Source organism: Rutilus rutilus (assembly GCF_951802725.1).
Source record: "Rutilus rutilus genome assembly, chromosome: 15".
Classification (NCBI taxonomy): Eukaryota; Metazoa; Chordata; class Actinopteri; order Cypriniformes; family Leuciscidae; genus Rutilus; species Rutilus rutilus.
The window spans coordinates 30503645-30792002 of record NC_140220.1 but is presented as its reverse complement, the minus strand read 5'-3'; the positions used below and the strand labels follow the sequence as shown (position 1 = coordinate 30792002).

The following is a 288358-nucleotide window of genomic DNA, read 5'->3' as shown; positions in this document are numbered from 1 at the left end:
TCGGCTTTGGCCGCGACTCTGGAGGACTTGGAGTTAAGTTTTTCTTTGAGAAAAAAGCAAAGAACGGCACTTAAGTCATTCTTAAAAAAAGGAAGATGTGTTCGTAGTTTTGCCGGCCAGATATGGCAAAAGTTGAATCTATCAACTAGCTCCGCTGGTGGGAAAACGCTCTGGTTGGTTGAAGCGCTGTCCTATTGCGTGCAGAGGGAATTTCAAAGACAGCCGTTTATCCCGCCCCTCGGATTGAGCGTGTCTATGGTGAGTTGCCAGACCAAACATCTTGATGTAGGTCTGGCTTGCCAGGCTACTACATTAGTGGACTAATGTAGGGAATAGGGAATGAGAGTATATGGGGCGATTTCAGACACAGCCCGTGAAGGCACGCATTTAATTTGTCAAACAAGGTAACACATTTTTTACTTTTAATGAGTGCTGGATTTGACTGTTATCGCTACTGAAGATGAACATGAAGACAAAGATAGTTGAATAAATTTGGGTCCATTTCTCACACAAAGCAATTGCATTGATTCCGAAGATTTGGATTACAGCACACAAATATAATTTTGCAGTGCATTTTATGGTCATTTTTGGGCCACAGCATATTCATAAAATTCCTTATATGTCCCACAAAATAAATATTGTATAACATTTAATGATTAAATGATTACATACATTTTATTAATTTTAAGAATTTAAAGTGTAGTCTGAGTTATTTGAATGAAATGATATAATTTCAAATTAAGTAAATCAGTCATCTGCCTTAAACTGCAATTATTCATTCTGTTTTTCAATTATGCATTTAATTATGAATTATTCTCAGTATGTTTTGCTAAAATATGTCTCTTTCTCATAAGAAATAATCTTGGAATCCTTTAAAAATAATAATTTAAAAAGTGGCCCTATGATCACTAGCCTGATTTGGGCCACATGATAACTTGACTGATCTGTGCCACACATCTTCAACCGGTGTTGCCAAGTCCACGTTTTTTTCCACGGTATCAGGCTACTTTTAAGTTGTTGCTGCGGGTAAAAAATAAAAATCTTAATTAAGAGTTAATTTCCACCTCCGTAGGTACTATTTCGCCAATCCAACACCCCCAAAACACCCCCCAGACTCACAAATTCAATGGAGAATTCGGGCACCCAATGGAGACAAAAATTATATTAGCATTGGGTTATTTTTGGGGTAGTCTCACGTAGCCAGAAGGTCAGAAGGTCTGGACTTTATCGCAGCTTTTCTTGGCCAAGGACCACCCAAGAGGACGTTTGACTGACATGCAACCAATCACAGTTCGTTTTGTTCCACGTCATGTTTAGGGGTGTGACAATATAATGTCGATGTCCCTACAATAACAGACCAGCGTGCATCTAATAAATTATTCATTCAAGAAGGTTGTGCAAGTTTACTGCTACAATGGAGCCGCAAACTTTACAAACTTTGAAAATTCAGCGTTTAGTTGAGCCTGGTAAGCGCTCATTGTCACAGTTGTAAACACAACGGCTTTCTTCTCCCACGAGGGGTTTTGGCATCACGGCATTTGTTTCCAGGCGGACCAATAAAGAACCCGACACACACGTCTCCCGGACATCCTGTAGAATTCAACCAATCAGATCGCGACTTCGAAACTCCTGAAGTGTTTCCAGAAAAGTGTGCCATATGCATCAGACATTCAGACAATGGTCCGTGGGCGTGACGTATGAGGCTGAGACTATTTTTGTGCTACTTTTGACTGGCCATTGGGCTACTTTGTTGCCTTCCACCAACAATCGGCCCTCATGTTGTTTGTTGTTATCCATGCTGTGCCGTCATTGCCATACTTGGACCAGCTTTGGCTGACAGGACACATCCCGCTGCCAACAGGAGCAGTGCCAGCATGAGGCCGCATTCAAGCCAAGACTGTTTGCTATGTGGGTGGATGATCTACTTACCTTTAGCCTACTAAAATGTTGATGATGGAAGTATCCAACAAGTTTGTCCTGTAGTTGTGAGATTGTATATATGGCCAAAATCTAATTCTGATGGAAATGCAGCTGATTGCATACTTCCGTATTGTAATTAAAGTGAATATTTGTTCACATATTGAAATGATAAATGTTCACATTGCATGATCAACTTGTTAGCCAACACATGACTCATCTCACTCAATTAAGCAAGACACAACAGTGTTTTTATACTTCACCACAACATCTGCTAGCGTGCTATTGCTGTTGATAATATTTGCTTGCAATCTGAATTTGCTAAAGGCTACATGCTGCTGCTGATCAAACGAAAAAAATATTCATAGCAATGATTTCCTTATAGCAAATACTAGCTGCTAATATGCTTAGTAATTCACTCGAAGCATTAAAACAGGACTGTTAACATGACACATGATTTTAAACCTTGTGTATGAACTTCATGAAGAATTAATAAGGCAGACCACGCAATATTGCATAGTGATATAGCACGAGAATGACCGTTCACTTATCTTAGATGTTGAATTTCAGAGGAATTTTGAAAGTGCGCTGCTATAGCAAATGCTAACCAAGTATTTGAAGGTTGAGTAGCGAGCTCATTGGCTACTGATACAGCATGAACCAATCAGCTGTGCCTGATCCAGCAAGAGCCAATCAGCTGTGCCCTAGAGAGAATGATGTGATTGCTAAAGGCCCTGATATACTCAAGGCAAAGTTATTTTTCGTTCTTCATTTAGGGATAAAACGAAGTTCGAAATACGTGAGCAGCAATATACTGTTATCGAACATTTGTCGCCGCCCACACTGCTGAGAGCGACGGTTAGATGAATATGTAAATATGTGCAGCACGCTTTCCTCACAATAACAAAATAAACACAATCTCAAACAAAATTGAGAAAACAGAAGTACAACTTAATTTTCTACTATAAAGCAGCTCTCCAGTGTGTTCATGTTTTCAATCATGGGTCACGTCTAATCTCAACTGACTCTTGAACTGGAAAAGACAGAAAAATATGGAAAAGACACGTGAAAGAAGGCGGAGCATCAGCGCACACGGCACGGACCAATGGTAGTACAAAGCGTACCAGCCGTAGCAAACTTTTCAAACTTTTTTTGGCAAGATGTTTTGAACTCCCAAAACGAACTCCACACAAAGTTCGTTTTGGCCTGATTTTGTTTGAAATTACTTCATAGCAGTTCGTTCTTCAATTTCGCTTGAAGTATATCGGGGCCTTTAGAACCTATCAGCCTGTGCCATCTACAGAACTGTGTATTTGTTTATTCTTTGTTCATTACTTCACAGTGCATTAACAAATGTTAACAAATAAAACTTTAGATTTTAAAAATGTGTTAATAAATGTTGAAATTACCATTGACTGAGATTAATAAATGCTGTAGAAGTATTGTTCAGTGTTAGGTAATGTTAACAAGTGAAACCTTATTGTAAAGTGTTACCTAAAAAAAAAAAAAAAAAAAAAAAAACTAAAATCTGACAGATTTAAAGCTACAATATGTCATTTTTCCACCGCTAGGGGTCGCTAACCTCTTACAATAACAAAGGCGTAGGTTGATGACGCAGTGATAAGCGGAATGATGGGACTTGCTATCATTCTGATGGATCTAATAATGTTTATGGATGAGTGAAAACATTCATGTTTTTTAATATGACTGTGGTATAAGCAGGTCGTGATTGCTAATAAGAGACAGATATCAGCGTCACACGCGAGTCCCACGGATATAAAGGAATAAGGGCATTTCATTCTACCGAACTACCCGCAAATTCTGAATTCCTACTCACACAGGTCAGTTTATTTGACAAATTAAACTTGTGAGGTAACGCAGCGCTGTTTCACTTTGTCTACACTATCACACTAAACTGCATTTGAGTGTGTTGAAAGTCATAATGTTATTCTATGAGTTAGTTTATCTGTATGAGCAGTAAGCTAGATCAACATTAGAATAATATACTGATCATATTCTAACATTTCATCATGTTGAGCTATATAACACTGATTAGTTTTATGTACATTTGCGCGTCTCTGTCAAGTCGAAGTTTGTCGCAGACGTGGAGCTCTCGACATCTCATAAACGCCACGCTGATATTGATCCTCGTTTTAGTTCTCCTTTTGTCCCAAAGTCTGCTTGCCATGGTCCATAATGTTTGAACGAAACAACAACAGCGTGAGCGTGCCGCTAGATGTAACGCAGTTGTCCACGTCTGTCGCCATGGTTACTGTGGCAGTACGAGCGGAAACCAGGGATAACGCGGATATTACGTCATTGACAGGCAACAAGTGGGACAGGGCGACAGGGACGAGCCATTATTTAAAATTGGAATTTCTCTGAAATTAAAAATATTTGGGAACTTTTGGGATATTGTAAGTACACAACTGCAGGAAATATATCACACTGTGCAAGTGATTTTTTGATAATTTATTACAAAAATCTTACATATTGTAGCTTTAAATCCTTTAGTTGTATCTCCTAATCAAGCAAATGAAATATGCAATAATACACGTTAGTCCAGTTTCATTACATAATGAATGTTTTGGTTGTCTTAGGGTCCATCATGGCAGTCGCCCATGTGTCTATGCCAAGTACCACAGGAACCAACCTGGAATTTGCTGACTACAGTCTCTATAGCAACCTGTCCGATAATGAGCTCATGCAGCTGGCAATCGAGCGGAGCCTTTCTGATGCCCAGAGCTCTGGGTCAGGGTCAGAAAACTATAATAACTCTGCTGCTCTGAACATGCCAGCATTACCATGCCAAGCTCCACCATCACATCGTCGTCCCCAGCAGCAACTAGAACCAACTGCGTGTCCTGCCAATCCACCCAGGTAAAGTGTGATGTGCTTCAAGTTGAAATGAGGTACCATCATAAATCAACTCTCACTGCCAGTATAAAAATAACCAGCGCTTAGAACATCTTACTCACACTGACCTTTAGTGTGTGGCCTATATTTTCAAATTGGCTTCAAGCTAAAATTCTTTAGATATTAGATTACACTATATTGCCAAATGTTTTAGGACTTTACATGCACATGAACTTTAGTGACATCCCATCCCTGATCCGTAGGGTTAAAAATGGTTGGCCCACCCTTTGCAGCAATAACAGCTTCAACTCTTCTGGGAAGGCTTTCCACAAGGTTTAGGAGTGTGTTTATGGGAATTTTTGACCATTCTTCTAGAAGTGCATTTGTGAGGTCAGGCACTGATGTTGGACGAGAAGGCCTGGCTCGCAGTCTCCGCTCTAATTCATCCCAAAGGTGTTCTATCGGGTTGAAGTCAGGACTCTGTGCAGGCCAGTCAAGTTCCTCCACACCAAACTTGCTCATCCATGTCTTTATGGACCTTGCTTTGTGCACTGATTCACAATCGCAGTCATGTTGGAACAGGAAGGGGCCATCCCCAAATTGTTCCCACAAAGTTGGGAGCATGAAATTGTCCAAAATGTCTTGGTATGCTGAAGCATTAAGATTTCCTTTCACTAGAACTAAGGGGCCAAGCCCAACCCCTTAAAAACAACCCCACACCATAATCACCCCTCCACCAAACTTTACACTTGTCACAATGCAGTCAGGTAAGTACCGTTCTCCTGGCAACCGCCTAACCCAGACTCATCCATCGGATTGCCAGACAGAAAAGCATGATTCATCAATCCAGAGAACACATCTCCACTGCTCTAGAGTCCAGTGGCGGCGCTGCATCCGATGCTTTGCACTGCACTTGATGTAAGGTTCTTGAGCTAATCTGAAGGCCACACGAAGTTTGGAGGTCTGTAGCAATTGACTCTGCAGAAAGTTGGCGACTTCTGCGCACTGTGTGCCTCAGCATGCGCTGAGACCGCTCTGTTATTTTACATGGCCTACCAGTTCGTGGCAGAGTTAATGTTGTTCCCAATTGCTTCCACTTTGTTATAATACCACTAACATTTGACTGTGGAATATTTAGTAGTGAAGAAATTTCACGAATGGACTTATTGCACAGGTGACAACCTATCACGGTACCACGCTTGAATTCACTGAGAGCGACCCATTCTTTCACAAATGTTTGTAGAAGTTTGTAGAAGATTTTATACAACTGTGGCCATCAAAGTGATTGGAACAACTGAATTCATTGATTTGGAGGAGTGTCCCAATTCTTTTGGCAATATAGTGTAGATTAGATATTTCAGTATGTGATTTATGCAGTACATGAACTTAACAACTAGACTACATTTAAATGTAAAAGAGAGAGACACATGTTGCTTCATGAAATGTCTAGTCATGTTTTGATGATGCAGCTCATGGGGAGAGTAACAAGATCACTTACAGATACCTACTGCATACAGCTTCTTCATTGGCTGACACAACTACTTCACACCTGTTCCTCTTCATTTAAAGGCAACATTTATAAAGTGCAATCATAGTTCAAGTTCACATGCCACCATGCATAAAAATAGACAATATCCTTTGCTGTGCCCCAATCTACTTTGGATCCACCTCTAGGCTTCCAGTTGTGGATTTTGATTTAATTTCAAAGATAACATGTAAAGGTAATTTAATTTGAAATTATGAAAATTATTATGAAAATGTGATTGTGAAATAGGTAGAGATTTAAGGAGATTTAATTAAATTAACCTTACCCATCTGAATGCAATTCTTTTTTCTCCAAAAGCGAAACAATAAAACCACAGGGTGTGTGTTCGGTGAGTCACTTTGTGACTGGTTCTGGCAAGCGAATGGTGGCGTATCGAAGATATGATGGAACTATGCAAATCGCACCTGAGCCTGAAGAGTGAGTGATAACCTAATTACCCACATAACAGTATGATCTCATTATAACATTTGTAAAGAAAAGTGTGATTATTTGTACGTTTTCATAGAAGCTGATCAATATAGCCTATATGGCCGCCTTATTAGGTACACCTGTTCAACTGCTCATTAACGCAACTATCTAATCAGCAAATCACATGACAGCAACTCAATGCATTTAGGCATGTAGACATGGTCAAGGCGATCTGCTGGAAAAGCAGTGATTAGAAAGAAAGGTATGAGAATAAGGCAGAAATGGTGTATGGAAGTAAAATAATGACAAATGTTTTTGAAACAAAACAACTTGTTGAATTGCATTAATTGAAAAAAAAAATAGGCATTGCATTAACGGTGCTTGCATTTTAATGCATTGTATTTTTAGGGCTTGCATTTTTATGGGCTGAAATTCAACATGGTTGAATATTTAAGCTGTGAATTTTTCAATTCAAAACATTTGACACACATTTTCATTTTTAAAAATTCAATAATCCATATTCACCTTCAGATTGTTCATTCTGTTTAAAATACAACTTATAATATTCAACAGGCAATTTTCAGTCCATTTTATTTAGCCTTAAAAATTCGCTTGCACAAATTCAGTGGTTCAAATTCGACAGAAAATTCGAAATTTGACATATGGGAACGTTACGTTCATATTCTGAGTCTGCTTGCCTGTAGATATCCCCAATAAGGTGCAAGTTTGGTCTTTTATATCACTGTGGAGATTATTAGTCGGTAATCTACTGCTATTCCTGCCATTCCCAGATTTGGAAGTGAAATTCCCAGATGTCAAATGTCGAATTTGAACCACTGAATTTGTGGAAGCGAATTTGTAAGGTGAAATAAAATGGACTGAAAATTGCCTGTCGAATATTATAGGTTGTATTTTAAACAGAATGAACATTTTGGAAGTGAAATATGAAAGGTGAATATGAATTATTGAATTTTTAATAATGAAAATATGTGTGAAATGTTTTGAATTTAAATATTCACAGCTTAAATATTCAACCATGTTGAATTTCAGCCCATAAAAATGCAAGCCCTAAAAATACAATGCATTAAAATGCAAGCACGGTTAATGCAATGCCTATTTTTTTCCAATTAGTGCAATTCAACAAGCTTTTTTGTTTCAAAAACATTTGTCATTATTTTTGTTCCATAATGGTGGGAAGAAGACACGAAAGGTCTTCAAAAATACAAAAATCTGTCAGTATTAAAATTTATAAGGAAAGGACTAGGCGGGAGGAGATTATAATAACAAGACTGAGAGTGGATCACACAGGATTGAATGACAACTTGTTTTTAATGGGGAAAATGAATAGTGAATACTGTGAAAACTGTGGGGTTAAAGAAAATAGTGAACATGTCAAATTGCACTGTATATTATATGAGATGGAAAGACAGGCGTTTCAAGATGGGGTTCAGGAAGCAGGGCGGGAGTGGAATCTGATGGGGATACTGGGAACAGAAGGATAGGGAGAAGGCATAAGAATCACCAGAATGGCACTTTTAAAATTTCTTAAAGACACAGGGTTGATGGGTAGAATATGAGAACACTTAAAATAGCATGATGTTACACACTCCTGTACAGTAGGTGGCGGTATGCACCTTAAAGTTTCCGCCATTAATCAAGAGAAGAAGAAGACGATCTGCTGAAGTTCAAACTGAGCATCAGAATGAGAAAGAAAGGTGATTTTGAACGAGGAATGGTTGTTGGTGCCAGATGGGCTGGTCTGAGTATTTCAGAAACTGCTGATCTACTGGGATTTTTACTCTAGGGTTTACAGAGAATGGTCCGAAAAAAAGAGAAAATATCCAGTGAGCGGCAGTTCTGTGGGCGAAAATGCCTTGTTGGTGCCAGAGGTCAGAGGAGAATGGCCAGACTGGTTCGACCTGATAGAAAGGCAACAGTACATTTTTTAAAACAATCATTCGATACAACTGAGGTATGCAGAATATGTTGTACCTTGAAGCAGATAGGCTACAACAGCAGAAGACATATTATATATAATCTTTATGATATTAAATATAAAGGATTCATGAAAGATTTTACGTTTCTAGAGCTAATAGTTTTACATTTTAGCTTTTGTGGTCAGAATGTCCTAATTGTATGTTTCAGTGTACGGTATATCCAAATGTACAAAAATGTACACTACCGTTAAAAAGTTTGGTCAGTATAATTTTCTCTTATGCTCACTGAGGCTGCATTTATTTGATCAAACGTACAGTAAAAACAGTAACGAATTCAGGGTGAGTGGGACACTTTTTGCTATTGAGATGACTTGGAAAAAAGTGTCCTAGAATTCACCCTAATATTGTGAAATATTATTACAATTTAAAATAACTGTTTTCTATTTTAATATATTTTAAAAGTGATTTATTCCTCTGATGGCATAGCTGAATTTTCAGCAGACTTCAGAGTCACATCCTTCAGAAATCATTCTAATATCATATAACATTTCTTATTATTATCAGAGTTGAAAACAGTTGTGCTTTGTGGAAACCTAAATTAATGAATTGAGAGTTCTATAGAACATCATTTATTTGAAATATAAATGATTCAAAAAACTTTTACTGTCATTTGTGATCATTTTAATACATCCTTGCTGAATAAAAATGTTTGTTTTTTTACTGACTCCAAACTTGTTAACGGTATAACTAATGACATCAGGCTGCACATGGAACAGTCGATATGTTATATACATTTTAATATTTACATATGCAAGAGCCACAATGTATATCATCTCACCTGCAGCACTTCATGCATCAAAATAAAAGCGGTGTCTTCTCTAGGGAGCTTGAGCCTATTGTTAAGGCCATTTTGGACGGTGATGTAGGAACAGTGAGGCTATTGGTTAAGCAACCTAGTTGCAACCTTCTTACAGCAAATAAAGATGGATGGATTCCTTTACACGAGGCGGCATATTGTGGACGAGATCAATGCATTAAAATTCTCCTGAGAGGTAGAGTGCGCTCATTTAAAAATGACTCAGTTTAACTTTTTTTAGTCATGCTCTAAATGATTGTTCTGGCTTTTATCATGAACACTATTCTCACAGCTCAACCTGGCATGGTTAACCTGCGCACTTTGAAATGGAAGACTGCTTTAATGTTAGCTGTGACCATGGACCACCTTGCATGTGTGGAGAGTCTTCTGGAGAATGGGGCTGATCCTGATGTTGCCAATGTGGAGAGGGAGACTCCCCTTTACAAAGGTATCCAATCCATCCATCCATCCATGGCCTTTGACCCTTCAAAGTTTAAGTTTTTTCCTCCCCAAAACATTTTGTTAAATCTTGATGTTGCTTTTTTGTTAAAAAATAGTTATTTGAATTCTTGTTAATTCTAGTTCCTTACATTGATTATTTTTTTTTAGGTTTAAAAGCCTGGCATATCAGCCCAGATCCACAAAAATATATTTTGTTTTACATTGAATAAGACCTTCAGTGGTGTGATGGAAATTGTATCGTTTCTATACATGTCTGTAGCTTGTGAGAAGGAGAACCCAGCAATGGTTGCCATGTTACTGAATTACGGCGCCTCTGTGAATAAGAACTGTATTCAAGGCTGGACCGCTCTCCATGAGAGTGTTTGCAGAAACAATGTGGAAATCTGTGAGATACTAGTGAAAGCTGGAGCCAAAGTCAACATGCCCAACATGTATGGAATTACTCCTATCTTTGTTGCTGCCCAAAGTGGAAAAGTGGATGCACTTCGCATGCTTTTAAAAAATGGTATAACATCTTTCACTTAACTGTCATTTTCCGTTCATTGTTGCTTTGTGATGTAATGCATCTCAAATGTAATGCATCTCAACTCAATCAGGTGCAGATCTCAACAGCCAGGCCACAGATGGAGCCACAGCGCTGTATGAGGCCTGTAAGAATGGTCATGAGGACGTTGTAGAGTTCCTTCTATCTCAAAATGCAGACGCCAACAAGCCGGGCAAAACAGGACTGATGCCAATCCATATTGCTGCCCAGCGTGGCAATGATGGGTATGAATTAAGAATTCACTTAATAAGGAATTTGTATGAATGAATGAATTTGCTTTGGGATAAATGTTCTCAGGTCACAGTTTATCTAAACAACTTATTTGTATGCGAAGGCCATTGGTTCTTAAGACTTTAGGTTTAGTATATCTCATGATCTTGCATTAATTTTCAGCAAAGTCCTCGGGTGTACCTACAAAAATGCCAGGGAAACTAAGTAAGTCTCAATGGGTTCTTTACAGCAATGCTGTGGCAAGAGGGTGCTAATCCCGTAACCCATCACCTGAAAACTCAAGCTAACTCAAGTAGTAAATGGTTTTATTTGCAAAATACCATTTAAAATAATTTATTCGTGTCTTGTTAACTAGTTTATTGTGTGTAGGGTCTTTTTCTCGCCTAACAGTTAAACTAATCATCCCATAGCATAATTCCTGATAGCATGAGATGTTTAGGGATGGGAATCGTAAAGAATTGAAAGATCCCGGGTTCTGGTTCCTCTTAACAATTTAAATTCCTTAACAACTCCTTAACAAATATTTTAGTATTTTTAAGGAATATATATTTGAAAAAAGAAATGCATTTTACTGTCAAATGATTATAAAATTGTCACAATAAATACATGTTAAACAATTCTTGCGAGTGAAAGTGACATCTGAAGGCCAAGTATGGTAACCCATACTTGGAATTTGTCCTCTACATTAAAGGGATACTCCACTTTTTTCGGAAATATGCTCATTTTACAACTCCCCCAGAGTTAAACAGATGAGTTTTACCGTTTTAGAATCCATTCAGCCGAACTCCGGGTCTGACGGTACCACTTTTAGCATAGCTTAGCATAGATCATTGATTCAGACGAGTCCAGTAGCATTTCTTTCAAAATGACCAAAGAGTTTCAATATTTTTCCTATTTAAAACTTGACTCTTCTGTAGTTAAACCGTGTACTAAGATCGACAGAAAATGAAAAGTTGCGATTTTCTAAGGCTATATGGCTAGGAACTACTCTCATTCCAGCGTAATAATCAAGGAACTGTGTGGCCGTAACATGGGTGCAGCAGGCGTAGTGATATGACGCAGCGCCTGAAAATAGGTCTAATAGGTTAGACAAACTTAGTCCCGGTCACGTTGGAAGAAGTTACCGAGCTGGGGACTATTTTCAGGCGCTGCGTCATATCATTACGCCTGCTGCACCCATGGTACGGCCGCACAGTTCCTTGATTATTACGCCGGAATGAGAGTAGTTCCTAGCCATATAGCCTTAGAAAATCGCAACTTTTCATTTTCCGTCGATCTTAGTACACGGTTTAACTACAGAAGAGTCAAGTTTTAAATAGGAAAAATATTGAAACTCTTTGGTCATTTTGAAAGAAATGCTACTGGACTCGTCTGAATCAATGATCTATGCTAAGCTATGCTAAAAGTGGTACCGTCAGACCCGGAGTTTGGCTGAATGGATTCTAAAACGGTAAAACTCATCTGTTTAACTCTGGGGGAGTTGTAAAATGAGCATATTTCCGAAAAAAGTGGAGTATCCCTTTAAACCCATCCAAGTAAGGGCACATAAATCAGGAGCAGTCAGAGAGTAGTGAACACACACACTGCAAACCAAGGACACACACCTGGAGCACCCAGGGAGTGATTGAGGGTCAGGTGTGTTGTTCAATGGCACCTCAGTCATTTCCTGCCACTATTCAGAATCGAACCCACAACCTTCGGGTTACCAGTCTGATTCTCTAACCATTAGGCCAAGACTGCCCAATAAGAGTCATTCGTTTAGGAATTGGACTACACTGAACTGTATGTTTTTAATTCTCTAGAATGAACCAACTCATAGGAATCAGACTACTCTATTCACTATTTGCCCTGTAGATTCAGTAGAGCTGTGCGGCGCCGTTGAATATGTAGTGAAGGAAACTAGTGAAGTAACCTATATTGGTATTTCAGTGAAAGAATGCATGTTTGTGAACGTCTAGCCATTCACACACAGAACGTGTTTTTGCATTTCCACTGCACTGCTTTTCTGGTTTTTTTTAAAATGTAAACATGCGCTAGACTGACATCTTTGACCGTCTTGTGTCTTTTGCAGAGTCTAGTGTGAGACATGCGTTTTTAAAGTCGCTATGAAACGGAAGTTGCGATAATCTATTCTTCCCTATTGTAATGTATATCCGAGTTAAACAGCTTCTCGAACTTGGTTTTGTCCATCAGGAATTGATTGAATTGTTGGATCGTTGTGGTTTGCTATTGCTGCGATCTCATTGTCACGGTTCATGTTTCTGTGTGTTCATTTTTGCCATGTTTTTTGTGTTTCTGTCTCTGGCCTGGTTGACTGTCAGCGTTGCCGGCAACTCATTGCTCTGACAGGCCAACCACACCTGGTACTCATTTCGTTCTCCCCTATACCTACCCTTGTGTTTGCAGTCATTCTTTGTCAGATCTTTGTTGCTCATGTCCTGCCGTTTCTTTTGCCGTCTAGTGTTCCCTGTTCTCGTGTTCTTGTGTTCTTGTGTTCTTGTTTCTTGTTTGGATTACCTGTGGTCATCACTGTTCCTGGATTTCTCTTTGGCTTTACTGGCCAGCAGTCTGCTTCCCCATCCCATTGCAGTTTGATCTGCGCTGCCAAAGCCTGTTACTTCATCATCGCGGCTCTACAACACCTGACCATCTACGTTCTGTTTTCTGTATTTATTTTATGTTTAATAAACACCCTATTTGACTGCATTTGCTACTGGATCCAGTTGTTATTTCCCTTGAAGTAACGATCTGACCAAGATGGATCCAGCGAGTGCTTTGAGCTGAGAGACATTTTGGACAGCAACAACGCTCGTATGGAACGCCAAGAGGATCAGATCATGGCGATGGGTTGAACGGTTCAGGCTTTGGTAGCACAGGTTGCAGAGTTGTCTGCCCAGTTCCAGCAACTGAAGACAGAGGCAGCTAACCCATTCACTGCGCCTAACCTAATGTCAGTTCCCCCCATCGGAGATCTTACTGCCCGTCACAGCGAACCTCGACTACCGCCATCATCTGCCTATTATGGTGATCCAAAATCGTGTCGTTCATTTCTGGCTAAGTGCTCTCTGTTTTTTGCTCTCCAGCCGTCTGCCTTCCTATCAGAGGGCTCTAGAGTGGCTTTGGTGAACACGCTGCTGACTGGCCGAGCAGCTCAATGGGGATGACCTGTTCCGCAATGAGCTGAAGAAGGTATTTGACCGTGCTGTCTCTGGAAGCGGTACGGGTGTTGGCAGAGCTGCAACAAGGTAATCAATCTGTGATCTGTGTTTCGCAAGCTGGCTGCTCAATGCAACTGGAACGAGGAGGCGCCGTGGGACGTTCCTGCATGGGTTGGCTGACCGTAAACAGAATAAAAGCTATGCTCTGGAAATAGCATCTGCCTTGGATGATCTGACTGAGTTGTCCCATCCTCGTGCCAGTTGACACGTCATCAGAAAGCACAAGAGACATCGTTGCAAGAGGGAGCAGAAGTTATTTTGATTAAAGATATGCACAAATAAATAATTTATAATAAATAGAAATTGTCCATTTTGATTTCATGGGGACTTTAAGTTGAATTTCTAAACTTGAACTCGAACACTGTTTTTAAAACGCACAAGACACTGCAAAAGATGCAAGATGGGAGCGCAACAGTAAGACACGTCCATCTTGTGCATGAATGTTTACATTAAAAAACAATGGAAATGCAGCGCAGTGGAATTAAAAACTGTGTAAACGGCCCCTAATAAGCCCTAATGTCGTCCATTTCTGCATTTTTTTTTTTTTTTTTTTTATTCTTGGTTCCCAACCCTAGAACTGGTTCTCTAAACTTTCATTATTGCTAATCACTATACATACAAGCTTTTTTAAAAGGTTTACATGTATTAATAGTCTTCTTCTGAAATATTTTCCCATTTTATAATGGTAATTTCACCCTAATGTTGTCAAATTGTAACATGACATTCAATTGTATTTTGGTGCACACCAGCAAGGCAACACTCAAGAACACAAAACGTCTCGTTTTTAGCATTGTAGCCATGCTGATCCCAGCCACAAGTAAGGCCAGAGTGAGACGTACAGGTATCAGCCCTCTCCATTTAGCAGCGGAGCGCAACAGGAATGATATTCTCGAGTTACTGATCGAGGCCGGCTTTGATGTCAATGCCACATTGTCTGAGGATCATTCTATGATGTATGAAGATCGACGCAGCTCAGCTCTCTACTTCGCCGTCATGAACAACAACATCGATGCTACCACCATGCTTCTGGAGGCTGGTGCTAACCCAAACCTGGACACGTTCAACCCGCTCCTGGTGGCCCTGAGGCAGGGTTGCATACAGACAGTGACTTTGCTGGTGCAACATGGTGCTAATGTCAATGCCTACATCCCAACTCACCCAACTACCTTTCCAGCTGCTGTTATGTTCTGTTTGAAGTATCTGACCTTACTGAAGTATCTGATGGATAATGGCTGTGATGCGTTGTCATGTTTCAATTGTGTTTATGGCAGCAATCCTCATCCTCCTATAAAGACTAGGCGTAACGTAAGATACGATGTAGATGAAACTACGGAAAATACCTGTGTACAGGTGAGTGGCCTGAAGCCAATACATACAGTATCATTTTTATTCAGAATTGTGTATAGTACCACATTTTATACACTTTTTACTAGTTCTGTGAGATGATCTCCACCGAAACCTACTCCCGCTGGGCAGGACCGATTATAGATGTGCTGCTTGACTATGTTGGGCATGTGAAACTCTGTGCACGACTCACTGAACATCTGGACAGTTATCACGAGTGGCAAGGCATCAAAGAGAAATCAAGTATGCGCACCCATATCTTTTGCTTAAATTATTCATATATGCAAATTATTTTAGTCACCTGTGTATTCATTTGCTGGTTCTGATTGCAGTGCCTCCACGCCCACTCATGCAGCTCTGCAGACTGAAAATCCGCAAACTGCTTGGTATCAATAGACTGAAGAAAATTTGCAAGCTTCCAGTTCCTCCAAGGTTGATCAAATTCATAAATCATCAAGAACGAGAGCGAGAATTTTAAGCCTGCTTTTGAGTGTTATCTCTTACACAGAGTACAGAGAGAACAATGACATTAGAAAATCATAAACTTCTGTTTACAGAACTTGCACTGAGCTAAATTTATAGAATAAATGGTATTTACATTCTGAGTACATTTTTGCACAAGTATAACAAACAAATGTGCTGCTTAATAGTGTAAAAAGGCCATAAATGTTTTTATCAGACATAAACAGAATTTTACGGAACATTTATTAAATAAATTTAGTGGTTACATAGTACTTTGTCTATATATGTATGCTAAGAAAAAACAATTATATGGGGTGTTATTGGTGCCAAAAATGACAGATTTGCAATGAAGTAGAAATGTATTGAACGTATTAAGAAAATTCAACAATGGTAGGTGGATCCTGTTGTAAAACAAGAAAATCCACGTCCAGGCACTAGATACACCTGTGACTATACAGTTCAAGACCTGACCACTAGATGTCTCTTTAGAGTAAAAACTGTCAGATCCTGAACATCTATAGTCACAGGCAGTGTTTCAGATTCACTTTTTCACTCACCGGCCAATTTGGCTACTAATTTTTTAGGTTACCGGCCATTGAGAACTTCTAGCCAAAAAAAAATATATATATATATACATATATATATAATTAGGGTTTCATACATTCATTTCTTATTCAAACAAAATCCTGTCATCCAGCAATCTCCTCCCTTCCTCTTTCATCCTCATCCTTTTCACCAAAAACGTGTTTTGAGAACATCCCAAAGAACATAAAAAAATGTAGGACTTTGGATAATAACAGTGTCTTTTCTGTTAACCAGATGCTTTTTAATCTTTGCTATTTCTTCAATGCAAATGAACAAGCGCGCCAGTATTTGTTGCGTAGTGACGTGCATGTTCAAGTAAGCCAGATACGCTGTATTTATCATGATGACTCACAAGATTGGTTTTTGTGCTGAATTGTGAACTGTGCAGATTTGGCTTACACAAACTTCCCCAGCAAAGTAAGTAAACATAATAAGGTAACACGCAAAATTGGCTAGTGATTTGACAGCATTACCCGCCACAGTTGATTTTTGGGCAACTCGTTTTGCCACGGGTGTTAATTTCAAACCCTGATCATAGGTGTATCTATTTAGCTTCTTACTCTCTAGTGTCTAGCACCCTAACGAAGGCCTGTTTGGGCTGATACGCGTTGGTGTTTTTTAAGATGTAGCCCTATCTTACAATAAAGGCCTTTCTAACTATGTGAGTGCCTGGACGTGGGTTTTCAGACGTGGAACAGGATCCATCTCCCATTTTTGATATTTTGTTCCCCCTCTGGAGCACCCACAGTTTTGTTAGTGTGTACCAGATGTGCCCCTGGTTGAGATATTTTCTTTGTATTAAGAAATATACTTGATGTTTGTGTATAGTTTTGTATTTTTACTTGTGACTAGTTTTATTAGTTGGGTGTAAAACATTTTCTAGTATATTAATGTTTTGTTTGCTTGCAAAATGAACCAATACTCAGTAATGCATCACACTCTTTAAACTTACAGTAGGCCTACATTTTAAATGGGATAAATTTCCCTGATTCAGTCAGTGCTTTATTAGTTGTGACAATGCATATGTTTGAACAACTTCCAACCATATGATTAATGATAGCATTAGAGTTTAATTTTTCTCTACCTTTTTGGGCAAAGTATAAAAATTACATATAGTATTTTTTGGTATTCACTAGCTGCTATTGTGTTCCGGCGAGAACGTACAAGAAGCTGAGCTCGTGAGGCGCTGTCAAAACAGCTCATTGCAGCCACTGATTATATTGTTCGTACAAAGCATCACTGCAGTATTTAAATGTTTTGTTTATTTAAATTAAAAGTTATGTTCCGATCTATTATTTTCACTTGCTGTTATATTGTTCAATGTTTCTGTTACGTGCAGGGACAAAGAGAGGTGAGAATACAGTTGTAGCAGTATTTACTGAAACCAAAAAAGGTCAAAACCAGGAGTCCACTCAACAGCTTCACACCACATGCAAAGACAACAACCGACAAACCAAGACTGAAACACTGGGGAATATATACACAGGATAACAACAGGTTAACAAGGTACACCTAAAACTGTGGAATTGAATCAATGGAATGAATCACTATGGTAACAAACAAGACAAAGGTAAACAGGAACTAAACAGGAAAGGGGAAGTAATGATATAAGTAGAACAGAAAATGCATTTCAAAATAAGAGTCCACAACAAGGAACCATGATACAGGGATCGTGACAGTTTAAATGGCATTGCAAAGTGAAATTGCATAGTCAGAGGTGGGGTGGGGAGCACCAGCGTGGCCAGAAAGTTTGAGATCCACTGAGCTACCCATTAATAGGCATAGTATACTTCCTTGACAATAAATTACAGTACAGCACTACTGGCACAACCCATAATGAAATAACCCTTCACAATAGAATATATAATACTTTACAGTGAACACTGTTTACAAAAAAAGATTACAGAAATTTGATATCTAGATTAACTATTCCTTTACCACTAAACGATCCAAAGAGAAAACAAGTTAGTTCTTCTAATCTCAAGCTGTGGGGCATGTGGAGCTTTATTAATAATCATAAAATTATCAAGGATAAACACTGGAGAGCTATATATGACAGTTTATCTGTTCAATGAACTTCCTTACTCACCCGTTGAGTAAAAAAACACCATCTCCATGACACTTTTCAAATCCCTCAGTTCTCGCTATCTCTGAAAAGCCAAGCCAAGCTCTTTATTACGAGCTCTGTGACTGTCACATTCTTTTTCTGCCAGTAGATTCTCCTCTATTAGGCGTTTAAAAAAACAAAAAACAACAACGTGTGATTCCCCGAAGGTTCGATATTTAGCGTGCTATTCTCTGTCATTGTGAATGTGACAAAGAAACGGTATTAACAAATAACAATGGCATGGCATCTTACACACAGAAACCACTGGCACATGCAGCTATGCTTAGTGACGCATTCAGTGGCTTATCCAGTGGATAAAACTTGTGACGTGCCGATGGATTGCGTAATGTGCCACTGACATTGTTACGGAGCATGTCGCCATATGTTATGGCACCTCCCAATAACCTAGTGACCCATGCTGCTGTTTGCCGGAGCATTATGTAGATTGTGTAACATACGCACTTAACGGCAGTATGACCGTGTATATATGTTGCTTGTTTATATATATTATATTTACATAGTACATTTATTTTATATTTATTTTTCAAAAACCACTAAATTGGGCTATTTATTTAGGATTTAGTAGGCTATCACAATTAAAACTGCTCAACTCTTCTGTCAGTCACTACTGGAGGAGGACACAATCCATCAGCACGTCACAAGTTTTAGTGGCACATGTACAAGTGGCACATGCCACAATCCACTGGCACATGTACAAGTGGCACATGCCACAATCCACTGGCACGTCACATGATTTAGTGGCACAAGCGCATCTTTTGACGTTCCACTGGCACAAGCCAATAAAATCCAGACGTGCCACAAAGCACAGCAGCATTTGCCAATGGCTTCTGTGCGTAACATGCTATGCCACTTAATGTTGCAACATATTTTCAATGCCACTCCTACACCATACACACATCCAAGTGGCCCGGAGCAACTTTTCTTTATTTACGGATCTGACGTTACACCATCCCACTAGGTCTGAATTATAAACACTTATAATAGGCTTACCACAGAGAATGAGGGTAAGAAAAAAAGTTAGCCTACATGGTGTACCTTTAAACTACAAGTTAAAGCATAGCTACTGTTTGCATAACTGCTTTCACATTATTGACACAAAATCACAGGTTCTCATGTAAAATAATGATAAAATATTAATTTTTGGGAGATATCACCTGAACAGAAATATTACCCTTTACTCAAGCTTGGCTACAGCTTTTTTTTTCCAGTTCTTTTACTCAAACTACTTAACCTAATTGAATACCCCTGCATTTTACATACCTTTTTCGAAAAACAATTAATAATAAATTAAATATAGAGTAACTTTTATAACTCATTTGTGTTAATTAATGTATGGCGACGAAAAGAAAACGTGTTATTAAAAACGTTAAAAAAACTTGTTCGTTAAAAACGTAAAAAACTCATTCAATTCATTCATTCATTCATTCATTTATTCATTCATTCATTCATTGCTTCATGTGACTTCAGAAATCCAGCATCCAAACTGCTATTCATTTATGTATTTACTGCCGGAACCTGATGTGAGATGATCCACCAATCAGAGCCTCCTTAATCTCAATCAATATTTTTGATTGGTTAAAATGATTGGAGACGTGTTTTTCCCATGGGTGCTATGATATGAAATAAATAGTAAATAGTACTAATATTTTTTTTTACTAGTTACTAATTTACATAATGTTGTCAGTAGTAACACCGAAGCTGTCCGTATGCCCTTGAAGGTGGGTGCTACCCCGACCTGACCTTTTTCAGGTCAGTTTTGATGTCAGCCAGAAAAGGCTCTTTCCAGATGGCCAGACTGCTTGTTGAGAGCAGAACTGATGGCATTGCCCAGATTCCCAGTATGTCTACTCCTTTTCCAGCCAATGCTATGCTCTGCTTGAAGTTCCTCCTGAAGTATCTCATGTACATCAACATTCTGTCCTGACTTTTCGTATTGTTTAAATGTATCATATTTATTTATTTATTTTATTATTTGTATTCATGTATTTATTTATTGTGTATATATATGAGGTTTTTAAACCATATACATCTAATTTTAAGTATTAAATTAAATATTACATAAAATTCAAATATATTATATAAAACAAAACATTTTTTTTTTTACTTGGCACATCTAACATTGTCTTTTACAAAAGGGCAGAGTGGAAAAACAAACTCTGTGGGACTTTTCCCTGTGTTTGTTGCTGTTTTCTTCCTCAGTCAAAGGCTAAAAAAGGCAGTTTTCGATGTATGATTTATTTTTATATGTTTGCCGCTTCCTTTGAATCTGATCTAGTACAATAATGTCACCACAATGAATGAATTGACATTGCAAGATAAAATTTTAAATATAGTTTTCAGCTGTTAACAAACTGGTTCTATTATATTTGATTGCAATTAAAAGATTTGTGTGACAGAAATTGTGCCTTAATAATTTAGTTTAAATCACATATGTTGGACCAGGCTCAATGACTATTAAAAAAAGAAATTCTATGTTAGAAATATATTCAAGCCAAAGTGAACACTATTCACAGGTTTTGTTTGGGTAATTATTTAATGCCTTTATAAAATAACCACAGGGTGGCAATGTAACTCCATAGCTAATAAATTGAAAAAACTAGAGGGTCCAGATAAGACAATTCTGATGCATGAGTAAAGACATTTGTTGTGTATTATATGCTTATAATTTAGTAGTAGTATTTGAATATATTGGACATTGAACATTGTATAGCCTATGGTGTAATATTTCTTTGTATATTAATAGAAATGCATATGTCAGTTTAACCTAGAAGAAATATGAAACTAACACAAAGAAAATCATCACTGATTTATAGGTATTTTCTCTCTTTTTCTCTCCCTTTCAGAGCCCAGGAACCTGTCATCACTCTATCCCACAACTGTCCACTATCATTAACATTTGTGAGATGGGCCAAACTACAACACTCGGTCTTGAGCTTTGTTTTTGTTCATCAGTTTTCCATTGCGGCATTTATGTGGATGAATGGCCTTAGAAAGGTCAACGCTGAACACTGAGTACACACCTCGCTGTCAGAGGGGCATGGGGGAGAGGGGTAAGTGGCCATTTGTTTTGTGCAAACTCTTTTAAATGGCCGGAAATCTTCAAAAAGTGCTGGCAGAAGAGGCATGAGCATTGTAGGGCTCTCCATCACACTCTGGCACCGGTTGACACTAGAGCTGTTTAAGGGCTGACTTTTCCCCAGGCATCCAAAACTGCAGAGTGTGACTGCGGTTTTATTTCATGCAGTCAAATGGTAATGAAATGAAGGCTAATCCTACCTCAAAACATACACTGATACACCCCCCTCCCTCCCCTAGTTACAGTAAAATGTAAACATTTACAGAACAACCTGTACATTTTACAATATAAAACTGTAATTTACAAAAAGAAATAGGCTACTTAATAATTATTAAAATTAAAAAGCATCAAATATGAGCTGTCTTACAGGGAATTCTGGGAATGACAGTTTATGGATTTTCACTGTAAATGATTTGATTGTGTTCTTTTTTATTTCCAAAAATGGCACATTTAACAGTGCTTTACTGTAAAATTACGTAAAGTTAGATCTTTAAGGGAACTTACTGTTAACCAATTAACGTTTTTACTGTAGCATTTTTACAATCTTTTAAAGTTAAAATTACAATTACATTTTTACATTTTTATTGTCTAATGGAACATTTTAACTGTCTATCCAGATTGAGACTGATAGGCTATTGCTTTTATTCAACAGTTCAATAAACAAGAAGATATATTTAGTATTTCACATTGTAGCAAATTTTGCCCACTATATTTTTGCTGCGCTAATGAAAATAGCTCCAAACTAAGCCAAAGCAAATATGTTCCTGAGCAACACACGAGGTGTTTTTCATTCCTGCATGAATCGTTTAAGTGCATGATTCAAAGACTTTCTTATAAAGACAGTCCAATTGTTTCATTCTTAAAGGAATCAGTGGTATTGAAAAGAATCAGTTAAGAGGACTCCTTGACTCACTCAGGTTGTTTCATTCCTCTGAATCAGTCATTTTGAACGAATAGTTTGAACGAATGATTAGCTCATAAACACACATCACTTGTTTCGTTCTTGAAGTCGAAATTTTATCCACTCATCTTTGATCACCAAAATGACACATTTAAATGTTTTTTCCCTGATTTTTTTAATGCCTTGAAATAGCTTGAATGTACTCTACACCCTTGCCTCATTTAGTATACGCGGTTCTATGAATATGCAAATTAGCCCCGGCTCCACTCACTCACGCTAGCTCAGAGATCCACTCGTTGATGATCACACGTTGTCTTGATTGGTTCCAAGGTAGTTTGTGACGTCAGAAACACCAGCGATTTCAAACCGTTTTTTTGAGACCGTCTCAGTCATACTCAGCAATGGTGTTGACTTATGAATTTGCACATGGTTTGTCTTAAAGCAGCACTCAGTAGCTTCGGGATTTCTTCGCTGTATTCTCGCTTTTTGCTCGCAGGTTTCTCTCTAGAGCTCCCCCCACAGCTTCGGAATAGATATTTGACAACACTGTTGTAAAAACTCGTTGGTGATTCTCAGACACCAGAGGCTATAGATCAACGACATCAAAGCAGATGGGACATTCTTTAAAACGTCTTCTTTATTCGGGTTCGGACAGCGTGAGGGAGCGCAATAATGACAGCATTTTAGCAGATTTCTTTTGGCCGTAAAGCAATTGTTTACATCGCGAGACCTGATATCACGCGAGACTTCCTGACCTCGCCGGCTCAAAGTTGCAAGTGCGTATTTTCCGCTCACGGGCACCAGGGGGGTGCGAAACGACCACCATTCAACCCGAAATAAGTAATATAACCATTCCAATGACTCCAAAGCTGTTCAGGTAAGGTAAAAAAAGTTACTTAGTTCACCTTTAAAGCATATTAAAAACACCACATAGACATATAAACAACATTAAAAGCTTGATTTTCACCACAGGGTGACTTCAAATGAATCGTTGTTATTGAACAAATCAGTCAAGTGGATGATTCCTTGACTTAACCACTTAACTGGTAGTGGAATAAAAATGTATTTTAATGTTGTGATTTTTGAAAGGCGTGTCACTCGCGACACTTAAAAAACGCAATGCGCAAGTGCAATGCTCAAACACGTCTGCCTAGTGCATGTTTACATGAGGTGCATCCCGATTTGCGTACTTGTGCACTATTCTATGTTGTTTTGTAGTATAAATAGTGCGAGTAATGTGTTCACACTAAAAATTCCCAAAAGAAATAGAGCACTTTAAATACGCAGATGATTAATTAACCAGGAAATGTTGGACACTTCATGCACTGTCGCAGCTTTAATTTATGTAGCGGAAAGGGAGGGGCTGTCAGACTCTGTTGAATGACAAAATAACAACCTTATAAAAGTCATACAATACATGGTTAAGTACTGCATATGAAGACCTCCAATGCAAAAGCCTCTAAAAGCCACCTCTGAGATAATAATATAGAGTATACGTTCATCAAATACTTTCACTACTAAATCCCAGCCTGAAATGCCTGTACTTGGGTAGAAACCTATACATAGGAGCCTGATAAAAATGTTAGTATAAAAGAACAATTTTAGACGGACTTAGAGGCTTTTGCTTCTGAAGTCTTCATATAGTGTATAAGTGCACAGTGTAGTGTGTCATTTGGGACACAACTAAAGAAAAACAATGGACAATGGCCCCTTGTTATATCAGCTTATACAATCAAATGTATGTAATAGAACTGTAATGTATGCTGTAATGCACAATATAGTTACACCCTGGATCTGGGTGGAAAAAGACTGAACTGAAACCAATAACTGATGGTAACCTTGTTGAGGTTTCTCACCATTGAATCTTCAAAGAACAGCCTGTACAACAGAGAGGTGCATTTTTCACAGATGTTGTTGTTGTTGATTCTGAGGCTTGGACCAATGAGATGCAAATGGGTGCAGCCACATTAGCAGTGGTGCATTGGTTTTGTTTATGGGGACAGCAGAAGGATTATCCCCTCCAGTCCATTTCATTTGATCCATATGGCCCAAAAGGCCTTAGCTTCAGCTGTGCCGCAGCTTTGGAGCTACGGTTGAGTTTGTTATTGTCCCAACTCAGGCTGAATGCAGTGCTACAAATCCTGACAATATAATATGCGCAGTCAGTGCTCTCTCTACAATGACACGGACAGAAAAGCAAAGCTTCTTTAGTGTTCTGTTTGCTTGTTACAAATGTTGTGCATGCACACTGAGCAAAGTTTAATTTAATCTATCATTTTCATATGATTTCTCGGTGGAATCATCGATTACAGGGCTGTCATGATGAAGTCATATATCTATAGATTTGTGTCATCGTCTAAAAGTGGACCCCTTTCTCTCTATCTCTCTCTCTTCCCATGAGCAGGAGCTGAGTAGAGCGATTTACAGGCTGTCGGGTTGGCTTTGTTCCCGTGTAAGTCAAGTCTCGGTGGAGAAGAGACGCATCAGTGCTCCAAATGGCCCCAGCCGTCTCATTGCATTATCTTCAAATGGCACGTCTGATGGAGAAGTTAGAGAACAGCTCTCCTAGCTTCTCTCATTTAGAGATGCCTCCCTTATTAACATGTACTGCACCTAGATAGTTATGTATACTGTACGTTCGTGTGACAAGATTTTGGTATTTGTGCTATGTTATATGTCCTCTCAATCTCAAGGAACGGCTTGAGAATGAGATCAGCACTGCATTAATACTGGGTCACCTATTATAAAGGGCGATTATAAGGAAGCTTTGAAAGGTGAGAGAATCAACTCCTCATTCTGCCAGCGGCAAATGCATGATTGCCTGGAGGAAAAGGAGCTATGCACATGAAAACTTGTTGATGAATTCATGAATGCCTGCACTGAAACACTTATTTATTTAATAAATAATTATTATAATATATGTATTATAATATAATAATATAAGGTATCGTTGTTAAAGGAGAACTCCGGTCAATTTTAACATTGAGCTCATTTTTTTGTACATTTGGAGTGCTGTCAGTACAGAGAACAACGACAAAAATCGGTGTTGCCTACACCGTGTTATCCTCTTTTTAAAATTTGCACCCTGTTGACTTCAATGGGGCAAGTTTTAAACCTGCTTTTAGCCTCTTAACATCCTTGATGTGTCATTACAAGTGCACAGGTCATGTGAGTGATTCCTTCAGAGTGAACGCGGGTGAATCTGACAGTAGATGTGAAAGATATTAATAAAAATGATGTTTATTCAGTCAGCGCACATACCTGTATTTACATCCTGTTTTCGGTCGAAGTCCACAGTAGTCGATTGTCGAGTTCACGCGCGTGATCATAGGTACTAAACCTATGCGCGTGAACTCGACAATCGATTACTGTGGACTTCGACCGAAAACAGGATGTAAATACAGGTATGTGCGCTGGCTGAAATAACATCATTTTTTATATATTTCTTTCACATCTACTGCAGTCAGATTCAGCCGCGTTCACTCCGAAAGAATCACTCACATGACCTGTGCACTTGTAATGACACATCAAGGATGTTAAGAGGCTAAAAGCAGGTTTAAAACTTGCCCCATTGAAGTCAACAGGGTGCAAATTTTAGGCAACACCGATTGTAGGCAACACCGATTTTTGTCGTTGTTCTCTGTACTGACAGCACTCCAAATGTACAAAAAAATGAGCTCAATGTTAAAATAGACCGGAGTTCTCCTTTAAGGCACTTTCATAAATATTTGTATTTATTTATGAGTTATTTAGGCTATTTATTGTTATTCATTTATATGTATACAGAATGTAAGATTTTTTTTTTAATGCAAGTCTTTTATGCTCACCAAGGCTGGATGTATTTGATCAAAAAAACGTAAATTATTATAGTAACATTGTGAAATATTATTAAAATTAAGATATTCTATTTTAATAAAAAATCATCCTTTTTTCAGGATTAATAGAAACTTAAAAAAAAACAGGATTTATTTGAAATAGAAATCTTCTCGAACATTGTAAATGTTTTCACTGTCACTTTTGATCAATTTAGTTACTCAACTTTTGAACAGTAGTGTATATATGAAAATGGCTTATAATTTTTTCAAAGAGTTTCAGTGTTTTACATACATTTCAGAGACCTGTGATGTCCAATGAGAGCATTGGGTCTGAATAATATGAAGCCGCACTGGTGCCTGACTAACTGACAGTGTAAACATCGTAAAGCATCAACTTTTTCACGTGAAACTGACTGACAGACGGCAGACTCGGCCTTCGGGTTCTCCAAGCAATTTATCATCCTTATCCACACTGGGGTAATTTATCTGGCAGCACAGAGAAAATATCTTTACACTGTGGTTCTTATTGGAAAGACATCTTGATATTCCACTTTTCTACCTGTCAGGCGAGGTGCGTCGGCAGACAGAGGTGAGCCGACGACATTTTCTCCCCACGGTTTCTCTCATTTAACTCCATCAACGGATTCACCCTTGCCTGACATGGAGGTTTTACTAACTGAACTTTAACTTGAATAAAATGAAAAACAACTATCACACACCCGAATAGTATATTAAAAGAACATTTTCGTAAAAGAACTAAAATAGAAAAAGAATAAACACGTTTTATATGCGCGTGAGAGAAATCTCTCTTTTATAAAGAGTCCAACGAGGCCTTGTTGTTGCTAGGTATAGGATATTTTTAGGACAATAATTATATAGAGATAATTATATCTCAGATAGCAATTAATGGAATATAATTATCCACTACATAAAACCACAAAGCGTTCCAAGGTTGACAGATATCAGGCATCAACAGTGTAATGAAATCAGATATTTATAAGCATACACTGTTTACATATTATAGCCTGTCTGCTATTTTCAGACTGGAAAGATGCACATGTACAGAATTATGGAATTATTCTTCCAGTTTAAATTATGATTTTTGCAGACAAATAAGCACAAGATACAATTCAGTAGTACAATTTTATTTAAAACTAAAAAAAGTCAGCAAGTTGCAATTAAATTAGTTCAATGCACAATATATAGTTGTTTTACATTTTGGTATGTGATGCATACATTGTGCAACAACCTCTGATTACTCAAATATACATTAATGGCTTGTTCCAGACAAACAATAACACTTATTCTGTTCTGACGACACATCGATTTATACTTATCCCTATAAACATTTTCTCTTACTCTGTACACACGATAGACTGTCAAGAAGGCAAATATTGATATGTACATTCATGCAATACAATTCTGAGTATCTTTGTACAGTATAATACACATATATCTTCAGCACGTATAGCTTGTTGAACGGGTGAACGACTGTACAGTAGAGTGTGAGAATGTTTTACAGGATATGAAGAGGGATGTTTGTTTACATAAGCTTGTATTTTATGTAAACATCATTGCTCAGTTGTATATGGTTTTCTATTATGATTCATAGGTCAGTGTTACTGTATGCATGAACATTGCATCACTGTTTTCTAAATACAACAAGCTCCTGTCTATAAAACAGATATTTAGATACACTGGATATACAGTTCTAATAAAAATGAACTAAACAATAGAGAGGGTCTGATTGAGAGTGACATTACAAGCTAAATTTAGGGTTAAGCTTGTTTGATGAATCACCTTGATACATCTTTGAAGCATCCACTAACCCACATGAAATCACAGTATTAACCACTTCAAAAATAGCTATAAACCATCTTAGTAAAAGTATGATAAGTACCATCCTAGATTTTAAGAGTTGCCAGAGGGGTCAAGAAGGGACTTGATGTGAATCTAGGATGATTTGCAAGCATTCCCAAGACTCGAGATGGACAACAGGCCACAAATGATGACATGATTATCAAATCCAGTTACACAAGAGCACTGTTTTCTGTTATATTAACCTCACTGATTTCTGTTAGAGGAAATGGCTAATGTAAAAATCTTTAAGTTCTAGAAAAAAACAAATAATTTAAAGTTGAAATTGAACATTTATTAAAAAGTGTTTAATTTCATTTTACCTTTTTATTTCTTGCTTCCCATTTGCAATATGTCTAATTGGTGCAAAATGATGGACCACTTTCATATACAAATGTTCAATATTTGAGAACGGCTACTGAAAGGTAAACTGATTCTGGACATCCATCATATTGTGTCCATTACATAAATATATTATAACACAGAAAGCCAAACTTCTATATTATTTAAAAAAAAGTTAGAGAGTGTGTCTATGTTATGACTTTTAAAATCTCAACTACTCAAACAATTATTCATCTCAAAATTAATAGTTAATCCGTATTTCATACTGTACATAATGTTGTCTAAGCAGCCAGACATTGCTTGGACATTCACAAAAACTATACATTTCAGTTTTTGGTGTCTTTTATCTTTATAATTTGACAAAAAAATGTAATATCAGCTATTTATCAGCCATAACATGAAACATGATTGATATTTTTCACATGTAGGCTACATCAGCCATATTTAGCTTGTTTAAAACGTATACATATCTATAGAATGATCAAACTTCAATCAGCTAACTAATAGCAATGCTAACGCTAGCATTGTGTTTTTGTATTATCAGCATGCACCTCAAAAACTCTATCCTTTCCCAATTGCATAGTAACACAAACCGCAACAAATTTCTGGATGTTTTCTTGTTCTCTATTGTATATTTGGTACACAAGTGCAGGACGAACCAATCCATTTGGACGCTCTAACGGACTCTATTAAAACAATGGGGCCAAATGCGTAATTTATCCATTCAACACGTTTACACGATCTACATGAGGTGAGAGAACCCTTAATGTTCAATGAGGGACACTGCAGAGAAAGAGTTAAAGACAAAAGAAGACAAGAATTTAAAAACATCATTGCATTCAACAGAAAGTGCATGCGTTTATTTTATTTGTTGGTGTTGTATATTGTCATCAGGTTGAGTCTCGTGATACTCGTGCAGCTGCCAACATTGCTAGGAGTTTCCAAGTCTCCTCAAAGCCTGCTTATACTTGCCTATACAGTCTTTTCTTTAAACATCGTTCTATGTCCCAAGAAGGGCAGCCATGCGGTTTACAGTTCTTAAATTCATAATATACCTTGCGTCCTTCTCATAAACCCAGAGAGACGGTGGTGCTGTAGCGAACAGAATGTTCAGCTGTACATGCCTTGCTGTAACATGGCCACTATACTCCAGTGTTATTGGTTTCCACTACCTGCTGTTTACAGCGTGAGCTCATGGCATACTCCCCTCGGCTTGTGCCATTCTCTTCTTTTCGGAGGGGTTTCCTGGAAAAGAGAACAAAAAGAGGACACTTCAAACAACTATTTTTGCTCAGAGTGAGGATGCTATTGATCGGTTGTAGAGGCCTGAGCTAAGTCAAATGACATACAATGTCTCAAAGGCAAACAGGCAAAACGGAAAACTAGGACATGCAGATAGTAGGGTTAAGATGGCCCCCTAAAGATCAGTGTGCATTTACTTTCCTATTTAGACGCAAGTTTAGCATGTGCAGGAGGTTGATGCATCAGCCAAGTGAGTTAAGGAAAATGAATGGAAGCATTTGCTAAGCAGTCACAGCACAAAATGTGAATTATATTAAGCATTTGTTTCTACTAACATGTTTTAAAGTGTCATTAATGTTATATACACTAAATCGACTACTCTATTTAAAATTGTTTTGACAATTTAGTTAAATAATTGAATAACCGATGTCAAACAAAACAAAATCCCAATAAAAAAGGTTCATCTGAAATGGAAATGTATTCTGACTTATACAGTATACAGGCATGCAGTGTTTCCCCAATCATTTTTTTCAGGGACCCCTGAAGACCCCCGAAACTACTCGTGTCGCGGAGCGGGCGTGTTACGGGTACGTGGTGTTGTCATAGCCTTCAGAAGCTGAGTAATAAAGCTCTCTGCCAGACCTGTTTTACACCATAAATATTTTAGTAATCAAAAAGCATGCCTAATTAATTGAAATCATGAAACTTTTACAATTATTTCATGTGAATATTTACATATTTAATTGCCAACTTTAAACAAAGATATGTCATGATAGCAACAATTCAAATTGAATAATTAGCCTATAGTTTTTAAAGCAAAGATGTCTGAAATATACACCATTACTGAATAATAACCCCATGAATTACATTAACTATTATATTTTAAAAGTGTTGAGATGAGATTTTGTGCCATCTATGATCAAGGGAATAAATTAAGGTTCATCATGCCCCATTTTTACCTGACCTAAAGCAGGTTCAATTTGAATCTCAATGTTTTCTGTGTACTATATTTGTTCTATTTTTCTGCAAGCCTAAGTGCATGTGGCACTTTTGGACCCTCCTTGAGACACTAACAAAGTCTGGGTTGATAAACAGCAGCACAGGTTATCAAAGTGAGTTATTCTGCAGTTTAAATGACTTCCCGCAAGCCGTAATGGCTGCTAGACTTAAAAAGATGTGGTATGCACCCGGCCTGTCCATTCTTTATTACAATTTGAAATATACAACCTGCCTGCAGCCAATTGCCTTCATAACTGCATTAAAAACCCAGAGCTGCCCAAACAGCAGAGCATGCAGATCCAATCTGTTGAGATTTTGTTAAATCATGTTACATATTGACTTATTGGTAGAGAGGGCCTGAGATAAAAGCTGGTTATGTCGAGAGATGGATGCTAGGGATACATATTTTGTAAAATACCAACATGAATATAAGTAAAGGTTTAGAATAGTTGGGGCATATGCTTCAGCATTCACAAAGTCAGGATGCATTGACGGAACAGATGTACGAAAAGCAGACATGAATGCAGCAATCAACAATGTTCAATAAGCTAATGGAGTACACTGATGCCAAGCAACCACGTCACCTCTAAGAAAGACACGTCCGTACAATAGGGCTCAACGGCTGGCTTCCAGAAGTGAAGATGCCAGTCAGAATCTCCATTGTGAAAATGATTTTCAACAATACCTAATAAATATTTCAAGACACCCCTAATATAACTCCGAAGTTAAGTGCTAGCGTGTGCCTATATAGAAGCCATTAGTCCGATGCCTTTTTTTTAGAAAATCCAAATTAGTTTAAGTGAAATCCACTTCAGCCTTTTACCATGGAAACGACACTTAAGTTGACAATGCAATCTCACTAAATTCACAAACTATTGAAATTTCTATCAAACTTCTAACTAGGAAATAACACACAGCACAACAATGCAATAAATACTACGATATACACTACTGTGTATTGCTTAATATGTGGAAACTGTATAATTAGCAAGTTCAAAAGAACAGCATTTATTTGAAACAGAAATCTTCTGTAATATGTAACCCTGGACCACAAAACCAGTCACAAGCAGCACGGGTATATTTGTGGCAATAGCCAACAATACATTGTATGGGTCAAAATGTTCGTAAATTCGTGAAGATCATGTTCCATGAAGATATTTTGTAAATTTCCTACCGTAAATATATAAAACATTTATTTTTGTGAGTGAATGCAGCACAGTCGCGAACATAAATGGACAACTTTAAAGGCGATTTTCTCAATGTTTAGATTTTTTGGCACCCTCAGATTCCCAGTTGTATCCCGGCCAAATATTGTCCTATCCTAACAAACCATACATCAATGGCTTATTTATTCAGCTTTCATATGATGCATAAATCTCAATTTCACAATTGTGACCCATGTGACTGGTTTTGTGGTTCATATTGTCTTTACTGTCACTTTTGATCAATTTAATTATCAAAATTTGATTAATTTCTTAAAAAAAAATAAAAAATGTTTTGAACAAAATGTAAATTACACAATACTAAGTATTTACATAAAACATTATTTTTTAATGTTCTATGGGAAGACATGCATGATTGCATCTGAAGTCACAATTATTAACATACGGTACATATGGTATTCAAAGATCCTCCCATTTATTAAAGTGTTGTTAAACAAATTTAATAAAAAAATTATTTTCCACCAGAGATGGCTGGGTTTCAAGGCTTAGACCTTTGTGGAGAAAATAAATGTGAATTAGATGGAAACGCTTCCGAAACCCAGTGTCGGCCAAGTTACTAAGTTACTAAAACTAATTAATTCCTAGCTACTAATTACATCTTCAACTGTGTAATTCGATTATTGTACTAATAAATCTCTCTAAAAAGTATTACATTACTTATTACTTTCTATATACTATCCCATATCAACCTCGACCAGTTTAACAATACAATGATAGACATGACACTGCTCTTTTAATTCTTTCAAATAAAAAATATAAAATGGCATAAATTATTCTTGAACTGACCAAAATATTTAAAGGTAGAAGGTTAAATTAAAAACATACAGTACATTTTAATGTTAGATGTTAAATATTGATGTTAAATTCACTATTGTTTTATATAGAATTGTTCTATAGAGTATAAAGTATTTAATGCAATTTCATCAGAAGTATACTGTAATTAAATTACAGTAAATTTAAGAGTATTCCTTTACTTTTTCAAAGGAAAAGTAATTAAATGACAGTAAATAATGACTTGGTAATGCATTACACCCAACAATAACAAAAAACCCATAAAAAGTGTGCGGCTAGTAAGATCAACAGTAAACTCGCCAAAAACTTGAACAATAATGAACAAAAATTCTAAATACCAATACGAGAGATTCCACATCACATCAACGATTAGGTCAGGAAAAAATATAAATGATCATGAGAAAGAAAACAACCTGACCTTTACAAAGCCCATCTCTACTGTCTGCAGATCTCTGGGGTCTGTCTAGAGGACAAGTCTAATTTCATAAACAGAGCTTGAGCTCATTAAAATTGACCTGTTTCTTCCAGAGAAATACACATATGAGATAGCAACTTGTTGAAGGCAGGCTGTTTTTGCCGACAGAATAAGATAAAGAGCTTTTTTTTTTCATCTGACTCATATTAAATGTCATTTGAGTGTGGAGCTGCGCTACGGCTTCAACATCCATCCCTTGAATGTGATAAATTGTGTGTTCTATCGGTATGACAAGGCCATGCCTGAGCTATATTGTACATACATAGTGAACTGTCTCTGTGAAATTTAAATCAAAGAGACAGAATGACTGTAAACCTATTAATTATGATCTATGGGGTGTTCATTTTCATCAGGAGTTGACAATTCTGTCAACTTGATTTATGCAAAAAAGCAATGATGCAACCACATCCACCGATGGACCCCTGGATGTGCACTACTGTTCAAAAGTTTGGGGTCAGAAATGAATTATTTTATTCAGCAAAGGGGGGCATTACATGGATCAAAAGTGACGGTAAAGACTTTTATAATTTCTGCTTCAAATAAATGCTGTTCTTTCAAACTTATCAACATGCATCAAATAACCCTGCAAAAAAAACTGAAGAGGCACAACTGGTTTCAACATTGATAAGGAATGTTTCTCGAGCACAGAATCAGCATATTAGAATGATTTGAGGGATCATGTGACATTGACAGTAAAGCTGAATTTTCAACATACTACAATATGGAAACAGATATTTTAAATTAACGATATTACTGTGTTTATGATTAAATAAATGTAGCCTTGGTGAGCAAAAGAGACTTTTCCAAAACATAAAAAAAAAAAAAAAACTTTTGAATGGCAATTTGAAAGGGATAGTTAAAAAAAGACAACATTTTAATTTCTGTCTAAAAGTTTTTTCTCCCTAGTCATGGCAAAAAGTTGAAACATTCTTTAAAATATCTTCTTTTATGTTCTGCAGAAGAAGAAAAAGCCATACACTCTGGAACAACAAAAGAGTGAGTAAATGACAGAATATACATTATTGTGAGAACAATCCCTTTAAATAATAATTAGGCTATTTGCTATGTTGATGGATTGAACATAGACCTAGTTTCATCCTCTTCAGCTTCTAGAAAAGATCTAGTAAAGGGCTCCAGACTGCAACCACCTTTTTTTCTTGCCGGTGCGACTGAATGTTTTTAAATGTCGCACTGTTGTGACCACCGCACTGTTGTGACCACCGCACTGTTGCGACCACCGCACTGCCCAGAGCTGCTATTTCTGTTGCATATGAAAAACATCAAACGCCAAACAAAATGAAAGCGGAATGAAACCACACTTCTCATTTGAGCTGCGCAGCATGGACAGTTTATCAGCTCGGACCAATATTAGACAGCGTAACGCGAGCTCAGAACAGGTTTACTCGCCAGTCGATCTCGATCACATGACAGTTACTACACAGCAGCGCTGGCTGGGAGATCCAGTGAAAAGTGTTTGAATTAGGCGCATTATTAATAACATTGCTGCAAGATCTAGTGAAAAGCATTCAAATTGCCAACATCTAAACATCTATAAACATCTCAACTCATGCTCAGTGCTTTACTGTCAAATGTGCATTTCCAAAAAATAAACATGTAATATTATTAGTTACTGCACTTATTAGTGCAAAATAATAGTCATTTTATGATTAAAAATCCCTTATCATTAAATTAGTCTGGAGCCCTGTAGTATTTCAAATACAGCTATACCTTCAAATGAATTCCACTAAGTCTTTTCAAGATTGATTAAATGTTTAGAGGTAGCTTGCGCTCATCTGTTGTGATAAACACAGTCTCTGTCTCTTGGGCAGGACTGATGAGACAATCCCGTAGCTCTGCAGGGGCCATCTGTCACAAGATGCCCCAGGCTGCAGGGCTTTCCTATAAAGACATCCTCTCGCTTTGCATGATTTACACATGGGAAAAACTCTGCCTCATCTGATTTTTGAGGGGTGGAGTGGGGAAGAGGGAGATGGGAAGAAAACAAGATCTTGCTTCCCTCTGTCTTTCAGAGATAAACACTCGGGGAGAAATAAAACAGTCACATAATCCTTGGGTGCATATCGAGGTCACTTAAGGACTGGTCTTCGTCTATTCTACGCTTGACCGCTAGACAACTGATGAACAATTCGATGGAAATGGAAAATGTAGATTTGATAATGAACAGTCAAGAATCTCCAGGCAAAAAGGCATATGACGGGTAAAAAAGACTCTTTGGATTGATCACATCATGCAAGTCTTCTTAATTCACATACACTCTGTCTGGAAGTCTACTGCATACAATTACTGTTGATGCCTTTTCAGCTCAACAGTAATTTTCCACTGAGAGCTTGTTTCTGTCCCCCCTCCAACCTGCTAAAGGCTCATGGCAACTCCAGCAGTCGTGTGGATGTCCCTCGAGTCGTGTTGCTCTACTGCACCATGTGCAGATGCCCTGACAGTCGCCCAGTTTCTCTGTGGACCACTTATGTAACGTGCCAGGACGGGAAGCTGAAACTCTTTTATCTTTCCCCTGAATCAGCACTGAGCGTACTCACTCGCACACCCTCTCTCGCTCTGTTTCTGCTCTCTTTACCACCTTTTCTCACTGATTAACAGCAGCACCTGAGAGGTCCTCGTGGCCATTCCCCAGACATTTCAGTACACTGTTCGGTTGCCTGGATCTTACGCGACCTCTCCTCTGAGGTCGACAAATAAATCCTGTGGGAAAACGTGGGCCGAAAATGTCTCTGGGACTGAAATAAATGCTGATCTGGATGGATACGTTCTGAAGCATAGCTGAAGTTAGAAAAACAAGTGATATCTTATAGAGCCATTCTCTTCCTGTGTACAGTAGATGCTGTAGATTATTTATACTGCAGTGACAGAGATTAAGCAATTACTGATTCAGCCTTTCCTATTTGATTTGGAAGAATTTAAAGTTTGGTTAGAGACATGCTGTGATGGGATGAAAATTAAATGCCAAATGTCAACAAATTATGTTGTATATATTTCTATAATGTGAAATAAAAATGAAAAGAAATCTGTGCAACTTCCTTTTTTTTAGGTTTGGATGCAAGGTAGGCAAAAAAAAAAAAAAAAATTCTTTAAATACAAAGACAAATTATTATACACTCAAAGGTTTCCTGTTTAGTGAACACATGGTTGGATGCTCAGTGGTGCAAATTTGTCCTTTCTTGTTGAAAATATGGCCAAAAATATCGCTGCAGTACCAAAAACAGCCACATCCTCACCTCCAAATGTGGAACTGGGCCCTCAATAATACATGACGTGTAGTACACACATGGCGAAGAGCTACACAAAACATTACAGGTAGAGGTAAATATTTTATAACCTTGCTCTTTGGAATATGCATCAGAATGTATTCATTCCCTCTGAAAATAAACAGAGCGGGCTGAGATTGTTGCCACATGACAGTAGGTTCAATGGATAATGTACTGTAAATGATCTGTTATGCAGTACATGGTAATGTCCTCATCATATCTTAATTAAGTGGACATAATATGTAACCATTTTTTTCAAGATGTCATTAATCATATTAATCAGTAATTTAAAACCCGACGTAATTTTCTTTACCTTTTGTTTACAATCACTATCTAGACAACTGTCCACAAATGCTACGAATGTTGACAAATTTGACATCTCTTGAAATGTCTAGGGGTTTAGCTTCAGTACACGGTCTCTGTTTTATGATAGACATGCTTACGCAACAGTAATATAGTAATTCCTTCAAAACATACAACAACTGTACACATACTCCAAAGAGAGCAGAGAAGATTTGAGTTTGAGTTCAGGTATGTCATGATTGTGGCTTAAAGGGGGGTGGTGGGTGGGTCTCACATGGTTTAAGCAAATGTAGAAGTTAATAATAAAAAACAAAACATTGGATTGAACTGATGTTTCCATTTTTCTCTTCTAACATGACAATCAGGCAAATGTATTTAAAAAATTTGAACCGTGGTAATATTTTGTTAATGTTTTAAACATTTAAGCATGTTTTCACCAGTATTGTTAATTGGTGATCATGATAATATCTGTAATGTTTTGTGGTATTAGTTGGAATGTCTATCTTTAAAAAGGTTCATAAAATTAACATATATCAAAATTAACATCAAGCTCATGTAAAATAACTGTCAATCCCTCACAGAGCGATTATTTTAGGTCTTTATATCCATCCTGTTAGGAATCGGGTTATGTTTCTTGTAATTTCTTGTAAAATGTAAGTGCCTGACCTTAACCAAAGCATTTTTATGAAAGTCTTATACACTCTTTTATAGAAATTACAACACAAGATTTTTCAAAAGTTGGAGAGTTCAAAAGGTACTGCATAACAGAAGTTGTCCAATAGTACAACATTTAGAAATGCCTAAAAACGTTTATCATTCTCAACTAATACACTCAAATATTAAATATTAATAAGAAAAGTCATCCATGGTGTCTGTGCACATTTTTACCCTGGGGATATGTCATGTAGAGTGTTGTCGAGAGGCTTGAGAAAAGCTTAGGAAAGGCTCAGTACAAAGGAGTGGTTTTCAAAATGCCAGTTGTGGTTTATTTTAGAAACAGCATTTCTTAATGTGCAGTCCACAAAGTAAAAAAAAAAAAAAAAAAAATCCTTAATGCAACAGATACTGGTGCTAAAAACAAAAGAAAAATGCTGTGAGCATCAAAACTGGCACTGAACAATGCCTAGTGGCACATCCACAAAATATCAATGTCTCACCTCAGACAGGTTCAAACGTTTGTACAGTATATACAAGAGGCAACCTCTCAAACATGCTCAGACAATGGTTTAAATATACAGGTTTCCCGCCAAACACTAGTGGGACGAACCATTGTCACGGGGTGGAAACTTTCCCCGTGACACTCAACACTCAATTACACAGCAAACCATTGGCACCTAAATAATCAAGAACTCATTTCTGACATGCAATAATCATAATACAAACATGCATAACATACAAACACACATTCACACATTTAAAGGGATACTTCACCTCTGGAAAGATGAATGTGTATTTAAAATGGGTCATTTATGTAGAAGAAATGTGAAATAATTTTTCTAGACTGAGAAAAGCCAGAAAATGTATTTTTGGCTTATGTGGATGAAAGACAACAACTCCCAGAATGCACTTGCTTCGCTGCCCTAGGAGGCCACTCCCAAGCCACGCCTACCGGTAAGAGAGCGCAGTTTGAAACAACAAGGCTAGGCTACTAGTGAGTCTCAGTGACGAGTCTGCCCAGGATTTCGAGATTGCCCAAAATATCTCTCACGGAGGAGCGGGAATTTTCTTAGCAATGTTAAAACGCACATCAACCGATCACTTGTTAAGCGTTTATGTAAACACTACATTCAGATTCACCAATCGGAATGAATTCAGTTAGATTGCAACAAAAGGTTTGCATGTAAACAATGAATGGCGACTGCAGAAAGCAAAAGCCGAATCCCGGACATTTTGGACGATCTCGACGGCCGGACATGTCCGGGAAAAAGCGGATGGTAACCCCTACTACTCAGCTTTCTCCTACTACTCAGCTTTCTCCTACTACTCAGCTTTCTCCACAGAATAAGAGCCTGCTAGCTTAGCTTCCAAAAAAAGATGGCTGACACCATGTGTACATTCTGTGAGTGAGATCCCACCCTTTATGGGCGGGTTGAACACATGCGGAACAGCTCCTACTACTGGCTGTAGTCTTTAGCCTCTGGCCAAAAAATCCTCCGATGACGCAAAATGACGATTTTTGCGTCATCGGAGGATTTTTTCCAGACAAAAAAATACAGAAATCTCTCGTCTCAGGGGGATATGAGGATGGAAAGCACGGTAATTCGAAAATACTACAGGTTTTCTACTAATACAAAGTTTAATGCTAAATCCTGAAGTATCCCTTCACCACCTCATTGCTCTTATGTCTCTTCCCTCTTAACAAAATGGTACTTTCTGGCTAGCACTAGGCTGGCACTCTAGTGATGATGTCATTAACCTAGTTCATCATCACAGGATAAAAAAAAACAAAGGTTGATAGTACATCATTTTGCAAATACATTTTACACATTATCACAGCACTATTGTTATGAACATTAATATTACAAAGGCAATTTTAGCCTTCTTAGCCCCAGTGTCTCTTAGAGCACTTTAAATCCAAGCCTGAGTCTAATTAGCATTTCAAATGTGACTTAAAGGTATAGCGGAGGATTTTCTTTTTCCGGGTGGGTAGTGTAAACTATTGGTCCACCTAAGTGTCAATCATTCTGGTGATATGTTTACGTAAGGCCGTCGTACGTGCTCATCCCTTAGTTTTCGCTTTCTGCGCATGCGCACTTTCAGGTGTTTATATGTGTGGTGAGCTAGAGCTAAGCCATTCATTGAAGCTCGCCGTTTCACCGGGTCGTTTGAAAATGTCTGAGGGTCGCAAGAGAAAAAGTTTGTACGAACTGTATGAGAAGAAGAGAAAGGCCTCAGAAGAGAGAAACAAGATCAGAGTGTTTTTGGGAGATTGTTTCACACGATGGCGTGCGCTGAAAACACAGGTTAGGCTTCCCACTGATGCCTCAGTCGCGAAGTTTCTACTCGACAGGTAAGTTTGGCATGCTATTTGGAGAAAAAGTGCAAATCTTCTTTTGGAAAGTAATCTTGTATGAGCGATGCCGACAGCAACTTGTAAACAGAGCGTGCACGAGGAGAACCTCGCACACGTTTAATAGGCGTTCCCTCTCGGGAGCAGGTAGAGTGTTGCGCATGTGCATTTTTTCAAAAAGTGGAGAGGGCGGTTCTTATCTAAAATTCGGAAAGATCCTCCGCTATACCTTTAAGTTCACCCAAAAAGTTATTTTAGGATGTATTGACACTATGCATGACAGCATTTAACAGTGCTGCATGTTCAGCAGAGCTAAGAGAAGAAAAAAGACAGCTTGAAGTTGTGTTTACACATCCTATCCAGACTGAGGCTTCTGAAAGTCCATTTGTTTAGAGTCTTCATTATCATAATTGCACTAACGTTCAATGACCGGGATGCTTTATCATTCGTTTACAGTGGTCAAAAATTCACGAAGCACCCCATTTCTCTCCTCTAAGATCTATTCTTCACTATATGCACTGAGCAACTGTTCAACAAAACTGCTTTAGCTTTCCCCTCCAGTGCCTCTAATTCCATTAAACTCATCACAATAAGTGAGCCGCACCGGTCTTCAGCATGCAGAAGCCATAAAGCAATGATTGGGGTAATAATCCGAGCCTTCACTGGGACATTTTACCGAGTGTTTGAAGAAGCACCATTCGCGGTGCATCGGTCATTGGGCATAGCTAAATGATGTGTTCGCATGCATATAAAGGAAGGCATTAAACATGTCTCTCTCTCTTCATTTTGGCAGACTGGGCAAGCTCATTAGCGGAGAAATAGCTGCCAGCTGGGTTTTCCTTTGGGAGTTGGCTTCCTTATACCAAGTTCTCAGGCAAAAAAAGAGGCAATGTGTAACAAACGAATTTACCAAGTGAAATGATTCCAAAACAGAGAGCTCATAACAAGTCCCCATTTAATAGCCAGGAGGGGATGTTCCACAGCTTTCATAAATAAAAGATTAATTTCCAGAAGACTGGAATGTTTTAACATTAACAGCTTGGATTCCACCTCCACTTAGTTTCACTTGAAAATCTGAATAGTATCAATTTAATGAGAGTAGCTTCAGGATGTCATGAACCAGGCCAAATATAGTCCAGCGATAGTTACCACATGGATTCTGGTTGTTGTTGTTTTTTTGGGGTGAAGCAATCAGTTCTGGCCCTGGATGCCAAATGGTCAATAATTAAAGCGGTAATTTCTCTCCCTTTTGGTCATGAGAATAACTAGGGATGTCCCGATCCGATCCATGTCATCGGTATTGTGCCGATACTGGCCCAGAACGCTAGATCGGAGATCGGAGGGGAGAAAAAAATATGATCCCATACCTATTAGGGGTGGAACGGTACATGTATTCGTATTGAACCGAAACGGTACGTGCGTCACGGTTCGGTGCATTGATTTACACGGAGAATACACGGTATAAAAATAAATCAAAACTCGCGTGCACATTAATTAATGTAATGCGGAACAACTGTTAGATGCGCGCACAGGTGCGGGTTCTTTAGGGACACCTAATCTGTAGCCCCGCCTTAGCTCTGAACGTGCGTCTATTTCGCTTCAAACGCTTGCTTTGGACGCGCGAATGGATTCAAAATGTTCAAGCGTCGAACTAGACGCGATAGACACAAATTTGACGCTCTATTCGCGTTTGGTGTGAACGCAGCATAATGAACAGGCTGCGATGTCAAGATTGCAATGCTGGAATGTGAGTGTGTGTCAGAGAGAGAGAGAGAGGCACTGGCGCGATCGAACAGTGGAAACATAAAAACATACTCCGTCATTTTGTTCATACAGGACATCATTAAAACTGCAAAGTGTTTAGCCTACTTATATTTGTGTAAAACACAACATTGTGCTTTTGTCAAACTAAACTCGTCACACTGTAACCTACAACTGTCACCCAACCAAAATCACACACACACACACACACACACACACACACACGCTGTTTAAAAGCAAAAATTATCTCATCTTTTGGACATTCATCATATTGCATTGGTTTTCATTTCTTGTCCTAAAACAGAGCACTAATCTATTTTTAAGTTACACATTCTACATTGATTAAAAAAGAAAATCAAATGCGTTTTTAATGGTAGTATTATTTTATACAGAAATAAATTATTTATAATTCAGATGAGAATAAAGTTAAAGTTAATAAAAATTTTAAGGAAACAAATATATTGATCTGAAATATAGCAAATTAATTTTAAATTCATTCAGGTACAATTACCAAACATATCTCAAGGTCTTTTGAATAAAGGGTGGTAGTCTAGTCTTTTTATGTGGCTAATTGAGCAAAGTGCTTCCATATATTTTATTATTATTAGTTCAAGAATAAAATAAAAATATCGGATTGATATCGGTATCGGCAAATACCCAAATCTGCGGCATCGGTATCGGTATCGGAAGTGAAAAAGTGGTATCGGGACATCCCTAAGAATAACCTGTTTATCATGTGCATGAGACTCACATGAGTTGCGATGTTTTATATATGATATCTGTTGGTTGCCTCCTGTGTTGACCCACCAAATAAAGAGTGTTGTGGTTAAGGGTCAAAACCTCTAAACTTATAAATGGCTGGATTGCTCATGACATCATAAAAAGTGAAGCCACTGCACCATATTGGTATTCCAGAGTATTTCCTCACATTCTATCCTATTAATTAATAGGAAACCATCTGAATTGAATGAAAACATTACCTAGCAAGTCAGCGTTTTTATATCTGAAGTCTCCCTGTACATTCTTACAAATCAGGAATTTCCCCTACTAATTAAAAGTTGAGTCTTCATTATAGCAGCGGATATCAGATCAGCTGACGGATGAGATACCTCATTTGTTAAGAAATTTAAAAATGATTCTTCTGAAATCTGCAGCTTTATGCTTTGTAAGGCAATGCACATACTTAATTCGCCATGTACATTTATTTATTGTTGTTATGTAATTGTGTTCTACAATATTGATTTTATTCATACAGCAACTGTAAATTATTCAACAGTGTTTTCATTAACAGCATGTATTTCAAAGCAGTAAAGATAACAACTTAAACATTAGTTAAATTATAAAAAGATCATCAATATATGTGACCCTGGACCACAAAACCAGTAACATGGGTCAATTTTTTGACATTGAGATTTATATATCACCTGAGAGTTGAATAAATAAGCTTTCAATTGATGTATGATTTGGTAGGATAGGACAATATTTGGCCAAGATACAACTATTTATCTAAAAAATCGAGACATTGAGAAAATCGCCTTTAAAGTTGTCCATTTATGTTTGCGATTGTGCTGCATTCACTCACAAAAATAAATGTTTTATACACTCTAAAAAGTTTTACAATGATTTACTTTTTAAAATGAAACATTTTTACACGTAAAAATATTGATTAAATTTTAAAGCAGTGAAATCAATTACAATACACTGTATGAACTGAGTAAATGTAAGTAAAAAAATTAAGTAGATCTGAGTAACAGCATCTGGTACATTAACAAATAAAACTGAGAAGAAATAATTGGGGGAAAAAAATATATATATTTATGAGTAACATTAACTGTTTTTATTTATGAGTAATATTAACTTTTTTCTCTAAACCTTTGTAAAATACTATCCATACAACCACCGGTATACATGACACTGGCCTTTATTGCCGATGAGTAACGTTACATCAATACAGCATGTTTTACACTGTTTTAACATATAATATTGCCTACATTTAAACTCATGTAACAAACATTTTAGAAGTAAAAATTAAGCATTTAAACATTCAGGTAGCCTAATTCATGTGTAATCAACCGGTCTGTTATCCAATTTCCACCGGATCAGCGCTGGTTCTCGTGCCGGAGATGGACTTGCGCTCTACAGGTGAACTTCGAACTTCAGACCGCTGTCCTGTGTTTCACTCATAGCCGAAAGATGCTGCGACTCCATAACCTGCCAATAAACAAACAGTGCACAGTTCTGAGAACATTTTATCATTCAAATTAGTTATATTCATTATCTTCAGGAATAAAGTCGTGTGTTTTATGCAAGCCATCAGGCATTTCAATCAGCCAAAAGACAGACACTCGTTTAGGTGACTCACATTGCATCCCAGTATGTTGTTTTACATTAAATAAAATTATTTAAAGCACAGTAATGATTTTATAAAATAAAACAAAATAAAACATACACACACCTGAATTTCACAGAGGAAATGCATCAGTTCTGCGACGCTGAGAAGAGAAGAGAGAACTGTTCTGGAGACTGGAGAGAGTTCAAACAGCCCGCGGCCCCGCGCTCACTCAACCCATGAGTTGTCGTCACGTCAGAGGGTGGGGGAGGGGTGCATCGTTTTAATTGAGTAAACTTACTCAATTTCTTAAGAGTGTGCTAAATATATTAATAATATTGATTTGAATTACATAATATTTGTGGTTCTTGAAACAGATCAGTTTAATTTTCCATTCTCAAATATTTTTATAGAAATTTCACAAATATATTAAGTGTATTATAAATAAATAATTGGTTAGTCAAATACTAAATTCTTTTAGTGAAAAAAACTTTAATGGTAAATTTTAGATGAAATTAATTTTTTGTCAATTATTTTGGTATGTTTAACTCAAACAATCAAGTAAATGATATTCAGAGATTTTATTAAGTTAATAAAGTTAAATATTACTGTGATATTTACTAAGCCACAGAATAATTTTTTAGAGTGTATATTCACCGTTGGAAATGTACAAAATATCTTCATGGAACATGATCTTAATATCCTAATGATTTTTGGCATAAAAGAAAAAACGATAATTTTGACCCATATAATGTATTGTTGGCTATTGCCACAAATATACCCGTGCTACTTGTGACTGGTTTTGTGGTCCAGGGTCACATATACACTTAATTCAAACTGTCATGCTAATAAAAAGCCATAGAATTTGAGCTGACCTGTGGCTCTTTAACAGATTCCAAAATTGGATGTTGGCCAACAACAAAATAGGAAATAATATACACACTTCACAACTTATTCAGAGAAATAAAGAACTGAATATGGATTTAAAGAAATGAAGCTTTATTTCCAAGCATTTACACTGTCACTCCGAGCAAGACGATGCATGGTAAACCTTGGATTTGAATGCAATTTAGTGAAATATAACAATCAGCCTTTTATGTATTGTAATATTTATTGTATATTCAAATCAATGTATGCTAATAATCCCAGATATACATTCATGCTTAATATTTCCTGCATACAGTAATTATGTACATAAAGAAATCTATTTTGTGTTAGGTCAGTTACCTGTGTCAGCAGTGTGCCCATAGGTGGAGCGTGCGTAAGGCTGGGCAAGGTTTTATCCTTCCCCTGGCCACGGACTTGAGACTAGCATGGAATTTTCTCACTCAGACCGCTGACTGCTGCTGCTTCTGATTGTATTTAGAGGCAAAATCTGTCCCTAACTACTGGTCTAAGATCAGTTTTCTCCATAATAATATCATATTGGCAAAAGAGATTTGGGGTTTGTGCTCTTGAGAACGTCAAAGGTTTCTATTTACAGCGTGTTTTTGCAGCATTGAGCAATGCTGATGACACAAACTAGAACGGTTAAAACAAATAAGGAGGTGGAATGTTTGGTTGCTGTTAGAGCTGCACGATTAATCGTTAAAAGATCGCTATCTCGATTCAACCCCCCCACGCGATCTTAATCCTGCATTTCTACGATTCTGCCAATGATATTCAACGAGATAACGCGCTAGGGGTGGAACGGATCGCACTAGATTCGGTTCGGCACGCATGTGATTCGCGGATTAACTGCTAAATTTAACCATCATTACACGAGGCGCGTGTCAGAAAGCGCTCGAATGCAGAATTGATTCTTCTTTGGCGTTTCCTTGCCCTTGAACACAAACACAAAATTGTCAAAACACAGGTCTAAATAACCGCCTCGACAAGTATTCTCTCGTTTATGTCATATGTGAACAGCTGAGAAAGAAACGGATATTTGTCAGATTTTTTTCGGTCCGTGCAGTCGGTCTTAAAGTGACACACTTAATATTACATATATATATATATATATATATATATATATATATATATATATATACACACTGTTTTCTGTCATTGATATAAATAAAACAATAAAATACAGCTTTAACAAAGATTAAACTATATTTAATTTATACAGTGACAAATAGTGTTATTTTACATTTAGTCTTAATTATTAATTTCTGTACCTGAATATACTGTTAGACTTTGTAAACTTTGTAATTTGTGTATTTGTTCTTATTTTATTACTGACTGTTCACTTGTTTTAAATAATGTGTGAACTTTATCAGTGATAAATGTTTTATGTTTTTTTAATGAAAGAACTGAGAAATAAAGGCTCTAAACTTTTTTCTAGTTTAGAGCCTAATAACATCCGGCAAAGGGACTACCAATGAAAACTAGCCTTCGGGCTAATTTGGGTACATTTACATTTATGAATGTTAATTAATGTACATTGTCCCTTTTCTAAATAAATAAATAAATAAATAAATAATGTAGTACATGTAGCTATCGAAAAACTTCAAGTGAGCTTTAAGTAATAAATGAAAAGCAAAGTTATTATAAACTTCTCAATTAAAAACTTATCTTAAACTACAATATGAGATGGTTAAAAACAAAACTGCTCAATCACAAAGCACCAGCGGCCAGACGAAACAAACGTCTATAAAAGCAACGCTATTCAACGCAACACCATACCCAAAAATGTTGATAGTGTTTCTTGCTAAGAATCTTTAATAGGTCTAGCCTGGCATAATACCTTTGAATGTTGTCAATGTTTAATTTTTATTTTTATTTTAAATTTAAATATTACATTCTTTTTGTTTACTGCATTTATTTAAATTTGACTGATGCAAGAGTATTATGTCTTATTTTGTTTCTATCTTGTTTGGTTATGTTCAAGATTTGTAGATCTTTAAAATAATAAAGCTTTTCAGAATCGTGAGAGAATCGTGATCTTTATTCCAAGCAAAAAAACTGTGATTCTAGCCAGATTTAGCCAGAATCGTGCAGCTCTAGTTGCTGTAACACCTGTAGCGATAAATCCTAATAATAAATGGTCAAAAGTTCCAATGACATGCTGTACTACTGCAAATAAAACTCCATGGTATAGCTCAGTGGCTCTCTTGTGTCTAACTTCTCATTATGGCCAGGCTTGACATCTTATGAGATTTTATTACATTGACAGGTTTTCACAATTTGATGTAGCCAAAATTGTTTTGAGTTAACACTACAGCTCATAAAAAAAATAGACAAAAAAGTGTTGAAGCTACTGCAGAAAGTGATATAGTGGTATATATTAAAAGTCCATTTTTTTCCCATAAAAAAATGCTGTGACACCAACCTGACAGCTTTTATGATTACCTAAAAGAAAAAGAGATATGATACATCACAATGCAAAATAACAATAAATCTGTGAAATCTATGTGTTATTGTAGTATTGCCCTGGGTGTTTCAAAGAGAGTCTGGGAGCCTCTTTCCTTTTTTGCTGTGTGAGTGATTTGGGCTGTCTGAGGCCATTTCCCTGTCTGCAGCTGATTTGACAGGCCTCTCAGGTTTCCCTTGACAGCATGTCACTGGTACCAGACCAAAAGAGCAGCTTAAGTCTGACACACCACGCAATGCTTTCTACTGCGCCATCAGTGCAAAACACATTAGGGTTGTTGCGATAACCGCAATATCGTAATACCGCCATACTGAGAAACCAACCACAGAGGAGTGCAAGCAACCGCAGCAACTGCGATGTTCATGTGTTTTCTTTTTTCATAAGGCTATGCCCTTCTTGATTTACCCTTCATGCATGTGTATTTAATGTTAAATAAGCAAATAAGGATAACAATAGTGAAGAATATATTTTTTCTGCCGACTGGCTCGTTTTTACTTAACACTCCGTGTATAATTTTGATTTGTACAGAGGCTCTGTAGATTTGCATTAAACAAGCCTAAACGGACAGCGAATGAGAGAGAAAGCTCAACTGAGCAAGTGCGATTACCTGCGTCTGTCCTTCTTCAGGTCAAGTCATATATTTGTGAAAAAAAGTTTGCCATTTCCGAAGAGGAAAGCTAAATCTTTGTCTTAGCATCATGTCAACGTTTTGGGCATTTCCCATGAATTGCATCAGTGCTGGTCAATAATTGAAGCATCAGCTTCAGCATTAATCTGGTGACGTATTGCTGGTCGGTTGAGCCTTACAATAATTTCAACACATAGTTTGATAAGACTTTTTTTTTACCAGTCAGAGTCGATGAATGGAACTGTTATACATATAGCCCAACAAGCTTATTGTCAGGTTTATGTTCTGTTATGTGGACCCTTATTTAGACATTCTGTTCGGTTTCCATTAGTTCCTGTTTCGCCGATCTGTTTAGTTTCAGTGTCATTGGTTATTGATTACATCCTCGTTTGTTTCTGTAGTTATAGATCTAGTTTACTTTCTTTTGTACAACCCCTGTTTACATAGTCCTGTGTTTCAGATGTTCTTGGTCAGTTCTCGTTTAATGCATTGTGTGGTTTGCGTTATTCTCCTGCGGGTTCATTCAGAGTGTTTGGATTATTAATAAAGCCTGTTTTTTTTTTTGTGTATCTCATTCGTCCTCCTGCATGCTGATCACAATGTAACACTTATTGATATAGTAAAAAAATGAATATATTTTTAAATGTTGATAATATCGCATATTGCAATATTGAGCAACTCAAAATCACAGCAAGGGAAATTCCTTCACCATGACATAAATCATTGTCATTGTTTTTCCTAATGTAGGAAGACAACAGCTTCATGTCAGTTCAACTAAAACAACATTCACAATTCATGTTTCAGGTAAGAAGATATCATCTTCTCAGCCTTCTTATTTTGTCACATTAAGGAAACATGAAGCTGACACAGATAAAACGTTAATGGAATCTTCTTTGTTTACCTGTAGGCTTGTTTGGTGCTTTAAAAACGTAATTGTCCATACTATGAAAGTCAATGTTTTATATTAACCCAATTATCACATTTGACTAATTTAGTTTTTTTTTTTTACAAGTAAAATCAACTAAATGAACAAATTTGTCATAAAATATCTAAAACTTACCTCTTGATGGCCTTGTAGCAAATGATGACAGTCAGGAGGAGAAAGACCACAGATGCACAGCTTACTGTCCCCAGTACTAAGATCTCCATCTCTCTCCTCCAGGGTATTATGGGGGATACAGTGGAGGGAGCCACTAGAAGAGAGAAAAAGTGTTAAAAAATAGGGCTGGGTTAAAAAAAAATATGTCTCGATTATAATCAATTCTCATTTTGAAGAACCGATATTGATTCTTAAATCCCAAGAATATTTCAGTCTCCGCTGTTTTCAGCTGATGAATTAAAGATTTGTATCGTACCTCCCCTCCAATCCAATAAATCGCAATAAGCTTTGTGCTTTGTCAATTCTGATATGAAACAAAGGATCAGATTTTAAATTCATGGCATGACAGATCACGCCTCAGTTCAAGCAAAGTATAAAATAAATAAACATGAAAGAAAATCAGAAGGTATGTTGAAAGACGTCAATAAAACAGAATGAAAACAATGTCATGTAAGCCATTCAAAACTCATTAGCCAGCTGGTAAAATGATCTAGAGCATTTTGCTAAATATATGCACTACATTGCATATTAATTGTATTTTTACTTAACCTGTTCTTCAATATTTATTTCTGAATAAATTCGTCATGATTTTATGACAGCACCATTTAAATATAAAAAAAAATTATTTAAAAAAACAGAAACTAAGAACATGTATTTTATAATGTTATTATAAAAACTCCCGTATGTGCAATTTAAATACAAGTAGCCAACAAATCAGTTAATTTTAACCTTTAATATTTTTTTCCTTGAGAAAATTTGCCATCTACTGAACCTGATCCACACCAATTAATCGATATTAGGGATGTAAAGGTATGAAAATTTCATATCACGATTATAGTGACCAAAATTATCACGATTATCACAGTTTTGTTCAAATTAGATGAAAATGTTCACAAAGAACTGATACGCACACTGAAAACGTTTTATATTTGGAAATAAATAAAAAAACAATTAGCATCTCTATGCATCTCTTTTTTTTTAAACATACACATTAAATTATATGGCCATCGTCAATAGCAACGCATTATAACACAGTGATCACATCTCTTCTATCACCGCAGACGCGCTCTCTCGTTTCATTAAAATGGCATTATAAATGAGGTTAGTGGATAATTCAGCAGCAAATGTTATTATAGTGAAAAAAAAAGAAAAAAAATTAGTTTGGAACAAATAAAATGTAAAATGTTCCACATTGCTCTTTGTATTGTTATAAAATACATTGATGAAAAACAAATGTATTTACATATAAATGAAAAGAAATGTATTTTAAATGTATAGCGCAGCTTTTTCATGAAGCAACAACATTTGATAGATAGTACAGAACAAGAAAGACCATTAATAATATTAATATTTTATTGGGCAAAAGTATTATAGGCCTAATATGAAAGGCTTCAATAGAGTGCCAGAGCGCATCCCGTGCGCAGAATGATGCGCTTGAAGCAACATTGAGTCAGTTCGCATTGAAAAGTTCAGAAAACAAGGGGAAGAGAATAGATGTTGATGCTTAGTGTATCATATCTAGTCAACAGTTTATCGAGTCTTTTCTTTTAACAGTTGTAAATTTCAGTTACTGTGTGCGTGAAGAACAATTCATAGTGCTCTCTCTACTCAAGTGTGATCTGACACCCAGGAGAAAGACTCATGATTTAGAAACAAACTCCAGCGAGATAAAGTAACGTTACTTCTGTACTGTCGTAAAGTACTGTCGCGACCGAAGGCAACGCACTGTTTGAATGCTGAATGGAGAATGAGGACTGAGGAGAGATGAGTTTCCATTAACTTTAGCAACTTAAATATCTGTACCTATTATAGGTATTTGTACCTCACAAATATTACAAATATTTGTACCTCACATTAAGCTATCGAACGGCTTCAGAAGTCTTGGAATATAGTGCACTTTACGGTGCTTTACAATATTTTTTATATCTTTAGTGGGGCTTAACAATAATAGCGAATAGTATGTACTATTCGCTGTTATTGTTAGACGTCATGGAGAAGCTGCAGTCGCAGTGGGGAGGATTTTTGGGTGATAAATCTCCCGAGCGCTGTCACTGCTTTCAGCCATGTCTTCTCGTACAAAAAAACAACAATGTTCATCAGACTGATGCTGCCTGGACAGGATTTAGGCCTACCTGATAACTTACCTTGTTTTCAAAATCGCGATAACCGAACATGGTTTTCGTGATAATTACATTTTGAACGATAATACTAATCGTCAGGACATTTTATCGTGGTTTATCGTGAAACCGGTAATCGTTCCATCCCTAATCGATATGGAATTAAATTGAATCTTATCGAATTGCAAGCTTGTGAATTAAAATTAAATTGAATTATTAATTAATAGAAAATTTGTGTCAAAGCCAAGCCCCATTTAAAATTTGCATTGGAAAGCTGTTGCTGTGAACCTACATCATGCTGTCAAGAGCTCTCCATGCAAGTCAAGCAAGCCATCATTAAGCTTAAAAAAAAAAACTAAATCAATCAGAGATATAGCAGGAACATTAGGAGTGGCCAAACCAACAGTTTGTGAGGTAGATGATTGCAGGATCCTTTCCATGGTTAAAAAAAACTCAAACAAAACGAAAAAAAAGAAAAAAAAAACACCTTCACAACATCCAGACAAGTGAAAAACACTCTCCAGGAGGTCGGTGTGTTATTGTAAAAGTCTACAATCAAGAAAAGACTTCACAAGAGCAAATACAGAGGGTTCACCACAAGGTGCAAACCATTAATAAGCCTCAAGAATAGAAGAAAAAAAAAACATCTAAAAAAGCAAGACCAGTTCTGGAAAATAATTATTTGGACTATGAAACTAAAATCAACCTGTGCCAGAATGACAGGTATGGAGTATGGAGAAGGAAAAAAGTATGGAGAAGGCTTGGAACAGCTCATGATCCAAAGCATACAACATCATCCGTAAATACAGTGGAGGCAGTGTGACACCATGGGCATGCATGGCAATTCCAATGGCACTGGGCCACTGGTGTTTTTTATGTTGTGACAGAAGAAAGCAGCAGCCGGATGAATCCTAAGTGCATAGGGATATACTTTCTGCCCAGATTCAGCCAAATGCAGCAAAGTTGATTCAAGAACGGTGCTTCACAGTACAGATGGACAATGACCCAAAACACACTGCAAATGCAAAGGAGGAAACCAAGTCTTTGGTGATGTCCATGGGTTCCAGACTTCAGGCTTTGGATTAGGGATGTGCACGTTTATTCGACTAGTCAACTAAACGGTACACAGCTGCTATTAGTCGACACTGAAAACAATAGGTGATTACACAGAAAAAAAGACACAATATTTTAGCGTTCAAATTACTGCCGGGCGCGTACCGTAGAAAAGGATTGAGGCCGGTGGCACAAGTGTTAATGAACGTCACTGCGCACTGCACCAGTCTGGAGTCCCAGGAGCTCCGAAGGATAAGAGGAGGAGTAACGACAGTGGAAGACGAGAGAAGACCAGGCCTGGGACATTTACTGTAAACTGAGTTTGGTCTATGTATGGGCGGCAGTCGGCTATGAAGCACACGCCGTTTACCTTTGTTTTATTTATTTTAAAACTTCCGTTTACAGTTCACCGGTTCCCCATTCTCCCCTGCACCTTGAACTGTGTTACATTTATATTTAAAAGCATTTTAAATAGCACATTAAAGGGATAGTTCGCCCAAAAATGATATTTAACCCATGATTTACTCACCCTCAAGCCGTTTGAGATGCTATTGCTAAATAGCAATTGACGATGGTCATATAATCTAATGTGTATGCTTTAAAAAAAGAGGTGCATAGAGATTTTTTTTTATTTCCAAATATAAAACGTTTTCAGTGTGCGTATCAGTTCTTTTTGAACATTTTCATCTCATTTTAACAAAACCGTTCGTTCTACGTCACGACGCTTCCTACGCTACGTCCTACGTCATACGCCAGCATCCATCTCCGTGAACGCGCGTCGACCGCTACCGGAAGCCAGTTATTTTCGTTTATAAAGTTTTAAATATGTATATTTTTACGACAAAACCGCACGGATTACCCTCAGAAGGCCTTCGTTTATCCCCCTGGAGCCGGATGGATTACTTTTGTGAAGGATGCATGCACATTTTGGGACTTGAACGATGTGGACCCCATAGCTTCACATTATAACCACTGAAAGATCTAAGACATTTTCTAAAATAACTGAAAATGTGTTCGTCTGAAAAAAGATTGACATATGCATCTCGAACGGCTTGAGGGTGAGTAAATCATGGGTTAAATATCATTTTTGGGCGAACTATCCCTTTAAAATATAACACTTGGAAAAATAATACCTTAAGAGGTAGGGCCTAATCATTTTACCTCAGATCCCATGCGTTTTTTGGGTTTTTTTGGTGTGTCAGTCACAGAGAGCACAGAAGTGACCGCTCAAAAGACAAACAAGGTGCGGGAGTATTTTGAATTAGAAATAAAACAGAAAAGTTTTATGTAAGCTGTGCCATTTCAAACTGGCATAATTCAACTAGAGTCTTGCATAACCATATTCAGCACATGCACACGTAGATGTGATAGCCGAAGCAAGCAAATGCCCATCGCGTATTCACTTCAACTCAGAAAAAATAACTGAGCTTCAGAATCTCAATCAGAATGAGCTTTATTCGTCAAGTGTGCTGCGCTTGGCGCCATTTATTATATTGATTCATAGATTAAGTGTTTCAAATGGATCATATATACACAAGTCTTTAGAGGGTAGGGCTGGGCGATATGGCCAAAAAAATCATATCTCCGTATTTTTTGGTTAAATGGCGATATACAATATATATCTCGGTACTTTCTACGTTTTTCTATTTGGATAAAGAAAATCTTTTTTTTTTACTTATTTCACATCCTGCCCAACAACAAATATTTTAGCAATATGTATATTTTAGTCAGAATTATTGCGCTACTATTCAATTGTGCTCCGTCATGCGCCAAACAGACCTTCTTCACTTGCAGAAGGTTCATCCTCTCCTGACAGTGAAATGGACATATTTGTTTGACTCTCTAACATTTACAGATGGAGAATATACCTGTGAAATGTAAGTAAAGCACTGAGGAAAGCACCACATCTCAAACGCATTAAACAGTGCAAGTATTTATCTGTCAGTCAGCAACAGTATCTGTCAGAGCATCTGATAGGGCAAGCTACTTTAAACTTGTTAACTATATCTTACCAGTTATTTTGAAGCCCTTAATATAAGCTTGTCTCATGTTTAGGACAAATTGTAAAATGTACTTTCACTGCAGCAGCTCACACTGCGTCCTCCGCTATTTTTCAGATGTGCTTGTATCAAAACTACTGTATCGATATAAACAGTATTGCCTCATTCCATATCGTAATTTTTTTTTATAATAATCGATATATCGTACAAACTCGATATACCGCCCAGCCCTATTAGAGGGGTTCTTACTTATAGACTTATCGGGTTACAAAACTTTCGTTTAAACAACTGTCAAATAAGTCGATGCGCACAGCCCTACTTTGGATCAGCAGTGTATCTTAGCTATTTTCGATCATCCCACCCATCCCTAATGTAGAGAACAGTACTTTTACTATTATCGCTCTCAAACTGGTCTCTCACACCAATACAGCTTGATGGCCCAATCACAAGGCTGCAGCATTCTGCTCTACTCCATTTATCATTCCATATCCGAGAGGCGCTTTATTTGGACCATTACGCAGCCGTTTCATCCAGAAACATATTAGTGCTTCAGGCTGCTCTACCTTCCCCTCCACTTTAAAGTTCAGATGAGTTTTCTCTGGTTGAGAACTGATAGTGGCACCCTGCTTTACTGAGCAGTTTAAATGGTACTTATAAAAATCCACAGGAGAATGCTAATTAACAAGTTCATTGCCCTCATGAGCACACAGGGCTTCTGCCTCTTCTCTCACACTCGTCCTTCCTCTACCTCTTCGTCTTTCACTTTCCACCACTGTATACCTCCCTCTCTGCCTCTTTTTGCCTTTCTGTATAAATACTTTTGAGAATTAAGCCTCAGATTCAGATGTATTTGTTCTTAAACCAAGGTTTTTGAAAGTGTTTGGGATTGACAACCAAATTTACTAGTAAGTTCATACAATAGCTTTCAGTAGCTCAAATACTGCCTGTATGATAGCGACTGGAATGAAAACACCAGTCTTTTTATCCCTTTTGCATTGGCATTATTACATTATGCTTACCAAGGCTCCATTTATTTGATCAAAAATACAGTAAAAACAATAATATAGTGAAATATTGTTAAAATTTTAAATATCTGTTTTACATCTCAACAGTGGCGGACTGGCACCAAAAAGAGGCCCTGGCAATTTTAGCAGAGAGGCCACATTTGTCTCACCCTTTTCTACTCGCCGTTTTCTCATTCCTCGATCCATTTTCTTTCACTCCGTGTTGTTGATATGCTCTCATTACCCATCATTCACTTGTCATTATCTATCATCTCATCAGGTCAATGATCGCGAGAAATTCCAGCCTGTGCGCTCTTGACATTTCGACTACATCAAACGCACATGGCACCCTTTAGCGTCAATATGAGACGCAGATAGAAATGGGCCAGAAGGCGCCTCCTAGCGGTCTAACCCTAACCCTACACTACACCTAAACCTACCCATAACCGAACAAAGCTATGTGCGTCTCATATTGACGCTAAAGGGTGCCATGTGCGTTCGATGTAGACGAAATGTCAAAAGCATCAGTATTATGACGCCAAAGGATGAGAATGCGTTGGAAATTCCACTGACTAAAAACATTCAAAATACCTTATAAATAGAGAGATTACATACATTTAGGCTATTTGTCCATTATTTAGTTCATAGGGCTATTATTTTTCAGAGATAGGCCGTGGTGTTTGTTTGTTTGCTTTTTTCCTTGTTTTTTTGTGGCCGCCTGCAGCTCCGCTTAATTTATTATTATTTTATTCATATTTACATTTACATTTACATTTATGCATGCAGACGCTTTTATCCAAAGCGACTTACATTGCATTGATTCAAGGTACACATTTTTACATTTTGTCAGTTCATATACTTAGTCTGTTGATTTGCGACGGCCTATTGTTGCAGACACTCCGCTTTATTTATTTATTTAGCCTTTTTATATGGTTGTGCTGCCGGTTGCGGGCGGCCAATCCGCCAAAAAGCGGCCACATCTCCGCTTTATTTATTTATTTATTTAGCCTTTTTATATGTGCGCCACAAGTTGTGATGAGCGCCGGCGAGCGAGCCGCTGGTGGTGCTGCCGCTTGCAGCCATTGCGCCAATAGGCGGCCGCTTCCTCGCTTTATTTAGCCTATTTATTTGTTTGTGATGCGGCCACAACAAGTGATGAGACCAGGCGGCCGCAGTGGCATTTGCCCACATTGCCCAATGGCCAGTCCGTCACTGCATCTCAATATATTTAAAAATGTAATTTATTCCTGGTGGCAAAGCTGAATTTTCAGCAGCAAAAAGTTGTGCTGCTTAATGATTTTGTGGAATCTGTGACACTTTTTTTCTTTTCAGGTTCATGTGCCGCTCGACATATGATAAAAAAAATCCAAAACCATTTCAGGCATAGCCTAATCTTACTAATTAAGTCCTTAAGTGGGGTAACTTCATAAAGAGCATTCTACTTGTATTAAGTCCAGGACAATCTAATAAAATATGTTTAACAGATAGGGGAATCTTACAAACATGCATAAAGTTGGGTCTTCACCTTTAAGCAAAAAAGCATACGACATCTGGTGTAGACCACTTGATCAAGTCTAGTTTTAAGAGTGATAAAAAGTCTGTTTGTAATTTCCAGATGAGTTTCATATAGCTTATTATTCTAGCACATATTCCACTCTTCTTGCCAATTATTTAATATGTATCGATTAATAATCGGTCTGATATCTGAGGGAAGAATTCGACATTCATTAACTCCCTGATTAAGAAGTATCGGTGCATCTCTAGTTTAGAGTTCTTACCAGCTGATCACAGTCTTTAGCACGGGAATCAGCATTATTTCAATGGAAAAGAGCACTGGTACACTGTGACACTGTTACACAGGAGAAATACTAGAAACATCGCTCTGTTATTCCTCATTCTCTCAAACCTCCCATTAAATAAAAGGCTGTGAGGTATTAGCCAGCAGCTTTGGAGTATAAATCACTGAATAATTCTCCCTTGGGTCGAGACCAATGCATCAGCAACTTCAGATTGGCTTCTCTCTTGCGGTTTATCATCCTGATCGATGACCCCAAACGGACAGAAAAACGCAAACACATAACTGTGAAAATAATTCAACAGAGCAGAAAGTAACTCTAATATTGATCACCAAGTCAGATTCTTTACTGATAAACCACGACACAGCCGGAAATCAAAATACATTATAAAGAAGGCAGAAAGAAAGGCCTCAGTGACCTCATTTAAATATCAAAGTGGACTTGCCCATTTGTTAAAGTCCCCCTGTAGTCAATAATTGTAGCCCTTAAAACTCATCTTTGATCACCAAAATTACATTTTTAAATGCTTAAAATAGCTTGGATGTAACTCTACACCCTGGCTACATTTAGTATACGCGGATCTATGAATATGAAAATTAGCCCCACCACCTCCACTCACTCACACCGGCTCAGAGATTCACTTGGTTTAACTTACTGAGGTAAACGCTGCACAATGGTGTTGGTCTTTACAACGTCGGACACATAACGGCATTTAATATGATTAGCCTTTTGCTTGACTATGTTATCAAACAGCTAATAATGTGTTGCTAATGTTACACAAACCATGTTCTCATTCCATATCTCAGAGTCAGGCAGCTGCGTTCCAACAATCACCAGAAACCCTTTGAACAACTCAGAAAGTCAGTGGAGAAAGGCATATAGTTGATTATAAAATCATAATATACATCATACACCCGCTATATTGCTAAAACTAAACATTTTCATTTTAACAGAAAAATATACCAGGATAACCTGGCTTCACTTCAGACTCCCCTGCTTCGCAGCATAATGATGACATGCTAAAGCCCGCCGGCACGTTGACATAATGGTTCCAAGGTAGTTTGTGATGTCAGAAACACCAGCGATTTCAAACCTTTTTGAGACTGTAGTTCATTGCAGTTTTAAAGAGAAAATACTCAGCAATGGTGTTGACTTATGAATTTGCACATGGTTTGTCTTAAAGCATATTAAAAACACCACATAGACATATAAAGAACTTTAAAAACTTGATTTTCAAACATCTACATAAGAATGTATACTGGTTGATTACACAACTTTAATGCCAATACATTAAGACTCCAAAGATCAAGAACATTTTCCAGCAGTGATTTTATTTCCTCTTATTTCAATGAAAGATCTGTCTGCTTCTAGGCCCTCAGTGTCTTTCTACACATGCTCTCAGTCTGATAACTTACAGCAAAGAGTGAAATGACTAATATTCGGTAATGAGTGTAGTGGCAGCCTTGAAGACAAGGCCTGTCTTCCGAAGACTCCTTAGTCTCAAATGGCCCAACACACACTATGTTCATACCGAGAAAAGATGGCTGCCCGAAAGATATGACCTCCAGTGGAAATGAGTGTCTAGCTTGGATGAACTCAGTAATTGGATCCTTGTGCATTTGTAGGGAATGTAGTGGACATGCATGGGAAAAGGGACACTGTGATCCAATAGGAGCCTTTTAGACTCTTAAACAGATCACCCAAAAATTAATATTCTGTCATCATTTACTCGCCCTCATGTCAAACCAAAAGATCCAAATATCTCTGTGTTCATACAATGAAAGTCAATTCAGTCCCATTATATGGACAAAAGGAAAAATATTCTTCAAAATATCTTCTTTTTATAGTAAGCCATACTGGTTTGGATCAACATGAGGATAAGTTTTAATTTTTGGGTGAACTACCCCTTTAAACTTCGAAAAAATGCCAGCAAATGCATCATTGTCTGTAAAATTAGATTGCATATTCAATTGACATCCGTTTCCATGTACTTCACACTGCATAAAATGTAATATTTACTAATATGTGTAAACATACACTACCATTTAAAAGTTTGGGGTAGGTACGAATTTTTTTTTATGTTTTTGAAATAAGTTTCTTATTCTGCATTTATTTGATAAATCCATGTTTCAACAGCTACACTAAAACTTAAAGTTAATGTCTTATAAGCAAAACCACAAATGAAAACAATTTTGTAATTCAATGTTAAAGCATGTGAAATTTTGATGCAACGTGCACACTGTGAATAGTAGCATCTCCTGTCGATGATAAAGGAGCAGCAGACATATCAGAGGGTTGGTCTTATGAAGACAGAGAGAACCAGGCCTATTAGATTAGGCTATTTTTGTACCTGCTCTCCTGTTTAATGGAGTTACATGGCTCTGGATTGCCTGGGCAAAACTGATTTTAAAATAAGAGGACTGACAGGCTTCCAGATATAAAAACAAACAATAACTCCATCTGAGTTGAGCTCTGCACATTTTTCTGGTAGACTGCCAAACAAGGAGCAGTGTCAGGGACTTTTAAGTAATTTACAAGAATTTTCAACTCCAGACGAATTCTTAACGCTCAGTTAGAGTATGGGCTCACATTTTTTAACTCTCACTCTCTCTTTGGTTGCAGTACCATCTGCTTGTACTTGAATGGTCTCAGATATTCCACAAGCAAGAAGTGGATATCACTGGCTTTGATTTTGCATGTGTTCAGATGCCGAGACCTTCGTCCTGCAGAACTAGAGCCCCCAGTGTGCCCACTTTTATCCTCTGTCACCCGAGCCACAGACCTCTTGCGTTTGATCACAAGCGCAGGTAGAGAGGGCCTCTGCTCTACTTGTACAATGGGAAAGTCTGCAGGCGGAGGGAAGGAGCAATCGTGGGCCTCCATCCCTGTGGGTGGCTCATCCACACTCATGACAAAGTGCATCCGAGCAAAGGTCAGTGCAGAGCCTGCAGGCAACTGCTGCTTCCCCCATCCTACCTAGTTAGTCATCAACGGGAAAACATCACTCCATCATCCAATGACGATGAGTGGAGAAATGAAAAAATAAAAAAGATGTACAAAGATGATTCAAAAGCTGTGGGGGTGTGGAAAGCTAGATGAAACGGTGAGGGTGATCGATGAAGGCGACACTCCAAAGTCTTTGGCACACATCCTAAAGCACTCTTTAATTAAAGCTAGGAGCCTGGTGCAAGGCCAGACCGGCGAGCACGTCCCGTCCCCGTTCATTTGAGGGGATGTGGTTGAGCCAGACCGTGACTCCTGACATTCCACCACAACTCCTGACATTTTCAGCGGCATTGGGCTAGATGTGCAAGAGGAAGAAAGAGATATCGCGTGACTTTAATGTATTTACACGTGTACATAATAGAATTCTACAGATTTGTTTTTAAAAATATTTTCAAAACTATAATATATATATATATGATATAATATATAACTATAATATAATGTTTCTCACAGTAACTTAATTATTGTCAAGTTTTGAGTTAAATATTATTTTACATAATTTGCTTGCTAAATGTTTCAAACATCTCAAGACTACAGTACTGAAATCTAATCCCACCCAGATAGAAATGTCTGTGACTGGATTTTTTTTCTAATTTATTTTGACCTCTGGTGAATACCGTAAGCTAATTTTCTCGTTGTGCTGCCTGGTGCATTTTCATTATTGATTTAGACCTTTTGCCAAGTTTCTGAGTGAAATAACAGTTGGTCGTTCAACTGCCTGCTGGCATCCTTTCCAACATAAAAAGCTAATTAAATCAATAAGGAAAGCCCGATCCCGGAAACAGCTCAGAATAGCCACTTTAGTAGAAGGTAACGATTCTCGTCTAAATTGAGTCCTTCTCTTAATTATATACTAACATTATAAATAAATGTAACACCCACATCCAAACAACAGACCAATCAGCCTTATGGTAGTAGCTACAGAGATCCCACTCCCAACTGAATCAGACATCCTCTGTTAATAATTGTAACATTAAATTTTTTTTTACTCTATCAGTACTTTGTGATTATAGCTGCAACATGCTTCTAGTTATCTTTAACAATTTTAATTTACGGTTTGCAGTGTGTGTGTGTGTGTGTGTGTGTGTGTGTGTGTGTGTGTGTGTGTGTGTGTGTGTGTTTTCACCACTCACTGCACCTGATGTGTGTTCACTAGGGCTGGGCAATTTTTCAGATTTTTTCTATTAATTAGTATTTAAAATGTCATGAAATCAAAATCATGAATTGGATAATCTATAAAAAAAAAAAAACACCTTTCATTTTTTTGCCATATCGCCTAGCCCTAGTGTGCCCTAACTTGGATGGGTTAAATGCAGAGGACAAATTCTGTGAAGTGAAAAGCCTTCACTTTAAAGTTGTGATGGAGTAGCGACAAACCATTTCTTTCATATTGTGGTGTACATCCAAGTGAAACGACTTATCGGAACAAAAGTTGAGCAAGGACTTCTATCCATTGGGTGTTGATTGGATTTTGGGGAGATAGAGGCAGATCTGAATGCAAGCTTACGGTCGATAGTAAGAAAGGGTGGAGATTAAGCAGACTAAATGATTCACACAGGTGGCAAAACAACTCAGCCAAGACATGACACAATGTACAAAGTTCACAACATTAAATCTTGATTCTAAAAAGGGGAGCAATTCGTTTTATCTGCAAAGATATGTGCCTATCCCAGATAGCACTGTTGAAAGCAACGGTTTTAAAATCCCATTATGTTTCTCCTAGGGCTTTACCTGCTCTACACTATAAGGATCTGCACACCTGTATCATAAATTGTATTGTATCGTGAAATATAGTTGGCAACACGCAGCCCTAAATATGACACTTAAAATTGATTCTTCATTGCAGACAATAATCTGAAAGTTGATGAAACACTTTATTATGATCTCAAATAGCATTTTTAAGTACAGGTAAAGGCACACTACAAATAAAACAGTCAAACTAAATGCAAACTGCTGCATCATGAGAATCGTGAATAGCTTCTCTACTATGTAATTAACCTAAACTGGAAAGCATTCATCAGCAGTACATAAAAAAGCTTTATGGCCTCGAAGCTAAGACTATTCGAGGGTCTTGAACTTATTTGCAGCTTAGCATTCCATCTTGTGCATACAACAACTGCATGGCTTTCAGCCAATGATTGTCAATCTACTAATGCTCCTCAAATTACCAATGTCCAATGTAACATTAGCAGATAAGCTTGACAACACGTTGGACAGAAGGGAAGGTGAATGTACGAGTGTGTGAGTAGAGGTGAATGGCTCCTTAATCATCAGATTCTCTACTCTATGCCAGGTGAATTTCTCAATTTCATAGTCAGCGAAAAAAATCAGCGGGAGTTACACCCCTCATCCTCCTGCACTATGGTCCAGTACTCATACAGCGGACAAGATCTTGTGTCTATGAAGAAAGGTAGCTTTGAAATTTCCTCTGTTTGAAAGGATTTATGAACAACCCTAGAATGAATCAAAAAGTGTAAAATAAGCCTGGCTCACCAGCATCTGCATTGCAGTCCACACTTTGACAGAGTAAAACATATACAATAAGTGGCTTTATTCGAAAGTATACTGGTCAAAAACAGAAGGTTAATCTATGAACTAAGAACAGCAACAAGAATCGGAGCTAGCCAAAATGTAGTGATGTCAAATGTAGGCAACATACATGACCATTTCTACATCTTGGAAAACACTGTAAATATACACACACACACACTCTCTCTTTCAGCTGCAAATACTACACATTCACTGAGAAATAAAACAAAATGGCACTAAAATAGTTTACTGTGAGTGAAGGGGTCCTATTATGCCCTTTTACAAAGTCTTGATTTTGTTTTTGGGGTGTACCTGTCAAAATCAATATGTTTTCATGATTAATTGTGGTGTTAAAAACTCAGTAAACCATCTTACAAAAGCGATAGCTTACAAAAGCAACAGAAAACAAGCTGTTCTCCATAAAATCTGCAGTGCACAGATAAACGTTGGGGTTCTAAATGTTCCTGAACAGTGTTTAAAAAATAATTTTAACCACTCTAAGGGCCCTATCATAAACTCAGCACAATGCAGTGTGTTGTAAAGCGTTTTTTGCTAGTTTCAGTCTGACGCAGTTATCATTTTCACGTCCTGCGCCATGTTGTTTAAATGGCTAAATGCATTTGCGCCCATGGGCGTGATGGTCTGAGAACGCGGTGTGTTCAGGCGCATTGTTGGCGCGTTGCTGTTTTGAGGCAACTGAAATAGACTGCGCCATTGACCAACAAAAACCTGGTCTAAAATCAATGGCGCATTTTTTTATTTTTTATTTAAAGGCGGGTCCACAACGCACGTACACTCCGCTTATTGCACACACAGGGACATGCAGCAGTACACAAACTAGCCAAATATTAAAAATAAAAGGATTACAATGTAAAAGATTAATATTGTGTCCATAAAGATATGGTGGAATCCGGCTTGTCCCGTAGATAGTCTGCTTGCGCACTTTCCTCTCGCACGAGCAGGTCTGTTTCCTCTCTGGAGAAGCGTTCAGTCTTTCCGCTTGCAAACTCCGCCATGTAAATAGCGAATCTGCCATGGCATGAGTGCAACTGGCTTTTTAAAAGGAATGGGAGATGAGACTGTTTTTTTGCACGTTAAGCCCAAAACACACCCATAACTCATTTAGAAAATAGGGACAACCATGTGCCGGTTAGGCCGACCATTTTCCCGTCATTAAACTAGCAAAAGTGGATTTGATTTTGGACACGCCCTAAGTGCACTTGCACCATGCGCTTTAGACCATGCGCTTAGATCGTTAAAATAGGGTCCTAAGTTTATCAGCCTTAGAAAGTAAAAACAGGGCCCTAAGTTCATTAGATTTAGAAAGGACAAACAAAAAGTGTCTTCTCTAATGCAGCTCAACCAGACCTAACAGCCTTTTTTTGCGTATTCCGTGGGGGCAGATTATTTAAATTAGGAACATTGTGACTTCATAAGAGCCGGAAAAACTATGTTGTAGTCCAAACAAGTCATAGTTTTTGAAAAGGGGATTGTTAAATAAAATATCTCCCTTTGGACTGGACTTTGAGCTTTGCAACCTTGCAGATGTTTTTTATACAAACTAACTAAAGTTGAAAAAGTCGAAAAGCATAATAAGTATGCCAATCTTTAACTGTACACCTATTCTTTTACATTGTTATGTATTATATCACTTCACTGACTGCCTTCTCACTGTGTAGAACAATTTTACATTTCTGACACAGCAATTTTCCCTATAGCAAGCTATCCTACTTCCACACATTTGAATAATTCAGAACTGTGATACGCGGGAGAATTTTCTGCAATCCGTCACGCTGTACAAGCGAAAACATTGCCTGGTTATCTCAGAAATGTGCTGTCACCTGCCGTGATTTCACCTGATGAGAAGATATAGACAAATGAATTTGTTTCGCTTTATTTGTGTTTTGTGTCACAGTGTGTTTTTGATTTGGCTACACTTAATTAATTCCAAAGATACTGAAACGCTTAACTAATGTTGACATGCTTTTAATTAGCATAAACAGGCAGATACACTTGCAAGACAAAACAGCCCTCCGGACAGGGAGACATAGGCTTTGCTTTTTCTCTCCCTTACTTTGATTGTCAGGAGGGGGAGTCAAGTCGACAGGCCCGGAGGGAGAGCGGCTGACAAGAGCAAAGAAGTACTTGCCATTTCAAAGCTCTCTGTGTTATCCTGTTGTTTTTAGGCAGCAACTTTTTGTAAAAAATGTATAAATGAACAAAAAACACAAAATCTAAAATCACTTGTTTTAAATGCTATAAGTGAATTTAGACATCACAACATTGTAATGTAGCCTACAATTTGAGATTTGCTAAAGATTAACATTTAAAAGTTATTATTATTAAAGTTTTTAAAGATTAACCTTAAGTTAGTGCGTGTTAGATGATGGAAAAGGTCAAAAAGAGGAAATCCTACTTCCTTTTTTGTGACCACTACTGCCACTGCAAACCACATCTTGATTGGCACAAAGGTTAGCACCATAAAAATAATATCAAATTCTTCACAGCTTAAGGTAAAAGCCTGTGAAGATGGGCTCTTCGGGCTTTTAGGCTACTATAATTTGTCACAACGACAATCCTAGTGTCTCTGAGCACCTCTGTAAGGTTAGCTGAGTTTGCCATGTGTTTCTGACTGCCACACATGCCCTTTTTTGGGCTTAAAAGAGTGTGTTCTTTTCCAAGAGCCCAGGAGCAATTCCATCTAATCTACTTCCCCTCATCTACATCCTCAGCAGTTCTGTTAAAAATAGATTCAGACTAATCTTGAGATAAAAATGTGTAAAATTTGGCAATATTCTGGGTTCAATTAGTACTATGTGTCTGCTCCAAAAGGATTATTATGAAGACAATACAATATAGAGCAAAACAGCATTGCATTATCCATTGTGGACGATTATTGGACTAACTGGTTAAGACTATGTGTGGTAAATGGCGACTTCTTGTTATTTTATTGCCACCAATATTCATTCAAAGTCAAATTGACATTTAATCCTACTATTAGGTTTAGGGCGGTAACACTTCTTATTGCAATCGGGCCCTCTGAAGCTGCCTTTCCTTTTGCAAAAATATAATACATTGCTCAGTTTAAACCTTTTATCACTGCTTCAATAACGACAGGTGTGGGAGTCCTCATTAAATGCAACTTCCTCATGAATAATTTTAATAAGCTAATGTTAAAGTCATTTCGCCCCTAAAGGCAAAGCCTGTCACCAGCCTTCAACTGGTTACTTATCAAAACCGCCTTTTACAGTTAAATCCTCAGCCCTTGCACGGTTGTTAATAGCTATGTTGCATTTCGCCCTCAAACATTTCATGTCACAGACTGAAAACATAAAAGTCTTTCAGGCTGCTCATGGTAAACATTGATTTTGTTCGCTTCAGATCTGAAGATGTATCAAGCATGTGTGCATGAGGCAGGTATCGATGCAAGGCACATGCTAATTTATTTTTCATAAATTCTTATGAAAATTCTCTTTCCCAAAGAGCTTGCCGTTGTTGTGAGAGTACATTACTCAGGCTTAAACAAGAAGGCTAAAACTCTAGAGGCAGATTGATTTCACAACCCTTTCAATGCTAAGGCCTCATTGATCTGGCTTTCCTGAGCGCCTGACAGGGAACCCTGATGACAAATCTAAAATTTCCTCCCCCTGTAATAAAGCGGATTGAGCTTTGTGTCAATTGCGACCAGCAACGTACTTTCCGGCCATGTCCATTTCTCAAAACGGGAAATGTCAGGAAATGAAAATTGTTTCAGCAAGAAGAGCAATCTATTAAACTGCTTATAAGCTACCTTCAAAAGGAAGGCGAAAAAATATGATTAAATGAACTCGCCCGTCTTTCTGGCAAAGCGTGCAGCCACAGCCAATTCGTTCATTTTGGGGATTGAACTCACTGCAGATTCTGACAACATGACAACTGAGATAAAAATCACACTTGTTAGAGGAAATCCTAGATTGCAAGATTTATTTGAGAGACACAGAAAGCTACCTTTCAGAGGTGATGCAGAGAAATGTGTTTGAGCTTACAAACTGTGTTCTGGGGCTGCCCCTGGCCAAAGACTAGTAGTCATTAATTCAAGCCATTGGTCGACTAATCGCATGTTTACATTAATTAAATAACTTAAACATATGCTGAGGGGTTGGGATACTAAACCATGAGCCTTTAATAGGCTATATATAGGCATAATATAATAGCCTATTCCGCGCTCAAGCGCACACATAAAGGCTGCCGCAAAGCACGGCCAAAAGTAATGATTATGAATGTGTCTGAAAAAAAATAGCAAGGAGACATTTTAATTATTTATTAATAAACTAGTGTTTTCTTAGTCAGTGTCGACTGCAAAGATAAAGTTGACGATGCTGACTCACCAACTCCGCAATATAGCGGACACTTAGTATAGAGGAAATGCAACTTTCCATAATCAGAGAGTACTGTATATGTTTTCGATTCGAATTGGTTCGTTTAAAAGTAGACATTTCAAGCTTTCTATAGATATCATGTGTATTTTCATGTGTGTGAGGCAAGTACCCTATACGCTGAATTGCGGTTCATTTTTGTGACGAGCTCCAGTTGAAGGAGACTGAGACGGCAGAAAGCACATCTTGTTTGTTTTCTTTATATTAAAAAAGCACAAAGTTTTGTTGTTGATATGAGTTTACACAAATGATTGCACGGTGCCTCCATGTCGTGCAAGCACGCTAATACTTTAGCTTCAACATTCCCCCCAAACACTTGGATATGCATCAAATAATAGCGCACATTTATCTAGGTTAACTAGGGCCCTATTAAATCCATTTATCTAGGCAAAATTTTACAGGCAACAAAGATCTACTGTCCGTTGTCTATAGCATAGTGATGTATGAAGTCACTTTCAAACCAAGCAGCTTTCTATTTGTCATGCAGCAAAATCTCATGACCAACTTGAACATGAATGTTCACAAAATTCCCTCTCCCGCTGGACTTCACCAGTAAAATTTCACCAGGCAAAGGTAAATGTGACTGCACCTTTAGTAAATTAAGCCACGTTAAGCGTTTAAGAACTTTGCGCTGTTTTTAGTGATTGAAATACTGCGGCGGGTACTGTATGTGGACAAAACTTGCAGTTTGTTCACATATCTTTATTTTCCATCTTTAGAGAGGTTATTTAAATATTCATGGCTTGAAACATATGTAGAATTAACAGGCCTGAGCAGCAGTTCTATGGATGTTTAGCCCTCCAGGTCTCACGTTACTGAAAACTATGAATCAGGACTGCAGAGACATAATTACAGGGCAGAGCTACTCACCAGTTGGTGCCAGGAGCCTTGGGGGTGGTGGAGGAGGGGGTGGAGGCGGTAACGGTGGGTAGGGCCTACACTGGCATGGCAACTGGCAGCTTCCTTCCAGCAGTGCCACTGTGGTTCGAGAGCATGACTTCTGGAGCTCCCCTCTTGCAAACTAGGGTGAAGAAAACAGCACAAATTAGATTAGTGTTTTTGTCACTTTCATCACCATGCCATGTATAGTGCAGCAAAAACTTGCATAGTAAAAAGAGATTTTTCGCAATAGTACTTGGAATTTACAATGAAGAGAACACCACAAGCACTCTCTTTTTTCTCTCGGCACGCTGGCGAATGGGAGCTCCCTCCCACTAAAGTGGAGAATGAAGGGTGTGTGGAGGCTGAGGTCTCTCAAAGAGAGCACCCACCCACACCGCAGAGCCTCGGACCCCCAGAGGAGTGGGAGTATTGAGGGGTGAACCCTGACACTGCCTCCCCCTAATAGGCCATCCTGGAAACACTTTTGCTAGTCTTGTGAGCACTGTTGTCACAGGGGACAGTAGTAAAGGACCAAAAGCCAAGTCTCCAGAAAACAGTTCAATTTCAATGACTTTAACCAGTGCTGGAACTGAGAGGAGAGTAGAATAAAAAGTATTCTAGTAGTAAATACAACTATTAGATGAGTAAAATCAAAATATTACAAGTGCATTCAAGTGAAATCTTCAAACACTATTCCCCAAACCTTAGCATACTGATTGAACCGTCATAGGCTAATGACTTTAACTATATAATATAAATGTAATATATATATTTAAATGTAAATGTATAAAATAATAGCTATATATTATATATATATATATATATATATATATATATATATATATATATATATATATATATATAAATCTGATCAATCTCAGCGCAGTAACGTTAGATAATCCAAAACTGTGACCATTATGCACGTGCATTTTAGCGACGGTTCGTTATTGTAACGTTACTTCACTATGAATTATCATCAACGACTGAACTGCTCATTCCAACTTACCTGCAATAACGGAAGAAATACTGAGAGAAAACAGTGACTGAACAAAAGCGGCAAAAACCCCAAACTAAGCGGCAATGAATTTCGGATAAACATTCCTCTTCTGTCTCTTCACAGTCCACCTGGTGAGGACGCGAGTCTGAGGCGCATAAAAGTCATTTATTATCCGCTTCTCAAGGCTTACCAACGATGTTTTCCCCGAGTTTGAGCAGATATGGTGTCTGAAACATGCTCGTCCAATTAGAGCGACAATAATTGGTGACATGGAAGGGTTTGAAGCGACATAGGAAGGACGCTAGCGCTGTTTCTGAGGAAAGTTGTTGATCCTCCGCGCGCTGCCGTGGCGCGTGCCGTATCCACACAAGAGTTGCGAAGCAAAGTTCTCTCCGCGCGCGATTCTATGTGAGTCGAGCGTTGAATCAGGATTCATTTCTTGCCAGGCATGATGAAATGATGTCAGTACACGGCACAGAAGTTACGGATACTCAAAACAGCACGGAGAACACACGTTGACTCGGTCAATCGCGCGGACGCCGGTGCTCAAATAGGTCCCTAGACTGTAGATTCACCTCTTCATTACTTCTATAGCACCAGCTGACGTGAAGGCGTCCAGTGAGAGACGCGCGCCAAGATAACGCACTATTGTTAATGTGATAGCCATTTACATTAGCGACGAAATCACACGTTTTCTATCGCTTCTGGATTGAGCTAAAGAGATTTATTTAACGAGAACCCTAAGGGTTACGTTTGGTTAGGTCACGGCGTTAGACAGTGAGCATGTATTCGGGGCGAGTTGAATGTACTCTGCAGAGTAGACAGACACAGAGCACATGAGGCAGTAAGGGAGAAAGCCGAGGGGGAGGGGGGCAGTTTGCCATCCACAGCTTTTGTTTAGGTGGCAGAATTTTAATTTTAGCTTGGCTTGCGTGGTAAATTAAATGACGTAGCTAGTGTGTGTATGTGTGTGTGTGTGTGTGTGTGTGTGTGTCTCCATACTATGTATTACCATCCAAATGGGATTTGATTAACAGCAGAAACAAAGTTCTAATTAAAAGACTTCAATAAATTAAAAATGACATGAAAGCCAAAATAAATAAATCGTAAATGGCAGTAAAAGTGGCAAAGTATTGGAGCAAAGTATAAAGTCACGAACAGGAGGTGCAGGTTTTAGTAGTCTAAATAAACACTTCTAGTTCAATTAGGCTTGTGTCTGAATCATGATTTTTGGTTGATGGAACAAACGCATTGGTCCTTTCTAATTAGGCTACTGTATGATACAATCTAATTTACATAATGCATTGGTGCTAAAACTAGTTTAGACCAGTGCAAAACATGTGTGCTTTGTGATATTACATAAGTTTATGTCTTTGAATTATTAGGTCATAGAGGCAACACAGCATACTATTTGAACATTGATATTACATTCTGTTAATTTATAAGAACATTTTCATTTATAAATGTATATTTTCTGTTAATGTATAACTTTGTACCAGAAATGGCAACCTTAAATGTAAATGTACAGCATACTGTCTGTTTAGTATGGCTGTACTGTTTTGTATCTGGATGTCAATCATTTAGCTTGCACAACATCAATAATACTTTCAATCTTTCCAATCCAATCCAATCTTTTAAAAAAAATAATTCAAAGATGTTTGTTTAAATATATATATATATATATATATATATATATATATATATATATATATATATATATATATATATTGACACAGTCAAACCAAAATTTATTCAGACACCTTCAACATGTCTCACTTTATCACAGTTTATTCGCTATAGTTTAGAAAATGGTAATAAAATATGACAAGAACTCAGAGTTATCAAATCAGATATTTCACTGGTTTTGGCCATCCTTATGTTAGACTGTCTGACAAATGAATTAGGTTGAAAAGCTGTCAGCTGGTAAATTTAAGTACACAATTAGATAATACCAATTTAGGTCAACCACCAATATGCAAAATTCTGTTCAGTCTGTGGTGTAAAAAGGTCGCATAAGCAATTAAAGAAAAAAACACTTAAAAAACATGGTCAGGTCATATGAATAATTTTAGGTCTCAAATTTTAATACATTTTACTATGAAGAAGTTTTGGGTATGATATGTCACAGTTTACTTTATTTTGCTGTCCTCACTTACATAAATTAACTAAAGTGTCCTGCACCCACTTGTTAAAAATATCAAAAATTATATCTGGTATCTGAATACATTTTGGTTTGACTATATATAACAGTATATTGTCTACCTGTCTATATGCCTAATAAGGATTTACCGTAAATTGAATTGAAAAAACAAAGACAAAAATACCAATAATTTTGTTTATATATCTTTGTAGTTATTGACAAATTATTGGGAGGATCTTTTTTGTTAATTAATTAATTCTCCCACCTCTTCTTCTACCAAACTGCAGTGTGTGGTGACAGCTTACACTTTTGCACTAAACCCCCTCCTTCATCGGATTTAATTAGACTGCGGAGCCCTCTGATGTGATCATCCTAAATGAGGTTGCTCCAGTAAATCACCAAAGCAATAAATTCTACCCAGAATAAATTGAATCTTAATTTATAGGTCTTGTTTTATGGACTGAGTCAGAGTCTGCCAGCACCTCAGACACCGTGTCTCCAATGTGTTGCTTCTGTTTAATCACAGCGATCATTCATTGGCTCTTAAAAATGAACTGGCTGATATTTCGATTTATTCACTTGGTAAACACCACCAGGATTATTTAGTGCAGTTTAAACTCACCTTTAACTAATGATCTGAAAGTAATTACAGTAATTTACAGTATTATTTAGTCAATATTTCCTTTAAAAATCTTTCTGCCAGTGCCTGGGTATACTTCTCATAAATGAATCAGAAAACCAGTGCGATGCTATTAGAAATGCAGGCACCATATGCGTTCTCCTAAGTACTGGACAAACGTAGTCGATAGGAATCAATGTGAGTGCTTGGTTTTAGTGATAGGCTCTAGTCCAAGTTAATGCCATTTCATTAGTTGAGACATGGCATCCTGAAGAGTAGATTAGTAGGAATAGGGGTCGCAGAACAGGGAGGGATGTATTCAGACAATAGCTGATCCTACAGCTTGATGCCAGGAAGTCCTGCTTGGTCTGCAGCGGCCCTCTCCCCTGCCTGCTGACAACCCTAAAAGGTGCTTTAATCTGGTTAAAAAAAGAGATTGATGGCTCTTTGTACATTGAGGTAGATCTGTCCGATTGTTCATTCAATTGAGTACAGGCCATTAGGCCTGTGTTCAATCAAGATGAGCTCACGCTGATTATTTTCCTTCCTCTCTGTCTTTTCGATTTCTGTCCCTTATCTCCCGGTCTTGAATTCTTTATTTGTTCTTCCTCACCTAAAGAAACCCTCAGTCTATTCTGGGCTTTTTTCTGCTGAAGATTAAATTGAATTGTGAATCAAACTGGCTGTAGTGGGTATTCACTTGGCAGATTCAATATGGTTTGAGGGAACCTTGGACCTTAACAACCCCATGGTTCTGTCTCAAGTTGGCACCAGCTTCATGGCAATAAAGTAGTTTTGCAGGCCATCAGAGTGCTCTCAGTAGACAATATGTCAATGGTGTTGTTATAAAAAAGATCAAAGAGACCTCTGGGAATTTGTACTTAGGAAATTTTATAGCTGTACTCAAGAAAGATGATAGCATAACACAATCTAAAATGATCATAAACAAAATACTTAGGCACTCACTCAGTCTTCAGCCTATTTTTGGTACCTTTACTGCATGAAGACAAAAGGCACCACAAGAGACAATTATATCTGTGTTGATCTGATATATTTAAATTTCATTGATCCTGAGAGAACAATCTGAAATTAGTCTTTTGGTCACTTAGTGCATAAACTGGTTGTTTTGCCGTGTTAAATCATTTATCTGCTAATGTTTCTGACAAATATTCATTGATGAATATGCAGTCACGATAAGATAATCTATGGCTCAATGCAATTCATTTGAGTTAGTCTAATTAGTGCTTTTACTATTTTTAATGTAGCCAGATATTGCTTTTGAGTACGATGTCTCTCAGTCAATAAACGAATAATTTTTTATCCGTTTTGGGACAGATTTGTTGTCGAGGACAAAATGTTCATGTTCAATTTTAAGAAATAATGTGGCTTCATCCATTTTCTGAAAAGTAATTAAAATGAGGACCATATCTTGCATGTCATTCATAATAAGCGCATTTGCAATTATCATTTCTAAATTGAATCGGTCACTCATGTGGAAATACTACATATATTTTTATGACTGAGGAATTAAGCAATTCAAAAGTGTGCTTGAAAACCTTATTGATGATAAGCCACATGACGTTGTCCTCTAATCATACTCAATTCTAACATTGAACTCAAAGAAAAGTCTTTAGACATTGACCAGACTTGCTATGAACCTCATTTATGTGTTTTCCATAAATGTTATATTGAATATGACAAGGACATATGCTAAAATGAAGCCCCGCATTGATTTCTAATTTTATATTCTGTTAGTAGGCTATGTCACAATATACTGAAATCAAATCAGCTGAAACTTCCACTACACGCTGACTTTAAACCAGGGGTGCGTTTCCCGAAAGCATCGTTAGCCAACTATGGTCTCAAGTTCCGTCGTTATCAGCATAGTTCAACGATTTGGTGTTTCTCGAAACCATCGTTCCAACGAACGTTCGCAAACAGCATCGCAAACTTGTGTGGTTGGAACGACAGCTCTCGAGCTGTGGTTAGAAGCATAGTTTCTAGTTTACATGAGATGTAGACTGAATAAATCCTTATCTTTAGCAAAATAAGCAAGCTGACATTCAGTAGCCTACAACCCGTGTTATTTATTTATAATAGGCTACATACAAATGTAATTTACGTCTTTTAGTTTGTCAAGAGATTTAAAGCACCGTTTTTGAAGACTGCGCATGTGCGAACGTGCTCCACTATGTAAGAACGAGCCAAATATTGAGTCTGGTAATAAAGCAAAATAACTGAGAAAAATTAGAAATGGTCTTCAGATGCCATGTCTGTAGCTTATATGACAAAATCTAGCGTTAATTCGATCTCAAACAGATTAATTAAAATAAGTTATTAGTCCACCACGTGCGAAACGTCATAAACCAACGTGGTTGAACGATACTTTGCGACATACGGTTTCGGGAAACAGTCATGACTAGCTAGTTGATTTCTCCATCGATGCATCGTACTATGGTAGTTAAGCAGCGAGCTATATAGTTGTACGGGAAACGCACCCCAGATATGTTATTATTTAGGTAACTTGCAATAAACATATTGTCTGACTAATTTGATCAGCAATATCAAACTGTTGCTTCACCTTAAAGGAACACTCCACCGTTTTTTGAAATAGGGCTTATTCACTTTCTTTCCTACATTTAGATAGGTGGGCAAATGCATTTTTGTCTCAGTGCATGCATTGTTTTAGTTTGACAGGGTCGGCGCTAGCTTAGCTTAGCATAATGAATGGTATCCTTTGTTGCCAGCTAGCATGTCCTGAGTAAAAGTGATATAAAAAATAAAAATAAACCACCTAATTACTTCTTGTGGCCTGCGTATTCACAACAAGTACAAATAGTGATGCAGATTAACACTAGGCGATTTCCTAGGCAGATATTGACTTATATATTAAGGACTATATTAGGGGGAAGGACAGGCGAAGCACTGCTACTTGGGCGTGATATCTCTGCGCCCAAGTAGCAGTGCTTCGCCTGTGCTTCCCCCTAATATAGTCCCAAGTCAATATCTGCCTAGGAAATCGCCTAGTGTTAATCTGCATCAATATTTGTACTTGTTGTGAATACGCAGGCCACAAGAAGTAATTAGGTGGTTTATTTTTATTTTTTATATCACTTTTACTCAGGACATGCTAGCTGGCAACAAAGGATTCCATTCATTATGCTAAGCTAAGCTAGCGCCGACCCTGTCAAACTAAAACAATGCATGCACTGAGACAAAAATGCATTTGCCCACCTATCTAAATGTAGGAAAGAAGGTGAATAAGCCCTATTTCAAAAAATGGTGGAGTGTTCCTTTAACAGCAGTTGAGCTGTAGGATTGCAGTTTAAAATAAAAGAGCACCTCTTCATCAAGTCATTGCTTTTCTCTGAAACAGGTGCATTGCAAGAATGCTATCCTTGATTCCCGCTCTAATTGATAAATTGTATATAAGTTAGGAAATCAAGACTTTGATAAATTTGTATACAGTATATGTGTGTGGGTAACTTGTCAGTCCATTTTAATGGATGAATCCCGTGAGGCCATGAATCCCGGAACATAAACAAATGGACTCTGACCATTTAGAGGACCATTTTATTCACATTTGATTTGCATGAACACATTTTGGTACACTCTGAAATGCTGCCTTGTGAAAGCCAATCGAACTATGCTAAATAGAAGAAAATGCTAAATTGTAACATTTTAAGTCCCGTTTCAGAACAAAGCAAGTGAAAATGCCTTAAAAGTATAGTTCGCCCAAAAATAATGTTAACATTTACTCACCCTCAATCCATGTAAGGCTGAATAACATAGTGAGAAAAAGATTGTGGCCTTTTAGATGAATCAAACAACAACAGCCTACCTCTTACTCTTGTCTTTCAGATAAGACTTCCACACCACTGCATTACTCCATGTCAGCTCTAATAACATGTTGCAAATCATTTCTTTGTGCTTGCATGGTCTCTTCATGATGTAATGCTCTATTGAAGCCTGTGGAGAGCACTTGGATATAATGCAGCTGAAGCACAGTGCCCAAGTCCTGGGGGGGTTGCATGGGTAGACTGTGTCCTGAGATGGAGGGGGCAGTGGTGATAGATGATGTTGTGACAGCCATTCGTTTCTTGCTGAGTTTTTTCCGCCCCAGGTCAAGGAGTGAAGTGCAGTGGAGTCAGCACAGCCATGGCACTGTGATTTAAGGCCTGTGCTTCAACAGTAAATCGATCTGAGTGGAAGAGACTGAGTGGCCAGCAGCAGAGAAGCGAATCCAGCAAGGTATCCCTCAGCTCCCAAAGAGCACATTGCACTTTCTGACAGTGTAGACGTAGCGCTGCCAAAAGCCTCTGCAAGCCCATGCAATCCTTGGAGTGAATCGCTACAGAGCATGTCTACAGAAGAGTCTGTTCTGCGATACAGTAGATAAAAATGATCAGCTTTCTTGTGCAACATTTGCCAGAATCACTGTTTTCTTAGTAAGCCATTATTTGTTGTACCGGAGCCATTTAAAGACTTTAAAAATTATATAAATATTGTATAATATTAACCGCTTTAAAGTAATTTATAATGTATCATTTCTAATTTTTTATGCGATTCACTGTGAGCAGCACCACTTTGCAGTGTATATCTCCACCAGCAATGTCAAGTTTAAAAAAAGCACTATAAACGTAATCGATGCAACTTGGGCAATATAGAGGCAATACAACTTGTGTGCTATACAAACTTTTATGGTCCCTTTTTGTCAAATGAAATACTTCTGTGAGAGTAGTAGCCTACATTTTCATTGTCTTAGACACAGAGTATTTGCTCTGTGACTAATGGTCTTTTACTTTTTTTCACGAGCCAGTTCATCTCTCTTCTAACTGTCAAGGTAACTTTTAAATCTAAGCTGAGAACAGCTTTAAGTGCCAGTGCTGAAGTATGCTTCACCCACTACTGCGAAAGATAGTTAATGGCACTTTACAGATAACAAGTGATCTACAGGAGCTTTTAGCATTATCATTAAGAGGTATTGCATCATATGTCTTTGCATTCACCTCTTCCGTTGATCTCTGCATTTAAGCCAATGAATTTAAGTATTTCTAAACATGGTGAAGTCAAGGTCTTGTAATAGCCATAAGTAGTAAGTACTTTAGATGCCCATGGATTAGATCTTGCGGCATGAGCAGAAACTCATTCTGAGTTGAACTGATGTGAAAATTACAGAGTCATTTACTTTTTTTACAGTAATGAAATACTTGACTGGACTGTTGACACCTCATGACTTAAACTAAAGCAATAACTTAATGTTTATAGAATGATGTAAATGTGCAATCAAATTGGGCTTTTCTTATGTCCACAAATGTCAAAGCCAAGAAGCATCCCAAAAAGTCCTTTTAAAAAAAATTGGTCATCGGTACAAGAATAAGTGTAATATCATGAAATGTATCTATGTGTAGCTTAAAAGAAATGATTGCGCCAGAATACAAGGTTCATACTGAATGGTTGTCACTGGAGAAAAAAATAAACACTTTTTGGAACTTGATGATGTATAGTTATGGCATCGGAGCCATACTAACCAGAAAAAAAATTGACCCAAATTTATACAAAATAATTTTCACGTCTAAATAGGCAGCTGTCTTATCTTCACCAGCATGTAAAAGATCTATAGGTTTATATACTCTGTATTGGCACTTAAGTCCATTTTGTCCAAAAACATTACACATGGTTGTTTGAAAGTGGCTAGTAACAAATATTTGTTATAAGCTCTTTCTTTAAAGGTATAGCAGAGGATTTTCCCGAATTTTAGAAAAGAACCGCCCTCTCCACTTTTTGAAAAAATGCACATGCGCAACACTCTACCTGCTATTAACGCCTATTAAACGTGTGCACGAGAGAGCATGCAAGAGCTAATCATAGCTTACATTAACTTTTACTAGCAGTGATTTTAAATGGATTTCTCCAAATAGCATGCCAAACTTTACCTGTCAAGTAGAAACTTCGCGACTGAGGCATCAGTGGGAAGCCCAACCTGTGTTTTGAGCGTACGCCATCGTGTGAATCGTGTGCACGAGCACGTACGACGGCCTTACGTAAACATATCACCAGAATGATTGACACTTAAGCCTGTTTTATGCTTCTGCATCGAACTGCCGCCGTAGCTACGTCGTAGGCTGTGTGTAGCGCGCGTACCCTACGGCGTACCCTGACGTGCACCTCTCCAAAAATGTAACAACGCGTCAATTCTACGCGGACACAAGCGCTGTGATTGGTCTGCCAGAACCCCTCCCTCGGGGTTTCAGACGCTTCCTAGGTACGCGTCAACGCGGACAACGACACAGAAGTATAAATTAAAACCAACACCTTGCCTACGGCGTATAGGCTCCGGCGTAGGTCCGACGCAGAAGTATAATGAGGCCTTTAGGAGGACCAATAGTCTTGATGATCCACCCGGAAAAAGAAAATCCTCCGCTATACCTATATTTCCTGATCAGTGATATGTGATCTTTTTCATTTCAGATCAGTGCATGTCAGACTCATTTCTCACATTAAAGGGTTAGTTCACGCATCACACACATGACCAGCGTCGGCCAATAGTGAGCCTACGTGGTGACGTGCAACACAGACGCGCTACGCTTAAACACTACGTGAACTCACTCGAGGCCCAGAGAGAAGGAAATGAATAGTGGAATAAAGTCGTTATTTTTGTGGGGTTTTGCGCACAAAAAGTATTCTCGTCGCTTGATAAACTTAAGATTGAGCCACTGGAGTCACTTGGACTATATTAACGATCTCTTTAATAACTTTTTTGCGCCAGCAAGTTTCATTCCCTTAGAAGCCTATGGAGGAGTGAGCCAGCACTCAGATTTAATCAAAAATATCTTAATTTGTGTTCCGAAGATGAACGAAGGTCTTACGGGGTTGGAACAACATGAGGGTGAGTAATTACTGACAGAATTTTCATTTTTGGGTGAACTAACCCTTTAAGGCAATTAGAATTTATACTTACAACATGTTTACATTACATCCCAGAGCTGTTTCTGTGATTACACTTCAAATTGAACCATTTAGGCCACAGTTACATTGTTTATCGTTGTTATTGAACAATAAAATAGCTACATAACATAGAAATTAAAGTATGACACTGTTCAAAAGGTTAGGGTCAGAATTTCTTTATTTTGTGAAATTTGACTTTTATTCAACAAGGACACATTAGCTCGATCAAAAGTGACAGTGAACAGGGTTTCTAAAACACCCAAATGTGCAACTGGGACACATCATCAGTGATAAAACAAACTGTTTTCAACATGATAATAATTAGAGAAGTTTCTTGAGCACTAAATCAGCATATTTCTGAAGGATCTGGGGACTGGAGTTACGACTGCTGAAAATACAGCTTTGACATAACAGGAATAAATTACATTTTAAAATATATTCAAACAGAAAAAAAAAAACTTTTCAAAATCATTAAGAATTCTTTCTGACCCCAAACGTTTGATCGCTTTTGCAGTATATATTTTTAAAGCCATTTATTTGGAAAGAATTGGCTTTGTTTTTAACATAATAGGTGCTAGATGAATTGTTAGACCGAAGGAATTGAATAAAACATGAGCAGAAAATGTTGTTTTAGTCTTATTTTTACTTGTGCTATTATGGAGTAGTGCCAGGGATGATGGAGTCTGGTGTGATGAATTGCTGACCTGACCTTTGTCCTTGCCATTCTGATGCATCATCGCCTGGCTCAACAGCACAGGTCAGTACAGAGAACAAATGGAAAGATTATAGGGGAGAGCAGGAGGTGAGCTGTCAGAAAAATACAATGAACTTAAATGTCAGAATGTAAAATAACTCACTGTAATGAACACACACACACATTATGGGGGCCTCATTTCCTTTTGTTTCTTTTTGCTTTCTTTTTATCTGGCTTTCCCAAAATAATGATGTCTATTTACAGGGATAGTTCACCCAAAAATATCCATTCTATGCCAAGACAACTTTAAGCCAAATGATACCTAGCTAATATCTGACAGACAAAAGGTGAAACGAGGCGCTCTTGCATAAATTATTTTAGAATTTTCATTGAGTAGACTATCCCTTTAAAGGGGTCTCAGTTTGGTTCCTTTAAAGAGGACTCAAGTGTGACAATTGCCTTAGTTAAATCTATTTTTTCTTTGAAAAATGTCACAGTATCAAAATGTCAGACCATGGCAAAAGATCAAACATGGCTTAACTCCAGAGACCTTCCAGAGATGTTGTGTGTGGTATCGCAGGTCTGCAGAGGGGAGATGTTTAATTTCCTGAAAACTAGCAGCCTAACATCAATAGCAAAAATTAACATGAACAACGTGATGCAACCTTCTGTATTAGTGTCATCACACAGTGTTTTTAAAACATCAATTGGTGCCTGAGATATCAGTGTCTGTCCTTTTGTTCTTTTGAACGGATTAATGACTTCTTTTCATTTATTATCTACAGGTAAGGGCCTTTGAAAAGATGGATGCATTGTTAGCCCAACCATTATTAACGCCCAGGCTCCAGCTCGGCCTTCGTGATGAAAGAGAGCAAACTGAATGTGATGGTAATAGACATAGATCCACAGCTGTGGGATTGAGGGCCTCTCTTTGTAACCAAGCTTCTCTTTCAGTTTGCATTATTGAACTTCGATAGCCAAGAGCATCTTTTGTCTGTCAGGCATTAGCTAGGTATCATTTAGACATAGATTAGAATTGGGTTTTAAATGAAATTCCAGCACAAAAATAAGTTCATTCCTAAACTTTTATGTCATAAAATCTCTTGGTTACCACCCTAAATACTAAAAAGTCTTAGGGTTCGTTTACATGACACCGTTTTCAACTAAAAATGGAAACTTTTTATGCATTTTTGCCGTTCATTTACACGACAACTGCGTTTTGGGGGCCTGAAAATGCTAACTTTTGAAAACGGCTCTCGAAGTGCACGTTTTTGAAAATGATACTGTTATCATCTCCGTGTAAACTACAAAAATGCGAATTTGTGAAAACAGTGACGTCATGCGCATGCGTATTACGTGTTTCGTCTATAGGCACGTATGATTCTTTACAAAGTGACATTGCCACCTACTGGCCTGGCATGCATGATATAGAGTTTTTAGTCGTTTTCGCAGATCCGTGTGAACAGGGATAATTTTGACAACGTTTATCAGCAATCATCTGTGTGCAAAAAACTTTTTCGTTTTTAGTACATCGTTGTCGTGTAACCATACCGTAGTGTACTGGCATGTCAAAAGGTTCATTAAGGATGTGTCTATGGAACACAAAAGCAGACATTTTGAAATGTGCAGAGTTTGTCCATTCAATGAAAGTCAATGTTGTTTTGGACCACATTGATTTTAAATGAAGTTCCTAAACGCAAGTTAGGGAGGAGTGAGCCCATCTAATCTTTCAATCAACAGCCTGAGTATATAAGCAGCCGCTTACCTCTCTCTTGCATCAGCTGTTCCAGTATCCCTCCACCTCCCCAAACTCCACCTTCATCTCAGGTACCTTGCCCTTCAATTATCATATCCTACTTTTAGCCACTGGGGGGGTATATCAAAGCTCGAGTTGAAGCTGCTTCATCGAGCCCCTCTTCAGTGGACAGCAAGCCAAATAAGTTTAACCTAATATCTTAAAGATTTTATGGGCAAACAAACTCGTTAACTGAATGGGCAAGAAAAACACACAGTGTTTCAGATATCTTCTTTTGTGTTCCACATAAGGAAGAAAGTCATCAACATCAGGCTGAGTGACAGATTACAGTACATTACATAGTTAATATTGTGTTGTGTATGTTTATTTATAGAATGAGCTACAAAAATTATTTGACAGCAATTATTTGAGTGTGTATCACAGATCCGCGGTTCTATTTTTAAAGCCTTTATTATTTTCTTTGTGACTGGCAGGATGGATATCACCACCCCAAGGCCTGTGTCTACGGATCTAATCTGACAGGCAGCATCTCAAAGCCTCCTCACTCCCCATAGTGGATCATGGATTGTGACCAGATTTGGTCATATATAGCAACATTTAATGTGGGGGGGATCAGTGCCATTCATATTCACTGGAACAATAAAAATGATTGAAAATGTATTTGAAAAGATTTGACCATACAAAACTTTCAGCCATGATAGGATGTTGCTGGGTTGTTAATTAAAACTAAAACCGTAAAAAAAAACATATACTTTAAACAAAACATACATTAACTGAAATAAAATATAAAACTTTTAGTTAACATTTCTCATAGAGCTGCACAATTTATCGTTAAAAATCGTTAAAATCGCACTCTCAATTCAAATACCCACGTGATCTTATTTCCAAATGACAACGATTCAGCTAATGTCTATCAAGCCTTTGACAAGTACGATCACAGCGGAACATTCAAATCTGCGTTTGAGCTAATTCTAATTATCACAGAAGTACCGGTCTGATGTCTACGGTAGCGATCAAAATAAAGTAAATAACCATTTGAAAGTAACTTGACACTTCAAATAAAGATTGTATTAATTAGATTGTTAAGCCAGAACGTGGCGACAAGTAACTGTTAAAAAATGACTGTGTCTAAAAGCTTAAAAACACTGTTTTCGGAAGATGCATTGCAAGATGAAGCCAGGCATCAAGGCATGTCTGAATTCAGTGTTAGCTTCACTTCCTGTCTCCTGAGATCCCTTCATCTGATTGATTTTTTAATGCAGCATGTATCCTTCGCTGCCTTTGATATCACACAATCCTGTGCGTTCCATTCTGAGACAGTTGAGCTAAAAAATAAAGACGCCATCTGAAAGTTGTGGTTGGTGGTCAGTTTGCAGTTAAATGTAAGTTTTTGACCAACGTTATCCACTTTTGACGTCATTTCTAGTGAGAAATTAGTATTGTAGAAATTAAATATATTTACTTAGTTTTCACCAAAGCTCTCTCTATTTTGTTGTATATCATTAAACCATTGTGTTGCCTCCAAAGTCAGTTTTGTGAGTTACCTTTGTGCGCAAACACTGCCTGCAAAGTCATTGCCTGATAGGGCATTGAGGCAACAAGTCAAGTGCCTTATAGCTTTTGGATGCAGCCAATGTATTTGCCATTGAATCATTAATTCAAGAGATTTGTTCAAACATGTTGATTCACAACATATTAACAAAAACTAATAAAAATTATGAAACCACAACAAAATTACCAAAATGTTTAATTTTATTACAGTGAAAACATAAAATAAAATCTAATTCTAAATAACAAAAAAACATAATAGTATATTGATACAAACATGACACTGGAGTGTCGTTATGTGGTTGCTAGGGCGTTTTGAATGTTTTTTAGACATTTTACTTTACCAATTTTTTAAAGAAATTGTAATGTCCAATAACATCAGTTTTGCCAAAAGAAGCAGAAGCTGCATTCATGTCTGTATAGCACAAATGATGCTTGATAAGTTACACACTGACTGCTTAAGGTTTTGGGGTTTGTTAGCAAATTAGCATCGTCAGGGAAGTTGCACATTTTTCCCAGCAATCTTAATGTTGTACATTTTACAAATGCAGCTATTCTAGCAGTAACGTGCGGTGAAATCTTGTCATGGGTAGGCTGTGACCTATCAATGTGGCATATATGTTTATATATTCATTCAGTTAATGTAGCAACCCAAGTTCATATCAGGCATCATCACGCTGCCTGCATACAGCAAAGTCAGTCATATGTGAGGCTAATGCACAATCAAATCTAATAATCAAATTAATGGACACATCTATCTTATGACTTATACAACAAACAAATGTTTTGTGCGGGAACCCAGTAACGTTAAGAGAGGGAGGCGGCGCGGTGTCAGCGAACTGAAAAGCAGCCTAGTCACTATTGTAGTTTGTATTAATGCCATGGTTCAACAAATAATGTAAAGGTTAAATAATAATTCACTTAGACTTTATAAGAAGCAATTGCGACTTTATTTCACACAATTCTGACTTTATATCTTGCAATTCTGACTTTATAACATGCAATTGCGACTTTATTTCACGCAATTCTGACTTTATATCTCGCAATTCTGACTTTATAACACGCAATTGCGACTTTATTTCACGCAATTCTGAGAAATAATGACAAGATTGCGAGATGTAAACTCGCAATTGTGAGATAAAAAGTCGCAATTATCTTTTAAAATGTTTTATTCTGTAGCGGAAACAAGCTTCCATACCTCCTGGCCTCTTCCTCCCATCCATCCTCCCTGACGCGTTAGTAGGGCCGGCCCAGCTATCGGTAGGCGCCGGCGGTGCCGCGGTAGCCTACTCCTGAGAAAACGTTTTGGAAAAGACGGGCTATGGACCCAACCAACTCTATAGGAGGGGAGGGGAGAACTCCCTCACATGGTACAACCCATGCAGAGGCTGCGCGCTGCGGTGTCAGAATGCGGAACGTCCGAACGTGTGTAGCCTAATGTAACTAACGTGACAAATGTGAAAAAAGAAAATTTAAAAGTGAAGCGGCCCACCGGGAATTCTCCCGATTACCCACCCCGGGCCTGTTGACAGCCAACGCTAGGCGCTGCTAGATCGGGAAGCGCGGATTGAGTGAGAGCGAGTGGATCACGTGACATGAAGCAAGCTCGGTCTCTGCCTCAATGTTGATAATTCAAGACAGCATGAGAACTGACTGCGCATGCGCAAACCTACATAAACTACGTTCTATGGACCAAAGAGGCACTGCTAACCTCTGCCTCAATGGCCATTGCCTTGCATTTCCTGCATGAAACAATGGTTTTAGGAGCAAACAATGGCAAAATGAGTATATTATATGTGTATTCCTGAAAATTTTTGTTACAAAAATTAATATTTGGAATAAAATAAATGCAATTAATAATGTGGTGAATTAATAAAGTTCTTGGAATTAATAAATGTAATGTCAACATTTCCTTTGGTGAGGCACTGCCTACCCTGCCTACCCTGACCGCACGTAGCCTATCATCATTCGGTCTAAGAAATCCTTTCACTGCACTGTTATAGGTTAGCACCAATGATAATTTCTTCAAGATGAGAGAAATTGACAAAAAAACCACACTTTTTCCGAGAGTCATAATGTAATAGTTTCTGAGAACTGAGACCCAGCTGTGAGAGGAGTCGGGAAGCCTGGGGAGGACAGAGAGCATTCGTGATTGTGGTATAAAGGAAGACAGTGAGTGGGTTTATGCTGCCAGGTGCATCTGGCAGGGTCAATTATGTGACTGATTTACCTCGTCACAGCGGTATACACTTGGCTGTGGATAACAGGGCATGAATCACTGTCCTCCAGAGGGGGGTCATCACTTTGAATGTAAACCTGTGTCCACTCTGCATCCCAAGTTTGTGATTGGTAAGATTTTTGAAGTTTCTGTCTTTTGTATAGACCCCTTTTGCGCCTCACAATTACGTCACGGCGTTAGCTGGAGGCAAAACAAAGGGAAAACTGGAGGCAGCCAAAACAAACCAGCACTGATTCGGCTACATAAGAAGCTTAAAATAGTATTATTATAATTAAATGTCATCTTGTTGTGTTGTTGGGTGAAAGAATAGACGGAGCACATGCTCCAATTTGAAATTTTATCGCATAATATTTTCTAAACTATTGTGATTATTTGTGAATCATCTATGATTGTATAGCCTACATTGTTGTGTTTGATTGTGACTAGACTTTTTGAAGAACCTGGTAAGAAAGAATAATCAAATACATAGTTAAAAAATGAATTTGCTGTATCTGGAATTTTAATTTCTAGAAAATATTCACATCATTAAAATTGCACTGTAATGTCACTCTTTACATGGTCGTCTTCTGGCCTTGGCGCTGACTAGGCAGAGCTTCGGATCGTACCACACAACACAAGTCTTGTACGTGACCATTCAGGCATCTAAAGATGTATATGCCCTCAGTTTCTCTGTATGCTTGGTTTCTCTATCAGGAAGGTGTAGATGTCAGGCTCAACTGAGGTAGTGTTAACGTTAATCCTGTCAGATCGTCCATCCATTGAGTGTGCGCGTACGGGTCGGCCAATCTGGTTCCGTCCGTTAAAATTAACTTTTGCAAATAACAATTGCGGTCCTGGACAGTGAGTGACCTTACACATTAAGATACAATCTGATTTTCTCCATTTCTCAGTCATTGTTAAAAAACAAGCTAACAAAACTTGCAAACTATAGTGAAGCGGCCAGGGGAATCGTTATGCCTCCACCTATGAATATATTTTAAAATAAATGTAATTTATTCATGTGATGGAAAAGCTGAATTTAGTCTCCAGTCTTCAGTGTCACATGACCCTTCAAAAATCATTCTAATAATGCTGATTTGCTGCTCAAGAAACCTCTCGTTATGATCAATGTTGAAAACAGTTGTGCTGCTTAGCCCAATATTTTTGTGAAAACTGATCTTTGAATATGAAGTAAAAAATAACAGTGTTAATTTAAAATATAAATCTTTTATAATATTTTAATTATTTTGTCACATTTGATCAGTTTAAAACATTCTTGGTGAATAAAAGTATTAATTTCTTTATAAAAAAAAAATATATACATACACATATATACACATACACACTCACCTAAAGGATTATTAGGAACACCATACTAATACTGTGTTTGACCCCCTTTCGCCTTCAGAACTGCCTTAATTCTACGTGGCATTGATTCAACAAGGTGCTGAAAGCATTCTTTAGAAATGTTGGCCCATATTGATAGGACAGCATCTTGCAGTTGATGGAGATTTGTGGGATGCACATCCAGTGCACGAAGCTCCCGTTCCACCACATCCCAAAGATGTGACACCCCATTTTAGTACAGTGAACTCATTGTCATGTTCAAGAAACCAATTTGAAATGATTCGAGCTTTGTGACATGGTGCATTATCCTGCTGGAAGTAGCCATCAGAGGATGGGTACATGGTGGTCATAAAGGGATGGACATGGTCAGAAACAATGCTCAGGTAGGCCGTGGCATTTAAACGATGCCCAATTGGCACTAAGGGGCCTAAAGTGTGCCAAGAAAACATCCCCCACACCATTACACCACCACCACCAGCCTGCACAGTGGTAACAAGGCATGATGGATCCATGTTGTCATTCTGTTTACTCCAAATTCTGACTCTACCATCTGAATGTCTCAACAGAAATCGAGACTCATCAGACCAGGCAACATGGTCACTGCCGCATACTGGATGTTTTTCCCTTTTCACACCATTCTTTGTAAACCCTAGAAATGGTTGTGCGTGAAAATCCCAGTAACTGAGCAGATTGTGAAATACTCAGACCGGCCCGTCTGGCACCAACAACCATGCCACGCTCAAAATTGCTTAAATCACCTTTCTTTCCCATTCTGACATTCAGTTTGGAGTTCAGGAGATTGTCTTGACCAAGACCACACCCCTAAATGCATTGAAGCAACTGCCATGTGATTGGTTGATTAGATAATTGCATTAATGAGAAATTGAACAGGTGTTCCTAATAATCCTTTAGGTGAGTGTATATATATATATATATATATATATATATATATATATATATATATATATATATATATATCGATATATATATATATATATATATATAGAGAGAGAGAGAGAGAGAGAGAGATATATATATATATATATATATATATATATATATATATATATATATATATATATATATATATATAGATATATATAGATATATATATAGATAGATAGATAGATATAGATATAGATATAGATATAGATATAGATATAGATATAGATATAGATATATTAGTCAGTGATGGACTGGGCAAATGCCACTATAGATGTTTGCATTCACTTTGAGCATATGGACCTACTATGTGAGTGTGTGAGAAAGAATGAGAGATAGATCCAGCTGTTTACATACTTGCTCAAACTTTGAATCATTTTGTCCTTAAGGTTAAGTAATTTTCTGGCAGCACTGTCAAGCTCAATGTGCACATGGACTGTTTGTTCCCATACAAAATGAGATCTTCCAAAAAAAAGGCACTAGTATTAGACACAAGGACATGCACTGGATAAAAATATTGTTGAATAAATCATTGAAAATGTATAACAGCATGGACACATTAAGTCTTGGAAAGTGAGGCTTGATGTTTCTGCACTAAATCTGGCAGTCACAAACAAACAAACACCAGTAATGTTTCAAATCTGAGCTCGAATTAATGAGATGCTGCAAAGCCCGAAACCTTAAAATAGTTTAATTACAGAGCTGATTGATTTTACAAATAAATGGACATGCTGGTAAACCACACATGAATGCTGACAGGCAAATTAAATATTGCAGTAATGTGTAAGCTGACCACAGATTTTATCCAGTCTAACTGAATCAGTCACAAATCTGGTAGCAGTCAGTTTCTCTGCTAATATGAAGGACACTTTGCCCTAGTCATGCTTTTGTCCTGATCTCACTCATCTCATCCATTAAATCACTGATCATCTCTAGTAGTGCCATCAGCACATAAATGAGGTTGGAGGTTGAAAGACGAATTACACATTAAGGTATATATATATACTACAGGGTTTCAAATGCCTTGTACATAGCTGTGCTTCAAATACATGGTTGGTTGGAATATTAATGAAATATCCACACTTTACACAGAGAATATCCAAAATTTAACAACCAAATGCATCCAAAGCTACAGCTGAAATAAGAATATGACTGAAATTTCAGATAATCTTCTGTTTCCAACAATGCAACCACAACCCCACTTATTCAGCACCTTTTCAGCCTTTTCTTAGTTACTTATGCATGCAGAAATCTGACATTTCCAAACAGTAAAAATTGCGAATGCATAAAATCCCCAGCTGTCTTTGATCTAATTAAGCTGAGTTTTCATTCCTCGTTTGTCATTTTGATTCAGTCTATAGCACGCCAGTCAGGCAGAACCATTGACTGATCTCCGCCTTGAAATCAGATGTACCAAACGTGATTGCACACATGTGACTGTGAGTGATGTGTGAACATATGCCCATCAGCCATGAAGCATTATACAATAGTCAGTTCTGGTGTTATACCAAATTCTGTGAACGTAATAGGCACTGTTGTCATCCTATCCCTAAACCTTCCATCACTACAGCACCTACTAAGGTCACATTAATTCAGTGCAACATTTGTCCTCAAATCTGACTGGTCAAACAGCGTTCCAATAGTTCCAAACATAATAGTCTAACAGCATGGGACTTTTCACTGTTTGTATCACTCTGCTTGTCCGTGTTTGCATGTCCCTTGACTTTATCTGTGTTTTGTTCAAAAACACTGTTTTATTTAGATGTTATGAGTGAGTCATTGAATCCTTTACTTAACCGATTTGATAAAAAAAAAAAAAAAACTGATTCATTCAGAAACAAAACTTTACATTTATGCTACATTTAGTCATTTAGCAGACGCATTTTTCCAAAGCAACTTACAAACGAGGAACACAACAAGCGATTCTTGTCTTTGTGAGTGAATCCTTAAATCCAATTTATTCAAAAACACTGTGTATCTGAGGGTGCTTTCACATCTGTAGTTCGGTTCATTTGGTCCGGACCAAGGGCGAAAAATGATACTTTGTAGCATTTTTCAGGCGTTTTTTGGTTCCTTTACACACCACACTGATCGCTCTGGTCCGAATCAGTTTATGAGTTGATAAAACGAACCAAAATGCAGTCACGTGACAACATCCACATCACTCGTTGGCCAGATGTGTCTTGAACGCATTTCCATAACTGCACTTCGATTCGTCAGAATTAACGTGCGGGAAAATTCCAACAGAACTCCTGGAAGTAAACAAAGAGGTGGAAAATCTGTCAGGAAACATGCCGCTGTTTACTATGGAGAGACAACTGCATGGGCTGATTGTATACTTGGTCATATTTTATTATATAGTTTGTCTACACCACTTTAGACAAACAATAATATTTGAGAATGAAGTGAGGATGCGGCTCGAAAATAATGTTATTAGCTTCTATCAGGCTCCGCACCTCCTAACAACTCCAAGTTTGTCCGCGAGCTGCCATGCTTAAAGTGCAAACTGTCCCTAGACAGTAAAATAAAGAAACTGTCAACAAACATTTATCCTCATCCCATAATGCACTGTGCAGCTGCCTACGGCAACTGGTTTAGTCCAAAAATGCGCAGTTCTTTGGCAGTTGGTTCTGTTCGAGGTCGGATCACGCTCTCACCACAAACGAACCGCTCCAGAGTTCGTTTGAAAGCTTACCGAGACCACCTCTTCGAGGAGGTCTCAGTACACTTGTTTGGTCCGCTTTTGGTGCGCACCCGAGTGCGATTGCCGCATTCACACCTGCCCAAACGAACCGCACCAATGGGGAAAACGAACTCTAGTGTGATTCAACCGAACTAAATGAGTCTCCGAATCCCAAATCCCCTTCACTCCTTACCATGACGGCAGACCATGTTGCTTACTACATTACTCCACTAAATAGTCCACTGAATGAGTGAATGAAATGAGTGAGTGAATTTGGACACTGCGGAGTGTGCAGTGGAAGTGCTACTGCTGATGCCATATTCTGGCGAGGCCTCATTCATGAAACATGAGCAGGACAAAATTGTAATCGTTCATAAAGCCTTTCATGAAAGCCAAAGATTCATGAAAATGTTCATATTATCAAAATGTTTGTTGGTATGAAAGAAATGTACACCTGCTCCCTACCACGTGTAAATGGTGCGTAAAACATTAGAACATTCTGTGTTCTTTCAGGCAAACAAATGATGCATATGTAGCATAATAATATTTCACAAGTTCGTTTGCCTTGTCTTTTTTGGGTTTTTTTTTTAGCTGAGAGTTGAAAACTGTTCAACTTTGGGTAAAATGCAGCACTCGTCACTGTCACTTTTTACCCAGCCATCAAATCACAGTGGAAGAGGGGAGGGACAAATACTATATACCAACCATTCTTCTTGTACAATGACTGAACAACAATGGAGAAGATAATATTGCTGGCTATTGCATTTTTATATTCAGTAATATTCTTCAAAATGTGATAATAGTAACACAATACAGCCATAGATATTCCAAATCATAGCAACCAAAGCATCTCAGCTGGAAAAACGTTCTGCCTCCAAAGCACTCTCAAGCACCACCAGCAGGCCGTTTTTCATAAGAGAACCAGGCATTTTTTCAGCTTGATAAAATGCTTTGGTGGATGCATGTTGATCGAATATTTATTGTTAGGCATATGGCATATTACTCTCTTTTGCACATTTATGCAATATAATGGAGCCAACCCTGAGAAGGGAGTCCAGAAGATTCCACAGCATTCCTGGACACGTCATTTGCATAGTTGTACTTCATAGGCTGGAATTATGCTCTTTACGAATGATTGGAATTCATTACACACGTTTAACTATCAAATCTGATGTTTACGAAGCGTTTGTGAATCCGGAGTTTAATTTTTGGGAAGGTCCGTTTTACGCGCAAATTACTCCAAATTTACTCATATATTTACGAAAGTTTCATGAATAAAGCCCATTGTGAGGGAATCCTTGAATCATTCACACAACAGATTCTCTAAAAAAAGAAGAAGATGATTCATTCAGAAATGAAACACCGACACTGTGTTGCTCAGGGATTCAATGATTCATTATTTTTTGACACTATTTAGACTTTAGTTTCATTGCCATTGTAAAAATACAAAAAAATTATACTAGGCCTACATTATTGGGTCTAAAATATTAACTTCTTGTTTATTGAACTGTTGTAAAAAAAAGTGTTGCAGTTGTGTTATTGGTCTGAATATCAGTAAATGTTAATGTTGCCTTTTATTTGCTGATCTGAGCCACACAATTCAAGCAATTCATTTTAAATTCATTCTCAGAAAAGGGACGATGCGGTTTTGTTTCTGCAAGTCACAGGGTCACTGTTAAATGCAGCTTTGGCAAAAATGTAGCACAAGGTGCTCTTTAACAGATGTTCTCATCAAGCAGAAAATAATTGCCAACAAAAGGCTCTTGATCCAAAAATAACACACCATCCTGTTGTGACATTGTGGTTAAGGCTTGAACAAGTTAGAGAAATGGCACCGCTGTCTTTTACACAAAGGCTCCATCTGCTGGGGGCATTGAAACACCAAATGATCTGGATGATCTGGGTACCCTTAAAATGACACACTTTTGCTGTCTTTATGCTGATTTATGTTGACCACCATGGCTGTTACTAACAAAAAGAACATGTGACTTTGCAACATATGTTTAATTTCGAAGCCTCTTTGAATGGATTTGATTTGTCAGCTTTTTCATATCACAAAGCTACGTGTAGCCTTTAGCAAACCCAGCAGTGAGTTCAGTGAAATGTTGATAATAGCATTTATCTCTCTAGTGAAGCTGTGATAATGGCAATGCAGTTTCAGCAATGATTTTTTTTCCCCCTTCCAAGTCTTCATGCTGACTCTAATTTATAAGAAACAAAAGTAGGCTTATGTAAGAGACTTACTTATTTTTATACTGGTCATAAACTGAGATTTGTGTCTATATTTATGAAACTTTTAGATGACTATTTTTAGTTTGAAAGTAGAGACCTACAATGAAAAAATGGCTTGATGCCTTATTCATTTGGCTAAATTTAGAGGGGCTGTATTAAAACAGGGCACTCAGCTACGGTCTGATGCTGCTGTGTTCTGGGTTGGACAGGATTCCATTCTATTTATTCTGTGCCCCGTGTGCTATTAATAATCTGCCACTCGGATGTGATAGTGACTTGTTTGGGGAATGACCCTAAATATGGATGTGGTTCATTTAGGGCTATGCCTGTCTGTGTGTTTGGGTGTGTGTTACATAAATTCTTCATAATGCTACACTGTCTTGACTTGACAGAGTAAAAAAAAGAAAAAAAAAAGAAGTAATTTCAAGACATGCCCAAGATATTCTAAAACATTTATTAAAATATCAAATTAAATAGCTAATTTTTTTAATTCTTGAAAAATAAACTAATATATCTTTATAATCTAACTGGTGATATACATTTCATCACATTTATTAATGTAAAATAAATGTGGGGGGGGGGGGGGGGGGCAATGCATCTTAGAGCAATGCAATCTTAGAGCAATGCAAACACATTGCATGTTACTGAATTTATTGTTCTTAAATGGGTCATGACATGTATTATTTTATTATTTTAATATTGTGAAATATTATTACAAATTAAAATAGCAGTTTTCTATTTGAATATACTTTAAAGGATTAGTTCACTTCAGAATTAAAATGTCCTGATTTACTCACCTCCATGTCATCCAAGATGTTTATGTCTTTCTTTCTTCAGTCGAAAAGAAATTAAGGTTTTTGAGGAGAACATTCCAGGATTTTTGCCCATAATAGTGGACTTTAATGGGGTACAACGGTTTGAAGGTCCAAATCGAAGTTTCTCAATGCAACTTCAAACGTAATCACGTTGAAAGGTCACGCGTGTTCTGGGTGAAAAATTCCATCTCATTTTCTCCTCCAACTTCAAAATCGTCCGAAAACTTTGGTTTACCTTTTTTTTTAAAGGGTTTTTGACTTAAGTCTTTGCACGTTCGCTTTGTAAACACTGGATCGGTACTTCCGTCTACGTCACGCGTGACCTTTCCACTGATAATAACGTAATGTGTGGCGCATCGCAGAGCTATTGCAAGACCAGCATTTGTGGTTAAAAAGTAAATAAATAAAAATAAAACAATTTTTAAATGACCGATCGTTTCACAAGATAAGACTCTTATTCTTTGGCTGGGATCGTAGAGCCCTTTGAAGCTGCATTGAAACTGCAATTTGGACCTTCAACCCGTTGGTTCGCGTTGAAGTCCCCTAGGCCTGTATGGAGAAAAATCCTGGAATGTTTTCCTCAAAAACCTAAATTTCTTTTCAACCGAAAAAAGAAAGACATAAACATCTTGGATAACATGGGAGTGAGTAAATTGTCAGGAAATTTTAACTCTGATGTGAACTAATCCTTTAAAATATCATTTATTTCTGTGACGCAAAGCTGAATTTTTATCAGCTATTACTCCAGTCTTCAGTGTCACATGATCCTTCAGAAGGCTCCATATCATTCTAATATGCTGATTTATTATCAATGTTGGAAACAGTTGTGCTGTTAAAAGATTTTTTATAATCTGTGATACTTTTTCAGGATTCTTTGATGAATAAAAAGTTTTTATTAAAAAAAAAACAGCATTTAATTAAAATAGAAATCTTTTGTAACAATGTAAACTAGGCTACCGTTCAAAAGTTTGGGGTCCGTATTTTATTTTATTTTTTTATATTTACATTTACATTTATTCATTTAGCAGACACTTTTATCCAAAGCGACTTACAAATGAGAACAATAGAAGCAGTTAAACTAACAGTGGGACAACAATATGCAAGTGCTATGACCCTTCTCAGTTTAATCTAACACAGTACATGTTAAAAAATTATTATTTATTTATTTATTTATTTTTATAAATAGAGCATTTAAAATAGAAATCTTTTGTAACAATATAAACTACCGTTAAAAAGTTTGGGGTCAGTATTTTTTTCTTTCTTTTTTTGAAATAAATTAATTTAATAGCCTACTTATATTTAGCAAGGATGCATTTGATAAAAAGTTATATAAAGATGAATAGGCTTGATGAGCATAAGAGACTTCTTTTAAAACCTTAAAAATAGTAATGTTTCCAACTGTTTATATTGACTCGTACTATATATGGGGAAACATATTATTTTTAACTCTTATTCTGATCCTCTGTCTAAAATTGATCCATTTTTAAGGGGCAGCTCCTTTAAGGCATGTCCTTAAATGGCCACTGTCTAACCTCATTGCACAGGAAGTAGGAACAGGTCATCAACGCCCTGAAAATATTATCCATAAAAGCCAATGATGGTTACTTGCGGTTTGCGGTGCAGCTGCTGTCAGATTATCTGGATCTCAGATCCAATACATTTGGCTGCTTCATCTGTCAACAAAAGATTTTTTGCGAGCTCTCCATTTCATTGCGCCTCGTTTACAAAACAATCTGCAGTCAAATGCTCCGAGCAAACATAATCCTACAACGCGATCCAGGATGCCTTTAAAATAAACCAAAGCGAACGTCCCTTTACTCTTCCATTTGTCCTGTTGTCAGCAGAATCAGTCGTGTGCAGTACCTCAGAAATTGAGTACTGTATCAAGTGTAACCAGCATCAATGATTTTAACGACTTCCATTTGCTTTTGACGCTACACTGTCACAGTATGCTGCTTTTCCTTCATCTTGCCTTGGCACTGAAGAGCGACCGTTCACGTGCGATCCACTGACTTCACTCCTATTGGTTGTTGCTCCCGAAAGTTGCTCTTCATTTGCATAAAGTTGTAGCCTGGCAAGCCAGACGTACATCAAGATGTTAGGTCTGGTAACTCACCATTGGCACGGCTCAATCCGAGGGGCGGGATAAACGGTTGTCTCTCAAAATCCCTCTGCACGCAATAGGATAGCGCTACAACCAATCAGAGCAACGAAGAAGGCTAGTTGGTATATTAAACTTTTGCCGTATCCAGTCGGCAAAACTCCGAACACATCTTCCTTTTTTAAGTGCCGTTCTTTGCTCTTTTCTCAAAGAAAAGCTTAACTCCAAGTCCTCCAGAGTCGCGGCCAAAGCCGATTCGAAAGACAGTTGTTTTCAAGTAGCGACCAGTCGCAACTCTGTCGTCATTATGTTAAGCCCGCCCCGCCTACTCTATACACGATGTGATTGGCCTGACCTGAGTTTGGTTTTTCCAGCTCGAAAGTCAACGGAGAGTTGCTAGACCACACTGGCTGCAAAATAAATTTTCCTGCCACTAGGGTGTGTCTAGATTTCTAGGCTAATAAAGTTGAACAGTAGCCTGGGTGCCAGCCCGAACCCCGCCCACAACATTTTTTGGTCGGGAAGTTCGGTCTGGACTCGATCCATTGAGGAGTAATTATGCTCGGCTCCCAGAAGGCCGAGCCAATCAAATTGCCAGGGCGGGCTTTAATCGATGATGGACAGATAATCTGCGGTTACGTAATCACCCACGTCATCAAAGAGCGCTTGGGTTGAATTGGTTTTCAACAAAGATGACTGCAGCTGGAGAATTGAGATGTTTAGATTCCGCTATCGCGTCTGTTATAAAAGAAATCGACAGCGCATTAATTTTAAAAGACGAACAGAGAACCGCAATCAAGGCATTTGTCGATCGGAAAGATGTGTTTGCCGTCCTTCCTACTGGATTCTTGTACCGGTTGGAGTTGAAGGATTGGGGCAAAACTTCTTCAGAGCCCTGGGCGTCTTGGAAGGGGTAGGCTCACGATCTCTTTTCTCTGAAGCCTCAGATGAACACGCTTCTTCAGCCTGGTCTCTTTCGTCATCTTTCCATTTTTTAAAATCAGTCAAGTCGCGTTGCAACCGTGTTATAAAGTTGAGACAGGGCCAACAAATGCGAGTATATTTATTTGCTTTATTGTTGAGATCTAATCCTAAACGGAGAACTTGTTTGTATATACATACACCTTTTGTATTTCTCTCAAAAATGCTATTCATGCTTGTAAGTTCTTTTTACAACAACGGCAAAAGATCGTTTACACTCATTACTTTTCTACTTCTTCCAGCGTGCGTGCAGTTGAGCTCTGTTGACAACTATGCGTCGCTCAACATACCTCACTTACTGCGTTGCTCTGATTGGTTGTAGGTCTATCCAATTGAGTGCAGAGGTTGTTTTTTTTTCCTGGTTCGGTTAAGACACGCCTCATAATCAAAGCCCTATGGAGCAGTATCAGACTCACATTCTGCCTAGAATATGAGGATGACGAAGTCAGGCTAGTTGAACAGATCTCAACTATCTCTTTCTCAACCGTCCACAGAGGAGGAGCTGGACGTCATTTGACTCTGCAGTGAGTAGCCTACCACTTGCAAGCAACTTTACCACTTGGGGACACGCCCAAATCGCTGGAAATCGCCCACTCTCCATTGAAATGAATGGGATCGTGTTGCTATGATGCGATAATGTATAACTGTTCGCCAGAGCTTGATTAAATAAATGCTTTGTTTATTATGAGGACGTTTTAAGCTATGAAACTTGTAGGATGTTTTAATGGTACAAAGTCCTATTACATGTTTCATTTTAATATTGGCGGTCTTGCCTCAAGTTTGTAGTGATAATGAAATGTCAAATTTTTCAATTTGACAGGGATGATGCATTGTCACCATGAAAATGAAATAATTTCATTTAATTTTCCATTTTGGTACATTTAATAACAGCGTTATTAAATTATTTTCCATAATGAAATGGTTTGGTTTGGTTTTAATTAATTTTTTTATCATTTAGGTCATTTATTTGGGCTATTTAAAATTGCCCGAAAATAATCTTTCCATATTAGTCAAAGTAGACTTATGTCATGACCTCTTTAAATTAGCATGTATTTATATTTTTAAATGTTTATATTATATTTACATGTAGGCTATTTTATATTTTATAAATACTGGTCACATTGATCCCTATTGCTTTAAAATCTAAGCTGCCTTGTGTTCAAGGTTTCATTCACTACCAATGTTACACCACAAGAGAGCACTAAATCAGTGCACTTAATGTTTGCTATTTTCACTATACTTAAACCATACATTTCTGAACTTTCTAGTATATTCAGAATATTATTTGTTTTTTAATTTGTTCTTAGTATTTAAATTCCTCACCTACTAATACGGCTTAATGTGTGTGTTTTCTTTGTATTATTGACAGCGCATATCTTTAATGCATTTTTAGTTCACTTTCTATAGGGAGTCAAACTGTTGATGTCTTAAAAAAAACATGCATATAATTTTAGCTGTTTTGATTGTTGATATGTTTTCATTACCAATCTTTTTCTGCTCAAAAATATTACTTTAGCTTTTTAGGTCTTTATTTCATATCAAATAAAATGCTGTTTTCACAGATATGTAATATATGTCAACAAAAACAGGGTGGAAAATAGTCTTGTGAAGGCATAACAAAAATAATCACGAAAATTTAATTAAATGTACATTTCCCAGAGTGTGGGAAAGTGTGCGCCTTATGACACCTTAACTGTATGTGTATCCTCATAGCAAACAGATCCCAGAGAGCATTTTGCCTAGAGCTCACTTATTTATCATATGCTGCACACACACACATACTCACACACAACTGGTGTCACGTATCTTCAATCTTACTCATCCTTGCCTTAAGGCAACGTTGTGTGTGTTTAAAGCTCTGTGGTCACATTAAACCCTGATCACTGTCTATTTACATTATTGAGAATTAATCTCATGTAGTGTAATGCATGAATGCACAATCCTGGATATGAAATAAATCCAGTCCTTTCACAATTTTTTTTATTAATTATTATTAAACAGAAATGCTGTTAGTCTAAAGCAGACAACTGCAGCTAGACAGTCCTGCACAGTCTTATTTGGCTGTGACCAGGAGGGAAAGAACATTCTGTCCCTAGTTGTGGGAATATCAGGAAACAATGTTTGCTCTAGAGACAGGATTGCCGCTATTTACATGTTAATCTTTGAGAGATCAGCTGCAGCATGCCAAAAAGAGAAGGAAGCATAATTCTTTTCTCTTTTTTTTTTCTTTTTTTTTTTCAGTATACATCAGGTGCACGTTATTAAATCATTCTAAAATTAATTAAATATATACACCAGCATCACTCGTCACACTTTTAATCTTTGTACACTATGGCATCTGAAAAGCAACAGGAAACACATGGGTTAGTGATGGGTAATCTGCTAATGATAATAAAGCTCTGCTTGACTTTCCATAATCAACAGAGCCTAACACAATAAGCAATGTGTTTTTCTGGGGCAATTAGCTACAGGTCTCACAGTACTTGGGGGGTCTGGTTGTTCCATTTCACTGTGGGTCAGTTTGGATTTCACTATATTTGGATGCAAAATTCTCTCCTAACTGAAGACACTGGGATGAGTGACGCACTATTAAGCCGGGGCATCACTAAAATGTATGCACTGTAAAAAAAAATCTGTTAAATTTACGGAAAGAAACTGGCAGCTGTGGTTACCAGAAATTCCCTTTAAAAAATACAGTAGCAACATTTTAGGTTTTACAGATTTATCTTAAAATGTACAATAATAAACCGTATTTCATTATCTGATATAATGTTAATTTACTGACCTATTGAAGTATTAATATCTGTTTTGTACCATAGTAATACACTGACAACCAACAATCAGCAGTAATGAGAGTCACATGATTAATCAAAGCTCATCACTAGTTCTTCCACAAGAAAGTTAATATTAATATATATAGAAGGTGCACAGTGTCATTCACACAAACATTAAACACCATCATGGTAACACACATGAAATTTTAAAAATACAATAAACATTAATTTAACAACATTAAATGTAACATAAAGCCCTAATGTACATAACTGATTATAAAAAAACTAAGAAAACTATGACGAAACATAGTTATTTCAACAAAAATACATCAAATGTGAAGTGTCACGCAGGGAAATGTGGGAATGTTAATTTACGTTTGTTTTGTTAATCATTTTTACTTCCAAAAACTGTAAATTTAACGGTATTTTACAGTAAAATGACATTAAATGTACCATTAGATCTATCACAGTTATTTACCGTATATAGTAAGGAAACTTTCTGTTAACCAATTAACAGTTTTTCACTGTAGCATTTTTACAGTCTTTTACTGTTAAAATCACGATAATTTTTTACAGTGTACGTATTGTACAATCAAGCTGCTGCTTTAAGTTGTTAGCTACACTAGGTAAAGACAAAAAGTTGCAAATTACATTACTAAAGGTAATGTTGACATAAATAAAAATAGGGTATATAGACTATCAAATAATATAATTTAGGCCTATAATTTAATCAGATGCATATTTTTGCTCATTTAACAACAGTTAGGGTAACAGTACAAAACTTGAACAGGTTTATATAAACACAACAACAAAAACCGAGACAAAAACAGTTGTAGAATGAATCATAATTATTGTGAATTGTTATTGAATGATTTTTGTGAAACTAATCATTGAGAGGACTATTTGGGATGAAACGATTCACTAATGTATCGGACTTTCCATTGCTACATATTGAAGAGAAGACCTTTTATCATAAACCGATTTCAGAAATCAGAGAGTGTGACCAGAGAGGTCCAGGATGAATCGATTTACTAAAATGAGTCAAATTTTCCATTGCTATTGGAGAACCGTTTTTAGAAGAATGAATCACACTAGTTATAGCCTACATATGAGAGAGAAAGAGTTCTGCGTTTGATTAAAACAGCGATAACGTAAAGTAGCGGGAAAGCTAAACTGTTATGACAATAGCTGTTTGCTGTCATGCTGCTATTAAATGTAACTAGCAGCATCTCTAGTTTTAGATAGTCAATACCCAAGTAGGACCCAGAACCTTATATTAAATGATGAAAAATTATGATGTAACAGCAATACTGACCAGATTAGGTTATTTTGTTATATATTTTATTTTATTTATATATTTTGACTAGAAACGCATCTTGCTTCCTTTATGAAGATTTGAGAAAATAAACAGTTGAAAAGGATTTATTTAAACTAGGTTAGTACATAAATACATTTATGTTGCCACAATGAGGCTGAATCTCAACATTCCTTCTGTTCTGGAAAAATAAATAAACAATGGGGATTCTAAAGTGCTTGAGACAAGGGTCATAGCCTGTAGAAAATGGATGACCTACTTAGCAACTCATTTTAGTGACTAATTGAGTCCGATGTCGAAATCTCCAAGACTTGGTTCTATTTCGCTGTTCCAGACCACCAGAGGCGGTCAATACATGGTGGAAGAAGGAGTCACGTCTCGCGCATCACATCGATAATCTCGTATCAATTCAGTCACACGTGACTTTGACCGATGACAAGCTATATCAGTTTCCGAATATGTCATGGTCGGTCTCTTTAAATCGGATATAGGCAACAAATCAGAATTGGACATCAAGACCTGCAGTGTAAACGATTCCTTTGTCATTCTCGCGGAGAGACATTTGGCATTTGCTCCCCGCTGTAGCTGTGTCTCGAGAAACACCTTGCACATTCACAAGGCTCTATAGAATTAATGTGACTCCTACTACTTTTAACACTTGAGCTTCATATCCTCGTGATTTGGCTACATTCGTCTTCCACCATGTATTGATCGTCTCTGGCGTTATGGAACAGTGAAATAGAACGCTGGTTACTGTGGTTCTATGAATTGTGAAAGACCGCCATGTCTCTGATCACTCGGCTTGAGAATAAGAGGCCGACCGTGACGTATTCGGAAGCTGTTATAGTCACGTGTGACTGAATTGATACAAGATTCTCGATGTGATGTGCAGGACGCGACTCCTTCCACCATGTATTGACCATCTCTGGCGGTCGTCCACCATTCATAGAACCACGGTTACGACCAGTAACCAGCGTTTAACAGAGAAAAGATACAAGGAATTTAATTGATCCATTTTGCTGAAATAAGTCAATTTCCTGGCTGCAATCCCCATTCATTTCCCCCTTATAGTACACATGACTAAAACTAAACCCATGCACAGTGTTGCGGAGGATTTTTTGGAAATAGATTACAAGTTACCCAAATGTAATTAGTGTATCTATTTCAATTGTTTCGCTGATCCAGAGATGACGAAGATGAAGGCAGGTTGCAAGAATAATTTATTTATCAAGAAACTCCAACAATGCTGAAATAACAAATATTAGATATGGCATGGTTACCAACCTTATTCAAGGAGGAAAAACGTTAGCTATATATTTTCTGTCAAAGGGTTCATAAATAGATGTGTGGCTGGTATGATGTCTTTAGCAAGCTAGCAGACTAGCTAATTTGTTATGAATGGAGATTAACATCGTTAAATAAACTACTGGACGTGCACCAAGCAATACAGAGTTAAAATAAGTCTTGAATACACATTAGCTGCATGGTGTGGCAGGCGGGAGTAGGCAATGCCTTTCCTACTTTATTAATGACTGCTTACACAGATGCTTCTTCAGGTTCGACATTGAAACCTTTGATGTCAATAGCATTTTAGTTGGCAAACTTTGCACTGAACTGTTATATTTGCACCCTTTTCTGATTTCTGGATGAGATGATTTTTACATTTTCAGCACTTGAACGAATTGTTATCACTCGCCATGGTGGCAACTCTCAGACTGGTTGTAGCAGTAGCCTAATACAACTTTGTAATATATTGTAATTCTTCTTCAGGCACTTCAGATAGCCAGCTAACAGAGAACGTTCTCAGAACGCTGGCTAATGTTCTGGCAATGTTCTTTCAAATTTATGAACAAAAATTCTCCAGTAATGTTAATAGAATGTTCTTTCAAAGTTATCTGGTCTTATTGCTTTTGTTGTTTTTTGTTGGATGTTCATCTAACATGTTTTAAATGTTAGCCAACTACTTGTTTCCAAATGTTTTTAATGTTTGCAAAATGATCAAATTAAATGTTTCATTAACATTTGCATAACTACTAAGAACTGGAGGTTTGGAATGTTCAGAGAACATTCAGATTTAAAAAAAAAAAAAAAAAAAAAAAAAAACTTGTATCTAATATGAACATTAGCAAATCATTCTTGGAACAAATTTTTGTTAGTTGTGTGGCTAAAATTAATATCATATAAATAAAAAAAAAAGCCTGTACATGTGAACAGCACCATGATTATGACCGTCCTTAGCCCATCACATAATGAGGTTTCCTTTGCTCCAAAGAGGATTGAAACATTCATGGACAAACATTGACCGTATCATGTTAGTGTTTGGGATGTTATCAAGCACATCAGTGTTCTGTGTGGTTTCCTCAAGTATACAGACCTTTCGAGATGCTCAATGTGGGTGGTAGCTTGCCATTTAGCCGGCAGCTATCACCTTGCAACTCTACTGAAGCTTAGCAGAGATGAGTCAGTACCTGAATGGGAGACTCCTGGGTAAACCTGGGTGTTATTTAGACCAGCAGGGGGTTTGTGCAGGTCCCAAAACCCCTAAAATAGTCACAGGGACACTGTGCTGTAAAAAGATGAGATGTTGAACTGAGGTCCTGACTCTTTGTGCTCATAAAAAAAATCTCAGGGTGTTTCTTAACATTAGTAAGGGTTTAATCTGATGCCCTAGCCAGATTTGCAGACTGGCCAGCTGCAGCTCTGTAAGGGAATGTGGGGCAGTGCCCCACCCAAATATTCATCCAAAACATCTATATAAACTGATTCAATAATAAATTGTAAATTCATTCTCAGGCAAAAAGGTACAAAAGCTGTCATGGGGCGGTACCCTTTCAAAAGTTAGAGTCAAAAGAAGATAGTTTGCAGTTTCATCACCAGAAGTCAGCTTCAAGAGTTCGTAGACCGCCACGCTTACAGTTACAAAGATCACAGCAGTTATACCCTTCACCAAGGTCTAAGGTCTAAGCTATACGTCCTTGCTTCAGGTTGAATGATTCTGATTGGCTAAGAAATAGATAAACATAGTAGTTTTCCGCACATACACAGATAGACTGAAGCATATCTCCATCGATTATGCGGCTGACACTCGGACCCTGAAGTTAGGCACGTCATGACCTTCCAGGTCGCAGATTTGGGATGCTGGGCACCACCACTCAATCAACTCAAGTCAATCTCCAATACCGCCAGTGGTTCCTTAACCTGTAACCAAAAAGACTAACACACACACAGCTTTTCCAAGGTTGGATTTGGCCAGGCTCTAACTATAAACAGGAGAGTCAAGATAATACGTTATTTCTCTCAAGGATAGGACACTTTAGTCTAAATGGAAAGTAAGGCTTTAACTGAGAAATGGTCCCTTAAACTATAGACTTCAAAGACCCCTGTATGTTTTAACACGTTGAAGACCTTTCTCAAACACAAAACGAGCCCATATCTCATTTCTGGAAGTCGGGCTAAATAGGCAAGCACTGTTACTGCATTCAGATATCAAATACAGGCCATGTCCACACTAATACGTTTTCGTTTGAAAAACGTATATTTTTCTCTCCGGTTTGGCCTTCCGTCCACACTGAGACAGCGTTTTTATTAATGAAAACGAAGCTTTTTTGAAAACGCACTCCAAAGCGGATACATTTGAAAATGCCGTTTTTCAAGTTGTATGCCTAGTGTGGACTGTGAAACCGGTGGTATTTTAAAACAATGACGTAAATTTAGTCATGTGACGCATATTGTACCAATAGATATTCATGTTTCTACCAGTATTGTGCCTGTTATGTGCTATTCACTTTCACACTGTTGCTAAAAATATTCTACATTGCACACTCTTCATATCACAGTCCTGCAAAGATGACAGAATTTACTCACATTTGCTGTCCTGCGGCAATACATGAGTAGCCTGGAAATCCAGACCTAAATCTAAAAGATTAATGGTCTGGCGTCGACTAATGAAAATCGGCCAGCTCGAGGGGCGGCACCAAGCATGCATTTGAAAATCTCACTGCACGCAATTGGATAACACTACGACCAATCACAACATCGCTTAGCTACCAGCGGAGTTTACTGGTAGATTAGACTCTTACCGTATCCGGTCGGCAAAACAGCACAAACGCCCTTCTTGCAGCGGTCGTCATCTCGCCTCTGGCCCGCCTATATCAGATAACCCGATGTGATTGGTGCAGCTCAGATCGAGGGGCATATTTAATGATCATCATTACTCGACACCAGAGTAACTCGCTGAGCAAATTCAACTTGTGCTCTCGCGAGAACTCTACCAGGGTAATACCAAACATGTGGTGACTGCGTGCGACCTAGACCGCATCAGTGAATGGTGAGATATTTTACTAAATAAAATTATCCTGTCAGAAGAATTGCGCGATTGCTTCATTATTTATTTTTCCATCTGAATCATATCAGTGATCTTTTGTGGGGTTTTACACATGCGAAGTAAGGTGAATTTAGCGTTTTCTGGCATTTTTCTAACGTTTCTCATCCACACTGAAACGTCCGAAAACGCCTGAAAACGCTAGTGTGGACGGAGGGCGTTTATAAACGAAAACGCCGTTTTCAAATGTATCCGGATTAATGTAGACGTAGCCACAGACATTAGAGAATACATGAAAATAACATTTCAGTAATCACACTGGTAGCTTCTATAACAAAGTAAAATCTCATAAGCCTAGAGAAGTCATTAAAATCATTTGATATTTAGAAGGAAAAATATTGATTAATACCTTGATTATAATCACTCATTAGATATACATTTAAGCAGCAGTAGATTCCAGATTCTCCCCTTCAGGGCATATTAGTACCTTAGGGAAGGTAATTTTAGAGAGGTTAGCAATAGCAAGCTAGCTTTGAAAGCATAAAGCTGCATCCCAGTTCGCATACTATCCAGTCTAAATAGTATTCGAAATTTGAATTAGTGTGTCCCAAATTGTAGTATGTTGAAATGAGTATTCCATACCCGGATGGGGGTAACTGCAGTTTCAATGGTGACAGGATGCACGTAACTAAGCGGCAGAGCTGTCCGTTAAAGTTATGACGAAGTAGTATGTCCCGAAGCTTGTCTACTCTACTGCTACACACTCAAAAGTATGTACTTTTTATTTACAAAAAGAGTACATACTTTTAGGGAGTATAGGCTATAAGTAGTCAAATTGGGATGCAGCACAAGATCCCACCCTCCCTTCAGAACGTCTCCAAAGCCACCCCTCCTCCAAAAGACATGAACGCTCACAGCATCACGAGAGGCGGCGTTAAATTACCTCATGTCTCAAAGCACATAACATTACAATAATAATGAACGCAAACAACTTACAAAGCTCTTACTTGTACCACCTGACTGCTGCAGATTCATTTTGGCATTGATAGTGTTGACATAGAAACGGGGGACTGATTAAAAGAATTCTATTCTGATTCTATATATACCGTGTATACTTCTAAAAAATGCCCCCAAGCCAAGAACATTTATCACAGTGAAACACAAGTTTAAAAACAGTTTTAAACAAGTTATCAATCAAAACAGGTGGTTTAAAAAAAAACTTTATTACAGGAAAAAAAAGCAGGGCCACTGCTTACAATGGCATTAAGGGCCACAGTCCTAAGGCATTAAACACCATGAAATGATATTTCTCATTAGATTCAAATGGGGCCTTTTCTCCCTCTCAAACAATTGTTTAACTGTATTATTTTATTATTGGATAATTGTATTGATGTATTGTTGTGCATACTATTATTATATTACTTGTGATGTTGTATGTTATAAAGATCTACATTTTTCACTGGAGGTGAATAATGCTTTAGAGGCAGCCAGGTCTGTCTGTGGTACACAGGTGTGCTTTCTTCAGGATGGTGGGGGTTTTGCTCTCTGACGATATTCTGGGATGTGGTGCAGAATCCACCCGGCAGGGGCCAGGAGGGCAACGGCAAACACAGACATAATCAAGAAACTTTGCTGCAGAAAAACACAGGAATGCACACATGAAATTGAACAGCTTTACATACTGACAGAATTTGCACCACTATTTAATTCAAAAACAGTAATATTGTGAAATAATATTATTAAATGTTTGTCTATTTTAATATGTTTAAAAATGTAATTTATTCATGTAATGGCAAAACTGTATTTTCAGCAGCCATTACTCCACACTGTATTTTTTTTTTTTTTTTACAATTATCTCAATTTTTAAAAAGAAACAAAATATAATGAGTTGAGATTTTTTACAGTGCGGTCTTCAGTCTCACTTGATCCTTAAGAAATCATTCCAATATGCCTTGATTTGGTGCTCAAGAAAGATTTTACATTATTATCAATGTTGAAAACAGTTGTGCTGCATGATATTTAAATATATATATATATACAGACCCTTTCCAAAAAATTTGAATATCATTTAAAAGTTTATTTATTTCCATAATTCCATTCAAAACGTTAAACTTCCATAGATTATAGATTCAGGGCCCACAACTTAAACGATTTCAAGTATTTAGTTGTTTATTTGTACATAATTTGGGCTTCCAGCTCATAAAACCCACGAAAACAGGATTTAAATTTTTTTGAATATTACATGAAATCACACAGTAATTACACAGTGATACCATGGTCATTGAACCAGGTTTTGGTTCTTTTGGCAGTGTGGGCAAGTGCAAATCCTGCTGGAAAATGAAGGAAGCATGAAGTGCTCTGAAAATGTCCTGGTAGACGGCTGCGTTGACTCTGGATTTAATAAAGCACAGTGGACCAAAGTCCTCTTTTCTGATGAGAGCAAATTTTGCATCTCATTTGGAAACCAAGGTCCCAGAATCTGGAGGAAGAATGGAGAGGCACACAATCCAAGATGCTTGAAGTCCAGTGTGAAGTTTCCACAGTCTGTGTTGGTTTGGGCAGCCATGTCATCGGCTGGTGTTGGTCCACTGTGCTGTCCACTCAACGCAGCCGTCTACCAGGACATTTTCAGAGCACTTCATGCTTCCTTCAGCAGACAAGCTTTATGGAGATGCTGACTTCATTTTCCAGCAGGATTTATATATATATATATATATATATATATATAAATTTGATGTTTCAAATGTTTTAAACTTGATTTGACATTGTAATTCTGTTCTTGTCCAAACACAAGGATTATGTTCTCCAATACAAAGAGTCATCCGAGATAATTCCACATTCAAAATATTTGTCTGCCTTTTTTCAAAATTTACACATATCCATCAAATTAAATTGAATAATCCCTACATATTATTCATATTATGAATTAAATTAGTAAAAGCTTGATAAAACATTTTGTGTAAATCTTAATGGAACAAGAGAATGGACCATTTAGTTTTATGTGATTCATATTCAGAAACGTGCGGTGGGAGAAAATGTGTTTAAAAAAAAGAAAAAAAATTTATTACGTTTTTTTTACTCATTTAATATTCTTAATTCATAATATAAACGGATTATTTAATTCAATTTGAAGAACTTTTACTATTAATTGAAATGCAAAGTTTTTTTTAGTGCATTATCTCCATTGACCTCAGTTAAACTAACTTTGACTGATCCCATGAATCTTTGCAACCTTTTAGGATTTTGTAATTGTTTCACTCACCCCAGGTCCGATCTTGCTTTTGGGTGGCTTGCTGTAGATGCTGGAGTTCCGCTTCTGGACGATATCCCTCGCCCTGTTGACTGTCACTGGTTGCACAGCTCCCCTCAGAAAGGCCAGCATCCCTCCAGCTGTATGGATCAGCACTAAGTCTGGATGCGTCTGAGAGAGAGAGAGAGGTTAAGGGAGAAGGAAAGAGGGGATGTTCACTGAGTGCAACCGCTGGGTTTCCTGCCTCAGGACTGCTGAAGAGAAAATAGATGTATCCTGTCATATAATGGACTTTATCTTCCAAAACCAGCCCACTCTTTGGGAGGGGCCTAGACAATACGACCCCTACTAACTTTTCTTTAATGCCCCTTTCAACAAGATGTGAAATGAAACAGTAGCATAACGTCATTATTTATCAAAGAACCAAACATGACATGTTATTGTCCTTGATTTACATCAACTATAACCCATATAGTTATTCTTAACCTTATAGACAAGCAAAGCACATTTGGCTCATAATACATTGCTCCCACAGATCGTAACTATGTTTTCTTCTACAATTAATGTCTTGTGTGATTTACACCATGGTTTGCAGCCGCTGTTTGACAGCCTGTGAGTTCACAGGAACATAGGTAGCGAGAAACACCTGGCTCTCTGCTTAGTGTGCATTTAGGGCTGTGTCCAGTACAAAGAGTTACAAATGACAAGAGATCTGATTAGAGGAGCAGATTAAAGGGAGATAAAAGTGCAGAAAGTAGTGCAGCTGGCTGTGTGTTCTGTCAGCTGTCAGTATGGCCTGTGGTATATTGTACCTCATTCATGCTGGTGATCACATTACAGAGGCTTGTCTTTCATGTTAGAACACCGCTTGCCATTCAACACTTCCACAGTTTGTCCACAGTGGATACACCCTACTCTTTGTTTGGTTTATGTACTGGGTGTGAGCAATCTTTTTGTGTCCTGTTATTATGCTATTTTGATATCTTCTGTGGAAAGAAGAAATTGTGGCTGAGGATTTTTTTTCCTCCCAAAACCATTAAACCTAGTTCTACCAGAAAGACTCGGGAGAATAAATACTGTAACAATTAACATTTATTAACAGCCCAACAAGCAATCAAGTTCTTTGTCCGTAGCTTGCAATCCGAGGGTCCGGATCTGCATATCCTGCCTGAAGATGAAGGCAGGGGCGCAGCCGACCCCCTGCGAGGTATAGGAAGGGACCATCCTGGTGGTGGTGGGGTGGATGGAGGGAAAGACCCGTCTTGGAGGTGGTGGGGAGGATGGAGGTGAATGGAAGCGTCAGCATCTGCGAACTCAGACGTGTGTAAGTACCAATCTTTTATACCATAAGTATAGGAATATGATTGGATAGATGAGAAGGTAATAAGTGACGTAACAATTGAGTCTTCCCGGCAGAACTTATGCTAGAGCTTCATTGATCTGAAAGTAGGGGGGAAAACATCCTGAAAACAAGGTAGCTTTTTGAAATCATAATCTCCATACCAACCTTTGTTGGTGATATGTGAAAGGTGTGTATAAAGTTATTGAAATGACAAATAAGTATTTTTTTTATTATTAATTTAATCTACATTTACATAAATTTTGAATGATGCCATGAAGATTTATGAAAAATTAGGCCATCATTTGAAGTCACCTATAGTGGACATAGTGGAAAAAAGACTGATGACTGAGTAAACATATTATATTATATTATATTATATTATATTATATTATATTATATTATATTATATTATATTATATTATATTATATTATATTATATTATATTATTGGAATATAATAATTCTTACTAATTCTTAATATATATATATATATATATATATATATATATATATATATATATATATATATATACAGTATATATATATATATATAAATAATATCATAGGTTATTATTATAATTATAATTATAAGTTTATATTATAACATAGGCTATATTATATTATTATTGTATCGTTTTTTTTGTGATCAAATGTTTATTGAAGGGAAAGGAACAACAAAATATTAAAGCATTTCAAAATCACAACAATCAGTCAAAAGAAAATATGTATATCTCTCTCTCTAACACACACATGCACAAAAACAAAATAGACATATACATTTGCAATATAAATATATATGGAGAAAGAAAGAAAAAAACAAGGGGAATAACTCATTTTCAGGAACTTGAATTAATGAGTAGGCCTACACAGAATTAAAACAACTTGAATTAAATCAGGTAATGAAAAGAGACCATCTCACCCAAGCTTTCAGTGACTCAGGCACAGTGTGCCAGTTACAGAGAGCCTTTTCATTCGCACCATTAACTCGAGCAGTAGACAGTTCTAGAAGAATCACATCCAAAAATGTAAGAATCCAACATTTAACAGAAAGTGAATGAGGAGGCTTCCATCTCAATGCAATCATCTTTTATTATTATATAGCTATAATATATTATTATAATACAATGTATAAGAACAGAATTTATTTGTAATAGAACCTTGTCTTTACTGTCTCCTTTGATTGATTTAAGAATTAATAAAAGTATTCATTTATTTAAAAAATCTTACTAACCCCAAACGTTTTAAACAATAATGTATAGATATATAAAAAGCGAATTATTTGACTGAAAAATCGCCTTTAATGTATCGCTTCACTACATTTCGACACTATTGTCTTATTTGGCCCATAGGTCCAACCAACACAGAAGGTTGATTGGACCTTTTTGCTGTGTTGCCTAATCTGAGCTCGAGCAGATAGATGGCGTAGCGACATTGCTAACCGAATTCTGAAGCTTAGCCCTCCCCTCATTGTTTTACTGAATAAGAGGAGGATACAACACTACATGTAATATTTGCTCACGGAAACTGAAAGCGAAGAGCACAGACTCTAATTGAGCTGTTTTGTTGTTGAACGAGGCATTAAAAGCGAGTAATGTAGGACGGATGGTGTAACGTAAAAGTACTAGCAGCCTGCTAGCGCGTCATATATGTGTTTGTGTGTATGTGTGTGTGAACCTGGGACGCGCAAGAGGCTTTTTTTTTTTATTCAATAACACTACGAAAGAAAAGTGCGAGCGAATTTGCTCGGCTAAGCAAATATCAGAAGTCGCTGGCTTGGATGTTGGCTCGTTTTATGAGCAAGAAGAGAAGAGTGGAGCAGTAAACTTGACTCAGGTAGGGCATTTTTTCTCCTTTTTTGCTTTGCTTGCTAATCTGCCATGGCGAGCTGCTGAATTAGCTACATTTACAGTTATGCCTTGTGTATTAAAATCACTACAGTCCTTGACTGTTTATCCGTAATGTTGGTTATTATAACCTGCTAAACTTCATATAGTAACCTATTTCACTCTTCCACACAGAACTAGTAAGCAAAGCTTAGTTATTATGGTTAGCTTGCATGCTAAACCAAAAGAAAACATTAACACTACGTAAGTTCTTTAGTTTATTGCACAAAGAGGTTGAAACAACCAGATAAGCCGCATTTTAGTAACTTTTTCACCCAAAAGAGCTGTTAAGAACCACCTGAATGCTAAAACCACATAAAGCTAGGCTAGCTGAGAATGCGTAGTTTTCAGTTATTAGAGATGTAATGCCTTCATGTATGCGGACACGTCATTTAATAAGAGGAAGAATCATACTAGGAGTAAGCTTGCATGCTCAAGTGGAGCTGTCAGTAGCTACCAGCATGCTGTAACCAGTTTGGTTTCAAATATGTGACTTGCTTGATTTAGGAGATACTCTTCCAGTTGCCCAGCATAACATATTGATACTAATGAGATCAAAAAGCTTACTTTGCATGTTTGAGATGTTTCTGCTTATAAAAAACTTGTATAGTCCCCACGAGAGAGGTTTTTTTTTTTTTTGTGCATCATCTAACAGGTTCTCCCTCACTGACCTGCCTTTATTTGTATTTAGAAAAGAGGCAACTGGACTCTGCCTTATTTTGGACCTCTGTAATTGGACAGGGTATTGTTTAGGAAAATTAGTGGACAGGAACATATTCCCCTGTCTTTGTCTCGACTGTTTATTTCCTCTGGAATTCTGGAAGTCATCAGGGTCTAATTAAAGGTAAAGTTTTAACTGATGACCAAATTGGTTTACATCAAGTCCCATCCTGTTTGCCCCCCCCCCCCCCGAGTTCATTCACCTCTACAGTATCTCTGAGTTTCCCACATGGAGCCTCTTGACTCCTGTGTTCACAGGAGCCTTAAAATTTGTTGTGAGATTTGCTAATGAAGAATTGTTTTGCAACCCAAAATGCTGGATTTCAAGTTCCCTTGGTTATCAGATCACGCCCCCCCCCCCCCCCCCCCCCACACACACACACACACACACACACACAAAGAGTAGAGACGGTGTGATTTACTGATAGCCTTGTGCCTTCCCATGGGAATCAAAGGTAAACGTTTTAATGAAACAAAACCAAACCAATTCTGTGCGGTTTTATCTGCCGCTTTTTTGTTGAGAGAACGTCGTCCTTAATATAGCTCAATCGGCAGCGTTGTTGTTCATCAACGTGGGTAATTCAAGAAACAGTTGAGTGAAGAGAGCAGTTTGTGGTTTGGGTCCTGCAGTATGTTGTAAACGTGTTGTGACTGTGGTCAATGCGTAGGGGTTTCCCCCTCTTTTTTTTCATCTTCCTGTGATGTAGGCCATCCTTTCCTCTGCTGCTGTGCTGCAATATGTGCTTGTGCCAACAGTTAAGTCAGATTTACGTCTGACGGTGCTGCAGTTCTGTGTTAAAGGGATAGTTGACCTGAAAATGTGAGTTCTGCCATCATTTACTCACCCTCATGTTATTTCCAAACCTGTAGGACTTTCTTCTGCGCCAGATATGAGATTTTTTTGAAGAATTTTCTTGAAGATCAGTGACCACAGTTCAATTGGAAATATAAAAGTTGTCCATATGACTTGTGTGCTCTATACTACTAGTCATGGTTTTTAAAAACTGCAAGTCACATGATTTTAAAAGTCATTATTCACTGATAATCTTCCCATCCAGTGAGATTATAATCTAAAAACTGCTGAGATTGTATTCAAGATAGATATAAAGATATAAAAAAAATTGCATTCCCTGATCCGGTGGTTCACAATGATGTTTGTGTTAGCACCTCAGTGAAAAATGACTTCTGTTTTGATCTTTTCCTCATAGCTTTCTGTATGACTTTCGTATGACTGGAATTTAATGCAAGAGTCAGAGGAACTGCTTTTGCTGTGTATTTTTTTTTATGTTGTTTTTGGTTCTTCATTTAGTGCTATAATTTTGTGGAAATGAGCTGAGTAAAGATTCTTCAAAACGTTAATTTTTTTGTTTTTGTGAGCTGTTTTAGCTGGCAAAAAGCACAATGCATAGTGTGCATGGCACTAGATTAAACATATGGGCAGTGCTTAAGAACAAACAATTTTCTTTCTGCTGGTTTTATGTCTAGTCTTTTATGCTCACCAAGGCTGCATTTGATCAAAAATACTGTTAAAATTTAGCAGCCATTGCCTATTCAGTGTCACATGATCCTTCAGAAATCATTCTGACATTCTGATTTGGTGCATTTCTTCATTTCTTCATATTTTTTTTTTTTATTCATTGAAAACATTTGTGCTGCTTAATATTTCGGTGGAAAGTTCAAAAGAATAAGCATTTTTTTGAATCAGAAATATTTTGTAAAATTATAAAGGTTATTGTCACTTTTGATTAATGTGTCCTTTTTGAATATGAGTATTAATTTCTTTAAAACAAATATTTGCTGATCCCAAACTTTTTGGTTTTTAAACCCATTCTTGATGGATATATTTTCAAGACTATCTCCAGTCATTCTTGCAAACCTATTCTACATTAGTCAGCTGGATATAATGTTAACTTGGTGTCATTAAAAAGTAGAATTTTCAACTCGTCCAATTTGTGACAAATGTTTTAGTTGGCAAGACATTGAAACACATGTACACAATCAGTGAATGCAAGATGTAGTGACAACGCAGCACTGACCTGATAGGACAAGTGACAGTTCTGCCAACTGTCCCAAAACTGTCTCGCACTGAACCGTCAGGCCATCCTCATCTTGAGTGCCTGTGGGATAAAAGCTTCACAGCTGACAGTAGATCTAGTCAGTCCATCAAGAATCCTTATAAAATATTTTGCTGTTATGAATTAGTTCACTGTCTCTCTGCAGCAATGTGCCAGGGTTTTTCAGACTTGACTGTGTTGTGTGTTGTACTTGTGTACAATGTGACATGAGAAGTTTGCCAGTTGTAGGCCTGTAACCTTGAAAAGCATCAGACAACTGCAAATCAGTTTGCATCGATTAACCATGCCCTAGGTATGATACAAAAATAAGGTTTTATTGAGCTTTTGTTTACAACACATCCATAATCTTATAATAATCTTATTGCAACAAAAATATGATGATCTTATGATGTGATAAGATGTGTCCTCATGTTCAGTACAATGATGTTTCAGCTCATTTGGCTTTTGCATTTCAGACAAACAAGGAAATATGCTGCATTATAAGGACTGCATCCTTGTTCATTTGGACTTTGCTGACATAATTGCTATAATGACAAAAAATTGTAGTTGGCTGATGGGTGTAGAAATATTAATTAATATATATATTTTTTTTCAGTGTGCTGTCTTTGAAGGTCTCTGTAGTTCCACAAGCACACTGGCTTGACCTCTGGCTGCTGTCACTGGAGAGAGAAATTGGATGGGGAAAGGAAAGTGGGACATGTTTTCATTTTCCACTCCCCCTTGTTGTCCTTGGCAACCACCCTCACCCCCACCCCTCCCCCTTCTCTTAAAATGACAGGCTGACTCAGGTCCCAATATTTCACCTTGTCCAATGGGTTGTTTGAGCACTCTCTCTTTTACAAACACACATGGGAATTAAGTGCTCACTTCCTTTGTCTAGCCCTCATCATTATCATCTAATGAAACCCAGTGCTGTTCAAGACCAAGATTTCAGCAGTGGATTTATTTCAAGTGTTGGAAGTGAGCTTTAATGCCGTTTCACCAATTCTCAGAGAAATGCCATTCTCTAGATGCATCATAAAAAGTAATGGTAAATTGCAGTGCAGAAGGGGTTTACTATATGAGCCACCTCCTGTGCCTGTTAAGTGTTAACTTGCAGGTTGACCATGATCACATGTAGCTATTTTTCATAGATGGGAATATTGTTGACATTTCAGGAAGTTAAACTTCTGTGCTCCACATTGAATCAAACTCTGAAGAGCTTAGCTGGATGGTTTATCTTCTTTTTTCACACTTTTTTCTATTTAATTTATTTTTTTACTATATTGAGTATCCTCAGGCCTGATATGGCAAGCTGTTTTAACATTTAGGCTCTAGGCTCATGCCACTTGTACTTCTTTCTTTTTTTTAGATACTAGTATCTGTACTAGTCACAGTTGGAATACATACTATCCAAAACTGAATAGTTGATAATATCTGAATGACAGGTCCTATTGAAGTTAATTGCAAAAATGAACGATAATTGCTGAAGCTTTTATCATCGTATATGGTATCATCACTTATTGAATTAGGTTAGAATAAAGTGTTGTCCTAACAGGTTTACTAAACATTTTAAAGAATATAATATTATTTTTATTAAGTATAGATACATGTATAAATGTATATTTTATTTAAATGTTCAAAGCAAACAAATGTTTCAAGCAGATCAAATAGCAAAAGAACAATAGGTAACACTTTACAATAAGGTCCCATTAGTTATTTAGTCTATGCATTAAGTAGGCATTTCTAAACAAAACAAACAAAAATCCCAAACAGTCAAAATAGTCATCTTTGAGTATATTGGGCCCTCAAAGCAGTGGCTTCTGAGAATTTTTCTATTAATTGTATTTTTTTTATATTAGATAGATACATGTATAAATGTATATTTTATTTAAATGTTCAAAGCAAACAAATGTTTCAAGCAGATCAAATAGCAAAAGAACAATAGGTAACACTTTACAATAAGGTCCCATTAGTTATTTAGTCTATGCATTAAGTAGGCATTTCTAAACAAAACAAACAAAAATCCCAAACAGTCAAAATAGTCATCTTTGAGTATATTGGGCCCTCAAAGCAGTGGCTTCTGAGAATTTTTCTATTAATTGTATTTTTTTTATATTTCAGCAGTTGAGCCCAATTATACAGTATATGAATTAAAACATGAGATCAGGGGCCGTATTCACAAAGAATTTTATCTTACCACTAGGAGTACTCCTAAATCGCACTAAAAGATTTTAGCTAGGAGTTTTCTCTTAAAAGTTATTCACAACGCCTTTCAGACCTACTCTTAATAAAGAAAAATGACGACAACTAAACTAAGAGTGAGTCTTCGTTGCTATGGATGACGTCATTACTCATGCACGAGCTTGACTGAAGTGACCAGCTTGATTGGCTGATGATTGTAATGCGGGAATGATTCCAAACACCTCCCCTACGATGATGAGTGACAGGTCTGAGAATGCGTGCGCTACACAAGTAGTGCGAAGGACGAAGATGATGAATAACTGAATAAATAGCCTAAATGAATAAAGAGTAAGGCAAAACAAATAGCCTAGCCTAATGAAACACATGGATTGATGCAATATCTTTGCAACATTATTGAATAAATCTGTCACTATATGCCTCTGCCTACGTTTGCAAAGAGAAGAACATTTTAATTTGATTCACAATGAAACGTTACAATTAGTTTACATGCAATGAGTAGCCTAGTTTTGGTTGTTGTTGGTGGTGGCGTTATTGCATCCCTAGTTACGCCTAAAATGCAGAATTGTTCCCTCGCGATTGGAAGCTCCTGTAGCCGCCGCGTACGCATTTCAAAACATCGCAACGTGAAATGCCACAAAAAGCGGTTTGTGAATAGGTCTTAGTGAGTTAGGAGTCCTCTCGACTTCTTTTAAGCTGTCCCAGGCTTAGGTGCTATTTTTAGGGCTAAAATGCTTCGTGAATTACTCTTAGTCAAAAAAATTAGGAGTCCTAAAGTTACGAGTGACACGCCCATTATTTTTAGGAGTTACTCCTAAATTCGCCAGTTAGGAGCTACTTTTAGCCTTAAAATTCTTTGTGAATACGGCCCCAGATGTTTTATCAAGCTATTATTATTTTTACATTTAGATTAGTGTTGCACGGTGTACCGATACTTCAAAAGTATCGCGATACTCGGAAATTAAAAACGTCACGATACCTACATTTATCAGTATCGATAGGCCTACTTAAAAAAAAAAAAAAAAAAAACGCCTCCCTATGGACGTCTGTGTTTTTTTCCTGACGCACGCAGCAAAGAACCTGCCGCTGTCAGTGTCATGTGACAAAACACTACAGCGAGATGACTGCATGTGCGAGCACAAGTGGTCCACGACTCGTAGAAAAAGATGAAGCGAGGAGTGACATTGGAAGTACATTGCCTACCTTGCTCTGTTGCACGGTGCACCGATACTTCAAAAGTAAATCGGAAATTAAAAACGTCACGATTCCTTAATTTATTAGTATCGATACTTCTAAGAATGACCGCATTCCAGATTTGTAAGGCCGGCGACACACTGGCTGCGTGGCGTGTCAGCTTTTTATTTCGGCTCCCATGTTAACTGCCTGTGTGACACACGCAGCTCGAGACGCGCGGAAAACGCGTGCATGCTATAAATAGAACCGACGCCTATTTTTCACGCATCACGCAAGCGTGTTGGAAGCGTTCTCAGGCAAAATAGAATAGGAAAAGATGCTTCTATGTCATTTTGACACGAATACATATTAATAAATGACATTTTGATGTTTGAAAGTTTTGACATAAATACAATTATGTAATTTAAAAAAATATTATCGATTTTCAAATATTGCACCTCTCAATACAGAACGAATTATTCTGTAGCCTATTTTGCGTCCACACTGCCGACGTTGTCTTTACTGCCCATATATTTATGTTTAACATTAAGTATAGGCCTTCCACAACTCTCTCCTCACGTCAAATATATCACCAATGAGGCTTATCATATGTTCCCAATATTAAACACTGTTTAATATAATCGCTGTTCATATTTTTATTCAAAGTTCAGAATCAAGATAAAGCTCTTATGTTTCTTATGATAAATGAGATAATGCTGCTAAATTTATTAAAAAAAAAATTACCTTGAATGTCATTGCTCTAATTTATTTTTTATATTTCATATTTTGTTCAAATGTTTAATATATCTGCTGTTCATATGTTCATTTATTAGTGTGTTATATGATTAGAATGTTGTCCCGGTTTTAAAATAAAGCACAGCAATGATATTTGAGAGTGTTTCTCCCTTTTCAGGAAAAGTATCGAAAAAGTATCGAAATCGCAATACTTGACTTGGTATCGGTATCGAAACAATAATTTTGGTATCGTGACAACACTAATTTAGATACATATGCAAGGCAGAAGGCCATGTGAAAGAAAATATACTCTATAGTAGTGCTGGGTCGTATGACCAAACATTTATATCACGGTATTTTTAAAGATTATACCGGTTTGACGTTATATGACGTTTTTGACAACATTTTCTACTGATTGAGAGAGGAAATACTGCAGTAGATTGACTTAGAATGCCCTATTTTACTGTCATGAGTGAATATTGTAGAAACATTCCACACTAATACAGGTTTAATAGTTGATGCCCCACAAAATGATGCTGTTTACAAAGAGGTGCCAGCAGGAGGTGCTTTAGGAGCGGCAGAAATAGCGGTTTCCCCCGTAACGGCTGTACACAAACCAGCAGCGCTCAAAAACGCTGCTTTATCAGGAAAGATAAAGAAAGAAAAAAAAAATCTAAATAACATCGAAACTTTTCTAAAGACAGTCAGTTCCCTTCAAAGACGCATTCATATGAAAACACCCGCGCCCAGGGCAGGACTTAGGGGGCTGGGGGCCGCTGGGCTTGAGTTTATGTTTGGGCCCTACTTGTGCTACAAACATCATTATGGAGTAGCACAAATTACACAAAGGTTCCTAGAACAATTAATATGCAACATGCCTATAGTCAAAGTTTAGTGGTAGGCTAATATTAAATAGTCATTTTAATACAATATAATGCAGGATGTGCTCTGCTGATCAAAACTCTAATAATAAAGCCAAGAGAAAACAGTATTTTTAAATTCATTGTCATAGCTATCTGTCCTCTTATGTCAGATTCTTACATTTAGTCAACAAATTCAATCAGAATGCAGAGACACAGTGTAAGGCTATTATGACAAAATAAAAGGAAGCTGGTACCAATAAAATCCATTTTTGGATTGACACAGGCTGTTTAGACATGGTATGTATGGATTTACACAGCAAATTATAATTGCATAAATTATGTTAAGAGATCTACTTTTTAACTTTGAAACTAACACTGCCAGTAGGTGGCAGCAAGTCTCCATCTTAATGAGGGAGTTGTATGCTTTATTCAACCGATTCGTTCAAAAATCCTAATGCGTTTAACCTAGCAAACGACTGTATTTATGAATGGGTAGCCTAATTGAACCATTTACTCGTCTGATTCTGTCAAAAATGCTGATATTTTGAGGAACAAAACACTTGTTGCTCGGAGGCGCTGCGGTTCTGCTGTTTGTTCTGTTTTCTTTGACGGAGCAAAAACAGAATGAATCTATAAAAGTTACTCATTAACTTTATTGAACTGTTGTATAAATGGCTGGTGTGATTAACTCACAATTCATAAGCTTGTGTTATAAATATATAAAACGGGAACTCGTTAGGCCAAAAAAAAAACTTTTACATTTTTTTTCATTTTGATGAAATGTATGCCTATTCCTATATTGTGATGGCAGTGGATAGAGCCCTCAAAACTCTCTAGAGCACATCATTTAGTGAAAAAATTAATAGAAATGATCATTCTCTGTTAAGCAATGAGACGTGACAACGCATTCTCATCCTAGGGCGTCATATACTGACGCTTTTGACATTTTGTCTACATCCAACGCACATGGCACCCTTTAGCGTCAATATGAGACGCAGATAGCTTTGTTCGGTTATGGGTAGGTTTAGGTCTGGGGTAGGGTTAGGGTTAGACTGCTAGGAGGCGCCTTCTGGCCCATATCTATCTGCGTCTCATATTGACGCTAAAGGGTGCCATGTGCGTTGGATGTAGACGAAATGTCAAAAGCGTCAGTATATGACGCCTTGGGATGAGAACGGGCTGGACGTGAACATATGAGAATGTATCAAGGTTTTTCTAAATGTGCGCTCTTTTGGACTAAAAGCTGTTTAAAGTAGCTGATCGCAATGGAGCAGATGCGGATCAGTGTTATTCTTTGTGAAATAAAGATACATATCAGGTTGCGCCGTTTGATAGCCTCAAAGCTCTCAGTCGGAGGATATTAAGGCCCGGGTATTTTATTCCGTTACTTCCGCTTTAGCAGTAGCTCTGTATATTTCTATGACATCGCTGTGGAAGAGTAATTAGCTGGTGAAGTGGATTTACTTATTGTAGAGTTAAAGGGGTGGAATAATGTCCTTTTCACAAGATGTAAAATAAGTCTTTGATGTCCCCAGAGAGTGTATGTGAAGTTTTAGCTCAAAATATCTCATGTATATTTTTATATAGCATGTTAATATTGTCACTTTTTGAGGGTGAGCAAAAACTCAGTTTTTCTGTCTGTCCCTTTAAATGCAAATGAGCTGCTGCTCCCAGCACAGGGGGCGGAGCTTAAACATCTCATGTCCTTTTACCTCACATAGACATGCACTGAACATTTCAAAAACCTTTAGCCTTTTATGTAACGTGAAAGACATCCCAGGATTCTGTTTACCCGGGGTTTAGAATGACCCAGGGTTAACTATTTCAAGTGTGAAAAGCTCTTATGGGCCTTAAGTCTGGACCATTTTTATATTTTGCTTAAAATAAGTAGGCCTATCTACTAAAAACAAACAAACAATGTACATCATAATAAAAACGTGCTTATAATGAGCTGAAAACAAATATTCCCAATTAAAATATTATCATGTCAATTGCGATTAATCGTGCAGCCCTATCCTGCATTCTTATTTTCTGCAGTGTTTTAGCAAAAGTATCAATCTATATTGTTTCTGCTTCTGTTGTTAAAATAACAGTGTCATCTGCAGCTCTTAATGTGGTGCTCGGGAGAAAGAAGCAAAGCGCAATTTCTAGATAAAAATATTAGAGGAAATAGCTCTCGAAATATCATTACCATAAACGAACAGTTCCATTGTGTTAGAACAGTAAAATGGTATTACCGTTGTCATTATGTTTCGTGGTCCGATTTGGAACCGCTGTCCGCTCTTTGAGGATGCCTAATCTAATAAGTACTATCTTTTAAAAGGTCCCAGTACATAAAGAATAAGCACTAGTACCTAAAAAATAGGCATTAATATCTAAAAACAAACAAGTACTAGTAGCATGTAAATAGATACTAGTATGTTTGATTAAATGTTAAAACCGCTTGCCATATGCCTGAGGGTTGTTTCAGTCATTCAGGAATATTGCGTTGCGAAGTCTCTAAGTTAACTCTCATTCAGCATTACTTTTGTGGCTTGACATCACTCTTGTATGAGACCTCAGATCTTGCATGATTTTATTCATTCATTTTAAAGGCATGAAATAGGCAAAAGTGGTTTGTTGGAGTGTGTGTTCCGAAACCACAACTCACTGCTGGAATGCCCTGCTTGGAGAGTTGCGGTCAGGGTATTTAGTTTTAGTGTTTTTTATGTTCGTTTTTTTTTTTTTTTTTTTTGGCCCAGACTGACTGGTTATTTACATTTTACTCTTGATTAAATCAGATTTTAATTAGGGTAAGTTGTGTTATTGAGATATATTGTGTTATTGAGGTGAGATATATATATATATATATATATATATATATATATATATATATATATATATATATATATATATATATATATATATGTATATGTATATGTATATGTGTGTATATATATAAAAAAATTTATTCAGTTTTTATATTTTTAGCACATGCTTTTAATTGACATGCTGTGTTGTAGTTGTTTGTGTTAGTATGCATAGTACACTACAAAAAAACCTCAATACCCTTTAAAACACAGCCAATATAGTAATACATTAACAGATAGGCATCTTTGGCTGTTGCATTGTGTCTCACACTATTTGTTTATTGCAGTCTGATAAATATCTATTTGTTATTTAACCCTCTGGGGTCGAAGAACGCACCGGCGTGTTCTACAGATTTTTTTTTTTATACTACAACTTAAAATAACTTTTTTACAATAATCAAACATGGTGCGCTTTTGTCTCTGTGAATATCTTTCAGAAATGCGCCACAAAAATGACCTGAAACTTAGCGAATGCTTGCCACACAGACTAGAGATATGTCTTTAGAAAGCTTGAAGCTTCTACTTTTAAATTAAGCAGGTCATATCGAACAACAAATATTCTGTAATCCGTATGAAACCAATGAGGTACACTTTCTCACGTTTCTGCTCAGTATCTGTAATGTGTTGCATTATTTAGCCTAATGATTTATTGTTAGCCTACTTAAACTTATACACATTTTACTTGTTGGACTTTTACCAAACTTTATTACCAGACTACAATCTCTAAAACCGAGTGAAACACAAAATATATATCAATATACATCAATAATTATGATCATTCATGCCTCCTCGCATACAGCCTTTCTGACACATAACGTGTCTCACAAATTTGAAATCAATAGATTGTTTTATGTGAATGAGTCGGCAGGATGATTTTCACATCGTTTTAAAGCAAAAACGGCTACAAGATCCGGTTTACAAAAGTCTTGTGAACGAATATTCAGTATGGGTTTTATGGCCTTATTTCAGTGACTTTTCTGAACTACAAACTTTTACATAGCCTACAAGCTGCTCACATATATTGTAGCAGAGCTTGTGCTGAATACAGTGTAATCAGACTTAAGTCATGAAAATGTTAAGGAAATAAATAAGCACAAATGTCAGGGCATGTCAAAGTACCTCCAGGGCCCAGAAAACACCTCATACCCCAGAGGGTTAAATTTTCCTTGTGAAACCCATCCAATCTAGGTCAGGTTATCTCAAAACTAGCCTAAGCATACAGGGCTTTCTCAAGACAGTTAAGGCCCTGTCCACACGGAGACGCGTTTAGCTGTATCCGAACAAATTGTGTATCGTATTGGCGTTTCGTCCAGACGGATCCGGCGTTTTCGGAGACTGAAACCGCTATTTTTTTTAAACCGGGTCCCAAGGTGGATAAATCTGAAAACGCCACCCTTGCGTTTTCGTGTGTGCGGCCAATCCGTACATTTTGTGAAACGATGATGCCATCACACCAAGTGTCAACTAGTCAGACACCGCTAAGTCACAGCAACAACAATTGCCGACTACATGCTTGTGTCCGTGCTGCAGAAGCTAGCCTACTGGGCCTCTTTTATTTCTTTCTTTATTATTTACTTGAATGTATTTTTATTTCATTTCTTTTTTTTACTTCTTTATTTGGCGGCTGGCCTATTTATATTTTCTTTCTTATGCTATGATGCTTGTCTGTTGTCTGATTAAGACATTTCGTATTTTGTAGGCAAAAATAATATTCGACGACCGCTGGGAATTATTTGATTATTATTCAAAAAACGCACCCCTGCCCCACATGATCACCGGTAAAACGGCGTTTGCTCAAATTCCACTCTGACATTAAATTTCTCTGTACTGTAGGCCTACATGTTGTAGCCATTAAAGAAAATGTATTTAGTTTCATATTTATGTGTAAATAATGTTATTTTTTAATTTCATCACATGTTGATTATATGAAAAGTGAACAGCATGAGTAAGATTCACAATATATCAGGAGACATAATTTTGACCACATTAAGTTTTGTTTTGTATAAAGCCTTTCTTCAAAGTGAATTTCGTTTTGTATAATTTGTATCTTAATTTTAATCAATGTTTCATCAACCAATTGCCTGGATTAAATAAATAAGAAGCAAATAGCAGACAATTTAATCAGGACATGGAGGCACCGGCGCGATATAACTTGCATTGCTCGTGAACTGGAGCTCATCTCATAAATGAACCGAAACTTAGAAATGTATCTATAGAAAGCTTGAAATGTCTACTTTTAAACAAAACAATTCAAAACGAAAAGAAACAGACAACTCTCTTATGTAATTCGTATGAAGTGTGCATTTCTCTCTTTAGGCACGTTCACAATACTGCGAAAGTGGCGAGTCAACATCGTCAACATCTTTAGCCGAGACTGACACAGAAAACTTTAGTTTATTAATAAACAATTAAAATGTCTCCTTGCTATAGGCCTATTTGACACATTCATAATGATTAGGCTACTTTTGCCGGTTCTTTGTGGCAAGCTTTATGCGTCCGCTAACTATCGAATATCGTGACTCATATTTTGTACCAGGCCATTTATGGTTGTTCATATTGTTCAATAAAGTTCTTGGTAAAAAAGAAAAGAAAAAAAGAAGCTACTGTGCCTAAATATTATTGTATACAGCGCGCAAGGTTTATGCGCATGCTCTAAGTCTTCTTCTCCGTTTTTAGTGTATGTCTGTGGCAGAATAACAGCGCCACATACTGGTCTGGCATGTATACTACATCGTTTTGAGTCGGTTTCAGTGGTTTCGTGTGTACGCAGATATTTCTTGACGACGCCGTGTTTACGTAATTTTTTTTTTGGGACGGGGAAAAAAAAACATCGGATAGGGAAAGCTCTGGCTTCGTGTGGATGTGGCCTTAGTTGCCTAGTCATTCAGCCAATTTGCAATTGATTTAGAAAATATGCAGATTTGCATATTGTTAATGCTCAGTTGGTTTTTAAGTAGCCAATTGTTTGTTTTGTTATTTGGAAATGGTTTGCACACATAGCCTAATAGCTTTTCTAGGTGTTATAAGTAGACGAAACTATCCACGTGGCCGTCTAAAAATTCTAGACTGTAGTCTCAGCAGGGATTTTAGAAAACTTAAATTTTTGACTGACTGGCTTTCTGATGGCAATGATAGGAGGCTCTCAGTGACCCATTTAAGGTTTTTGATAATGCATTAGCTGTCTACCCCACATCAGGCTTCACTGAGACTCCACGTGCCACTGAGATGATGGTGAAGACTTCACTCCATCAGACACACTTAGACTCTGAGACACATTGGGGCTCCTGGTCATCCTTCTCACTGCAGGCTATGTCTTTCTTGCGTGTGTCTATGCATAAACTGTTTGGGGGTGTAGGTTCACTGAAGTTATGGTTCGGTACATACGATTTCTATACATTTACATGTCTGTCCCCTTCCCAGATTCCTGATTGCTTAAAATAAAAAATAAAGGGATTCTAATACTCTAATTGATAGATTGATCAATGCTGCGCGGTAAAATGCAACGGCTGTTTTTTTTTTCTTTGATTAATGTGTTGTGCGTAGCCTATGATGTCATTTTCTTTTCGAGTGACGGTTTAGGATGCACAAAGTTCAATATTACACTTTTTCAAGAAATCACGGAAGATGAGTGAGAAGGAGAAAAAGTGCAAACTACATCTGCCTACTTCACCTTTCCACGAGGATATAGCGTGTGAAGCAGCGCCTGTGGCTTCCCATTTCCAGGACACGCCTATTTCATCAGTGGACTGTTGTGAGACTTTCACGATACAAATCGGCACAATGGCAAATGATTTTGTCTCATTATAACAACGTAAACAACTTAAAATAATCCGTCATTTATGGTCATACAGATAAGAGTAAGACATCATTAGTCTACACTCATAATAAAAACAAAACACTGTGCAATACAACATTGTGCTTTTGAAAAATAAAGAAAACAAACAGGATAACGCTTTCTGCCATGTCACAAAAATTTATTGAAACTCCGCATACTAGCAAGCTCTTGCGTGCCATCTGAACTCTTGTTTTGGGTTGGTGCGTAAATGGTTTAGTTCTATTTTTCACACAGGCAAGTAAAGTCTAAGAGTTTATTAACCACTTGCTAATGATAGACATTATTTAGTCGCCCAGAGTGAAGGGAGTGTATATGCGAGTGATTTACTCGTGTTGTTGAGGGTTGATTTACTGTTACACCCCTACTAACCTGTGATTATGAGGAACAGATTGTACTTGTTCACAATAGTGTTTAATCGCTTCAGTGCTGTGCACAGGTCACTATACAATGAAATAAGGTATAATGTCCTTCGATTTGCTTTGTAAATTGTAAATCTTAGATTATTTGTAAATCTAAGCTTGGGTATGCTAGACCATGTGTATACATGGGTAAAGTGCTTTTCTTGAAGTCACAATAGACACTTTTCCACTGTTGGGTCAGGGATTACAGCGTGCCGGGCGAGGCCAATAGTCTTGGATCTCGAGGCCAAAATCAAGCTATGTTTCCACTGTCGGGCCAGTAGCCCGCACCTTAAAACCCACCCTTAACACTCCCTGGAACAAATATCACGCAACCCCACCATTTCACTAGCATAGTGTGTGTATCCGGTGTGTGGTGAGCGCACTGGCGCCGTTGTACTGTGGCTGCCGTCGCATCATCCAAGTGGATGCTGCACACTGGTGGTGGTTGAGGAGAGATCCCCTGATATGATTGTAAAGCGCTTTGGGTGTACAGTAGTACATATGAAAGCGCTATATAAATGCCCGATTCTATTCTATTCTATTCTATAGGCGTAGCTGACTGAAAACTAGCTAGATCGCAAAATGAGCATGATAGAAGCAAACATTTAGTCTTTACTTAAAGACTAAAGACTCCAGCTTTGATATTTGACCAATGATTACAATAAAAAAAAATCTTAGTGCCAATAATATCAATACATCAATAATTCTGAATCAAACTGGTATACTTATGCATACTTATTCAGTCGCGCCTGCTTCCATTTATTTGTGATCCCAGGAATGCACAAAACAACTCCATTAACCCTAACAGAAAACAGGAGTTATAAGTTAACCAGGATGCATGTAATTTGACATGCAGATGCATGCAGTTTCTTGTATTTTTCATACTTGTATGTGTATTTTATTATTGCAACGGTTAGCATGAGCATAGTATATAACTATATTTCTGCTTCATATACGGTGATCAGAATCTCGATTTGATCACAATCGGAAGTTATTTTATACACTCGATGATGTCTGAAAGTGAGTTTTGAGCTGAAAATTGTCTTAAAAGACTTAAATGTTGAAACCTGACATGATAACGTGGGAAATGAGCAGCGGTGTTGACCCTCTCCTGACTTAGAAAAACTCCGCCTTTGTTCATGACCACTCCTCAAGCTTTGGACCGAGGTATTCGGCGGGCCAAAAACCCCTGGCCGTTGCTCCCGAGGAAGCCCAGAGGAGGCCCAATCAAGCCCCGGAAGTAACAGTGGAAACATGACTGACTCTGCACTGGCACATTCGCTTTTGGCCCGACAGTGGAAATGCGGCTACGGGGGGGCAGTCAGAAGTCCCCACCTCCAAGTCCTGTGATTAGTATTTCCCCTACTCTAGAATTCAGAGAGCCCCCCAGCACTCCTCTGCTTTACAGCAATTAGGTTTCATGGTCACAATGACTCATCTTAATGAGAACATAGTCATATGAACAACTTTTGTCTCGCCCAGTAAAGCCTACTCACTTCCTTTGTTTCATCTGGATCGAAGCATTTGTCCTGATAAAGTGAACGCCTAGGCTACCTGTATATGGACTGGCATATCAGGTCAGGTCTTGCTCAGCACAGAAATACTTCACAAAAGTATCTCCTCAGGGAGGAAGAAGATCCAGTTTCAATTTCATTCTTGACACACTTTTTAGTTGTCCAATGTGGTTGGAGTTTTTGTTTTCTTATGAAGACCAAAAAAGCTGCCATCCCAATTTTTCCTGTCTTTAGATCAAGCTCTTAAACTGTGGTCTTAGTGGATGCAGATGTCAAATACATTATAATGCTTGTCAGTCCTGTGTTGATCTAATTCTCTGTGGTTTTTAAGAATAGCCAAGGTCCTGCTCTATTTAAGTCTTAAAGTCTTGTACAGCAGAGCGGTCTTCAGAAACGGCATGCTGCAGTGTCTGGTGGGTACGATTACATTTATTTATTTTTCTCTTGTACAGCAGAAGTATTCTACCAAGACTGATAGTCCAGTAATAACTTATTCATTTTAGTCAATAGTACTTCACAAGCTTCAGGTGTCAGAAGTTCACAACTTCTAGGAGTGACTTTTAAAAATAAAATGAAGCAATAAAATACCCATTTAATATTTCATAAATCAGGTTTTAAATTGACAAATTAATAGACATATTTAAAACTATTTAATTAATGTTTTAAAATGTGTACTAAAAAAGTATTATTTATCTGCTATAAAGAGTTTAAAATATTTTTTATAAATTTATTATTTAATCATTTGACTACATTTTAAAACATGATTTGAATAGGTCTATTTATTTGTCCATTTCTTTATTTCCATTTTTATCTTTGAATTATTAAATTGATAAGTGTCACTCCTAGTCCTCCATACGCAAAACAGTTTGGAGTCATGATATCAACATGGAGCTTCCAAAGGAAATGTATGGTGGCCTAATCACTAAATTTAGACTGGCTGATTGTGGAAAGTGCAGCTAAAAGCGTAGATATAATTACATAGAAAGGACACCATTCATTAAGGTAATTCTCTCTATTGCTTGCATTTCTCTCTGTCTTGCTGGTCTGGTGCAGAATATGAGTGGAAGGTAAAAAATGGATTTCGATTGTTCATATTGTGAGTTCCACATCTGGTTTAGATTTGGCTAGTGCAAAAGAATCCCACACAGGGTTCATTCATCCCAGGTTTAGTTTAACATTAGGTACGTTTCTTGCACTTCAGAAATTTGATTTTATTTGGACTAAAGCATTAATTTGTCTTTTTAAAATGTCATATAGGCTACATACTTTAGTCTGACTGAAGTTCTACCAGTCAGTTTTTTTTTTAACATATCTAGATAATGCAATTGTACCTGGACTTCATCCAGCAAGACAGGTGATATACAATGTGTTTTTTCAAATATTAGATTTATGCATTTTCATGTGTATTTGAACAGGCAGATGAAGACTGTAGTGTAGCTCAACTAGGCAAAAAACCCGCTGTAGCTCTACGTATTTACTGCGCATGTATGCTTTCTGTCTCGGGGTGTTAATGAAATTGAGCAAGTCAAATATTTACATTTGGTTATAGATTTTTGCAATGGCATATTTGCCACTGCCAGGCTGTACCATACTTTGCCTCACCATTCCTGGGTTTTAAGGAAGCAGTGTTCTAACCACAGCCAGGCTACCTTCCACTGTCATATCATGTGGCTCAGTCAAACATTTGTATGATCTGGGAATTCCACACCATTCTCCTCCTCCTTTCCTTTCTCCTCCTCCTACATTCATTCATGCATCACTGAAAGGGTCATAGGCTGAGTCTACTGGGAGTGCGAGCTGATGAAAGTCCTTTTAAAAATTTAACAGTGGTGGAATCTTGCCAAGGACGGGGACAGAAATTGTACCGTTTTTCAGATTCCTGGTTTTACTTTATTATCTATTCTATTAATTCATTGAAAATATTTGGGGACAGTGAAAACTGAATTATGCGACCCAGTATATGCTTTGCACTCTCTAACGCACAACAGTTATTTAGACTAATTAATATTGACAATGATATTCCAGCAGACTCATTTATGTTGTCATCTAAAATGGCAAGGGGTGATTTTTAAAGTATTAACAATATTGCTTGAGTCAGTGAGGTGGTAGATTGCAGTATTGATCAGCTGGCTTCTCATTCGGTCCTTCTGTTTTTATCTGTCAAAGTGTAGCACTACCGTTTACCTCCAACACTGTGATTAGATAATCCCAACACCCTTCAGCTAGGTCCTGCACTTTTCACTCGGTAACAAAGTGAAAAGATGCACACGCATAAAGAAGAAAAAAAAGTACACTTTTATTTTATTTGATGTATATTTCTAAAAAATGTATATTGTCAAATAGGCCTAAGTAACCTACAAATTTATATTATAATTGATTGACTCACACAGGATAATAGTGAAGTTTTGTTAAATGCATTTTATTGGGAAATCGCTATCAAATTTGTATGTAGAAAATCCAAAAGCTTATGTCGTTTTTGCTTAGGACACCAAAATGAGCATGACAATATTTCCAGCCCAAGTTTTATTTATAGTAAAGACATTCTGAATCTCATACTGCCATATGAGTTTGAAGAAATTAATGAAGTCAGCATGGCATTTTCCTTTTTGCGGAGGAGAGAGAGAGAGATAAAGATGCTTAGATGAATGGAAAAATAAGCACAAACAGGAAGCAGGCCAATTTGCAAATGAAAGCATAAAACGGATACTTGTCCTTCTGACATGTATGTAATAGCAGAGGTTGTTGTTAGTGTAAACTATTCTCACATCAGTGGAACTGTTCTTATGATGGTGCCATTGAGATAAGTCTCTCTCTTTGTCATGCAGGCTGTAATTATTTCAAGACAAAGTATTTTAAATATTTTATACCCATAAACCTGAACCTGTACATGATCTTCTAGAGCTAATCCCATGAAACCCACAGGTAATCAAATCAAGTTCAAATTTCTCCCCAACACCAAAAAAAGAAAGAAAGAAAAAAAAGAGTAAAACAAATATAATTTAGCATAAAAAGTAATGTACTATTATGATCCCTAACCTTTTTCCATTGTTACTTTCATTTTATTTTATTCAGGACACTGAAACCAGATTTTTGACCCCTAATTCTGAATACTGAAATGCATCTGGTATGGTTTTTTATGGTCTTATGATTTTTTTATGATTCTCATATGTTTGCTGTAATAATATTTTAAGTTAATGAATTCATATTTAAATATTTAATTTATAAATTAATTATATTTCATGTTATTTGAGCATATGACTGAATTTTACATGATGATAATGAGAGATTTGCAGACTATATTTATGCCAAATATAATTTTTTTTTTTAAGCGGTGAGGGGGATTGGGTAAAATGTGACCTGGAAAGCACTTTGTGAAATTTACCCAGTTACATATCACATTTCCATCAATGAATAACCAATAAAACACTGACGCTTCGCCTGCGAACAGTGCTGCATTATTTAGAAGTGCCTATCTGACAATGAATGCAAAGAATGATGGCAGGGAAAAGCTTTGGCTGATGTGTTTGTCAATTCTTTCCCTGACCGCTGTAGCCCAAGCATATTGAACATCATCATCAGTCAAGATAAATCCATATTAATTACTTTGAAATTCATGCCAAAGACAGTTCTCGTATATACTGTTTATTAACTTTGGAATTTTTGTGCTTTTGCTTTACTTCTTTAGGTCTGTTACACCTTTTATTAAAAGGAGGAACATCTTGTATTTGTCGTCTAAACATTGAAGTGACCCAGTGTTCCTCTGATGCTTTTTAGGTACCTTGCTATAGCAACAAATCAGACTTGCCAATTCTGGCATCTATAAAAGGCTACTGGAATGTGTCCAATCTCCTTAGAAAACATCTCATTGTCTTGTGCTGGCCTGACCTTTTAGGACCTAATTAGATGATGTTTTATGAAATTGTATTTGCTGAATCTCACATTTTGAGGACGGGTTGTGGGCTGAGTGCTGTGTGAAGCATTCCTCAAGCTCCCTCCGGAAAAGGGCGAGCCTTGTCTGTCAAGGCACAGTGTCTTCTGATAAAATGTCATGCCTCCTCCTCATCATAAAAAAACAGGTTTGGGGAGGGGGGGGGGGGTGGATGCTGTCCTTTAAAGGTGCTATAGCCTCTTTGTGTTTCGCTCACTGAATATTGTTGGACTTGACGGATAAAATTTGATCGCGTGGCATTTTCACTGTTTCTCTTCTTCGCCCAGCTTTGCTCAAATCTCTCTGGAATTTCAGTAGAAAAGCAGGGCAGGGTGGACCAGACGACCTGCAGCTGGCCTGGTGTGGCTTGGCTGTGTCCACGCTCATTAGTTTCACATGAGCCAGACCGCCACCGCTCACAGGAAACTGCCACGGGGTGCCCGTGACCCCTCCCCACCCCCCATCTCTGTCTCCCCACCTCAGAGAGAACTACAGACACCCTGGAACAGAGAGTCCTTTATACCAGTGATTTTCAATGGACATTGCTTATGCTCAGTGGTCTGGTAAAGTGTTGTACCCCAAACACATTTAACTTTTCTCTCACAGTCTCTCTACCCTCATGCTACCATGCAAACTGGATGTCATTGGCATTCACGTGTGGCAGTGGAATTTAGTGCATGTTATGGCACAAGAACCTAGGAATACATCCTACAATGTCTGTTTGTTGTTATTGGGTCAGGAATATTCCGCTTTGTGATTTGGAAGATTTCAACAGCATTTGTTGTCAGAATTATGTTTATTATCTAAAAAGAAATAGGGGTGTAAATCGGACAGTTAATCACGATACGATATCGATTCTCTCAGCCAGCGATACGATATTTGCCGATACCTAAAAAAATTCTACGATACGATTACGATTCGATTCAGGGCTATATCGATCGATTAATCGATATTTAGATATTATGTGCCAAGTGTACACAACCAGTTACGTTTATTAACTCACACTAATACATGCAAAAATATATAACATGAAAGTTTAATTAAACTCTTTGAAAATTGCACACCCTCTCCCAATTGGGACATTTACAAGTTGTTTGTTACAAGTTTAAAAAAAAACATGATATATGAAAATGAACAAGAACGGAGTTATCTGGTTTTGCAAATGAACTCTATAACAGAAGAGTTCATTAGCAAAAACAGATCCTCTGTTCTTGTTCATTTTCATATCATGTTTTTTTTTTATATTGTGCATTTGAATATCAAGCATACTGCAGCTGGGTTGTTTTGATTAAGTAATAATAACAAAAAAATACAGGTAACTTATAAAATTAAAGTTGTGTATGTATGTGTGTATGTATGTATAATTTATTTTTTTTGTGGCAAAAGCAGATAACTCCACATTTCATGTTTCAGAGTTAAACAAAGCCAAATAATTGCTATGATACATAATAAAACACTCGGTTAATCTTTGTAACGTTAATCTTCTCAGCTGACATAGACACCTGTCAAACTTTGTTGTTGTGATTAACGTGCACGCAATACAGAGAGCTTTTCCCTCACCACTAATGTGCTGCTTTAGCAAGAATCCGTAAAAAAGTTTCAGCTTTTATTTTCCTTTTACTCCCCGAAGAAGATATCATGGGTTCATCAAGGTCGCTGAAATCCATCCTCGATCACTTTTAGTCAGCTTTGACGAAACTCCTCTCAGCTAGCGCGTCTTTTCAAAGTGACAAGCAAGCAGCCTTGTCACCTGACCTGCACTGATTCGCTAAAACCATAGACGGTATATAAACTGGACACAGCGACCCCATAGGTTTCAACGGAGAAAAGTGAAGTCAATTAGAAGCTCTCACTTCCTGATGGCCGAGCGTACTGCGCAGACTCAAACTGAGCTTGACGACGTAGATGTGACGTGAGCAACCCGTCTGTCTTCTAGTAGCTGTGGCAAGAGAAATCTGAATCATTCCCTTCCGAAACATGCAGAGACGGAGAGTGCGAGTAGGAGGTGTCCATGAGCTAGGAGCAGGAGCAACTTTTACTAAGTATTCTGATTAATTACTTTGTCATTTTGCCTCCACGTCCCCCCGATTGCGCGCAAGCTTCTCCTCCTGTCCATACGGTAATTTCTCTACTGTGTGACAGAGTCGCATGATTATGACGCAATTGTTTGCCTATTTTCACAAATAACTGCATCTACGGGACCATAACGTAAGATACAAGGTAATGGAGCCTTTTATACATTTTTGTGTTTCTTTAGAAATAAATAATGGACAAATGGAGTCTTTAAATGGCTCAGATGTAAAGTTATTCGCTGTCAAAGTGACACCAAAATGAATGGGAGTCAATGGAATGCTAACAGCAGGTAGGGGTCCGCTAATCAATGGCGGCGCCCGGGGAAGCTTCAATGTTTTCTGAAACACTGCCCCCCTGCCTAAAACAGACTTTTCGGGGCTTGTCGTTTCTGCTGTAAAACATGAACTCGCGATGCCTTGACAGTGGAAAATACCGGCTTTTGTGACAAAGGGTTCAGTCAATCTTGTCAGGCGTCTATTTCAGCGGAGAAAAGTTACGTGAGGATGTGGAGTGTGTCAAAATAAAGGTACCGTATATCGATATTTTATGTGTGGTATCGATGCATCGTATCGTTAGACGTTTGATCGATGCATCGATCCATATCGATGTATTGTTACACCCCTATCAAAAAATACAATTTTGTAAAAAGAACTACTGTTTAAAAGTTTGGGGTTAGTAAGATTTTCAAAGGGAAAAAAAAAGAAAAAATTTGGCAAATATGCAATAAATTGTTCAAAAGTCGCAGTAAAGACATTTATAAACCTTTCTATTCATCGAAGAATTTGTTTTCAATATTGTAAGCTCACGCTCGATCGGCCCAAAGCCGGCTTCCGACCGATGCGCGGAAGGTCTTTACGTGTTACTGTCTTTTCTCGAGGCAAAGTATTTTTTTATTAAATGCAATACATTTGAAAATGTATTTTCTTGACTCCATAAATGAAAAGGTTTTAATGCTATCTGTGCATCATTAAATGTGAGCGAATGTTTGACTATTCAAAGAGACCATTTGTCTAGAGACCACCTTCCTTTGTGTGCCAGGTATCCCTAAACTCTTAAAAACGTATTATCTTTTGTTTTACTTATTTGGAAATGAGACATTTGTACCAGTCGCAATGAGACATTTCAAATGATACTAAATATGTATAATACTCAATGTTAATCATTCACATTAAACCATATATTCTTGGGTGAGTTTTGGTGATCTTTGCATGGGGGAGAAGGAGAGGGGGGATGAGGGAAAGAGATGTAGATTAGGATGACTCGGAGGTGAGACTTTCGTCTCGATAGTGCACAAGGGGGAGTTCAAATGTTAATTTCCAGAGAGGTCCTTTGTCCTCTCAGGGTCTGGTCGCTCTTCAACCAGACTGTCCGGCATTTTCTAATTTCTCAATTCTTACAATATTAAATGGGCTATATGTAAGAATTTTCATGTATTAATTGCTTTTTTTAATTGACAGTGTGTGAATAGGTTGTACTTGTAACGAAACTTAAAAAAACAAGACCTTCCCCAAGACCTGTGTTGTCTATAGCCGCTTTCCGACCAAGTAGTTACAGGATCTTAGTTCTAGGAACTGTCCACTTCTAAACAGTTCTAAGAACTACTCTCCCCCAAACTCGGTTTTGCTGTTTGCGTTCGGCACTGGCCAAGTGGCCATAGGAACGGGTAGGAGGGGTAAGGGAGTGACGCAAGCACGGTGACTTTTATTTTGGCGGTGCGACGGACCTTTATTTTGGCGGCACTGAGAACGCCAGAGCAAACAATGCTCGCATTCTCTGTGTTTATTAGTTAGCAATCTGTCTAACAGTACAGTTTAATATGTTATTAGATAGAACTGTTATAGAAAGTATATGGAAAAAAAGGTTATTAGCCTATGCCGTGTGGTTGATGTCCAGTGTTGCTAGCTGGGCAAATAAACATAATCATGTTTGGCTTGGTCCCCTCAAAGTTGCGTTGGATTTTCTCTTCAGCATAAAGGTTTAGAGGCCCATCTATCACTGTTTTCCATGTTTGTATAGTTAGTTTCTGGAGTAAATATATAGGCTATAATCTGTGTTTACATTATAGCTGTTTTAAAAATGGCGGGTGCTGGTGTTCCGCGTGCGTTCGGTCAATCAGCGTACACTAACGTCACGGGTAGTTCCTATAGTGCTGGTTTAGACCCTACTCTGAAGTAGGACCTAAATTAGTTCCTCCAAATAGAGTTCCTAGAACTAATCGTTCCTAGTTCCTGCGGTGCGAACACGCCGACATCCGGGTACTTTAGCCAATAGTTCTAGGAACTGTGAAAAGGTTCCTCCGGTCGGAAAGTGGCTTATGAAAGCCTGTAGATTTATATTTCCCAATATTACAGTTTTTACTGTATTTTAATCAAATATAGCCTATAAATATATTAAATGTGCATAAGAGACTTCTTTTTCAAATACATTAAAAAAAAATCTTACCAACCCCAAATTTTTAAGTGTAAATTAGTTCTGCTAAATTGTGCATTATTCGTGTGCGTAATTTTTGTGATTGTTTTAAGGTTTAAGGTTTGTCATCATGGCAACAGTCAAATTGTCAAGACACCACAAATGCTGTCGATTGAGCTTAACTTGTATTGAATCTGTAATATTTCTTTAAGGCACTGTTGCGATGTCTGATGCCCTTTTTATGGTGTGCTAAGTTGTTTTGTGTAATGTTTTACTGTGTAAGAACATCTTTTTATAAGCATTGCAGCGCTGCTTCATTTCTAACCACAGGGCCTGATTTAATCCACAAACACCCACCATATGGGGCACACCCAGTTGGAGTGATGATGGCAGCCTTTTTCAGGGGAGGATCCACACAGAAAGCCCCTGTCATCAGACATAGTCAAGCTGAAGAACAACAACCGAAATCTCTTCTCTCTGCGTAGCATTTAGGAATAGCCCAATATGAAGACAAATCACAGTGTTTCAAAAGCAGTGCTTGACTGTTTCAGACATTAAGAGCCTGTTTAGACAGCCTATCTGAAACAGGTGCTTCTGTTAAAGCTGACCTTTCTTTTATCAAGCTTATTGTGATCCTTCTAAACCAGAGAGAAAAAACATTGATCAAAGATCAATTTCCCTTTTCCACTGAAGTCGATTTAAGATTGGGAATGAAGCTTGGTCAGAGGCAGCTACAAGGAAAAGCACCTCTTGCAATTGATGAACGAGTATACCGGCTGATTTATGTGACCCAGTTTGAGGTTTGCAGACGCATAGGGCACACATTTCTCCTCCGTTTCACTCTGTGGTCTCTCTCTCTCTCTCTCTTTTTTTTTTGATTCATAGATTTATCCAAATAAAAGAAAACGTTGGCTTTCTGAAGCTTTAAATGTTGTTTTAGGTGGAAGCATACCTAGAAGGCTTTGAAAACCTTGAGGTGCATTATTGATACTTTCCCCTGCAGCAACGGTGTAGAGGCTCCCTATTGATTTGCCTAATGTGGCAAAACTGCTCCACTCTCCTGCTTGCTTGCATAACTGTTGTCTGTGTCAGCGCCTGTTCTGGAGCTCTGCAGTATTAAAGAACTGTTCATTTATTCCCTCTCTATTGCTGTCACTCACGTTGAGAGACAGTTGTTGCATCGGACACTGTGATTATCATTTTTCATATAGTGTTTATAATGAGCCTTCTGTCCCTCAATGTAGGCCTTATCTTTAACTAACGTTTTCAGTTCTTTAAAGCAACTTTATTAAACACTGCACAATGCAGTGCTGCTTCACCTGATGGAGGGTTCGGCTGTGCTTAGAGAATACAAATTCAGCAATGCTCGTCAAGTTCACAGTCGCTGTGAATTCGCAGTAATTGTAATTGTAAATTTGATGTGTTCTCCAGTGGCAGAGTTTGCCTGTTTATGCTTTGCTGGAATGATGAAATGTGTGATAAACTGTTGCACAGCTTTATGCCTCACTCTCTAAAGATTTTCTTTTGACTGGAGCTTGTCATTTTCTTTTTTTAGTTAATGATGTGACATTTAGACTCTTGTTTCAGCTTACAGTACCAGTGAAATAAGCTGTTAGAGAGGTGAACACATCAGCTTTTTTTATTAAGACCCACTGGATGTCAGAGACCACTCACATATGCAGGGTAAAAATATATGAAAAATGCATCAAATTTACTTTTTAATAGCCTTGATACTAAACTTCTCTGGTCTACTTTAGTTAGTTGCTTTAATGTTATTGACACTGTTAGGATTTCCTGTTCTTGTTTAATATAATTATTATTATGTCATGTCCTTATTTAATAATAGTAGCTATTAATAATAATAATAGCTATTATTATTATTATTATTAGGTGTGTGTTCATACACTTATCTCACGAGGCAAGACAATACAAAATATTGGGTTCACGAAAATGAGATGAGACTATTTTAGCTTTTTTATTTTTATTTTTATTTTATTTATTTTTTTGTCTTTTTATTTGGCTGAATGTCACAAAATGCAAAATAATGTTGGTGCATTTTGAAATGTTTTAACTAAAGGCTGGCCCACACTTAAAATAATTTTTTTTTTACATTTTCTCAGATTTTCAAAATGTGAGAGACCACAAACATGATGATAAAAAACAAAATCATAGATTTAACTGTCTTTTTCTAATAGTGTGTTGCCTGACCAAGACAGCACGCCACACACTAACAGATTCCATTCACAATCAACCAGTCCTGACCGTAAACACAGGACATCTAGTAAATGAACATGGCGGACTACGGGCATAGAAATGCCGATTAAAGGTATAGCGGAGGATTTTCTTTTTCCGGGTGGATCATCAAGATTATTGGTCCTCCAAAGTGGCAATCATTCTGGTGATATGTTTACGTAAGGCCGTCGTACGTGCTCGTGCACACGATTCACACGATGGCGTGCGCTCAAAACACAGGTTGGGCTTCCCACTGATCCCTCAGTCGCGAAGTTTCTACTTGACAGGTCAAGTTTGGCATGCTATTTGGAGAAATCCATTTAAAATCACTGCTAGTAAAAGGTAATGTAAGCTATGATTAGCTCGTGCATGCTCTCTCGTGCATATGTTTAATAGGCGTTCCCTCTCGGGAGCAGGTAGAGTGTTGCGCATGTGCATTTTTTTCAAAAAGTGGAGAGGGCGGTTCTTTTTCTAAAATTCGGGAAAATCCTCCGCTATACCTTTTAATAGCTGATTTTTACAGAAAATTTTGTAAAAGAAAAAGGTTTGGATGAGGTTGTGTTATGCTTCCCTCAGCTCGCTTTCTGATTGGGTATTGTTTCATTCCACATGACAAGCCACAGAGCGTGCGCACGTTTGTCCTCAGGGTCCCCGCACACAACAGGATTTCTGATTCACCAATTTGAGATCGATGCATCCCCGACGTTCTTCAGAGCAGATTCAATCACACTTAGTACACCTCACTCCACAAGAAAATAATATGATAAGATAATCTGTAGAACCATCAAGATAATCGAGACTTTACCTAGTATTGTCGGAAGGGGAGTAGTGGGCCCAAAATCGTCCTAATTATCTTGTAGTGTCTGGGTGCCTTGATCTAAGGCTGTCATGAACAAATATTTTGGTAATCGAGTAACCCGTTGATTATTTTGACGAGTAGCCTAATCAGATAATCTGATCATAATCTGACTTTGCATGCGGTTCATGTATTCTCGTCTGAATGTGCCACTTTCCGGTATGCCGGTTATAAATTGCAGTCAAGGATATTTTTTTTAATTCGAGCACTCGATATTGATCGAGGATTCGTAACAGCCCTAAACTAATTATCTTGTAATGAATGCCACTTTAGTTCTACTTTGAGTATGAATTATTATATGCAGTAAAAGACATAACAATATAATGCACGCACTGTAAAAGTTTTTGCCACAAACTCAACTCTGATATCACGAGACAGCGTTTCACCTCAATGAGAAATATCATGTTTTAATATTGCGAGATCTTGTGCGACATACCCCTAGTTTTTTTGGGTACCCCATTATTATTGTTATTTTTGTTGTTATTTAGATAGGAAAACCAATACATTATTGATTATTCATAATTATTAAAACACTAATTGCTATAATATTAATAATATATATTTTGTCATTGCTTGTCATTATTGTTTGTATAGTATTGTATGAAGACACAAATATTTAGAATCAGGCAATGTCAAAATAAAGTGAACCTGCAGAGCTTTCTTTTCACATGTTATAAATAATCCACACTGTTGACATAAAGCTGAAACCACTGCAACGTCATTTCTTGTCAGTCAATCCAAGATGTTGTTCAGGTCGCCTGCCACAGTGGCTGGCAGATAAGCAGAAATTACCTGCCACTTTGCAAAACATAACGTATTGGCTAGGGGCAGGTTTTAACCTTGCGCATCTGCAAAATTGGAAATATTTCAAGGACAAAGATCAAAAAGTGAAATGATAGCCCCTTTTTGCCAAGTTAACGTGTCATTGTTTTTGTTGAAAACTTTGTTGAAAGGGAAGTTTCATGCTCCCTCCCAACCATTCTTTCACAATTTGAGCCTGACGAATCTTGACATTGTCATCCTGAAATATGGACATGATGTGTCTTCCTACATGGTTAAGAAATGAAAGGCTACATACTCTATCAATTAGGGTTAGAAGAATTGTTGCCAAACATATAACATGCTATAAACATAATAATCACTGCAATCACTGATCCAACCATAGACACTTAAAGTCCCTATGAAGTCAAAATTAAGTATGTGTTCTGAGTTTGTCACACCACAGAAAAATGTGTTATTAGCCACCCAGCCAAATTTGAATGATAAAAAAAGCCGGCAAGCACATAAAATAAGCTATCAGGTTTTTAACATATTCGTAAATATTTATTGATCGCATCCAGGTAATACGCATTTCCGTGACGAAGGCATAGCTAGCTAGCAAACTGTAGGATGTAGTAACTAATAGTACTGACAGACAGTAACTCGCGATTGAGTTGCAAACTGATGTGAATGGGCTCCAGTGCGTCATCAAGTAGGGGCGTGTCCAGGAGCTCAGGGGCTCCAGTGCGTCATCAAGTAGGGGCGTGTCCAGGAGCTCAGGGGCTCCAGTGCGTCATCGAGCCCCCGTTTTAGCCCCGCCCAAAAAATCCGTAACACAGCAATGGTGAAAAACTGTTTAACGATCTAACTCCACAATTCAGTACTTCACAGTTCACATTCTTTGTAATATGATTTAGCAATACATTTCTAACATTTATAATGTGTTTAGAATTTTTTTTTTTTTTGAATTGCCTTTACAGGGACTTTAAGCATTTGCCTATTTAAATCCCCAAAAAATGTTTTTTGGTCCGAGCAGTGAATATCGTTATTGTGAAATAAAATTTCTCATATCGTGGAATAAGAATTTGGTCATATCGCCCACCCCTGTGAAGTAGGAAGTCATTGTATTTTAGCTAGACTGGGGAACGTTGCTGGAGCTGCTGTGCAACTGACCATTTATATGACCTGGATTTCCATCATCTGAAAGCACATTGCAATGCATTTACCCTGTAGACAGCTTCGTTCACACCCTGTCAGACGAAAAGAGTCTTGATCGTTCTGACCTCTGGGGATTTCACAAACAACACAGTCCAGCGTTAAGCAAGCAGATGGGGATCTGTGCACATCTGCTTGGTTTATCTGTATAGGTAAACGTAAAGATGATTCTTTCTGGCCTCCTTAGGCTTTCTTCTTGGCTCAGCCTGAAATGCTTCACTTTGCTTCTCTCTCAATGTCACACATTGGGTATGTAAAGCGTTTGTCTCCCCAAACTGTTATGGGCTCCCCCTTTGAGGAGCTTCCGGCAGCGCAAGTTTGAAATGTAGATAAAACATCTAAAAAAAACATCTAAATCACAAAAGAAATTGTGTTGTGCCGATTGTGTGAACTTGCAGGCTTGAGCGCTGAAGGCCAAAGCAAGGTCAACAGGCCAAAGTTTGGAGATTACAGAGAACTGAAAAGAGACATGAAGTACTGTAGACATTGTTTAGCTTGAGTAAACAAGCCAGTTGTGCCTCTGTGTCAGATTGCATTAGCATGACATCAGTGGGAGGGTTTGAGTAAGTCAGAATCCTCCGGCAGTATTGTAATGGCCTTCAAGAGCAGAAGTAAACATCAAAGCTCTTCCTATGTAGTCTGTTTGATTTGGTTGTAGTGTTCATTTTGTTTCTTCTTTTCAGATTTGAACAAGAACAGTTCAGTTCAATTCCATTTTACCTTTGCGCTTTTACTTAAAAAATAGAAATAGGTCATATTAGGCTATATTTATAAATTATTTTATTGTAATTTAATAACAGTTATTATTATTGCTATAATAGAAAGTTATGTTATATTAAGTGTTAAAAAATTTTTTTGACTTTTTGTGTATTAACTCTCCCCCTTCCCCTCTCTCTTGCCCAGGAATGACGGACATTGGTGCAGTGTCGCCACATTCATATAGGTCTGTTTGAGTGGAGCGGTGAGCTACAGTGCGTCGACGCTCGAACGGAATGATCCAGCAGGGTGACTAAAAGGAGGAAGAAGGGGGGAGAGGATGGGTGTGAATGCCTCCAGCTACCCTCACTCGTGCTCCCCTCGATTCGGGGGTAACCCACAGACCCAGCAGACCTTCATAGGTAAACTCTCATATGAATGCTGTTACAGAGATATTTGTCCTTCGTAGTTTAGCAACTACTGTGATCGATGACGATATAAAAGGTCTGACAGCCTGAGCACTATTACATCTTTTTTTAGCTATCCGATTGCAAATGTCAGCGGGATACAAGACCTAAACTCTTCGAATCACATTGCAATATGATGATGTGTTTTTCAATTACAAGAAAAGGAAATCTCTCTCAAAGACAGAAGTTCCTATTTGACTAGAATATAAAATAGTTCTACATAGTTTTTGTTAAAAAAACAACAACAACAACAAAAAACTCAATGATCATGTTTAGAAACAGTTCAACTGCACAGAGAAAAAGAATCTCATTAAATTATTGACTTCACCAGTCTTCATATTCTCTCACTGTAACATCTTGTCTGTATTAATTTAAAGGCTTGGAAATTGTATCACAACTGTCAGCAGTTGCTTTGTGTGGTTTTATTTATTTATTTATCCCCCCCTTCAGTATCCCACAGAGTCTGGCTTTTAACGGGATATTCTGATGTGAATATTTTCATGTTTTTGCTGTCTGTGAGATCAGTAAAGTAATGGTGCTTTCAAAATGCTAAGCCATGCATGACAGTGGGCCTACAATGAGAAATGGAACATTGGATTGAGACGTTAAGTGTCGTCAGGGAGATATTAGCCTTGCTGGGGAGGACATTAGATGACTTCATAGTTTCCTTTTTTGGCAGGTGAAAATTTAGAGATTTAGAGGGGGGAAAAGTTAAAAGTACACATTAAGTGGTTTGGGAATGCATACTTTCCTTTTTGAAGTTGGAATTGTTTATGCAGTGCTACGTCAAGTAGTGATCTCTTGCATGCACTATTTAATTTGTTTAATTTTCTAAATTTCTTCAAAAAATAGCACTTTTTTTTTTTTTTTTTTAATCTTAATGGATGTCTGTTATAAAGAGACAATTCTTGAAACGGAGTTCAATTTAATTTTGTAAAAAAAAATTACTCTTATTGCATTCAATTTTCCCCACCAGTCTTATGTTATTAAAAGTCAGTTGCATTTCAGAATTGTTCTAAAGCACTTGCAAAAAGGCAAAGCTCTGTGGTGTTGCATTTATTTGGAATAAACTTGAATTGTAACATAGGCAGACCTCACAATGCACATTTTCCTGCTGACAAATTTGAAGACATCCAGACTCTTACACGGCGTGTTTCTTTTCTGTCACCAGGCGCCTCCTATGCACCACAGGGTTATGGCGGCGAGTCCAAGCTCTACAGCCTAGAACATGGCCCTGAAAAACCTCAGGACAAGAAGAAAAAGAGCTCCGGTTTGGCAACTCTCAAGAGGAGGTTCATTAAGCGACGCAAGTCCAGTCGTTCGGCCGACCATGCGCGACAGATGCGCGAGCTCCTCTCGGGGTGGGATGTGCGTGATGTCAACGCCCTGGTGGAGGAGTATGAGGGCACGTCGGCACTCAAAGAGCTCAGTCTACAGGCGGGTCTGGCCCGGCCCGAGGCTCGCACACTGCAGCGTGATTTGGCCACCCTTTATCAGCACAAGTACTGCACCGACGTGGACCTGATCTTCCAGGATTCCTGCTTCCCAGCACACCGTGCTGTTCTGGCCGCCCGCTGCCCGTTCTTCAAAACCCTGCTTTCGTCGTCACCGGGTTATGGGGCTGAGGTGTTGTTGGACGTTGGGACTGCGGGCATGGATGCGCCCATGTTCTCCTCGTTGCTGCATTACCTCTACACGGGTGAGCTGGGCTCGGAGGACGTGAGGTTGCAGAACGTGGATGTGCTGGTGAGACTGAGCGAGGAGTTCGGTACGCCCAACACCTTAGAAGCCGACATGCGGAATCTCTGTGAGCACATGCCGTATTTTGACTCGCTGCTGAGCTTTTCCTCGGACTCTGAGCTGGTGGAAGCCTTCGGAGCAGGTGGACCTTCTCCTAGCGGCATGGGAAGTGGAAATGCAGGGGTGAGCCACAGCTTGCCTGATGAGGAGCTAAGGGCCCATAAGGCAGTGCTCTCGGCGCGCTCACCCTTCTTCCGCAATCTTCTGCAAAGACGCATCCGCTCGGGTGAGGAGATCACTGAGCGCACTCTACAAACCCCCACCCGTATTATCCTCGACGAATCCATAATTCCCAAGAAATATGCCAGAGTGGTCTTGCACTGCATGTACACAGATGCGGTTGACCTTTCACTGGTGCTGCGCGGGAGCCCTTCCGAAGGCAGTCTTGGTGAAGTTCAGGCGCTGGTGGCTGGGAGAGGATGCATGAGCCGAGCCGAAGAGGCCATGGAGCTCTACCACATTGCCCTCTTCTTGGAGTTCAGCATGCTTGCTCAAGGTAAGTCTTAGGGCCCTTTCACACCTACCTTGTTTGGTCCGGATTTTCAGATTTTTTGGTTTGATCCGAATCAAAATTACAGGTGTGAAACCTCCCCCGGACCACGGTCTGGACCAAACAGACAAAATTTGGTCAGACGAAAAGAGGTAGTCTCAGTCCGGATCAAACTGAACAAAGGTTTGGTTCGTTTCTAGTGTGAAAGCATTTTCTATATGGTTTGGACTTTCAGACCATTTACAGGAAGTTCTGGTGGTTCTCGCAGGATTGCTTGCAGTCTTCTCCTCCTTTCCTGCCAGCGACAATAAAATGTTCGCACTATGGACGTTCATTTGGCGAATTTGAACTAGCCTTGAGTATAGTTGGTGCTGCAGGTAGTAATGCCGTAATAATAACAGTATAGTGGCAAAAATATACGTCTGTTCATTCATTCTTGTCAAAGTTTTTTTTTTTTTTTTTTACTTCAAACAAACAAAGTCAAAGTACAGTCAGAACTGCAATATATACAAATAGAAAAAAACAAGGGGGGGGCTAAACATTATATAAAAATATCAAAGGATTCACAAACAGAAACAGTTTTAATTGCTTTCTTATTGTGGGAAAGATAGTCTTTTTATATATTTGCATTTATTTTTCAAGAACCAAACACAAATTGACGACAGCCGTTTAAAAACCAATCATTGTCAAGATGCAGCCCACGTAGATGATGAAAACAGGACGCAAGTATGTCATGTAAAGTTCTTCAGTGCGCTCGCATAATTGCAATGTGAAACCAAACCAAAACTTACCGAATGTATCAAAACATGAACTTTAGTTCGGACCTTGGTGCGGACTTTCAGGTGTGAAAACACCCTTAGCCTCCCTTTCATCCATTATTTCTAGTCTTTCTCTTTTGTTTCCTCTCGTTGCTCCACAATCGCCCAGCTTTGTTTACTGCTTGATTAATTCACAAGCTGTCAAGGGACAATCTGAGGAACAGGGTGGGGTTGCTTTAGTTTATGCGCCTCATGTTGGGATTACTGTTTGTGAGAGACTCCCATATGTACCCAACAACCATGTACTGCAACCTCTGCTCTCCTCTTAATACCCTCATCCAATTCCGCTTATATTAATATTACTTAGGGAAACAGGGTTTCTAAGGAATGTAGAATTTGTCCTGTTGTTAGGAGTGTATAGTTAGTAATGATCAAAGTGAGATAAATCTGCTTCAGGTCCGACTTTCTGAAGAAACCCTATATAAAACACTATTTACCTTGTGTAATTATGGCAGGAGGTAGAAGAATAGGTCATCCACCTCAACACTTGCATTTTAGATTTAAATTTCTAATTTCTTATTGTCAATGTTTTCTGCAGGGTTCAGCTGTATAATGTCCCGAGTCTGTAGTTTCTAAAAATGACTGGTTATTAAGCCAGTTCTTATTGGTTGGGCTGTGCTCATTGGTTAGTCTCTGTGATATAGCTGAAGCATCTTGATATTTTGTATGCCTTTTGATGAGATTTGATATGGCTCTCTATGTTTAAAATGGTTATGTATAGCCATTTATTTAAGTACATTCAATATGTTTTTTTGCTGGAGTTTAAGAGTGGAAAAGAATGGATTTTTACAGCATAATTTTTTACTAAATGAACCATAATAATATGAAGAATGCTATAGATTGTTTTCATTAATGCTCTAACACAACACTCTATGCACCAGTAACAATATACCTATAATGTTCAAAAGTGTGGGGTTAAAATCTGTTTATAATCAGTAAAGCCATTTATTGGCCAATAAATGGCCAATTTAATCTTGGCTTAATCTTACAAAACATTTAAACAATTTCTATTCAAATTTGTCAATCAATTCCAGAAAAAAATGATAATTTTCCACAAAATTATTAAGCAGCACAACTGTTTTAAACCTTGATAATAATAAGACATTTTTCTTGAGCACTAAATCAGCATAAAATGATTTCTGAAGGATCACATGATACTTAAGACTGGAGTAATGGATGCTGATCACAGGAATAAATTGGATTTTAAAATATATTAAAATAGAAAACTGTTATTTTAAATTGTAATAATATTTCACAATATTAGGGCTGTTACTAACTGTTAGTTTGTTAGAGTAATCGGTCAATTATTTTGACGAATATGAGTAATGTAAAAAATAAATAAAATAAAAACCTGGTAATAAAAAGCAAACAATAGCCTTTAAAATGACTTAAAATATATAATACATATATAATAACAATGAGGCAATAATAATTGGTTCAAAGACGACAAGTAATCAGTTTTATTGAACAACACTGTTAAAATGCATAACGTTTTATAACAAATGCCTGCAGAGAGTGCCAATGGCCTGGTGATTGTTGTTGTTACACTTTACAGCTCAAATCCTTGTTTAATATTGGTCAAACATTTAACTTATTTGGCCACTTCTTTATGAAAGAAATGCTACAGCCACTCTTATTTCTTAAACAAGAATATGTGGACATCAAAACATGCAAACTCAGAGCCAGGGTTTAAACTTTTAAACTTGCTGTTAGTGTAGGTTTATAAATGATTTACCTTACAAATCTGATCAAATGGCACATATTGTGTTCCCAGATGAACGTTATAAGCCAACTAAGCAGCATATGTAGAGATGGTGTTCGAGATATGCTTCCACGCACGTAAATGATAACAGTTTGTGTGGAGCCGCTCTGAGACGCAAAACTTTTTTTTTTTTTTTTTATCAAGTACTCTTAATTTAATTAAGGAATCATGACCACCCTACACAATGTTACTGTTTTATTGTATTTTTGATCAAATAAATGTCAGCCTTGGTGAGCATAAGATACTTCTTTCAAAAACATAAAATCATACTAACCCCAAACCTTTGAACATTAATATCAACATGACCAATATCCATATTAATTTGCATATTTATACATGAAAAATGCCACTCCAGAACCGTTTTTGAACATTTTGAGTGATTCTGAGTTCAGTCAGTTTACCTTTTGGGCCATTTTTGATACTTGAAAGTTTGGGAATGTTAATATAACGTTTCTGATTTAAAAGTCATGAGACGATGAGTATCACAAATCTACTTTGGTCATTTACATGGTCTTTTGGAAACTTAATGATCAAATAAAAAGGCATTAAAATCATTGCAGTATTCACTGTTACTTGAATTTTATTTCACCATCAAATTCTACTGACGATATAAAATTAGCCCTACTCACTGGAGGAAGAAATAACTTCCTTGAGTGGTATCTTAAGTAGTTCTCAAAGTAATTTACATCTAATTTATCTCTGCCTCCTTGCCCAAATCTGCCGGTGTATTAGTTCTCAAAAAGAGCCCCCGTGTTGCACATTTACTGGCTTGTACATCTCTTGCTTGCGTACTTTGTATCATCAGCCCCCCTATTGTAGAATTAGCCAGTTTATCACTATTTACAGCTGAAAGTGATGGGCTTCAGCTGCACTGTGCAAAGATATGTTTTTCAGAGAGCCAGCCATCCTTTCAATTACTAACTCTACAGCTCAGGTCTGCAGCGTCCGTGTCAGCTGATCCTTATGACCCATTGGTCAGCTGTGGTTTGTAACAGATAGCGATCCGATTCAGTCCTGTCAGCATAGCCTGATGATGAGCTCAGGAGGGCTTGTTTTCTTCCTGAACATGGTGCACCATTTGCCACATCAATTCTAGATTTCTTTTCCCAGTGACATGAAACATATGGCAATTAAATACAAATCGCTTGTGCAACCCTGACTTTGATTTGACAAACTTGTCTGATTATTGTCTGAAAACTTGAACAGCTATTTTTATATGGTACAATGTTTGTGATGCATGAGATTTTCAACACACAATTTTATGATTCCACATTACTGCATTTGCATTAGTCATTGCATTTGCTTGCTTGTTTTGTAAGGATTAGTCAGTCCTCCGTCAGTCAAAGAAAGCCCAAGATGGAGTACCTCGGCACTGAACACAAGCAATCATTGAGGTCATTTCAGTGCGTGTGTGTTGATAGCCTCCGGTGGGAGACAAAGGTGGCGATGACCTCTAGGAAATAGAGGCACAGCAGTCATTTTACACCCTGTCAGCAGCTGGCCAGTGGATGGTACATGGAAAAGATAATTAATGTGCTGACCAGACAGACACACGTTGATAAAAAGCCACCCATTGGTCTGGAACCGGCTCTGCAGAGGAAAATCACTCTTGTTCACACTAACTGCAGGAAATCAGCTCCTGCAGCTGTGGATCTTGTTAACCTCTTTGTTAAACCTAAGCAATTAATTTTAAGTCGACATATGGTGGGGATGCACAGATGCTATTAACTTGTATCAGTTGTGTATGGAGAGAACTTTCCTAAATGTTTTGTCCTTTCTCGCTTTGTTTGATTTAATTGCTGTGAATTGGTTTGTTTGCTTGTTTAATGGGGAAAATAGACACTTTTACAACAAAAAAAAACTTTTCTTTGAGAGTAAAGCATAAGAGATGTGCTCGCTTTTTTGGCCTCTGATGTGTGCGATTGACTGCCGTATGTTTCCCCAGCTTGCGCATGAGTCAATTAAATAAAAGGAGCACAATCATTTTCATAACAACAAAGAACAAAGTCGTGTGATTTCCCTTCTCATTGCTCTCAATGTGAACAGGTAGCTGCAGTGAATGTAACAAAGTCTTGCCCAATGTACTATTGACCTAAAGTTATGTGTTTCATAAACTAAATAAGCCAACTTGTATCATTATCTTTGGTATCTCTTTGGAAATACATTGTAGAAAAGAGTAAATAATGTATTTTGTTTCGTGATACCATCTAGGGCTGCACAATATATTGGTTTAGCATCGATATCACGATGCGCATCCGCAGTAGTCCAATATCAGGATGTGCGATATCAAGTATAGGGATCGTAGTTGATTTGTGATCCGTACGGGCCAGCTGCCCCCCCGGTTCGGAACGCATATGATTCGTCGATTAATTGCAAAGTTTAACCATCATAGACCAGAGGTGTCAAAAGTATTCACATTCATTACTCAGGTAGAAGTATAGATACTAGGGTTTAAAAAGACTTCTGTAGAAGTTGAAGTATCAACTCAAGCTTTTTACTCAAGTTAAAGTATAAAAGTACTTGTTTCAAAACTACTTAAAGTATAAAAGTCAAAGTAATGTAAGGAAAAAAAATGCAATTCTCTCTCTCTCTCTCTCTCTCTCTCTCTCTCTCTCTCTCTCTCTCTCTCTCTCTCTCTCTCGATTTGCCCCGATTTGCCCCGATTTCTCCCTCGCTTACCGCATCTAGGTTTCCTTTGGAGTAGTTTTGGCGCTTCGCACAACCAAATGTGACTACAGCCTCTCACAAGTTAGAAAGACACCGCAACGCCAATCAGTTTAGCGATGTGTATTCAGGAGGCGGGACTCAGATCTAAACCCGTTGTGTAATTGGCCAATTTTTTTAACGACGACAAGCCGGAATCAAGCTCTGTCATAGACTGAAAGTTTATCATTTGCATGTATTTTTTCATTTTAAGTCCTGTCAGTTTAAACATCACGGAACTCGCGCGTTGTTTTCTGTGCACGCACAGACGGCACGCAAACACAGAATTCAGTTTTCTTTCTTTCTTTTTTTTTTCTACACGTGCATGCAAAATTATGTCAGAATTACACACTCGACAAGTATCCTCCTAAACAGTCGGTTATGTGTTGGAAACAACCGAGAAAGAAAACGGATGTGTATCATTATATTGGATCCACACATTCGTCTTAAAGTGACAGCAGCCTAATATACCTGCAGCTGTTTGTCACCAATGTTAATCAGACAACAAAAAAGAAAAAGAAAATCACTTTTGTAGCTTAAAGATTAATTGTATTAATTATGTTTAATTTATACAGTGTAGACTATGCAGTGTTGTGTCACAACTATGTGCAAATTAACATATTAGGCCCGCTTTTACATTAACGGTTATTCAGTAATTTGGCACTTGGCCCAACGTAATGAATGACATTGGCTAACCTCAGAGTACTGTCGCACTCTCAATCGTAACAGAGAGCATTTACATAGAAGTCTTAAAGTGCATTAGCAAATTAAACAGCCTGTTTAATTCTAATGGTCAGATAGAGAGTAATAATTGCTCCTGTAAAACTAAATGACGGCTCTTTGGTGCAGGAAACCTAGCTAACTAAGTGGACCTCGGGATGAAAAATTGGCATCTAATCAGTATCTTACAGGATGGTTAAGATGATGCAAAGTGGTGGTACAGAACAGATATCTGACTTCAGCACACGAGACCGTTATCAAACAGTGTGATTGGAAATAGGCCGACTTGAAGTTTTGGTGAGGGTTTGTGCCGCGAATGAACTGATAGACCGAGTGACACAGGGCTGAGCGTGACACTGCACCTGTGACGATAACATTAACTGACAGTGTGGCGTGCCATAGGTCTGTTCTGTAGTGCAAATGAAATGCTGCATCGATGGGCCTGCAGGGTGGGAGCTAGAGAGAGCTGTGCACATTTCTTCCAGTTCTCAGCACCTTTAAAAAATGCATTGCTTCTCATTTGAAAAAGAGACATCTGGGTATTAACAGAGAAATTATTCACAAACTGAAAACCTTTTGTGCGTTCCAGTATGTGTTCTTTCAGTATTTTTCGTTCTTTGTTCCGCTTGCAGTTTTGTGTCACTGTTCATTAAGTTGAAATGGTTTTAAAAGGATGCTTTGATATTCCATCATTATCTAACAATGAAAATTGGACTGCATGAGCATTTCAAAATTCCATAAAGCAAGGTCTTTGTGATCTTGTTTTTTTCTTTTTTAAAGCTTTTTAGACACTCAATTTATACTTTAATTGAATAAAACCATTGAAACAATATTATTACTCTGATTCCAGAGTGTAAATGGTGATCGATTTAATATTTTGATTATCTGTACTGCTAATGAGCTAATAAACAACAAATCATCAACTATTTATTAAGATTGATGTGCTTTCTTGATAATATTGCATACTTTATTAGATTTAAAGGTATTTAATTTCTTGGGATGCACTGATATTTCCTCATATTTTTTTTGTCGTTATAGCTATCAACCAATATTATGAAAATAAACCAATCAGTCATTTTAAATGCTCCAAGTGAAATTAGGTACCACGACATAAAGCATGAAATATATTATTTTGAGATTTGCTAAAAAGTGACATTTAACAGTGTTATGAAATTTGTAGAATATTTAAAGAATAATGTTAAGTGAGGGTTAGATGATGACATAGCCTAGGTATCTAAATGTACAAATAGACCAAATGAGCACGTACAATAATTTAGTAAACAATATCGACTATCAATAAATTAAATAAATGTCTAACATTAATATGGTGCATCCCTCAGATTTTTCTTATGGCTTATTCATTATTTAACATCTTCACAATTTGTTCTGATTTAAGGGAAGGGGAATAACAACAATCTTGTGGGTAACAAACACTGTCACCTCATCGCCTCTGTTCCTGGAGAAAACAGGTCTATTATTGATATCTTTGGAGAGAGAGTACTTTTGAAATGGCAATGCTTTGATGCTTGTGCGAGTGGTTCAGTCAGATGTCCTTTAGAGTGTGTTTCAAACTCAATACAGAAACCCTTCCTGCCCCCAAGGCACCATTCTGATTAGTATTAACAGATTGCTGGTGGTGTTTCCATTAAGCCTATATGAGAGACAGTCAGCTCTGTAATGATTCTGTCTGTTACAGCTTGTCTGAAAGGTCATGGAGAATTTTAACCTAGCACCTCTCTGGGGCTCCTTCACTCTTCGCTTCTCATTTTCATCTCTGTATCTTTCAGTAATTTCCATCTTTCACATTCAGTCATACAGAACGGGCTAATTTTCCACTATCTCTGTCCTTTTTGACATTTACCCTCCTAATCTTTACTCCTTCTCCCATTTTTCTTCCTCTCAGCATGTCACAGTTTCTCTCCCTGACTGGCTCGCTCCGTCTCTCCTCCTCCTCTGTCGATTAGCCTGTCTACCCCTTATATCAAGCTCCGGGGCTCTGGCTAGGTAATTGGGGTACTGCACTTGTTCAAGGCTAATAGATACCCTAATGATTAGTCCTTCACTGTGTCTGCTCCCTTCCTGTGTTGCGGTGGTCCTCCCAATATCAGGTGTACTCAACTGTAAAATGAGCTCAAGACTACCATTAGGTATTTCGCATCACATGGCCTTGTTGTTAGCTTTGAGTCCTTGGCAAAATGTGTTTCTTAAGAGGAAAACTATTTTAAATGTATACTGAATATGTTATAAAACATATTCAGTATGTTTATTACTACACCACTTGCTTGTGGTTTAGTTTTAAATCAGTTTTCTGTTGAAATTAATTGTTATTTGTGTAGTGCAGATCCCACTAATCCATTAAAATTTTAGCAGTTTAGTGTAAATGCAGATTTTGTGCTGTTAATTTGAACAGATGTTTTCATTCCCAATGTTAAGAATCTGCTCTTAAGCAAACATTGAGAGGCTGTTTGAAAAAAACGACACTGTTTATCTGCATTTCCCATGTTTATAGATATGGTAAGGAGATACAGAGTCCACAAAATAACATTTGAAGTACTGATGAAATCTGCTGCGTTTGCTCTGGACTCATTACCATCAAATCTTCTGCACTTGGCTGCACTTGGCTTTGCTTTTGAGTGGAAAACACTGTATGTTGTTTGTGCTAAGTCTTCCCTGCCATGCATTGCTATTGTTTTGCAGACTTTTTGTTTCTGGTCTCAATTTAGGACACTCATCTCACGTTTGAATAATTATTAACACCTTGGTGTATAAGTTCTGCAATCATTCTTGTGGTTTGAATTTGACTCGGACCTAATCATTAACTTTCATTAACTCGCATTGATTTGTTGCTCTGTGTTCATGTCCAACGTGAACAATCTACACATTGATCACACAAAGTCAATAAAGAATGATGAGATTTTTGGATGCTGGGTGACATCCCCCCTAGAGGCTAATATGATACTGTTTTCGGCAAATGACAAGTTTATGGCTCTGTGAGCAGAGATTATAATTAACTGGGACGGGTTTATGAGGGAATACTCTGCACTGCTTTGCTGCTGCTGCATGCTAAATGGTTTCTAGCCATGCAGTGGAACAGATGCAGTGCTACTCTTAATCTTTCGTGTGCTCCAGGCTGGAGACGTGTGAGCCGACCATCCTCAGGCTATGTGGTGCCCTTCACAAAAGAGAAGACATTGTCATTAGGTTTCAGACACCTAAACAATACACCTTAGCACTTTGCAGGCTGGAATCAATCAGTTAATCCTCCTTTTTTTTTAGGCACAGTATATTTGTCAAACCAACACTAGTCTCGTGTGAATAGCACAGAATAGAAATTAAGACATCAAGTGTTGTGTTTAAATTTAGTTGAATTTAAAGTAGATGTTTGCATGTTTAACGATGGCATACGGAAAAAAGTATTATTTTCCGAGCTTGGCCATGAAAACCTTTGGATTCCCTAGTGATCCCATTTTGGTCTGTTATTGTAGCAACATGTACCTGCCCCTTAACAGGGCGTTGATCAAAACAAAACTCTGATTGGTCACTTCACATCTCTATCAGATGGCCTCTTCTTGAATTAGTGGCCGTTCCTTGGCCAATTGCAGTGGCTATAGAGCCGACACCTTATGTTGTTAGGCGAAGGTCTGGCTATGCAAGACGAAATGTGGGGGTACAAAAGACATTTTAAAAGAAATAAAAAAACACTCTCACATAAAACTATGGTGACTGATCATATATTTGGAGACATAAGGTACAAGTTGTGGTTTTATCAACAGGTCAGGTGTTATGGCATAAGACTACAAATGCTTGTTGTATTTTATTTGTCTTCCTAAACATCATATGAGTGTTTGCGAGTCTTGAAAAACTGCTTATTTACTTACAAAATATGTAGTTCGAAAATATAATTGTCTCCAGAGCTTTGAGAGAGGCGTCTGCTCTGACGCAGGCTGCCATCCAGTTGAATATTTAATGGTACTGATCAGCACAGTGTGCCTGAACACTTAAAGGAGTAGTTCACCCAATAATGAAAATGTTGTCATTTACTCACCTCATTCCATCACCATGTTATTTGATTTTTTTCTTCTTTGTAGCTTGAAGTGAATTATTTGGCAGAGCATTATTAGCATTTATTATCTCAGCTGCTCTTTTACATACTATTAAAGACGTATAATGATTTATTCTGCCATGCTCCAAATGCAATGTGTGAGGAAATTACTGAAATGTAAGTTATTTACTGATAAGCTTACCTTTCACCAAAGCTCTTAAAAAAAATCATTAACACTTATTAATTTAGAAAATGTCACCTATACACTGGCATTCAAAAGTTTGGGGTCGGAGTTTTTGCTCACCAAGGCTATATTTATTTGATTAAAAAAATACAGTAAAAACTAATATTGTAAAATACTATTACAATTTAAATTAACTTTTTCCCATTTACATATATTATAACTTTAATTTATTTCTGTGATGTCAAAGCTGAATTTTCAGCTGTCATTACTCCAGTCTTCAGTGTCACATGATCCTTCAGAAATCATTCTAATATGTAGATTTGGTGCTCAAGAGACTTTTCTTATTATCAATATTGAAAATAGTTGCTGCTTAATATTTTTGTGGAAACCAGGATTTCAGTTTTTTCCCCAGGTGTCTTTGATAAATTGAAAGTTCAAAAGACCAGCATTTATTTGAAAAAGTCTTTACTGTTACTTTTGATTAATGTGTTGCGTCAGATACAATACAACGCATCTTTACAATTCTGTACACAAACTATTGTTGGAACTGAATTTATCATAATTCCTGTTAGAAAGGGAAAACCAAGCTTGCTCTCTAGAGATGCTTGGCTTGGATTGCATTGGAGTTGAAATTCTCCACTGCTCCAGGGGTCTTTGTATCAAGCACAGCAAAAAAAAAGAAAAAGAAGAAGAAAAAAAAAACGGTGGCATTTACTGATTAAACTGAACTGAATGCCTCTCCTTTGACATTCGGTCTTTGACTGGAAAAGGAGACCGAATGAATTGAAATGAAGAGACAAAACAGATCAAATCAGTAATTCGAGGCACAGTTTGAAGCAGCATAAAGGAGTGTTTTAGTTGTGAATAATTGGGTAAATTATTCATCGGTTCCCTCTGTGACATTTAAATGCATACATTTTCATTAATATTTTAGACATATCTGCATATATTGTGATAGAATATATTCTTGGTGTATTTATGGATTCAGTTTTACCTTTTTAAGTGTTATATTACAGTCGTGGTGATGAGAATTATTTCAGCAATGGGTAAAATGGATAGAGGGCGGATACAGGTAGTGCCCTACTCTGAGAGCATCTCGATCACCCATTTTTTTTGTTTTAAAATCTTGATTAACTACGTTTGGACACAGATTTGTATGTTTAAGAGCAGCTGAAGCTCTGTTTATACCTAAATAAAATGCAATGTCTTTGTTTATTCGTCTTAGGCTGTGAAGACATTGTGGCAGACAGCATCTCGCTAGACTCTGTGGTGGCCATCCTGAAGTGGAGCTCACAGCCCTATGGCTCCAAATGGGTTCATCGGCAGGCCATGCACTTCCTGTGTGAGGAGTTCAGCCAGGTCATGACCTCCGATGTCCTCTACGAGCTAAGCAAGGAGCACCTGCTGGCGGCCATTCAGTCTGATTATCTGCAGGTGATGACCGTACACCAATTCACCCCGAGTTCTTTTCAGATTTCCCAGTGCAAGATTGTCCAGTTCATGATTTCCCAATTTAGGGGAGCTGATTGTGTTTCAAATAATCTATCTTTATAAGTGAAAAATTTTATTTTGTTAAATGAAACATGAAGAATAAGGGGTTGTTCACACAGTTATCCAATATTATTGGATCCTCAGACTTGTTCTTGACAAAATATAATCATGTTTGCAAAAAAACCTGGTGCTTTTTTTTTTATGGGATATGGGTTGTTAAAAAAAGGTTCCCTGGGAAAAAGGTTGGTAAATGTTGGTCCGATTGAATAAAATAAAAAAATGTAGCTTAATCTTACAAAGAACTTCAAAGAAGGTCTCTTACATGTGATTTTTGTGCTTTTACGTCAAGGTCAAGCTTATTTTCTCTCTGGAAACATACAGGGGTAATTCAGGGTAACTGCACTGCATCATATTGCACTATTGGGAAAATTGTGTTTATTTCAGTCCACAAATCAATGCAGGGCTTAAGGCCTATCTATTTCAGACAGCAGAGTGTTAGTATCAGTCTGTTTATCGATCTCTGTTGATCAGGGCTCCCTTCTCTTGAAGGTCACCTGCTTTTGTTTTTGGACAAATTAGTTAACTGTATCAGATGACCCCCTTACGTCTCCTCAGTGAGCTTATATAGAGAGCTGTAACCCCATCTGGGATTTGGCCTGGCACACAGAAGTCTGTTAGCGCCTTCACACTCATGTGTGCTAGCTCTTCAACGTTTACAAGTCTTTGCTTACTCTACCCCGGGTCAAGCCTGTTGAAATGATCTAATCCCTCTAGTGACTGAGAATTTGTAAACAAACATGAACAGAGACTATAGTGTTGGTTTGATAGATATACTATCCCTCAAAAAAGGGAGATTAACTGATTGATTCATTGCCGTGATCATGAAAGACCTGTAAATATCAGGGAATTTTAAGCTTTTTTTATTTATTTTTTACAGGTCTGGAAATGAGATTGAAGTTAATGAAATCTTAAGTCATTGTAATGTCTAATGAATGTACAGTGTTTGTAGTTATGCTCAATTTTACATTATTTCATTAGCTAGAAATTGCTATTGTCTAGAGCTTTAGTAGAGTAAAACTTTAGTGATATTTTCAGTTAGTTAACAAATCGGTCTGGATGATTCATTTGTGAATCGATCTAAATCAAAATGATTTTTGAAAAGTTATGTGGGCTTGGCAAGATATATAAGAGTTGTTGGTACACAGAGATCAAGGGCTAAATGGATAGTTCACCCAAAAATGAAAATTTGCTGTTCATTTCCTCATCCTCAGGCCATTCAAGATGTAGGTGTCATTTTTTTTTTTCTTCAGTAAAACAGTAAAGAAGATTTTAACTGAAACCATGGTCCTTGGTGATTCATATAATGCAAGTCAATGGATACCGTCACTTTGAAAGTCAAAAAACCATAAACGGGCAAAAAAAAATGAATACCCGTGTCTCCTGGCCATATATTGAGGTCTTATAAAGCAAATCGATTGGTCTGTGCAAGAAACTGAACACTATTTACAACATTATTACCTGTAATTCACAGCCTCGGCAAAAGGTCATGGCAGTCTGAACTCTGAACCACAAGCTTCCTGTCGCATAATGACATTTGCGAGGGAGCAAACTCAGACGTGAGCTGAAGCTGTTTGTTTACAACAGAGAGGGAAGATGCGTGTGTTGTATTGTTCATCAAAGTGGTACTTATTTGCTTATCCTGGAAGCCACAACCTATATAAAAAAATTAAGATTTCATTCGTTTGCATGATCTCAATGGGGAAGATTGACTTTTCACAGATTCCCAGTGTCTGAGCTGCTGCGCGTACGTCATTATGTGACAGGAAGCTCACGCTCCAGACTGCCATGAATGCACTCCGGACTGTTTGCTGAGGCTGTGGATTATAGGTAATAATGTTGTAAATAATGTTGAGTTTTTTGCACAAGACCAATCGTTTTACTTCATAAGACATCAATATATTGCCAGGAGCCACAGGTATTCATTTTGTTTCGTATATGGTTTTTTGATTCTCAAAGTTACTGTAGCCATTGAGTTGCAGTATATGAATCACCAAGGACCACGGTTTCAGTTAAAAATCTTCTTTACTGTTCTACTGAAGAAAAAATTACACCCACATCTTGGATGGCCTGAGGGTGAGGAAATTAACAGCAAATTTTCATTTTTGGGTGAATCTTTCTTTTAAGTGAGTCCACCCTGGGTCATGTCCTAATCCCATTCCCCCTTTTTCTCCCTCGCCCCCCTAAATTTCCTGTCTGCATTCTCTTGTACCATAAAAAAGGCAAAAAGCCCAAAAAATCTAATTTAGGAAAAAGTGTAAGGAAAGGTAAAATTTAGTTTGTAAAAAATGTAATTTAGTTTGAGGGATAACCAATGTCCATTAAACCTGTATCGGCTTCTGTCGATGAATGAAATGAGATTTTGGCTGTGCAATATTCCCAGTAAGAGATAAGATAGCAAAATAATTTTGCTCATGTTTCACTGGCACCTGCAGGACTTGCTGCTATGAATTCATTGGTTTTATATATCCTGTTTTTAGAGATTGTTCTGTTGTATTAAATGTGCCATCTTTAAAGGGCATATGGCAGGTTATGTTAGTATATTGTCAGTACCCAGTGAGTCAATATATAGGAAAATAATGTAGGAACTAGATTCTCTTTAAATGTATGCTTATTAAACGCTATTAAGGCTATGTTTTTTGTGAGAATTTTACTTCTGCATCTGACAAACAGCATTTTGTAAAACAGATGTACACTAAGTGATCTTTGACAAATCCGTGACCATCATGTTTGCTCCGGCGGCCGAACCACATGCTGACGACGGACCGGGCGGACCCGATGAAGGTGCTGTGACAGCGTGCACTGAAGGAACCGCACCAGTCCGGAGTCTCACTTGGTTCTTGCTGCGGCATCTCACGTTGAACTCCATCATATCGCCGGGATTATACTCATCCGGTCTAAAGTGAATGCTACACACTACCATGTTTTTCTAAGCAGATGCAGAAGTGAAGTCCCGTCTCTTCACCTGCACAAAACGCACCCAGGCACGGAAGATAGCACCGTCCTTTTTCTTGTTCAGAAACCTGTGGACTCGATGTCCTGACAGGCTATAATTCACAATAATTTACCATGACGATGGAAAATTTAAATACAATGACTACCAAAACGCACTGAATCACGACCGCTCCTACTGAATACCAACCTACTCTGCACGGAGCAAACGCAGAGCCCCGCAAACAACTCCCTCTCATGACGTAATATGCTTTTTTAAAGGGGTCATATAATGCCATTTTTGTACAAGCTAATATGATTCTTTAGGGTCTAAATTAAAAGTTTGTAATATACTTTAATTCAAAATTCTCATTAGTATTGTAAGAAAACACTTATTTTACCTGGTCAAAAACAGCTCTGTTTTCAGCACGCCGTTTAAGTGCATGTGTCTTTAAATGATAATGCGCTTTGCTCACCCCGCCCCTCTGTTCTGTGCGTACACCGTTTGAAATAATAACACAATAACCATAACGCGTTGTTCATTATAAACGTGGGATTATGAATTATATTGAGAACGTTGTACATAGAAAACATGCCGTAATGTACCCTGAGTGTAAACAGCCGCATTCATCGTGAAGCGTGCTAGCGATTTGCAAAGATTAATATAAATATTAATATAAAGGTTAATAAAACGTTACACTCACTTCTTCTTCTGGAGGTGCAGCAGGAACACGAATAGTTGGTACTGATCCTTTTTTCAGGAGCAGCTTCTTAGCAAAACCAGCTTTATAACGTTACTGACCCTCGTTTGTAAAGCAGTCTGTTGTGTGAAATAATTTGCGCAAACATGAAAGCATTGATGTTGATCGTGGGGAATATTCCCTTCGAAAACAAAACTCAGCCACTGCGTCTTCAGCGGTTCAGATTTAGGAACATCAAAATGACTGCTGTGTTCCTTATTACACCCAACAACAGAACACCACTATCGCTTAGACACCATTCTGCTCATAGACAGTGCTCCAGCGTATCAACAATGACCGCGCCAGTCCGCGCGGACTCAAATCAACAATCGTGGGAGGGGCGTCCGACCGTGTGACGTCACTAGTCACTTCAGTACAATCAACTTGTAAAAGTGCATGTACCATTATATGACCCCTTTAATTTGCGTAAAAATGCTTTTTCAAAGCGGTCAAGGAAACAGTCACGTTTTCTACTAAATTTGTGCCCTTATGTCTTGCAAAACCATTTTAAATCCTGCATTAAGTTTTTCATATGGTATTTTCATACAAGGTTATAAATTAATTTTGAAAAAAGTAAAACCTGCAATATGCCCTTTAAGCTTGCATACACCAGTTTCCTTCAGCCTTGCAGCGCTGGCTAAATTCAGTAACAAACTTATACTGTTCTTCTCCCCTCTTCACAGGCCAGTGAACAGGACATCCTCAAGTATGTTGTGAAGTGGGGCGAACACCAGCTCATCAAGAGGATGGCCGATAGAGGTATCACACACAGACATTTGTCACTAGATACACATTAAAGGAATAGTCTGTCATCTTTTTACTCACCTTCATATCAAACCTTTTTTGTTTTTTTTGTATAACACAAAAGTATTTATATACTGTAGTTCAAGATTTTGGGGTCAGTAAGAATTTTTAAAATGCCTTTGAAAGTCTCTTCTTATGCTCATCAAGTGCAATATTGTTTTCTATTTTAATATATTTTAAAATGTAATTTATTCCTGTGATGGCAAAGCTGAATTTTCAGCATCATTACTCCAGTCTTCAGTGTCAGATGATCCTTCAGAAATCAGTCTAATATGCTGAATTGGTCCTCAAGAAACATTCTAATTATCAGTGTTTGAAACTTAAAATTAATATGTTTGTAGAAACCATGATACATTTAGTCAGATCCTTTGAATAGAAAGGAATAAAAACATCATTTATTTGGGAAAAAAAATGATTAAGACATTTATAATATTACAGAACATTTCTAATCTTTTGTACAATTTTAAATGTCTTTACTGTCACTTTTGATCAATTGCACATTTGATCTTCCTGAATAGAAATATTATTTTCAAAAAAAAAAAAAAAAAACTTCCTATCCCCAAACTTTTGAATGCTACTGTATATTTCATTACAATAATTATTGCATTGCTCATTCCATGTGTTCATAGTGACCATGTCTGTCATACTGAAAAGACAAAAATATCATGAATGTGGTCAGTATGACTTGAAGTGTTGTGTACAAGTTATTGATTACTTTTATGGTGATATCCGGAGCTTGACAGCCTACAGTTGTTGTATGAAGAAAAAAAAAGAAAAAAAAAGCAGCTTGGACATTCTGCTAAACTACTTATGTGTTCCTTGGATGAAAGCAAGTCCATACAGGTTTGGAATGAAAGTAATGTTCAGGCAAAAATTTTAATCCTGACTATTCCTTTAATCCCTATCTACTCCATACACACACACACACTTTTCTCTGGCCCAAACTTTTTTCTGTGCTGCTGTTTGTCCCTGTTTTCACCTCTTGCCATAGATGGTGGCCTAAACTATGCCAGTCTAATGATTTATTCCCCAATCCTCCTAATGTGTAGTAATGACTCTGACTGGCTCAGCACTGAGAAATCAGGCCAAGTGCTCTGCAGTACAGAAGCATAGCATATGGCTGGCAGCTCCAGACCTGGGTCTGCATTTGCTCTGTGTACCCAACAGAATCAAATATACCCAGACTAACACTGTCTTAAATGTTTATAGCTGATGCCAAACCATCAACACGATCTTTGATTGCTTTTCCCTCAGAACACATTCTAAAGGGAAACAGCAATGCAACAATATACCTTCATTTTGTCATTAACAGTCTTTATACATGATCCTAATTTGGTGTAGATAGTAATTCAGGGTCCATTGCAGTGCAGCATCCCTTGAAGAGAGGAGCTTTAATTCCTCGCTCAAGGGCACAGCAGCAGCCAGTGGAGCTGCATAGTGATACCGCTAATCCTCTGGAAGTGCACACCCTCCCACCCATCATTGTCTAATCTATATTGTGGGCTAGAAAAGTTGGGCCACCTTTTCCTCCAACTTAAATATTTGTGTTTGACTGTGTATGTTTCTGTGTGTTTCCCCAGAGCCTAACCTGTTAAGTGGTACTGCACATAGTGTGAATAAACGTGGTGTGAAAAGAAGGGATCTGGACCTGGAAGAGCTTAAAGAGATTCTCTCTCCGCTGCTGCCTTTCGTCCGAACTGAGCACATATTACCCACCAACAGTGAGGTCCTCTCTGACACTGTAAGTGTGTTTGTGTCATTGGTTTGTACAGCTTAAACAGGCACATTAAGGGGCTGTCAAACTAGATTTAAACACAAAATTCCATCCATCCAATATAAATACTGTTGTAATTGTTATAATGAAATCACTCTGTAGTGATAGATGCCCCTTTTTTACATTTTTGAGCCCCTGTCCCTGATAAACTGAACTTTCTATTCATCAAAGAATCCTGATAAAAAATATTAAGCAGCACAACTGTTTTCAACATTGATGATAAGAAATGTTTCTTGAGCATCAAATCATGTGACACTGAAGACTGGAGTAATGACTGCTGAAAATTCAGCTTTGCTGTCACAGGAATAAACATTTTACACACATTAAAATAAAAATGGTTATTTTAAATTGTACCAATATAACTATATATAACTTGTATAACAATATAACTGTTTTACTGTATGTTTGATAAAATAAACACAGCCTTGGTATAAGAATATAAGAGACTTCTTTCAAAACCATAAAACAAATTACACACCCCAAACTTTTGAATGATAGTTTATCCTTTTAAAACGTGTGTTATATAAATCAGGATGATGGGGAAACCACCCATCATCTTCCATAAGAAATTTGTCATAACACTACAAGCCAAATGAGAAACATGTAACTATTGTTTTTATGTACAGCACACTCTGAATAAAAATGATAAAAAATGTCAATATTGATGGATGTATGAATGAGTATATATTCTGATTCTCAGTACTATTCTGTAATAAAGAAAACATATACACCATTGCTCTTCTTGACTGCTCTCGTCACGTATCGATAAAGACATTTCCTCTGCCTTTAACAGATGAAGAGGGGTCTGATCAGCACCCCTCCCTCTGACATGCTGCCCACAGCAGAGGGAGGCAAAGCCAACGCCTGGCTCCGGCAGAAGAGTGCTGGCATTTATGTCCGCCCACGGCTCTTCTCTCCTTATGTGGAGGAGGCCAAGGTAGGATATACTTTCTCACCTCGCATACAGCAGAATATTTAACCGCTACATTAAAATGAACAGATGAAGACATGGGAAAAGTTATTGAAAAAAGAGGAAAGAAATATACAATTGAACTATTCACTAATTCTTTAATTATATATATATATTAAAGTCTTATAGACTGTACTTAAAATCAAATCATTTTGAAAAGGCACTTGGTTTATAGAATAACCTTAGTTAGTTACCCATTTCATTATATGACTTGCATCAAACTTTGTGTGTGTGTGTTCCTCCAGGCGGTTCTGGAGGAGATGATGGTTGAGCAGACCGATCTGGTTAGGCTGCGCATGGTTCGTATGTCCAATGTACCCGACACACTCTACATGGTGAACAATGCCGTCCCTCAGTGCTGTCACATGATCAACCACCAGCAAATGGCTGGCAGCCAGACAGCTCCGCCGTCTGTGGTTGCTAATGAGATACCAGGTGGGTTAAGCGCTCATTCATGCCTTGTAATGATGCATTGTTTTAGCCAATCTACAATTTCAGTCCCATCATTATGTCTACTATATATCTGTAATACTCGTTTATACTTGATAAAATGAATCACTCACAAACACCACAATCAAGTCATTTTAGAGAGATATTTCACAGAGGCCAACTATATTGTCCTAATCTAGATGTAGTTGTGACTCCCATAAATCAAACCATGAGACATTGATTTCTCAAGTTAATTTTGCAGTTTGTTTTCAAGAAGCAATTCAGTGTTTATATATATATATACATGTATAATGTGAGTGGGAACATTGGCCTTGTATGTTGGCAAGCTTTGTGTTGCTGTGGGTGTTATATAAAACAAAATTCAACACCAATTTTAAAAAAAAACTTCTTGTTGTCAATATACCCATCTTTTATTAATCTCTATTTATGACCTGGTATGCAATATTATTAATTGATGCACTTATTCATCTTATTCTTAAGTCATGTGTTTTCCTTTTCTCACCCGGTCTTTCAGTGCCCAGGTTGGCAGTAGTGAAGGAAATGATCCGTAGGCTGCAGGAGCTGCGTCACACAGACCAGGTGCAGCGAGCGTATGCTCTGAACTGTGGTGAGGGCGCCACAGTCAGTTACGAGCTGCAGATCCGTGTGCTCCGAGAGTTTGGCCTGCCTGACGGGGCTGCAGAACTCCTACAGGTAACCCAGCACATCCTGTTTGAGTGGAGGCACTGACAAGTTGCTATGGCTACTGTGAATCTCACTCTGACTTTCATGTCAGTTAGTTTTACCCCAGCCTCTGATGAATACAATTTTGTTATCTAGGGATTGTGTATGCACTCATACTGATTTTGTGAAAAAAAAGGATTCACAGATGTGAACGTCTATATAAATGTCACAATACTAAAATATTGTGAAATATTGTTCAAATTTTAAATAACTGTTTTCTGTTTTGATATATTTTAAAATGTAATTTATTGCTTTGATGTCAAAGCTGAATTTTCAGCATCATTACTCCAGTCTTCAGTGTCACATGATCCTTCAGAAATCATTCTAAATTAATTCAAATTGCATCCTTCATTAATAGAAGTATTCATTTCTTAAAGAAGACTGCATTCACGTACTTGCGTCGAGTATTTTTCGGGCCTTCGTGTGTTCTGCATCACTCCATGTTGCTTTGACAAGCATGTTTCTCCAGTTACTGTGCTCTTGGTTTAGAAGTGCTCTGAGCCCTTGAACTACTGTGATGTCTTGTTATTCTCACCATTAAGTGACCAGTGAACCTATGTTGGGACACTTGGAAGCAGTCAAAACTTCTTCAGCATACCAGACAGCCTATTAACTCTAATTTTTGAAGCATGAATGTGCTAATATAATTGATGCTAATAAATGCTAATACATTGATGTGTGCTGTTTTATAGAATCCGCACAAATTCTTTCCTGAGGAGCGTTTTGGAGACGAGAGTCCCGTCCTGGCCTTGCGCCAGTCAGGTCGCTGCCGGGTCAACAGTACACCAGCTGTGGAGAGTATGTTCACTGACCTGGAGGCTCTGGTGGGCTTCCACCCCCCTCTGCCCCCACCTCCTCCACCCTACCATCCTCCGACCACCCCGGGCCATGGTCAGCAGCAGTTTAAAGCAGGCTGGAGACCACGGGTCCCCAGCCAACCTCCCTCCAGATCTTTCTCCTACCCCTGCAATCATGCACTCCTTCATAGGCAGACCTCTACAAAAATGGGCAGCCCAGTCTACCCACCAGGAGCCAAGCCCCTGCCCCCAGACTGCACTAACGCACAGGGGGGAAGGAATCTTCATCCTGACAAGCAAATGGTGATTAATACCAATATATTATTCTTTGTTATTTATTATTATTATTTTACACATTTATTTTTTTGCAATTTTTTTTTATTTATTTTCGTTTACATTTTTATATATATTTTAAATTACATTTAACAGAGTTATTAAATTATTAGTGTTTTTTAATCATCTAAATGTAAAAAATGGGAAAATTAGCATCTATACATGCAACATTGACATACAGATTAAATTAAATAAAAATTTCTATTATTATTATTAAATAATAGGGGTGTAATATATCGTGTCACAATATATCGCAATACAAAAATGCAACATGTATCGTAGATAGTGATATGTATTGTGTATGAAATGAAATTTACTGTGCGAGTTTTACGAGTTTTAGTGTCAGTACTACATTAAACTACTATATATAATGTTGATACTAATGCAATGGGGGAATATTTGTGTCCTGATAATGTCAAATGTCTTATGTTACCAGTCAAAAGTGGCCTACATTATTTTAAATATATCTAGTCAGTGAAAGAGGGCAAGCACATTTGTCTAAAAAAATTATTCTGTTTTCAGCTTTAGAATCATGAATATTTTTATTCTGGTGTCACTATTGTCCCTGTGCATTGGGTTACCAGCACCAAGTCCAAGCCTATTCATTTTACACCCACATTGTAACACCAAATGTAGCATTTTAATCAACAGTTTTTTGTTAACCTTTTACCATATGTCTTGGAGTATCACAATAATATTGTATCGTGATATGTATCGAATCGTGACATGAGGGTATCGTTACACCACTATTAAATAATAATAATAATAATAATAATAATGGATGATAGCCAATATGATACTGCTATATCATGCTTCCCTAGAGATAACAGTTGTATTTGAACTTATTCTTGCAGAACATGGAGCCTGTCATCAACGAGTTCATGCCAGACATCGCCATGGGTGTTTCGGCAATGAGCCTAAAGGAACGACGACTTCCGGAGGTCTCTATGGAGGTGGAGAGTCACGAAGCCCACCCTCACATTTCTACTGCTCCTCCCATGTCCCACAGCTACTCCAGCCGTCACCCGCACTCCTCCCGCAAGCGGCATGCAGCCGAACCCAAGCCCGAGGGCCCGCAGCCTGACTTCCCAGATCTCTACGAGTTCCCGGGCCGCCACGTGCCTCCCTACTGTGGACCAGACCTCTACATCCACAGCCGTCAGGCAGGCGGAGGGGCGCCGCCTCCGTCCTACTCAGAGGCTTCAGAATCCCTCCGCCTGGATGTGCTGGAACAGCCTCCACAGAGACTAGACTTGGCAATTGTCTCGCAAGGGGGCGTTGTGCAAGCCGTGCAGAGGTCACGGCCCGTAAATGAGACTGACCTCACCTGTGGCCTCGGCCCCTCCACAGAACAGTATGAGGAATGGCCAACAGGCCGTCGGCCTGCTCCAGAGGGAATTGGGCTGGGCTTAGGGGCGAATGTAGGGACTGGGGACGAGGGAGGGTTGGGGGCCCGAGACCGCAGGTCACCCAACAAACCCGACTACCCCTACAGGAAGTCTGCTCTCTGACCCCTGATTAAAAAAGAGACTGAGGACTAATTTAAATGCTACTTGTAAGCAAACAGGTGAGGCACCAGCAGTCCTGCACTTTGTATTCTTTCGAGGGACAACAGTATCTTGAAGTGATGAACGCCCATAAGCTACGTGAGTGGCTGCTTTTCTGATGGGAGATGCTAAAGGGAGATGTCACTTAAACCGCTCCAGACAGGTTTGAAACCTAGTATAGAGTGAGGAGAGCTTGGTTTGGTTGTGAGCATCCTGAAAAGAGGTCAAAATTGGTTTAGTCTGATTCATTATGGTTCTCGTATTTTCCTCACATGCTGCATATTAATGTACAGATATCACAGTATATTTTATTTACTTTCATTTCCTTGAACATACTAGGATGACTGGAGAAAATATATATTTATCTAGATGCACAGATTTTGTTCCTTGGGAGTAAATTAAAAAAATATGAAGGCAATAAGTTGCAAACTCATTACTTTGTCTAGTCCTTGAAAAACGGCTCCTCCTCCTTTTGAGGACAGAGTGGCAGTAATAGCTTGTGTAATCCGCTGCATTTGCCGGCTTTTACATTAGCCTGTGCAATTTAAGAGCCGAGATGGAACATAAAAGGGAAAACAAATGAAATCCCCCGTCCCCTATGAGGCAACTTATCAGGCATAACAATGGCACAGATGCACCATTTAATGTGAATGGAGCTTTGTTTTACCGTGTTTCACAACTCAGATCTGCAGATTCATTCTAGTGTATTTAACTTTAAAAGCTATCTGTCCTCTCAAACAAAAATTTGGCACCCTCTTTTGCATTCAGATTCTCTTTCCAAGGCTGCAGTTACTGGCATTCCTGAGAGATGGCAAAAGCGGGTTGATCATTATCAGCCTCGTCCTCCAGAAATGTACAGGAATCTCAATCAAACCAACCTCACGCCACATCCTCAGTCCTCTAGTTTGGTGGGACAGCAGACGTTCATTAGCTTTTCTGCGCTAGTTCTGTCAGCAGACGACCAATAATTATGATGTCACGAACAGGCTTTGCAAAAAAAAAAAAAAGAGAAATCTTAGAAAGTGTCATGCACACAAAGATTTAGAGCATTTACTTTTGATTTGTTACACAACACTTTAAGAAACAATATCTCACACACTGCTGCACACCCTATCTATAAAAGTGACTTATTTTAAGCTTTTTTTTTTAACATCTGAAATACCTGTATTCTGTATTCTATAATAACTGTGCAATAGGCAGCCTTTATTTTAAATACTCATTTTGCTCTCTTCTCCCTACAATAAAAATATTTCTCGATTATCATACTGACACAAATATGCAGGCTAGTTCACCCAAAAATGTAATTTGTCAACCATTCATGTTGTTCCAAACCTTTATGACTTTGGACCCTATTGACTTTCACTGTATGGACAAAAAACAAGCCTTGAGACTTTCTTCAAAATATATTTTGTGTTCTGCAGAAAGCCAGAAACTCGTACAGGTTTGGAACAACATGAGGGTGAGTAAATGATGACAGAATTAGCATTTTTGGGTGAACTATCTCTTCAAGATAATTAACAATAGTCTTTCCCCACGAGTAATAGTACTGTATTTTCACATACTCTCAAATATTATTATATAAGCATCTCTGGTTGTATCAGACCAGGTGGGACCTCTGTTGAATATCCAAACAATCCTCAGTCATATCCATCCCACGTTCCTAACTTTGAGTGCTTTCATTGGAGCACAAGAACTGTTTTGTTGGTTGAAAGCACAAACGTACTGAGAAATACTGAGACTGTCAGATAAAAGTGCTCAAACATTTTATATATTTTTTGGACCGTTAAGAACTCACAGTTAGACCAAAGATGGGTTGGGGAGGATGTTTGTGTTGCTTGTTGAATCTCGAAAGCATTTTATTTACCAGGTTTCCGTCTCTCCTTGTCAGCTGAATCGAAACTGTCGGCTTGAGATTCATGTTAGTTACACAGACTCTTTGATGACTGTGATCACAGAAGGAACATTTATCATCGATTGATTTTGTTGATCCCTCCCCAGGTATTTTGGCCTATAAAGATAGCCTTAAGAGTTGATGTAGGGTTGGTTAGTACTGCTGTATCTGCAGTTATGGCCTTAAGACCTCACCTTGGGTAACGCAGTTCTCCATCTTAAATCACGTAAGGTATTCTGTGCCAGAGAGACTTTTCTACCTCTGACCAGCTTCTCTCAACATGTACTTCAGTCAATTTGATTTTCCTTATCAACTTATTTAGACTTCTAGAGCCTCACCTTGAACATTTATCACTGAGGGACCAGAACCAACAGTCAGAAATCAAATTTCTAGCATATTTCTAAGGTTCCTCTCCTCCTTTCTTTACACTCGCTTTTATATCAGATTCAGCATAACAGCTCATTTTTGTTTAGAAAGCGAGGACTGTGCCATCTTCCATGATAATGAACTCTATCAGGTGTTATGGCGGTAAGCTTGTGTTATTGTTCATCTACTCTTAGTTATTCAGAAGTGTTAGCCGGCTGGTGCAGTTGCAGTGCAACAAATGGGTCCTTCTGGACTCCTACTGCAGTGCACCTCTGAGTCAAGCCTGAAAGAGTCATGAACCCTGAGTGGGAGCGCTCCAGTTTGCCATCCCGCAAAGCCTCAGAGGGTCACATCTTAAAAATAGATCCAGCATAGACCCTGGCTGGGGTACAAGTGATCTCCTTAGAGAATTGAAGTCGACTGAGATTGGTTGGAGGCCGCTCGTCTCCTCTTAATGTCAAGGACGTAGTTCTACAGTTCTCTTTACGCCAGGCTTATCGGATACGTGAAAATCTTCAGTCACACTGATGCACACGGTTAAACCTTTCCTTTGGAATATGAGCAAACTTGATAATACACTAGTTTCAGCTTTCAGTAAGCAATTGATGATCCTCTCAAAATGCAATGCGTCGCAGCCTACTTAATCCTACCTTCCCTGACCTCATTCTGCAGCAAAAAGAGGAGGAGTTGAACCAATTTATTAACCACTTTTATTCAGAATAAATAGTTTTACCCTAGATTTGTTTCACAGAGCAGGTGTCTTGATTTTTACCTTGCAGATCCTCCAGGCTTCATGTCATCATGACAGTAACGATTCGATGTACCTGGCATGCGAATTGTGTTACCAGCAGTTTGCATGTTCTCCTTTTGATGTGCCGTAAGCTCTTGTCAAAAGTGCAGTCATTTAAATCCTCAGTGTTTCTGGTTTTTAACTCAGTGTTTTTGATCTGTACCAATGCCATTTTGAATTGGGTCATCTGAGGTCTGATGAGCAAAGACTTCTCGGTATGACATTTCTCTCTCTTTGTTTTTTTTTTTTTATGTAACAGTTGCATTTTTAGTTTGCAATTTTTTTTAGGTGACTGTTACCTGTAACTCTAAGCATTGAGTAATTGGCATCAGCGCTTCCCTTGGAGGCAGCCTAGAGGAGATCTGAGGTTTGTCATGTCATTCTAGTGCGCAACCATGACCCAAAATCGACAGATGGATATTTAGGCCTACTGCTGCTACTCAGAGGTTTTCCTGCCAGCGGAGAACATTATTTCTTGACGTCAGTGCCGTTCCCAGCGATCTAGTCCCGTATAGACCCAGCCATGCCTTAATCTTAAGGGGGAGCTTAGGAAAACTCCTTAGGTCACCTTCGCCTCTGCTATACTCAGGCCATTTTGAAGATGCTGAGAAGTCATTTATTTCATGTTATAAAACACCAATCAGATCATTTTGAGGGTGGGTTCTGATTGCTGCAAAAGTCGATGCACACAGTTGAAGGTATTATTTCACGTTTGAGATGCACACTGACCTCATAATTAATACATTTCTATCACAAATGCTATTTATTGTCATTTGGGTTCAGTCTGGTTTGTGGGCTGCTTGCCTGAGAGACTGTTAAGAGAATGGATTGGAAATGCATTTGGTCTCCCAGATGAGAAGCTTGAATCATTGTTTAGTCTGTGTTGTAGGACTCAAACTAGCCATTGTTTGACGTCAAATTGTCATTGTCTGAAATGATTGGGTTCGTTGACCATCTTAAACCAAGGAATAAAAGCTAAAACAGATGAAGGTACCCATTGCACTAAATTTTGATGTGTAACACTTGTTGTGGAATAGTGCCCTCTGTCGGCTCTATTGATTTATTTTTGACTGAAGTGTCTGTTTATTCAGTTCTAGATTCACCGCTGAGTCATTTTTCTTAAACATTCATTCCTAATCCTTTTAGTATATTTGCATGGCGTTGCGTTATTTATCTCCAAAGTGCCGCAAGGCTGAACTGAACCGAAGGTTTGTGTTTTGGATGTGTGAGGGGCAAGGGAAGTTGTGTTTTGAAGACTTACAAGTCAAGATCTCCAGGTTCTCTCTTGTGCTATCTCTCTTATGGAGACGATTTAGTGCCTTCCCTGCCTGAGGCTGGGCTTCCTCCACACCCCTTTTGTCTTATGCAAGCCCTTTCTACAAACCTCTGTTAAACCGTCTCTTTGTAATACTGTAGCCAACGCTTAGTGTGCATAATGTTTATTTTGTCTTTTCTTTTTTTTCTTCAAAAAAATATTTTTCAAGATTTTTGGTACCTTTGATCACAGGCCTCAGAAATATGGTGTTTTGTTGTATGTAAAGTGTAAAGTTTTTATAAATATATATAAAACATGCGATATCTATTTGAGACTTTGTGTGTGTGTGTGTGTGTGTGTGTGTGTGTGTGTGTACATATATTTGTGTGTATATGTATATACACACACACACACACACACACACACATACAAAAAAAGCATTCTTTTGTGGAGTTGTGGAAAGTGTCTATTTTTCTATTCTTTTCTTTGGCCGGTGTAGTTATGAACTTTACTCTGCAATTAGGTGACTAATGTCTTGGAAATAAATAGTTTTGAGTTATAATGCTTGTGTGTGGTGGGTGTTTTTTTTTTTTTTCTTCTTCATTCATTCGAACTGCCTGATAAGCAGCGAGTAACACCTTGCCATTAGTGGAAAATGGGAGGGTAAGACACTGGGTCTCCATTCACTAACACTGTGCATTCAAACACTTTCATGCAGAAGTCATAATTCATCTCGCACTGACATTAACGTTTAAACTTAGAACCAACTGAAGCCACACTTATGCAAAATCACATTCTTCTGGAGGTAATTTATCAAGCTATATATATATATATAAAGTTGATTTAGAAATGTTAATAATTTCAGAGTACAAGAGGTCCGAAACACGTTCACGTGTAGTCTAGGCCTGATTGTGTTTTACCTAGTTTTGAGAACTAAATGTTTGGCTTTAGTTGAAATGGAAGCTCTGCGCGAGCATGAAAGATAACAAGCTAGAAAAGTGAGGTTGTGTGAAAAGCCCTTATAAGGACATTGTTTGGGCGCATTTATGTAAATGACTATCACTGCAGGGACTCGCTCCCTGATGATACAGGAACAGGGTTTTCAATTGCGGTGGCAAACGAGACGCGAAATTAGAAGAAAAAAAAAATCTATTTTTTTTAAAAGATAAAATGTATTGCTATGTATTTCAAATATGCTATATCCAGTCAAATTAAAGCTTGATTTAAAATAATAAATTTAATCAAAATTAAATACTAGTGACCACCACTTTATGCCTGTGGTACCAGTATTTGAAGTAAATTTCTAGTTTGTTCTAAAATTAGTAGAAATATGCAACTTTAAAGAAAAAAATGAAGAAAATTACAGTTCTTAAAAAAAGTGTTTATTTTTTCATCTTTGCCCCTATTTCCACCAAGGGAGAATAGTTTTCTCTATTCTATGTCTGTGGTGTTACCATGAAAGACTGTAACATCACAGACAAATTAGCACAAATCTAGACTTGTCTAATATGGAGGCTGCCATTTTAGAAATATTAATAAGACTGTATTTATCAATTTAGATAAAAAAAAGTTATCAGTATAACACCACATACTCTTAAAGTGCGACACATGAAATTGATAGAAATGTAGTAAAAATGAATGCGAATCAACCCCTCAGATCCGCAGTCACCTGCAATGACTTTTACACAAAGAAAATCCCCCTTTTTCTTAAATGGGTAACATCCATTACTGTAACTCCACAGCCATGAAGTTTATGGACATTTTTTTCTTTAAATATAAGTTAAATTACATCTTAATCACAATATGACATTTTGTTACACATGAAATCTCTCAAACTCGATTAAATATGTTTTACTTTTAACAGTGCACAAATGGTTTTCACCCTACAGATTATATTATGCAAGCATTTTATGATTTTTTTATTTATTTTTTATTAATCTAGTGGCCTTGATTAGTTTTACCCTTTTGAAATGGTGTGTCGCTTATTAACAAAACTTTAAATTCGATTTAGAAATCCTAGAGGCTTTACTGACTTGTTCAACTAAATCAGATTTTTTTTTTGCAAATGGAGGCTATTTCACCCTAATGGAGGGTTTCTGGGATAAACTGAGACGTACATCACAGGGTCCAAATGTATTACCATGTTTATTTCTCAAAGGTAGGACATTAAAAAGTAACAGAATCTACACATGAAACAGGTTAAAACAAGATCAAATAAAAAGGGTTACTAGATCACAACAATGACTGAAATGAATAACCTGAAAAAGCACATAGGTTTGTGTTTCCTAAACAGATTTTTCCAATAGGCTGTAACATTATTTACCCTGACATACATGAATGTGAATATTAGCCATCTCTTCAGAACAATTAATACTGAATGCAATCATGTGATTGTGACTTTCCCAATAGCCTTTTTCAGTATGTAAAGACAATTTTAAATCGCTTAAAAGAGAGAGCTCCTGAGGATCGACTGCAATCGCTGTTTTATGACATTATAGAAGTGCCTTTCCATACATCCACTGTTTTAAATCTTTCCGGACGCTGAGAGCCAATCGTGACATGTTGAGCTGAACGTTATTGCAAATTCAACCCCCTATTTGGAATGGCAGGATTACAGGAAAAGTATTACAGCTATATCTTTGGGAACACAGAACCTGTCATACATCACTAATATACAAGGTCAAAATCATACAAGCTTATGAGGGTCTGAATTTAAACTGCATGTTTATTTTATAAAACCAGGAATGGCCTTGGAAAAAAGCTGGAGAAAAAGAAACATGAAAAGTCGGATGTAGCTGGTATGCTTGAAGTGTCGGCGTGAGAGACGGTTTAACTGCAGTAGTACTGGTCTGCGTTGGCTCTTCGTCTCTTGCGGCTTTGCTGCTGTTCAAAAAACTGGCGGATGTCCTCAGGTGTCACCACCTGAACAAGGAAAGAGAGGAGAAATTGTACAAACTCATCTTCAGCCCAACGACACGTTAAAAATATAAATATTGAAAGCCTACCTTTCCTTCTGCTGCAAATCTCTGCAGATAGTCCTTCAGTTCTGTCTTCATGTCATTATATTCTGAGGAAAAATGTAATGGGAACGTCACAGTTGAATTGATAGTATATTGGGAGTAGTTCAATTTTATATCATGAATTCGTTTTGCTTTCACAGAAAAAAACAGATAAAGTTGCCAGTAAACCCGACTAACCAGGGGCGCAACTGCACGTTTGCTGTGCAAGATCAGCGTTTAACTTTACTCATTACAGACGCGTATATTTTAATAATAAAATGAGTTTAATGTTTTTGTTGTTTTGACCCATTATTCAAATAAATAAGCTGCAAAATTTTAAATAGGCCTACCAGTGACATTTTCGATACCACAGCAAAACTACTATAACTATAAAGTTCAAATGTTATAAAAATAAAATAAAAAAGAACATATAAACTTTATTACAAGCAATGGCCAAAACAAATTTAACAGAACAAAGATGAAACAGATTAAATGAAACCGATTACATAAACACAGCTTTAAGATTTCCAGGTAGGTTTAACAGTATCCACGTACAGAAATTGAATAATCAAATGTAAAATAACAGTATTTTATTCCGGGATGATTTAGGGGGTATAAATATCATTTAATTCTGATCCGAAGCAATATTCTCAGTGTATCAGCTTTTACATACTTAAATCTGCATATTTGTGATATTTACCACAGGGCGTTATTTACCTTTATAAAGGCCGATTTTTATTTTTACCTTATTAAATGTATGCATCATGTGCCATCTCAAATTCTTACATTTGATCAATAAATTCAGTTAGCCTATAATAATAAAACTGGGCTGTTACCAATCAAATTAAATAATTTAGCCTATACACTGCAAAATTGCAACTGCTATAAGTTGCCTCATGTTATGAGATTAATGTTTTAAATAAATGTTTGAATGCACAAGAAAAAAAAAATGCAATGATACTTTTAAACATGAAACTAAACCGCCAGTAGGTGGCGGCAAGTGGCCGTCTTAATAAGCGAGTCATTCATTCAAACGATTCGTTCAAAAACGCTGAATCGTAATCATTCAGTAACAAAACACTGCGCTGATTGTTGTTTTCCTTTGGAGCTATTTTAACAGTCAATACTGTGTCTAAAATGTAAGTAACTTATTATAAAATAGGCTACTTGTTTAGGATCATAAACATTTATGATAATTAAATAGGCTAACGTTACTGGTTTGTGATAATATTCAGCAAAACAGCTCCCTTGGTTGTGTTATGCAACTATATCATACGTTATAAAAAAAAAATATATATGTTTCTTAAATGAATTTAAAAACCTCAGTATGTTTCTTCTGTGAGATTATTGTGTGCTGTTGCGCTTATGTTTCGATTTATCCACGAAAGAAAGTCTCTCACAGAGACAGGCAGCGCGACCTTGTTACCAAATACACTATCCATCATCAGTCACTCTTTACACGGAATGTAGCTAATAAAATCTGAATCATTCTCACGTTACGATGCTTCCTTAGTTATTTTTAAGCTACTTGTCTGGCCGTGCAAGTCAAATTCTATTTCACTTGCCCCTTAAAAAAAACACACTTGTCCCAGACTGAAATGCAAAGTTGAACCAAAGTTAACTGTTGTTAAATGTTGATCAATTTAAAGACTTTAAAGTGATAAAAATAATAATAATAATAATAATAGGTTCCTTATCATTTTACATTTTCCTTTTTCTGCTCTGCGCCCCAGAACGCTTCCCACATCTAGGCCTATCCATTTTTGGTCATGGGACAGACTTAAAGTAGTCGGAAGTTGAGAGGTTGATATTGATATAATAAAAGAATCAGTTAAAAATGCTAAACAAAAGTTAAATAAAAACGTTTCCTTTCATCGTTTTTTAACAAACAATTTCTGATTATTTATAAAGTTTTATTAAAAGGAGATTTTCAAAGAATTATTTTGCCACAATGTTGCCCCCCTCCCGTCCGGCGCCCTTATGCCCTGCACACACTGCAAACCCTGTTTTTGCGGCACTGCTACTAACCATGGATGATCTCCAGCTGCTGAACCCGATTCAGGTTGTTTAAGGCCGACATCAAGGGGTCACGACCCTCGGCTCCACCCGCTTGTTCAGCCTGTTCTGTGGACTTGCCCTTGTTCTCATACGCCAGGACGGTGTCCATCTCATCCGTGAGGAAAGACACTCCTGTGTCAGCATAGAGGATCTGAGCAAACAAAGCCAATTAACATGAGACCAGGAACAAATTTTGTTTCTCAAAAAACAATATATACAACTTTATCTATTTATATGGTTAAAAATACAGGTATAGTAAAAAATATATACAGTGATATATATATATATAGCTTTTTTTTTTCTTTTTTTTAAGTAATTTATTTCTATGATGGCAAAGCTGAATTTTCAGCATCAATGTGGACTGTAATGGGTGTGTTTGAGCTGTACCTTGCAGTCGGTGCAGGTGCAGAGTTTGGTGCGCCAGGCAGACGGCCAGAACACGGCACCCTGAGGAGCCCGGCTCCTCCCCGAAGCCTTCATCTCTCTCAGCCTGCAGCCGGAGCACGAGCCCTCCTCTGAGGACCCTTCAGCTTCCTCCTGGTGTTTACGCTTACAAGCGGATGTCCCGTTGACCTGCACCTGTCAGCAGAGAGAAGGTCATCAAATCTCGATCACTCGTTCCTCTCTTGCTGTGTAGATTGTTCAAATCATTTAATATTCCCCAGTCATACAGCTGGGTCGGCATAATTTCTAACAGCAACAAAACAATGTGGTGTAAATTCAATTTGGCTTGATTCCTTCAAATTATGGCTTGAGACAGATGACGCATGAGATGTGTTAATTCCCCAATGAAAACACTCGTTCTGATAACTACCGCCATCTTGTGGTGAGACAAAGGCAAAACTGCGTCTAAAACGGCTTTAAATCTTCAGTGCATCTAGTATCTTGAAACACTTGTTCACTGCGTATCTGTTGTTTAAAGGAGATTTAAGTTAGGCTGTCAGCAATAAAACAGACTGAACAGGAATGAACGGAAGAGTTGCCATTTCATGAATCAGACGACAGCCTTTACACAGCAGAGAGCGAGTACCTTCTCATCTACAGGGTTCTTCAGGTTCTCGGTTTTTATCTTCTCTTCATCATTTTCTACCTCCACCTTCACGTCCCCTTCTCCTTTGCATGGGCTTACTTTTGTTATGGGTGTAACTGATGCAAACAAGACGAAATAAGCCGTCACAAATGTATAAATGTTTAGAGAAAGATGCTAGCTGACAAATGATATGTTAATGTACACTACCGGTCAAAAGTTTGGGGTCGATATGATTTTTTACTTTTTTTTTTTTTTTTTTTTTTTTTTAAGTCTATCATGTCCATCTATGCTGCATTTATTTGATTAAAAAATATTGTGAAATATTATTGTTTCCAATTTTTAGATATTTTAAAATGTAATTTATTATTGTGATGGCAAAGAAAAAATGTAAGCAGCCGTTGCTCCAGTTTTCAGTGTCACATGATCCTTCAGAAATCATTCTAATATGCTGATTATTATCATCCACGTTGAATACAGTTGTGCTGCTAATATTTTTGTGGAAACTGTGATGCATTTTTTTTCAGGATCTTTCAATGAATAGAAAGTTAAAAAGAAGAGCATTTATTTGAAATAGAAATCTTTTGTAACATTGTAAATGTCTTTACTGTCACTTTTATCACTCTCAATTTAATGTGTCCTTGCTGAACAAAAGATCTTAATCCAAATGTTGAATGGTAGTGTACATTTAGATTCTCTCCCTTTAAAAAAACTAACTTTGCAGTCATACTAAATATCTGTAAATGCAAAATGGCAGCAGATAAAGGTATAACATTACCTGCGATATGTGCAGCATAGGTCCAAAGGAAAGGTGTTTTATTCATGCATGACTCGCAGATCATCTCTTGTAGTTCCACACAGTCTGGCACTACACAGCCTAAATGCTGATAGAGACACACACAGATGTTTTCAGACATTTCACCAGAATAAGTTATGTTCCTTATCTACACACACACACACGCACAAAACCATGTTCAGGTCCTGCCGGAGTACAATATGATTTGAAACTAACCCGACCATGGAGCCAGTCCTCACACACGATACACTGGATCATCTCATCTGCAACCTGGAGAGAGAAATTCACTCTAAATTTGTACATGTATATAATCTGTATAAAATATACTCATAATTTGATGACATCAGCAAGTAGATATAGCTGCAGGCCAGAGAAATCCAAAATGGGGTGTAAACTGCCAAAGTGGGCGGTACCTCCAAAAAGGGACTTTTAACTAATATAGTTGACTAACATTTCAAAATAAAAGTTTGTAAATTAAACAGTTTCCTCACTGAAATATATGAATTAAGCTTACAGAAAATGTAGGCATGCGTTAAAGTTAGCTTCTTGGCATCAGAGAGCCGCAATCTATAGCGCTATCACTTTTGAACGCGAACTCGCTTTATTGGTCTTTGGCTACGACAGTTAACAGTTTACTTCCAGAAGTCCCTAATGTCATCAGTGTACGCCTGAACAGAGTGTAACACCTGTAAAACCGACACGCCTACTCCAAACGTACAGTATTGTTATAAGCAGAATTCTATTGGACTACAGATTAATCATTTTAAAATGCAGTATATGATCAGACAACAGAACTATAGGTGACTATAGAATATTATAGAAAGGAACTCTAACTAAACTGCACATTACCTCGTCTTCTGGATCTGGGTAGGGTCTGTCACATGTGCAATACAAGCCAAAAAAATTGTGGCTGTATTTGTTCCCTGAATTCACTTTCTCTTTATCCTGCATAACAGAAAATTTTAAATAATCACCATCACTACAGTTGAAACTGAAAGACACAAACTCAAACTAATGGTAAAACATAACTTACCGCGAATAGCTTGCACTCCATTTCCCCAAACTTGTCGTTTCCACAATCACATCGAAAATTCCTGTAATATTAATAACGTTTACATAATGTAAGTGATTTAGAGTAAGGTCTGTGCGCAATTAATTCCAAACTGTCTATTAAGAAACCTTGATGCTTCATTTTATTTTCTCCAGATCTCCATGTGGAATTTTCCTTGCATTAAAGTCAGCATGAAACTCAAGTTGTGATAGTCTTTACTTCGTTATTGTGACATACAGTACAGGTCAAAAGTTTGGAAACATTATGTTTTTTTTATATTTTTGAAAGAAGTCTCTAATGCTTATCAAGGCTGCGTTTATTTAAAAAAAAACAGTAATATTGTGAAATAATATTACAACTTAAAATATTAGTTTTCTATTTGAATATACTTTAAAAAATAATTTATTCCTGTGATGCAAAGCTGAATTTTCAGCATCATTACTCCAGTCTTCAGTGTCACATGTGACATCCAGTCTATCACGTGATCCTTTAGAAATCAGTCTAATATAAAAGAGTGTTGGAAACAGTTCTGCTGCCTAATATATTTGATGAATAAAAGGTTAAAAAGAACTGCATTTATTCAAAATAAAAAAATATTTTCTAATAATATAAATCTTCTTTACTATCACTTTTGATCAATTTAACACATCCTTGCTGAATAAAAATATTGATTTATTTCAAAAAAAGAAAGAAAAAAATTACTGACCCCAAATTACTGACCAGTAGTGTATATTGTTGTTACAAAAGATTTCAATTTTTAAAAAATTAGCTTTTTACTTTTTATTCATCAAAGTATCCTAAAAAAGTATCACAGGTTATGAAAAAATATTAAGCAGCAGAACTGTTTCCAACTTTGATAATGAATCATCATATTAGAATGATTTCTAAAGGATCATGTGATAGACTGGAGTAATGATCCTGAAAATTCAGCTTTGCGTCACAGAAATAAATGATAATTTAAAGTATAATAAATTGAAAAACAATTATTTTAAATTGTAATAATATATCACAATATTACAGTTCTGTATTTTTGATCAAATAAATGCAGGCTTTAAAAATAGTAATGTTTCCAAACTTTTGACCTGTACTGTATATCCGAGTGAAACGGCTTCTCAAACCAGAAAGAAAATGTAGGGCAGGACTTGATTTTGTCCATTAGGAACTGATTGGATCCTTTGCATGTGAGTGATAGGTTGTCCTGCCTTTAATCAGTTTATTTGATTAAATATTATGAGGGCACATTAATTTAAAAAAAATAATAATGATGTGCATTGATAATTCATTTATAATAAATACTGCAATATTACATTAAAGAAACAAGAATTTTCCATTTTGATTTCTTGCTGAATTTAAACCTATTTTTCTTGTGACGGGTCTCGGTTTCACTCACATTGCCTATGATGCTGCCAGTGACAAATATGTGAATATGTAAACTGCTAAATAATCTCACTGCCATAATGACAAAAATATTATGAATAAAAAAAATGTCAGCTTTGCTTAAATGGGTTAGAGCACCATCAAAAATTACAGCTGGTTATTGCAGCAATATTCACCTCTTAGTATACAGCTCAAAAAGGTCATGGCCTTCATGGCACTTGTAGGAACATGCCAGACAGACGCCAGCTGGCTCTCCTCCCTTTGGTGTACAGGTGTTGCAGGCATACAGAGCCTGACGCTTCACATGTCCCTGTGAGGACAAAAAGAAAATCACCTTGTTTTTAGGACATGTAGCTTCTTTTCATCCTGAGAATATGAATGTAAATGCAGAGCATCTGCTGACAACTACTGTTAGATGTTTAACTGTACTAAAAAAGGATTCTTATTCCTGCTACTGTGTTCATGCAATAAGGTTTATTTCCAAACCAATCGACGAATTAAGCAGAAGAATTAAGGTATTATGCTAACCCCAAACCAAAACAATCCACTTTATAACACTTTATAAGAATAACGTTAATCGGTAAGATGAAAAAGCCCGTGTCAAGTTCTAATCAGCATGCTAAAAACAATATTATACAAGAAGGCTGTGTTCATATAACACGTCAAACCTCTGGATACGAGCATTTCTCTGAATCACTCCCTCCCAGAACCGCGGAGGCTTCGTTCTCCAGTTCTTCATCCTCCTCTAGGACGTCCACCAGAGATACAGTAGCCTCCTCCGCTCCATCATTTGCCGCCATCCTTGAAGAGACGAGCGCAAAAAAATCTTTCCAGTTCCTGTTCCAGGGCACGAAAAACGAGACACGAACTAACTGACCTGTCAACGAGATCACGTTTTATTTGCGACTGAGAGTCCACTGTGATATTAAAAAAGGAAAGATGTGTGAACGTGTCAAGCGGTTTGACACAACCTGAAGAATTTATAGGGATTAACTGTGACAATAACAAAACCAATGCTGCTTCCGGTTTATGCAAATACATGATGTTTTGGCGGGAGAGTTGCAGGGATATAAACAGTATATAGTTATTTTTTCTCACTAACGTGTATTAAAACATTATACCACATAATCTCACTGATTCTGGATAAACAGGAACATTTTGAATTTTCGCGAAGCCAATTCGATGGGTCAGGGTTCAAAGGGTAAATCAGTGTTGCCATGTCCACTTATTAAACCACTTATTATTAATAGTAAGTCTCTCATACATATGGGTGTGTGATTTTTGGAGGCTTGGGCCTATGTCTAAAATACAGTCACATTTTAGGGTTTTACTTGTGCTTCAGTCTGTAGTCTTAAAACCTGAAAGGGCATTTCTTAACCCTATCTGAAAGTTTTTAAAATGGTGTCCGTTAATGTGCTCACACAAGAAGGAGATTTGCTTCTTTTATTTAGATGGCCAAGCGTATATGTGAAATATATTAGCTTTTTAAAAGGGTGTAATTGCTGATGTAAATAATTTTTGCAGAAAGTTGCAATTTAGCCTAGCTTCTGTTTTATACAATCTATTCTATTTTAGATTCTATCCCGTTCCATTTTTATGTTTTCTGTGTTGATTAATGAAATGAACCCTCAGACTAAAATGCATATTTGAGCTGTTTTTAACTGAAAGCAACTTGAACTGACCCATAGTAAAATATGTCAGTGCCATTGTTTCAAGATGCACACCAGTAATGTTTTTGGGTTTTTTTTTCTAAGGCATGTTTATAAAAGCTACTTAGATTTCCTTATTAAACAAAGCCCTGTCTGTAAAACCAGGCCTAAGCGTTTCGTTTCTCCATAGTTCAGAAATAACGCCTCCCCAAACAAGTTTTGTTATGGTTGCATGTATTTCTTATAAGATCTGGCAACCGAGTGACAGTGTGCATCTTCAACATGGCAGCGTGCGAGCTGAACGGAGAGCTGAAGTACAGAGATGGACAGACAAACCAGTTCACAGTACAAGTAGATGGCGATTTGAAATCACTATTAACTGGCATCAAGAAATTAAATGCCGATATATCGGTAGTCTTGACGGCTCTTGTTGAGCAGGAAAAGGGTTCAACGGACAATAGCAGAGGGGTTCTGGATGGTAAGATGCTAAAATGAAGACTGGGTCGTTCGTGGGAAACAAACAAATATAAATAAAAAACGCAACACTTGCAAACTGGCTAAAACCTGTGTGTATTGTTGTGTAATGATTGCACTGCAGGTGTCAGCGAGCTCCTTTCTTTTGTAGCTTAACATAAATGTTCATTAGTGACCTAACAGGCTACCATTTTTTATTTACTTGCTTTAGGATTATACTTTATTACTTCCTTATTACAATTAAGACATTTAACTGTCAGTGTCCCGGTAGCAAGACACTTTGCACACTTTTTATTTATTGCCTTTTCCCCCCTATTACATATTCCTGCAATCATCATAAACTGGGTATCACTCGAAAGCTTAAACATTCCAAATTCCCCCTTTGAAATTGGACATTGCGTTATGATGGAAACGGTATTTTTTGCAATAATCTGCTGAATGTCTTCTTTAATAAGTGTCTGTGCTCAAAAAAGGTGCCAGTGAACAAGTTCAGTAATTATTTGTAACTTTTCTTTCTCTTTTTGAACCCATGTTATAGATGATGAGGACGAGGACAGTGACGAAGAGGATAGTACCACAGGAATGACCACCAAAAAAAAGTCAAAGTCAGAACCTCCAAACAAGAGGATAAAGACCTTACGGCCGTGATCTTCAGAACTGTCATTCTTCTGTTATGGCCTTTATTGCATAAAAAGGTGTTTGTACATAATTGCTCTCCTTTTAACTTTTATGACAGCATTTGGATTTTGCCTTATTTTGTTTCCGTAAAAAATATCTGATGTTATTTTTGATAACTTCAGTTTCCTATAAAATTAAAAACATAATAGCGCAAAGGGGAAATTGTTTTATCATTACACTTTTCCTGTTATAAACTGTAACAAATTGACATTGGTTATCAGTACTGAAGTTTCTTCAGCTAAAGGGTAATAATAAACCTTTGCGCAATAAATTGTCAGTGTAACAATTTCAAAAGAATATGCACTGCACATTACATTTCTTTATTGATTTTTGTCAGAATCCAGAGTAGTTTCAAACCACAGTGTATTAAGATTGCAATGGAAAGTAATCAACAGGTACCTTTAAACATTATAAATTCACAGTCAAGCCCTTTTAGACAAAAACTATTTGCCTTTTTTTAGCATTTCAACAAATCAATAAAAGCATCCACATGTAGATCGAGATCGAAACACTTGGGTCTGAGGCACAGGCTCACAATAATCAGACTCATGCCAACCTACCACACCCATAACCTTTGCCTTTCTTATGCAAGATAAGATCGTAAAATGATACCGATATCCCTCAACAATAAGAGTACACTATTTCACAAGACTATGAATATGAACTTGTTTTCAGAAACACACAGATGTCTTTTCTCTGGGGACACTTGAATATCACTATGATACAGAATTAGTATTTGTCAAATAAACACAAATTAAGAAATAAAAGGAAATATCCTATATTTCCGTGACTAGAGCTGACAAGAAATCATACTTGAACAAAATACTGATATTAAAATGTATTCATCACAGATTGTTTTTTAATACAAAAGTTTTTTTATTACAAATTCTTTCATTGTTCTCTGCTTGAGTGCATTTTATTTTCAAAACAAGTAAAAAGATGGACACTTATAAACAAATGGGAAACACGGTCAGTAGCTTTCTTATTTTCCTCTAATACATTGTCCACTGGAGTTGAGAACAAGCAGCTGAAGCATTAAATTGACAATAAAAATCCATTGGCCTATGGAAACATTTACACTCCTTGATTAATTTTGATTTATAGGAAATCCACCCATCTTTAGAAGTGTAATTCAAGTAGTTCATGCAGCCTCATCAACATTCTCCACATCTTGGACTATGGCTTGATTGCCTCCATTTAGGCTACTTAAAGTTTATATATCAAATTTAATTAAAATTTCTTAGTTTCAATTAAATCAAGATGAAACTTCTAGAAAAAGGTACTTTAAGACTGAGCCGACATGGAGAATACTTCTGGATCCTGTTATTAATCTACTTTGATTAAAATGCAGACCAAATTTGCCAATCAGTTTGAAAGAGTATGAAACCTTGCTAGCCTATAAGTCCTTTAAAAAAAAAAAAACTGGCGTGGAACTGCAGATGACAAGAAAATAATCCCAAAACAAAACCAAAAGAAGTCAGGGCCAAGTCTTAAAAATTAATAATCTTATTTATGAATGCACTTTTGTATCGCCCAACTGTATGGCACCAAATCTTTAACAATCACTTCAAGTGTCAATCAGCTGCAGCCTGCTGATCTGATTGGAGGCCTTGGCAAAGGTCTGGTGACGGTTGCAGAGAACAGCAAGGCAGATGGGCAGAATACAGTATCCTACAGTCTTGGGGTCCGCCCTTGTGCAGGAGTATAGAAAGAGAAACACCTGGAGGTAGGGAATGAGGAAAATGGTGGCCCACACCCAGAAGGGCAGAAGGAGAAGTCTCGTTTTCAGAGTCACTGTCCATGAGGTTGAGGAAGGGGAAGAGGAAGAAGCATCTCCTGACCATTTTGTCTGAGCTCCAGAAGCCTTTTCTACGTGTGCCAGTGCAAGTCGGTTGTACGTTTGGCTGATCTCAAATATATAATACACTGCAGCGACACTGGCCAACAAGTACAGTCCGACACCTATCCACCCCATCCGCTGGCGGAAATTCATCATTCTCCATGCTCTTCTCTGGAAAAACAAAGTCAGAGAATGCATTCAAGTGCAACCGCTGACAAGAAACCAAACACTTACATATTTGTGAACCCATGTGATCAATGGTCTGATTGCTGCTTAGGTTTCAGGAAATAAATGAAAGGAGCTCAACTTCAACTGTAAACCACCATATTATATTATCAAATATAAAACGTACAGCAAATAATAAAATACTTATTTTTCAAAACATTTTCCTAAACAATTAGCTTTTTTTGACGTTGTACGAAACACATTACTAATCTAATTATCAAATATAATATATAGTATAATATATAAATATATAGTCTTTTAAACAGAAGAAGGCTCACACACCATATGGAGATTTCTTAAAGCTGTTGACTAGTAACGTTACTGTTGTGTCATTTTATAGCAATACGCCCCCATCATATCGACTAAACACATTTCATTATGTTACATTAAGTGTTACTTACTGTGATCACACGATCAAACCATTTTGCGCGGTTTTCAGGGCAATGCGTTTCTCAATCCAAAACACACAACCCTGTCACAGGATTGTTGTCATAGGACCCACTTCCTGGAATTGCAAACATCCGGGAAGTTCCTGTGAATCTTCGGAGACTTTATTATTAACCTCACAAATGACTCTACTGCCCCCTAGAGCCTTCCTGTCATATATGCAATGATTACATTTTTTGTAATCGTTGATTTGTGTTCCTGTTAACTGTCAGAACTGGTATAATCTGGATCAGCAGGTCATCTTGTTTTTCTAACCCTTGTTCCTTCATCTTGTTCCTTCTACAGGAACCACAAATATTGCATAAAGATTTTTAGAATTGTTATGGTGGTAATGGGGGTAGAATAACAATTATTTTGAAAAATAAGAATAATCATTTTAGGCCCTAAACACATGATGCTGGTGGTGGGTCTGGTCTTGTACCTACCGGTAATATACATTTTCACCATTCTCAGTAGCGATAAAAGGTAGATTACACGTTTGTCAGGCGGGACCGGTCGTGTTTGCTGCTGAGAGGAAATCATAGCAATGGTGAACGTGTGGGAAGTATGTCGACAAAGCTTGAAAATACTGTCAATAGTGCTGGGTAGTAACAGATTATATGTAATCTGGATTACGTATTCCGATTCCAAAAATTAAGTAGGCTACTTGTTTTAATTATATTATGTTTTAAAATACTCCGTAATCACATGATTATCTACATGTTATTCTCACAACCTTTTGGTCAGCTGAACCTCTTTGACTTAATATATTTGCTTGAAGTACCCTCTGAGATTTTAAGGTAATAAGAAGATATAGTAAATTACTAAAATTAAGATAACAATGATGATGAATAATCATTTTAATCTAATTAAGTTCACTGTTCTCTGATGTCCGTTAATGGTCACATGACATGCAGGTAAACAAATAAAATATATTTTAATCTTTTTAGTAAGTTTTTTACTTTGATTGTTTTCTTTAAAAATATTAATTAGTATTTATTTTTTACATTTTATGATGTGATTACTTCTCTCTCACAAAACTGCAGTTCCATCATGAACCCCATGCAGTCTGGGAAACCATGATGTAATATTTAGGCCTGTGCACTTCATGTTGTTGATAACAAAGAATAGAATATATATATTTTCTTTCTCTTTGTATTTTTATATCAATATGGTACAAGATTATCTTATTCAAATCAATGTGATAAACGAGTTAGGTCAAAAGTAATCTAAAAGTAATCAAAAAGCAGAGGTGGAAGTAACGAATTACAACTACTCACGTTATTGTAATTAAGTAGTTTTTTTTTTTTTTGGCTAGGCTACTTGTACTTTTTTTTGTATATTTTTAAATCTCTAATTTTACTTGTTCTTAAGTACATATTAAGCTACCTTTCTGGGCCTTGAAAGTGGTTATGACGTTGCAGTCTGTGTGGGGTCAGAAAGCTCTCAGATTTCATCAAAATAATATCTTCATTTGTGTTTCAAAGATGAACAGTTTTTTGGGGTTTGGAACGACATGAGGTTGAGGAATTTATGGGTGAACTAATCCTTTAACATGCACTGCTGCATGTAAAAATTCAGTGTTGTCATAAGTTAGGTCAAAAGTAATCTAAAAGTAATCAAAAAGCAGAGGTGGAAGTAACGAATTACAACTACTCACGTAACTGTAATTAAGTATTTTTTTCGGGTATGGCTACTTGTACTTTTTTGAGTATATTTTTTTATATCTGTAAATAGCCTAAGATAAGTAGGCCTAGCCTAATCTACTTCGCTACTTGTAAAATCAACGGACCAATAAAAAACCCAGATATTTGGACTGAAAAATGTTGCCGCAGCCGCAGGTTTTGAATTTGAAGAGCTGGTCGAAGCAAGCTCAGAGTGATTAATGGACTGAAAGTTTGGAGAAACAACAAACTACATAGTAGCCTAGTGTTGTCAAAATATCTATATTTTGTATATCGATACTGAACTATCTGACAATAGGCTACTCAATATCTGTTCCTATACCCATTTTCTGAGACCATCTGCGCGTTCTCATTATCTCATCTCTCCGACAGCGACTTTGACACACCCGCCTCCTGTCAGCGCGGGATTGCAGGTATTGCGCATAATTTTAATCATGCCTGCAGGTTTCTATGGCATATTTTAATGGCAAATGTCGCGAGCGCAATATTGTAACGCGATTTTTTTTTTTTTTTTTGCCTTTTTGCCACTTTTGGGTAGCAGGAAGTGTGTCACTTTCAAAATGCTTTTGACAAAAGTGAGGGGGTTGATTTTATGTACAGTCACAAAAATCAGTACACATATTGGTCTCATTGAGCTGGACAATTTTCTAATTTTCAGTAATTAGCTCCGAGCAACAGGAAGTCAGATATTTTGGTTTGAATGTGGATTTCTTTGCAAAATCAGCCTCTGAATTTTTACCCACTCCTCTTAAGTGGTTTATTTTATTCCCACCAAACTTTTTCAACATGATGAAAATACATTAAAGATGCTAAATTGTAAACAGATAATAAATATCTCAAACGGTTTTGCTATGGCGAGGTATTAAATTAATGTCAAAAAAGAAAACACTAAAAACCTCCTATCTTCTAAAAATTTAATTATACACCATTTATTTCTATATGAAATTATACAAATATCAGAACTAAACACATTTTATTCTTTTTTTTCAATTTAATAATTGTTTAAGTTTAAAAACATCCAGAATGTTTTTTTAGTCTTTTATTTTTATTTATTTTTTAAAATAAATAAATAATGTCATTCATATTGCTATACTGTTCAAAGTCAGGTTGGCCTATTGTATCTATATATATCTATATTTTTATTTATTTATTTATTTATTTATTTATTGTTACATATATATATATATATATATATAATGTATATATATATATTTTTTTTGTTACATATATATATATATATATATAGCTGCGAGCAGCGATGGAGGATTTTTTTATGTAAATGTATGTTAGAAATGTTTCGGAATGGGGCAACTGTATGATTTGTACATATAAATAACCTCTGTCTAACTGCATTACTACATTGTACAGACATTACAGGTCAAACAGCACTTATGTTTGATTTTTAAATAAACAACATATTACATGATCAGGTCCATAAAGAAGATGTTGTCAAAGCTTTCTTTACATTGACATCTGTGTTTAAAGGGTTAGTTCACCCAAAATGAAAATTCTATCATTAATTCCTCACCTTCATGTCGTTTCAAACCCGTAAAACCCGTTCATCTGACCCTACTGCAACGTCATAACCACTTTCAAGGCCCAGAAAAATAGTAAAGACATCACGTAGAACCCGTAAGCGATGCACTATGTTTTCTACATGAACAGCATCCGAGAAGTAAAGGGAAGAGAAGAAATTGTTGAACAAAAGTCGTTATTGTCATTATTTTTGTTTGTTTTTTGCACACAAAAAGTATTCTCGTTGCTTCATAACATTAAGGTTGAACCACTGTTGGACTATTGTAATGATGTCTTCAGGGCCTTGAAAGTGGTTATGACGTTGCAGTCTATGAGGGGGCAGAAAGCTCTCGGATTTCATCAAAATATTTTCATTTGTGTTTCAAAGATGAACAAGTTTTTCGGGGTTGGAATGGCATGAGAGTGAGGAATTTATGACATAATTATCATTTTTGGGTGAAATATAACCCATTAACATGCACTGCTGCATATAAAAATTCAGTTTTCATTTTTATAATACCTCAACTGTATTGATGTAATTTATTTTATTTGTTCTTATTTTATTACTCAGTGTGAGCTATTGCACAAAAAAAAAAAACTATTGTAAAGACAAATACACAGTGTGAGCAAATGTTGAAGTTAGATTATTGTACTGGTTATTGATCGATGTTTAAATATGTAAACAAAAGCCTAAATTAAAATTATTTCATCGTATAAAGTGGACGTGTCACTTCAGAAGACTCGAACTGTTACTGTTACAATGAGTTTTGTGCTTTTTGAAGCTTGAAAATAATGATCGCCTTGACAAAATGGATGGACAAAAATGTAGATATTAAAATATCTATATGGCATTATACAGTATATGGTGGTTTTCCTGATGGTATTGAAAATTATACTGATTAATGACATTTTTCAAGGTGTCGTATTGAAGTTAGAAATTCCAGTATCATGACCTCTAATTAATGTCTTGCGTCAATAAGGTAAAATGTGTTGAAAGTAGCTATTTTCTACATGGATCTATGAATTGATTGAATATTTATTGCTAATACATTAACTATTGCCGGCTAAAAAGTAACTAGTAACTAATACTTTGTACTTTGTACTTTTACTTAAGTACTTTTTTGACACCAGTACTTTTACTTGTAATTGAGTATTATTTCAGCAATGTAACAGTAGGCCTACAGTAGTACTCTTTCCACCACTGTCAAAAAGTAGTCAGATTATATTACCTTAAATGTGTAATGTAACGGATTACATTACAACTACAATTTTTGTCATGTAATTTTTGTAATCAGTAACAGACTACAATTTGTAATCTATCCAACTTTACTATAAATTATATATTATAGGCTATCACAAAACTATAGTGTTTTGCTTAACCTCGTCGACATTTACCAATAGAAATGACTTTAAAAACTGTTAAAACCCTGTTAAAATCACTGTGGTTAGGCTGACACACGTCTCTACCACTCACGGCACCTTTTTTTAATTTCCTCATTTCTTATTTTGAGAGGTTTGAACTTTAGTACGTACAACAAATACAAATGAATGAATCCTGGAGCAGTTGTCTTGCAAAAGCATGCGAGTTTTACTCGTGGCCGTGAACAATGATAAGCCCGCCTCTGAAAGAGGGTGTGTCTGTGCAAACAAGTTTCGTTGCTGTCCTCCAAATGGCCAATCAACATTACATCGCTAATCGACAGCATTGCTAACTAAGTAATGGACAGACCATTTGGATATATAGGGTTTTCACTTCTTAAGTTAGACAAGGGACGTAGCTACGCACCGGTTTCTGTGATGTGTCATAATGTGTTTGTAATGTCGATACGTGTTGCTGTCATATAAATAATGTGACGAAGTTGTCATAAAATCGAACAACTATTTAGACAGAGAGACTCGCATTCTGGAGGGCATTAGCAAATCTGAATGGACTACTGAGGACAGTCTAAAACGGTGACTTTACGAGAGTCGTAACTGATCAGAGCGCATTGATTCGGCACACTGATTCTGTCAGGTAGGTTCAAACATGCCGTCATGAAACTTTCTGTATTTTTTACACTAACCACTCAACTATTCTTGCTTTTCGTTTAGTTCACAATAACACCTCCTGGTCGATTTCTTTATTAATACAGTCTGCATATTATGGACTGACATATCTCCCTCTCCAGAGATGCAGACGTTCGTGAAAGGAAAGAGAGTTGGATACTGGCTCAGCGAGAAGAAGATTAAAAAACTCAGTTTCCAGACCTTCGTGGAATTGTGCAGGTGCGTAAAAGTGCGTAAAAGCGCATCTCAGCGCGAGTCAGAAACCGGACGTAACAGTCTACCAAAATACCTGTTTTAATATTTGTTCGTTTAAACTAACTAATATTTACTTATGTTACTAGAATTTATTTCTTTTTTTGACAGAGCAAGTAGGCTAAGTTATGCAGAAAGTAGGCTTTTTCAATTTCACCAGTGAGTTTAATTAGATAATAGCTACTATTCACTTCGGACTAATGTGTTCCAGTTGTTGCTGGTACCTATTTACGTTTTAACTATCCAAGAGATCCTAGTTCCTTATGAGATACCATCTATCTACGTTTTAACTATCCAAGAGATGCTTATGAGATATCATCTATCCCAAGTGAGACCGGTAACGTTTCTTATCTCCTTAGTTTCAAGTGCTTTTTTTTATTTTTTATTCCTAAATAAGAGTAAAATGGTACTGGTAACAACATACTAATGTAGCCTGTATTAAAAAGCTACTAGCACCTGTTTCATTGCTGATATGAAAACTGGGATTCTTTTGAAGTACATACTATTTGAAATGAGTAGTAGTTGACATCTGAATCTCTTATCTCTTAAACACACAAAAAGTTGCAAGTCACAATGGAATGGTTACTTGGCACCACTGGAATGACAAGTAGCAAAGAAATAAAAACTAGTATCTAATAAATAGGTGCTAGCCTAGTGATTGAAAAATAGTTAGTTTGGATTGCTTACTACTACTAAAAAATAAAGGAATAAACATAATATATACTATTTATTTTTAGGGAATGCACATTGAAACTGCTTGCTATTTAGTATTAGCAAAATAAGATATTTATTTCTGGGAGGAGCTATCTGGAGAGAGTTTATATTTACTACTTAGAATTTCAGTAGATAATTGAAACAAGTGGGGCGTATAGAAATAGTGTTAAAGGATATAGGAAACATGATTCATCACACCTCCTCATGTCCTCTTTCCTCATCAGTCATCAACACAGTCTCACTCACTTTACTGTATTACTAAAAACTCATTACATAAAGCTATTTCTTCACTATTTCTCACTGTCATCTCTGTTCTAGTTTTTACAATAACAGAACTCTCTTCCTGCAACCCTCTACCCTCCCCCTAATAAACCACTACTCTAATGGAAGTCAGAATTTGAAATGTACCCACACTCTCACTGTACCCATCATACGACACTTTCAACCATAAAAACATGGATATCAGCGTAGTCAATCTACCTGTCAGTCCCTGCTTCTGACATTTTGTGAGATTGCTTATTTAAAAAAAACTAGAACTTATAACACCGTCCTATTCTTATAATTAGTTGGCCATAAAACTATAGGTGGAAATTTTGGTCATAAAAAGACAAAGGCCTGGACAAAGTTCACCGGTCACCTGGATAAGCACCAGGCAGTTAGACAGTCTTCAATTCCACAGACAGTAACATTGTTTGCATATCTGTTTAGACTCAATGCATTCCTAAGAGTCGACAGCAAGATTGTGCCTGTTACTTAACTGATTCAAAGCTTAATCATGTGTTACCTAGGTTATTCAGTTCTGCACTGCATTGTCATCAATATGGCCGTAAAGCCATAAATGTTCTGTTTGCTGAGGGAGGCAGTGGACGTGCCTTAGATGCATATCTGTGCGGATGATATATCGTGCGTAGACTACATGACGTTTCTGAACGAACATTACGTGCTTTTGAGTTAATGTAACGTGATCTCCTTTCTTTCATGAGCATGTTTTAGCCTACAAATAACCGGTTTGCAATAGGCTTTTACCTAAGCTTGTGCAACATGTTCAGTGATTTGTTATTCTTATTGACTGGTGTATTTGTCTTGGGACTTGGGATGCTTTCACCTATAGTTCTGAGGATTTAGAAACATACTTCTGGCTCAGCACTTGTCATTCATTAAATCACAACAGGTTTGTCAGCTGTTGAAAACAGTGTGCACTTAGTTATTTTCAGGGACTTGACAACCTAAAGCTGCCCAACTCATGAATTTATACAGATATTCTCACATCACAAGAACTGATCAATCAGACACATGTTAAATAAATGCATCATATGGAAATGGCTGGAATTGGAGAGGAAGGGTTCCTAATTTTAAGCATGTGTGTGTATTTGTTTTTGGAGAGGGGACTCTGAGATTTCTGTCCTATTTGTGTGAGACACAGCAGTCTCAACGGTCTTGTTGAGCGTTGTCTCCCTAATAATTTGTCTCATTGTGAAGTTCTCATTATTCCAAATTCAATTGAATGTTGTTTATTATGCAAGTCAACAATGCTCTGACTGCATGACACATGGAATCGATATAAAATATTCATAGTTTGGTTTTCCTCTTTTTTTGTTTTCCAGGAAACAAGGCATAGAGATGATCCAGGTAAGATACCCTTTTGACATTTTTTTCTTTTCTTCTTTTAAATGGATTTTCCACGGCACAAAAAGCCTGTCCATTAATGTGAGGTCGGTGCCACAATACGCTTGTCTGCAGCTGTTCTAAACATTACAAATGTGCCTTTCATTAAATGTAAATTAAGCTATTATGCCTGGGGACACTTCAATTGAAAATATCACCATCAGAGTATTACGTACTATTACTGTTACGTGCATTGCATTACTAGACAAATAGTCACCTATACATGCATGTGGAACATTTGTTGTATAATAATAATGCCATAATGCTCATATGCTTTTTTGTGGCTGTTTTACTTATCTTTGCCATTGAATAAATGCCAGTAAACTGCTTATAGAGACTTTTTTTTAGCATCAAACGGTTCTCAGCCAGTGCCTAATATAGCCTACATAACAGAAACATAAGTTTGCCTTTATAAAATTGCATGGAAATTGTACTGATTAGCCTTTTCTTGGCTAATACAGTTTGTATCAGGCTGATCAGTCTAAGCTGAAGCATTGCCTCAATAGATTGTAGTGTATGTTATTTTTCCGCTTATCAAGTAATTCTAAGGACATGCTGAGGACATTAGTGCAGTGGGATAGCAGAGTACACAGAGGTCTTTAAGTCTGGCATTTGTTCCTGCTTAATCTAGCATACTTGGCTTCAGTCAAGAGGATGATTTTTTGGGAGAGTAGATTAAACCCAACCTGTCCTTTTTGATAACAATGCAGTTATGTTGATGAATAATTACTAAATTATAATAACTAAATAAAAACAAGTTATGAATGACAAACGTCTATGATGAAAATCTATTGACATTTTCGTCGACGAATATAAACAAGACGAAATCTTAGGTAGGGACGATTTGGGTGGTAGATGCGCACATTTGAACTGCAACATGCTCGTCTACCCGGCGGGACATAAGTTAGCATATACTTCCTGCATGTCTCATAAAACGTTCACAAATGTAAACGTCTTGGTGAAAGAGAAGAGCAGACATGGATAAATCTGAAAAAGCGTGACGACGTTTCTCAGGCAGCGCACGAGTACTGAACTGAGCTCTCTTTCTTATCTTTTTGCGCTTGAACGGACAAATACACTCAAAATGATGTCAAAATGTCCATTTTGGCGAGTATTCACATAAACACAGTTGGTTATGTCTTAGGTGAATGTAAACCATCGGATGTGTATCAGTGTATTGGATACGTGCATTCAGCCTTAAAGTGACAGCAGTCAAATAACCTGTTGCTGTCCGTCATTTATGTTAATCAAATAACAAAAGAACGAGAAAATCACTCAATGTTCTTGACTGAATAACTTTAACACTTTAATAAGAATTGATCTAGATTAAATTTATATGAAAAAACATGTCTTCCTGAAAGAATGTAGAGTGTTGTATGGAAGTTGTTATAAAGAATGCATATATCATTCATTAAAAATAAGGACATGTTATTGGTTATTTATGAGAAGTGGTTTAATTGAATTTTTAAGATAAATAAAGGCTAAATCTGTGTCTGGATTGCATATTCAAATCTTAATATCATTCATATTAACTGGTTAATAGATGTTTTCTCCAAGAGAATATAAAAGTTTGTATTACAATTAAACTAAACCCATTATATTTTAGTCGACTAAATGTACTGTAGATCAAATCTTCTAATATTCAGTAGACTAAAACTCAATTCAGATGACTAAAATATGACTAAAACTAAATGGGATAGTTAAAAGACTATGACTAAAATGGAATAAAAAAAAAAATTCTAGGAAAGAACACCTGGCTTTGTCAGGGACGAGAGCGTTGTATTTTTGTCTTCTACAGATGTCCTTGGTCTCTAATACTTACAAAAACACTTAGTACCCCATTTAATGCTGATGAACTGTTCTTGCATGACTTTTTTCAAGTTAGGCTATCACCATGATTGCTCAAGCATAGAGAGTTAACAGCATTATGGGTATTTGTTGAATGATACTGTTGCATTTGAGGCACCTTTCCTTTGCTTCACCTTGGCATTGATAAATCATTAGACGCATGACTCACAGAGATGTAAAAGCCATTCGAATGTATGGTGTGATAAGTTTAAGACATTATCCCCTGGTTTCACAGACAGGGCTTAAGACTAGTCCTAGACTAAAATGTAAGTCTGAGCTGTTTCCACTGAAATAAACTTGCACTGACTGATCTTAAAAATATATCAGTGCCTTTTTAGTTTTAAGATGCACATCGGTAATGTTTTTTTCTAAGCATGTTTATAAAAATGACTTAAATGTCCTAATTGATCTATGGTCTAATCCTGGCTTAGTCTAAGCCCTGTCTGTGAAACCGGGCCTATGATTTTGTGTGAGACCACAATGAAAATCTGTGATTTAAAAACCTTCAGGTTTAAAAGAGACATAAAATGAAGAAGAAATATTTCATATTAATTTTCAAAAATATAAAACCAGAAAAATATGAAGCTAAAAAGTATTAAATTATAAAAATGCTAAACAAAAACATTTTCACTAGTGGTTTCAGATTTTGGAGTAAATGACTGGCTCTTTGTGGTAATGTTTTTAACAGACATATGAAGACAGTATTTGCACATTCCAGTAGGACATGCCCTTGTCAACCGTGTTTATATTGTGGTGGCCCTGAGATACGTAAGGGCCTCTTATAACAAACTAAGTGTAGATATGCTTGCAAGCATTAAACTCAAGGGTCAAGGCATATCAATGGTTAAAAAAAAAAAAAAAGTATGTTTATGGACAAACATTGTTCTTTACTGTTTTGCTATGAAAGTGCATCAGACACAGTCACCTTGTTTTATTTTGGGACTTGCATGTGAAGGCTGCTAAACCAAGGTCCTTGTTCCTTCATTCTGGTCCTTTATTAAGGAGTCAGGCCCTTATCAGTGAAACTGTCTGGATGATTGAAACACTGAGGGCTTTTCTCCACTCCCAGGATGCATAATAAACACCTTTTTGCTAACCAGCATGTAGGGCGTGGATACCGAAGAGAGTAAAGAATGGACTTTGACCTGTTTACACATCATACAATAGGCTACCCAGCTGCACCCAGTCATAGATTTTATATGGTCTCTAAAGTACTTCACAATCTAGCAATCAGTCCATGGGTTTATCACTTTAGACAAGGGGGAGTGTCATTAATTTGATTAAGATAATGTGATCACTAAATCATTAAGACGCTAAAAACGATCATGGGGAGACGGCTGAATTTCATCACTTCATGTCATCAATTTATGTTTTGAATATCTCACATGATTTATGGCTTTGGGTAGTGTATTTTCTGTGGGTAACTACTTTGGGCCTACTTTGTTTATTAAACTATTTTAAAGGTTCATAGTACATTTATATAGTTAAAGAACTGCAGTTTCAGCATGTCACAGAGATAAGATAATTACACTTCCTCAAGAACATATACCCACACTTGTTTTAAAAATATAAAAGCCCGAGGGTGACAACATATTATCCTCATAAATCAAACATTTGGGGTCAGTAAGACTTTTTTAATGTTTTGAATGAAATCTCTTATGTTCATCAAGGCAGCATTTATTTAATATCGTGAAATATTACAATTTTAACTGTCAGTGTCACAGGGTTCTTCTGGAAATATTCTAATAGTCTGATTTGGTTTGTTCAGAAGAACATCATTTATTTGAAATAGAAATCTTTTGTAATATTATAAATGTCTTTACTGTCATTTTTGATCAATGTAATGCTTCCTTGCCAAACAAAAGTATTCATTTCTTTTAAAAATCTTACTGACCCCAAACCTTTGAATGGCAGTATATGTGCATATTGATTCAATTTTCCTTTTTTCATTCCTGCCTGCTCTCTAATGATTAAGCCACTCAGTAATCAATTGTGCAGAAGCCAAGAAAATGACATACTGTACTTAGATGGACTTTTTGTTTGCCATCGCCTCCTTCGTTTACACTTGACTTGGTGTAATGTTATCATGCCCCTCACTGTTTAACAGAAGTTAACAGCAAGTTATATATTTAGTTCTGTTTTTCAGGAAGACATCGTGTGGAAATAGAAGAATGATAATAGCAAAGCAAATTAGGCCTCAATTTCCAAGAATCAATCAAGCTGTTTAAAGAGCTACTTTAAAACGCTAAGACAACATTAATGCGATGTAACACATGGCTGCCTCGTGCTTTATATCAGATGATGTGTGTATCAGCTGAGTATCCTCTACAAAAAGGAAGTAGAGGGGGTCGTCTCTCTGAACTGTCATGATGTGTCTGTGTGGAATCTGTGTGTCACTTTCTCTTTGTCATCTTCTTCATTCTTTACGTCTGTTTTCGCAAATTGTTTGTCACACATCAGTGCTGGCTATTACAATGTTTCCAGATGTTGTCATATGAAACAGAGCCATTTAGGGAATAAGCTAATAAGCCCCTTAGGATTACCACTTTCTCTGTTTCTGGTGGTCCGCACAGCCCGTAGTCCTTTATTTGGTGCTGCCTTTGAAAGAGGAAATCTGGACTATAGGTCTAAGTGTTTTAAATAAAAATGCACTTAGGGGATGCCCACATCCCCTTTTAACTGCCTAGGTCATGTACAAATGCCTCTGACGTTTGACAAGAACCGTTGTGGTCTGATCCAAAATAAATATTTTCACATCCCCAAAGGTTAAACCCATAGGAACCACGTGTTTTGTTTTGGGCCCCAAGCAGCCTTTCTTCATGTTGACGACATTTAAAGCCTTCAGAACACATTGTACTGTCTGTCATACACTGCATTGTTTCTGTACTATTTTACGAATCTACATCGCTGTGAATTTAGCTTTCTAATGTCAATCAGAGTTTGGTAAATGAACACAGGCTGAAAGTGCACTTTCCCCTTCCCTTGGTGTGATGTGTTAATCTGAGAGTCACAACCATGGCATGTACCTGTGTCTAATAAACAGAAAATAATCCACAAAATGGATTTGACTGACATAGAATTCGCTTTGTTTTCAGAGTTTAGCTATCAGTTTAGTGACAGTACAGATCACACATTTACAATTAACGTCACATCATAAACGTCTGTTCTTCAAAACATCCCCCTTGAGCAAACTGGAATATATCTTACAAATAATGCTCACAGGTGCATTTACAGAAAAATACATTGTTCGCCTATTTATATATTGACATACGAGTTCTCCCAGAGGGTTATTGCTGAAAAATGTCTTGTGGATGTTTACTAAACTCTTGACCTTGTTCTCCCGGTCTAGCTGGATCTGAGCCAGCCAATAGAGAAGCAGGGACCATTTGATGTCATCATCCACAAGCTGACCGACCACATTGTTGATGCTGACCAGAATGTCACAGAGTCTATGCTACTTGTTCAGGGTGTTCAGGTAACTAAGCAAATCAACTCAAGCAGCCATACATTTGTCACGCTTCAATCATTTATCAGTGAATTTCAGTTGAATTTTCCATGTCTTTTTCCAGGACTACATAGATGCTCACCCTGAAACAGTGATTCTGGACCCTCTTCCAGCCATTCGTACCCTGCTGGACCGCTGCAAGTCATACACTCTAATCCATAAACTTGAAGACTCCATGCAAGGTCTGTCTACAGCACAGATACACAAAAGTGCATGAATGTAACGTAATCACGCAAAGTACAGCTGTGCTAAATGCAATTATTAAAGATGGGCAACCCAATTATAGTGGTGGTATCCCCCATTTCAGATAAGCCCGCCCTAGTGGGCAGGAATAAATTGGATATGGACCGTTTACAGCATTTCCACTTATTCTAAATGTTGTAAAGGGTTCTATAAACCAGGCCTTTAGATCCTCCTTTGTTCTTCAGGGGTGAACCATCACGAGGAGGGCAGGTTTTGTGCCTTTGCGCAGGGGAAGTGTGAGGCTTATGGAGGGCTTATGTCCTAAAGCTGCTGAGTCGTTCATTCTTTGTGCTGCTTGCGCACTGCATTCACTGGCCACAGAAAGAACAGGAGGCCCGCCGGCTCACTACAAGCCAACAGAATCACCAGCTGTGAGAATGGCGTAGTGCCTAAGGAATTCCATCACAATCTGCACTCTTATTCAAAATATTCAACCTAAACATTCACACACATTGGTATTTACAAATATACTACCATTCAAAGTTTTGGGGACCGTAAGAAGCTTTTAAAATAAGTCTTTCATGCTTACCAAGCTTGCATTGATTTGATCAAAAATACAGTAAAACAGTAATATTATGAAATATTGTTACATAACTCTATTTTAATATATTTTAAAATGTAATTTATTCCTGTGACGGCAAAGCTGAATTTTAGTGAAAATCGCGAACATTTTTTGCAGGATTCTTTGATGAATAGAAACTGCATTAATGTGAAATTGTGAATAGAATTTTTTTGTAGCATTCTAAAGGTCGGTAACACTTTAGAATACTGTTCCTTCATTAATGAATAACTACACAGGAACAAATGAGTAATGCACTATTAACATTGTAGTAACTACTATTAACTAACAAGAAACTCTGATTAGCGAATTAGTAAGTCATAGCGTTCAGTCGAATGTGGTAGTTCACTATTAGCTAATCAGTAACTACTATTTTTCATACCTACAGGTTCATAATTAATATTAATAATGCATAATATATAATAAGGTAATGGTAACTCATTAGTAATTAATCAAGTGTTACTACATCCTTCTAAAGGAACTACTAATAATTTGGATCAGTATTCTAAAGTGAAAAACATGATAACTACCTAATATTGACTAAAGTCATTGTAAGTTTTAAGGTTTTTGTAAGGTTTTTGATAGTAATGACTCAAGTGTTACTACATCTTTCTAAAGGAACTACTAATTATTTGGATCAGTATTCTAAAGTGAAGATCATGGGAACACACTAGTAATGACTAAAGTGTTACCAAATCCATTGGAAGGAATTACTATTCAAAATCTTACAAAAATCTCAAAAGCTTACAATGACTTCAGTCAATATTAAGTAGTTATCATGTTTTTCACTTTAGAATACTGATCCAAATAATTAGTAGTTCCTTTCATTACTAGTGGGTTACCATTACCTTTTATTATAAATTATGCATTATTCATGTTAATTATGAACCTGTAGATAGTAGTTATCTGGGAGGTATGAAAAAAAATGTAGTTATTGATTAGCTAATAATGAACTACTACATTCATCTGAGCGCTATTACTTACTAATTTGTTAATCAGAGTTTCTTGTTAGTTAATAGTAGTTACTAGAATGTTAATAATGCGTTACTCGTTTGTTCCTGTGTAATTATTCATTAATGAAGGAACAGTATTCTAAAGTGTTACCTAAAGGTCTCTTCTGTCACTTTGGATCAATTGAATGCGTCCTTACTAAAGAAAAGTATTAGTTCATTAAAAAAAAAAAAAAAAAAAACGTACTAACCCCAAACCTTTGATTGTACAGTGGGGTTTCAATTTGCATTCTTTTAGAATTTATTACAACATTTTCTTTACAAATTATAATATCAGGATCCCATTTTGAGTCAATCAATTAAAATGACCATGAATTGTTGAATATCTTCTTTGGTTAGTCCCTCTTTTGCTTTCATGACAGCCACACTCAAGCTGCATAAATTCCACGTGTTTATTATATAAATGGCTTTGGGAAAAAATCTCTTGTATTCGGATCAGAGAAGCCGATGTTGTCCAATCAAAACCATATCATCAATGTTCTCCCGAGAGACGTGTGGGTAGAGGAGTGTCAGCTGAGGGTTAGTGTGAAGTTAACCATCCGCCTTGATGCTTCCCCTGTCTCTAAGAAAGAGACGACTCTGTTTAGGATACAAAGGGAGTGACTATTTTCTCGGGCCCATTCACCAGGCAACCGCCTCTATGGCTATTAGCTTATGAAACAACACTGCAAGGGATTCTGGGAAAAGAAAGATAACACAGCCCATATGCCCTCTGTATTACTCAAGATCCTTTTTGAAATAACTCAATTGCTCAATATATGCATGTTTAGCTCTATCAGCAATTGCCATCAATGACTGATTTTGTTAAATGAGACCATTTTTTCCATGAACTAATCGACCGTGAGTCCATATGAATAGAGGACAACAACAAGTTACGTGACTTGTGTTTATGTTCTTACTCATGGGATTTGCAGTAAAGCTCAACACTATTTTGGAAGAGTTAATCTTGAGTCAGTTAACTTAGTTGTGTAAACTGGTGCTCATCATGTGGCTTCATAATGAATCATAATCAACCAATACCCTAATATCAACCCATATCCACATTGAGTTTATCTCATACATAATTGTCACACATCTGTATTCAGTGTTTGTGGCTGCTTTAAAGGTTACTGCTTGTTTGATCAAATGGATTCATGTTCCTTGTCTAATGTGAAATGAGATGCTTTATATCGCTGAGTTGCGTTGAGCCACTCAACATAGAAAAATACTGTTTTTGAGGGGCCATAAATAGTCTGCAATTTGGCTCTTGGCAAAGAAGCTGTTTATAAGATTTAATTGATGGTTGCAGATCAAAAGCAGGCTGAAAATTCACAGATACCCCAGCGGTTTAGTTTTAAATGTTTCCATGGATCCAGTAGTAATATTATCCTGTAGAAAGTGTAGTCATCACTTAAAATGTGTGCAGGCTACACATCATTAAGATCCCCATCTAAACTTGATGTCTACCAGGAGTTATGCTCAGGGTGTGCTGGTTAATCTTGTCAAGATGTTGTTGTCTGGCCTGTTAGAGAGAGAATGTGAGATGAAATCAAAACACATTGAAGAAACCAACTGAAAATACACCACCTTGTATTCCTGCCAGATCTTTACAAACAAAATCAGAGTGGGGCCAAACATGATCAGGTCCATAAAGAAGATGTTGTCAAAGCTTTCTTTACATTGACATCTGTGTTTAAAGGGATAGTTCACCCAAAAATTCAAATTCTATCATCATTTACTCACCAACAAGTTGTTTCAAACCTGTATGAGTTCCTCTCTTCTGCTGAACACAAAAGAAGATATGTTGAAGAATGTCCGTAACCAAACGGTTGATGGACCCCATTGACTTCCATAGTATTAAAGGTATAGCGGAGGATTTTCCCGAATTTTAGAAAAGAACCGCCCTCTCCACTTTTTGCAAAAATGCACATGCGCAACACTCTACCTGCTCCCGAGAGGGAACGCCTATTAAACATATGCACGAGTGAGAGCATGCACGAGCTAATCATAGCTTACATTAACTTTTACTAGCAGTGATTTTAAATGGATTTCTCCAAATAGCATGCCAAACTTTACCTGTCAAGTAGAAACTTCGCGACTGAGGCATCAGTGGGAAGGCCAACCTGTGTTTTGAGCGCACGCCATCGTGTGAATCGTGTGCACGAGCACGTACGACAGCCTTACATAACATATCACCAGAATGATTGACACTTAAGAGGACCAATAGTCTTGATGATCCACCCGGAAAAAGAAAATCCTCCGCTATACCTTAAAAAAAAAAAAAATCATTATATAAAAACATAGTGACGAACTTAATCCTAAAAATCATTTTCAGAAAAGTGTTTAATAATACTTCCAAGGTAAAAAAAAGAAAAAAAAGTATTATGAATTTCTGACAAATATCATGAATCATTAATCCATAAATATTATACTGTACATTTTTGGAGAGTCACACCATGTGACATTTTATAACCTGAACCACCCTTGCCTTATCAAAATATCTGATATTGTTATCTTTGGTTGGTCCTAAAAAAGGTTTTCACTTTGTTAAAAAAAGACAAAATCGTACAAATAATAGTAATACAATTTCACAGTAAAAAATGTGTAATAAACGTCCATGCCAAACTAATGATAACTAAGAATTACATTATTTAAATAATGTTTTTTTTTTTTTTTTTTTTGACAATAGCAATATGAATTTTAAACCACAATTTAAAAGCAGAAGACGTGTATCAAGTTACTGTATGTATGAAATTCATTTTTAATGTGTGTTTTCTGTAGATGACAGAATCTGCTCACCTCCATTCATAGTTCTCAAGAGTGAATGTGGCACTGAGACTCTGGAGCAACTCCACAAACATGGAATCACATTTCCTTTCAGTAAGTTTGCCATTTCAAATCTGCAGTAATCTTCATGACAATTTATATACATCGATTTGCACACATGCCTCTCAATCAGAGCAGGGGTTTCTCTCGACAGTCCATTTGACTTCAAATGAGCTGTTTCTTATATTTTTGCTCATGTGTACTGGAGCGACACGCATTTTCACACTATTTCTGTTTGATTGCAGTCTGCAAAACCCAGGTAGCTCATGGCATTAACTCCCATGAGGTAAGAAGACACACTCTCCAGACTTTACTCTTCTGTAACCTGCACTGTTTTTCATATCTCTTATGTGTAATAAGCGACTGATAAGTACTGTAGACCACGGTGTTATTCAGATCTTTTACATAAGAGGTGCTACATGATGTTAGTTAATCATTCATATCTAACGCTAAATGGTGTCTCATTAAAATGATTTACTTTGGGCTTGGGTTATCACAACTTTTTATGCAGGATTTACAATTTAGTAAAGTTACAGAGCCAAAGAAAGGCCTATTTTTGACAATAAATTTTTTTTAAACACTATGCTATCTCAACAGCCACTTCCGCCTCATAAAATCCACCAAGTGAAAAAAATGTTCACACTATATTTCATACTAAATATAGTACAAATTACTGACATATCGCTTGAGACTTACTGATATAAATATTATAATGAAACTTTATTTGGAGTACTTGCACAATGCACATTTCTTAATATAAAGCCTAACATTTGTTGTAATATCACTATTAGTAAGGATAGTATGATCTCTGTGTAATATCAGTCTTTAAATGCAAGATATTTAAAATGTACCTAAAGTAAACTATTAAGTATAAGTAACTTAAGTATATCTTTAGTTGGACCTCAGTACTATTTCCAGATAACTGAAGTGTATTAAGTACAAAATTAGTGGTTCCAGTTTAGCAGACTTTAAGTATATTAATTTAGTGTACCGAAAGTATAGTGGCAGGGTATTTATATTAAGTACATAAATATGTAAATGTATTTATAGTATACTTAGCATTTGCTTTCAAATGCTTTTGGGTGTATATATTTTTCACTACTAAAAATTCAACAATTCCCTTATAAAGAAAGTGTAATCCCAGAGCTCTCATTGCACCGATTCACAAGAAACCCTTTGTCCTCGTGGATTATTAACAGGGGTGCAGCCTCCGTCACTATGGTCACCATATCTTTGATTCAGTGACTAATGTACAGACAAAGTCTCCGATCCCTCGAATTCCTTCAGAATACTTGCTTGAAGACACTACCTACTCTGTTTTACGGTGTTGACGGTGAGGGGTGTACTAGATTAATGTGTCACCACCGACTGCTGAATGACTGTGTTTGTGCAAACGGGTTGATGGTCATGTGTTTTATGACAGTGAGCACATAGGTTTACTTAGCTAAAGTAGATAAAATGTACATGCATGGATCGAAAAGGGGTTTTGGTGTGGCTCTTTTAGTGTCGTGAAAGTACACTTTTCTCTTTTGCTTCTTTCATTTCAAGATCACGACAAGAATTTATGTATCATATCATGTTAATTTATAACCAACCTGCTCTGTAATGTGTTGATTTGGTTTCTGCTCAATAGATGGCCATCATATTTAGTGAGGAAGATCTGAAAGACATCAAGCCCCCATGTGTCCTCCAGAGCTTCATCAACCATAATGCAGTGCTGTATAAAGTGTTTGTAGTGGGAGAGGCGTACAGCGTGGTGCAGCGGCCCTCCATCAGGAACTTCCCATCTGGACCCACAGGTCAGTTGAGTCACTCCGACATCCCGATTCAAAGAATTTGATGTATTTTACTGGATAAGTGAATCAGAAGGCAAACTAAGAATCAAATCATTGTTTTTTTTTAAAGAAATTAATACTTTTATTCAGCAGGGATGCAAAGTGACAGCAAGGCAATATTTCTAGAGCAGCAAATCTGCATATTAGAAGGATTTCTGAAGGATCATGTGACACTGAAGACTGGAGTAATGATGCTAAAAATCCAGCTTTACGATCACACGATTAAATCATATTTTAAAATATGTTATTTAACAATTTTACTGTTTTTAATACCTTGGTGAGGATTAAAACCTTTTGAAAGGTAGTGTATACATGTAGAAATCAGCAAATTGCACTCTGTGTGTGTCACAGATGGGACACAAGTTCACCGGGCGGCCAATAAAAACACTTTATAGGGTGCCAGGTCGATACATTTAGACATCGGGTCTCTTTCGGCTAGTTTTAAACATCCACGCAGGCATATATGCAAACAAACCTTAGTCTGGAACTTTTTATAAGGTCACCTTATGTTTGAAAGCTGTATCGGAAACAAAGCGAGATTGACATTAATGGCACTCGTGAGCAACTCTGTGTGATGGCGAGGCCTCTCAGCCTGTCTCGACCATTCTGTCAACATATGTTGCTGATGTTTAGACCCTTTCCCTCACTTACAGAAAAGTGGTTGACGTGGTATTCGTTAAATAAGCAACTCAAAGCTTTTCTTCTCAGATGTCAGTGAGGTTTGGTGAATGATGCCCCCGATGGACAATCAAATTCACTGTTGCCCAGATGTTGTCATTTTTGCTGCATAAACTTTACACACAGTGAAGGATTTGGGATTTGTCTTTGATGAATAAATGTAGCTTAAAAGGACCTTTTTGTAGCAAAAAGGATCAAATCAAAATACGTTTACAGTATATTAAAGCTGCATTTCTTTGATTAAAAGTATAGTAAAAACTGTAGTATTACATTTAATTTGTTACTTTGGCCATTACTCCAGTCTTCAGTGTCATATTTGGTGCTCAGGAAACATTTTTTATTACTATTAATGTTGAAAGCAAAGCAGTTGTGCTGCCTAATTTTTTTAATTTTTTTTAATTCAGGATTATTTGATGAATAGAAATTATTTTAAACAGAAATATTGTGTTACAGTATAACTTTACGGTCTCTTTTGATCAATTTAATGTGTCCTTGCTGAATAAAAGTATTAATTTCTTTATAAAAAAAAAAAATCTTGATGACCCCAAAGTTTTGGTCAGTAGTGTAACAAGTTTATAGTCTGTATTTGAAAGCTGAACAAGTTGTGTGGTTTTTATCCTCTAGACAGGAGAGCAATATCTTTTAACAGTCATCATGTGTCCAAACCAGAGTCCTCGTCTCACCTGACCTTCGTAAGTCAACATGCCTCATATTTATTACTCAAGTAATGCTAAGCTTTCCTTCAATTAAACTCTTCTGGTACCTGGAAACATTGAGCAAAATCCTTCAATTTAAACATTTTAGTTTTAATCTAAAAAACAGTCCTGTTAAAATTTAAATGAATATCTCAAATGTGTATATATAATTAAAAAGCCTCATAAAAAGCACGTTTTCACATATTGAATAATAACCGTACGTGTTCAACAAACAGGCATTTCATACTCTTTGTCCCATTTCTGGTTTCTTCAAGAGGGACAACATGGAGGGCCAGTACTGGGCACCCAGAAATGATGTCATTCAGAAGATTTCCAGAAGGTTACGACAGGCCCTCGGCATTTCTCTGTTCGGAATTGACATCATTATCAACAACCAGACCGGCCAGCACGCCGTCATCGACATCAACGCATTCCCAGGTACGTGTAGTTCCTCACAATCTTTGGAGTGGGTAATATATGTCATTTTTATGCACTGAACTATTTTCCCACTTTCAAAAGCAGCAATGCAATAACAGACCACATGGTGTCAGTATGGAATAATAAAGAGGCCTTTTCATGTATTGTAATGTATGTATGTATGTATGTATGTATATAGTATAAGATTTTGTGACTAAATGAATTAGACTAAGCTATTTTGCTTTCAGCTTTATGTCATTATTCAGCTTAAGTCCCAAAGGGAGGTGTAGAACATTTTGAAAGGATGGGAAAAGTACATTTGAAGCCCTTCATTTAAGAACTCTAATCGTATGTGCAGGCACAGCTGTGTTTGTCGGCTTGCAGTATATTAGAAAGACACCTGGCCTTCCCTCCGCTTGTTGCCATGGTGATCTTGTGTGTGTAGCAGGAATCTCTCAGTGGTGCATCCCACGAGTCCCGTGACACCGCAGGAGTGAGACAACAGATGATATCTTGCATTTTTTGATCTGCCTCTCAGAGCATTCACCCGTTAACCACTGAAATCTGAAACGACCTTTTATTTTTTCCCTCAGGTTACGAGGGAGTGCCCGAGTTTTTCGGTGACCTGTTGAGTCATATCACCAGCGTCCTGCAAGGTCAGGCATCTAGCGGAGCGGCATGCGGTCATCTGAGAGTGAACGGGATGGCGCAGAGCCCGTCTGTGGCCTGCGGGATGCACTGTGGCTTGCTGGGAAATGAAAGCAGTTGGTTGATGGACAGCGAGGGGATAAAGAAGGGTCCCCATCAAGGACTGAGTTGCGGCGGCGCTTGCATGGCTCCAAACTTTCACCAGCACGGCAGATCCAGTTTAGCAGCGGAGACGTCTTCACAGTGACACGGAGAGCCAAAGCAATATGAATATTTCATTACTGTTCACATACCAATTAAACCCTTATTAAAGGGTAGGTGTATAGAAAAGTCCTTTGTGCCAAATGTGAATTGTGTTGGAAATGATTAAATGTGTATTGATTGTCTTCTCATTTATTTAATGGTTGAAACGGGCAACCTGATCTTGAAAATGTATGTGATTATTTTATTTTTTTTAATGAATGTTGCACTGAAGATAATTTTCAGAAAAAAAAGGGCTTTGTGGAGGAACTGAAAATATTATTAATGTTAATATATTAATGAGATACTTGAAAGGAAAATATGTGTCATGATTTGGGTGTAAGGCATTGCACTATTTAAATAAGTGTCCAGCTGGCACCAAGGCTTCTCTTCTTAGGTATATGTTAAATTCTGGCCCGTTAAGAAAGCTTGAAGTCCATTAGTGCTCTCCGAAGCAATCTGCAGGCAGGTCATCTGTTAAAAGGCAGCAGGAGAAAGATTTTTTTAAGGCTAATCATTTCACATCTAGCACTGGCAGGTGCTCTGAGATTGTATAGGGGTCATGCATTGATTTCAAATAGAAAACAAACTCACCCCAAAATGAAAATTCTTTCATGATTTTATTTCAAACCTGTGTGACTTTCTTTCTTCTGTGGAGCATGTTTCAACTGGTTTGGTTCACACAGTGAAAGTCAATGGGGTTCAAAACAACACTGAAGCTTTCACTGGACAAAAAAGCTAATTGTTTTAATGTATCACCTTGATAAATAAACGACTGAAATATCCCTTCAAAATCATTGACAAATTAAATTTGCCATTTTGACCATTTAAGTTTGTTGGTCAGTTTTGTGCCCCATTGAATTGTGTTGTATTTGTACATGATGTATACTTTGTAAATATGTTAATTTTTTTTTTTGAATTGAAATAACATAAACAATTAAATGGACAATAAAACCAAACTTACACTTTGGGAATTATTTGATTCAGTGTTTGTCTGCTGTTTTGAGGTTTGGTTCTGACTCACACGTTGAACATTGCATGGAATCAGTTTGAAACACTTCATTTTGACCTTTATTTGTTTTCTTCAATCCCAAAAAGAATTTAATTACAGTCATCACCATACCTAAAAAAAACATTATTGCCTATGGATCATAAGACTCCATAATATCAGGTACAATCTGTATATTAAAATTTCAACCTAGTGTGATAATTCTGGGAAGTTTTTAACAAATATTTTACATTTACTGTACTCAATGCCCTAATTTCTTCAGGAAGCAAGCGCGATAAAGCAAAGCGGTCGAGCTGGGAAAGGTGAAGCGATCTGACTCAAGACCTTGATGTTTGACACCAGAGGAGTCGCTTTGAGGGTTCATATAACACGCGGAGGGAATGAGCAGAGGATCTGCGGCGCTGAGATAAGAGCTTACGCTGCTGTGGACTGAGCAAAAAGGTGAGAGCCTCATCTCGTGTTGACATGCCTTTCTACTGAAGGAGAGATGAAGGGCAGAGTGGAAAGAGAAGGAGAGCTGGAGCGGCTCAGACTCGTCTCAGATCATGAAGTTTCTGAGCCACACTTTCTAGTTCAGACTCGATGGCAGCCAGACTCTCGATCTCAGCATCCTGATGACAGAGGAGAAACAAATCAGGCCATTGGTGAATTTTAAAAGGGTTTATGAACATTTATATTCATACACTACCGTTCAAAAGGTTTGGGGTTGGTACGATTATTTTTTTTTAATAAAAAAAACACAAAAAAAAAACAATAATATTGTGAAATATTATTACAATTTAACTGTTTTAATATATTTTAAAATGTGATTTATTCCTGTGGAGGTAAAGCTGAATTTTCAGCATCATTACTCTAGTCTTCATGATCCTTCAGAAATCATTCTAGTATGCTGATTCAGATCTCAGGAAACATTTCTTATTATTATCAATGTTAAGTTGTGCTGCTTAAGTTCAAAAGAACAACATTTATTTGCAATAAAACTCTTCTGTAACATTGTCAATTTCTTTACTGTCGCTTTTAATGAATTGAATGCATCCACGCTGAATAAAAGGATTCATTTATTCCCCCCCAAAAAACTGACAATATTAGAGATTTAATTCTACACAGTGTGATATAAAGTATATATAATATTTGTGATGCCTAAGCATTTAAAACATGTGGTTTTACATATACTATTAGTGGGTTTTGTTTTTTGTTCAGACAGGTTTACTTTAAGTGATTTGGAATATGATTTGTATGTACTATTTTGATACGTTAAAATGTTTTTTATGGAGTTTGACCAACATTGTCACTATGAACCATAGATTTATTAAAAGAGTAAATTCTACTTTTGTGTTGCACAGAAAAAAAAAAAACCTTTTTGGATTTGATCATTTAAGAAAATGTGTCAGCTAGGTGTCATACCCCTGTCTTCCTGCTGCCGCTGCCCTCTTCATCTCTTTTGTCCTGTGGTTCAGTTCGTGCTATGAGCTGCAGCTCCTGCTCCTCTGGGCTCCTCCACAAATCTCCACTCTCCTTAGAGTGGTGTGGCGCTTCCCAGTGTTCATCCAGTTTTGGGCTGGTCTCCACTCTCTTGTGGGACGGTTTGCTCACGCGACTCCAGCGCTTTACTCCAACCTCGCTCTTCTTCGTCTTCTCCTCCTCATCTTTTGAATGTGTTCTCTCTGTTTCAGCTCCCTTGAGCTCCTCTCTGTCCTCCATGATGGATTGTTTTACATTAGGATTTGCTTCGAGATCATCTGTGGCTGTTTCCCCTTCAGATAAAAGAGAGCAAAGTTATGATTATTATACTATATCTTCTCTATCTCTCTTTATCTCACTCTTTTCTCTCTTATTATTCTACACACACACACACACATTTACTTTAGTGCAGCTTCAGCAAAAGCAGCACTCTTCTAAATGAAACGCTCCCACTTGCCAACTCACCGCTTGATTCCTCTTATCTTGAAAAATAAACTCTCGTTCTGCCATTTTATCTGTATTACACAGAACACAGATACCCAAATCATTGTTTCTATTAACGAATACACTAAAGTCACCCAAAATGTCTGGCATTTTTCACCAAGTGAGATCTGAGGGCCACTTTTAACAAGCTGCAGGCAGCTGGCTGATCTGGGCAGCCTCCAACATTAATTATTGAATCGATTCAGCGAGCCACAGCACAGCGTGGATTTCATTTCATAGATGGAGGCACTGTCACACTGGCCTGTTCATGGAGCACGGCTAAATTCCCCCATCAATCTTCATTTACCATCCCTCCCTACTGACTCTTTTTAACCTTGTCCTGTCGTAGACACAATCTCCTGCTGTTATTCCGAACCTCTTCAGCAAAATGAGTTGTGCCTGTTATATGAATTCTCCCCGGGCATCCCTGTAACTCACACTTTTCACAGAGTAGTGATTATGTTGCTATTGATCGAATATATCATTAGCAGGAGCGCTATGGCTATTTGTTCATTTTAAAGCTGTACTGATCATGAATGGATTATGGTCATCTGAGGTCATTAATGTTGCAATTTGGGGATTTTAAGATACACTTAGGTGCTCTCGGTTAACTGAACACAACTGAATGCGTCTTGCAGAAGAACATTGTAGCCTGAGCTACTTCTCTATGTTCATGTATAATATGACGAGTCACGCAGGTACTGGGCTACTTTGCAGCGGTTGTCAACCCGTCAGGTTAAAAATAGTCCGAATATGAACACTAATTATAGGCGTACTGTAGTGATGCAGGATAAGACAAAAGCACAGTTTGGAAGGTGGATTCATGATGTACTCGCTCATTATATAGATTTTGTACATTTTGAGCAAAAAAAGTTACATAGTGTACATTTAATGGCTATAGGCCTATACAGTAACAATTGTAAATATGCTATATAATGCCACAAGTGTGTGATGAAAAGGCACAAAGTGGAGAAAAAACACCATAATTAAAATCAAAAGAGATGAGAATGTATACCATGATGACTAGGGCTAGGTAAAAAGATTGATTTTCTGTTATAACTCAGTTATTCATAATTATTTATTGTAATTTTACAATGTTTTAAGAAAATAATTCACAAATTCATATTTTCGTGATATATAGGCTATATATAGAAATCATATTTAACAAAAAGACAAAATAATTGCAAAAAAGCTCTTTCTATTGCTAACAACAAAACAATTATCTAATGCCACCAATGTCCGATTCCTGAACAAATGCTTCTGATTAGCTGTTTTTTAGTGAATCAAAAACATACAGCCCGATTCCTGAAACAAATGACTCTTATGACTTTTGTGAGTATTTCAAGAAGATCAGTTACTGGTTTAAAACAGTCTGAAACCCTGTGTTTAGATTTTTTTTCATATTCAAGCAAAGTGGCTTAGTATCCCTAAATGAATCCGAAACATTTGAATCAAATCAGAATTGGAAATTGAGAGTGTGAATCGGAATTTAACTGGGAAATCGAGTAGTACAGAGCATCCGAGTATTCTATTGGTGCTGTGTAGGAGCCTGGAACAGATGACACTTCTCTCTTTTGTCTTTTTTTTTTTTGGTATTTTACATTGTGGCAGGATTGATGACACACATTCAAGCACTGTTCATCTATCACTTGTACATTTGCAGTGGCTTGTTTCCAGGTATTGAGCCACCACAAGCTTCTCAGCAGGAGGGCCCTTAATTTGAGAAGCCCCAGAGCACTGGCCCTGTCGGGACAGTCTATAATGTGTCCTTGCAGCTAATCTACAGTAAGATTGCAGCTTGCTATATCATATCATAATGAATGCTGTTCTAAACACAAATATAAACTCAGAAAGTAGCACATATGGCATCCCACATATCACATTCATCATTACCCTCTTTATGGTGAGGCGGATCATTTTCCTCTTCCTTTTCCAAGCTGGAGAGTTTCTTCTCCTCCTGTTTCTCCTCGTCCCTTATTGTGGCCTCCTCCTGTGACTCTCTTTTCTTCTCTGGGTTCATAGAGTTGGAGATGTGATTGCTAGGACTCTCGTCTTCTTCACGCTCCTCTTCCTCAGAAATCTGGTTCTGTTTTTTAGACTCCTGCTCTGTCTCCTCGCTCTCCTGGGAGCTCTCCTCTCCTGCTCCTCTCTTCTCTGCAAATTCCTTTGGTTTCTCCATGGCAACCAACATTGACTGATCGTCTGTAGGATGGTAAATTGTTATGTTGAGGTTAAGAGCACATTTGTGTATCAATTTAATCTGAATTAATATTTTTTATTCTACTGTTCATTCCTGTTTCCTGCAGGATGGATGAATGGATGAAACTGTAAGATGATAGACAGATAGACAGATAGATAGATAGATAGATAGATAGATAGATAGATAGATAGATAGATAGATAGATAGATAGATAGATAGATAGATAGATAGATAGATAGATAGATAGATAGATAGATAGATAGATAGATAGATAGATAGTAAATTCAATTATTAAAAAAAATGGTCAAAGCCTTCAAGTCAAAGCCTTTAGGTTTGATTCATCTATGAAAATAAATAAATAAATAAATAAATAAAATGTATTTATTTATGTACTTAATATGCATTATTCTTTTATTCAATGTTGTTTTCTTTCAGGTCAAAGCTTTCAGGTTTGTTTCATCAATAATGAATTTTGCTACAGTACCTTTTCATGGAAGTGCAAGGCTGTGGAACAAACTGTTTAAATGGTTTTTCTTTGGATCAATCTTTCTGACCTCAGTGCTGTACTTGCAAAAACACATATAGATGGTGTGTTGCTAACCAAAGAAAAACATGTTAACCTTGTGACCACTGACTGCTTACCTCCACGAATGAGGAGACTGACATATGAGCCGAGTGGGAAGACTAGATGAAAGCGTATTTGCAATACATGCAGATCATAGAACTGGATGACACAATATTCAAGGTCAGCTCTTTTGAATGAGGTCAAATGAGGTGCACAACAAAGTACACTGACAACCCACTCACAAATGAAGGCATATAGTAAAACACAACCAGTGTTTACTTAATTCTGACACAGAATACAGAATGATATTTAGCCCCCACATACTTGTGCCCACAGACTTCAACGCTGACATATTCGATTAAAAACTCCATGGGGGTGGACATAAGACATTTTACAAGGTCAGTACCACTGTGCACTTGCACTAGTAAGAAACAATGCCCACTAGAAGAGGCAGTTGTGCCCTCTGCCCTGATTCTGCTAATTGCAGCACTATAGAGCAGAACACAGTGATTTACACTAAAATATGCTTCAAGAGCACTGGATGACTGTCCTTTGAAATGTGAAAAGCAATGCAAAAATCAAAGTAGCATTTTCATGTGGCTGTTTTCTTTGATAGAATCTAGGGCGAGGTGTGACCTTTGAGCCCTCAGATGCACTGCATGAGAAACCATCAATCCTATGGTGTTAAATATAGCCACATGGACTCGGGAGTTCTTTGGAAAACCGTTGTCAATTAATACAGTATGTCGCTGCAGAGATCCTGCCGAGTTCTTTGGGCCCACACTGTGGAAATGTGTGCTGTGGTCAGGTGAGTCCACGTTTCAACTTGTTTTTGTAAAAAACAGACATTGTGTTCTCAGTCCCAAAGACAAAAGGGACCATCCAGACTTTCATCGGCAACAGGTGCAAAAGCAAACATCTTTCATGGGATGTGGTTGCCTTAGTGCAAACAGCATGGGTGACATGCATATGTGTGATGGTACCATTGATGTGGAAGGCGTATTTGGGATTGTACAGAGACTTATCAAGATGACATCTTTCCTGGGAAGCATGACAATGCCGGGCCTCATTCTGCACATGCTAAAACAGTGGTTTCTAGACGCTCTTCACCGATGTGCTTGACTGCCTGCCTGCAGTCCAGATCTGTCTCTTACTGAAAATGGATGACCCATCATGAAAAGGAGAATCAGACAACTGTTGAGCAATTGTCTTGTACCAGGCGAGATTTGGCAAAAATTCCACTTGCAAAACTTCAACAATTATTATCCTCAATTACCAAACTATTGAAAAGTAATAATTAAAAGGAAAGGTGATGTGACAATGGTAAACATGCCTCTGTCCCAACTCTTTCGGAGTGTGTTGCAGCCATCAAAATCTAAATGTGTAATTTTGTACTTGGTCAGTACAAAACATGGGAAATCTTTTCTTTGTACTTTTGTCAGTTAAACAAAGGTTCAAGATATTATTATATTTTAAATCACAGATTATTGCTTTAATTGCTTTTTACAAAATGTCCCAACTTTTCTGGACAACAGACTTGTATAGAGTCATGTATCATGACAATTAAGAAGTGGATTCATCTCACCTGCAGTTTTCTTCATGTCTTTAGGGAGGCTGGTCACATGATCAGGTGTGTCTCCTGGGCGTCTCTGTGCTCTCTCACTGGCTCCTGAGAAGCAGTTTGGTGGAGACACGGTCACAAGCAGGCATAGCAAGTTTCTTGGCAATAAAACAGAATCTATGAATTCTCTTTTAGAGTCGTTCAGCAGTGTTAAACAATTCTCCACTCTACATTTCAAATGACCTAATGCTGCCAAAAAAGCCATTAGCACCCGACTGTCATTCTGCTGCCATTAGCATTTCTCTATAGGAAACAAAATCAAAATCTGGAGCATCTGCCTCTTACCCTCCACAGCGATATCTTGCATCTCTCTGAGAAAGTTTCGGTGGCGCAGGATGCTCACAAGCCTGTCATCTGCAAAAAACACAGAACACCTCACACACAGCTCCTAGTTTTTTAGCAGTCAGCACTTTACTTGATTTTTACATTATTTGCATTAATTGCCCTGAAATGTACTGCCTTCGTCTGAGCAGCGCTATTAATCATCGGGCCTGCTGAGACAGAAGAGAGAGAAAGTGAGAGCAGTGAAGAGGGAGAGAGGACAGATTTTCGTTGAATTAACGTTGAGTCAAGCTTTTCCCTTTCTGCTGACCGACAAAGAGAGCACGCAGAGTCGGCTGCTCCCTCCGTGGCAATGCTATTCACTCTTCTCCGTACTTTCCTTCTCAAAATGTCCCTTGTCTTATTTCTCTGCCAGGATTATTCACAATCTGTTAAAGTTGAGGTAGAAAACTGGCAGCTGTAGTTGACAATATTACTGTTAAAAAGTAGAGTTGACGTAAAATGGACAAGCATTAGGGAAGGGCATGTCGGTGTCTGTATATTTTTACAGTTACTACTGCATGTCTTTAAATAATAAAATTTTAATGCACTAACTTACTTGAACTATTTCTATTTGTTACTGTATTAATAATAAAACAGGTGGCTTCAAGCAGGAAATCTTGGGAATGCCCCTTTTTCTATGATTCATATTTTATTCTTATAATATTTGGTGAATTATATACTTCTCTGAAAACAATACATTTTGTACAGCATTTGTACATAAAATTTTAAAATTGCATTTGGTAAGTTAAATTACAATGAACTATGTTTTTAGTATAAGTTTTACATTGTTTTCTGTTAAAAATCCTAACATTTTTACAGTGTATTCATGAAATTCTCCACTTATCTGTCCTCCTCTCTCTCGTTCTGTCAATCCCTGTCCTTCACTGTTTCTTTGTCCTGTAGACTCATTGTGTAAGCCTCGCACAGAGTGTTTGATTTCACTGTTGTAAGCGTTATCTGCAGTTACAATACCTGGCTTGTGAATAGAATGATTGATTTTTCAACTATTAAAGTATCAAAGAAAAAGACCCTGCAATGAGCTTCACACTATGACTGCTAAAGTCTTTAATTACTTTGCTCCATTAACTTGAGGAAACGTGCAGTCACAGCAGCAACGACAGCATATATTTATCATATTGGGAAGGTCACTGCAGATGATAGGGAAGAGGTGCACCCAAGTGCAGCTAAATATATGGAAATAGTAGTAGTCCAGGTGTCACTATTGCAGGCACTCACCAGAGCCGAGAGTGTCAAGGCAGTCCTGGGACGCTGGGACGGGATGAGGCTTGGACAGAGTATCCGCAATTACTTCCACAATACATTTCATCACCTATATAAAGACAGAGAAAGGTTGGGATAGGGAACGGCACAACATTTTTAAGCTATTATGTCATACATTATATAGACATTCATGAAATCAATGTGACAGAGGACATTTCTGTAGTGATTCTTTGATCAAAAGATCAGCTTATAAGTGAAACAGAATTTTTTTGTAACAATTTAAACGTCTTTCCCGTCGTTTTTGAATGGGAGTGTGTATATATGGACTCTACACACATGCATGAGATCAGTGTGACAGAGGACACACAGTAGCAGCCGCTTCCAATAATATCTCAAAGCCTGCCATATCTAACCATCCTTACTGTCTTACATTACACTTTCAATCAATGTCATTTCCTCCTCAGTGCTTTCATTTCCAACACACACACACACACACACACACACTTGTCTCTCCGATTTGTTTGGCTGCACATTCCCCCATAGTCAAACATTTCTTTGCTGTCAGGGAAAAACAGCCTCCCTCAGTAAAACCAAAGTGTTGCTGAAATGGCGTTATAATTTTACTGAGGAGAACAGCATCTGTTTGCAACTTGACATTGGTGATGTTGATTTGTACAGATTTCTAGATTTTCTAGTGACCTATATTAAAACAGACCCTCTCTCGAGGTGTTTTTCATTGGCAAGAACAAGAAAGAGGCATCTGACAATCTCATATAAGTTAAATGAAAGCAACCAAACATTAATTTAAGTTTTAATTCAGTTGATCAAAGCACAGCTTGCAGTCATCTGTAGTTGCAGCCTCCTCTGAGTAAGCACACATGGCACCAGCTGTCACTAGGCTGAAGTCGTGTTGTTGAGTCACTGTCTCGCTTATGCTGCTTTCCTCCACACTTCCTGACAACATGGACTATTGCTGCGGCCATTCTGTGCATCCTTATGCTCTTGTTTCTCAAAAGGCTGCTCAAAACACACATTAAAATAATACGTACCTTCACATCCTTATCATCCATGTGACCTGGGGAGACAGGCGCTGAGAAGACTAGAAGTAGAGAGAATGTTTTGATCAACAAAATATGATATAAACAAATTAGCATAGAATTAACCCTCGGTTAACTTGACGTCTTTTAAAAAGTCAGCTTTAATATTTAGGTAAAGTAACTGTTACGGCGACTCGTTTAGCAACAGACAACCAATCATAAACTGCTTCGATGCTTATCTCATTAAATATTCATGTTCTTTGTACAGTCGCAGAAACTTTCACGCGCTTCGTGTAATCTGAGGGGAAACCGTTACAAATATAGAACGAAGAATAATGGACACATGATTATTTTTGCTGTATGTTTTATAAGTCTTAAAACAACCAGAGCGGTTCTGCATGCGACATTTACACAGATAAACAAGCGGTTATTAAAACTGGCTGCGCTGTATTGATCCGATTTAGCTGAGCTTATGCAAACGTTAACATGCAATGGAACATTATAAACCACAATAACGCGTACAAATGTCAAGTGTGAAAAGCTAATTTGCGTTCCTCGCAAGTGTTGTATCCGCTGTCCTTGGTGCTGACAGAGACATGGAACAGCTCGCATTGAATCAACAACATATACACTAAGTATTCCCACAACAACTTAATACGTTACGTGATCATTTGCACATCTTGCACACTTACCAAAATTCACCAGCACCACGAGACCAGCGCATCCTCGTGCGATCATTTTCTTAATGTGAAGCGCAGGCAATTAACCGTTCGAACCGTTGTGCCAGAAGAAAGCGAATGAACGTTAGTACTTTCCTTTCCTCAGAGTGAATGAAAACACTCGCTGATTTATGGATGCATTATGCGCATAAGGCGTCTGCTCTTATTTGTTTCGCCGGATCCACAGATCACAATGCCTCAGTGTCACTATACTCACAACCGCAGCGATGCCGCCTTATATAGAAGACTTGATGAAGAGGAAATGACATCAGTATAATGTACAGCTGTTTAGTTCACCATCTAACTAAATGATAAAGAAAAAAAAAAGTTAATAATAATATTTTGCATCAATACATGCATGTGTATACTGTATATACACACATTAGCTAGATAGATAATGATAAAGAAAAAAGTTTATAATTTTTCTTTAATATATGCATCCAGATACACATTAGCTAGATAATGATAAAGAAACATTTTTATAATAATTTTGCATGGATAGATAGATCATGGTGTGCTTGATTTTCCATCTATTAATATTCTGCTTCAGGCTAAAAGGCAAGCAAATGCATAAGCATATTATCACTTCTTATCATAACATCACCCTCTCCTAAAACTCCAAAACTAGGCAAATCAGAGCAAAGCATGATTTCTGTCAATAATAATAACAATCATAATAATCATAAATAAATAAAATAATTAATTAATTAAAATTCAAAAGTATTTGAAAAATACTAATTCAAAGGTCATACTCTAGGACAGGCCCAAACCAAAATCTGCTTTGTCAAACTGATATCATCACATATGTCAACAAAAATGTCTTATAACATTGTTACACAAAAGTCTTGATTGACTGGTTTATGAAGATAAGATCCCATGCATTATTCAAAGACGACCGCTTTAAGATCGTGATTTCCACTAAGATGTCTGTAAAATATTAAAGGAATAATAAATTCAACTTGCAGTAATTTGGTCCCAGTAAAAACAAACTGAATGACCGGCTGAGATAAAGATATACTGTATTGTTTTGCATAAATCTTTGTGCAGAATACTAAACATAAGTCGATCAGTAGTGCCTGCCATTCAAAACAGAAAGTAATTCAATTAGGGACAGCATTAAACCTTGGCATATGCAGTAAATGATGGACCTCAGGGGAACCATATGTGATTTCCCCACTAACTAATTTATTGAGCACAGTAGAGATGCATTAAAAAGAGAGGTGCAGGGGATCAAATAGAGTGAATGTGATCAGAAAGCAGATTATTAGATGTGGGATCAATTCACAGGCAAATCAGATAAAACATTAATGCTTAATTGTTTGTTTGCCACTTATACTTTTATGTTTCCATAGATTGCTTTGATAGAAATATGCTTTGTTCATTGCAATACTTAAATGTCCTTGTAGCTCATGAAAACTGTTTATCTGCCATTCGTTGTGCATTCGCTCAACACGCCATTTAGGCTTCATTTATCATATTGTGCATGGATCCCTGTTGGGTTAAATGATGTTGAGTTAAGCATAGTCAAACCTTCAACATTTCTCACATGATCACATTCGCTATAGTTTAGAAAATGGTTATAAAATATGAGTTATCAAATCAGTTGATATTTCACTGGTTTTGGCCATCCTTCTGTTAGACTGACAAATGAATCAGGTTGAAAAGCTGTCAGCTGGTTAGATAATACCAATTTAGGTCAACAAATTATAGAGCAATGTTTAATTTTGTTCAGTCTGGTGTAAAAAGGTCGCATTAGCAATTTAAGAAAAAAACACTTAAGCAAAACATGGTCAGGTCAAAGTGTCTGAATAATTTTTGGTAAAAAAAAAAGAATAATTTTATACATTTTACTGGTAGTCCACTGTATGAAGGATTCTTGGGTATAATATGTCACAGTTTACTTTATTTTGCTATCCTCACTTAAATGAACTATAGTGTCCTGCACCCACTAGTAAAAACTTTTGGTTTTGGTTTGACTGAACACAGCAAAACCTTTTTAGACAGCAGACAAGTTGACCATTGATTTGTAATGAGAACATAATGCTATTTTTCTATTCTGGACACACTAAAATTGGATGAAAATCGAACAGTCGGTTGGAGTTTGAGTATGTGATGGATTGGATCTAATGGCCCTCGAAGAGGAAACAAGGTATTGTTTCCTGTTTATATCAGCTTGAAATGGACAAAAACATAATTAATGTAGACTATTGGAGTTTTCCATTACACTGTAAAAAAAAAAGTTGCTGCCTTAAATATTTAAGTACAATCAACTTAGATGTTTAAGTCATTTTCCAGTATAACTTATAAAAAAGTTGAAAATTGCTTCTCTTATTTTGATGAGTTAAAGCAATGTAAAAACATATGTTGTCATAACTTATTAATCATATAATTTTGTACAGTGTAGTTTTTCCAAGTATTAAATATTAAATGCATAAATTCCACATTTGTCCTATAGCTGTAGAAATATACTACTCAAAACAGTGCAGTGCCGTTCTCAGCCATGCATGGATAGAAGATTCATTTTTTTAATGTACCCAGCTGAACAAGAGACTAAATGAGCAATTTGCTGTTCTGTAGTTTCATTTCAAACAGATTGTTCATAAGTTGCATAACCAGAAGTTGACTACTTTCTGAGAAACGCCCATATTAATGTTTCACTGAGTCCAATTATTTCTGATTATAAAAATACATAATTCAACCACAGAAAGCAGTTTCTCAGAGCTGGGTTAAACCAATTATTTGTTCATTTTAAGTGTATTTGTAATAAATAAATAAATAATTGCAACTCCCAATATGCTTCACTTCTTAAACAACAAATTTGAATTTGTTTTTATGATTTTTTTTTGGGGGGGGGGGGAATTAATTCACAAATAAACCTTATATTCAATCTTGTGATCTCAGAGATAGCGAACCATCAACCAAATGTAGCCTATACCTCAATCAATTATCATAGAAGCATAAACAATAAAAAGACATTATTTCCTGTGGGGAAAATATATAAATATCTGCAGATTGCAAATTTCTTTTAAAAAGCAAGACTACTAGACACTAACAGCCCCGAGAGTCGGTTAATACAAATCCACTTTGAATGATACTACTACTACCACTAATAACAATAATAATAATAATAATGAATATGCAGCATGAGCAGCACAGAAAATATCTCTCTTGCTTTTCTTTTTTGATTAAGTAACCTCAACTAAGAATGCAGACAAAATCAGACTGACAAAACATGAATATATTTATTCATTAAGGACATAAATGTGAAGAAACCACCATGTAGCGGCTGGACAGATCAGACACACAATTATTTGTTATATTTAATAATCCATTTGGGAGTCGCAAGACTCGATTTCCCCTCAAGACTGTAACAAGTAAAGGTCCGAGCAGGCTCCATGATGTCTGGCCTCCCGCTGATCATCATCAACCTTTATAATGATATAAAGCCCCTTCTGACACTATCCAGGTAACTAGTGAACCTCAGAGACATTCCAGTAAATGTGTATGATTTTGTAAATTGTCTTTTGTATTGTATACTGTTTTATGCATTCCTTATGATAGAATTATTAGATAATGTATAACTTTATCATGCTTCATATCAAAATAATATATCACCTCCTCATAACATACATTGTATTCTTGTTAAATTAATCAAAATGACACAACTGCCGGCCCACTCTGATCATGCAAATGAGCCAGCTTCCAAACACAGGAACTTTTCCCACCTGAAAATACAGCCTTTTCATTGGTCAAGCCAAACTCAAGAGGCAGAAGTTAAAAGGGCATTATCTCAGTGACCTTCTCTTTTGTGGTTGCAATTTGTGTGGAAAAGACTGGAGACATCTGGTCCGACCGTGAAGCCGTGGGGACCTCGCTTCGCCCCGGTGCGCAGATTGGAGGGGCCTCAAAGTTACAACCAGCCATGTTGTAACCTCCCATCCGGAAGAGAGGACTCTTCCGACCACAACCGAGTCAGACTCACATCGCTGAAGTTCGTCATTCTTCAACATGGAAGAACCTGTTGCAACTTCACCACCATTGAACAACTGAACCATCATAACTTTCTTCTGAGACTGCATATCCTGTACCCAGTACGAAAGGTTATTTTTCTGTGGCCACAAAAATAACCTTTCTGAGAGTTGATGGACGATTAAAACTAAGTGTTCACTGGACAAACAGGTTAATTGATTAAATATTAATTCCGCTACATCAAGTAAATTTTATTAACCGATCCAAATATTTATAATTATAACGAGTAATGCAGAAAATGTATTAAAGACATCGTTAATATAGTCCAAGTGACTCCAATGGCTCAGTCACCACGTATCACACACATGACCAGCGTCGCCCAATAGTGAGCCTACGTGGTGACGTGCAACACAGACGCGCTGCGCTTAAACACTACGTGAAAAGACTCGAGGCCAAGAGAGAAGGAAATGAATAGTGGAATAAAGTCGTTATTTGTGTTTGTTTTTGCGCACAAAAAGTATTCTCGTCGCTTTATAAACTTAAGATTGAGCCACTGGAGTCACTTGGACTATATTAACGAGGTCTTTAAAGGGATAGTTCACTTTGAAATTAAATTTTGGTATGTTTTAGCTTACCTCAAGGGCATCCAAGATGTAGGTGTCTTTTTTTTCCGCAGTAGTTTCAATTTTGATATTTTTAGGTCAAACCGTTCTTGTCTGTCAGTCATTTAATGCAGGTCTATGGTCACTGTCTCAAAGAGCATGCACAGAGTCCAAATTAAAACAATTCCCCGTCGTCCAAATTAAACAATTCCCCATCGTAAGTACACATTGATGGCCTAAGACACGAAACGAGCGGTTTGTGTGAGAAAACGAACAGTATTTATATCGTTTTTACCTCTTATACACAGCCACGTCCAAGTGATCTGAGGGCGCGCGCGCATCCTGGTGTGTGACGTGCACGCAGACTGGTGCATAGATATATACACTAGATGTCGCCTTAAAGACATTCGTTCCAATGAACTGCCGTAGACAAGGCGACATCTAGTGTATATATCTATGCACCAGTCTGCGTACACGTCAGATCAGATCACTTGGACGTGGCTGTGTATAAGAGGTAAAAACGATATAAATACTGTTCGTTTTCTCACACAAACCGCTCGTTTCGTGTCTTAGGCCATCAATGTGTACTTACGATGGGGAATTGTTTAATTTGGACGACGGGGAATTGTTTTAATTTGGACTCTGTGCATGCTCTTTGAGACAGTGACCATAGACCTGCATTTAATGACTGACAGACAAGAACGGTTTGACCTAAAAATATCAAAATTGAAACTACTGCGGAAAAAAAGACACCTACATCTTGGATGCCCTTGAGGTAAGCTAAAACAATTTAATTTCAAAGTGAACTATCCCTTTAATACATTTTCTGGGCCAGCAAGTTATAGTGTCTTAGAAGCCTATGGAGGAGTGAGCCAGCACTCAGATTTAATCAAAAATATCTTAATTTGTGTTCCGAAGATGAACGAAGGTCTTACGGGGACAACATGAGGGTGAGTAATTACTGACAGAATATTCATTTTTGGGTGAACTAACCCTTTAAGAATAACAATAAAGAAAGGTTATTTGATTGGTAATGGAAGAATGTATTGACCCATGAAGAACCCTCAGCATGTATGGAAAAATCATATTTAAAGTAAAAACTTACTTTTAAAGAAAAAAAGGAAGGAAAAGAGGTAAGTGTCCCTTCTGAAATCTTTATTTGAGAAGTACTTCTCAAGTTGTAGCATCCAAAACAATGATCTTATTACTGTGGTACATCATACTTATGTACTTTTCACCATGCTCTCAGAAGCAAAACAATTGTTCTCACTCAACATTAAAATCCTTTATCCGCAGAGGCTTAATGAGTTTACCGTGTAACCTCTGGCCGTTTTTATTCAGACAACCCGGAATCGGCTTACACAGTTACCTTTCGTACCTAAATGAATTATAGCAGCATTACGCAGAGCTAAATGTGGCTTTGCACCTGCTCTTGTGCCATTTTAGTTGGGCATATCAGAAAAGGTCATCACATTAGCATATATTGTTCTATTCTGAGGTTTTAACATTTCCATTGCCGAAACTCCACAGAGCAATTAAACATGATGCTGATTGTAAGTCCATTTTTCTTTTTTTGGATAACTTGTTTTATTTATCTTTCACACCCTCATAATCAGTTTTATCATAGATCATCCTGCAGTGGCTCAAGTCTCAAAATAGATCCTCAATGGTTCTGAGAGTGTCAAAGCATTGATACCCAGCACAAGTAGAACATCAGGTGGGCAGACATGATGTACCATGATGATACTCCATATGGATGTCCTACAAGGAGGCCAGATTTACAGCCAACCACAGTGGAAGGAAAGCCAAGGCGAGCATGAGGTGGAGAACGGCTAGTCTGACGCCAGCTGACGGGCCTGGCTTTACAACAGTGGGTCTGGTGTAAATGTATGGATGACTCTAGGATTTGTCAGTTTGAACAAGAAAAAAAGTAAAAAAAAAAAAAAGTAAAGGATGTAATAATAGAAATAGCAAATTTTTCCATATTAAAATAAAATATAATTTCTTACCACAGGGGGGCAAATAAGCTCAATAGAGTTTGAAAAGCTCTCCACCAGAAACTTCTCCCCTTCAGGTTGAAACTTGCCACACAAAAAATTAGAGAAACGATTTCAGAATGACAAACTGTGCCTATATGACAGCGACAGAGATAATCAGAGGTTGTGGCTGATGTGTACATCAAAATTATATTTTATTCTATGTTTTATTACATATTTTGTTATGTATATATATATCATTTTATTTTATTAAATGGAGCGTTGTGAATTTGTGAAACCAAAACTTACCATGTTGTTCCACAGTCCCTTGGCTAGCTCCTCGTGTCCTTTCATAGTAAAGTGGAAACAGTCCGGAGTAAAGAAGCTCATGTCAATCTTCCCATTCTAATCAGGGAAAAATTAATACGACACAAACCTTGAACAGCACATGCACATATTAATGGAAACGTTCAATTTTAAGCAGAAATGTGGCATAAATGATAAACATAACACAATCACTTCTTACAGGGAGTCTTGGAGGGTCTGCGTGTTTCAAGAATGGCTGCAAAACTACAGCAAAGTCATTCTTAAAGAAACGGTCACTGTGCAAGAGCTGCTCCAGTGCTTTCTAAAACAAAAGATATTTTGGGTAACATTTTATTTTACAGTGTCCTTGTTACACACGTACTTACTGTAATAACGTAGCAAGTCCATGTTGTTAATTAATATTAGCTCTATTCAGTACTTAAACTGTATAGTTACACTGAAACAAAGACAAAATGCAACCACATTTACCACCCAGTTTAGCACCATATTTGCAAATGACACATTTGTAATATATCTGTATAGATAATTTGAGAAAACAAATCCACCTGGAATTCTAGGTTGACTCCAACCAGCTCCTTTAGATCAGCGGATCCAGCGGCTGGCTTTACCAGACAGGAGCAGAATGACCTGGAGAGATCAGAGCATTGAATATGAGCACTGAAAGAGCAAAGATGACATGATAACCAATATTGAACAAACTGACGCATCACGTAACAACCGCATAAACATTCAAAGAGATTTTTGATTTTGAAAGAATTGCGCATGAAAATAAATACACAATGCATATCGAGTATCCATGACATCGTCACACTTGCTCTTAGCTCATATTTTAAAGCTTGATTTAATTTCCTGTACCTCTGGAGCAGACATCCTGGGGTGGGTTTCTGTACTTCCCTGAGGGTCTCCATCGGCAGTATCTGGACCACGTTCACTATCATTCGAGGAACCTGCAAAGGTGATAGAAAATTTTATTAATGCATTAAGCTGATTAACAACAAAAAATATCAGTAAAGTTATATGATATTATAACCATTTAATATCATTTCAATATTTCCATTTCAAATAAACGCTTCTCTTCAAAGTATTCAAATATCAAAAAAAGTGTTTCTTGAGCAGCAAATCAGAATTTTAGACTGATTTCTGAAGGATCATGTGACACTGAAGACTGGAGTAATGATGATGAAAATTCAGCTTTGTCATCACAGGAATAAATTAAAAACATATTTAAAATTAAAATATTAGTTTTTACTGTATTTGTATTATAAATGCAGCCTTGATGAGCATAAAAGACTTAAAAAAATAAAAAAAATAAAAAAAGCTTTTGATATTATATCTCAAAATCTGCCACTACCTCATTCATCAGCATTTCCAAGGACACAGTCATGTAATGGACAAAGTTCTCCACCGAAAACAGGGACTGTGTGCATAAATAGAGGACATAAATTTAGAGGCTCTATAAAAACACTCCTAAAAGGACAATATGTCTGAATATAGACTCTTTAAAGGTCACTTTTACAGCCTAGAACTGCTGTTTCTCAAAGAGCAAACACATTTCAAGGCGATATTACTCATGTTGATGCTCATCTCTACAAGCGTCTATGTGTTCACAATCAATATAACATTTGTTTTAAACCTCCTATAGTTCCCGCTTTGACATTTTGAACAAAATCTGTCAATACTGTAGAAGAATCTTCTGTCTGTAGTTTGCCAAACAAACAGCTTTGTAAGCAATGCCTTGTCTTTGCAGTAATCACAGATGTCATTCATCCCAATTAGAATGGTCAACAGTTTCCAGTCTTCATCAAAGTCAATATCCTGTAGCAAAAGATGGAAATCACAATAATGCCAAGATTTCAGCATCAGCGTTTGTAATAAGCAACAGAAGCAGAGGACAAACAACACGTTTAGTTTCGGAAACAGCGTATTCAAAAGCAATAATGCATTTACCTCATATGTTTTCAATGTATCAATCAAATGTCTGACTTGTTCAGGAAGATTACTAGGAAGAAAGCAAAACTCATATCATCGCCTGATACAATAGCACGTTCGCTAAATTAAAGGTCGCAGAATACAGTTAAAGTAAAAATATCTTGACGGCATATTTTCAGGTGTTTGTTCTTTAACAACCATTTATGAAGAATGACTAGGGATGTACTAGCATTTACAAGGTGTTGTGTCCGGTTACAGCCAGGTTAAATCCAGTCTCGCAGAGGGGAGCTGGGGTACCATGGACCGTCTTGGTTGGGGCAGGACCCACTAAGTGGGGGTTGAAGAGTCGAATGATGTCTAAATCAAAAGCAAAGAAGATCCCGGGGTCACAAATTCAATTCAGTTCAAGTCACCAATTTTTACTTTTCATATGACTGATATTGAGGCAAAAGGACGTACTTGCCAGTGTAATGACATCTTGAAAGGTTCCATAGCCGCCAATGCTTTAAAAATATGGAATAATTACAACAACAAAAAAATGAAAAAAAATTCTGGGCAAATATTTTGGCCACATTATTAGACCTTCACAAAGTATGAGAAATATCATCATACTGGATATAAAGTCACTTTATTTCTAAAAGCATGTTATATTAGTATTAGTAATGCATTTACCTCCATGACACGTGACGAAATTCAATCGGTATGCCAAGAACTGTGGTTGCATTTGCACCAATGGCTGTCTACAAGTGAGACAATTACTATTAGAGATCATTATTGCTTCATTCGCTAAACCCTTACATTATCAGTAACTGCATCAATAACAAATGTATGTATTTGTACTGCTTAAAGGGATAGTTCACCCAAAAATGAAAAAATGAAAAACACAAAAGATGATATTTTGAAGAATATGGGCAACCAAACAGGCCTATTGACTTCCATAGTAGAAAAAAATATATATACTTGAGTAATAAAAATACTCAAAATACCTTCTTTTGTGTTTAACAGAAGAAAGAAACTCATGATGGTAAGTAAATGATGACAGAATTTGCATTTTTGGGTGAACTATCCCTTTAAGTTGTTTACCTCATTTTGCCTCATGAATGATCATGATTAAAGATAGTGTAGAATGAATTCTGTTGTCAGCTAACTAATGAAAAGTCCACTAAACCGAAAAAAAGAGAGTAAATAATCACACTTACTGTCAGTGAATCCCCAAGGGCAGCGATCACTTTAATATCTGCTGCCCTCACCAGCTCAACTACAAGAGATACAGCGAATCAGAAGAGCAAGTACCAAAACATTAAATAAAGCAGTTTGTCTGTGGTACAACAAGAGCCAGCATTCATCATCAATAATAAACATCAGTGTTAATGAAAAAAAAAAGAAAAAAGTTTTGTCTCCAGCGTGACTAGCATTGGCGGCCTGTAAAGTCAAGCTTGATCGCACTGACTTTAGATCAGTAGTGTGTATTCATCATTGGCAAATCTTGTCAACACTGTGGAAAAAGAGTCTAAAAACGCAGACCAGCCTACCTGAGGTTGGCACAGAAGAGGAGGGGCTCATGTCAGGACACGTGAACAGTGGATGTTTGAAACTGATTGGCCTGGTCTTCTCAGGAAACTCCTGTAACAAAATAACATGCTAAACAGGCGGTTTCTGTGACATCACAACCAAAACATTCAGGCCACCCCATAGATAGACCACCTGGAGTACTGAAATTATGTTTACATTATGATTCATCAAAGATAAACTAACTGGACAGTTGTATTTATGACCTCATGAGAAAGAAAAACATCCTCGACCGTATGATAAAGCCCAAAACAATCCCATCACAAAACACAAACGCACCTTTCTAAGCGCTTCCTCGCTGTAGTGACTGAGTCCTTCCTCATATTCCAGCCTCCACTTGTCACCTTGAGATAAATATTACGATCCATGAGTACTTGAGCCTTAGCAAAAGTCAAAATATGACACAGACCGGCCTCCATTGGTACAGCACAAGCACACAGGCCTTCAACACAGGTTCGCATAAACATCTCGCTCCACCAATTTGGAGTCCTGGCATCCCAGGTCAATCTCACACATGTATCGTGGGCCCTGCGCTCCAGCTTATCTTTCCAGCTCTGGATGCTTCTAGTACTTACCTTTGACAGGGCAGAGGGCTAGCAAACAGGTTGCCACGGCAATGAAAAGCCACTCCATGGTGGAGCGTTTCCAAGCTGGTTAGCACAATGGATGTGCGTGCAGAGAGAACGGGGCCATTATATCAGTGCCCCTTTATCTCCCCCACCCAAAACAGCTGAGTGACGAAGTTCAGGCCCACCGACATAAAGCATGATCCAGATGCACATGCAACTGCCAGGGGACTGGTGACCATTCACAACTTCAGAGAGCTTTACTGGAAACCATGTAGCACTGGGGCCTGGGAGAAACGGACCCGCAGCGCAATGCAGATCAGGACCAGGAATCCTTTCAGAGAGAAATAAATAAGGTGGCGGTTGATGATGTGCGCACTGGATGTTTGTTTGGACTGAATTAGCATTTGTTGGTCGAATTATTTTAAGAAAGGAAATGACATTCGCTGTGAACCCATTGATTTTTATTAGTTATTTAGAAACATTGCCAGTTGAAAATGTTATTTGCTTTGCTTTTTTTTTTTTTTGACTCATCTCTGTATTATGAGCGTCTTGATTTACATAGAAGAATCTGTTATATGACTTTTATAGTTTCAAACCATTGCTGAATTACGTGAACTTCACAAAAACAGACTAATGCTCTGGTGCATCTTCGCATGAGAAACAGTCCTTTACATCCTATTCACATATGTAGGCTTACATTACAGATTTCTTTTCTTTTCTTTTTTTTTTACACCAAATTTTGTTGTATTGCTATATTTCCTGAAACGCCAGACACATTCCATCGTCAAACGATCAAATATTCTAGACATGCTCACAATTTAAATTATCTGAAAAAATATTTTCCTCTGAAAAAAGAACCTAAAACTATGACTCAGCACACAAAGCCGCATTCTGAAGCAAATGACCCCGCTTCAGGAAGCTGATGTTACAGCGCAAAATACCTTATATGATAATCATCAAAAATAGCTTTGAGAGCATTCAATGTCTTGATCTGAAAATAAAAAGGGAAAAAGGTGTCTTGTAATACCAAAACTGAGCATAATAGCAAACAGCAACCCATTTAAACGATTAAAATGTTTTGCATGTATGCGGTGGAATTTCTCTCTTATTTTGGAAACTTTTGGAAAGGTTGAATGACTGCTGAAGAAAGAGGATTAACAATCTGAAACATAATGGACACCAGCCTTGAGTCTTTACCATAAATATGCTATAGACACACAAAATGAGGTCAAGGGCCATCTCAATGATTGGCAGGGTGAGCGTTTATGGCAATAAAAAGCCTTTTGGCAGACTGATAACCTTAGATTACTTACCATGTAGTTTATTCATCTGTAACTGCTCATGTTTTAATCAAGTGAAATCTACACCTACGTGTTGGTGAAAACAACTTTTGTCCAAATACTGACATTATAAATAATTTGTATATAATAATTTCTGGAAAAAAAAGAAAAAGAAATTCTGCTAGCAAGCCACTTAAAAGGAACACATGCTTATTAGTGTATGAACTTTTTACAAATAGAATTCAGAGCGCAGCCCATCTCGCACTCTGCATCCCAATGAGGCATGGTGTCCGAATCCGAATTTGCACCAAACTAACAAGAACAAAAAATCTGAATGGGTTGCACAAAAAAGGTATGATCCTTGACTTTTAGCACAGTGGCAAGCAAAATTCAGAAACAACTACCGTAGTTCCTTCAGCAATGTGATCTTTTCCCCCCCCACATAGTGAGCGTTGATTTGCACAAATATTATTTCACCTGGCAAAACCCTGAGGCGCACGTTTAAGATATCGTGGAAGTTCATCTAGTTTTTCCCCAAGCCACAGTAAAAAAGACTAGAGAGGGGCTGGAAAGGGCAACAAGAGTCTTGAAAGCTCTTTTGGGGTTTACAGGATTAAAGACCACAGCAGGGTGTAGGTGTCAGCGGCTGTCCCGGGGAAAGAGACGCTAATGGGCCTCAATTCGGTCTCCCGTACCCCTAGTCCCGTTCGGTCACCTCCACCCTGATCCCTGCTCTCTCATTGTTCCTCAGGCTCTTCGGCAGGCTGCTCCGGCTGGCCTGGAGGTCTAGGAGGCGCTGCAGGTGCTCTGGGTACGGCTTGGTGCTGTCTCTGCCGATATGCGATCACTGTGCCCAAGAGCAGAGCAATGACAGTCATGAGGTAGAGATCCCACTCTGGACCCAGTAACTGGTCAAGATCCACCTGAGATAGAAGCTCCTTCAGCTGAAGATAAAAGATGCAAGTTACTGGCTATTCCCTGACTTGAGACAATGTCAGATTTAAGGTGGATCCTCACTGAAAGATGCGACTTACATTGAGATCCTGCAGGTACTGTAGTGCATAAATGAGGCCCAGCTTGCACAGGGCCAGGAACACAGGAACTTGGGCATCGGGACTGGCCTCTGCAGCCATGTCATAGAAACGTTTAGCCAGATGAATGTCCTGTGGAGGAACAACCGAAAACACTACAGGTCAAATGTTTGGGGTCTTTAGAGAGAAATGAATACTTCTATTCAACAAGGATGCATTAAAAAGTGAGAGCAAAGACATTTATAATATTACAAATGATTTCTATTTCAAATAATGCTCTTCTTTTAACTCCTCATCAAATTCCGGGGGAAAATGTATCATGGTTTCCACAAAATGATTAAATAGCACAACTGTTTTCAACATTGATAATAATAAGAAATGTTTCATAAGCATCAAATCAAGTGACTGAAGACCATCACAAGAATAAAGTACATTTTGAAATATGTAAAACCACAAAACGGCTATTTTAAACAGTAATATTATTTCACAACATTATGGTTCTTACTGTATTTTAATCAGATAAAAAGTCAGCCTTGGTGAGCACAAGAGACTTCTTTCAAAAACATAAAAAATTCTTACCAACCCCAAACTTTTCAACAGTAGTGTGTATGTGCTATGGAGATTTCACCTGTTTGATACCGAGGCCCTTCTCATGCATATATCCCAGATTGAACATGGCCTGTGCACTATGCTGTTGCTCAGAGGCCAGACGATAATGAATGACTGCAGTCTCATAGTCCACATCAGTGCCATAGCCATAGAAATGATAGTCACCCAGCTTGATTCTGGCCACCGTGTATCCTGTAAACAAAAGATAAAACAGCTAATGTTACAAATGTCCTGGATGTTCAATAGCCTCATGAAAATTAAAATGAAATTATAAAAACAGAAGCAGAGGAATCCTGTTTCAGCCTGAAGGGGTTTATTTAGCGATAATGACCATCTGACTATACATGATCCAGCTTGTTATGTGGATGTGTAGCAAATAAGTAAATAAATTGGCATGAAACATTGAAATAATTTATTGCAGAGTAATACGAGATATGCAAAACGATGACAGTGTAGAAGACTATACCGAAATATCTGACCACACATAATGCCACGAATGACCAATCAGGATCAAGTATCTGAGAAAGCCGTGTAGTAAGCAGTTATATTTGTCTCACTATAATGGTTGTAAGGCCATCAAAGCACTTTGGCATTTTGTTAGAGTGACTGTAAGGGTTGAAGAGAACAGTCTAACCTTGAGCAGCTGCTCTGGTCCAGTGGAGCAAAGCCCGTGGGTACGTTTCATTCTCATTGAAGATCTGCGACCCCTCTGAAAAAAAGAGACACATACACAGACACGGAGTCAGATTTACCTTCACAAATGTGAAGTAGCTTAATTTAGCTGGGTTTTCATTTGCCAAGAGACCGTAAACATGAAAGGAAAGGCTGACGGATCTTTAAGTGGTCTCTCAGGCTCTGCGCAGACTGCTTTACCATCACGGAAGATTCTGTGACATTCTTTGTGCATTCCCACATATTTTGACATGAATTTGCATACATTTTTTTCCAGTCATTCTTGATTACTAATAATGATGTTTTATTTAAAAATAAAATCATCATATAAAGATTTCCAGGCCAATTTTTCATTGCATTTTTGAATTAATATATTTCAATAATTTTACTTAATCAGCTATATGTTAGTTTTTAAGAAATTTGTAAATTATCTAGCAAAGTCAAGCCAATTAATATTTTAGAGCAGAAAATAAAATAATAATAATAACATTCCCTTTAGAAAATAATATTTTCTATAAAATACAAGGCATATATCCATGACTTTTCCAGGCCTAATAAAAATTAAGATTTTAATCATTTTCATCCTGTTCTTTATTACAAAATTCCAATTACGGGCAGCAGTTACAGCTTATGTAAATTGGAGGGTTTTTTGGAGACTTTTTTTGCAATAAAGATAAGGTTTAAAAACAAAATTCCAATTACAAGGCAGATGCTGGCTGAGGTGAAAACTAGAAGGACAGATTTAAAGGGTCAGAAAGATCCAGGTTTGCTTTCTCAGACCAGCTTTTAACCAGAAACCACCATTAACATGCATGTAGGTGTTGGGGGTCTGACGCCCTCTGGTGGTAGAGCCCATACTCACTTTGATCGAGGATGAAGGCCACATTGCTCTGAGCAACCTCGTAGCCTTGTTCGGCCAGCAGCAGATACTGTACTAGAGCAGAGTCCGGATCTCCCTCCTTAAAGCTTCCGTACGCCGCCATGAGTCTCTCAGACCAGCGGCCGCGCTCACACACATTCTTGAAGAGCTGCTCTCACAAATACACATACATTACACACTATCAGAAAAGCTTTTTGAAACATGGCGATGCATCATGAAATAATAATGCCTCACCTCCACTGCAGTGTGGCAGGAGCGCATGACCCCAGTCCCCGTGGCATGCATCTGGGCTAGATTATAGAAGGCCAGGATGTGACCCGCTTGAGATGCCAGGTTAAAGAATTTGAGCGCCTGCTTATAATCACGCTTTACCCCGATGCCATCTAAAATATGAAGAATGAGAGAGTCATAAAGGCACTTTTCATACTCTCAAACACCCACTAGCTGAAATGACTAAGACACTCCTCAGTCCTCAATGTTTGCCAAGATCATGTCAAAGCAGAATGCAGGTGGGAGTTTGGCATGGCAACAATCACCTAGGCAACCAAGCCAAAAGAGTCTGCTGTGATTTAAGACAAAAATAAGATAAATCGCAACTGAAGTAATGAAACAGTGAGCTAGAAAGATATGTAGAGAGGGACTTTTTTTTCTTTTTTTTATTAAATAATTAATTACAGTAATAGTTGTTATATTCTCCGAAATTTGGAATGTCTGATGAAATGCATTTGATATTATTATTATTTCTGAGAACCCTCTAGAAGACATTATCTAAAAGATACTTCCCTGTTCTATATTCTGAGGCATCTGCTGTGTAATTGCTAGGAATATGCACACTTTTAAAGGGATACTCCACTTTTTTTGGAAATAGGCTCATTTTACCATTTTGGAATCCATTCAGCCGATCTCCGGGTCTGGGGGTCCCACTTTTAGCATAGCTTAGCATAATGAATTGAACCGGACAAGACCATTAGCATCTCTCTCAAAAAAATGAACAAAGAGTTTCGATATTTTTTCTATTTAAAACTTGACTCTTCTGTAGTTACATCGTGTACTAAGACCGACGGAAAATGTAAAGTTGCGATTTTCTAGGTTGATATGGCTAGGAACTATACACTCATTCCTGCGTAATAATCAAGAAACTTTGCTGCAGTACCATGAGTCCAGCAGGCGTAATGATATGACGCAGCACCTGATAATACTCCCCAGCTCGGTAGCCTATTTTCAGGCGGCATGCGCTGCATCATATCATTACGCCTGCTTCACCCATGGTACTGCAGCAAAGTTTCTTGATTATTATGCAGGAATGAGAGTATAGTTCCTAGCCATATCAACCTAGAAAATCGCAACTTTACATTTTCCGTCGGTCTTAGTACACGATGTAACTACAGAAGAGTCAAGTTTTAAATAGGAAAAATATCGAAACTCTTTGTTCATTTTTTTGAGAGAGATGCTAATGGTCTTGTCCGGTTCAATTCATTATGCTAAGCTATGCTAAAAGTGGGACCCCCAGACCCGGAGATCGGCTGAATGGATTCCAAAATGATAAAACTCAACTGTTTAACTCTGGGGGAGTTGTAAAATGAGCCTATTTCCAAAAAAAGTGGAGTATCCCTTTAATACTTGCTCTGAAAATATGAGCAGTAAACTTATTTTCGTAGATCAAGACATTATTAAATGAATCACAATATTTACATATAAAATGTAACATTCATGAATGACGTGTTTAGATGTTCGAAATTAGTGGAACCCAGTAGGTACATATTTCATGGCCTTTACTGGCTCAGTAAATTTGTTCCTGTTTATAATAAATGACTGCTTATTTTTCCTCTTGCAATGAAAGCAGAAAAGGTAAAGAAACAGAAGTAAAAAAAAAAAAAAAAAAACACAATCACATAATTTGCACATAATCTGCACATAATCTCCCTCTCCAGCACACACTTACTGTAGTACATGGTTCCCAGCTGTAGCTGTCCATCTACCCAGCCCTGCTCTGCAGCTTTCTGAAAATACTTCAGTGCCAGGTCATAGTTCTGCAGGAACGAGAAGAAACAATAACTGAAAAGGTCATTGAATTATCATACAGTGTTTAGTTCAGCTCATCCAGGAAACTCACCACAGGAACGCCTCTTCCATACAGATAAGCCATACCAAGACCACTCTGGCCAACTGGATTACCCTAAAAGATGAAAACAAAAATAAAGGATTAGAGGAGAACATTTGAAAATAACAGTTTCTGAAATTTGACAGAAAAAAAAAAAAAAAGATTCACACCAAGTCTGCAGCCTTTTTGAAATATTGCAGGGCCGTCTCATTGTTCTGAGGCACGTACTCGCTGCCTTCAGAGTACATCTGAGACAATAGAAAAAGAATGAGGAAAAAAAGATGGACACAAAGAGGTTGAAAGATTAAGCAACACAGGACAAGAATGACATTAATTTACAGTCCAATAAAAATATAAATAAAACCTTTCCAAGGAATGCCATTGCATGTGTATTCCCTGCATTTGCTGCCTGGTTAAAGTACTCATATGCTCGCTGAAAATTAAATGACAAAAAGAAAGTATAAAATCATTATTTCATATCATTTAATTAAATTATTAAAATTGCAGAGCCTGAATACAAAATACGCCTGAACAGAAATTACCTGATGATTCTGTTCAACACCTCGTCCTCCATGTAAATGTAACTGGCCCAGACCCACCTAGGCAAAAAATGCAAATGTGACGGTAATCATCAAAAATACAGGTAGATCAAAATACAGTTGAAGTTGACGTGAAACAGAAGTTGTGATTGTCATTTTTTCCCTATTGTGACGTATATCGAGAGAAATGTCTTCTCGAATGAGAGAAAAATAATAATTAGGACTGCTGGATGTGATTTTGTCCTTTGGTAATTGATTGGATTGTTGTGGTTTGCTATTGCTGTCCTGTCCTCGCTCCAGTAAACACATCATCAGAGAAGAGGAAGTTATTTTGATTAAAGATTATGAGGGCACATGAATTTAAAAAATAATAATAATGATGTGCATGGATAACACATTTATAATAAACACTACCCTGGAAATCCAGAGTTCTTGCGAGAGCACAAGATTTGCTCAGCGAGTTACTCTGGTGTCGAGTAATGATGCTCATTAAATATGCCCTTGTATCCGAGCTGCACCAATCACATCGGGTTATCTGATATAGGCGGGCCAGAGGCGAGCTAAACAGATGACGACAGCGCTGTGACATCGAAGCAAACATTGCAAGATGGCTATGGATGAACACCAGTTGTTTGAAACGGCTTTGGCCACTACAATGAACGAGTTAGACTTGGCTTTTTATCTAAAAGAGGAAAAGAAGACGGTGCTCGAATCATTCCTTTGCAAGAAGGACGTTTTTGCTGTTTTGCCAACCGGATATGGCAAGAGTCTAATCTACCAGTTAGCTCCGCCGGTGGGGCTTGTTGTGATTGGTTGTAGTGTTATCCAATTGCGTGCAGTAAGATTTTCAAATGCATGTTTGGTGCCTCCCCTCGAGCTGGACGATTTTCATTAGTGGATGTAAATCTTTCAGATTTAGGTCTGGATTTCCAGGCTAAATAAACACTGCAATATTCCAAAAAATAAAAGTATTGCTATAAGTGACAATCTATTCTCGATTTCAATAACGCCACAGACAAAACAACATGGTTTTACTATACCTGTGCCTGCACATCTCCTTTCTCAGCCAAGAACTGGTAGTACTGGATTAAATCCTCCTCTAGCATTCCACTGCTAGAACCCGGATTTTCCACTTCATCCAAGAGCCTGATCCGCTGTACTGCACTGCCCCCTGTCAGGGACACATCGCTGGCCACTAACACAGACAGACACACACAGTGAGGAGTGAGGACAACTAAGTGGTACCAGTGATTAATGGTGGGCGTTATAACCAAAATCTATCAGCACAGCATGAGTAAATTGAACCCAAAAATGTGTTACATATTACAGCATTTTTAGTCTTTTTTATGTTCACACTGCTAAGAAAACAATCCTTTCACATGTATTATGTGAGAAGAAAGTCACTAAACTTTTTTTTAAACAGACTGAACAAAAAAGTCAGAGGCCAAGATAATAGTAAGTAACAAGATATCATCCTTACAAGTGGCCACCAGGGATCTTATAAAAATGAGACGCATTTAGATGTGTATGAGGATTGCATCTGAGGAAGCACAGCGATGTAACAAAATTTACCGTGATTGGCTACAAGTCTGTAGTGAGTGAGAGCAGATTCACAGCTCTGAGGAACCCCAACACCTCCCCAATATCTGTAGCCCTGAAAAGAAAGCATGACAATTATCAGACAGCACAGCCATGAACTGCAGGGCAAACACAAGCCTATGCGATACCAATGCATTGAGAAAGTAGTCATGGATAAATGCCACACAGTCTGAGGTTTCAACTTTGCTTCATGTAACTGAGCCAATGTGTCGGTCAGAATTTCAGTAGTTCTGAAGGCTTGTCTAGACACTCAGCTTGATGCAAGTGAAGTCAAATAAGACTTGATACATAAGATAAGCAAGTAATCCAAGTCTTGCATCCTGGCTGGAACAAGATCCTTCCTTGTTTAAAGTCTAGTACAGAAAATCATTCTTCTTACCAGAATCATATGTGCAACTAGGTTTCCACCCAAAGCTCCAAAGGTGTAGTACACCAATGCCTGCAATTAGGTTAAATACAGTATTTTCAATAAACATGCACATTTAAAGTAAGCATACTGTGCTTGATAAAATGTCATTAGGGGATACCTTTGCTTGACTAGAGTTCACTCCTAATCCTGCAGCATATAGGAAACCGAGTGCCTGTGTGAACACAAATTGGATGGAACCTCAATTTTTTAAAAAAGGAATAAAGTTTTCCTGATGCAGATGCAATAACACAACATTGATAAAATAACCAAGCACACAGCTGCTATGAGTCACAGGACAAAAAAAGCATCAGTATTGACATAAAAGATGACATTTAGTAAATAAACAGTTGCTATTACAGTCTGAGCTTTAGGGGAGCCCTCCAGTGCCAGTTTCTCAAAGATCTCCTTCGCCTGAGGAACGTCCTGGGGTAAGTAGTCTCCCAAAAGCATGGCATATGCCACCTTCTCCATAGCCTTAGCATGACCCATCTCTGCAACTTTCAGGAGTTTTTCATACAACCTGTTATACAGAAATTAAAAGAATTATAGTGTTTAAAAGTCTGGGGTTGGTAATTTTTTTTTTTTGCTTTTTCAAAAGACGTCACAGTAACCACATTTACTTGATGAAAAATATAGTATAAACAGTATATTTTGAAATATTACATTTTGAAAATAATTTTTTACAAATTTGTATTTAATTCAATGATGTCAAAGCTGAATTTTCAACAGCCATTACTCCAGTCTTCAGTGTCACGTGATCTATTAGAAATCATTCTAATGTGGTGCTTCAAGAAACATTTGTTATTATTATCAACAATGAAAACTATGGTGGCCGAGAGAGCTCAACACGCTGCAACTGAAGAAAACACATGCAAATAGAAAAAAAATACCAGCAAATTAAGAAAACATCTTCATCAGTTTGACAACACGTGTGCTGCAAATCCTCACAATGCAACCAAATAAAGAAACAAGCTGCAAATAGCACTGAAATGTTTCATGTGGAGCCCAAGAAGTTTTTTGATGAATAGAAAGTTCATAAGAACAGCATTTATTTTTAAAAGAAAACTTTTGTTAACATTATTGTCTTTACTGTCACTTTTGATCGATTTAATGCAGCCTTGCTGGATAAAGAATTCTTTCTTCTTTTTTTTAAATCATAAAAATAAATAAATAAATATCTTACTGACCCTAAATGTTAGAGTAGTGTAATTAAAATACATTGCATTTGTTACTTTTACACCAACAGAGAAACCAAAACTATCCTACACTGTCAAAAAAGAAAATCTGCAAACACTGCATGAAGGTACAAACATTCACCCTTTAAGGGTAGATAAGGTATAATCTTGTAAATCTTTTTTCTCTGTAGCTTGAAGACCTAAAAATAACAGGAAAACTTTTGCATGAGCACTGCAAGCAATAAGAAATATACATGGCACAGCACTCACTCTTTCTTCTGGCTCCTCCGGTTGGTGCCATTGATCACCCTAAGTGTGGCCTGGTACAGTTCTTCAGCCTCTTCCACCAGCCTCCTCTGCTCTGCCTGCTCCTCCGCTGTCAGGACACATAGACATCACACGCAATTGGTATAACAACCGCAAGTGCTAAAAATCATGACTGATTTAAAAAGACTGGTATTTTTAGCATTGACCTTCTCATATCCAAGCTAATTATGCAAAAGCGTATGAGTAGTAAAAAGCAAAGAATGTGCAGAGAACTCTTTCGCTTTCAACTAAAGTAGTATCATATTTCATGTAGACTAGAGTCACAATATGATTCATTTTTACAATATAAAGCACTCTAAAGTATGCAACCAATAGTAGCTCACTCACTTTCGCAGAAGCCCCATCTCTTATCAGAGCTGTAGTCGTACGTTGTGGCACACCACAGTCTCCCGTCTCCTCTGCCTTCAGTAGTGCACTCCAAGAACTCTTTCCCTTGGAAAAGAAAAGGAAAGACGCAGGGCTCTCCAGAGGCCGTTCCACCAGTCACCACAGGAACTACGTCACAAGATAAACGCCAATGAGAAAATAACACAATAACCAGACACTTTCACAGGAAACCAACCACACACAGGTGAATGCATGGGTGAGCAAGTTTCTTTTCTCAACAGACACTGCAAGCTGGCGATGAACAGAAAAGAAGGATTTTGTGCAGTGAAACTTAAACTTAAGCAAATACTAGTATCAAAACCTTCATGGTGAGAGTAAAACAATGGCTGCAAAGTAGAGAGAGATGGATAAAATGATGCTAAATGCACAGAAAAATCTAACTACTGAGACTTGAATGCTATATATTAATCAGGAAGCACCTGCAGACCCCATCTGGCTCCGACTCACCTTCTTTACGACGTTCCTCTGGTGGAGGGGGCTGACTTGGAAGATCTTCCTTTTCAATCCCCTCAATCTCGCTTTCCACACCAGTGTCTGTTGCGCTGCTGTCAGGCTGGGCATCTTTAGGAACATACGGATGTCCAGACAAAATTCTGGAGCCATCCTTATCATCTGTGCTCTGATTTTGACAAAACCATTGATGCAATGAGATGCAAAGATCACTGAGAAAACAGCATTGTTTACACAAACACGTGTGTGTCTGTGTGTGTGTATATCTTATGTCTTAATGCTGTATTACCTGAGGCGCACCGACCTGCGCATCACCTTCCTCATCTGGTATTACTTCTGCAATTAAGCCAAGTTTACAGTTTATATAGGGCTAGACTTTACATACAATACATGTTAATACATTCAAACTGTTAAATAGCATTACACTTTAGTTAACGTCTAAATAAACATGTACTTTTTTCTAATAGACTAAGCTCTGAATACTTTTAGAAGTGGAATAATGAATACTTTACTGAACATTGAATACTTTAAGAATTTGACTCACCACCAGCTGTCACATCCAAAGTCACAGCTAATGCCACAATAAGGACCAGACAAGACTTCTTAATGGGATTCATGTTGCCAGAGTGTGCAAAACGCAGTGAACGACTAACAATCTGACTTAAATAACTAAATCAGCACATCAGCTATCTGTTATCCTAACTAGCCATCTAGCTATATAAATGTGTCAGTGAACTGCATCTGACTGCATAACCCACTAGCTATAGAACTTGACCAGCAAGCCAAAACTTCTCCCAAAAGCCCAAATGGATTACAGCAAAACAATCCATTCGCATACATGTAACATTAACACAATAACCAAAGCATTTGCAGCTAGCAGCTCAATGTAACTAACTCAGTGACAGCCTATCAACACACAGCTAGCAGAGCTAAACACACAGCACCTTTCAGAGACTATTGCTGTGGCGCTTGCGGACCTTTAATATTATTTCCAGGACGATTTCCGGAATAATGTTTCCAAGGCAACTGCAATGTCTATCAAATTCAACAACACAAGATAGTTCAGCCGTCTTTAGGGTTTCTCGTGTTTCATCATATTTCTGTTCACTGACCGACCACCTATTTCCTAATCCGCGGCGGTTTCACCAATCAGAATACGAGACAGTAGGTGATAGCCAATCGTTGCGCTTCAAGAGTCAGTTGACCAATGGGCGGTGCACACACAAGAGTATTCCGGCTGCTGAGATACGCGAATGGAGCAGAAGCGTACACGACAGTTTGCAGGATGTGGGAACGCCTGTGAACAGCTGACTCTCTCTCAGCCGTGTGTGTTAAGTAAACAATATGGTAGATATAAAATATGAAATAATATAAATTATTAGTATATATTTTCAAATTAATGTTTTAAATAGTCTTCAAATATAGTCTAAATAAGTAATGTTTCGATTGATAAGCATGTTTAAAGGCTCTTATAAGTTAAAACATGTATTTCCTGTTTTATTACAACAGTTTCCGCTATTCCGATAAGATCTGACATATATATATTTATATTATAATTATTTAAGAAGTATCATGATCATACAATTAATTTGACTTTCACTTCATCACAGGCAAATATAATCTCACTTATAAAACACTCATTTTTAAATTGTTCAATATCTATATCTGGAATGCCCAGACATAACATTCAAACATAGATATTACATTCAAACATGACAAAATCTCTAATGCAATGGAATAACAAATACAAAAAGAATTTAGGCAACTATTTTCATTGAGAAGGCACAGGTGTTTGTGGCCAACTAACTGGTGCAGGCAGGATATACACAAGTGTTTCATATTCACACTTCCACAGATGTCATTTCTTTAGTCCAACCCCTGGTTGCACAGATAAGCCTTAAACCTATTCCCAGACTAAAATGCATGTTTGAGGTTTAACTAAAAGTAACTTGCACTGACATGTCTTGAAATATGTCACTGACTATGTTTTGTCTCAAGATACACACCAGTAATGATTTTTTCTAGTGCATGTTTATGAAAGCTACTTAAATGTCCTAAATGAACTAAGGCCTAATCCTGGTTTAATCTAAGCCTTGTCTGTGAAACCAGGCCTACGTGTATTATGTCCCGAGTTTCTGGCATGACACAACATGAGCTTTGGCTTAGCAGAGTAGTGCTCCATATCCAAACGTCTGTTTAATGGCATCAAAGTAGTATCTCTGCCAGCCCTCTTTCATCCTTTCCTCCTCATTGCTGGGAACTCCTCTGGCCTCCAGAATCAGCTCTGTCTCACTGCCTTGATTCACAAAGTTTAAAATGACAGTTGCTGCATGTCCTGAAAAGAGAATTAAAAATAAATCATAACTCAGATTAAAGCAAACAGACCCAACAATAGAGAAGAACAATGGCTACAAACAGTCCACAATGAGCAACACATTCCTCAGACTTCATAGATATTCCTTAATATATTCAAAACAAGTAATATAGAAAAATAAAATGTATTATTATTACTAATATTAAAAGTGGATACATAATACATAAATAAACAAACAAATAAATACCAGCTGGCCAACTTGAAAACCTCCACCTCATGACAATTTTCTGGTCTGGAATCTAAAGGGAAAGGGCAAGATTTTTTAAATCAATTTTTTAAATGACTGTCATCAACAAAATTATTAAATGATTATTCTTACCAGTTCTGCAAATTGTCCGTGAACATTTCCTTCCAGTATTTGGAATTTGCCACCCGAGCACCCATCCACAAAAGCATAAAGATGTGTAAATGCCTGTACCATCTAAAGCATGAAAAGACAAGGAGCAAGTGAGTTCCACATCAAATAATCTATGTGTAAAAGACCACCAGAATACATCTACATGTATTGTTTGGATTGCATTTATATAGACTGACAGAACAAAGGAGAGTGATTCTGACCTCTTTGTTTAGGAAAATCCTGTACAACTCTTCTGGTGAGGTAAGGAAGGTGTCTTTCAGACTGAAAGACACTGTTGGAATTTTGACTCCAGTGTTGGAAGAGTTACCTGTAGTGGAGGACCCAATCTGTGGGGTTGGAAGATCAAATATATATTTATATCTTCAATTTTAATACAGTGGTGAAAAGTTAAAGTGCACACATATAAATTGATTCCGAAAATACCGTATTTTCCGCACTATAAGGCGCACCGGATTATAAGGCGCACCTTCAATGAATGGCCTATTTTAGAACTGTTTTCATATATAGGGCGCACCGGATTATAAGGCGCATAGAATAGAAGATACTGCAGTCAAACGTTTGACTGGGTTTGCGTTATGCAGTGGTCACCAACCTTTTCAAGCCTAAGATCACATCCAAAGTCCAAATGTAAACCAAGATACCTTGTTTATACTCGACGCGTCCGCATGAGCGCGAAGTTAATAAAAAAAAAAAATATCCGTCTGCTCGGGCAGATTCGGCTTAACAGCGCGCGCGCCTCTGAATCCGAAGATGCATGACTTTGAGCCGAATCTGCCCGAGCAGACGGATATTAGTAGTACATCTCATCACACCGGCACCCAGTTTGCGCGTCTAAATCAGTTATATGGTCTGGTGTTCCGTCTAAAACAAAACAGTTGCGTCAAGTATAAATGCCTCGTCTGTTTGGGGAGTTGCGCGCGCAGTCAGCGGAGGCTCGCGCTCCGGTGTCAGGCGAAAGTATAAACAAGGTTTAAGTCAGCGGTTGTTTAACAGACGTTAACATAAGGCGCCATATCCATATATAAGGCGCTCCGGATTATAAGGCGCACTGTCGTTTTTTGAAAAAAATAAAGGCTTTTAAGTGCGCCTTATAGTGCGGAAAATACGGTAAGCACAAAACAATTAAATAACTGAAACAATAACTAAAAGAAAAACACCTATAATGTTATACTTGCTGCTCACACAGCATACGTTTTGTATATAAGTAATGTTTATGAGAACATACTTGGGTGTTGTCTAGTTTGACCTTGGCTTGTGGCTCCTGATTCTGTTTGTTAAGTGCATTTTCTGTTGGTAAAATCATACCCTGAGAGAACTCTGTAAAAACAAGTCACAAGAATGTGATTAACTATACAAAATAAAACAAAACAGGTATGACTAATAAATGACGTTTTAGAACCCTCACCCGTTTTAAGATGTTTGACATAGTTGCCCAGTGCCGTTCTGACTTTCTTGACTCCCTCCCTCCTCATGAGATCAGTCAGCGGTGTGCTTGGCTGGTCTTTACACAGTGAAACACAGATCTGGACATACAAACATAAGTTAGATTTTCATGCAACATGCTCGTATTTTATTGGGAGAGAGGTTCACTTACATCTAAGTCATCCATGTCATTTTCATCAGAGAGATTTGGTATTTCCACAGTGCCTTTATATTTGATTCCAATTTTATTTGTTCCTGAAGTGAAGAAAAAAAAGATCTTGAAGATTCACCAATGCACCAATTATTATGTGGTGTACGCAAACATAACTTTCATTCACCTGTCCATGCGGCTTTAACAACCCACTCATAGAAGAAGATGAGTTTCCCTTTGCGGTTGTTGATGGAGGCCTCGCCGTCTATATTGCTGACATCTGTAATTTTGCATGAGCCTTCTTCACCCTCTACATGAATCCCAAGAAGGAGGTTATTTATTACATCTTGAGACCAACTTGTGACATCTCTTTCTGTCCTGTAAGAAGATTAAGAAAATTAAATAATTATAAACAATTTATTTTATAGAAGTTGCATATGATTCATGTTTCAAAAGAGAATAATGCAACCATTCATTTCAGTTTCTCCAAATTTGGGGAATAAATCAGACTGACCAATTAGACTGTCTCTTTAAGAATCTTTACAATGGCATACTGTGTGTGGCATACATTGGCGCGCACACATACACACGTGTTAAATGGGTTTGTGTTGTATTGGAACCAATACAATAAGTGTTTTTATTGTTTCGATTGCCTCCTGTGGGACTTATAACTACAAACTGAGCCTCAAAAAAGAAAAACCACAAGGGAGTCTTTACGTCATCCCTAAAGAACTTCAATCTGTGGGCGGGTGAGTACTTTATGGTTTAGGCTAGATTTGACAATATTTTGAAACATACATAGGCCTACATACATAACGAAGTTAGACATTTCAAGTGGGACAGTTCAAAAGTCTTGCTCTGTTTGCTTTTCATCAGAGCACCCTGAGTCTAATTCTGTCTCGCATTCATACTTCCAAAAATAGCTTGTGCCAGCCCCTCACATTCAACTACAGGACATTCCAGAGGCTTCTGCAAACACTGGAAAAACTAACCTAAGGGCTCTGAGAATCTATTAGAACAGGCAGTAGATATGAAATATCAAACAGTTTCAGACGTGCCCTGCGATGTGACATGCAATATTCAATTTTAAACTGTCTAAATTATCTATTTTTATATGTGTTACATCTGTTTCTGTCCGCACATTCTGTCCTCACATTGAGATTGAATAGTTGAGCATGTGAACGTAGAAAGTGATAAAACAGAACCTATATATTTTCCCCTATAGCCTACATTTATGCATATTAACTTAAAATCTAGATTAATAAATATGAACCCTCCATATGATGGGAAATAGAATTTCATTTATTAAGAGACACTTCATAACAGTCCAACAGCATTAGAGGCATGCCCTTAACAAAGAGCGACAAAACACACTCCTCGTTTTCCCAACTGGAGGACATGCACGTGCTACTTACCAGTGCCAGTTATTGACATTTGTCGCATCTGATCTTTCTTCCACAATCCAGCGCGGGTCACCCTCTCCCCATTTGGCCATGACAGAATTTAGCTGATTTAACAGAACTGAGATGTTCCGATAAACTGCGGATGCGGCTAGTAGCTCAGATTGACATATGTAAATTCGTGCATAAACGTATGCAGCTGCAGCTCAGCTGATTTGCTGCGTCGATGAACTTGCGTATAAATATTCACGAGAATATTTAGGAACAGAGAAGGACGGAACGAGTAGGCCTGTTGAAAGTGCACAAAACAAAACTGTTAAGAGTGGGAAATCATGGGGAGGGACGGAGCAAAAGATAAAGATGTATGTAAGGAGTAGTCGAGAGGTAGCCAAAGTTGTCCGCTTAACTAGTCGTCAGCTGCCCCCCAAAGACCTTTATTAAGCCCCTTAGAAAGTACCAGAACCGGAACTGGGTGAAGATGAGAAGCTTCTCCGAGAAACGAGAAAGCTGCGGAGTGCGGACCTTCCTGGGAATTGACCCTCATTACCTCAGTACAACCCCCTAAATCTCACCCTCCCAAATATCATCTCTCAACTGGACTGAAATTCAGGCAACCCCATACACCCAAGGTAACTGTATTGAATGTCTATTTGTAGTGTACGTTACACTACAAATAGGGTACTAGGGTTTTTAGCTACCCTAAATGACAAATAAAATGTAATTTAGGGTAGCTACTTTCCATGACAATGTTTGTTAAACCGGTTTAAACACTTAAGTAGGCCTAGACTTTTTAAGAAAGTGCCCTTTTTAATAATGTCAAATTAAAAGTTTACTTTAAAGTGCTTTTTTATGTTTTAGTAACCTTTTGTCAAACCTTAAAGAAGTAGGTTTTGATAGTGAACCTACACATTTTGATAGAGTAAATTATTGATTTCGTAAATTGATAGTGTGATTTTGACTAGTAGGCTAGCTAATCAAAGCACATGTACAAAGCACAAAGAACTTGATTATAAATGTAAATGTATTTTACATTTAAAATGAATATAGGCCTACAAATATTTTGTACATGACATACAAGTTTCAATAGAAATTACATTATATATTTTAGTATATGCAGCACATTCGTAAGTAGGCCTACATTTTAAACAAATTTCAAAGACAACAGAAGTAATTATGAAATTACATATAAAGATGTAGCTACTTAAGTGCCTTGCCTTGCCTTGCCTACTTAAGTGGGACAAAAAGTGATTGCATTTGATATCAATTTAAACAATAATACATTTTAATTGAATTTTAAATAACATGCAATTAAGTGTCAGAAAACATTACATTTAGTTCGCAATTAAGGATGTTCTTTAAAAGTAGTCCTATATTATTTTTTCACAAGGGACACAAGATGAGAAAATTCAGGTGAAAAGTCTTAATGTTACTTGTCCAAATGTCCTGAAATCTAACAAAATATTATTTTTTAATTTTTTATTTTTTTGCTTTCATAACTTAATTAATCCACAATTCTAACCATTCTTACACTTGAGAAAACCATTCTTACACAATTTTACCAAATCATTTTACATAAGTAATATGTTATTTTGGACATTCAAATACAATATATAGATTCATATAGTAGGCCTAAACTAAACAATACTTAGGAGAGTGAAAGAACCAAATTTTTACTAAATGTGCCAGTTATATTTTTTCAAATGCTTAGGCTGCCATTTGTCATAAATAGCTTGTTAGCAACATGGTGCAAGCTGACCATAATGAAGGGCTACCAATGTTTTTACCTACAGTATATGGTTACTATATGGTTTGAATACAAAGTTGACAGTTAAACCTGTTGTTATGCAAAAACTATGGTAAATTGTGCTAAGGGAAGGAAAGTTTTTTATTAAATTATTTCTGTTACTAGATTATCCCAAATCAAATGCATAGTGTGTCCAGCAGGTGGCGCTCAGGTAAAGAGTGCTAACTGATCTTTGATTATCAGTCTGATCTTCCATGTTGTTGTGCAAGAAAGTGTAATGATTCTACAATTATTGGCTTTTGACAGTCATTAACAGTCATTAACTCACTCCTACTGTCATTAAATTAGAGATCTTAAATCAATTCGTTTTGATGTTTTCTTCATGTTTCTCCTCACAACTGCCTGGTCACCGTTTGGAGTAAATAGCCTTTCAACAGAAATTAACTGGACTGACATTCTATCAGTTTATCATATCAGAATTTTTTTTTACCATTATTTCAGGAAGGCTGCTAGTGTTAGTATAGATTGTTAACTGTCAGCGTCTTGGTAGCTGGACACCTTGCACACTTTATATCGCCTTTTTTCCCCAATCACATATTTTAGTAATCGCCATAAATTAGATATCATTCAAAAACACTCAAAATTCATCCTGTGAAAACAGTTTTAAAACTAAAACTGTGTTTCCAGTTAAACAATACTTAAAACCGTTTGTTAGGCTCAATTTTTTTTACATCAACTTCAAATTTGGAACACAACTTGGTTAGACATGGTTTATAGTCCAAATTATTAGTCCAAAATATATATTTTTAAATTTAGGTTTGTATTCCAAAGAATTCATGAATTGCAACCATTTAAGTTAAGATCTGTGCTTAAAAAAGGGGGGTGACAGTTAACAGGTTATAGGGTAAAGATTAACATTAACAGGTAAACATTATTGTTGTTTAAGGATTTGCTATATTTTAAATGTTCTTTTTGTTTGTTTGTTTTTGGCAGGAAATGTATTGAGCAAATTAAAAGCCTTTTAAAATGGCATAAACAGATTCCTTTCAAATAGCCAACATATAATCAAATGAATTATTCAGAGGAAACTGACAGGTAAGCATCTCATGCACGTGACCAGATTACCTGAACAGGAAGTGTGTAGTTCTGCTTTGTGTGCAACAGTGTTGTAAATGTAAAATTAATACATGAAAAAATGTAGTCTTGACACATGTGTAAATACGAATCATGTTGTTAATAATTGTTCAAATAATTATAATTATAGGTTATACAAGAATCTAGTCTAAGCAGTAAGAATATGTTCAGATCACATTTATCTGAGAACCACAGTCCTGTCACCATGCCACAGCAAGGAAGACTTTGAGAGCCACATTGGTGTTTTCCTTTTTCGGTCTAAATTGACTTCCCCCACTTTGCTGACTTTGTTCTTCTTGGCAGCTGCCATCAAGCACAGCAACTGCAGTGATATCCCAGGAGGAGTGCGGCAGTGCCCTCCAAGAGCAGACAGCGGTGTGTTTATGAAGAACAACCTGGCATTTCAAATGCTTTTAACATTTTTACTTTTCTAAGATAGAAATTAAACAAGAATAGATTGATGGCCGAGACTTCATGGGGCCGACAGCAGATTTCTTCATACAAGATGTTTGTTGCAAGCAATTCGAGCCATGTGCAAACGGCCTCCAGAAAGCCAACTAAGAGTTTACAATTCAAATGGTTAACAACTATTCATAGACAGCGAACATCATTTTATATTTAATTTCTAGATATGACATGCATCATAAATTCAATGCACAGCTAAAGTGGTACCCTTTATATGACAATTCATTATACCATTTATGTGTGTGTAGTATACGCAATATGGTGAATACTATAGCATACAATGCCAAAAGAAAAACATCTATTCACATGCATTCAGAGTTTGCCTTTAGGGGGCAATGTCCATCTTTTCTATACTTTGGACTGCCTTGGTTTACTCCACATTGCCTGTCGGTTTTTATCACTTTACTTTAAAAAAAAAAAAAGCGTACTTGTTTTGGATGCCGAGTAAATACACAACACGTTTCCATTTCCATTTTTTTATTTGACATACTGACCTGCTACAATATTGCATAGAATATGACTGCAAAAGAAAATGCTTTATTATTTACAGACCTCATATAAAATCTGTGGTCGAAACAGATAACAACAGATCAAAAGACAGTTTCTGGGGGGGAAGAATAAATTGTAGGGATTAAAGTCATTGTTTTATATAAATAAATAAAAATACCAAGCCATGTATTCATTCAAAGTTATATAGGCTCACTACATTGTGTCATTTGCCAGTAGGCAAAACAGCACTTTATATTCATTTTTTCATATTGCACTTAGGACAAAGTGACATTTTGAGGTTTCTGATATTACAATTTCATTAGGATATATATATATTTTTTTAACTTCGCTTAAAAAATAATCTGCCAAATTAACAAGATGAGGTGATGTTTAAAGCTTGCTATTTTGTGCATCACAACCAAGCAAATTTGAGAAGGACCAAGAAAATACAAACTCTTGCTGCTTTTTGTATTCTCTGTGCAACCGGTACATCAAAAGTACCGTACATTATTTGCGTAAGCCGTTCACGAGTTTACAACACAGTGTGAACTCCTTTTTCACCGCTGCTCTGTACATTACTGCAATACATGCTGAGACTAAACCATAATGAACATTAGTTTAAAACCAGAGGCTCCTGGGGCTGATTATTGTAAAACAAATGTCCTTCAAGAGGCTGAGATTCAAGCAGCAGGACAAATTACATTTAAATGAGGCCAACAACTGAAAGCTCTCCTCGATTAACTTAACCACTTTCGCATAAAAAGTTAAAAGCTGCCTAAACTGCCTGGTCCAAAGGGAACTGAACACACAGTAGAGAACACCCCATCATTGTTCAGTTCAGAGTCAGCACAGATCAAAACCTTTACAAATATTTCAATGATAAACATCTCTTCATAATTCTGCATCATCTTATGTACATGTTAATTATTACTAAGAAGAGGAGGTGAAGTACAAATCACGCTTCAAAAAAACAAATAAACCCTCCTAAAGACCGAAGTCTACTGATGATATTTCACTCTTAAATAAAAGCAATATATTATCTCATGATCTTCAGTCAACAAAAAAAAAAAAAAAAACACAAGAAAATGTATAAATACAAATATATATATACAAACAACACAAATAAAACGAGAAAGAAACAAACTGATCAAGCTTACAAAGCTTAAAAAGCTACACACTTATTAGGATCCACAGCTCTCAGCATTAAAAACAGGTTGCTGATGTAACGCCAATGGGTCACACCATGTTTTCTAAAATCTGTGTGTAAACTTTGTGTGTCGGGTTTTCTCTGCGGCGGTGCATGTGTCTTGTGAGGGGGAAGGCAGGGTGGGGCGTCTGCGAGCCTGAGATTAAAGGACGACGAAGCACTTCTCTGCTGCCACCTTGAACTCTATAATTAGTTTATTATTATTATTATATGAATATCTCATTGTTTTTTTTGTTGGAATGCCTAAATTTAATCCAAATTAAGACTAAGTCAGTAACGATCAGAGAGCCATCCATAGGCACATTCCAACCAAATTGAACCGCTTCTTGTTATTCTATTCCACATTAAGAACAAAGCTCCTCCCTTGAATCAAAACGATTGGTCGGGAAGAGAACGGAGCCCCTCTGGGGGCGGGGCTTGTTTTGAGCGCACCAATGCGAGTGAACACATACCAGCTGTTGTCAAACTCTCAATGTAGCATTTACCACTAGCACGGCTCTCCACGTGACAGAAGCTGTTTGCTTTAACTCCCCCCCTCCCCCCTTAATCTCGCTCTCTAGTTCTTCCCCTCCCCCTTGTCTCTGCCCTGTCTTAATGCAGACTGCGGCTTGTGGCTCTTTGCATTCGATTGCACCAACTTGGAGTTCAGTGGATGTAAATGCAGCACAAATATGAAGTGCCCTTTGCTCTGGTCTACCATCTTGTGTTGTAGCAGTAACTAATAACTTAAAAGTTGCGGATCGGAGATGGCTCAAGCAGGCCTAAAACTTGTGATGAGAGGAATAAAGTAAGCAGGTGAGACATCAGTTCGGGTCAATCGGGTTTCTCGCGAGTAAGCTTGGACATTCAGAAACGGTCTTCGAGACCACAGCAACAAGATGCATCCACGATCAGCTTTTTGCAGTGTAGATCACAATGAACGACAGTATGATGAGGAGATGTGGAGCCACATTCGGGTAATGGCTTCTTTAGAGGACAGAGGGTCGTGCTAAATGCTCAAAAAAGTGGCAAACAACCCATGTAGGGAAGTTCATAGGGGTAGAGCAAGAAACTCAGGCAAGTCTATGTGCGGTTCCACAGTGTGCAGTTCATCGTCGGCAGTCTTCATTCTCCATTATAGGCACTATGTTCATACGAGGGATTCGACGGTGGCTGTGTCTGACAATCATGTACGTGAAAAGTAGAAATAGCATTAAATTCCAAGTGACTAGAAAATATATATCACTTTTTACACGAGCAACAGCTCGTTCTGAAACCAAAAGTCAGAAACGTTTCGGAAAAAAGTTGAATAGAAAGATCGAGACAAAAGCATTTCTTCTACAGCTTTAGCTTTGGACTGAATCCTACCATTTGAGGAGAGGCTTTCCTGTGAACACAGAGCCATATATAAAACAATCAGCAGTTTTTTTTTTTAAAAGTTATTTGGAGAGAAACCATTCAAATACAGATGTAACAATGACAGTCTTTGTATAGAGAAAGAGCTCTTGGTATCTTGAGAGGTAGTGTGAGTGCTGCATGTGCATGACATGATCTGATAATTGTAATTACTGACAGTAAATGTAATGTTTCAGAATTGAGTGGAAATCACCAAAAAAAGCTACGGAGCATCCATTATGATCCACTTTTCTTCCATCTCCTCCTCTTAAAGTCACTATTCAATATAAATAAGTGTCAATGGTAATACTTCGTATTTGTTTCCAAAGTCCCTGCATATTCATATCTTAGTTTGCTTAAATATGAAGGATGGCAGCGTAAGCTCGGCCATCTGAAAAGTCTTAAAAATGTGCATTTATCCTACAGTGAGTGTGTGTCAGGCAGTTTCCTTTTATTATATATATATAAATATAGCAGTCCTTTGTATAAAAATAGATAAAATATTTGTTTAAAAAAAGAAAACGCGTTGTATTATTCATTTTCCATAGAAAACATCGGGATGGCTGAATGAGGACACTGTGGTGCGAGCTGTGGTTCAGGAGCGCACCAGGATCTCCATGATGTGGTCCAGGTCGTTGAGGTCCGAGAGACAAAGCTGCAGGCTGCTGTTGGAGGTGCAGCTGGAAAGGCTCTTGAGGCCATCATCCACCCCACCGCTTCTCTGCGCAGGACACGGCAGAACAGAGATGTCAGAGGAGTCGTACATTGACGTGTCGATGTCCTCAAATATGTCATCTAGTGCCAAGTCTGTCAAGTAGCTGGTGGAATTTGTAATCTCAAATGAGCCGAAGAGTGAATCCAACGACCTTGTGTCGTCCTCATCAGCTAAGGATGGCAAAAGAGTCTCATTTTCGGCACCGCCCAACTGGACCTCCTCATCATCAGCCGTTGTGAGGGGAAATGAAGGGGACGGTGCTTCAGTTAGGGGTTGAGGACAGTCTAAGGGCACGGGAGGCAGGTCAGGGAAGTGCCGTGGGGTCGAGGCATGAGGGAGTGAGGGGCCGAGCAGGGCTGGTGGCAAACAGGTTTCCCCCTCCTGTCTCATCTCCTGCTGAATCTGGCGGAGGGTGTTGGCCAGCAGGACCGAGCGGTGTAGGCTGGGTTCGGCTCGCCGCTGGCAGCTTTGTAGCTTGTCCAGACACAAGTCCAGCACCAGCTGCCTCTGCTGAGGATATGGCAAGTCCTGGGAAGGGTCCTCACATGTGCTCAGCTTACGTTTCACCCCCCTACCCAACATGTACCTACAGACAAGAACAAAGGAAAGTTAGGAAAAACTGGACAGGAACACTTCGTTAGCTGACCTACGCTGCAGTCAAATCAAACAATGCATAAAGGAGCGTGACAATTACTTGTACTTCAAGCTTCATCTGACAATATAGTTTGCAAGAACACATCAGAGGGATGTTATGTGGCAACTCTAATGTTAATTCGCAAGTGAGACGCATTGAACAAGCCTCTCTATAGACCACTGATCTATAGATCAGTCTGGTCACAGAACAAATTAAATCCCATAGGTGGGTCAATGACACATAAAAGTGTCCACAATAAATAGAACAAAAATAATCTCTCAAAACAAATGGGCAAAGTTTTTAACAAAAATCATTTTTAAGAAAGATTTCAAAATAGTGAGTTATGTGGTGTAATTAAGTAAAAATAAGTAATATTTATGACAGAAAATGTTTTCCTTGCACACTGAATAGACCTTAGTCAAGTAGCGGCATGTTTAATTTTTGACAGGAATGAATGAAAGTGGGGCTGTGAGGAATAGAAGTACAGCTTGTTCAATGGATTGCACCGTTGTTTAACAACATGCCAGTAGTCCAGCTGACAAAACTTATTTATAAAAACTAGGGCTGTCCCCCAATAGTCGACTAAATGTTAATCGATGAGAAGAGGCTTAGCTGACCAAATTTTAATTATTTGGGTATTCACAGAAAAAAAAGTCACAGAGTCCGACGGACAGATCATTAACACGGCTTGTCAACGTGGTAATTATGTCGGTCAGGAAATCCAACCGTTTGCCTTTCATCCATCGACATCAAATATGGCTTCTCATTTGAAACAAGTAGTTACTAAATTTTAGCCACTTTACATAGATGCTCGCTAGCTCTAACATTAGTGCTAAGATAAATGTGCACTATTATTAGGCGCATAACCAAGTGCTAGTGTGCAGTGTGAATGCTAAATTAGTACAGAGCGAACTGAATGACATGTTTAATGTAGCGTGCATTTCTCTCTATAGACACATTCACTATACTGTGGAGATGACGAGCCAGCAATTTGTTCTTTGCAGCCGACACTGACTCAGAAAACACTAGTTTATTAATAAATTAAAAAGTTCAGACAGTCTCCTGCCCTGGAACTCAAAACTATTTTCCAATGCCACATCCCAAGTATATATTTAAGTAATTAAATGAATTTCATAAATGTGTGACTAGTCGACTAGTAGTCATTCGTTTAAGCCATTGGTCGACTAGTCACACATTTATGAAATTCATTTAATTACTTAAATATATACTTGGGATGTGGCATTGGAAAATAGTTTGAGAAAAATCTTTAGTCGGGGCAGCCCCAATAACTTTCAGCACATAAAATCTCCATCAAACATTTTGAAGTTTTGTAATTTCTGTAACTACATGTGATCTAGGACCTCTACACGAATGCTTCCATGTTCTACTGTTTCCTGCAGAGTCCATTGCGCAGTTTTCTCCAGTTATTAACTTTGCATGATGATAACCCAACTGTGAATATAACAGCACCATGACAGTCATCTGTGCAAACTATTGCTGAACTCTGTTCTTGACGAACACTTTTGCCTTGAAATTTGACTTATCTGAAACTCGACTGATAACAAAGCTTTAACCCGACACAGCTCCTTCTCATCCCAGAGTGGGGCTTCCAGAGAGGTGGATGCATTAGCTGAAGCTCCTCCTGTCTGCGACTGCAGTACACTTGAGAATAAGATCATGCTTCATTAGCGCTCCCTTCACACAGCGGAGGAGGATACGCAGCACAGGAGCGCAATGCTTTCCTGCTGCAGCTCTCCAAAGCCTTCTATCCTGCGAGCGATACTTACAAGCAAAGACCTCCTTCAAGTCTAATACATTCTTAAAAACCAGCGTCCCAAAAAGGGTTTTTCACAGCGATGCCATGCCATAGAAGAGCCATTTTTTTCTGTGCATTTGAAATGTTATTCATGAAACTTCCAATGCTAATAAAGAACCTTTATTTTTAAGAGTATATGGAGACTGCCATGACCCTTACCTGTCAAATCTAAATCGTAGAAGTATGAGGCAATTTTTCAGTTCATCTAAAATATGCAATTTCACACTCAAAGCTACATATTCCAAGCCACAATTTTTGTTTGAGCCAAACATTTATGCACAAAGAAGAGCGAAATGTGGCTTGTGGGCACACGATTTGAATCCCAACCATAACTGCTCTGTCAGATAGCCGCCTCAGATCTAATAAGCTGGAGTTTGAGTGGAAAGGGCTGTAAATGTGAGAGACTGTCTATCCACCTCTGCGCTCTCTGTTGTGTAGGCACCCCCCTCTCTACATCCATCACTCTGAACGAAGGCAGACATCCCCCGCAGGTCTGGTCACTGACTGCTCTTCTCTCTACTGCAGGGTGTACAGGAAGCTGCAAGAGCCAAGAAGAGCCTCTCGTGTTCAGAAGTGAGATGGATGCAATGCATTATACTGCGAAGTCTCCATCCCATCACGTAGAAAAATATCCAGTCTGAAGTCTTAGTTTAGGTAATAGATACAGTGACGTGAACGATATCAGTCGTGAACCTTAAATGAGGCATGAAGGGAAAGACAAGGAAGAATAACATTTAATTAATTAAAAGAACAACTTACACCATTTGTTATTAAAACAAGTTTGATTAAACACTTTCAATGCTCAGAAACAACCCGAGCATGTGTGGCGCATGCATGGACTGCAGCGTTCAAGTGTGTCACGCTGAGGCTAGCAGTTATATAACCATCCATGCTAGCAGAGCACTCTGGGCTATATTCCTGCTCAGCCCTATAGGTGCCTTTCACAAAGTAGTCACAAGGCTTCGAAAGGGACATTTTGTATTCCTGCAGATTTCACAGCTGAATTCCGGCAGGAGCACACGTGTGTCTCTGTCAGAAACAGAAAGCTATAAATGAAACGCGAGCGAGCAAACCACCTCTACGCAAAAACAAATATAACCAATTAGAATATGAAGTGGAAGAATTTATATTACATATGGTTAAAGGTTCGAAAAAGGTTATAATGACTGATCCTTGCACATTAAATCTTGCTTTATTAAAGCTTCTTTAAAAGGTGCTCTAAGCGATGTTGGGTGACGTCACTTCTTGTTGACGTTCAAAGTATTGTCAAACAAAACGGAGGCTAGCTCGACCCTCCCTCCTCCTCATCCCGTCCCCCTCCCCTCCATGCTTTTCCAATGTAAATTCAGGACTTTGCGCATTCCTTCTCCTTTTTCCCTCTTCTTTGCTATGTGTTCATCGGAACGTCGTCTCTTTGGTCGTGTGTCGGCCATATCAAAATTCAAGAGAATTTAATTCTAACGTTAGTCGTTGTCTAGGACATCTCTCCTCTAGCTAACTTCCATCTCCTCCACTCCCCACACACCCCTTTCATGTGCACGCGCACTAACCCCCCAACCCCAAATCATTCTTGTCGGTTATTGGCTGGAACACTGTTTGTTATGTTTCGTGGTCCAGGTTGGGTCAGTTTGTTTTTGTTGCCGTTTGTGGGGCCTGGGCTGTCTACAGAGACCGCGTTTTTTTACAGTGTGTTCAGGGGACAGGCATCTAGCGGATAGTGAGAAGATGTTTGCTGTATGTGACAAAAAATGTTTCGACCTAAAAAACACGTGACATTGCTTAGAGCACCTTTAAAGAAGGCACTTGGAATTTGACCTGGTCTCTATAAAGACGCGCAGCTTTAAAGCAGCAAGACATGATTTAAATTGGGCCCCTCTGGTTAGACGGGCCTGTGTGGTCTGCTTGCCATGGCAACAGCGGTGGATGAGAGACTGGCGCTTGAGTGGCACACAGAGTCTGCAGCTCAAAGACAATAAGCACAACTACAGAGACAACCATCAAAGTGGGTGAACACAATAGGATCCATAGAAGCATCATTGCAGCAAAATATGTTGGGTTGCATCAGTTCAGGTCTGCACATATACATGATGGTACTTCAGCTTTTTTTATCCTTTTTTTTTTTTTTTTTACACCTAGTGGTAAATCAGAAGTGAGGCCCACCATGGAAGTCCCACCATGACTACACAATACACTGAAACAGAGACTAACCGATGCTGAATTTTTATATGCCTGATAACCAAAATGCTGAATAAAATGTTCATATTTCTGCAGTTTGACAATAATAACCATGAACATTATTTGTTAATAATAAATAACACTCAATATTATGACCTTTATTATTACTTATTAATGAATTATTATTGAATAAAACTTTAATATTAACAACGATTATGTTGTCCTTAATGTATTGGTTAAATGTTACTGTGTGAAGCGTAGTCTCAATAAAAGACTACTGTACTTTCAGCTTTGTAAAGACCGTCAAGTGAGTATTCATACTGATTGTGAAACGCGCAAAGGAGGCAGAACATCTGAGAAGTGCACTGTACTTTATACTGCTACTACTTTAACTTACAGCAGCAAACCAAAGCATAACTGAATACCAACCTTGTGCCACACAAAGAGATATACAACAGTTTCACTTAAGGTAGAGAGATAAGGACTTCATTTCCATCACTGTGTGGTTAGTACCTAAAATAAATTAATTAATTAACTGAAGACCACAAAGTGACAGACACAGCACTGAAACGATCTTTAGTCACACTCTGAGCACAAGATAAAGAGTTTCTTTAACTCATATACTGGTTTGCATTATGATACTTTCTGTACAAGAGCAAATCAAACTGATGTGGTTGTCTTAAAAAAAAAAAAAAAGTATTCTCTTTCAGTTTCCCTCCCTTGGCCCTCCCACTGCCCCCATTAGATGCAGTCACGATAAGAGGAGAGCAGGAAAGACTCTAAGAAAAAAAAGGAGCAAGTGAGTAAAAAAAAAGAAAGAGGATGTACGTAAAAAAGAGAGGATGTACGTAAGCCAGAGCGAGCAGGAGAATCAAGAAAGGTTAGTCAGAGAGAAAGAGGGAGGAGAAAGATGGATTGAATTGAGGACTGGAAGTAAGTGCACAGGGGGTTGACTGAGTAGGAGGGAGGGAGTAGGTGGCAAATGCCATTGACAAGCCGACTAAGTCTTGAATAATGAACCATTGGGTACACAGGCCGGATGTCTTAGTTTGGGCAGCTTTGTAACTGGGCGGCTCCAACAGACTGAAAAAGTGACTCAGGGTGTTAGTCCTGCTGACAGACGTGAACAGACGCTCATACACAGCACGCTTGTCTTTATCAATGGTCTTTCTTTTGAGTTAGTGGTGGAACATCTAGAAAGAGATTCAGATGGATTATAATAAATCTACTATGGCATTCTCTTTCCAAAAGATGGCAGAACCTGAAACTGCACTTTAAGTTTAAATCACTTTAAATCACAGTATGAAACACATAATTACTCCTTAAAAAGTGATGTAAAAATACACATTCATTCGAAAATAATAAGAATTTTGGTAAAACCGAAAACACTTGATTTGCATTCATGTAACGTTACTCTTGACTTTCGCTTTTGCGTTGTTTACGAAACATGCATCTGAAAAATCGTACGGATATTTTATTCTTTAAAAATAAGTTTAGTTAGAAAAAGAAAATTGTCCAGTCACATTTCGACTGAACGTTAGTCGGGTCCAAATATCAGTGTGGCAAAATCGATCCCGTTACGCAACCGAGACCACGTACGACTTACAGGAGAAAGAAAGCGGGAGGTACAAAAGTTGTGTTTATATGTTCACAGCGATCTAGAATAAAAAAATATATTGTGTATAAACAAATCATTTTGCTAGGACTCCTCCGGTTGTAAATAAACTAGTGTAACGGAGTAGCAACTACTCAAAGCTCAAGTATCATCATCAACATAAACTCGAGTTGTTACGTAAAGCGGGACAGTGCTGATCAGTGCTTATATGTAAAATAATTTTCACAAACAAAATGATACCTAAAAGATCGCCGACCAGAATCAAGTGTCATTCAGAAAACAGTTTATGACTACAAGTCTTTAACGTTACCTTGACGAGGAAAGGACACCACCATCTCCGCCGGGCTCAACTTCCTTCTTCACAACAGGGGACTCCACATCCAGTCGACACATAGATACAGTGGGAATACCGTTTTTTCTTTTCATGGACGCCTCGAACGCTTTGATATCCCTTTGACCCATACCATTATGTTTGGCTCAACCAGTTGCTTCGTTGTTTAGCGTTTATTACAACCAACTAACGTTACTCTCGCAAGACGTGAGCGCGCACTGCTAGCCTCCGCGGCTAAGCGCACAGTGATGCGCAGGGAATTAGCCAGTTAGCTAGTTCGTACTTGGCAAAGTACGGTCTCTTGTCTAATATGGAACTACGAAATGAATTTACACGAGTTACTCGAACGACCGCTACATTCTCTTTGCTGATAAAAATAAGACGCACGTTTGTTTAAATCGGTCGCTGAACTCCGCGTTGAGCTTCTGGTCCAAAGTCTGAACATTATTTTGCGCAAAACTACGCGACAGACCGCGCAGGCACGAGAGCCGAACTCTCGATATACTGTAGAATCAACGGGAAAAGAACTCAGCTGATTGACGGTCGTCAGATGGCATGGCTGTGATTGGTCGAACGCGGCCTCAGACCCGCCTAGTAACTGCCCCTGATTGGTGGAACGCGTGTTCTGCCCCCACCCATCTAGTCGTTCACATTAGTCCCTCATACATGCCCACAGACCGAAAACGTGACTGTTTGGAGCACTGGCTACCGGACTATGGTACATCTGCATTGTAAATGGCACGTTTGTGGCTTTTCATTTCCTTTTTGCTTTTTTGCCAAACAAACCATATCTATTTCAGGAAAATACTAGGAAAATCTGAATACTATACATGATGACAGCTATATTTTTGTTGAATTTCTCTAAATGATGCATGGTAAAGCTCGCTTATTTATTTCAATTGAATCTGATACGTTAGGTAACAAAACCTCACAACAAGTGGGTTGGATAATACAACAATTTCTGACATACAACCTAATAATATCCGCGAGCGAGCGGAGGGGTTTAAACTGACGTTCACGGAGTCAAATCTGCTGACGTCACTTGCGTCAGAATTCACTCCGTACAGAATAAAACAATGACGTTGATTTTTTAGGAATGTATGTAGTACTGTACGTTGTCTCTGGTAAAATGTGAAGTTTTGTGCATATAATATTAATATACACGTTTTTGTGTTTTCCTGACATTACTAACAATTAATAGTCAAGTCAATTCTCCATTACATGAAAACATTCAAACCAGTTTAGAAAAGATAAATCGACACCAAAACCATGTCATCACTTTATACCCAACTCAGTTACTGGGTAATCTTGCCACTTCAAATGTCACACTTCTCACCCAACAAATGTTCTCTGTGCTCATCTACAGACATTGATGACTATGATGACAGCTTAATAATTACACCATTAATACAAAATATTAATAAAAAACACACAGAATTGTTTTCATAAGATGTACCTTTTATTAAAAAACGTTAAAAAAGCTACAATGCTCATATAAAATGTTTATACTCTATACTAGTTTAAGATCATACAATAAAAAAATCCTCTTAGAATTTAAGTGAGACACAATGTAGAAGAACACAATTATCAAAATGTAATAACCTATAATTTGCACAAACATAGTTTATGCAAAACTTTACTTTAGGCAAAAACAAATAATATATATGTAACAATGGGAAAATGTTGGGTAAAATAAAACCATCTCTTGTTGACTGATTCTGAAGTATAAAAAAGAATACTGTACTAAATGCATTTTAAACACTTCATACATAGAAAGTGTTATGACACTCAATGCATAGAACTAGACAAATGTCTTCTCATTATGAGGGGTCTAGAGGACTAATAGACAGATATACTTATGCCATTCACCCATATTAAAACAGTTAACTTGCTTAAAATCAATACTTAAACCAATGATTGGTGCAAATCAACTTTCAAAGCACTAATTCTGTGACCGATTTACTATGAGCAAAAGGCTTTGGTCAATCAGTCCCCTAGAGTTAAAAAGCCACCCTGAGTTTGACCACAGCCAATACTCACCGTTTGCAGTAAATAAATTAAATAAATTAAGTCACAATATAGAATGGGTTGGCCCCATTATACTTCATTTGTTGATTAGACAAAATATAAGAACGTTGATGTCTAACAACAAACAAAACCTACGGCTGAGCTGATTGACAGCCAACTGCAATCAAACCTTGAGAGGAAAAAAAAAATACTTTGTGCAAACAAGCACATAAATGTAAAACATGCATCAATGTATGTATATTTGGTGCTTTTTTGCATACTGTTGTATTGAATTAAGTTCCTTCAGTTTATGGATTTTGATAAACAGAAAAGTTGAGTTGTTGCACATAAGAATCTAATCTCTTCGTTTAAAATCAATCTGCAGAACATGTACATAATGTACAGTAACATATTACAAGAATCTATTGTAAAAAATATATATTTATGTACACATTTTAGACAATCTTTTGTCTTCTTATGAAAATATCCCAAGCTTTACAACGTTTGTATACATCTTGTTCTGCTCTCTGTAGTGTCATGAGTATAACAAATAAATTAAATTAAAAAAACAAAACAAAAAAAACCACACACACCATGTCTGGACAGACAAATACAGAAAAAAATTATTAAAACATACAAAGGGTATGCAAATAATATGACTATGGTCAGCTCATAAAATCAAGGCCATCCTTCACAAGACATCAACTCTTTTCCCTGAAAGGACTCCAGACTTTACTTGCATTCCATAAGGAACAGAAAAGCCATTAAGACAAGCGTGTAAGTCTCTGAATAAGGTCTAACCTAAGAACCCACAATGATTTCCATGATGTGATCCAGTTCATTGAGATCAGAACGACAGTTCGGTGTTGACATTATGGAAGGAGAACCGTGTGAAGGTCCCAAGCTGTCAAGGAGGTCATAAGGGCCCATCTTGGGTGCACTCTGCATGCCGGTCAGCATGGTGTCCAGATCATAGTAGGAGGTGTCCACGTCGGAAAAAAGCTCCTCAAGAGCAGAGTCTGGACCCGGTGAACCGTTTTTTATTTCAAATGTCCCAAAAACTTGTCCAATGGTCTTTGGACCCTCAGTGGAAACCTCATCCTCGGTGTCGATCTCCTCATCTTCTCCTGAACCAAGTCTAGAGTCTTCAAGGACCTCTTCATCCCTCTCTATGCCACTGAGCTCATTCTTCTCCCAGCACTGGCCCATACGCCCTGCCAGGTAGACATTAGAAACAGTATCTCTAACTGAAACGGAGCACAGCGTTTCATCAGCTACCACCTCCTCTTCACGGCAACCTTCGTAGCTGATGACAGAAAAGACCTTAGGTTCTGCATCCTGCTCCCGTGACCTGCAAAGGACCTCGGTGGCCACCAAACGCTCAGAGGGGCTCTGGCCTGCACTGCAGAATGCTTCAGTGACCATATGCCAGCTGCCATCATGGGTCATCTCCTCCTGAATCTGCCTGACCGTGTTGGCAATGAGAACCGAGCGGCAGAGGTTGGGCTCCACCAGCATGTGGCATAACTGCAGCTTAATGAGGGACATGTCCAGCAGCGACTGCCGCTGCAAGCTGTACGAGGATGCCACCCTGGCACCTAGCAGGCCTTCTTCGGATATCTCTTCACCACCATCGGAAAATTTACGCTTGGTGCCCTTGGAGAACATGTTTAGCCTACAGACAAAAGACAAAAGACAAAAAACAAAAAAAACAGGATATTGATGGTTAGTTCACATTCATCCACTCCTGTTTAGGGAATCAAATCAATCCTGACAAAATCAGAACTATAATATAAAACCAATAGTGGAGTTGTCAAAAAAAGTACCGACTTCGGTACCAAGTCAGTCGGTCCTGAAATTTAAAAAAATGTGACACTATGAGCGCTGTTGAGCGGAATCGTAAACACCTCTGATTGCCCATTGTACTCACGCGCTCATCAGATATGTCTGTGATTGGCTCCAATGATCAACGCTTCAAAAACAAGTTGTAAATATACATCAATGACGCTTTTAACCGAGCGCTTACACATTACAGACGGAAGCGTTTGAAAGCAGGCGGCCCGGTTTCAAACGCTCCTGCTTTTTAAAACACTTCCCTGTGCTCTCAAGCGCTCCCGTGCCTTGATCATTGTAGCCAATCACAGACATATCTGATGAGCGCGTGAACACAATGGCCAATCAGAGGCATTTACGATTCTGCTCAACAGCACTCAAAGCGTCACAATTTTTTTATTTCAGTACAGACTTGGTACCAAAGTCGAGACTTTTTGACAACTCTAACCAATAGAAATGTCAATGACAAATGATAAATTCAAGAAGCATCATTCTATGAAAATGCAGTTAAGTGAATTCAGCCTAACAAAAACATACGAACAACAAATCCAGTGTGAAAATATTCTCTTAGAACACCTAAAAATGTGCGGTGAGTATATTTAAATAAATAATATAATAATATATATAAAATGGATAATTAACTAATGTATGATTAATTACTTGCATATTAGAATAATACATTCTATTCTAAATTAAATACCGGATCTTGGTGAGTAGAGCCTAATAAACTATGGATCAACTAAATGCTTTAGTCTAATTGAAAATTAATTAAAATGCAACAAACTCCTACATTTAGAATATTTTTGAGGCCACAGATCACATCTTACATTCATGGTCAATCCACAGCCACCTTAAGTATGAAAAATTCATTTTGTAATGTAGACATTTGCCCATGAGGAGGATCTTTTTTCTTTCTTTTTTTCTTTTTTTTTTTAAAGAAGAAAGTAATCTACACTAGATTTAGTTAACAAAATATTGGAATTATGCTTCAAGCCTTTGAATATGAATAAAAATGGAGGTGAAAGTAGATACCCCAAACAGAAAGTCTAATGTGGAGAGCCACAGTACTGAGACGAGGAGTCCCTGTCTCCGTGGCCAGCCAACCAGGGTTACAGGAGCCTAAAAGTAACAAACATGCATCCAGTATAGGAAAAACACATGACACCAACCAGCATGACAAAGCACATTATCTGTCATCACACCAGCTCTTGACCGACTGAGTGTTTGTGAGCATGTGTGTATGTATGTAGGGAAGAGAAGGGAGGGGGGGCACAGGGACCTCTGATCAGCTACTTTTGTCAAATACTGGTGGGTAGGTGAGAGGTGGGGAAGACATAAGACGAAAGCTAAACAATGGTAATGAGTTACATTTTACACATCAAACTCTATGCAAAACAAGCAAACCAACAAATTCATTGAGTGCAAGCACACACAAAAATCCACCACATAAATTGCAAAGTCATTTCATGTTAAGAGGGATGACTTAACATAATGGAGATGATTTGCTTGACAGTTACCAAGATCACACACAAGAACTTTAAACCCATAACCACATTGTTAACCAGATATATTAATGGCATGGTGGTTTGCCTACCTGAAGCATGGGTGACATCCCAGCACTGTTGAAAAAAAGACCAGAGTGCAAGCTGACACACATCCACTGCAACTAAAACTACAACCAACATTTCGTATACCAGCACTGTATTCTGTTTATGTAATAGAGAGTGCTGCAGGAATGAGTCCTAAAACCCAGAAACGAGTTAGCATTTTTTTTAACCTCTGATTCCATCATCCCAAAGTCAATAGGTTTATGGATAAATACCTAAAAAAAAAAAGTCTGATAAAAAAAAAACCTCAAGATATCTTCATTCATGTTTTATTCTATGACATTAAAATACATCAGTAATAGCCCACTCCTGATTTGTATGCTTGTAGGCCTATGTGTCTTGAAAAGGGCAGTTGCTAACAGAGGCTATCAAGGATATTAAACATCATCACATCAAACAGGAAAACTCATCTACCGCTTTTACAGCCTCACTGTATTTATACTCAACTATTCTATTTCCAAATTTCCAAATTGTAGACTTTAAAGAATAGCCTAATAGATTTGTCGGAAACCCAGTGATGGTGACGTTGAAGTCAAATAACCATGGTATAGGTCGTTTATAGTAACTTTAACTTTTTACTTCTGTCAATTGCGTTTAGGCATCGGAATTCATAAAAGTTGTTATCATTTGTGATGATGACGATGAACAAAAAGGGTGAGAAGAATCATTAAATTTTGTTCATTTTGTTTCATCTGTATGTTTTTTTTTTTTTGTCAATGGTACAGGGTGATGCTAACTTCTGGGCTGGCCTACAAAAATATGTTATCCCTGCTGCACTCTATATCTAGAAAGATTTTCAGGAGATCTTCATTTGCCCTTAGGTATAAGAGTTAAGGTATTCTACAGAACTGACATTCTTATTCTACATTGCAAGTTGTGACACAAAATTAATCAAAAGAAATATATATATATTAAAAATCCTTCTAGTAGCTGGAGTCTAAGCTACATCAAACTTACAGCGAAGGGGGGCAATGTGTAATTCATCCACAGTGAACGTATCATACAGGCTCCACCCAGACAGACTCACTTCCCCTCCCCCACCGCACTGACGTGGTCAAAAGTGCGCTACTGGGTAAGTAACAAAATAAATAAAAAGCCAGTGAAATAAACACCCAAACTCTTAATACGAAGATTCGATACACAATAATCCACTAGATGTATATAAAAAGGAGGTTACTCACAGACTCCCTGACATGCGAGACGGGGAAACAAAGGTATAAACCTCTCTGCTGAGACGACAAAGATGGAAGCCATTTTGATTTTTCAAACGGGTCCGCTGGCTAGTCAACTTCGCCTCGTTTACGGCCAACCCAAACAGCATCTTCAACTTTTCCACACGTTTACCGTGTCGACAAAATGCACATGAGAGTGAAATATATACTTCGAAAACACAAATGACATGTAAAGGCAAATAACAGGGGCGGCTAAACATGGACCGCACGGTCACTTCCGCAAACATGCCGCTTTTCGAAATCGACCGCGCATTTAACCATCGCGGATCGAGATCTTCTAAAGCGGCGCGACTACATAATATATATATTTTATTTAAAAAGCACATCCCAGTAGGCTAAGACTTACCTCGTGTTTTTTTGGTGGCGAGCGTCATAAGCGTTTCGTAGGCCTGGTTTAATACTGAAGCTGCAGCTCCTTCGGCCTCACCAGCACAGATTGCAGTGAGCATAGCATACGGCAAGCAGCAAGAGGCAGCCAGCTGCAGCAGTGAAAGGGCCGATGGGGGCGGACGCTTTTGCATCTTGATCGACAGCAGGCCATCGCAGGAACGGGGAGCCCCGAACAAAAGCGTCTGTGATTCTACCCATGGGCCCCAACTTCAACAATGCACATCTTGTTTTTGAGGAATCTTAAAAATCAAATGGACATGCACGAATTTATGATTTCACAAAGTACACACTGAGTTATTTATTGGTCCCATTTCTCAGCCATTCCCACTGCAGCCGGACATTCAGAAAATCAATTAACATTATGAAAGATCCACTTTTTATTGAAAAGTAAATTGAAGACAGTGCCAGAAATTTATTTTGTTATAAATGTGGCTATATTTGCACAATATTCTGGTTCAGGTTTCAGGGTTATTTTTTAAGATGAGACACTGAAAAAAAATGATTCGTTGAATTTAATAAAAATTTTTATGGTAAGTGGTTGCACACAATTGATTTTAGCTACATTTAAACAAATGCATTAAGTTGAACTTAATCAATTTTAGTTCAACTTAATGCATTTGTTTAAATGTAGCTAAAATCAATTGTGTGCAACCACTTACGAATCTTTTTTTTTTTTTTCAGTGAAGATGTATTCATTTTATGTATAGGCTAATCTAATTCATATGCTTAAATTGAATCAATTAATTTAACATTTAAATAGTTTCTGTATCCTGGAGAATATACAGATGTTTGAGAGGCCATTGGAAGAGATACAAACTGTAAAACTGAAAATAAAATCAATATTCTGAGGAAAAACAAAACAGCCTATTTTTTTTCCTTAGTCTGTTGGGAACAGCTGGAATTTTTCAGAGGTATTTTTATGTTACCCTCCTTACACTTGAAAACCAAATTTACTTGTAGGCCTAGTATTTTTATAGATCTGTCAAAAGCTTTTGATACAGTTAATCTTTACATTTTGTTGGAAAAGCTGTATAATTATGGTTTTCATTATATTATAAATGGTTGGAAAATAATAAAAAAATTTAATAGAAGACAGTTTGTTTGCTTTAAGGGTTGCTATTCTGGCAAAGCAAGATTACTCGGGGGTTCCTCAGGGGTCCATTCTTGGACCCTTACCATTTCTTATTTATATAATGATGTGTCTAATGTTTCAAATATTCTTACTCCAAGAATGTTTGCTGATGACGCAACCTTAGTTCTTTCTCACTCAAATTAATTGATTAAGAATGTAAATGATGGTCTTATAGTTTAATTTAGATAAATTATTTTAAAACATAAATAAAATCTAATTTTATTATTTTTAGTGGTAAAAAAGTATACCCTAAGGATTTATCAAGGTGCCTCAAGTGTTGACTACAAAATTTCTGGGAGTTTTAATTGATGAGAGTTGGAGGGAACAAGCTGACTATGTGAGCAGAAAAATACATACATTTAATACATACAGGCATCTTGTCTTCTTACACTTAACTATAGTTTAATTTATCCGTATCTCTCATATTGTATAGTTTAGGGCGAGCACTTTAGTACTCTTCAAAAAACTATTTATGATATTAATGTTTCTCAAATATGTGTTTTCATTTATAAAACACATTCAAGTGAAGGTAACATTCCAGAGCAATTTCAGATGTAGTTTAAAGTAAATTCACAGGTTCATTGTCAATTAATCTTCAGATTTTCATCTACCTACATTTTTCATTAGAGGTCAATAATCAATAAGATTTAGGGGCATTAAATTGTGGAATGGTTTATCCCATCTAGCAAGAAAATGTTCTTCTTTAAAATGTTATAAAAAATGTATAAATTATCGTTGTATTGCTGCATTGTAACTGTATTTTCTTGTTTTTCTTGTATATATTTTATATTTGTGCAAATAAACTAAAGCTAAAAAAACCCCGAAAACTATATGTCACTGCGCCACTGCCCTTTGTCAATTTGAATGATTTAAGTAAATAAAATAAAAGCAGACTCATTAGCCTATTAATAATGCTAAGTTTAAAATTGATCTTTGACCATGTATTTGTATTCACTTTTACAGTAAGGATGAAGTTAACTGTTTTTTCAAATGATAGTATAGAAATTCTGCACATAATTTTGACCGAATGCTAATGGAAAATAATACCCCAACTGTGAATTAAAAGTACAAAATGGCAAGTATTATTTTATTATAAGTATTTAGTTAATTTGGCAGGGGCACTGGAAAGTACTCAGCTGTCTGCCTTCCGTGGTCTGGCAGTAAAAACAATAACATGATTCATGGTTTTCCATATTCTGAAGAATAGAAGTGAGCTGTGACTCATTGCTATGATACTGTGAGGTTTGTCTGTGGTACTCCCAAAATTTTCAATTTACATAAAAAGGTCAGTTTGTGCCAAATTTTTGCCAGTTTGTGGTGAATTTGTGTTCCTCCTCAGTGACTCTAAACAGTGAGGGATAGTTCACCTAAAAATGAAAATTACAAATCAATTTCTCACCCTCGTGTCTTTCCAAACCTGCAAGACTTTCATTCATCTTCGCAACACAAATTAAGTTATTTTTTATGAAATCTGAGCGATTTCTGTCCGTCCATTGGCAGCTACGCAACTACCACTTTGACGGTAACTAATCCATATGAATCGGGCGGTTTAGTCTAGATTTTCTGAAGAGACATGATCGCTTTATAGGATGAACAGATTGAATTTAGTCTTTTATTCATATAAGCATTGATCAGCGCACATAAACAGAAGTTCAACCAAACCTGCTTGACTTGCGAGAACAAACCTCTTGCGGAATCTCAAACGTGCTGCATAACACTCGAGAATGAACCTCATTGGTTCTCGCACGTCAAGCGAACATGCTTGAGCTTCTGTTTACCACAACTGATGTGTGAGTTGATGAATGTTTATATGAGAAAAAAAGATTATTTTCAATCTGTTCATCATATGAAGCCATCGTGTCTCTTCAGAAATTTTTAACTAAACCACTCAATTCATGGATTAGTATTACGATCACTTTATGAACTTTTTGAAGCGTTGTAGTTGCGTAGACTGTCAATGGAGGGACAAAAATCTCTCAGATTTCATCAAAAAGATAAGCTTCATTTTTGATGATGAAAGAAAGTCTTAGGGGTTTGGAACGTAATGAGGGTGTGGAATTAAAGTCCAACTGAAATCAAAATGGACCCTATTTACTTTGTTAGCGCATATTACTAGTCTTGTGGTGAACAATTAATCCGTGCAAGTTAAAACACGGAAAAAAAATGTTTTGGCTTCGTAATCTTTAATCAAAATCTGAAAATGCCCCTCCTCTCTGCATTGGAGGACCTTCCCTGATGACGTATGCTTGACGGCTTGGGTTGAGAAACGCTTAACCACTCCCCCCAAATCGTTAGTCTGTAATGAGCGAGAGATGGAGAGGAGGAGCACTAGAGTGAAACCCTGCCCTCTGTTCAATATTCCTTTTCACTGGGAAATACGTCACAGCACTGGAGAAAAGTCGTTTGCAACTTCCGGTTCACGCGGACTTTAATTAAATAATTTTAATTTGTGGGTGGACTATCCCTTTAACTGCGTGACTCCATTTTGCTGACAATTAGTTCAGTCCACTTAAATCAGGTGACTGGCTTATTAGAAAACATTGAATCTTGGAGACAATTTGTCTCCAGATCAATGCTGATAAGACTTAATGATGGTGTTTAAGGATTTACATTCGTTTAATGGATCTGCTTATTTGACCATGATAAAAATAAAAATAAATCTCCGTTACATACTCTAAAAGAAGAAGAAAGTTTATTGTCACATAACAGATTGAAACATTATTTTCTATTCGGTGTCTCCATCTAGTGGGTTTGGAGGGGGAAACTCCACACACCAAAGGACACGCACTCATGATGATTGTAGTTTACGTTTACACAGTAGCCTCGAATCTTATTTTTCGACGTTTTTTCTTTCGTCCTTTTTTTGTTTCAAAGTAAGACTATTTCTAAATAATAAATTTCATACGCAATAAAATTGTGACAAACGTGCACTTTCAACAAACAAGCTGTAAAATAGACCAAAGGTCAGAATTCTTTGAACGTTTCCTGCCACCATACTATGAAGCACACGACGGATTGTCATCAGGTAAATATATAGGCTATATATATTTTCAATTCTGTATTTAAACTGTATTTGTGTTGTTTGTGTAGGCTATTTCACGATTATAATTTTTTATCACGGAAGCCTACGTGTTACACCAATTCTTTACTTTCACTTTCACTCTCTTTTAGATTTCACGACACAACTTTTCTTGAGCGGGTCTTTGATAAACACCCCCTGTTGAATCGACAAGTTCAAGACAAACTTTTGCAGTGTCTCGGAACGTGTTGGCAGCAAAATGGCAGAGGCTATACTCGGAGATCACGACCAGTACAGCTGCTCGATATGTTTGGATTTGCTGAACGATCCCGTGACAATTCCTTGTGGGCACAGTTACTGTTCGAGCTGCATTAATGAATGCTGGAATACAAAGGATCTTAAAGGGACATATAAATGTCCACAATGCAGACATGCCTTCAATTCAAAGCCTCCACTCAACAAAAATACAATACTTGCTGAAATAATGGAGAAACTGAGGCTACGAACAAAGCTACATATGTCAGAGGCTGCTCAAAGTCTTGCTGGACCTGGAGATATTGCATGTGATTTCTGCGCTGGAGAAGTGTTCAAAGCTGTCAAGTCTTGTCTGGAGTGTCGAGCCTCTTATTGTGAAACACACGTACATCCACACTATGATGTCCCAGCCCTGAAGAAACACAAGCTGGTGAAAGCTACCGTCATCCCAGTATGCTCCAAACATGAAAAGCTCCTTGAGGTTTACTGTAGAACAGACCAGGTTTGTGTCTGCATGCACTGCTTAATGGATGACCATAAAGGCCATGACACAGTGCCATCTACAATAGAGCGTGATGAGAAACAGGTGAAGATGTCCATAATTTCTTTCTTTCTTTAATGACTTGTTAATTAACCCAATTATAAAACGCTATTCACAATGTTTTCAGTGAGATTAAACAGACTGTGATGGATTTGTCCTCAGATGAAACTCACAGACACTCAGACAAAAGTCAAGCAGACAATCCAGGCAAAAGAAAAAGAGCTGCAGAAGATGAAAATGGACATCACATCCCATTCAGTGAGTTCTGGTGCAAATAACTTTAACTTTTAAACTGAACGATTCTGAATTAATCAGCTGACACAAGGGTTAATTACTGGGGTGATGGATGTTGTAATTGTAAACAACATTTAAGAGATAATATTTTCTTTTGCTTTGGTTCTCCTCAGGATTCTGCAAAGGAGGCTGTGAAAAACAGTACAAAAGTCTTTACTGAATTGGCCAAATTTATTGAGAAAAAAGGTAATGAAGTGATTGAAAAGATAAAAGCTCAAGAAAAGGCTGATCTGGACCAAGGTGCAAAACTACAAAAGAAACTTGAGGGGGAAATTACTGAGCTGAAGAAGAGGGAAGGAGTCCTAGAGACACTTCTACAGACAGATGACAACATCCACTTTCTCCAGGTACAACCACCATAAGCAATGTGATTATTTATTCAGAGTCAGCATTATAAGAAATAAAGGACTGTTCAAATATTTGACATTTATAAAAGTGTGACACTTGCCAGTTCTTTTAAAAGTTATATTAATAAATGTTTTAATATTTTACCCCAACCAGAATTATGAGTCTATGTCCTCTTCACCTGGATCTGATGAGTTTCCCAGTCTCTCATTTCAGCCGTGCTGCTCTTTTGAGGACATAGGCAAACTTGTACGTGAACTTACTGGGAGACTGCAGACTACTTGTATGCAGGAAACAAATAAAACAATTAATGAAGGTAAATGTATTAATTAATAAATTAATTTCATGATTTCTTGCATCCAATTGTACTTATGAGTGATGAAATGTTTTCCGTAATCTTTTTCTTTCAGTTTCAGATTTGTCAACAAAGAGTCCTCCATGTGACATTGAAGTTGGAGACACAGTCCGTGTGAAGCCGTCTGTTGTTATTCCAACACACAAATGGGGATCAGTTTCTTACACTAGCATTGGTGTTGTTAAAAGTGAGATCCTTGACTGATATTTATCTGATAATTTATATTAGGCATGAAAATTCCTGCCATTTGCACAATAAGTGAAATAATGAAAATAAATGTTGCCGTCTCACTGAATGCCCATAGTACTACAGAGTGAGAAAATAGGACATAGTGTATATTAATGATTTTTGTTGTTGTTCTTTTTACTTCTACAGAAATTCAGGGCAAGTTTTTGACTGTAGATTTCCCAGAACAAAAAAACTGGACTGGTGTAGTTTCAGAAATGGAGCGTGTGACCAGTGCTGGTTCAGGTAATCTACTGTATTCATGACACAAAAGCATGCAGACTGTTAGAATATTGCATATTGCATCTGAGCAGTTTGTAATATTTTGCTTGTTTCAGATTTGTTAACAAAGAACGCTTCAGTCGACATCAAGGTTGGGGTTGGAGACAGAGTCAGAGTAAAACCCTCCGTTACTACCCCAAAACATAACTGGGGTAGAAACGTCACACATAAGAGTGTGGGTGTGGTAAAAGGCAAGAACTATACAATTTTCCTTACACAAATCATTAATTATCAAAAAATCCTCACTCGAGTACAAGTGTTACAATATGAACTTGTTCTGTTTAGACATTAAAGGTGATGACAGTCTGGTTGTTGACTTCCCTGGACATGCAAACTGGAAAGGAATTCTCTCTGAAATTGAGCGAGTAACTAATGATGATGAGATTGGTAAATAAATGTTTGAAAAGTAGCAGCTCCAGCAGAAATATGAAATAGAGATTCTACTTCTACTAAACAAAGTGTTTAAAACAACCACATTTGCTCTATGAGAGAATAATCTATTATAGTCTTCCATCAAACACTCATCTCAGACCTCCTTGTAACATTTCAGGACCTTCAAGTCTAGACTCCAATATTAAGATTGGAGACACAGTCCGCGTGAAGCCGTCTGTTGTTACTCCAACACACAAATGGGGAGCTGTCACTCACAAAAGCATTGGTGTTGTTAAAAGTAAGAGCACTGACTGACATTGCTTTCATCACTTATATTAATCATGCAAATGAATGAAAATCACGAATGGGGAAATAAATGATTGTAGGCTCACTGAAAGAGTGAGAAAAAGCAGCATGCCTTATATTAATGATTTGTTTTACGTTTGCAGAAATTCAGGGTGAGTCTTTGACTGTAGATTTCCCTGAGCAAAAAAACTGGACTGGCATAGTTTCAGAAATGGAGATTGTGGCCAGTGCTGATTCAGGTAATCTACTGAATTTAAAGACATTGTCATTCAAATAACTGCGGACATTTTCTTCGCTGCTGCTTAAATGTTGTGTTGTGCCCTGAAATATGCCTACTGTAACATTTTACTTGTTTCAAATTTGTCAAAAATAAACGCTCCAGTTGGCATCAAGGTTGGAGACAAGGTCAGAGTGAAAGCTTTTTTTACCACACCAAAACATAACTGGGGTGCTTATGTCACAGAGGTGGGGGATATACCGGTAGACACGATTAACTGGTAGAAATTTGTCAACGGGTAGAGATTTTGGACAGTCGTCTCTATCACAGTTACTCTCTCACGTGACGATGCTGTGCTGCACTGTCACGGAAGCGTTTCGTTTACATGCGTTTTTAGCATTTAAAAGCATTAAGCGTTTTTAAGCATTAAAAACAAGTGATTTTAAACCCCTGAAACGCAATAAACAGCGAAAGAGAACTCATTTCGCTATTTGCATGCGCTGTCTGAGACGCGAGCACATAAAGCCTGTGAGTACTGATTCTGAACTGAGTTCTTTTTGCCACACAATTGGGCTTCAACGGTTAAATACACATACTTACTTGTCAAAATGCTAGTCTTTGCAAGTGTCCTCATAAACACAGTCATTTATGTCTTAAGTGAATGTAAACAATTGGGAAAGAAAACACGTGTAACAGTATATTGGATCCGTGCATTCGATCTTAAAAGTGACAGCAGCCTAATATACCTGCTGTGGTCTGTGTCATTAATGTTAATCAAACAACAAAAGAGAAAATCTCTCACTGATCTTGACTGAATCATTTTTGTAACTCTTTGTAACATTGTGAAGAATATGCAGTGATTTTTTTTTATTTATTTTTTATACATTTGATTAGGCCTACTTTATACAATTTATGTAGTATTTCTTATTTGTAGTGCTTGATGTTTTTCAGGTAGGTCTATTTCATTTGTGTCTTTGTCCTATTGTAGTTTGTTGTCCTATTTCTTGTAATTATTTTCTTTGTTCTTATTTTATCACTGACTGTTAACTTGTCTTCTGTAAGCTTCGAGAAGTGCTTTTTTTAGTTTTCTTGTGATATTGAAATTGGTGTCAAGAATGATGAGATTTCAATAGTATCAAAAATGTTGATATAACCTTATTCAAAGAAAAAAAAATCTTTATTGTTATAAACTGTATATTGTTATCGTGAAATAAAGCTACTCATATTGTGATGTATGATCTTGGTCATATCGCCAACCCCGTTGTCACATAAAAATGTTTGTGTGATATAAGGCAAGACCTGTTTTTTCCCCTCAAATAAATCATCTATTATTAAGCAATCCTAACTCAAGTGTATGCTTTACAATATGAACTTTTCTGTTTAGACATCAAATGTGATAACAGTCTGATTGTTGACTTCCCTGAACATGCAAATTGGAAAGAAATTTACTCTGAAATGGAGCTAGTAACCAAAGATGATGAGTTTGGTAATAATACACAGTATCATTACAGTGTGTCAGTGACATTTAAGTAGCAGCTATTAAGTCTCGTCTCAGACCTTCGTAACACTCTTTGTATTTCAGGATCTTCAAGTCTGGAGTCAAATATTAAGATTGGAGACAAAGTCCGCGTGAAGCCGTCTGTTGTTACTCCAACACACAAATGGGGAGCAGTCACTCACAAAAGCATTGGTGGTGTTAAAAGTAGGTGAACTGACTGTCTTGATTTAATCATTAATGCATACATATTCAAAACATTGTGATTTTTACTAAAATAAATGAAATGCTAAAAGTTTTTTTGTAGACTCACTGTGTATCATATTTGAGGAGTTGATGATGATTTTGATCATTTCTTTTTAAATTCTGCAGAAATTCAGGGTGAATCTTTGACTGTAGATTTCCCTGAGCATAAAAACTGGACTGGTTTAGTTTCAGAAATGGAGCTTGTGACTGGCTCTTGTACAGGTAATCTTCCAATGCAAATTTTTGCATCTGATTGTACTTGTAAGTGAAAATGCTTTCTGTAATATTTTACTTGTTTCAGATTTGTCAACAAAAAATGTTTCAGTCGACATCAAGGTTGGAGACAGAGTCAGAGTGAAACCTTCCGTAACTACACCAAAACATAATTGGGGCGAACATGTCACACACTCGAGTGTGGGTGTGGTAAAAGGCAAGATCTGTGTATTAATCTCATAGTCAGAACAAACTTAAGGAGATATAAACTACTTTCATATTTTTAACATATCCACAGTACATTTACATTTAATATACATGAAGTTGCTCTTGAAAAAAAAAAAAAAGTATTTTAAGTAGGTTTGTCCTCTGATCTGACTAGAGATCAAATCTGAGGATGTGATCGTGGAATTCCCGAAACACAAAGGCTGGAAAGGGATTCTCTCTGAGATGGAATTGATAAATGATTCAGGTCAGTTACCTTAAGAATTTTTTTTTGTTTGCGACCAACCTGCAATCAAAATCTTAAGCCTTTCTGTAATAATTTTCCATAGATGCTGAAGTTTCAGGATCCTCCTAGATCATGATGATGTGACCGTGGACCTCCCTGCTCACCTTTTGCCTTTGCGACTGAGTTTTGATCATAGAAACTTGTGTCTTTTTGTTTTGTAAGTTTGTAGTCATGTATCTCTTCCAGACAATTCCTTTTTGGTCACATCTGTCTTACAGTGCTTCTGAACTCAGGAGAGTTATTTGATTAGACATGCATAAATATTGCGAAACCAATCCTGTTCCCATTTTGTTCTGTTCTTCATTTTGACTCATGTGATTGCATATTTTAATATAGCCTAGCTACATGGGTGCTATCACCCGTTATCAACTGAAATTTATGTTCCAGCTCAGGGAATGTGCACACACACAGAATATTGTTCAGTTTTACTTTAATAAGAATTTTAACAAATTGTTAATAAATGAAAGGCCTGCATTTAATAATACAATTCCTGTCAAAATACCATACAAGGATACAAATAGTGCTGCTATATTGGTATTTTTGTCTTTTAAGTGAACCTAATAAACTGCCCATATATTCAACCTGTGGTCAAAACTTTTTTTTATTTTTTATATGGTATCTGACCCTGTTTTCCCCCCTAGTTGATGTTGTGCCAAATAAACAATCATGACGGAAGCTATTATTACTCATAAATTAGTTGTGTTGACCAACGGTTTAGTTCGTGTACATTTTTGCCTTCCGCGACAAAACTACATTTCCCAGCATGCTCTGTGGCTTATTTACCCTTCATTACCATTCATTTACGCATTTTCGCTCTTTATTGTGTTGCATAAACGCTAAAATGATATATTTGTATCTTTGTTTGTATATAAAAGAGGACAAGGAATATGTAACATGTAGATTAAATACTTTGGAGTTCGGGCTAGCCCTGGAGGAGTTGTTAAAAGTTCACATTAGCAGATATTAATAGGCCTAGGTGTCTCCCTCTAGTGGTGATACTGAAAACTTCAGAATTCAAAACTTCAGAAGTCTCTTTTATGAAGAAAATACAAAATATAGTTTTTTTTTTTTACGCTTCCCAGCTTACATAAATAAGCTACAATTTTATTTTTATATTGTGTAAAGTCTACAATGACCAATCATTTCCTGCTTTCAGTTTCATTTTCAAATTTTTACTTTCACTTATAAGCTCAAGGTTCTTTTCTGACACAACAAGTAGTTGTTGATAACGACATGGCGGAGGCTATACTCGGAGATCACGACCAGTACAGCTGCTCGATATGTTTGGATTTGCTGAACGATCCCGTGACAATTCCTTGTGGACACAGTTACTGTTCGAGCTGTATTAATGAATGCTGGAATACAACGGATCATAAAGGGACATATAATTGTCCACAATGCAGACATGCCTTCAATTCAAAGCCTCCACTCAACAAAAATACAATACTTGCTGAAATAATGGAGAAACTGAGGCTACGAACAAAGCTACATATGTCAGAGGCTGCTCAAAGTCTTGCTGGACCTGGAGATATTGCATGTGATTTCTGCGCTGGAGAAGTGTTCAAAGCTGTCAAGTCTTGTCTGGAGTGTCGAGCCTCTTATTGTGAAACACACGTACATCCACACTATGATGTTCCAGCCCTGAAGAAACACAAGCTGGTGAAAGCTACCGTCATCCCAGTATGCTCCAAACATGAAAAGCTCCTTGAGGTTTACTGTAGAACCGACCAGGTTTGTGTCTGCATGCACTGCTTAATGGATGACCATAAAGGCCATGACACTGTGCCATCTACAATAGAGCGTGATGAGAAACAGGTGAAGATGTCCATCATTTCTTTCTTTCTTTAATGACTCGTTAATTAATCCAATTATAAAACGCTATTCACAATGTTTTCAGTGAGATTAAACAGACTGTGATGGATTTGTCCTCAGATGAAACTCACAGACACTCAGACAAAAGTCAAGCAGACAATCCAGGCAAAAGAGAAAGAGCTGCAGAAGATGAAAATGGACATCACATCCCATTCAGTGAGTTCTGGTGCAAATAACTTTAACTTTTAAACTGAACGATTCTGCATTAATCAGCTGACACAAGGGTTAATTACTGGGGTGATGGATCTTGTAATTATAAACAACATTAAAGAGATAATATTTTCTTTTGCTTTGGTTCTCCTCAGGATTCTGCAAAGGAGGCTGTGAAAAACAGTACGAAAGTCTTTACCGAATTGGCCAAATTTATTGAGAAAAGAAGTAATGAAGTGATTGAAAAGATAAAAGCTCAAGAAAAGGCTGATCTGGACCAAGGTGCAAAACTACAAGAGAAGCTTGAGGGGGAAATTACTGAGCTGAAGAAGAGGGAAGGAGTCCTAGAGACATTTCTACAGACAGATGACAACATCCACTTTCTCCAGGTACAACCACCATAAGCAATGTGATTATTTATTCGGAGTCTGCGTTATCATAGGCCTACATAAAATCCCATTCATTCATAGGGGATTTGATTTTTAATGATAACTTATAAACCTTTAAAGACAGAGATGTGAGCTACTAGTTTGTTAGTTGATGGTATGCTTCTGTTGAAGCCGTCTGGTGCAAAAATACATTGCCCATGATTCAGCTGAGAAATCTCCACCAATCAGAGAATCAAAACAAACAAATCATGCCAAAAGAACCCTTAAGCACCCGCCCACTCCCATGAAGCACTGCGACTGATGTAATCAAGACAATCCCCCTTCACTCTCAAACTATTTAGATATTTACATATATTTTAAACCTAAAATATGCTGTTTCTGTAGCTATACACAATCAAGATCTTTTAAACAATATTTCCGTTTTTAATTCAATTATGTCATTCACAATGCTTCAAGGGACTTTAGATCTTTCTCTCATTAAAGCCTTTGAGGACACAGGTTTTTACCTTTGACTGTCCAATTATTATTATTTTTTTAGATCAACGTTGGCAATTTTGTGATTCTTCTCATAGCTGCTTGGTTTGGTTCATGGCTCATCATTCATGGCTCATTCCCTATGGGGAAAAAATTCCGTGACCAAGGCCGCTGAAAAATGTACTATTGCACTATTACACAGCTCTCTGGCATACTTGATTCTGATTGGTCAATCGCGGCATTGATTGGTCATTCACACCATTAGTGCTGTACTGTATATCAGTCTACTTATTCAGATAACTGAAACCGGTGCTACTTTCATGTTTCGTATCACACCGCAAACTTGTCTTATGTTTTACATGAACTAAACTGGCAAAATCTACCATCTCAATAATATATTGTAATAAAAAATAACCTTGTAATGTTGCTAAGATTTGGATATTTTCTACATGTTGTACTACATTTAAGTATTCCTGCATATGACACATTAGAAAATCTAAACTCAATTTTTATTAATTAGACTATTAATGCATTTTTTTTCTGCAGAATTATGAGTCTGTGTCCTCTTCTTCTGGGTCTAATGGCTTCCCCAGTCGCTCTTTTAAGCCTCGCTGCTCTTATACGGATGTAAGCAAACTTGCCTGTGAACTTAAAGAGCGACTGGAGACTGTTTTCAACCAGGAAATAAATGAAACATTTAAAAAAGGTAAAATTACCTAAGTTTACTTTCACTGGTCGTATTTGTATTGTACCTATGATGAAATAGGCCTATACGTTTCAGATCTAGCCACAAAGATCAATCTAGTTTGCATTAAGGTTGGAGACAGAGTCAAAGTGAATCCTTCTATTAAAACCCCAAAATATGATCGGGATAAAGGTGTCAGGCATAAGTGTGGGTGTGGTAAAAGGCAAGATCTGTATAATTCTCATGGTCACAAATGGTACATTATGGTGCAAGGCATCACAAATGAATATGTGCTGCACACTCATTTACATGTTCTTCTTTTAGATATTTACAGTGATGAGAGTTTGGTTGTCGACTTTGCTGGATCCGCATGCTGGAAAGGGATTCAGCCAGTAACTGATGATGATGAATGTGGTAAATATACAGAGCAGGACTTGAGTTTTTGTCATCTAAGTAGTAGCTGGCCTGCAAACGTCTGATTAGATCTGAACTGGATCAATATTTTTGCATGGAACCTCTTTTCTACAGAAATGTGACATTTACAAGCTCTAGATAGTGAGGCATTAAGAATTTGAAATTGCCACGTCAGTAAATGATAGCCTATAAAAATTAAATTCTGCTCATTTTATTTCAGGATCCTCAACCTCCACCTGCAATATTAAGATAGGAGACAAGGTTTATGTGAAGCCATCTGTTAAAACTCCAAAACATCTATGGGGTTCAGTCAACCACAAAAGCATTGGCAGTGTAATAAGTAAGAGTGTAATCTGCTGTCACTGATCTGACAGATTGATACGGTTATTGTTAAGAACTGTCAGATTAGTATTATTTATAATCATTCCCATATTAGGCTTGCACATTCCTTTTTAGGATATTAAAATATTTTCTCTCTCTAGATGTGAATGGTGAGATTGTGACAGTAGATTTCCCTGAGCAGGACGGTTGGATTGGAGAGGTTTCTGAAATGGAGCTTGTAGTCAGTACTGATTTAGGTATTGCTGATTTGATATATTTTGATGCCTGTATATAGTTCTCACTGATAAGTCTAGACGTAGTTTTTGTACAATTTCAACTATTCAACAGTGGTCAGTGTGTGCCACTCCACTAGGTTTACTCTATATCTTCAAGAGATAACTAATCTGTGCAACGTAGCCCATTGTTTTATCAGTGGCCTGATTTATGTCTGATCTAATTCATGTGAAGTGCATTTTTCCTCTCAGTATTGTTTTATTACACCACTCTCACTTTTCTCTCACTCATTTTTTTCTCACTTTTTACATGTATTGTTGCCTTGTGTAATATAATAGTCTAACTTTATGCCTAACTAGTAACACTACTTCTTAGGGTCCCCCGCTCAAAAGTGCTTCAAGGTAGGAAACAGAGTCAGCATAAGATCTTCAGTGAAAGAACCAAAACATGGATGGGGATCAGTCACTCACAACAGCATCGGTGTCATTAAAAGTAAATACACACAATGCTTTTACTAAATGCTAATATACTGAGATACCTTAGTCTGAAATTATACAAAAATGTATGCATCACATAGGCTACTCATCAAATAATTTTAGGGTTATTGATATCTTCTATTTTCTGCAGAAATCCAGCGATCCATGGAGTCTTTGACTGTGGATTTCCCTGAGCAGAAAGAATGGACTGGTCTACTTTCAGAAATGGAGCTTGTGAGCAGTGATGTTTCAGGTAATCTGCTGGATATTAGTATGTTATTAAACAAAACCATGTAACCACTGCTATGGTATAATTATGATACTAATATAGTTTTTATTAATATTTTGAATTTGTTTTTGTCATTTTTATTAAATGTTTTTTTTTATTAAATGTTTAAATATGTCTATATAGTTTTTATACATTTTTATTTCAGTTTTAGTTATTTAAGCACATCAAGTTCAACTAAATGAAAATGCAACCTTTGCAACTTGTTGAAATAAAATAGTAGGCTATATAATATATATATATATATATATATATATATATATATATATATATATATATATATATAGTATATATGGTCTTTGTTTTAGTTAATTATAATAATCTTGATCCATTCCTCCATGACTTTAACATTATTTGCAAATATTTCTTTAAGAACCCCTCAGTTTAAGCCCTGGAGCGAGGGTCCGTGTTAAACCCACCATCAGCACTCCAGCACATGGCTGGGGAAGTGTCAACAAGCACAGCATTGGAGTGGTTGTAGGCAAGTGTTATTGGCCAGTTAGATTGTGCTGAAGAACTACAGTATTTAAAGGGGACCTATTATGCCCCTTTTTAAGAGATGTAAAATAAGTCTCTGATGTCCCCAGTGTGTTTTTTAAGGTTTTAGCTCAAAATACCCCACAGATCTAGCCTAGAAATCTAGACACACCCTAACGGCAGCAAAATTTACATCAAAATTTACAATGTAGGTCTGGCTTGCCACTGCCAGGCTACCACAGATACATTTTTTATAGCACTTTAAAATTGCCACTTTTTGGGGGTGAGCAAAAACATGCCGTTTTTGTGTGTGTCTGTGTAATAAACTGGTGAACTTTATATCCGTAAAGCAACTCCTATGAACTTTAATAAAGTGCATGCTCTCCCTATTGTATCGGTCCGGAAACTGTAAGCTGGATCTCGAACAGTTTGTACTGATCCATCCTTGAGTAACAACTATAACCACGGCGTCCTCAGTGACTCAGATGTTGGAAGTCTATGGAGACTCTTATGTTTGTTGGTACATCCAACAATAGAACATTTGTAAATAATAAAAAAAAATTGGTGCAGACATTGTAAATCTCTAGCTGCTGCAGTGAGCAAACAGAAAAGGTGAACTGCTGCGGCTCACTCAGGGCGGGATCTATGCTAATAGGGCAGATCCTCACCAGTCATGGGCGGAGCTTCCCTTCCCTTGTTTCCGCCCTTTCTTATTTGAAAACCACAAAACCATGCGTTTGGAGAGATTGTAAATGATAATGGGGATTATTAAAAAAGTATTGGGTGGATTTTTATCATTATAGGCTGGTTTTTTACACACACTGTGGACACACATCTGTGTTCAAACAACTTATAAAAGTGAACTTAGCATAATAGGTCCCCTTTAAGTCACAGCTAGCTTTTTCTCTTTTATAAGAGTCAATGACGCTTTCTTAGAACATAGACAATCGATAATGACCACAAACAGAAATGTCAAAGTAAAAATGTCTTTCTTCCCAATTTCTTAACAGCTATTAATGGCACCAAAGTGACTGCGAACTTCCCTGAGCAGTCTAATTGGACTGGCATTGTCTCAGAGATGGAGGCTGTACCTTAATGATGATACGCAACATTCAGGAGCTGTTGATTACATTTTTACTGTGCAAGGGTTTCGAATATGGAGATGTTTATGAATAATGAGGTTGCTGTTAGTGTTATGCACAGATTATTAATACCCACTGGGGTCCGCTTGGATGGCCTGATCCTTACATTCTCAGACCTATGGTAAGACTTTATTTTACAGTGTCCTTGTTACACGTTACATGTAGTTTCTATAGTAATAACTATAAAATATGCATAATTACATACAACTAACCATAAACCAAACCCTAATCCTACACTAACCCTATAGTAAGCACATGTATTTAATTATTATTACTCAGTACGTAAATGTATAATTACACTGTAACAAGGACACCTTAAAATAAAGTGTAACTGGACCTATTTTAAATACATAAAGATTGCATAAAAAGGCATTTTTCCACGACCATTATATACTAAAATGAATGTGTTGACATATGCTAATATATGTGTCTTTTTTATTTATTTACAATATATACTAATATGTAGCTTAAGTTATGTTCTTTTCATTTTTGTATGACTGCTCACAAGTAGGATTGGGTTTCTTGGGTTGACTTAGAATTGCTATTTCTTTTATTCCTTTTAATTTATTTTGGAATGTTTTTGTAAAGAATTTTAATGTTTTTGTTTTAAACAAATAAATCGTTTCTTTTCAAACCCTGAAATGGTTGGGTTGTAAATTATTGCCAGCATTGCAGCAACTCAAAAAATATAGAGATCATTTTATTCTAAAACATCACACAAGTTGGGAAAAAAAGATTACATAAATACATAAAATATGGGTTAACAATAAAAACATAACAGATTCTCATTTCTGTGTGTGTTTAATGCTTCTTTGACGGAAACCTAATGAGCAGGCAGACACGAAGAACTAATATTCATGCGTGTTTATTCCTGTAACACAAGTATAATATATTCTCTTTGGAGACAGTGGGTTCAAACCACAAATGAATCTCCTCTCAGCATCCATTTCTCCTGCTTGAGGGTGTGGCTGCAGTGATAATACTATTGGTGACTGATCCACTATTTTCTTAAAAGTCGCCAACAGAGGTCACCCAGCCTAGCCTGGCAAGCCAGACCTACATCAAGATGTTTGGTCTGGCAACTCACCATAGACACGCTCAATCCGAGGTGCGGGATAAACGGCTGTCTTTCAAATTCCCTCTGCACGCAATAGGACAGCGCTTCAACCAACCAGAGCGTTTTCCCACCAGCGGAGCTAGTTGATAGATTCAACTTTTGCCATATCTGGCCGGCAAAACTACGAACACATCTTCCTTTTTTTAAGAATGACTTAAGTGCCGTTCTTTGCTCTTTTCTCAAAGAAAAACTTAACTCTAAGTCCTCCAGAGTCGCGGCCAAAGCCGATGAGCAGCCGTCATTCTTTGTTTTCAAGTAGCAGCCAGGGAACCGTCGCAACTCTGTCGTCATATGTTAAGCCCGCCCCGCATCAGGCACGTGCAGAGGGGGGGGCGTTGGGTGCTCGAGCACCTGCCCCTTTGCCCCTTGGTGACCAAAGTGCCCTTTTGTCAAGCAAAATTTCCTCTCCTTTTTTTGTAATTAAAGGCCCTTTTGTGGATGCCTGCCCAATCTAACCATTAGTAAAATTTATTAATAATAATTTAGCCGTAAATAAAATGACCCACATGATGACCTTTCACCTGGCGAACTCATCCGGGTTCCTGACGCTGCACGCACATTTTTTTAATTTCGCGCGGCTACGCGCACTACCAGAAGATATCTTCAAATCTGTGGCTGCTGGTAAGTGGCGTTTCATTCTAAGCTTAGTGATTTTGATGTTTGTTTACTTATTATTATTATTTTACAAGGACGACGTGAAGAGAGCATGCAGAGACGTTGTTTATATTGCTGTGTGTAGGCTGTAGTAACTGTTTTCCTGAATGCCATCAAGATTGAAACCGAGACTGATTTCATAACAGGTCAATAAACAAATAGTTAAAATTAAGTCACTTACATTTTAGACGCAATGACTGTTTTTGTTCTGTTTCAGCAGCGAAAATAGTTCCAAACAAAGATCACGCAGAACCATAGCACATATCACAGCAACACTTGTTGCATTACTGAATGATTCAGCGTTTTGAACGAATCAGTTGAGTCAAATATTCAATGACCCATTCATAAACTGCCTCATTCTGAATAAATCAGCCGTTTGAACGAATCGTTTGAATGAATGACTCAATGACTCGCTCATTAAGACGGTCGCCTGCCGCCTCCTACTGGCGGTTTAGTTTCATAAAGTATCATCTTTTCAACATTCCTTATTTGTATATTCAAAAATATTTAAAATAATCAAATTTAATACAGTTATAATTTTTCAATGTAAATGATTTAATTTGATTGGTAACAGCCTGGTGTCTTATTATTTTAATTGAATATATTGATCAAATTTAAGAATTTGAAATGAAAGATGGAGCACATTTAATAAAATTAGGGGAAAAATGCCCTTTATAAAAGGTACAAATAAATTGTGTTTTCAAACAGTGATGTAATGAAACATTGACAATTTAAGCTTGAAGAGAGTAAAGCCTCTGTTTAGACTATTAAGGAAATGTAATTTCTTTTTGCCAAAAGAAGAACTTTTATTTTAAATAAATGTTAATTTTAAATCAGCCTACTTCAGTGTGATATGTTACCATATTATCATGCTTAACACTAAGAATTTGAATAATTGTAATGTGATGATCAGATGCAGATATCTAAATCAAAGAATATGGGCGGTTTGCGGGTGGATTATTTGTTTTTAACAGTGGATTTGGGTGACTCAAAGTGCACCAGATTAATGAATTTATCTTTAAAATGTAAAAAAATTTCTTACGGGGGGGCATGCCCCCGGACCCCCCTAGAGGTAGCGAGCTCAACCCACAAAAATACTGTGGGAAACACATATGATGATCTACAAAAAAAATACAAATTTAATTATTTATTATTAAAATACATTATTAGGATTTTACCCATCTGCCTCATTTTGAGTCAGGAAAAACACAGCCCCATTTAAAACCTTGTTCCATGTGCCCTCTTTTATACTTTGAGCACCTGCCCCTCCAGAGGTCTCTGCACGGCCCTGGCCCGCATACTCTATACGCGACGTGATTGGCGTGATTGGCCTGACCCAATTTAGGTTTTTGCAGCTCGAAAGTCTATGGAGAGTTGCTAGACTGCCCTGGCTGCAAAATACATTTTGCTGCCGCTAGGGTGCGTCTAGATTTCTAGGCTACACCCAGCCATCATTAAAGGTAGGGTATGCAATTTCGGAGCGGATAGCAATAGCAAACTAGCTTTGAAATTGAATCCCACCCTCCCTTCAGAGCGCTCCCCCAAAGCCATTCCTCCTTCAAAACATATTTTAAAGCGAATTATATTTTTCCTGTGTAGAATTTAAATAGGTCCGATACATTTTGTGGTCTGCACCGACTCGTGCATATGATCCGCTCTGTACTATCTTGGCTTTGGACGGAGCAGACTGCAACGGTTCATGTGACACTAACGCAAATCCAGACTTTTTTCGCCTCAGTGGAAAGCATAGTTACACTGTCTTAATCGGTCCTTATCCCCTATAGTGCATTACGTGCCATTCAATATATAGAAAAGCTATTTTTAAGTCTATTTATAGTGGGATGCTTCAGATTCTAGAGAGCATTTGATTAGACAGAAAATTTGCATAGTGATGTCATTAAAATCATTAATCCATAGTGGCGGAAGACTGTAGTGGAGACTGTAATTTTTGAATGCTTATATCTTCTAAATGTGAATTTTGTCATTGTTTTGGAGCACACAAGCTTATAGATAACCTTAAGGCTAACATATTGATCCTAAAAGCAAAAAAAAATCAATTTTGATTTTGATGTTTTACATGCTGCCGTTGAAATAGTGATACTCGTTTGTCATTTAGTTTTGGTCCAAGTTAACAAAACCATATTATTGTAAAAAAGTGCACTACTTGTGTCCTGTGTCTTTCACTTGGTCAGCTCTAAAACACAGATTTAGTTGGACAAATTGCATAAAAGAGTGTAAGATTTACTGTAAAAGACTACAGTTTTCCGTTTGCCAGTGT

The 288358-nt window shown here is 37.5% G+C and overlaps 16 protein-coding genes across 38 annotated transcripts in view; 6 read left to right on the top strand and 10 right to left on the bottom strand.

Annotated features, from left to right (window-relative positions):
• Positions 1 to 16392, top strand: part of asb2a.1 (ankyrin repeat and SOCS box containing 2a, tandem duplicate 1) — a 19820-nt gene extending 3428 nt beyond the window's left edge. Inside the window, exons 2-12 of one of the 6 annotated variants that reach the window (XM_084432398.1) lie at positions 4518 to 4797; positions 6617 to 6736; positions 8532 to 8657; positions 9547 to 9716; positions 9813 to 9968; positions 10242 to 10487; positions 10579 to 10750; positions 10920 to 10961; positions 14764 to 15325; positions 15409 to 15562; positions 15652 to 16392. In XM_084432398.1, the coding sequence (XP_084288524.1) occupies positions 4526 to 4797; positions 6617 to 6736; positions 8532 to 8657; positions 9547 to 9716; positions 9813 to 9968; positions 10242 to 10487; positions 10579 to 10750; positions 10920 to 10961; positions 14764 to 15325; positions 15409 to 15562; positions 15652 to 15797 (2166 nt within the window). In that variant the 5' untranslated portion in view covers positions 4518 to 4525 and the 3' untranslated portion in view covers positions 15798 to 16392. Of the gene's footprint in view, positions 1 to 4517; positions 4798 to 6616; positions 6737 to 8531; positions 8664 to 9546; positions 9717 to 9812; positions 9969 to 10241; positions 10488 to 10578; positions 10751 to 10919; positions 10962 to 14724; positions 15326 to 15408; positions 15563 to 15651 lie in introns of all 6 variants that reach the window. The other 5 variants (XM_084432397.1, XM_084432401.1, XM_084432400.1 and 2 more) reach the window with 5 other exon arrangements.
• Positions 16393 to 27417: 11025 nt separating this feature from the next.
• prima1 (proline rich membrane anchor 1) lies at positions 27418 to 69649 on the bottom strand. Of its 2 annotated transcripts, none has more exons than XM_084432409.1 (4): positions 68972 to 69649; positions 67773 to 67923; positions 48944 to 49076; positions 27418 to 29730 (listed from the first exon to the last, which is right to left on the bottom strand). In XM_084432409.1, the coding sequence occupies exons 1-4, from the start codon at positions 69050 to 69052 to the stop codon at positions 29628 to 29630; spliced, it is 468 nt and encodes a 155-aa protein (XP_084288535.1). In that variant the 5' UTR covers positions 69053 to 69649; the 3' UTR covers positions 27418 to 29627. The 2 variants fall into 2 exon arrangements, with proteins under 2 accessions (XP_084288535.1, XP_084288534.1); XM_084432408.1 differs by having other exon boundaries at positions 68791 to 69619.
• Positions 69650 to 105427: 35778 nt separating this feature from the next.
• Positions 105428 to 107714, bottom strand: LOC311304416 (cytochrome c oxidase subunit 8A, mitochondrial). Its single transcript, XM_084431410.1, has 2 exons — positions 107478 to 107714; positions 105428 to 105847 (listed from the first exon to the last, which is right to left on the bottom strand). Exons 1-2 carry the CDS (start codon positions 107595 to 107597, stop codon positions 105737 to 105739), a joined length of 231 nt encoding a protein of 76 aa, XP_084287536.1. The 5' UTR covers positions 107598 to 107714; the 3' UTR covers positions 105428 to 105736.
• A 2493-nt stretch (positions 107715 to 110207) lies between these two features.
• btbd7 (BTB (POZ) domain containing 7) lies at positions 110208 to 167799 on the top strand. The gene is made up of 11 exons (XM_084433368.1): positions 110208 to 110639; positions 141411 to 141625; positions 142842 to 143966; positions 155415 to 155623; positions 160092 to 160167; positions 161793 to 161953; positions 162780 to 162923; positions 163202 to 163391; positions 163921 to 164099; positions 164822 to 165229; positions 166114 to 167799. Exons 2-11 carry the CDS (start codon positions 141544 to 141546, stop codon positions 166768 to 166770), a joined length of 3231 nt encoding a protein of 1076 aa, XP_084289494.1. The 5' UTR covers positions 110208 to 110639; positions 141411 to 141543; the 3' UTR covers positions 166771 to 167799.
• Positions 167800 to 173234: 5435 nt separating this feature from the next.
• On the bottom strand, positions 173235 to 181592 carry ubr7 (ubiquitin protein ligase E3 component n-recognin 7). Its single transcript, XM_084431409.1, has 11 exons — positions 181085 to 181592; positions 180593 to 180726; positions 179022 to 179082; positions 178838 to 178933; positions 178205 to 178258; positions 177971 to 178076; positions 177196 to 177311; positions 176553 to 176744; positions 176136 to 176316; positions 174114 to 174175; positions 173235 to 174030 (listed from the first exon to the last, which is right to left on the bottom strand). Exons 1-11 carry the CDS (start codon positions 181214 to 181216, stop codon positions 173938 to 173940), a joined length of 1227 nt encoding a protein of 408 aa, XP_084287535.1. The 5' UTR covers positions 181217 to 181592; the 3' UTR covers positions 173235 to 173937.
• Positions 181593 to 182323: 731 nt separating this feature from the next.
• LOC311304992 (uncharacterized protein) lies at positions 182324 to 183488 on the top strand. Its single transcript, XM_084432412.1, has 2 exons — positions 182324 to 182543; positions 183078 to 183488. The coding sequence occupies exons 1-2, from the start codon at positions 182348 to 182350 to the stop codon at positions 183185 to 183187; spliced, it is 306 nt and encodes a 101-aa protein (XP_084288538.1). The 5' UTR covers positions 182324 to 182347; the 3' UTR covers positions 183188 to 183488.
• A 28-nt stretch (positions 183489 to 183516) lies between these two features.
• On the bottom strand, positions 183517 to 185802 carry tmem251 (transmembrane protein 251). Its single transcript, XM_084432411.1, has 2 exons — positions 185684 to 185802; positions 183517 to 185228 (listed from the first exon to the last, which is right to left on the bottom strand). Exon 2 carries the CDS (start codon positions 185211 to 185213, stop codon positions 184785 to 184787), a length of 429 nt encoding a protein of 142 aa, XP_084288537.1. The 5' UTR covers positions 185214 to 185228; positions 185684 to 185802; the 3' UTR covers positions 183517 to 184784.
• A 420-nt stretch (positions 185803 to 186222) lies between these two features.
• itpk1a (inositol-tetrakisphosphate 1-kinase a) lies at positions 186223 to 209049 on the top strand. 2 transcript variants are annotated; one of them, XM_084432405.1, is made up of 11 exons: positions 186223 to 186273; positions 191077 to 191173; positions 193525 to 193549; positions 198783 to 198908; positions 199003 to 199120; positions 203511 to 203609; positions 203801 to 203841; positions 205189 to 205354; positions 206693 to 206760; positions 207039 to 207201; positions 207774 to 209049. In XM_084432405.1, exons 2-11 carry the CDS (start codon positions 191079 to 191081, stop codon positions 208073 to 208075), a joined length of 1203 nt encoding a protein of 400 aa, XP_084288531.1. In that variant the 5' UTR covers positions 186223 to 186273; positions 191077 to 191078; the 3' UTR covers positions 208076 to 209049. The 2 variants fall into 2 exon arrangements, with proteins under 2 accessions (XP_084288531.1, XP_084288530.1); XM_084432404.1 differs by lacking the exon at positions 186223 to 186273 and adding an exon at positions 190787 to 190922 and having other exon boundaries at positions 207774 to 208314.
• Positions 209050 to 209116: 67 nt separating this feature from the next.
• Positions 209117 to 218967, bottom strand: chga (chromogranin A). The gene is made up of 8 exons (XM_084432407.1): positions 218682 to 218967; positions 218002 to 218051; positions 216968 to 217061; positions 215693 to 215761; positions 215372 to 215455; positions 212915 to 213223; positions 210482 to 210831; positions 209117 to 209688 (listed from the first exon to the last, which is right to left on the bottom strand). The coding sequence occupies exons 1-8, from the start codon at positions 218725 to 218727 to the stop codon at positions 209605 to 209607; spliced, it is 1086 nt and encodes a 361-aa protein (XP_084288533.1). The 5' UTR covers positions 218728 to 218967; the 3' UTR covers positions 209117 to 209604.
• A 5447-nt stretch (positions 218968 to 224414) lies between these two features.
• LOC311304655 (phospholipase B1, membrane-associated) lies at positions 224415 to 229473 on the bottom strand. Of its 4 annotated transcripts, XM_084431816.1 has the most exons (14): positions 229360 to 229473; positions 229044 to 229134; positions 228711 to 228769; positions 228184 to 228251; positions 227971 to 228014; positions 227748 to 227868; positions 227530 to 227581; positions 226934 to 227397; positions 226438 to 226529; positions 226128 to 226209; positions 225782 to 225883; positions 225565 to 225660; positions 225289 to 225360; positions 224415 to 225178 (listed from the first exon to the last, which is right to left on the bottom strand). In XM_084431816.1, exons 8-14 carry the CDS (start codon positions 226964 to 226966, stop codon positions 225041 to 225043), a joined length of 615 nt encoding a protein of 204 aa, XP_084287942.1. In that variant the 5' UTR covers positions 226967 to 227397; positions 227530 to 227581; positions 227748 to 227868; positions 227971 to 228014; positions 228184 to 228251; positions 228711 to 228769; positions 229044 to 229134; positions 229360 to 229473; the 3' UTR covers positions 224415 to 225040. The 4 variants fall into 4 exon arrangements, with proteins under 4 accessions (XP_084287942.1, XP_084287943.1, XP_084287940.1 ...); XM_084431817.1 differs by lacking the exons at positions 227530 to 227581; positions 227971 to 228014; positions 228184 to 228251; ... (1 more) ...; positions 229044 to 229134; positions 229360 to 229473 and having other exon boundaries at positions 226934 to 226999; positions 227748 to 227831; XM_084431814.1 differs by lacking the exons at positions 224415 to 225178; positions 225289 to 225360; positions 225565 to 225660; ... (1 more) ...; positions 226128 to 226209; positions 226438 to 226529 and having other exon boundaries at positions 227060 to 227581.
• Positions 229474 to 230091: 618 nt separating this feature from the next.
• On the bottom strand, positions 230092 to 242241 carry sel1l (SEL1L adaptor subunit of SYVN1 ubiquitin ligase). Its single transcript, XM_084431813.1, has 21 exons — positions 241653 to 242241; positions 241398 to 241444; positions 241106 to 241277; positions 240599 to 240766; positions 240215 to 240320; positions 239127 to 239289; positions 238888 to 238941; positions 238740 to 238799; positions 238334 to 238415; positions 237802 to 237956; positions 236765 to 236821; positions 236587 to 236655; positions 236393 to 236470; positions 236235 to 236297; positions 236064 to 236151; positions 234356 to 234504; positions 234104 to 234269; positions 233204 to 233278; positions 232589 to 232761; positions 231964 to 232092; positions 230092 to 231873 (listed from the first exon to the last, which is right to left on the bottom strand). Exons 1-21 carry the CDS (start codon positions 241723 to 241725, stop codon positions 231667 to 231669), a joined length of 2334 nt encoding a protein of 777 aa, XP_084287939.1. The 5' UTR covers positions 241726 to 242241; the 3' UTR covers positions 230092 to 231666.
• Positions 242242 to 242581: 340 nt separating this feature from the next.
• On the bottom strand, positions 242582 to 247435 carry ahsa1a (AHA1, activator of heat shock protein ATPase homolog 1a). Its single transcript, XM_084431694.1, has 9 exons — positions 246829 to 247435; positions 245601 to 245791; positions 245435 to 245517; positions 245246 to 245363; positions 245066 to 245157; positions 244041 to 244166; positions 243802 to 243903; positions 243670 to 243721; positions 242582 to 243443 (listed from the first exon to the last, which is right to left on the bottom strand). The coding sequence occupies exons 1-9, from the start codon at positions 246906 to 246908 to the stop codon at positions 243271 to 243273; spliced, it is 1017 nt and encodes a 338-aa protein (XP_084287820.1). The 5' UTR covers positions 246909 to 247435; the 3' UTR covers positions 242582 to 243270.
• Positions 247436 to 250616: 3181 nt separating this feature from the next.
• Positions 250617 to 261013, bottom strand: LOC311304580 (SERTA domain-containing protein 2). Of its 2 annotated transcripts, XM_084431693.1 has the most exons (3): positions 260492 to 260634; positions 256808 to 257084; positions 250617 to 254527 (listed from the first exon to the last, which is right to left on the bottom strand). In XM_084431693.1, exons 2-3 carry the CDS (start codon positions 256849 to 256851, stop codon positions 253822 to 253824), a joined length of 750 nt encoding a protein of 249 aa, XP_084287819.1. In that variant the 5' UTR covers positions 256852 to 257084; positions 260492 to 260634; the 3' UTR covers positions 250617 to 253821. The 2 variants fall into 2 exon arrangements, with proteins under 2 accessions (XP_084287819.1, XP_084287818.1); XM_084431692.1 differs by lacking the exon at positions 256808 to 257084 and having other exon boundaries at positions 260492 to 261013.
• A 1929-nt stretch (positions 261014 to 262942) lies between these two features.
• On the bottom strand, positions 262943 to 267932 carry cdca4 (cell division cycle associated 4). Of its 10 annotated transcripts, XM_084431402.1 has the most exons (6): positions 267538 to 267786; positions 267141 to 267286; positions 266917 to 267027; positions 265947 to 265971; positions 265385 to 265471; positions 262943 to 264194 (listed from the first exon to the last, which is right to left on the bottom strand). In XM_084431402.1, exon 6 carries the CDS (start codon positions 264185 to 264187, stop codon positions 263321 to 263323), a length of 867 nt encoding a protein of 288 aa, XP_084287528.1. In that variant the 5' UTR covers positions 264188 to 264194; positions 265385 to 265471; positions 265947 to 265971; positions 266917 to 267027; positions 267141 to 267286; positions 267538 to 267786; the 3' UTR covers positions 262943 to 263320. The 10 variants fall into 10 exon arrangements, with proteins under 10 accessions (XP_084287528.1, XP_084287532.1, XP_084287529.1 ...); XM_084431406.1 differs by lacking the exon at positions 265385 to 265471 and having other exon boundaries at positions 267538 to 267680; XM_084431403.1 differs by lacking the exon at positions 267538 to 267786 and having other exon boundaries at positions 266917 to 267024; positions 267141 to 267267.
• Positions 267933 to 271433: 3501 nt separating this feature from the next.
• Positions 271434 to 277970, top strand: LOC311304411 (uncharacterized protein). Of its 3 annotated transcripts, XM_084431394.1 has the most exons (17): positions 271434 to 271738; positions 271885 to 272573; positions 272691 to 272786; positions 272936 to 273169; positions 273324 to 273483; positions 273578 to 273709; positions 273898 to 273993; positions 274086 to 274220; positions 274315 to 274416; positions 274580 to 274699; positions 274851 to 274946; positions 276309 to 276410; positions 276507 to 276626; positions 276792 to 276887; positions 276967 to 277095; positions 277261 to 277350; positions 277433 to 277970. In XM_084431394.1, exons 2-17 carry the CDS (start codon positions 271992 to 271994, stop codon positions 277456 to 277458), a joined length of 2316 nt encoding a protein of 771 aa, XP_084287520.1. In that variant the 5' UTR covers positions 271434 to 271738; positions 271885 to 271991; the 3' UTR covers positions 277459 to 277970. The 3 variants fall into 3 exon arrangements, with proteins under 3 accessions (XP_084287520.1, XP_084287521.1, XP_084287522.1); XM_084431395.1 differs by lacking the exon at positions 276309 to 276410; XM_084431396.1 differs by lacking the exons at positions 274851 to 274946; positions 276309 to 276410; positions 276507 to 276626.
• Positions 277971 to 278584: 614 nt separating this feature from the next.
• On the top strand, positions 278585 to 284951 carry ftr79 (finTRIM family, member 79). The gene is made up of 11 exons (XM_084431397.1): positions 278585 to 279204; positions 279322 to 279417; positions 279567 to 279800; positions 280821 to 280980; positions 281284 to 281373; positions 281594 to 281713; positions 281856 to 281951; positions 282304 to 282420; positions 282556 to 282657; positions 283064 to 283171; positions 284178 to 284951. The coding sequence occupies exons 1-11, from the start codon at positions 278623 to 278625 to the stop codon at positions 284261 to 284263; spliced, it is 1791 nt and encodes a 596-aa protein (XP_084287523.1). The 5' UTR covers positions 278585 to 278622; the 3' UTR covers positions 284264 to 284951.
• Positions 284952 to 288358: the final 3407 nt, after the last annotated feature.

Excerpts from the sequence above, each read along its gene's own strand:
- prima1 (XM_084432408.1), bottom strand. The coding sequence starts at position 68,883 with ATGTTTATCCGAAATTCATTGCCGCTTAGTTTGGGGTTTTTGCCGCTT. Across the intron at positions 67,924-68,790 it reads TATTTCTTCCGTTATTGCAG|TTTGCAAGAGGGGAGCTCCA; the intron begins GTAAGTTGGAAT and ends TCTTCACCCTAG. Across the intron at positions 49,077-67,772 it reads AAGGCTCCTGGCACCAACTG|TGGCTCCCTCCACTGTATCC; the intron begins GTGAGTAGCTCT and ends TCTCTCTTCTAG.
- LOC311304416 (XM_084431410.1), bottom strand. The coding sequence starts at position 107,597 with ATGCTGGCCTTTCTGAGGGGAGCTGTGCAACCAGTGACAGTCAACAGG. Across the intron at positions 105,848-107,477 it reads AAAGCAAGATCGGACCTGGG|CAAAGTTTCTTGATTATGTC; the intron begins GTGAGTGAAACA and ends GTTTTTCTGCAG.
- btbd7 (XM_084433368.1), top strand. The coding sequence starts at position 141,544 with ATGGGTGTGAATGCCTCCAGCTACCCTCACTCGTGCTCCCCTCGATTC. Across the intron at positions 161,954-162,779 it reads GTGAGGTCCTCTCTGACACT|ATGAAGAGGGGTCTGATCAG; the intron begins GTAAGTGTGTTT and ends TGCCTTTAACAG. Across the intron at positions 163,392-163,920 it reads GGTTGCTAATGAGATACCAG|TGCCCAGGTTGGCAGTAGTG; the intron begins GTGGGTTAAGCG and ends CCGGTCTTTCAG.
- ubr7 (XM_084431409.1), bottom strand. The coding sequence starts at position 181,216 with ATGGCGGCAAATGATGGAGCGGAGGAGGCTACTGTATCTCTGGTGGAC. Across the intron at positions 180,727-181,084 it reads AGAAATGCTCGTATCCAGAG|GGACATGTGAAGCGTCAGGC; the intron begins GTTTGACGTGTT and ends TTGTCCTCACAG. Across the intron at positions 176,745-177,195 it reads AGAACCCTGTAGATGAGAAG|GTGCAGGTCAACGGGACATC; the intron begins GTACTCGCTCTC and ends CTCTGCTGACAG.
- LOC311304992 (XM_084432412.1), top strand. The coding sequence starts at position 182,348 with ATGGCAGCGTGCGAGCTGAACGGAGAGCTGAAGTACAGAGATGGACAG. Across the intron at positions 182,544-183,077 it reads TAGCAGAGGGGTTCTGGATG|ATGATGAGGACGAGGACAGT; the intron begins GTAAGATGCTAA and ends CCCATGTTATAG.
- tmem251 (XM_084432411.1), bottom strand. The coding sequence starts at position 185,213 with ATGATGAATTTCCGCCAGCGGATGGGGTGGATAGGTGTCGGACTGTAC.
- itpk1a (XM_084432405.1), top strand. The coding sequence starts at position 191,079 with ATGCAGACGTTCGTGAAAGGAAAGAGAGTTGGATACTGGCTCAGCGAG. Across the intron at positions 191,174-193,524 it reads ACCTTCGTGGAATTGTGCAG|GAAACAAGGCATAGAGATGA; the intron begins GTGCGTAAAAGT and ends TTTGTTTTCCAG. Across the intron at positions 199,121-203,510 it reads ACTTGAAGACTCCATGCAAG|ATGACAGAATCTGCTCACCT; the intron begins GTCTGTCTACAG and ends TGTTTTCTGTAG.
- chga (XM_084432407.1), bottom strand. The coding sequence starts at position 218,727 with ATGATCGCACGAGGATGCGCTGGTCTCGTGGTGCTGGTGAATTTTG. Across the intron at positions 218,052-218,681 it reads CGTGGTGCTGGTGAATTTTG|TCTTCTCAGCGCCTGTCTCC; the intron begins GTAAGTGTGCAA and ends CTCTACTTCTAG. Across the intron at positions 215,762-216,967 it reads CCTTGACACTCTCGGCTCTG|ATGACAGGCTTGTGAGCATC; the intron begins GTGAGTGCCTGC and ends TGTTTTTTGCAG.
- LOC311304655 (XM_084431814.1), bottom strand. The coding sequence starts at position 229,074 with ATGAGCCCCTCCTCTTCTGTGCCAACCTCAG. Across the intron at positions 228,770-229,043 it reads CTCTTCTGTGCCAACCTCAG|TTGAGCTGGTGAGGGCAGCA; the intron begins GTAGGCTGGTCT and ends TATCTCTTGTAG. Across the intron at positions 228,252-228,710 it reads CCCTTGGGGATTCACTGACA|ACAGCCATTGGTGCAAATGC; the intron begins GTAAGTGTGATT and ends TCTCACTTGTAG.
- sel1l (XM_084431813.1), bottom strand. The coding sequence starts at position 241,725 with ATGAATCCCATTAAGAAGTCTTGTCTGGTCCTTATTGTGGCATTAGCT. Across the intron at positions 240,321-240,598 it reads GAGATGGGGCTTCTGCGAAA|CGGAGGAGCAGGCAGAGCAG; the intron begins GTGAGTGAGCTA and ends GTGTCCTGACAG. Across the intron at positions 238,800-238,887 it reads TGAACTCTAGTCAAGCAAAG|GCATTGGTGTACTACACCTT; the intron begins GTATCCCCTAAT and ends ACCTAATTGCAG.
- ahsa1a (XM_084431694.1), bottom strand. The coding sequence starts at position 246,908 with ATGGCCAAATGGGGAGAGGGTGACCCGCGCTGGATTGTGGAAGAAAGA. Across the intron at positions 245,158-245,245 it reads TGTCAAACATCTTAAAACGG|AGTTCTCTCAGGGTATGATT; the intron begins GTGAGGGTTCTA and ends TTGTTTTTACAG. Across the intron at positions 243,722-243,801 it reads ACGGACAATTTGCAGAACTG|ATTCCAGACCAGAAAATTGT; the intron begins GTAAGAATAATC and ends CTTTCCCTTTAG.
- LOC311304580 (XM_084431692.1), bottom strand. The coding sequence starts at position 260,643 with ATGGGTCAAAGGGATATCAAAGCGTTCGAGGCGTCCATGAAAAGAAAA. Across the intron at positions 254,528-260,491 it reads GGTGTCCTTTCCTCGTCAAG|GTACATGTTGGGTAGGGGGG; the intron begins GTAACGTTAAAG and ends TCTTGTCTGTAG.
- cdca4 (XM_084431398.1), bottom strand. The coding sequence starts at position 267,517 with ATGTGCTTTTTAAATAAAATATATATATTATGTAGTCGCGCCGCTTTA. Across the intron at positions 264,195-267,140 it reads TCTCGCATGTCAGGGAGTCT|GCTAAACATGTTCTCCAAGG; the intron begins GTGAGTAACCTC and ends TTTTGTCTGTAG.
- LOC311304411 (XM_084431394.1), top strand. The coding sequence starts at position 271,992 with ATGGCAGAGGCTATACTCGGAGATCACGACCAGTACAGCTGCTCGATA. Across the intron at positions 272,574-272,690 it reads TAGAGCGTGATGAGAAACAG|ATGAAACTCACAGACACTCA; the intron begins GTGAAGATGTCC and ends ATTTGTCCTCAG. Across the intron at positions 276,411-276,506 it reads AACCAAAGATGATGAGTTTG|GATCTTCAAGTCTGGAGTCA; the intron begins GTAATAATACAC and ends TTTGTATTTCAG.
- ftr79 (XM_084431397.1), top strand. The coding sequence starts at position 278,623 with ATGGCGGAGGCTATACTCGGAGATCACGACCAGTACAGCTGCTCGATA. Across the intron at positions 279,205-279,321 it reads TAGAGCGTGATGAGAAACAG|ATGAAACTCACAGACACTCA; the intron begins GTGAAGATGTCC and ends ATTTGTCCTCAG. Across the intron at positions 279,418-279,566 it reads TGGACATCACATCCCATTCA|GATTCTGCAAAGGAGGCTGT; the intron begins GTGAGTTCTGGT and ends GGTTCTCCTCAG.